The following is a 283,200-nucleotide window of genomic DNA, read 5'->3' on the forward strand; positions in this document are numbered from 1 at the left end:
CCAGAGGTTCTTAAATGTTAGCATGCATCAATGTTACCTGAAGCCTGAAACATTGCTGTGCCCCTTCCACATACTTTCCGATTTGCTAGTTTAGCGTGGGTCCTGATAATTTGCATTTTTAACAAGTTCCCAGGTGATGGTGATGTTAAGGATGGAGAACACACTTTGATAACCATTGCTTTACCTGTAGCTGAAGAAATGCTAGGCAGTTGTAACCAGATTACCTGGTTTGGTTACTATTGTCTGAAGTACTGGTTTTCCTATTCTTTTCCAAAGCTAAAACTAGAGGCAACAATGTAAAGAAGTCAACATTTAGGGGCCCATCTCCTGCAAAGCATTTTATTTTTTTAATCTATGGCTTTTGGGGATGTGGGGGCAGCTAGATGGTACAGGGGATGGGAGACAGCCTATTTCAAAGACTTAAATACTGCTTTCCTAAGTCTATCCTTTTGATGATGGTGTAGTCAAATTTCAAGGAAGGTCAGTGGGGCAGAAGCATGAAGTCTCAGGAATTTGCTATTTTCCCTGCCCAGGTGATTTTCTTGTTTTTTCTTTACTATGCCCCTCTCAAGCACAGCAAAGGAACTAATGAAAAGGCTTGGTAACAGCCAGTTTGTTGAAATTCAATGTGAACAGAATAATGGAAATGGCTATCTCTCTCACTAGCTTTCTGATATGCATTATAGCTAATACTGGGTAGAGCTCAGTTAAAGCATTAGTAATTGGGCAGAAGTCTGAAGATGTAAGTACTCCTTATGGGGAACTAGACACAGGTTTAATGATCTTTCTTTGAACCCTTATGTCTGCTTTGTACATGGTATATTGGTGGGGAGTAGCTTCTAAGGACTTTTACAAATGGGGATGTACCAAGAGCAGCAGGAGTTTTACCTTTGACTAGGACAAAATCCTCTTCAGGTTTCACTCCTTGCCCCTTCTATCAAAAGCAGGGCCAACTCCTGTTTGCTCACCTTTGACAGGGTTTTTTAATCATAAGTGGTGACCTCATTTGAGTTTTAAGACTTAAATAGACAGTTTTTTTTCTGCATAGGAGTTGGCTAGGAACATCAGAAGGCAATTAGATCCCAGCTACTTTCTTGGCAATTACAGTAGTCCCCCTTCATCTGTGGCTTCAATTACCCGTGGTCCAAAAATATTAAATGGAAAACTCTAGAAATAATTCATAATTTTTTAATTACGTGCTGTGCTGAGTAGCATGATGAAATCTCAAGCTGTTTCACCAGGGATGTGAATTGTCCTCAACGTGTGCATGTTACACTACCCACCTGGTAGTCACTTAGTAGCCATTTTGGTTATCAGATCAACTGTCAGTATGGCAGTGCTTGTGTTCAGGTAACCCTTATTTTACTTAATAATACAAAAAAGCAACTGTGATGTTGGCAATTCAGATATGCCAAAGAGAAGTTGTAAAGTGCTTCCTTTAGGTGAAAAGGTGAAAGTTCTTGACTTAAGGAAAGGAAAAAGTTGTAATCTGCGGCTGGTAAGATCTAAGGTAAGAACGAGTCTTCTACTTAGGAAATTATAAAGAAGGAAAAAACTGCTGTTGCACCTCAAACTACAGAAGTTTTGGCCACAGTGTGTAAGTTCTTAGTTAAAATGGAAAAGGCTGGCTGGCAGTTGAGTTCAGTACTATCTGCTGTCTCAGGCATCCACTGGGGGTCTCTGAATATTTCCCCCGCAGGTATGGGTGGACTACTGGACCAAGTCTACTCTTGCTATGTTTTTTTTTTTTTTTCCCTCTTTCCTCCTCTTGTATGAGGGTACTTCAAAAAGTTTGAGGAAAAAGTAGAATTGAGACAATATGAATCTTCATGAACTTTTTTTTTTTAAAGATGACCAGTAAGGGGATCTTAACCCTTGATTTGGTGGTGTCAGCACCATGCTCACTCAAGTGAGCCAACCGGCCATCCCTATGTAAAGATCCGAACCTGTGGCCTTGGTGTTAGGAGCACCATATTCTGCCAAGTGAGCCACAGGCCGGCCCTTCATGAACTTTTTGAAATGCCTCATATAAACAACTCGTAGTTTATTTCCTCTTTGAATTTTTTTAGTTGGTGTCATGAGAGCCTGAGGAAAGGGATTACAGTTTAAGTGATTTGGTGTAATGTTAGCCTTATAATTTTTTTTTCCTGATTGTGGCTGCTGCTGCTCACAAGCGCTAAGTGTACCTCTGACCCATCTTATTTTAAGCAGCAGCTCAGCTGCATAAAGCCCATGGGGGCTGCAGACAAATTGCCTCTGTCCCAGTATTTGGCACATCTGTAGGCAGACATCACTTCTGCAAAAACCTTTACCTATCCCCATCTATAACATAATTTTCGAATCCTGCTCATCCTGCTATTCAACATGTATAAATTTGACCCACTTTAAGTCAGGCTAGTTTAAAACTTCACCAAAACCTTTTTAAGAAAAAATCATGCCACTTACTGCCTGTGTATCCTCATTGCCAGGAACAGTGCTGGCACATAGTAGGCATTCAGAAAGTTTGAATAGTGCTTTTACCCCCTCCATTCAGAGGGGGGACCTTTGCTTACCCCAACAGCAACAGTGCTTGGACCCTTCAAAACTCAGCAGTGCTGGGGTACGTTCTCTGCCCATCTTCTACATGATACAAATGAGCCATTACCACCTGTGTTAGATTTTACATGGAGTGTGGCTTTTTTCCTGTTTATAAATGCAATTAAAGCTTAGAATTTAGACAATATAAAATATGTGTACAAGAAATAGTGAATCCTTTGCCATCTGTCCAGAGATACTGTCTGGTGACCATCCTACCAGAGACTTTTTTTTTTTTTTTTTGACCAGTAAGGGGATTGCGACCCTCAGCACGGAGTGGTCTGCACCGCGCTCAGCCAGTGAGCGCACCGGCCATCCCTAGGCCATCCCTACCCGCGGCCTCAGCACTACCAGTGCTGCACTCTCCCGAGTGAGCCACAGGGCCAGCCCACTACCAGATACTTCTCATTTATACCCACTTGCCTATGGTAGAAGATTATATACATTCTGTTTTGCAGCTTGCTTTTAAAAAAGAAAATAGGTATCCTATATCAATGAAAACTTTTTTAAAAAATAACTGTAATGTTTGATTTTATTAATACACCGTAGTTCACTTAACTAATTCCCTGTTGAAAGGCTTTTTGATTTTTGGTTGTTTATAACATACCTATGAATATTACGTCTTCACATTTGTCCAATTTCCTTGGGCAGATGGCTATACATGCAGTGTTTGGTTCAGAAGATGCACACTATTTACATATAAGAATGATAAGGAGAGGTCTATAGGAAGGTGGTAGTTTAGAGCAGAAGCCTACTCATAGCCTTTTTGGGCCTTATTTACCATCCTCTCTGATTCCTACTTCAACCTCTATTTTAAGATTGTTACCATATGAAACAAACAGGTAAATTCCTGCAATGTTTTTAAACAGGATCTCTGCTGTTCCCATTGCAGTGTCTGCCCTTACCATTAGCCAACTTGTTAGCCTTCCCTCCTCTGATGATGTTTTCCATTCATAGATCACCACTACCATCCAAGCATAGCATCGCTATCCTGAAGTCCATTTTGCAAGTGGTCAGAGGGTTCTTGTGTCCAGAGGATGCCAAGGAAATAGTGGGCCCATCAAGCTTTCTTGACCGCAATTTTGAACTCTCATTGTAATCTGAGAATTGAGATATTAACCCCTATGTGTGGGAAAAACAGCATAGTTCTTTAAGTGGTTCACATGAACATAAACCATGATTTGGGAAGTATTTTTCAATATTACATTTATAATCCATTAAGTTTGTGTTACTAAATAATGAATTCAGTAATCTTGCATTTATCTTTTAAGAGTGTCTGGGTCAGCTACATATTACCTAACCACCTATTTTGTTCTTTTGTTCATACCTCTTCCAGCCTTTGGGGTTGATAGTTTATCTCACCAGCACCCTTAATTACACAGACTGATAAGGCAATACTATCTCTTTCCTCCCAGAGCTGTATGATCAGTAGGAAACAGCCAAACCCTTCCTTTCAATTCGGGATACCGATCTGTAAATATAGGCTGTAATGGTTGACTCAGGGGGCTAGGGCAGAACACCTATGTTCATTTATCTTGGGGCTTTGGGCTGTCCCAAAGCAGTCCAATGAATAAAATGGCCCTGATTTCTGGATTCAAGCCTTCCCATGGAAGGAGATTTTTTGTTTTCGTTTAAGTTTTAGTATATGTACCGGCCAGGCACAAAAACTTTTAGTACATATTAAAAGCACATGGTTTTTAAAAAGATTCAAATTTTACAAGAGTAAAAAAATTCGTTGCACCCATTTCCAGTCCTTCATCTTCCCTCCCCGAAGGGAAGAAATTACTAGTTTTTGTGTGTCCCCTTTCAAATATAGTGTATGCACACATATTCGAACATCCAGATTTTCAATTCGTATACTCTTCTTTGCCTTGTCTAGTATCACTAGAAATATATTTTGGGGCTTGCCAATGATGATAGCAAGGAATCATGGATAGGAATGGCGTATGGAGCCAGTGCATATGGGATAATGGACTAGGAAATTTTTGAACCCTAGCATCACCTATTTATCTTATCTGGACAGGGCATTTCCTCACTTAGCACAAAGAAAGTTCCACACGCTGCCTGCAAACGTATTCGTATTTTGTATCTGTATGTAAAGGTCCGGCTTTAAAAAGTGTGTGCTTGCGTGTGCCTGAGCGCAGGCGCTTATAGATTAGTTAGTACGCCTCTGTGAATGTCTTTGTCAGGATCTCGATTTGACTCGGTGCATGTGGCTGTTAGTGTGACACTACGTATCACTTTTGGTGTGTATATCTGGGGGGGTGTTGTTATCTAAATGTTCCTCTTTGGTGGGTTTGTTTGAAGTCTAGGAGACCACGTCTGTGTATTATGGCAGGGTGTTTTTCAGTCCCCAGCTCCCCCACTCACTGCATCCCATCATTCTCCATGGATGGCTGGGTTTGGGAACAGTGGCTCGTCTCCACTCTCCCAGAGAGAACAAGACAGGACTGTCGGGGCGTGTAGGAAAGACCATTGAGCATGCACACGTGTGCAGCCCGGGAACCTAAGAGACTTTGGGGGTCGTGCGTTCTCTCGCGCGCTCTCTAGTGGCCTGGGAGGGTATCGCTGACAGAACCAATGGGCGGGGCCGGTGGGGGCGGAAGTGAGGTCACTTCCGGGCTGGGGTGTTTGTTTGGGCTGGAGAAGGGAGGCGGCGGGTGAGGCGCACGTCGAGTGGGGGAGCGGCGCTGCCTGTGGAGATCCGCGGAGGCCGACAGGATTCGTTGGCTGCCGTCCCCGCTGCCGTGCACTGGGTGAGGGGGTCCCCTCGGGCAGAACGGCGAGAGGGGTGCGCCGGCCCCTTCGGCCGAAGGACAGCACCTCGGCGACGACAGTGGGGCCTAAAGGGTCCTCTGGGTTGTTGGCCACCGAGCCCCGTATGGCCTTTGTTGTTCCATGCTTCTTTCCGCCGAGTCTGAGGAATGAGCTTGGACCAACTTCGTCTCTTTTTAATCTGAGAAATGGCCGTCGCTTTTTTTCTCATTGTCATTATTATTTATGATTTGGATCTCACGGCTCTCTCTATCCGGGTCCTCGGTGGCGCGCGAGGGTTGCCGGGATAGCACCTTCTCGTGTTCCCCACCCCCACAGTCCTTTTCCCCTCACCCCGTACCCTTTCCCCTACCCCCCTCTACCGCCCGGTAACAAAGCTCATTGTTTCTACCCACTTTACGCTTGCGCGCCGCCACGCGCAGACCCTACTTGCTGCGCGTGCGCGCTCCTGCCCAGGCTGGGGTGGGGGGGAAAGAAAGGGGCGGAGGGAGTGGCGGGTTGGCGGCGTCCTCGGGAACCACTCTGCAACCGTCGATGGGCCTGTACTTTCTGATCCTCTTTCTCTTACTTCGCCATCCCTACCCCTTACTTTTAGTTGTTTCGTATCGCATGCTCCGGATAGGAAGCCCTTTCTGTGGAATACTGGGAACCCTTATTCCAGGAGGACTTTGAGTTAGAGGGCCCACAGAGTTCACAGTCTTTGATTCTGGTCCTCTTACCTTTTAATAGTATTCTGTACTTACTCACCTCCTTCCCCACCACTACCAAAACAAAATAAAATAAGGCTTGTGGTGAAGGTATGTTTTTAAAACTTCTCTTTCAGCAGCCAGCAGTGATATTTTTTAGTGATTCCTAGCTTTGTCTGCTTCCTTTTGTTGTCTTGCTTTCCCTGATTTTGCAGCCCCATGGCCTCACAGAAACTTCAGACTCACGAAAGAATTTGACTTTCAGTTTTCCTGGAGAGGAGGTCTAACTTACCTTACAGTCTTAGACGTTTATTTCAACAGAAGACAAATTCCCATTTTGCGTGTGCTGGCTTTTAGCATTTTGCATGGTACATTGCCTTGTACCGTAGTGGCATTGTTTTTCACAAATTTCATTTGATCAATTGATGAGTTGTTGGTTTGCATTTCATAAATAGCCTTCGAAAAGTTTCATCCGCTGTAAGTTATGTTCGTAGGTAGGAACAGGGTCTCTATAAGGATTTTTGATGAGACTCCCAGTATTTGCTGTTTTATGGTTCTATTCCTCGTTTGTGAAAGGATGTTTGGGGCAAATTCGTCTGTTTATGCCACTTGTTAATAGTGAACTTTAGCAAAACAACTATAGCAAGTGATTTTCTGTTTCTTTAAGGGTAGGGGGTTAGGGAATGGAGATTCACTGTAGTGGTTAAAGGCTGTGCATACTGCTCCTTGAGAGCTCAGATTGAGGTAGGCAATATCCACCCTCTTTGGGACAGAGTAAGTTTACAGCAGGCTTTTCCTTGAATAAGCACTCTGTACTTTCGTCAGGTTTATCCCTTTATGACTCTATAGCATGATGCTCCAGTTTCGATGAAAATTTTAAAATTTATTAAATGTCTTCTGTTAGCACAGCAATTTAGTTGATATTGTGGGAGATTACAAGGGGCCAGAGAGCCTTATTTTCCACCTTCTTTAATAACCTTTTGTGCTTTTACATCTTGTAATTTACATTCTGTTTTCATATTTATTATCAGAACAGTCTGTGAAATAAGCAGAGCAAATTTTATCTTGTCCATTTTGAAACTGAGGAAATAGAAGCTTGAGAGATTATTTTGCTTAGCAAATACTTATATATAACACTTAATAATGTCAGGCATTGTTCTACATGCTTTTACAAATATTGACTAATCTAGCCCTCAACATCTCTAAGAGGTAGGCTCTTCTGTAAAATGAAGATAACAAATGGGAGATGGTAACTTGCTCAGTGTTAAACAAGTAGTAAGAGCTAGAATTCAAATCAAATTAGTCCGGATTATGTGCTCTTAACCATAATACTGTGCCGCCTGTGATTTAGTGACAGGTCCGGGGTCCTGTCAGTGATTAGTGGCATAGCTGGGATTTTAACCTATTTCTTCTGACTCTGGTTCAGCATTAAAGTCCAAGTGATTGCCTTTGTGATCTGGACCAACTGTTGCACAGGTGCATTAATAGTTTGCATTTAATATAGCCCAAGGTTCAGTTCCAGTAACTCAGTCTTTTTTCTTAATTTCATCATTTTTTAGAGCAGTGCTGTCCAATAAGGTAGGTACTAACCGTGTGTGTCAACTCAGCACTTGAAATTTGGCTAGTGCAACTGAAGAACTAAATTTTAATGAATTCAAGTTTAAATAGCTATATGTTGCTAATTGCATGAGGGTGGCTTTTCTGATGTGCTTGAACTTTTATCAGTAACGAGGATCCATCTGTACTTTCACCTAATTACTCTTGTTACACTACAGTTCACATTAGGGTTACATAGCCTTTGACTGAAATTTTTCTATGATGTTGTTTCACTCCTACAGGTTTAGGACCTGTGATTTTTTACCTTCTACCTTGGTCTCAAGACCTTTAACTGCTCTGAATGTTTAATAAGCACCAAGATAGATAATGCTAATTGTTATGTGCCAGGCTGTCTACCTGGTACTATTATTAATACTCGTATAACAGATGAGGAAACTAAGATTCAGAGAGTTTATTTATTGCCCATGATCACAAAGCTAGTAAGGCAGCCTGGTTCCAGAGTTCTGCTTTTTCCATCATTACCTTACACTGCCAAACACTAAAGCTTCAGAGTAGAAAACAGACTGTTGGAAAAATTTCTTGATCCTCTCTAACTGCTGAAGGGACAACTAATACACTAAAAAATACATATGCTGTATATGTATAAGATATGTATATTCATATTTAGATATACATGCATAAAATACATGTATATGTGCAAATAAGGTTAAGGAGTCACAGTAGTTTGAAGTAGAATCCAAGGGAATAAGAAAAGTTTGGTGCCTATGGAGGCTGTTTAATGAAGGGAACAAGAGAACTCTTTGAATTTTAATGAGAATTCTTAGATGAAACTAGGAGAGAAAGATTGTAAAACCTAAAAGATACCCATATTTAAAAATTTTGTAAAGTCACTGCTGGAAACCAATATGTTTGAGGCATTTTTCAAGAAGGGGAAAAAACAGGTGAAGACATAGTAAAGACCCGAGTTTGTAAATTGAAAGGGTTTGCTGATTTCCAGGCAGTATTAATAGGGAAAAAATTGCTCTTACCTAACCAAAATCTAGTGTATTTTTTCTTTTTTGTTTTACAACTGGCCTGTATGGGGATTTGAACCTGTGACCTTGGTGTTACCAGCACCATGCTCTCCCAAGTGATGGTGAAATTTATTAACTTAAGTGTTAAAACAGCTTAAGCTCTCCTCTAAAGCAGGATGTTTACAAAGGAAAGAAAATTGGTTTTCTAAAATAGTGAAAGTTGGACTGTACGTAGATTATTGACGGAAAGGACAGAAGTCTAAGAATTCTGTCCCAACTAATATTTTTATTGAAACATGAAAGCAAAAGATATTTTTGGACGTGCAGTGGCTTAAAAATATGTATCTCTAGGGCCGAGCCCGTGGCGCACTTGGTAGAGTGCTGCGCTGGAGCGCGGCAACGCTCCCGCCGCGGGTTCGGATCCTATATAGGACTGACCAGTGCACTCACTGGCTGAGTGCCGGTCACGAAAAAAAAAAAAAAAAACAAACAAACAAACAAAAGAGAAAGTTCTTGCTGAAGGAGGAAAATAGAAAATGTTAGAAGGAATTGTGATGCAAATAAAACAAATAGAAGAAAAGAGCATGCAGAACTTCAGATTAAGCTCCCCTTTAAAAATGTGAACCACATAAGGCAGGAAGCATTAGTAATTCTACAGAATCTGTATAGGACTAAACTCCATAAAGAATATGAGTTGTAGCATTGATAATACCAAACAATAAAACATTATCCTTTAAAAAAAAAAAAAAAAATATGTATCTCTAGGTAACCTTTTGAAGAAATATTTTATTTAAATTAAAATTAAACCCCCAAAAAATGTCGTTAGGGGAAGATAATGAATATTAGAAACAATGATGAGTAGTTAATCTTGTAAAATATAAATAGATAATGTGAATTGTAAAGGATTCCATTAAAAATTATTTAAGAAGATATATACTGTATGAGAAAAACTAATAGTGTGGATCTAACATTGCTAAGTAACTTCCACAAAACTCAGGAGATCAGGAAGGGAGGAACTGGGTAAGTAAAAAATCATTCTAAAGGTCATGCCTTGACTGGAAGAAGTGATTGGATTAGATGTACTTAAGAAGGAAAAGCATTCTAAATGTCTTGAGTTGGTCGGGGGTGAGTTGGTTGGAGGTGTATAGAGAATATTTTTAATTGATAGGAAAATAGAGCTATTAAATGCAGGAAAATAAACACAGGAAAGAAATATTTAATAGAACATAAAAAGAAATATAAGAAAAGTAAACATGAAATTATGATGGAAGACATTAAATCAAATGTCAGTTATCAAAAATGTTAATTCCCTATGAGACAAAAATTCTCAGATCCGTCAAATAATCCAATTGTTATAGTGGGGGCCTTGAATAAACCACTTTTAGAATTTAACAGATCAATTAAAAAGATCAACTTAATATATATACGTCATTTTTCTACTGTAAAAATAGAAATCACACATTTCTTCTCTTTCAGCCCAAGGAACATTTTGCAAAAATCATTTATAGTTGTTGTAAACAAAAGTGTAATAAATTCCAAAACATGAAGGTTTTTCTGTCTGTAACATAATAAAATTAGAAGTTAGTGCATTAGAAGATAACCAAAAGAACCCTTAACCACTTTGAAATTAAGAAAAATATTCTTTTGGCTCATTATAAGTTAAATAATTTGTAATTATCTAAAATTGATAAAGACAATATTCCATATCAAAACTTCTAGGGAAAGTTTATATATAAAAAATTTTGTTGTGAAAGTTTGAAAATAAACATGTTTGGCAACTTTAGAAACAAATAGCCTAATATTAAGTAGAGAGGTAGGGAAAATGAAGTGAGAAAAACTGAAATTAATAAAATAGGAAACAAAAACAAGTAGAAAAGATCAGTAAAACCAAAAGCAGAGGTTTTGCTTATTAAAGTTGAATTTTAATAGCTAATTAATTCAAAACTGAAGAGCTACAACAAAAATATTTCTAGCCACCTAGTTCTCGTCCATGAAGACAACCAGTATTCTCAGTTATTTTTAAGCACCTTTTTGAGATATAATTCACATACCATGCAATTAACCCATTTAAAGTGTACATTAGAGTGATTTTTAGTATATTGACAGAATTGTGTGTTCATTACCACAATCAATTTTAGAACATTTTCATTACCCCAAAAAGAAACCTTATGTCCCTTAGTTGTCACCCTTAATCCCCCATCCCTCCTAGTGATAGACAACCACACTCTGCTTTCTGCGTCTATAGATTTGCCTATTCTGGACATTTCACATAAACAGATTCCATACAATCGTTTGTGACTGGCTTCTTTCACTTTACATAATTTTTTCAAGGTTCATCCATGCTGTGGATCAAATATTTCTTTTTATTGTTGGGTGATACTCCATTGTATAGATATACCACATTGTATTTATCAACTGATGGACATTTGGGTTGTATCCACTTTTCGGTTATTTAGAATAATGCTGTTTTGAACATTTGTGTACAAGTTTTTGTGTAGACATATATTTTCATTTCCTTTTGGTACCTACCTAGGAATGGAATTGCTAGGTCATATGGTAACTCCATGTTTAACCTTTTTAGGATCTGCCCAAATGTTTTCCAAAGAGGCATTTTACTTTCGCACCAGTAGTGAAGGAGGGTTTCACTTTCTCCATATTCTCACCAGCACTTACCTGTAGTTTTTCATTTTGGCCATCTTAGTAGGTATGAATTGGTATCTCATTGTGGTTTTGTTTTGCATTTCCCCAGTTGTTAATGATGTTGAACATTTTCTCGTGTGCTTATTGTCCATTTATATATCTTTTGGATAAGTGTCTATTCAGATCCTTTACCCATTTTTAAATAAGGTTTGTCTTTTTATTATTGAATTGTAACAGCTCTTGTACAATTCGATTGCATAATTTGATTCTCAGTTTCTTTTATATCCTTCCAGAGACTCTATGCATTTGCCTACAATGAATATATACACACACATTCCTCCCCTTTTGCATATATGAACAGTGTATTATACTCACTATTCTGCAAATTGGAAAGCTGGATTTTTTTTTTTTCAAAAGTAAATCTCTGGTAGACCTTATTGAGGAAAAGAACATCTAGTAAAATTAACTATTAAACATAAAAACTTTGAATTGTTATATTCTGTGTAATTTTTTAACAAACTTAAAATTCTGGAGAAAATGAAATTTTAGTGAAATATAAATTACCATAATAACCAAAGGGGTAGAAAACCTGAATAGACCAATCATAATAAAATATATATATATATATAAAGTTTGTTAAAGATAGAGTAGTTTTAAAAGTACCAAGCCCAGGCTGGCCAGGTTAGCTCAGTTGGTTAGAGCATGGTGTCATTACACCAAGATCAAGGGTTTGGATCCCTAGTACTGGCCAGCTGCAAAAAATAAAGAAAAAATAAAAGTACCAAATCTGTTTAATTTTACATTCATTTACCTTCAGGGATCCCATAATTCTTGGTTACTCAAACTATTCTTGAATATAAGAATGGAAAAATTTCCATTTACTTTATAGTTTTGAACTCTGTTCTGCAGGGTATAGCATTCTGGGTTTGCAGTTATTTTCTTTCAATGTAGTCTTTTGTTTCCTATTATTGTTGAGAAGCATGTGACTTTTCTTATCACTCTTTTGAAAAATCTTTTAAAAAAATTTCGTTGGCTTTTACAAATTATCTTTGATATTCTACAGTTTGGCTATACAGTAATGTATCTCAATTTGTTTCTGTTTATCTTGCTTTGAGATTCTTGGCTTCGTAAACATGTAGATTGATATCTTTTTTCAGATCTGGAATATTCAGATTAGATCCTACCTCTGCCCTGTTTTTCCTCTTCTTCTGGAACTTGGTTGTTCCTACTCTGCTCTCTACATTGCTTGACGCTTCTTCCATATTTTTTTATCTTTCTGTGTTATTGCTGGTTTCTGAATAATTTCTTTCATCTTCCAGTTTTTCTATTACATCTAATCTGTTACCAAACCAATTATGTTTTTATTTGTTATAATATTTATATATCTAGAAGTTTTATTTGGCTTTTTTTCAAATCTAATGTGCACTTTTAATATGTTGCTGTTTCCTGAAGATGTTTTCAACCTTGATATATAAGCATTTGCTTTGTCATCTGTGCCACTAAGTCTAGTGTGGGTCTCCTTATGCTTTTTGTAAATTGTGCTGCTGCTTGCTCATTGTGCCTTGTTTTTATCCTTCTGGTTTTTCTTATCTCTATGTATTATGCCTTGTCCTTGAAAAATTATTTATGGACTTCCCTAAGGCCTAGAATGAAGATGGCTTCCTCCCAAGGAGTTCACATTTGTTTTTACCGGGTACTGGCACTGGGACACCATCAGTTCAAGACCAACTCATACTGAGTTCATGCCTTAGGATATTTTGGACCTCCCAGGTGATGGGACTGTGTCTCAGGGTTCCCTCTCACCTTTTTCTCTTGATTTGCTAGAGCCAAGGTGTTTTAGTCCATTTGTGTTGCTAGAACAGAATTACCTGAGACTGGATGATTGATAAAGAAGAGAGATTTATTTGGCTTACGATTCTGGGACAGTTGCATCTGGCGCAGGCCTCAGGCTGCTGCTACTCATGGCGGAAAAGTGGCAGGCAGCCGGCAGGTACAAGCAGATCACATGGCAAGAGGAAGCAAGAGAGATAGAGAGAGAGAGATAGAGATAGGGAGAGAGAGAGAGAGAGAGGAGGTGCCAGGGTCCTTTAAACAGTCAGCTCTCGTGGGAACTAATAGAGGCAAACTCAATCACTATCCCTCCTCCCCCAGGGAGAGCATTAATCTATCCATTCATGAGGGATCCACCCCCATGACTCAATCAGTTTCCAATACTGCCACATTGGGGCCCAAATTTCCACCTGAGTTTTGTAGGGGACAACACATCCAGACTCCATCACAAGGCAACTTGGTGGGCAGCAGGAGTTTCTTTTGGTTCACCCATACCTTGAGCATATAGCCCTTTGGGGTCCCAGCTTAGAGTGGGGAGGATTAGATTTCCCATCTTGACTTATGTGCCTCTAGCCCCATGAGGCAGCGAACAAGGCATCCCACAGAAACCTAATGGACAAAGCCCTCAGAGCAAAGGCAGCCACAATGTTTAAAAGTTCCAATTATGGGGGCAGGCCTGTGGCTCACTCGGGAGAGTGCGGTGCTGATAACACCAAGGCCACGGGTTCGGATCCCATATAGGGATGGCCAGTTTGCTCACTGGGTAAGCGTGGTGCTGACAACACCAAATCAAGGGTTAAGATCCCCTTACCGGTCATCTTTTTAAAAAAAAAAAAAGTTCCAATTATGTTATAACACCAAGATCAAGGGGTTGGATCCCCTTACTGGCCAGCTGCCAAAAAAAAAGTTCCAGTTAGCTGTCTGAATTACTACATTTCTTGACAGCACATTAGTGCTTTTAAGGTTTTTTTTGTTTTAAAGAATTTTATCCAACACTTTTAGTTTTCAGTGGAAAGACTAGTCCAAATAATCTAGCCCACCATTATTAGCAAAAGAAGTCTTCAATTCATAACTGCTTTAAGGAATTAAAATAAAATCTGAATAGTCATATATTCCTGGCCAGAAGGCTTAGCTAATTGGACCAAGCTCTTGACATTGACTACCTCTCTAGGTAGGATTGGAGATGGAAAAAACTCATACATACTTTAGACATTTGTACATCTAATTTGTATTTTCTTTAGGTAGTGCTAGGTAGAGCGTACTTTGTACACACATATTTTTCACTTTAATGCTTTCTTTTCCAACAAAGTTGATCCTATATACAAAAAACCTTTTGTACAAAATTTTCATATGATTACTAAAAGCATTATTAGGTGATTTTCGTTTGACAAATCTTGTTACATGTATTTTAATAACTACTGGACATATTAAACTACTTTTTCTTAGTTAGTTTTACTGTGTTATCAAAAGATATCTTTTGCATGAGATTAATGCTGAAAAATTATGAATTTTTAAATTACATTTTCTGATAATTTTAAGGTTTTAAAGCATAATACACCATAGTGGCCAGTTGCACTCCCCCCTCCCTCTCTCCCACACACAAAAAGGATAATACATATGTCTGGAAATATGCTTTGAAGCAAATAATAAACAAAAAATTGGGGGGAAATTATTGGCTTTCTCAATCCATTTTTGCCAGGTTTATAGTGTTCAGATTGAGGCAGGAGTTAGAAATAAGATTAGAAGCAGATTGGTCTGGTTGATTTCTCAGAGTTTGTTTTTTACTCTCTTTGTCAAGCCATTATCTACTTGGGGCCCTCAGACTTCATTCAGGTGCAAAGTAGGTGCTTCTGTTTTGTTTCCAGCATTTTCTCTAAGTTTGTGTTGTTTTTGTTCTGGAGAAAAGCTTGCTCCTAGCCAAGGGAGGCTAATATATAGGTTTGAGCTCATTGACTCTTAGAGTCTTGAAGCTGCTTGTTTTTTGCTGTCTCCGAATAGGATGATAATGCACCCCAGGTGTACATATTTTACTGTATATTCCTCAGTTATTTTCTTGGAGGTTACCCTGGAGATAATAATTAGCATCTTAGTTTGTAACAAACAATTCAGTTTGAATTAATGTGAACTTTGTTTGAAACAAATACAAAAACATGTTATAGCTCAGTAGTCCCCCCTTAATTTGTTATTGTTAAAAATACATCTTTATACATTGTATGCCCATTATTATGGATTTGTAATTATTGGCTTTTTGCATTTGTCTTTTAAATTATATAGGGGGAGAAAAGGACTTATAAGCCAAAAATGCATTATTACTGACTTTTGTGTTTACCAGTGTTCTTTATTTCTTCATTTGGATTCAAGTTAGTGTCTGGTATTCTTTCATTTCAGCATGAAGAACTCACTTTAGCTTTCTTATAGGTCAGGTCTACTAGTGACAAACTCATTAGTTGTTTACCTGGGAAGGTCTTAATTTCTCCTAGTTTCTCTTAATTTTTTATTTTATTTTTTATTTTTCTTATGGCAGCTGGCCTATATGGGGAACTGAACCCTTGACGTTGGTATTACAAGGCTGCATCTAACCAACTGAGCTAACTGACCAGCCCTTCCTTCGTTTTTGAAAGGATAGTTTTGCCAGGTATGGAATCTTGGTTCTCTTTAAGCACTTTGAATATGTTGCCTTCTGACCTCCATGATTTCTGAGGAGAAATTAGCTGTTAATCTTATCGAGGATCCTTTGTATGTGACAAGTTGCTTCTCTCACTTTTTTCAGGATGCTCTCTTTGGCTTTTAACAATTTGATTATGTGTGTTTGTGTGGATCACCTTGAGTTTATCCTACTTGAAGTTCACAGAGCTTCTTGGATATATAGGTTCATGTCCTTTTATTAAATTTGGGCAGTCTTAGGTTATTATTTCTTCAGATATGCTTTCCAACTCATTTTCCTCTTCTTCTGGGACTCCCATTATGCATATGTTGGTACAGTTGATGGTGTCCATAGGTCTCCAGTGTTCTGTTTATTTTTTGTCATTTTCTTTTTTCGTTCCTCAGACTTGATAATCTCAATTGTCCTATCTTCAAGTTTGCAGATTTTTTTCTTCTCCTTGCTCAAATCTGCTATAGAACCCTTCTAGTAAGTTATTCTTTTCAGTTATTATACTTTTCACCTTGATTTGAAGTCTTTGTTTAATAAGTCCAATGTCTGGGCTTCCTTAGGGACAGTTGCTATTAATTTCCTTTTCTCCTATGTGCAAGTATGGGCCACACTTTGATTTCTTTGCACACCTCATAATTTTTGTTGAAAATGACATTTTGAAGATTATAATGTAGCAACTCTGGAAATTAGATTTCTCCTCTCCCAAGGGTTGTTGCTACTTCTGTTTAGTGACTTTTCTGAAATAAATAGTTTTGTAAAGTTTGTATTCTTTTTATGTGTATGGCTGTTGAAGACTGTGTTCCGTTAGCCTAGTGGTCAGCTAGTAATTTAATAGAGATTTCTTTAAATGCCTTTAAGCAAAAACCAAAATTCTCTCAGTCTTTGCAGGTGGGTTGTATGTGTGTGTTAAGGCACACCTTCAGCATTCAGGCAATGTACAGCTCTGCCATAGCTTTTGCTTCCTTTGTGTGCAGAGCTTGAAAGTCATCCAACAGATGAGAGCTAGGGCCTTCTCATGTCTTTTCTGAGCATGTGCCCAGCACTGGCCTGCTCATAGCTTTCTACGACCCCCAGAATATGTGGGAGCCTTTCAAAGCCCTTATTCTCAAAGCATCTCCTTCAGCAGCCTTTCCTCCAACAGTTTTGCTTTGTCTGTTTTTATTGCTGTTACATTTACCTTTTTTTTTTTTAAACTCAACTGATATTTTTACTTTAAAAACAAACAAACAAACAGGCCGGCCCTGTGGCTCACTCAGGAGAGTGCGGCGCTGGTAGCACCGAGGCCGCGGGTTCGGATTCTATATAGGGATGGCTGGTACGCTCACTGGCTGAGCATGGTGCAGCCCACACCATGCCGAGGGTTGCGATCCCCTTACTGGTATAAAAAAAAAAAAACAAAACAAAAAACAATCTCAGAGGACAGGGTTATTTCAGCTTACCTCAGGATTATGTCTTAAAGACATTTGGTTTCCAGATTAAACTCTTCCTTCTCTTCTCTCTTCAGTCAATGCCTTATTGTTTATGTATCTGCAAGTAGGTGGGAAGTAGCTATGGTTCAGCTACATCATAAGTGTGAGCAGCGAGGAAATTTACACATGATCCAAAGCAATAATATAAACAGTGAGAAGAAAGCAGTTATTGAATTGATCCTATAACAGGCAGTATACAATATAGTGAGTGGGTGTATGCCATATGTACACACTTGTGTACCGCATAACGATGTTCGAGTCAACAACAAACCTCATATATGACCGTGGTCCCATAAGATTATAATGGAGCTGAAAAATTCCTATCACCTGGTGATGTCATAGCCACCATAACGTCGTAGCACAATGTGTTGCTCATGTGGAAGCAATAGGTTATATCATGCAACCTGGGTGTGTAGCAGGCTATAGCATGTAGGTTTGTTTAAGTATACTCTATGATGTTTGCACAGATGAAATTGCTAACGATGCATTTCTCAGAATGTATTTCTGTCTTTAAGCAATGCATGACTATATATATATACACATCATATCTTTTAATTCTCATAAACCATTTTAAACATTAAGAATCTGAAGCTCTGAGAGGTTCTCATGAAGCTAGTAAGTTCAAATTCAGGTTCAACTGACACTATACTCTTAACTTTGAATAAAATGGCAAAGAAAGATTTGTCGAGTTTCTTTTGCTTCTGGCTTCATTTTGTGATATAAGACCATGTTAGCCTGCTTGCATGGACGGACTGTCTTCTCAGTAAAACAGCTAAAGGCTTCCTGGCAGCTCACAGGCCTGTTAGAGGTTGTAGCATCAATAGCTCCAATGGCAGTGAGGCAACTGTTGGCCATCCCTCTAAGCCTTGCCACACAGATTTGTCTCAGATGTAGCAGTGTAAGTGCAGGCTAGTTTTGGAGGCTAGGAAGTCCAAAGTTCATCTGGTGGTGGCGACAGTGACCCTGGAGTCTCACATTGCACGGTGGTGGAAGCAGAGAGAGCAGAGAGAGACTTACCTTTAACTATTTTTAACAACAAGCCTTCCACCCCCTCTGCCATAGCAAACAAGAGTCAGTCCTCCAGGACAAACAGGTCAAAACAACTCTGATTCTTTGCAAATAATATCCATATTGCTCTCTTTAACCTGTACCAGGAATGCAGACTATTATATTCAAAGCTGCCACCAATCTATGAAGTGGGGGATGGCCCCAGAGTAATTTAAAACACCACAAAGATCTCTTACTGGAATTCAACTGTTTTTTCTTCATTAAGCATCCTCCTTGTTGTTGTAAGCTTTTTATTAGATTCCAGAGATTCATTTAAAAGTAGCTTGTATTGGCAGTTCATATTTTATTATTTTGGAGAACTTTTGCATGTAGTAAATATTGTGTATTGACTACTCTTGGAAGCTGCAGACTCGTTGAATTTAATACTGTAAAAATAACTTTAACTTCAACCAGCCATTATATGTATAAAAAATGTTTTAAGGACCGGCCTGTGCCTCACTTGGGAGAGTGTGGTGCTGATAACACCAAGGCCACGGGTTCGGATCCCTGTACAGGGATGGCCAGTTAGCTCACTTAGGAGAACGCAGTGCTGACAACATCAAGTCAAGGGTTAAGATCCCCTTACTGGTCATCTTTAAAAAAAAAAAAAAAGGGCCGAACCCGTGGTGCACTCGGGAGAGTGCAGCGCTGGGAGCGCAGCGATGCTCCCGCTGCAGGTTCGGATCCTATATAGGACTGGCCGGTGCACTCACTGGCTGAGTGCCGGTCACGGAAAAGACAAAAAAAAAAAAAGTTTTAAAGGCAACATTGAATACCGGGTGCATGTTTTTAGAGTCAGGCTGCCTTGACTTGAATTTCAGCTCTATTGTTTACTAGATGTGAAATCTGGAACAAGTTACTTAAGATTTAGTTTCCCCATCATTGAAAAAATGTGATCACAATACCTACATACCTACAGGACTTTTGTGAGTATTAAGAGGTGATAACTGTAAAGCCCTTAAACGCAGTACTGTTACTGCATATTGCATATACTTTTGGGGGGAAAATATATTAAAAATTATTAACAGTGGTTACCTTTGGGGAAAAGATTTGGAGTGAGGAGTGTGCTTGGTGGTAGGGAGGAAGTCATCCAGCCACCTTTTTTGCTCATTTTTTCTGTCATGGTTGAAAATGCACTAGTATAAGACTAGTATTAAAAGAACACACTGTAGGTATGTATACCCAAGAGAACTGAAAACGTGCTCATCCAAAAGCTTCTACGCAGTGCTTTTTTGTTGTTTGGTTGTTTTTGTTTTTGTTTTGGTGGCTGACCAGTACAGGGATTGAACCCTGGACCTTGGTATTACCAGCACCATGCTCTAACCAATTGACTAAGCTAACTGGCCAGCCCATACACAGATGTTGATAGCAGCATTATTCATAATAGGCAGAAAGCAGAAACAACCCAGATGTTTATCAATTGATGAATAGATAAAATGTGTATATATATACAATAAAATAATATTTGGCAATAGAGAGGAATGAAGTGCTGGTACATGCTACTGCAACATCGATGAACCTTGAAAACATTATGATAAGTGAAAGAGGCCAGACACAAAAGACCACATATTTTATGATTACATTTATATGAAATGCCCAGAATAGGCAAAGCTATAGAGACAAAAAATAGACTAGTGGTCGCCTAGGGTTAGGGCACTTGGAGGGAAATGGGGAGTGACAACAAATGATATGGGATTTCTTTTTGGGATGGTGAAAATGTTCTGGAATTAGGTATTTGTGATGTACAACCTTGCAGAACCACTGAATCAAACACTTTAAAATGGTAAATGTTATTATGGTATGTGAACTATATCTCAATTTTTAAAAATAGCACAAGACACACAGGGGACACACTTTTAAAAGTATGTCCAAGAAGGGTCAAGAACAGGTCATAGAAGAAAAAGTAAAAATCCTGATATAATATTACATATGATACATCAGGAATGTATGGTAATCCTAATATTACCATACGTTAACACACCTTAAGCTCAATGACTGCAGGTTTGTCAGCATTATGGAAGTAAATAATCTTTACCTTTTACCCTCTGGTTTTTATTTGGCTGGCTGTAGCCAGAAATCTGGTTAGCAGTTGTTCCTTCCCTCAGCTGTTTGAGGTACGAAGTTAGTGCCCGGGCTCCAGTTCATTCTTTTTTTAAAAAAAAAAAAAAGATGACCAGTAAGGGGATCTTAACCCTTGACTTGGTGTCGTCAGCACCACACTCTCTGAAGTGAGCTAACCGGCCATCCCTATATAGGGATCTGAACCCTTGGCCTTGGTGTTATCAGCACCACACTCTCCCAAGTGAGCCACGGGCCGGCCCTTCCAGTTCATTCTTGTTGGCTTTAATTATTATTTGTTTTCCAAATATTGCTTTACAAAGTATTCATTTACTGTCCTTTGTAGACTCCTTCACTGAGATCTATACTGAAACCACAGGTTGTTAATTGGCAAAAAGCTGACCTATGCCCTGTCAACTGCACAGATCCTTTTTTACTACTCACTGTTTATATTTTATTTGTCACTGATTGACATCAAACAAGGAGGGAGTCCGCTGATGACTCCCAGACTATAGAATTTGTTGAGGCAGGTTTTTCATTGTTAGCACAAACTTGTGCTCATAAAATGTGTGGAAAACACTTTTCTAAAAAATTGTGTTTATGTATAGATATACTTTAACCCGTTGAAGCATATTTAAAAGCAAGTTAGAAGTATTTCTGCAAATGTATGTCTCATATATAGTTACTACTTAACCAATTCCAATTGAATATTGAATATCCTGTACTCTGCTATTTTGCTGTTTTAACTAAAGATATAAATGGTGTGCCCTGTTATTTGTTAATGCTGTGATATTCTGAAAGGTAGAGTTTAGTGGGTACAAGTTGGAAAAATAATGGAAAGCTGTTATAAATTGGGGTGTGTTTGAACATAGCTTAATGATTGGTTCAGACACAGAATAAGCAAAGTTTCATCCAGTTGAGAAGGAGAATCAACTCCTGCTGTTCATAGTGTTTGAGGAAACTCTAAAATATAATTCGTTTAAAGATGAGCATATAAATGTTTGGTAGCCTGACATGCAAGAGTACTTCAAAAAGTTTGTGGAAAACTACAAAAGATAATACGAATCTTTCCATGAACTCTTTGTGGACCCCACCCCCCACCCCGTATAAGAATAAGTAAGTTTCTTTAGAGGAACTGATTGCTATTTAGTCAAAACTTGTTGTCAAAATAGTTTTATTTCATCCAAGTTTGATGATAAATAAAAACAAAGATATTCATTGTCTGTCTGCTATCTTTTACAGTGCCTCAATTTCCTAATCCAAATCATGTTTTCTTTCTACAATACCCTAGCACATAACTGAGTCTGTCTCTGCCTCTTTTTCATACACATGCATAGTACACAAATTTTCAGTAATTTTTAGCTGAAGATTTCTTAAAAATGAAAATTTTCACCACCATGATGCTATTGTCGTTAGTATTCAGTATTTTGAGTATTTTTATGGGTACTTTCTCTATACTTTTCACTGGGATCTGTCAAATGAAGGGATTGGTTCCTGTTTGCTACTCACTGTTTAGGACCCCACCCCACTCCCCAGGTTAGGTCCTAAATTCATACAGCCATGAACAGCTATGGATATTTTTATATTTTTTTAAACATAAGCTCTATCTCTGTAGAGCTATAGATTTTTATTACAATTACATGCTCTTAAGGATAAGTTTATAAGGTTAATTTAATTGGCCAGGTAACACACATAGAGTAAGTCTCTCCCTTGAACCTTACCCCAGGGGAAAAAATATTTCTAGTAGGAGATTTTTGTTTTAGTATTTTACTTGATTAAACTCTGTCCTCATATTAGGTATGCTATTTCCTTTCTTTGGCACGAATCACACTACTGTTTGAGTTTATGTATAGGTGACTTGTTTTGTGTAAACCTATTTTTAGCAATTTCTAACTTAATGAATTGGTCAAATATTGTAGAATCTGAAACCTGCATTATATCAACTAGGTTAGACCATGCTGAACAGAGCATAAGAAACTAGACCTGTGGCCAGCCCGTGGCTCACTCGAGAGAGTGCGGTGCTGATAACACTAAGGCCACGGGTTCAGATATTATATAGGGATGGCCGGTTGGCTCACTGGCTGAGCATGGTGCTGACAACACCACGCCAAGGGTTGAGATCCCCCTTACTGGTCATCTTTTAAAAGAAACTAGACCTACTACTTTTACTCAGATAAAAAGAGATTAGATACCAAAAATTCACTGTACAGTGGAGAAATTCAGAAATGGCAGAACTTGATACAGACCCAAAGAAAAAGCAAATAATGGGCAATTAAGGAAAGATCCAGAGCTATACTTTGGGACTGAGGAACTAAGGTTATTAAAATTTTGTTAGTTTTCACTTTTAACATCTGGACTTTTTGAAATCAGTTTTAAAAAGTAGAATTTGCTTTTCATCATTTCACTTAATGACTAAGGCTTCCAGACAGTGCTTGTTTTATAAAATAAGGAATATGTAATATAAAATATATTGGATGGCTTCGACATTCCATGTGAGCAAATAATTACCTTCATTTACTCTCCTCAGCTATTATTTAAACATTAAAATAATTTGGAAAAAAATGAAGCTTTTCTGATTTCCCAATTGCTCAATTTATCATGTGCACTTAGTATATTATGTGCCTCTAACACCTAACCATGATGCCTGGTAGCAATAAGTAAGGAAATGAATTCTTTCAGTAATGAAAACTGAAGAATGAGTACATTAACTCTATTATTCTTTTAAGGTTAGAAAGGAGATCTAACGCCAACCATGAAAGATCCAAGTCGCAGCAGTACTAGCCCAAGCATCATCAACGAAGATGTGATTATTAACGGTCATTCTCATGAGGATGACAATCCATTTGCAGAGTACATGTGGATGGAAAATGAAGAGGAATTCAACAGACAAGTTAGTTTTATATACAAACATGTTCTTTTTTGTTGCCCTTTACAGCCTTCAAATAATATGGTTGTACTTGTTTTTGAAATGTGTTTTTTAATTTGGTCTTTTATATGTAAAATATGTGAATTTATGTGCCACCACTCCTATTTTATTTGGCTACCAGTTACTGCCAGGTTTAACTGCTCACTGAAATAACTTGGGAAGCTTGTTTCAGGGTCCCACCCTGGAGATTCTGATTCAAGAAGACTAGAGAGGAGCCTGGGAAACTGTTTTTAAAAAGCTCACCAATGGTTCCAGTGAGCAGTTGGGTTTGGAAACCACTGCCTTACACCAATTAGATAGCTATATTACAGTGAAACTGAAGAGAATTCAGGAATCAGGAGCACATAGGCACAGATGAGTGCAGAATTATACTGTTTTTCACCTGAGGTCCTCAATCTGATCAGCCTGAGAATTCTGACACCACTCTTCTCTTTAGAGAACTCTCATACACTGATAAATGTTCTTTTATTCCCGTATCTCTTGTGTTTATTCCCATCTTCCTTCTAATTCTTCCCCTAATCATTGCTTTGGTAATCAGTAACCAGCTTGACTTCTCCATGTCCAGTGATGGGTATTCAAGGGTAAAACAGTTTAGTCTTATTTCACTGAGAACCAATTGGGTTGTTTTGTTTTGTTTTGTTTTAATTACCCATGCCCTACCTGCTAGAGATTTTATTTCCATCATTTTTGAGTTGGATTAGGGTTTGCATAATTTTTAAGTATCACAGGTAATTCTGATATGCATTCATTGAAGAGAGCACTCCTTTGTTACTTCTTCCCTGCCACCCTCAATGGAAAAAAGAATATTCTGCTAATACAAGTAAAGACATAGGAAAAACTCTAAACAGATTTTTCCTAGGTCTTTATGGTAAACATTTTTTTCCTTAGCACAGAAGCTGAGGAGAAGGTATGATGTATTTTTTAAAGGGCTTAGTTACAAGATATTTTAAGCCATTCCTAGTGATGTCTTACCAAGTGTGCTATAAATTATCCTTTATTTATTGTAAACTTAGATAGAAGAGGAATTATGGGAAGAAGAATTTATTGAACGCTGTTTCCAAGAAATGCTGGAAGAGGAAGAAGAGCATGAGTGGTTTATTCCAGCTCGAGATCTCCCACAAACTATGGACCAAATTCAAGACCAATTTAATGACCTTGTTATCAGTGATGGCTCTTCTCTGGAAGATCTTGTGGTAAAAAGTTATTTTTCATCTTTTTAAAACCTATCTTATCTTTCCCATAAGCAGAAAAGCCAGCTACTATCTGTTTAGGAAGAGTTCTGCATCTTTCCCCCTTCAGAAATTGTGCTGTTTCTTACAGTGGAAGCAGAGGCTTCTCTGTCTCACTTAAGACATGGAGTGACTTCAGGCAACACTATGGAGCTACTCTTAGACTAATAATGAACTTCTTGCCTCTGCTTTTAGTCGTGATGTTTTCTTTTAGTCTTGATATTGCCCTAGGATACTTAAATGTCTTAAAGAATTAATCCAAAAAATATATAGTATTACCATGTGACTTGCCTATACAGTAGTAACTTGATGGAGAAGTTTTGTTCTTTAATCTTATCCTAAACATTTGATGAAATATGCAGAATTTTATCTGAAAGTAAAATTTTAGAGATCTTTTCCTGACCTAGGGTTTTGTTGAGGTACCCAGTTTGTTTGGAACTGTTATTTAATAAGGAATTTTACAAGTTCTTGGCAGAAAAGGGACACGAACCTATATTTGTATTTTTAGTTATTGTCAGGGTCTCATTGCTCATGATATATTTGCAGTAAAAAGTTTTTTTCAGGAATTGTGATAACTAAACATCAGCACTAGAGTACAACCTCATGAGTCCACTAAAATTAAAATAATTTTCTGAAGCCAAACAGTTTTTTCTAAGTCTGAATGTTAACCTTTCTTTCCGTGTTTACAGTCTCTAGTTGCTTCTACAAGATAGTTCTCTGGAATTTGCCCACTGGACTCTGAAGTTTTTTTTGTGATTGTCTTCTGGTTACTGTGCAGTGGTTTCCTAATCTGTACATCATAATTACCTGTGAAGCATTAAAAACAAAAATCAGTTTTTCAGCTGCATCCCATACCTGGAGAATCAATCTCCTAGATATTTTAATTTTTAAAAAGCACTCCAGAGAATTTATTATATCTCCAACCTGCCCAAGTCAGGCATTTGGAAACCATTCTTCTGAAGTACTGTGTAGAGAACACTGAAATTTATATTGTTGTATAGCCTTTGTTCCAGTAAATGATGATAACCTGATTGAGCCAGATGTATGATCTGAATAGTGTATGGGGATATGTTTGCTTATGGCTATGTTATTCACTCCACAAATAATCCTTTTTGTCCTAATGAGTAAAGCCCTTTGCTAGGCATAATGTGTAACTTTAATCTGGATCCAGTATAATTCCACAGCACTGGATTGCTCAAGTCTATTTGAAATTACTTTGTTTCATTCTCATTCTTCTGTAGCTGCCAAAAGATTGTACATTCAAGAACACTGAAAATTTTTTATTTAAACTCTACACGTTAAAGTTAGATATATTTCCCTTGGGGGAAGGGAGAATATATCCTGTCCAAGGAAATTGCTTTGTATAAATTATGAAACTAAAATTATTACTCTGACATGTTTAATATTGTGCCATTGGTCTTGAAGTAAGTGACATGTAGGGGTCAAATTCAGTGTAAAAGCCTGCCAATTTACCTACATTTCAGCCCCTGGAATATGTCCTGGTTTCTTTTCATCTTTATCAACTTGCACTCCAAAATGCAAGAGGAGAATTTCCAGCTATTCTTCCTATACACTGACATGTCTACTTAGGAAATTAAGGATTTAGAGACCTAGAATAATGTTGGTACAGGTCTCTAAGGCTCTTAGAGACTTTGGCCCATTCCTCCCTTTTTTTGTTTAAACTGATGCAAAATGGAATCCGAGAGAGGGTGACTTGTTTGAGTTTACACAGGAAGTTAGGGACAGAGGTGAGATTTTGGACTTAGGTGTCTGGCTCCCATATACGTTTCTTTTCCTGGTACCATGCTTCCTGTGGGAATTAGAAGACAGCAGTTGTAGAAAGACAGCTCCATATTTTCAATTGGGATCATAAAGTAAAATTAATCCATCAACAGTTCTCCAGTTACTTTAATCATAATTTCAACACTTGTTTAACATGTTTGCATGGTAAGAAAGTCAGGCATCATAGATTAACAATTCCTTGTTCAGTGCTATTCATTTAGTTTATGTGAGTGAGTGGGTTTCTGGTTACACCTAAGCAAACTTAATTTCAATTGCTACTTTTTTAGAAAGTTAATTTAATTTGATATAATATGATATATAGCTTACATCTAGTTCCTCCTTTTCCTGCCATAGATTTTTTTTGGGTTAATTGTAACCTTACAATCTGAGTTCTTACTTTTGTCGTATGTTTTGTTTTTTTGAGGGGGCATATATTTTTGCCTGTGGATCTAGGTTGAATGCTTCTGAGTATCTGAAGCCATCTGTTAATGAACTTGCTTTTTTATGTATTTATTTTCCAGGTCAAGAGCAATCTGAATCCAAATGCAAAGGAGTTTGTTCCTGGGGTGAAGTACTAAAATATTTGAGTAGACGGGGCCCTCTTTTGGTGGATGTAGCACAATTTCCACACTGTGAAGGCAGTATTAGAAGACTTAATTGTAAAAGCTCTCTCTTGTCACTGTGTTACACTTATGCATTGCCAAAGTTTTTGTTAGTCTTGCATGCTTAATAAAAGTGCTGAGACTGTTATTAAGTAAAAGCTGTCAAACATTTACTGAAACTAGAATTGGCCCCATGGCTTGATGTGAAGACAGCGAGGAAAGAAGCACCAGTCAAGTTGTGACAAAGCACCAAGTTAAATGACCTCTAAATTGTACTAAATTGTCTTTGAGGCTAAACTGGTCCCTTAGGGTTAACTAATACTTGTAATGTCTAAACTTGTTTTAAATTTAAATTGAGTTCCAATTGTTAAGCCGATTTCTCAGTTTAGACTTAAATTTGCATTTGTCCCCATTAAAAAGAACCTCCTTTTTCTGAAGAAATTCTGTTAATTGAGATAATTCATTATAGATAAGTATGTCTTTGGTTACTGAAGTTACAAGGTAGTGATCAGATAGCGAGCTAGTCCTGGCTTTTCTGGTATGTTATCATGTTAGAAATATTGAATTCTACTCCTAATGTTACGTCTGAGGAAGTATGTGATTCAAGAATTGCATCTTTTTCTAAGGATTCATTGCATCATAGCTATACCTGTGTAAAATCTAACATATGATGAACACCAACCCATAATTCAATTGAACAAAGATTGTAACATGATTTGAATGGTGCTTTCCTTGCTTTGTTAACCATCACGACAGTAGTCTGCAGCACAACTTTTCTTTTAACAAAGCTAGAACAGTTTTGGCTTCTTAAACTTCATATTTGGGTAGGTTAAGCTGCCATACGTGTTCAGTGTGAATAGTGTTTAAGTTGAAAATATTGTAAAAAAATTATATTTTTTCAAAAATATTTAAAAAAATAAAATAATAGTAGAACTGAGCTGATGGTTGTGTTTATTGGTGCTGGAATTTAGACCTTCCAGTGGTGATACTCACTTTAATACCTCAGGACAACTTTGCTGGCAAAATATGCTAAGAATCATGTTTTGTTATATTCCAAAGTAGTAAGTATGTTGCTGTGCAAGGATCTGTCCAAAATACAGCAGTAAAGTAAACCCTGTTGACCCGCCCTTGCTTTTTATCACCTCAGGCTGCAATGTTAGAGCAGTTGCAGATAGCCATGGTTAAGAAACTTTATGGTTGGCCAATATAATGATGTCCTTACTCTAGTGTAACCTCCATTGGTTTCTGCCCTTCACAAGGCTTTTCTTGACTTTGTTGGGTTGAAGAAGATTAAGAAGGCCATGTAGTCAGTTCTGTTCACATTCTTTCTGGGGGTCGGGGGGGTCCTTTGGTGTGAGCACCTATGCCCCAGTGTTTTTTAGTATCCACCTAACAAACTAATAAATAGATTGGTTTTTAAAGAATCTCTGAGGCAGAGACAGTCATGTTTGATTCTTGTTCTTTTTGGAGCCATGTAATGCCCAGTTGCCTTTGTTCTCTAATAGTACCACGAGTGATATGACAAGCTGTTAGAAAAACATATGATGCTTACAGATCTTTTCTCTCTAAACTCAGAGGCAAATGAGTTCATTTCCACATACTGCCAAGTTATCATAGTGTTTAACTAGGGAGTCAGGCATCTACATTACAGGTAGTGATGGAAGGTTTTAGAGCATCAGCTGTCTATACTTTATAAAGCCCTAGGGACAAATGATCACCTCATCAGGGCCTGTACTGGCATAGTTTTAGGATAACTGAGGTCATCCAATTTCAGAGGGTTTTAATTTCATGCCCACTATTGAAACAAGGCAGTGTATATGAAAGGATTGTTCCTGTTCTTGTGCTGTGTGTTTCTCAACCTTTTCCATGTCAAATATCAAAGTGATATTTGTTTAGCATACTGGAATGCAAAAATGAGGTTGCACGTGGCTGGAGTTATTAGCTCACGGACTCCAGTTGGCCCAGATTCTGCTCAGGTATTTGGAATGCTGAGGAGATCATTATTTCAACATACTTGTAACCTCTTAGTGACCCACATGAGTTGGGAAGTTCTGTTTTCACTATAAAATGGCTAAGGAATTCCACCCAAAATCCATATATTGATTTTTTACCCAGATCACCTTCCCCTTGAGGGCAATCATAAAACAGTTCACAAAAATGGAAACTGAATAGCTTGGTTTTTCTTTGGTTACAGCATAAGAATATTTTGATTACTCAAACCTTCCACAAAAGCCGTAGACATATTCTGGAAGTAATTTTTCAGACCTTGGTGCACACAGACCCAGTTTCTGTATTTTCTGGAGTGTCTTCTGGAACTGGAAGCTGATTTTCTGACCTTAAAGAAAATCCTTTGAAGACTGGGCAGATAGGAATGTACTTCAGAAAGGCAATCCTTCTTATCGTGCCCATCCCAAAGGGAAAGTCATAGCTCTTGAGGCTGGTAGACATTTCACTGTTGGCATGGGCTCCAGCTTTCCACTGTGTCAGACCTCGTTCCTCTGGGCTCCCTGGAAGAGGATACTGGGGTCATTTACCAGGGCCAGAAACCCTCTGCTACCTCTCATAACCTAGTCCTAAGGCAGTCTTCTGAAATCAAGTGTCTTTCTTAAATATCGTCTGGTCCTAAAAAGTTGAATCTGGTTTCTGAGCTCCTAACAGCCAGAGCTCTAGGAAACCCTAAAAGATACTAGTTATAATTTGTATTTATTGCTTAACTACTGCAGTGTGCCAGGCTCTGTGCTAAGTGCTTTTTCATTATTTCATTTTTTCAAAACACCCCCCTGGGAGGTATTTACATGAAAATTTTAAGATGAAGAAAGGTACAAAGGTTAAGTAACTGTCAGCCTACATCTGTAAGTATGAGTCTAGGGTTTGCTGAGCCCACAGGCACCGAATAGTACACAGATTGTACTCTATGGGGTAGGGAAATGTATTTTGAAACACTTAATCAGTATTACTGTTCAGTATTATGATTCCATATTAGGAAAATAAACTCTTTGTTTTTATAGTACAAACCTCAAGAAGTCCAGCTAAGTAAAATCTTTGATGGGGTATAGGGATACCAAAGAATTCTTAAACCTAGGAATTCTATAGGTGGGGGAGGGGCACATGAGGCCTTCACAAGAGGGCTGGGGTTGACAAAGACTGAAATATTCTTAGTAAATCTAACAGGAACCAGGGATTTCTACATGCTGGCAGCATTGGCTGAGAATAATCCATGACTAGTGCAAACCAAATGTGTCCCAAAATTTCAGAGGGGAGGGCTGAAGTCCTCAGGGAAGACTACCTGGAGGAGGTACTGTTTGAGCTGGGGCTGGCTGCACGAAGAGCACAAGGGGCACAGTGGAGGGGGAAGAGCCATAGGTGTGGCACAGGACTTTCATCCTGGTGTCTGATTACCCTCCCACCACTCCCAGGACATACATAGCAGCTAGCCCAAAGCTCCCTCCCTCTGACAGGCCTGGCAGCCTACCTCTCCATGCCTATGTGCAGTACCTTCTCTGCTTCTCCAAGTCCCCTCTTTTCCTTTAGGCCCCACCCAGTCTCCCTCATCCAGGAAGACCTCCAGGTGACTGCAGCCCAGCTTCATTGACTTTATTCCTTATATAAACCCAGTTTTACTTTCTATCTTGTGCCAGGAGCTCCTCAGAACAAACCATGATTTATGCTTTGTGCACATCCTCTGTCTAATTCAGGGTCAAGCTGCTAAGCTCTACCAGCATTTGCTGAACTAAATTAACTACCCTCTAAGGTTGGGCTGTGGATAGGTAAAGAGAAAGAGCAGATGCAAAGTGGCCCATCAGCAAGTTAAGGGCTGGAAAATGCTTTTGCTATTTCCATGGTTAAGGACTGGATTCTGAGCCAGCCAGACCTGGGTTTGAATTCAGATTGTATGCTCTTAGGCAAATGACTTAACTACTCTGAGCTTCAGATTCCTCATCAATACATATTGAAGGACTTTGAAAACTGTGGCATAACACCTATAATGATCCCTGGCAGGGATGGTTGCTGATGTTCAGTTGGGTTGAAGGATGGCAGTGTGAGGGACTCAGCCAGGCTGTCATTAAAGATGTCTGGGTAGCTTAGTCTAGCTACTCACATCACAAATCTCTCGGAATACAGCTGCTCATCCAGGCTGCTACTTTACTGTCTCAGCACAGCAGGATGGACTGCTCCAGCACCCAGCCCAGCTTCCTCTAAATGGGGAGTGGTGAGTACTATGGTGAGGTAGCAAACCCATCCATCTAAGAGACAGCTGCTACCAATAGTTCCCTCATCTGAGTCTGCCTGAAATCCCGTGGGGAGCCCTGGCCCTTCCCCCACCCCACTTCCAACCTACCAGCTATGTACAGCCTCTGACTCCTATGCTTTGTGAATGTGAACACTTGGATGCAGAGAGAGGGGATGTAGGCAAGATCTGTGGCTGTGTTCAGGCTGGTAAGTGGCTGGAGAAGGAGGGCCACCTTGCTACTTCCACCCCTTATATCCTTATAATGATAGAGTCGTTAACTCCTGTCTCCACGGAGCTTTCACCAGTCTTCCAGCCCTGGTCCCTGAAACCCTCCAGCAGAGGCAGTGTGGTGTGGCTGGGACACAGGCCATTGACTGTGTCGGATGTTGTTAAGATCCCAGATTTGCAGCGTTTTAATTTTGTGACTATGACTTTGTGGTTAGTTTTTGAGGATGAAATTAGACATGTAGCTCTATGCCTGACCCATAATAGATGTTCGGTAAATATCTTCTTGTTTTTGGGGTTTTTTTGGCAGCTGGCTGGCAAGGGAATCCAAAGCCTTGACCATGGTGTTATCAATGCAGCGCTCTAACCAACTGAGCCAACTGGCCAGCCAGTAAATGTTTACTTATTATTAGAGCACCCGATGACATCTCTTAAATACATTTACTGGGCACATATAGGTGGGCCAGGGGGGGCTCTCAGGGATTCCACAGAGTATGCTCTATGATCCCTGCAAAATGCTCTAGTACCAAAGGAAAATGTTAGGGGCTCTTCAGTAGCAACCATGGCAGGCTGCTGCCGTACTTGGAGTGGATTTTCCAAACAAACTGATACTGCATTTATATCTATGCTATTCTAAGAAAGCAAAGACACAACTTAGCCCAGTGGCTATTGGGAAATGGAGAGAAAAGGATTTTCAGGGCCTAAGAGGTATGTCTGTGCATTGGTCTTTCCCTCCACCCAGCAGGCTCACCACCATACCATCTGTTCATGCTGCTCCCTGCAGGGCTTGCATTGCCTGGGACCTGGCCACAGCTCTGGCTCAAGGGCCATCTGTTGGAATGCACTGAGCCCAGGCTAGTTCTGTTTTCCTCCCAGGGCTGACCCATACCTGGAACTGTGTTGTCCAGTATGAAAGCAAGGCACCCGCCTACAAACATCTCCGTGGTCAGCAGCACAGTCAGAATCTGGTCCACTTCAGGAATGCCTGTGGAATGGGCCAAGGGCCAATGGGTGTCATGGCCCTACCTAGAGAGCAGGGCTCAGGGGGTTACCACTTTTGCAGCCTCCTGAATTCCTTGAGTAATCATGGCAATAAAATGGTACAAAGCCTTGACTTTCAAGCCTAGCTGTACCTCTTTCTCTCCCATCTATGGGTCCAAATCCCAGTTCGTCCAGTTGCTAGGTGACTGGGACAAATCACAACCTCTGAGTCTCTCGTTTCTCATCTCTAAAATGGAGATGAAGGCTGGCCAGTTAGTTCAGTTGGTTAGAGCGTGGTGTTATAACACCGAGGTCATGGGTTTGGATCCACATACCAGCCAGCCACCAAAAAAATAAAATGGAGATGATAATACTGTCCGTCTCGTGGAACTGTTTTGAACATTAAATGAGCATATATAAAGCTCAATTACCTGTCCACAGAACGCGTCTTAGTAAATAAAGGACAGCTGCTAATTTAGCCCCTCAGCTGCTGACTAATATCAGAGTTGGGTAGGATTTGTGGCTCTAGCTGTGTGGAGCCTTTGAGGAAGTGGGATGTGCTCAGTCTTGGGCCCACCCCACCTTCCCCACCTCTGGATATAGTAGACAGCTGGAGGCACCTGTGTTAATAGCGCCAGGGTTGGACTCCAGGTAATTCGGCAACGTAAGCCCAAAGAACATGGAAAATCCGAGCACGAACAGGTTGCGGGAAGAGTTCATGTCCACGAACTGCAGGTTGGACAGCCCCACAGCTGTAATCATGCCTGCGGACACAGAAGAACCGCTGGCGGCGCTGTGCGGCCGGGTGGGTCCCACGCCCGGGCATGAGCCAGGCACTCACCGAAGAGGGTGCAGAACATGCCCCCCAGGATAGGATCAGGGAGCGAGGCGAAGAGGGCCGTGAACTTGCCGATGGTGCCCAAGACCAGCATGATACCCGCTCCGTACTGCACCACGCGTCGGCTGCCCACCTGCCAGGGGGCCAGGGGCGGAGCTAGACCCGGAGGCGAGGTTGGGGCGGGGTTAGTTCCGAGGGCGGGGCCTGTCATAAGAGCTAGGCATAAACGGGCTGGGGCTTGATGCAGGGGCGGGGCCTCTGAAAGACAGTGCGGCTAGACCAAAGAGGGCACTGGGTTGGGACGGGGCCTGCAGTACATGGAATGGGGGCTGGACTTTGTGCTGCTCTGGCTCCTCCCTGCACCTTGGTAATCCCCAGGACGCCAATGTTGGGACTGGAAGAGGTGGACCCGTTTCCTGTGCCCAATAGCCCCGCGATAATGCAGCAGATGCCTTCGGTGAAGATGCCCCTGTAAGGAAAGGGCGAGGGGAGGGCTCTCTCTCTGCACCAGCCTGTGCCCTTCCATGGCCCTGGCCAGCTGCCCGCCCTCTCCAGGGCTGTGCGTGTTGCAACTCTCCACCCCAGGAGAGTAGTACTACTCCCCACTCCAGGCCAGATGGAGGTCCAGCAGCCAGAAACCCAGGTTCAAGTGCTAGTCCCGGTGCCCTGGCATGTACTCTCTTGAGCAGTTCTGGGCTTCAATTTCCTCATCTATAAAATGGGGGTAATAATGGTACCTGTCTCAGAGTGGTTAGTGGAGTTGCATGAGAATACACATTGAGAGCTGGGCACATGGAAGGGTTGTCAATGACTGACTTCCCTCAGACTCTATTATCGCCTCAGCTACTCCCAACAATCACAGAGTGAGTAATGAGAGCATTCCCATTTCATAAACAAGGAAAATGAAGTCTGGAGAGTGTTAGCGACTTGCCCAAGTGTACCCCTCTGGGACCCAACCCTGTCTCTATGTTTGTTTCCTGAGTGGTCCCTGAAGGGATCGGATATTGATTGAAGAGAGCAGATGGGCATACCTGTTGATAGCATGCACTGGAGGGGGTGGCGCACCAGCCAGGCGGGCACAAGCGTAGTAATCTCCGATTGACTCAATAATGCCCGCCAGTGTGGCACTGAACATTCCCAGGACAGCAGCCACAGTCACTGTGGGCAGGCCCCACTGACCTGGGCCAGGGGGAGAGGAGGATTCAGTGAGGAGATGGTGGTGGGTCAAGAATGGACAGAACCGTAGTTGACAGGGAGAGGGGCAGGCAAGGGGACTGCAAGCTGGGATGGAAGCTGTACAGTTGTGAGAGCTGATTTGGGTCACTCAGAGTCATGAAGCTGGAGTGAGGCTTTGTCTGAGTAAAATATCACTCTGCTTGGCACACTATAAATGTGCAGCTAATGTTAGCTGTGTCATCAGCTGGATTGCGGTTATCAGGGGCCTCACAGGTGGTCTCAGTTGGAGGCAGAGGGGCCCAGGTGGGGTCACTCACATGGGTAGGGGATGCGGATCCAGGGCGAAATGGCCACGATGTCCCCACGGGCATCGGTTCGTGCCTGGTAGCCATAGGCTGTTGGGTCTGTGGGCAGCACATCCGTCAGAGTCAGGACATAGCAGAGCAGCCACACAGTCATGATGGCCAGCACAATCTGAAGTGGGGTGGGGTGAGGGATGCACTGAAGGCACTGGAGGTCTTGGTCCAGGCTAACCTGCTTCCACTTCAGCCCTGACCACAGTCCCAGTCCTCGCCTTTGCCCCAGCTGTCACTCAGACCCCGGCCCCAATACCTACTCCAGCCTCTAGCTGGGACCTCATCTCTGCTCTGGCTCTAGCTCCCATGCTGTCCCTGCCCTCAACCCCACCTTGGCTCTAGGCACAGGTCCAGCCCTTGCCCTAGTCCCAGCCCCAGCTGCCTGCCAGCTCCTCACAGGAAACATCTTGAAGATCTGGATGCGGAGGAGAGTGAGGCCCTTGCCCCAGCGGTAGACAGGCAACAAGAAGGTGAAGTTGCGCAGGTACTGGGAGAAGAGGACGATCAGGAGAATGGCGCTGGGGACAGAGGCACCAGGAAGAGGTGGCTGGTAGGCCAGGCTGGGGCCAAGAGCCAGGACTAAGGGGGCAGGACATGAAGAGGCATGGGTGGGGGGGGCATTGAGGCTGGGCAGGGATCAGGCCTGATTCCTGCTCACCAAGCTGAGATGCCCCAGTGGGAGCCAGCTCGGTCACCAGCAGCTTGAAAGACGGAGAGGCCAATGAGGGAGACAGTGGGGGTGACCGTGAGAGGCCCAATATAGCTGAGCAGGGCCCCAGGCAGCCCCATCAGCCCGATCACCACCTCCACCGTGCTGGACACCATAATTGCACCCTGGACCTGGAAGAGCAAAGATCAACTATAAGTCACTATGTAAAGGCCATGACCTGGCCACTAATAGGATGAAAGCTCCTGGACTACCTCCTCAAATACCCCAACTTAGCAATGACCCTTACACCCAACTAGCCCTTCCCTCTTGTCCCAGTCTCTTCTGCCCTCATATGCAAACCCACCTCCCGTATCCGTGGGTGCCAGATATGAGAGGTGTTCAGGGGCAAACTCCAGTTACCGTAGATCTCCTCTAGGGGCAGAGAAAGGGACACACACACACACACAAACAGGCAACAGAGACAGAGGGAGAGGAGATGCTGCCATGAATGCACCCTGGTGTCTGGACAGTTGCCTAGACCTCCAGGCCCCTGACCCACCTTCTCTTCCAGAGCAAACCCCAGAAGTGTGCCTACCTTCCGGGGGGCATTTCCATTTCTCCAGGGCCAGGATGGCTTTGGCTGGAACCAGAAAAGCAAAGGCGCTGGCCTGGAACAGTGGCAGCCTGGAGGAGAGGCACAAAGCAGCAAGGACAGGGGTGGGGAGGGGAGGAGAGTTATAGACACAGGGAGAGAGGGGCACAGAGAGAGTGATGGAGACACACAGAGGGGCAGGGGTAGAGGCAGGGCAAAGGGAAGTTTTGAGGCCCGAGGTAGGACTGTGTAACATTTTTGGGGGCCCAAGGGAGAAAACAAGTGAAGTCTCCAGTTTGAAACCTGCCCCCTTTTCTCCTCAACACCAGCTCCTGCGCTGTGACAGACCACATGCACACAAGTAGACAGCTCAGTTCTTGCCTCCAAGCTCCACTCACAACCTCCCCCCAACCCCACACCACTCAAAAAACCATCCTTTCATCACTGTCACCTAAGCCTAGGGCTGTGCACACAGGTGCAGGGAGCCCCCAGGAGTATGGACTGCTGAAGAGGCCCGCACAGGCTCTGGAAGCTGGCTCATGGCCAGCCATTTGGGCATGGAAGCAGGTGGTCCTGAGTATTTGGAGTAGGGCTTAACAGGGGTAGAGCCCAGCTAGGACATGTTCCCTTAAATCTATATTCCTTGTCCTTGAGGAGCACCAGAGCAGGCCCCTTAAATCAAGGGGCCCAGGGCAGGAGCCCAGCTGCCTAGCTCTAAGGCTGGCCTAGGGGCAGGAGTAGCAGGTGAGGACAGATAGCGGCCTTCTTGTCCTCTGAGAGGGCCCACCTGCTCCTGCTATGATGTGGATCACAGTGTGTGTGTGCGCACGTGTACATGCATGCACGTGCGTGAATGTGTAGTGTGCAGGGCAGGGGGTAGGTTGGAGGGGGCAGCTCACCGGATGCCCAGTGTGGTCTGTATGAGAGTGGTGATGCCCACACATGTGAAGATGGTGCCGATGAGCTGACTGACCATGTTCTGGTCCTGGCCCACACACAGCGCCTCAGCCAGGAGGAAGGGCACAGCGATGGTGCCGCTGAAGCAGGTCAAGTAATGCTGGGGGTGGAGAAGGGTGAGTGCAGAGTGCATGAGGCAGGAAACATGAGTCACAGGAAACAAGGGCACCCTAACTGCCCTCAGACCTGTCTCAGTGGGCCTGAACCCTGCCTGCCTTTGGCAGCATGCCCACCCAGGACTGATGCTCCCCACAAGAGATGCCCAGAGAGCTACTGCTCACCACTCTGGGGGTCATTAATCTCCACCCAACTTATTCCTGCAGCTTCTGTGGAATGGGCCCTCTTCCCTAACTGATGCTCTGCCTGGCGGATGTCACATGATCCCAGGGAGTTAATCTTCTCTCAGGCCCCATCAAGTCTCTTCCCCACCCTGCTTGATGACAGTCACTGTACTGACTTTAGGTTTCTCTTTCTGTTACCCAAGATAACCTTGTTGGCCAGGGGGGGGCTGGGATCCCTGGAGTGTGTGCAGAGTGGGGATGAAGAAATCCTGGGGGGAAGCCCACCTGGAAGCCCAGCAGGATGCACAGGTACCAAGACGGCACGTCCTCGATCTTGTACAACATGTCAAACTTGGGCTCTGTGGGCAGGGGCATCGGGGGTTCCCTGGCGGAAGTGCCTGCTGAGCCCAGGGACTCATGCTGGGAGCAGCAGAGAAAAATAGCTCAGGGTAGAGTGATGGGGACAAGCAAAGTCCGTTCTGCCCCAGAATTAGTCAGGTAGCCCGAGTTGCCTGTCAGCAACTCACACTGGGGTCTGAGCCTGGGGTCTCAAGCCTCCCCCATAGTCCATCCACCGGTTGTCACTTGGCCTGGCTGCACCTAACTCCCACTTCACTTGCTTCCTGCAGGGATCAGTCAACTGAGCTGGCTTTGAGAGCCCTCAGGACCTGGGCTAGCCAGGGGAATGGGCCCCTAAGTCAGATGACCTGAGGGGTACCAGGAGAAGGGGATGAGAAGGCTCAAGACTGTGGGCAAGCCCATTCCAGTCCCACCTCTGCCCCTGGAGGTCCCTGGGGTAACATAGGGGGCGGGGGTGGGGGGTGGGTCTCCATCGCTGCTCAGGCTGTAGCCAGCCAGTCCCAAAGCTGAAGGCTCCTTCACCCCCACCTCTACCCCATCTCCCGATTTGCCACTTTCAGCTTGGGACAGTCACTCCCTATTAAGTTCATCTGAACCTTTGTCTGCCCTCCCAGAGAGAAGGTCTGCACAGGCCCTTAAGCCCCCACCTGCCCTGCCCCCACCCAGCTCCCACTCATCCCCCAGCACCTGTGTCTGGCCCTCGGAGTCCTCCTGGGCCGTCATGGTTGGGGCACAGGTTTGAGCAGTTCCTGAAGAGAAGAGGGGATGACTTTACAAAGGCCAAGGAGGACTTTACTCCACACATCAGACATTGTTCGAAGTAAATCTGTAACCAGATCCCTAGCTCTGGATTGCGTAAGGGTGTGAAAGGGGGGCCCCAGGCGGAGGTAACGTATTAACCCTGGCTGTAGTGGTAAAGGCCGCCCAAGCCTCTGCCACGTTTGCCTCCTGAGCACTCTCTTCCCTGCCTGCACCTGAGCCTGGGCACGGGACCCGTTCTTGTTTTCCAAGAGAAGGCCAGAGTCAAGGGGGTGATGAGGGGACAATCTTGGAAGTTTACCAAGCCCTGGGTGATGTGAGAGAAAAGGTAGTGGAAATGGGCACTTATTATGTAACATCCTGTACGAGGTCCTTCCCCACTTATTAATAACAAGTTAATCATTATCATCATCATCATCATAACCATTCTTGTTACTGAGGAATGACCTTGTACCAAGCAACGCATAGGCACTGTCATATGTAACCTTGGTGCTGGGTGGTATTAACCCGTTTACAGTCCAGGAAACAGATTTAGGAGATGTGACTTGACCAAGGCCACACATGTAGCAAGTTTAGAAAACCAATCCTAAAATTCAGGTTAGTCTGAAGTGCCCTCCCCGCACTGTCCCTCACCCCTCAGGGTCCCTGAGGCATGCAACAGACTGGCCTCTACACTAAGACAGAGCTGCCTAAGCTGGTCTGGCCTGACCCGCACCCTGTGTCAGGACAAGGATTTCCTTCCTGTCCCAGCCATGACCAGCTACATAATCTGTGGGACTCAGTGCAAAACGAAAATGTAGGACTCCTCTTCCGAAGCATGAAGAATTTTATGGGGAGCCGAGTACCTCAGCCCCACCCTACCTTTCACCTCCCCTCCACAACAACATCTTAGAGTGTAATTATTTGTTCCCTATCAATTGACATAAAAATTAGAAAAAAAATTTAAATTAAAAAAAGAAGAATATTTGTTTTGGTGGCTGACCGGTATGGGGATCCAAACATTTGCCCTTAGTGAAGGCAGTTACAAGGCTGTGCTTTTTTTTTTTTTTTTTGTCATTTTTGTGACCAGCCGCACCGCGCTCAGCCAGTGAGCGCACCGGCCATCCTTATATAGGATCCGAACCCGCAGCAGGAGCACTGCTGTGCTCCCAGCGCCGCACTCTCCCGAGTGCGCCACGGGGTCGGCCCTGCGTTCTAACCAACTGAGCTAACCAGCCAACCCACAAAAAAAGAATTTTAAAAGAGCAACAGCAGAGCATTGGCCTGAGCATGGGGCCTTTCTAAGCACCCGGCCCTATGTGACTGCATGTCACACAGCCCAGGAAGCCAGTCCTGTCCCCAGCCTGTCTCCCCTCCTGGCAGGCTCAGCCCAGCCTGGCCGTAGGGCCTGAGGCCTGGCAGAGAGGGAGATGAGGAAGGCCTCAGGGAGCTCCAGCTTCTCATCTGGTGGGGGCTGGGCCTGTACCCCTCTGAGCTATCCCAGCCCCAGCCACTTTAGGGTCCACCTACTTCTGAGTTGCTGTGCCCATGGGCAAGCCCTGCCCCAGGGGCTCACAGGAAGCACCGCTCTCCAGCTGGGCAGCAGCTTCATGCCACAGCCTTGAATCCTTCTGCCTGTCCGGCCTCCAGCCCCGTCCTCTGTTGCCTGTCTTCTCTTCCTCTCAGCTCCTGCTCCCAGGTTCCCAGAGTTGTCTGACCAGTTCGAAGCCTCTGAAACTCTCCAGCACTTTCCTCCCCACCCTCTCTTCCCAGTACTCCCCAGGAGGGCTGTGGAGGCAGAGCCCTACCTGCTGCGGACACAGCTCCACAAACACTCAGTTCAACCCAAACCACACAACAGCACACACAGACGAGGCCGGGAAGTTGCACATGGTCCCAGATACATAGTAGCACAAATGACCCAGAACACCCACATTCTGATGCAGAGTCTCTCTAAATCACTCTACAGGAACACAGGGTCACACAGGTCCACATCACAGGTGCCCAGCTCCATACCTGATACTACTGATGGCTCAGCTGATTCCTTGGGCCCTGGCTGTCCTCCTGGTACCTAAGGGTTCTCTCCTGGGGTAAGGCCAGGGAAGGAGGACAGGTGCTGGGATGCAGGGGGCTGGGGCTCCAGTGCATCTCAGGGAACCTGGAGTGGTGAGTGTCTTCTTTGGGTCACCTCCATTCCTCCAGCCGCTGACTTTCCCCTCACTGTCCAAATCCGAATCCCCTCCTAGCTCTGCCACCATTCAGCCTGGGACTTGGCCTGAGTCTCTTTTGTTGTTTGTCAAATGGGGATTAGAGCGTCTCTTCTGATTACCTCCCAGAGCCTCAGCAGATCAGAGACACTCACAAAGGAAACTGCAAGTTATAGCACCACTGGACCCCAGGTTCCCAGACCTAGGTGGGGCCCAGGGCTCTGTTCCTAAGGAAAGAGCCTCTAGCCAGAAGAATTTCTGGGGAGAGCAGGACTGAGAGCCAAGATACTGAATCCAGCTGGTTCCAGGAAACCTACCCTGCCCTGTCCTGTGCCAGGCGGCACCCAAGGCCCAACCATACCAGCTGGAGTTAAAGGCATAGTGTAGAAAGTGAGCGGTTACTGGGCGTAGACCAGTGAGACATGTGTTCTGGGAGGGGCACAGATAGTAAGGAGTGGTTGGAGTAGGTGTGGCTACAAGGTGGCCTGCCTACAGAGTTTTTTTAGTTTTCTCTCTCCATGGATCTGAGGACTTGGGATGTCACTGTGTATATAACTGGTTCTATATGCCTTGGACAGCTTGCTTACATTTCTAGCCATGACAGCTCTCTCTTATCTCTGAGAAGTTGTGGGGATGTGTATTTGGTCCTCTCTAGAAGAAACATCAATCATCAGCAGAAACACCAATGTCTGTCCTCCCAGTCCCCCAAGCATCTTTTGCAGAGAGAAGGAATCAAGGTCACTGGGTTTTATTTAAGTTTGGATGAGAAGGCCTTGGCCCTTACCCAGTGCCCCGGAGCTAGAGGAGGGAGGGAGGGAGAGTGGCAGCACAGAGCAAGGCCTCCCTGCCCTCCTGGCAGCCTGCAGATAGGAATGGGGAAGATCCAGAGGAAGCCCCAGCTTCTCTTCAGGGGAAGGAGGAGTTGAGGACTAGAGTTCTTCCCTTATGACAGGAGCCTCCTCCAAGCAGGCCCCCTGACGGCCCCCACACAGCAATGCCTCCAGAGCCCCTTGGCCTTGTTGGTGGACTTTATAGATCTGGTCTTCTCCAAACTCCCCCAAGTACTGCCAACATGTCGTGGAGAGCCTAGAGGAGCCCAGAAGGAGCCTCAGATTCTGCCCAGCCCACGGGGGAGGGAGGGCAACCCAAAGCTCCAAGGACTCCATCCCATCCACCGTCTGCCTGTCATTACCTTATGGGCCAGGGGCCCCCTGTGATCATCACGCTGATGCTTGGTTCTGTCCCCTTGCTAAGCCCTGGGCCCGTGAGACGTTTCACCTGGTTCACCTCTCGAACTCCGTAGCTGGTGGCAGTGGGGAGGAGAGGGGTACAGCATTGGTGGGAGTCTCCACACCAAGCTGGGCACACTGGGCATTTGCTGAGTTCACAGAGGGAAAGCCCCTGGCCCAAGTTTGCACAGTGACCTTGTCTGCTAGCCATCTGCTCTCCCACTTGCTCCCAGCTCCAGAGCCCAGATTTCATGCCTGCCAGCACCCTCCCTGGGACCAGAGCCCTAGTGGAGTGTGTGCGTGGTATGAATGGGTGAGTGGGGATCTCCACCCACCAGCCCTGCCCCTGGAGGAGGGAGGCAGGGGTCGGATTGGCAACTCACTCCTGCCAGTTCTGGGAGCAGCTCCTGTCCAGGACATCTGTGTATACCAACTCGCTCAGCTTCCGCTGGCCCCTGGAGTCTGGGGTATGAAGTTTGGCCTCTGCCTTTGCCAGATGTTGCCACATCTGGAACAAGGAGAGGCTGGGAGCCAGGGCTTTGGGACTGCTGCAAGATTGGGGGGAGGAGGGAGGACAGGAGAAGATGAGGGGGCAAGGGAGCTATTTGATCAGCCCTTGACAGGATCCACTCTCCTGGGATGGGAGTTTGGGGTGGAAATGCTGAGGTGGAATGTTAGGCCTGGGCACTGGGCCCCTCCTCCAGGCACACCTGCCCAGTAGCACATGCTATTTTAAACCACAAGAACAAGGAAAGAAAAAAAACCCAGCCAAATCTTCAATGGTACGTGCACTCACAGGCTCCACACATAGAGACATAGGCATGCGGCCATGCTCAACAGGTTCATGTGTGAACTCAGACACACGCATGCTCATACACACATCACTCAACACATGTGCACGTGTACCACGTATACATGTGCAAAGGTATCCCAGTCAGGTTTGGGGAGGAAGTTCAGACCTGAGAATGGGCCTGACAAGGGAGGGGTCTGAGAGGACAAGCAGGTGATTCCCTACGGTCTTGAGATACTGGGGGGGGGGTGTCCCAGATTGTCTGCTCTCTGCTGGGCAGGCAGATGGGTAAACTGAGACATGGACGCTCAGGTGAGGTGGGGATGGCAATATCATGGGAAGCTGAGTCTGGGACTTGATGCCCAGTGGGGGATGGGGGTGGAAATCAAAGGCTAGTAGGGGAATCTTGGGTAGGTGGAGGGGTCTGGGCAGGGGCAGGAGGGATTGCTGGGGGGAAGGACTCACTTGGTAGGCCACAGCCCTGCAGGCGTCACAGCGCAGGTGAGCAGGCATGTGAGCTGAGTACTTTTCCTCATCATCCAGCTGTGGGGCAGTGGCTGTGAGCTGGGCCCTGTCCCCAAGGCCCTTTGGGATGGCCCAGGCTCCCAGCAGTAGTAGCAGTGGTAGTGGCAGCCTCATGGCCTCCGGAGCCAGCTCAGCAAGCAGGAATTGGTTGGGTGCAAATGTGCAGGTGCATGTGGGTAGTGGGGACTGCCACAGAACACCTGGCCCAGACCAATGGGAGACCGACACCTCACCCTGCCATTCTCTCCCTCCCCCAGGGCCCTGGAGATGCTACGTGTGCACTTCCTCTAGCAAGCCCCTGGCTCCAGCCAGCTCAGCTCCATTTCACAGATAGGGAACAATGAGGCAAGGAGTGGGGCTGGGCCTGGGCAAGGACATATAGGAGGCTGATACCTCCCACATCCTGTGATCTGGCTAAGTGGCAGGCACTGTGCTGAGCACCTTGTGGGAGGAGTCTGTTGCTCACTGTCATCTTTATTTTGCCCCTGAGGACATGAAGGCTCAGAGAGAAGTGACAAAGCCATGGCCCCACAGCTAGAGGGGCCATGCTGAGATTGGAACCCAAGCATGATTGACCCCAAAGACCCACTGGCCACTCAGCCACCAGGAGGAATGAGGCTGCAGGTGTGGTTGAGCTCCCACCCTGGACACACATGGTCTCCTTCCCTGGCCCTAGGGTCCTCTCTACCCAGGCCATACCCAGGCACGGAAGGGCATTGTGGAGGGTAAGAGGCCGCAGCAGGAAATTAGGCACCTCACACCAGTCATTTCAGCCTTCATGGGTCCATGAGTCAGCAATTTATTGCACACCAGGATTGAGGCTAGGTGCCCCGGGGTGGCCCCAGGGCCCTCCATGCCATCAGAACCAACATCTCCAGCCAAGAGATGGCCAGGTTACTCTGATTCATAGTTTCAGTCAGCTTACAGTCCAGGGCAGGGGGACAGGGACTCTAAGGGACCTGAGCCCCTCAACAGGCCTGGAATGAAGAAGGCATCCCCATCCCAGACACCACTTCTGACGGAAACTGTCCTTCCCCAAACTCATCACATCACACACCAGTCCAACAAGGCCTAGCCATTTCAGGCTCAGAACTGCACACAGACCCCCACACAGACCACCTTCCCACCTCATGCAGATCCCCTCATCTCCCTCAGCCCTCTTCAGAGGCTCCTGCAATCTCAGGGCAACTGAAGTGCATGCTTCAAGTGCTGTCCCTTCCTGTGCTGTGACCAGCCTGCAGGGCCAGCCCCTCTTCGGACATTGTTGCCACATGTGCTACTGGGGGAGTGGAACCAGCTGAGAGCGTCAGACACCTCTGGCCTACTGCACACAGGGGTGTTCCTCCTACTGCCAACCCTAACCCATTCTCTAGCCACCCAGAGGGGTCAAGAGGCTCCTCTGCAATGACAGCCCAACCATCCTCCCTCTTGTAAGTGCTTTCTGATGACTCATTTCACCTGCTCTCTACCGGGGTAAGAATAGCTGAACCCCCACCCCTGGCCCCAGGATAAGCCAGCTCAGGTCTGAGGGCTTGGAGGAGAAGCCAAGTCCAGCTCCCAGCTGGAGATGACAGCCACCTGGGCCCACCTCACACACACACACTTGAACCCCAAATCCGAATCCCAGGCAGACCTACCATAGTCCCTCCCTATATCTCTTCCTTCTCCACCTTCACCTACTGTCCTCACAGCTCCCTTTCTCAGATCCAGCCTGGCCTGGGGGCTGTACCGGCGACTTTCCCCCATAGCCTCCCAGGCCAAAGCTCGGTTCCTCTTCCAAAGAACAGATATGATAGCCAGAGTCCTTCCCCTCCTTCTCACCAGTGCCCATTGGCCTTGCTCCATCTCAGCGGGGCCCACCTTCGGGGAGGGATAGACAGTTCACTACCCTGGGGGCAGCCCTGTCTCCTGCTGCCCCCTGGGGAACCCCAACTCCTCCTGGGGAAAAACACTGCGGCTCCTCACTTTTACATATTTGCTTGCCTGCACACATGGGCACACACAACACGCCACACCCTGGGAATGCTTGGGAAAGGGATATACAATTTCGTTGGGGGAGGAAGTAGACAGCCACTTCCCGAGCTCTAGCTCCATCAGCCCCCGGTCTCTGACGTTCTCTAACGGTCACTTCCGGTCTGACCAGTGGCTGGGATGGGCCAAAGATAGAGGCAACGGAAGGAAAGGAGGGCAGGGGACTAGATGTCGGAACCTCCAAGGCCATCAACAGGCCTCAACTCCGTGGGGATTAGTTCCTAGGGCCTCACAACGGGAACAGGGAGCCCTTGCTCGGCTGGGCGGGACCTGAGCTGGAGGGAGGGGCACAGAGGAGCAGAGGAGGTGCCGGGCTGGGGGTCCCGCTCACCGGCAGGTAGTACATCCCGTCCAAGGGCCCTGCCTCAGTGGCCCAGGTTAGCTGGGGGCTGCCGAGGGCCGGAGGGCCTGGGGACGGCGGCAGTGAGAGGCCAGCGATAGGCCCATAGGCGGGTGGGTAGAGGCCGGGCCCCAGGGCCAGCGGGGTGTAGATGCGGCGGGGCGGCCCCGGGGACGAGGGCGGCAGCAGCACCTCCACGTACTGCCCGCTCTCTGGGTCGAAGAGCAGCCGCAGCCGAGGCTGCCGCGGCACCTCCACAAAGTAGTAGCGGCCGCTCTCTGGGTCCACCAGGACCTTCCCCGGGTGCGCGGCCGCGGGCGGTCTGCGCACCCCCTGGGAGGGGCCTTGCGGGGACCGGTCGGTGGGAGGCGCCGAGGCAGCGCGGGGCTGGGCAGGGGTCGTCCTGCCGGCCGACACCTGGGGCTCCCGCGGGAGGGGCGCCCGGACAGCAGGCGCGGGCTCGGGGGCCGCAGGGTGTGTCTCCAGTTTGGGTGCTATTCCAGGGCTTGAGTTGGGGTGCGCCTGAGGGGAGCTAGGGCGGGGCGGTTGGGCCCCTGCTGGCCCTATGGGGGACGGCTGGGGTGAGGTGCGAGCGCCGCCTAGAGGGCTGGTCCGACCCTCGCCGTCAGGGACGAGACGCTGGGCCCCCGCATCCCGGTTCTCTCCGATAGGACCGCGCACTCGGACTCCCCGGGTTCTCTCGGGCCGTCGGACCAAGGCTAGGGCACCAGGCAGGCGGATCTCTGTGCGCGCGAAGGGTTTCGCCGTGCTGTTCTCTGCCCTCCGCCGCAGGGCCCCGTTGGACTGCGAGGCATCCCGGGGGACTGTGTCGAGGCATGGCTCTGGGGGCTCATAGGGGTGCGGCACGACCGGAAGAAAGTCCTTGAGAAAAACGGAAGTGTAGTGAGCCGAGGCGGGGGACCCCAGCGCCTGAAGCTCTTGCGTCTTGGGGGCGCCGCCCTCCTCCCCGCAGGGGTCAGCAAGAGGAGCAGGCACCCCAGAACCGAGGGTTTCCGCCGGGAAGCTGGGCGCGTATGTGGTCTTCACTATCTTGCGCACATCTCGGGGCCGCGGAATGGCCACGCGCGGGCGTCCCGGGGCCGCTTCTCCAGAGCTCAAGGCTTCTGCACGCTCATCGGAGTCCAGGCTGCCCATGAGGTGACTGCGGGAAGGCTCGGGTGCAGCCACCTCTGGCGACGGCTGACTGCCTCGGAAGGCAAGATCTGAAACCTCCCCCGTGGGTGGACTCTGCACCTCTGTTAGTTCTGGAGCCCCGGGTGCGGGAGGTGTAGGCGGCGCCAACTCCTCCTGAACTACGCCATTCAGAGTTTCCCGCGTAAGTGCTGTGGATGAGTCCGGCACCATGGGATCCCACGTCTCTTGGGGCGATGGGCTCCACGTTCCAACAGGACGATCTGGAGCCTCCCATGGGAACAAGGCCTGCGGGGACGGGCTCCTACCCGGCTCTTCTGCATTCCCGACTGTCGGATGCGGAACTTCCCACGGGGAAGGAGCTTCGGGGGATGGGCTCCTTGCCCTGGCAACACCCTGATTCCACTGGGGAAGGGCTGGAGGGGAAGGGCTCCTCCTGCTGACAGTTTCCTCGACGGCGGTATTCCGATTTTCCCACGCGGAGCATGCTTCAGGGAACGACGGGCTACTCACCCTCCTATTAGTCCGATCACACGGGGACAGGTTCTGGGGGGACGGGCAGCGAGGACCCCGCACGGCCCCATTTGGAACCTGCCACGGCGGGGACGGGATCCTCGGCCTCACAGGCCTACTAGGAACCTCCCAGGGAGCCCTATACTCGAAAGGTGGACTCCGTACCCCATGGACTGTTTTACTCGTAGTCTCTCGCGGGAACCGAGCCTTGGGTTCCTGGTTGCGCGCCTCCTGGATCTTCTCCTCTGACTGCAGGAAGATGCTGGAACTAACAGGACCCAGTGGCTCGATCCCGGGTGTGGGCTTGTCGCGCCGAATCGCGCGTTCGCGGAGGCTGGGCCACGGCCGTGAGGCTCTGGCGGGGGCCGAACTATCTTGTACGCGGGGTGGCCAAGGCCTATCCTCCTCCAGGACCACACGGGTGCTGGGGGCCGTTTCTCGTCTCGCGGGTTCCGGCCGCCGGGTGGGCCCGAGGGTGGCGTTGTTCGGGGCTGGGGCCGCTGGGCTCAGTTTCCTGGCCAGCGCCGTCTGCACGAGGCTCGCGGCGGCCTGCAGGCGGCCCAGAGACTCGTCCAAGGACCCGGTGCGCAGAAGCAGTCGGGGACACGGCGCGGAAGCCACCTGAGGGGGACTGCGGGGCCGGGGGCGCAGCTCGATCTGACGCTTAGGCACCGTCCGGGGCCTGGAGGGTGCGGTGCTTTCCTCCAGCGCCACCTCCACACACTCGAACTGAGCTGGGGCAGCAGGACTCGTCCTGCGGGGCCGCAGCTCCAGGTAGGTGGCCCAACGGGAGCCACCGTCAGGATCCTGGGGCTTCGGGGGGACGCGGGCGGAAGGCGCTGGCCCGGGCGGCGAAGGGCTGCTGAAGGCCGGCGCCGTGAGCTGTTGCACATTGCGATCCTCCGCGTCGGAGCGGCTGAACAGGGGGCCGGCGCTGAAGATGACTTCCATCTCCCCCGACGGCAGCGTGCGCAGCTGCGGCTGGGGTGGTGGCCGCAGGCCGGAGCCCGGGCCTCGAGGGAAACCCGAGCCGGGCCAGGGCTGCTGGCGGCTATTCTGGGCGCTGACGGACAGGCGAGGCTGCGCACCCGCCCCCCGCCCAGGGGCCACCCAGGGCCAATCTGCTCGGCCTTCTGCGTCCGGTCCAACGTCCTGGGGCTCTGGAGAGCCCGGAGCCGTGTGGTAGGAGCCTGACGAACCGGAGGAGTCCTGGCGCCGCGCGGGGACCGCGGGCAGCCGCCTCGGGAGCCTAGGCAGGGCTGGCGGGGCGAGCCTTGTCAGCATGGTGGGGCCAGACGCCGCGCACTACCTCCCTCGCATTCGCCTCAGCTGGTGGTGCCCGCACTGTCCCCGCCCCGCCGAGGATGCCGTGGGGTCACCGCGCCTTAAAGCGGCCGCCTCCACTCCCGGGCCAGCAGCGTCAGCAGCATGAGAGACCTGGGCTCTACCTCCCCGCCCCCTTCCCCGTGCCAACCCAACCGCTTCTTCTCCCGCACTGGCAGGATGGCCTGGGTGGGACTCCAGGCTTTGGCTGACAGGCAGGTGAGGAGAAAGCAGGCCCAACTTTGGAAACTTTGGAGCCAGGAGTTAGGCCCAACTCCACCCCATTACAGGTGAGAAAACCAGCATAGGGTGTGCAGATCAGGGTTTGAGCCAGGAAACCAGACCTTCAGGCCAGGCAACTCAGGTCTTGCTAGCAATTTCATCTTCCCTTCAGTCCCCAAGTATCTTCACCTCACTGCAGGGTCCCCCCCCTCCCCCTCATCACTCGCCCCAGCAAGAGCTCATAAGTGTGCACCAACCACCTTCCTTGACCCCAGTCACACACACACCCCACAACCTTTGACAGGGTAAGGAACATTGCTAGAATACTCCCCCAACTCCAAAAGTTGTGTTGGCGCCTCAGGAATGTGCTGTCCCTGGACGGACCCATTGCCTTTAGTAGGACCTATTTGAAGGGGCTGGAGTGGACAGCTGTAGCTTTTACAAGCTGCCATCATACCCAGAATAAGCCCTGGATACTGATGTGGGTCCCTTGGGAACCTTTGGGGTAGCTTATGGTCCCCTCTGTAAAGCCCCCTGGGAACAGCCCTGTGCTCCCCTAGGTATTCGCTAGGCCCTCATTCCAGCCGCCACAACCTTAGGACCTGCCCTGGGCACAGGCACTGGTGGGGAAGCAGCCACCACCTGTCATTATCTTACAGTGGGCACCACTTGCCCTTAAACTTCTGGCTTCAAGGTCCTGCTGACTCAGGCCCCAGCTGGCCCTCGAGCAGAGCACTGGCCCCTCCTGTGCCCGCGCCCGCACACTGACCCAGGAGAGGCCAAACTTGATAAATTTGACTCAGCATCCCCTGAGGTGGGCCTGGGTGTGTCGCCATGATCACCTAGGGCACACTCAGTGATGGCTTCTGAAAGGATCTATCCCGTCCATAACATTCAGCCCTGCCTGTGCAACTTGAGCAAGTCCTGGCCCCTTCCTAGACTGTTTCCCCACCTTAAAAATAGACACAGAATTGTTCTTTTCCCTTCCTGCCATTTGTGAAGACTGATGAGCATCTGTTTGGGGAAGGTATAAGAAGGTATAAATGTGATTAATGGGTATAACATTCTTGTTACGTGATGGAAACCGATTTGCCACACACACACACACACACACACACACACAGCCTTTCACACACACACACACACACAGCCTTTCACACACACACACACAGCCTTTCACACACACACACACACACACAGCCTTTCACACACACACACACACAGCCTTTCACACACACACACACAGCCTTTCACACACACACACACACAGCCTTTCACACACACACACACACACACAGCCTTTCACACACACACAGCCTTTCACACACACACACACACACACACACACACACACACACACACACACACACACACACACACACACACACACAGCCTTTCCTGCCCTACAGCCAAGTTGGGAGAATAAATTACCAGGGCACTGAGTGATGTGGGATATTACTGGGGTAACCATGGCTGTTTATATAGGAACAAATTAAATACCAAAAATACCAATTAAATGTATAGTGCCTACTAGACAACAAAGACCTGGCTCCTCCCCAGGCTACAACCCCACACCCCCATGGCCCCTACCACTACCCAAGGGAGGGAGGGAAGTAGCAGGAGCTGGAGGCTTGAGCAGCATCCCCTTCTGAGCCCAGTAGTGGCCTGGCAGGTGGTGGTCCAAGGCCTGTCCCCTACCCAGTCCCTGGTGACTTGACTCTCAGTTCACCAAGGCTTAGGAGGTAGACAGGCAGGCAGGAAGTGTCTGCTGCCTCTTCCCCTACCACTTCCCTAGAGGTGAGGCCTGGGGTGAAGGAACCCACAGGGATAGGAAGGGCTGGGTTGTGGACTCCCCAGAGCAGAGAAGGCAGAGGTTGGGCATTACAGCCAAAGAACAGGAAGGCGGCGATCATTTTATTTTTCCCTGAGACGCTGGTGGCTGTGGGCCTGATGCATTCCCGAGTTTTTCTTATGCTTCTGGTCCAGCACTTGGGCCATGTAGTTCTCCTGCTGCTTCTGGATCCGGAAGTCAGACATGTGATTCCTGCAATGGAGCCGGCTGGTCGTGGGCTGCAGACAGCCCAGTGTAGGAGCCAGAGGTCTGGCTCCCCACTTCCATCAACAACCCCCAGCCTGGCCCGGACCCCTCACCTGAAGATCTGTTTTTGCTGGTTGATAACTTGCTGCAACTCCTTAATCTCATTCTCTTTGCCATTAAGTATATCTTCTTGCTTTATAATGTGAGACTCAATTTCTGTGGGGGAGAGAGGCAGGGAGGAGGGGTGGTTCCCATCCCAAGGGCTCTTTCCTAAGATAAGGCATTCCTTCACGGACTTTTCAGAACTTGGCTCCTCCCACCCAGCGGTTCTCCATGAATAGTTGCTAATACCTTACAGTGAATGAGTCTATTATGGAGTCTTGGGATGGGGAAATGTCTCATGATTGTGTCAGTGGCTTCACAACTCTATTCTGGACCAGGGGACACATATGAGGGCAGGCAAAGGTCTTTGGGGAGAGGTGGGAAGCCTCAAAGATGAATGGCTCCTTCTCTCAACTCCTGCAGGTCTTTATAGATATGTCACCTCCTTGGTGAGACCCTTCCTAGTCTAAAAATTACAACCTTTCCCAATACTTCCTATCCCCTTTTCCTGTTTTATTTTTCTTCTTAGCACTTCCATCTAACGCACCATATATTTTACTTATTTATCTTCTCCCCTCTAGGATGTAAGGTCCACAAGGACAAGAATTTTTGTTTTATTCACTGCTTTATCCCTAAGGCCTAAAACATACCTGGCACAATAAATGAAAAAATGGGATGTGCCCTAGGGGTTTAGGACTTAGAAACATCAGCTAGTTCAGTCATTTCAATTCAACCAGACCTACTAAGAGCCAGCTGGATGCCAAGCCCTGTGCTAGGGCTTCAGGGATGGTGAGAGAAAACGGGGTCCCAGCCCTTAAGGAGGCAGCTCCTGAGAGGAGAGTTAAGACTCAGGAACTTATCAGAAAATAGAACAAGGCTACATTTCAATAAAGTTGACGTTGATGAGACGGTATCACCATTTTGGGCAAGTTACATCCCTTTTCAGACTTGTTTCCTCATCTGTACAAGGCAGACAGAGACAGTTCCTATTCTACAGTGGGATGGTGAGGAACCCAGTGAGATAGTGCTGGCAAAGCCTACCCCCAAATTAAGTGCACATTGGATGCAAGGATAATTTTTTTTGTCTTGGGTCAAAATCCAAGGAGGCTGTAAGGATCTGGAGGTGCTTCATTTATATAACTGCCCCTTATGGAGCCCTGGAAAATTCTGATCCACACAGGAAGAAAATCCCATTGCCTTTAAAGGTTGGATAAGAATTAATTAACTAGAACACAAGCTCTGAAAATGCAGAAATGCTAAAGCATTTAAGATTTCAAAAGAAGAGATCTGGTAAAAAGTTAAGTCACAACATAGAAAAGAGGAAAGAGACACAGGTGAAGGGGAGAGAATGAAACATGAGCTCACTGGGTCATGGCACCAGACAGTTGAACCTGCTTCCCAAGGTCATCCTGCTAATCCTGATTAACTGTTTGTGAAGGTCTTTTGGGAACAAGAATTAGAAATTTGTGTGACTCTCACAAGCCTGTGGTACCTGATGAGAGAATGGTTTAAAAATCCCTTTGAGAAGAATAAATAACTATGTCAGTGTAAAAACTAAACAAAAACCACACAAGGGGAGGTTGTAGAGGTAAGGTGGAGTTGGGGGCATGGGCCAGGGTGAGGTTCAGATTGGCTCAGGTGAGGGCTTGTGACCCTCTGGCGGGGGGGGGGGCACGATATTCTGGAGGGAGGCAGCCAGGCCCTATCTTGATGATACACACCACTTCCACAAGCAGATACAGAGCCTTGTGGCTTGACTGATCTCCTGTAGGAAGGAAATGCCCTAGAGGAAAGATGTCTCTGGCTCTACCTGGAAAGAACCCCAAGTTCATTTTAGGGAAAAAGGGATTGCCTAGGAAGAGGGAAAGGACTAGGGGACCAGCAGCCTTTGGATGGAGGCAGTGACTACCTGTTGGGTCCTAGGAGGCCCTGGCAGGGGCCACTGGTCCAACAACTCTGGGGCCTGTCAGCCTGCCTAGCCAGATCAAGATGTCAGCCTGTTAGCATCTTCCCAGTGACAATACTCATCAGGCGAGAGAAGAGGCTGAATTGGTGGGTAGGGGGTGCCTAAAGCTCCAGGTGGGAGTCCTACCAGGAAGAACCCTGAACCTCTTTTGGGCTTTGTCTCTGGGCTACTCAGGATCTGCTGCAGTGAATGAAGGAGATGTTGCACATGGAATTCATATCTACTTCTTAAACTAGGTAAGGGGATTTGAGCAGTCCAGGAAAATGAAAGGGGTTCCTGAGGTCTAGAGACACTGGGTAGCTGACTCTGAAGGTGCCCTGCAACTCATAGCACCAACGGTGTCAACAAATGGGCCACAGGCATCTGTATAGAACAGAGTTGAAAACTGGGGGCCCACAGACATATTTTACTTGGCCCATATAATACTTATAAAATGTCTAAATCAGTTGCTGATGCTAAAAAGTCAGAAAAGCTTCCATTAAAACTTGGTTTCCAGCTTATTTTTTAAAGTTCTGGCAACTTAGGTTCCCATTCCCACAGGGGAGGGGCAGAACTTTGAGAAGGGGCATAGCTCTCCGTGTCACCACAGTCCTCATTCCTCCCTATTTAGTCCCCACCCCTGAGACTAAAGGTCAGCTCCCAAATAAGACAGTGCTTGCCCTGCTGTTCCTCTTGTAACATAGTTAGGAGTGAAATACACTATTTCTAATACCCATCCAAAGTGGGAAAACAAAAGGTGGACTAAGAAGGTCATACGTTTCAAGAAAAATGGGAGCGAGCCCGTTCCTTTATGGTCATGAAGAATATTGTACACCGACTGCTTCCCTCATTTCCGTGGCCTGCCTGATCCCTGAAGACCTTTTCGAAGGTGTGGCCCACCTGGGCCTGCCTGTATCCTCAGCCGGGGACAGAAGTTGGGGTGAAACCCTGCCCTTGATACAGTTGCTGGGCTATTAGGAAAGAGCCCATGTATGTTAGCGTGGGGGGGAGCGCGGGCCTCCCGCCTACCATTGCACTTGGTGATGAGCTGGTCCTTCTTGCTAGACTCCTGCAGGACTCTGCTCTTGACACTGGAGAGCCTGGGTGAGGAAGATGAGATGAGAGTATGGGGAGGCTAGCAGGCAAGGGACCCCCGACCTCCACACCCCCTCCTGAGGCCCACTCACGCTTTTTCAAAGGCCAGCTTCTCTTTCTCCAGCTGTTTCGACAGCACCTCTACCTCTCCGAGAGCAAACTGCAGTTTCTCCTCTTCCTTGGCCAGGAGGACCTTGGTCTTAGCATGGGCAGCTTTCTCTTCCTGCAGGGGCAGCAGCAGTCACCTCATTACCTCAGACTGCCTTGGGTCTCCTAGGATCCCTTAACCAGCCCCCTTTCTCAGAGGGGCACATAGAAGTCAGGGTACAAGAAGATTCTGGCCTCACTACTGGAGCTGGAGACTCTCAGAGGCCAAAACTCAATGACTTGCCTAGCCACAGGGATCCTGGGAAATAGGGGAGGATTAGTAACCTGCAGAGGCCATGACTTACCACCAGCTTCTTCTCCACTGCCTGGAACTCTTCTTTACTGACAAAATTTTCATCCTGGAGAACCATCTGCAACAGAACCTGGCTCAGGGAGGGCCTAGGGCTGGAGTGGGAGGGGTGCCCTCTGGGAACCAGGAACAAGGATGGATAATGGTATGATGCCCAGGGAACCTAGGATGAGACTGAGGCTCTAAGAAGGAAGAATTCAGTTCCACAGATTCACTGAGGCTCAGCTCTAAGTCCTACCCTCAAGGAGTAACAAGTCTCATGGAGGAGAGAGCTCTGAGCCAGCACTTCTAATAGTGTAAGCAGTGATACGGAAGCACAAGGGGCTGTGGCACCCAGAGGAGGGCCCTGACACGGCCTGGATAATTGCTTCTGGAGAAAGCAATGTTAGACTTGAGATCTGACTGCTAAATGAGCCAGAAGAAGAGGGGTGTAGAGAAAAGTATTCCAGACAGTGGGAACACACCTGCCAAGGCCAGCTAACAAGAGAAACATCTGGGAACCTTTAGGGAACTGAAGGTAATTCAGTCCTAGAGCTCCATATATTTTGTTGAATTAGGGCAACGGGATAGCAAACAGAGCACGTGTCTCTCCACTCCCCCGCACATCCAACTTCCCAGAAGGGAAGAAATTGTCTAAGAACAATTAAAGTGAGAAACAGATGTGAAGCCAGTTTTATTTCTGAGATGGAGATACATCTCAACTTTCTTATCAAGAAAGAAAAACAAAAACGGAAAAACCATGAATTCTAACTGGCCAGGATTTTATCAAGCCTGTCCAGATAATCTCTAGCTTCAATGGTTCGTACCCATTAGCTGGGATTTGATTGAGAAGGCAAAAGCAAAAGGACATAAAGGAGTTGGAGGCCCTTAAGTTAAAGTGGACAAGGGCGAAATCTGTGCTTACTGCACTCAGCATGACACTGCATTTGACACTGGAGAGGGATGTCCACAACAGAAGGGATGACATAGTTTCTCCGTCTGCACGAAGGCCTGGGGAAGTCAGTGAAGTTATCAACACTAAAAATGGGGAAACTGATGGTCAGTTTCTACCACGCCCTGCAGCAACCAGATAAAAAGAGTGGCGATGTTGCCTGATTTTGGTTAAATTCCCTAGTAAATATACAGAAAGGTCCCTCCCTTTTGGCTCTGTCCCTTCCGAACAGGACTCATCGGAGTCCCGCCTCCTCCTGATGACACCGTTGGCCATGTGTTCTAGCCACGCCCCTTGCATCGGAACAGGCTCTGGCCCCGCCCCCAACAGTGAGGCGTCCAATGCGGCCTCCCTGAGCTCTCCTGGCTGCGTACCACATTCCTCAGCTGGTGGATCAGTTCCTCCTGAGATTCAATCACGTCCCGCAGTTGATCGAAGGCGAGACACACAGATCCCGACCCCCCCTGCGACCACCCGAGGGGCGTCGCCATCTTTCGCCCCCGCCAGCTCGTTGGAAATGGCCACCGCGGGCGTCCTCGCTAACGTCGCCCACCAATGAGAATGAGACGCCACAGAGCACCCTGGCAACCGGGGGCGGGGACTTCTTCTGTTAGCAGGGATGGGGCCCTCTTCTTAAAGGGGCCGCCGGGGGCGGGGGAATCTTTCACAATCCTTAGGAATTTAAGTTTATAGGAATTTGTACATCTATTACATCTTCTGTTTCTCATGCAGTCCTGAGGAGCAGTCAGGGCCCAGTTTATACTTCCTTTAAGTGTCTGAAAGCAGTCAGCAATTGTCACTGGCACCCAGCCTTCTCCCAGGGCCTGTTGAACGGCCGGACCGTGAAGCGACAGTTTAGCTCTTTAACCCTGTATCTTTAGCTTCATAAGCCTCTTTCTCCTACCCCGATCTGCAAATTTCCCCCATAGTATGAGACTCCAGCCTGCTGGAACACACTTAGTACTTAGGAGACTTAAGCAATGAAGACAGATAGAAAAAGGTAAAAAATGAGAGTGGCTTCACCTCAAGATAAGAGTCCTCCTCTGATACCAGACCCTGGGCAGCCACATGAGAGTCATATGTGACCATGTCAAGGAGGGCCCTGAAGAGATTGAGAGCTGAAGTGGGGCCTGAAGCAGAGTTCTAAAACAGAGGCAGGGAAGGATAAGGCTATATATATATTTTTGAAACCCAAATAAGATCAGGCTTGGGGAAAATCAGAGATAAAATATATTGATTGTTCACTATTTTGTGGCATCATTATGCTTTATATCATTTCATGTGATCCTCATAAAAACCCTGTGAGGCAGGTTCTATTATCCCCATTTTACAGATGAGGAAACACAGGCTCTATGAGAATGAATAACCTGCCCAAGTTCACCCAAGCTAGTAAGTTGTGGAACAGGGTTCTAACACAGGAAATTTGATTCCAGAGACAATGTTCTTAACCATGATGCTGAGCTGCATTTTGTTGAACATAATGGATAATAAAGTTATGGAATTTGATACACCCAAGCAGGAAATGACTATATTAAGAAGGAATTTGGAAAAAATGTTGTGACCAGGAAGAAAAACTGAAAGTTCAGGTAAGGCACTCAGGCTGTTCCCCAAAGCTCCTTAGGGGCCTCTTTTGGGGCTGGATATTGTGACCATCCCTGTGGGTCTCTCAGTGGTAGCCCTTGTTTTGTCTTTCCTTATTTCTCATGTCTGTTCTCATGTCTGTGGGGGCAAGTTCAGCACTTAAAATGTGGCTCATGTGACCGAGGAATTGCTTTTTACATTTTTAAGAATTTTAGTTAAAATTTAAGCTTAAATAGCCACATGTGGCTACTGACAACTGTAATAAGACTGTGTGGGCCTAGAGGGTGCTGTGTAGGTTGTGCACCTCAGCACAGAGCCCTCTCAGACGTTGTCTACCAAATATAAATGTTCACCTGAATTGCCCTGGGCAAAGCTCTCCATTTCCGCTGGGGCAGTGATCCCTGAATGTTCCCCATGAACTGTGTTCCCTCCCTAGTGTCTGTCATGAGGTGCTGCTTGATGTCCCTTGCCATTTAATGTTCACCTCCACCGACTGGAACAGGCTGCCTCCCACGTATTTGAGGCAAAACCCTGGAGAGCAGTAAGCTCCAGTAGCCAGTTCCCTGCGGGTGGGAGGTTATGAGCAAAAGAGAATCCTGGATCCAGGTCCACACCTGCATGGACATGAAGGATGGTCACCCTAGTTGGGTACCATCACAGATTCCTACTGTATATGTCAAGAAGCACTCTGGTCTCTCAGCCAACCAGGCTCAATGAGGCTCAAGATGAGGCAACATCACAAATAGCTCTGTGATCCTGCCCTGGGCAGGGCTGCCTTTCTACACAGGGTTATCCTGGTTGATGTTCTGGTTGTCTATTGCCATATAAGAAACCACCCAAAATTTTTTAAAAATCATTTTACTCATGAATCTGCAATATGGGCAGGGTTCAATGGTGAACGCTCTTCTCTACTCCATGCAGTGTCAGTTGAGGTGGTTCAGCTGGGAGTTAGAAGTTCCACTTCCAAGATGGCTTACTCATATGGCAGGCAAGTTGGTGCTGTCAGCTGGGAGCTCAGCTAGGGCTGAGGACCACAGGCCTTGATTCCTCTCTATGGGCTTCTTGGGCTTTCTCATAGCATGGTGATTGGGTTAAAGAGAAAGCATCCAAAGTGACAGAAAATGAAAGATTCTTAAGGCTTGGGCCTGATAACTGGCATAGTGTCATTTATGCTGTATTCTATTTGTCAAGGAGCCACAGAGTCCAGATTCAAGGGTAGGGACACAGACTTCCACCTTTCAATGGGAGTAAGGTCAAAGAATTTGGGCTGCACTTTAGAACACATCCTCATGACAGATGGCATGTCATTCCCCTTCTAGGTTCATCTCAGATAAGACCAAACTGGAATTTAGTCTAGTGGGGAAGTCAGACCATAATCAAATAAACACCCAAATAAATCCCAAATTCTGTCATCATTCAAATAAATGTCATTTTAGCTATGACAGGTGCTAAAAAAGAGAGGAATAAGAGTAATCTAAAGGGAGATTTAGCCCAGTCTGAGCTAAGCTTCTGTGAAAGGGAAAGCTGCTGTGAGGAAGCAATGTTTGAGATGAAACCTTGTAAGATACCTAGGAGGCACTTAGCAAAGCGGAGAAGGGTAGGTGAGTGGGAAAGGATTCTAGAAAGAGGAAACTGTATATGCAAAGTCCCTAGGGCAAAAGGGGTGGGCAGAGTGTAATAACTAAAAGGCTAGTATGGCAGTAAAGAAAAAGGTTTATAGGGCAAGAGGGGGCTTGGGCATGGATAGAGGCCAGGAACTTTGCAGAGCCTTGCTGAACATGGTAGGCCATCCTAAGGACTTTGAAGATTTTTATTCTAGGGGCAAAAGAAAGCTACTGAAATATTTAAGAGGGTGGCAGTTGCAGTGAGATGTATAGATTGGAGGAGGCCTAATGTAGATGCACAGAGACTACTTACAAGGCTACTGCAGTGAAAGTGGATGGTAGTCTGGGGGTCAGATTGTGTCAAAGGAGATGAAGACAGTAGGTTTAAGATGTTCTGGAAGTAAAATTGATAGGACTTAACAATGGAGGGGATATGGGGAAAAAGAGCACCAAGCTGTTTTGGTTGTCTGTTGCTACAAATAACCGTGGAATCTGATGGCTTAAAACAGCAACCATTTTATTATCTGCTCACAGTTCTGCAGTCTGAGCAGGACTTGGTGGGGCAAGTCATTTCTGCTCTGTCCATTATGTGGGGTAAACACATGGCTCAGATTATATGTTTGGGTCCTCAGTTCTTGCTGTCAGCTTGGTTGCTTGGTTCTGTTCCACATGGCTTCTCCTCATAGTCAGTGTAGTTGTCTCAGGGTAGTTGGACTTACATGGTGGCTGGCTTCCCTGCAAGTGCAAAAATGGAAGCTGCCAATTTGCCACATTCTATTGGTTAAAGAAGATCCAAAGCCAGTTCAGATTAGAAAGGAGACTATACAAGGGCATGAATAGTAGGTGTGGTCCACTGGAAGACACCAAATTAAGCCTACCACACGAAGTCTCCTGGTTGCTCACTTTTGTACTTGGATGGATGGTAGTGCTCTTCTGGAAATGGGAGCACTGGAGGAGTGTTGCTTCCGTGCTCCTCTTTGAAGAAAAAATCACTCATCTCTACAGGAAGGATGATTATATTTGAAGTCTCTCTTCCTCAGAGATGCTTTCACTGATCCCTCAGACTGGGTTAAATCCCATTGTTATAAATTTCTGTGGCCCCCTCAGTCCCCTTCTGAAATTCATTCCACTGGGGAACATTGTCTGAAGCCTGGCTTCCCCACTAGTTGTGAGCTCCAGGAACCTTGGTGCCGGGTCTCACTTGTTCCCCAACCCCTATCCCAAAAGCTCAGCCCTCCAGGCACAGAGTAAGTTCTCAATCTTTGCTGAATTGAATGTCATCTCACTTTTTTTCAAATGCGAGATATGACCGGTTAGGCTCATGTAAGTACCATGTACTATACTATTAAACTGAGATTTTCCTAAATATGGGCCGCTGGGAACAAAGCCAGCCAGGAAGTGGGATAACACCTGATTTTCTGATGCTAAGTACGGTTCCAATCTGTAGATTGGCTGTGATATGCTGCAGCTGCTGTTATCTGACAGAAAATACGGAATCAACGACGCCACCAACACTACCCACTATTTTAAACACAAATAACTGCACTGATGGATGAGGGAAGACAAGAGCAGAGGTCTATGGTTTCTCCAGTCTGAAGGAGCTCCAAGGGAGTCAAGCAATGTGCAGTGCCCAAGGATGCCACAGGCAAAGGTTAAAGAACAAAGGAAAAACAAAGCCATTCTTTTTATATAAAATTGTTTAATGTTTTTCTTTGTTAAAATACACTCAGTCCAGATGCAGTGGATCATGTGACCAGGTTTTTCAGGATTCTTACTCCACCAGAAGCTGATTCCATCTGTGTCGTCCCTGGCTCTGGTCACAGAACATTCACAACTTTAACTCCAAATAGAGTGTGATGCAGAGGATGTAATCAGTGTCTAACACATGGGTAGATAGTTACTGGGTGGTCACTGCACGAGGTATCAATAATGCAGGCTCAAAATAAGATGTATACTAACTTGGCCCTTTCCAAACATATATTAGGACACTAAACTACACCTTAAATGAGTCCAAAATAAATACAAATTAAGTGCTAGCTCCTGTGAGGAGCAGTGCATGCAGACAATGAACTTGCATGTGTGGCTAGTTTAACAGAAAGCTGCTGGAATCCCAGCAGCACCTCCTTACAAAGCCAGTCCTGACTGTGAGGGTGAAAATGAGAGTTACAAACAGCGTGGCCAGGCTGCTGGATCCCATGTTGCAGTGGGGTTTGGAGTTCACTGTGATTTCTAATAGTTTCCAACAGAAAGCATAGCAATGGCATTTTCTTACTGGTCACTCTCCTAAGCTGTGAGGCCTGGAGCTGATCAAAGAAGCTTAGAAGTTTTCTACCTTGAGCAGAGGAACCCCAGGGTTGCTAATCTGGAGACACAGATGCCTTCAAGCTGCAGTGTTCTTCATGGTGAGAAGCATTTCCATCCTCCCCTCCTCACTGCTGATCATGCCGTGCAGAGAGCACATTCATCTGAATGAGAGCCTCCGTTTCTCCTTGCGCTTCAAGCCCTATTTCTTAGCCACATCCCATCACACGTCTGCAGTCTGCAGCAGTGCTCCTAAAGAAGCAGTCTAGAGCTGTGTGCCAAGTTCTGACAGCCAGAATAAGCCTTTACCTAAAGAATTTTTATATTATCAGGAAATCTTCCAAAGGTTGTAGGCAAGAGGAAAAAGCTTATTTTACCACGATGCAGACAACCCATCTAAAATATAACCCAGGACATTATAGTTTAATAATATTCTGAAGAGTACCAAATAGATTAAACTATCTTTCAACCAAAAGCAAATACAGTTCCCCTGAGAAAAACCAGATGTCAATGTTGTGGTCTACTGGTAATAAATACAACAGTACTGTTAGTGCTATAAAAACAGATAATCGACATGACATTTAATGGAGTTAGTATTGCCTCTATTTAGTACCATAGATAACTCATCGCTGCCATGAAATCCATAAAATGTGTGACTACACTATTCATGGGCATCTAGAGCAGGATCTTTTAACCTTTGAAGTCAGTTTCATTATGGCCCATTTTCTAGCAGAGGTTGGGGACGGGGAGAGGAGAGCTTTGATTTTTGTATGTATAGGAAAACAACCTTCCATAAGCCTGTCTGGCTCACGGGCACATTTTACAATGTAAATTCCTTCAGTCACTCAGAGGGAGTCAAGAAGACCCCCCAAAACCAGGATAGATCTAGTTGGGTAGCAAAATCTGGCTATTTCTGGAGCTGCCCCATCCCCTTATAGCTGAGCAATTGTCTCCTACCAGCCCCCAAAGCCCTTATTCTTCATCTATGAAAACATCTCCTCACTCTGTGGAATGCGCACATGTTGAACCATTCTGGACACTTCTGTCTAGATCATGGCTATGCATCTGAACGAAGAGACTCTACTTTGGAAATCAATTTTAATGCAGACTCTCCTTCCAACAGGAACTTTTCTTCCAACCTGAAGAAAACATGGAGTGTAGACTAGTCACCTACTGATCCTCCCAAGTTCAGAGATTCATGATAATTTGGGCAGCTCAATCCTGGTAGCTCACCTCCACAGGAAGGCCCAGAACCACACAGCTGAGGCAAAGACTTAGCTCTTCCTTGTTTCCAGTGGGAACGGCTGCTTATCTTTGTGGAACTCTTATTTTGTGTGTGGAGAGGGCCCTGCTTCCTAAAGACCAGCAGGAAAGTTGTCCTGAATGGATGTAGGATAACCTAGAAAGGATGAAGGGTCATGGGCAAGGGGTAGGACTTTGGGGCAGGGACAGAGGCATCCTTGGGAAAGATTCTGCTTTACCAATCTGGCTAGAATCACTTGAGAAATGAGGACAATCTCTCACACTTTCTATTTGATAATCAGCCTACCATCTAGCTCTGCCACTAGCAGTTATATGACCCAGGTCAACCATTCACCCTCTCAGGGCCAATGTTCTCATTCATAAAAACAGAGATAATAAATCTACTTCATAGAGTTGCGAGGAGGCTTAAGTAAGAAAATACTGTGAGAGCCCCTGTTTTATAGGGGGCACTCAATAAATGTTGAATGAATGAAAAATGTCTTATATCACAAACTGTAGGGCACTGGGTTGAACAAAGTGACTGCTGGGGCCAACACTGGAGTCCCCCTAACCACGCATAGAGGATTCTTCCTCTTTCTCTAAGCTTGAGCAAGTGGTTTGACTGGCTGGCAATGCCTCCTCATGGGTCTGACCACTGTACCTCTGTGGGGTGTAGGGACTCAGCACAAGGGTGATGATTCCATGTGATGACACCAAGGGGAAATGACAAAAAGAACATTCTCTGGGTTGGGAACCTGCACTGAGGCGCTGGGAGACTCAGTCTCACATTTTACCTTCACCCCAGCCCCTGCTTCCTGCTGCTGAGTTGTCCACTAAACTGTTTCACAGCTCAGTAGTTTTTAATTTTGTACCCTCTAGAAGAGAAAGGGTTAAAGAAATAAACCTCAAGTCAGGCAGTTTGCTAATGCTATTAACTGAACAGAGACTGGAATAATAGAAAACTATTGACTACAATAGTTTAAATTCTCCATATTCTCCTTAGTAAATGGAAAGTTGAGTAGGAACATGTTACAAAGACTGAATCTCTAATGAAGGAAAAGGTATAATTCTTGGTGGACACTGTAATTAATATTAAGATGCTTTGGCTAAGCCTAGGAACACCTCGGTTTTGGGACCTCATTGAAGAAGAGAGAAGGAAGAAAAAATGGATCTGCTCTGGAACGTCCTGAACTACATTCATCGAGGCAGGGTAGGCATGGAGCAAGGGACTGGATCAAATGCTTTGCCATTAATTTAACTTAGATGAGTCAATCCCCAAGGAGGATTCTGTGATGACAAGTCTGACTCCATGCTCAAGCTCCTTCAAATCTGCCCAACAAACAAAGTAAGCAAATAGTAAAATGTTCATCATTTCCTAATTTTGTATTATAAAATGGAATTAGGAACATAAATAGTAACAAGTAACAAAACCCCAACCCTGCATAGGACCATCGTCGTCTCAGCCACCTCTGCGTAGACCAATAAGTTTGGAAAGTTTTTCACAGTTTTCAAGTTTCAGTGACTCTGCTTTCTGTTTCAATCGTTCATCTCTGTATAATCCTGCCAAATTTGTCAACTCTGACTCTGAAAGATAAAAGAGGGAACCAGTTCATCAAGAGAGTTGAATGAACTCCTTTGTTTCATTTCAATATTTCTGGAATCAAAGCTCATTTTACTTTATTTAATACTTTTTCTTTCAGTTAAATTTAAGAAACATTTACTCATTTATTCAAAAAACACATATTAGGCACTACATCAGGTGCTGAGGATTAAAGGACACCTGTGAGCCTACAGTCCTACAGTATCTGTGCTCTGTTATAAAGGCATTGGACTCAGTTCTTATCAATAAAGCATTTGGCACTAGACTTAGGAAACCTGCACGTGTGCAGTAAGAGGAGACTCTTTCACAGCCTTCCTACCAATGGTATACAGATGGTAGTTGGGAGAGAATAGAGTCCAATAACTTGTTCCTGTCATTTGAAACAAGGACAGCTGCTTCATTCTTTCCCCTGCGTTGCTGGATCATAACTCGCACATGCTGACACAGAGCCTACCTCTGCTGGGTATGCTTCTACAGAAGGCCAGGTTGTTGGTGGTTTTCTTCAGGCCGTCACTACATGTGGTGTCCTCAACTCAAATGCCAAAGGCAGCTGGGCTCTTTTAAAAGTGAAATCATCTGGATCCAGTGACCTCTGTCTCCTTGACTAAATGAATTTTATTTTCTGTTCATGGTGGAGAAGGCCATTTTATTTTTAACAAGAATATAATATCTGCTGTGTTTACCAACTCAACAGATCTGGCTGCCTCGATATTTTATTCTTTTGTAGGTTTCAGAGACATTCTTAGGGAGGCCTGAAAAGCGCCCTCAGAGATGTGTTGCATATTAACAGGATGGCGTGTTGGATTGGGTATGTGGCTTCCGAAAGCTCTGAGAGCAGACAGTCACTCAATGTTTAAAGAACCATACTTGTGAAAATGCTATTTTAATCATTTTGAAATATTCTTATCCATTTTTAATCATCTTGCTGACAGGTTTTGTTTTTCTTGGTAGAACAAGAGGCACTTGTCTGATTAATCAGCAAACTGCCTGGAAACAGGAATTAATATTTATCCAGGGGGAACAATGGGTATTGCTTTCTGAATAAGTTTCTATACACAAAACATTCTGGCATTTCTGCTCACAATGATTCTATTTACACCAAGTAAGGCCCAAAGTGCTGATTAAGTGCAGAACGCCAGAGTGAGGGGTGGATATGCATGAAAACCCTCTCTCTACAATGGGGGCTGCAGAGCTCAGGCTCTAGCTCAGCAGTTGCTTGGCAAACAGTGGGTCTTCCAGGCCTGAGAACAATGTGCTCTCACCCCTTGGCAAGGGTGCCTGCAGCGCCTGCTAGCCAAAACTTGCCTTGGCACAGTCACCCTTGCAGGTGATGGGCTTCATGGAGGATCATGTGCTGCACCCAAATAAAAGCTCTCTGCTCCTGCGTCCTGCCCAAAGCTCAGCACTAACTCCATTTCTCGGGCTTCTTTGGCATATGGAAACCTGTTTAGAAGGCTTCCATGAAATCAATCTATGCCTTTGGTCCAGTTACACCAGTATATGGAACAAATTCTGTGGTTTTGCTTTTCTTTGAAATTATTTCCTTAGGTTTTTTATTTCCTGAGCTTTTCTTAATGCTTCATTCCTTGAAATCTCAATCCAGAAAACATGAAGGTCTAGGGATTCTTAATATTTTCTACATTAAAGACCACTAAACATGCTAATGGAAGATAATTGCATATATATGAATGCTTTTCTCAAAACATCACATCGCTTTTCATAAAGCTCATTGAAACCAGGTCAGAGACCCCTGCTCTAGAGAAATGACCTTACACAGGTCTGTTTCAAGGAACTATCCGCCACTATCATGCTTAGAGAAACTTCTCTCCAAACTGCTAGAGAGTGCTTTTGCCCTTCAGTGATCAAAGGATCAACTCAACATGCTACTTTTGACAAGTTCTGTTAATGTTCAATAACTTCTAAGTAACTAAAAAAAAAAAAAAATCTTTGGGAAGGGCAAGATCCAGAGAACATCTTTTCTTCTTAGCAAAATGTTCCCAATGATCTGAATGCCAATGTAACAGATGCACAGAGCACTGGGCTTTAAAGATAAACTGACTCAGGCAAATTGCCAAGAGAATCCCACAGCCTCTCCCAAGAACACTCTTCACAAGAGCCCAGATCAGAGTCCTGACAGTTGGAAGACCCCAACAGATCCCAACTACCCTTGTGATCCAGCCCCATGAGACAGTGCTGCATTGAGTCTACAGTGTAAAGCCAAGCAAAGCCTGGACTCCATCAGGAATCAGCACTTACTAAGTGCCAGACACTGTGCTAAGAGTTATGCCCATATCATCTTTTATTATCCGTATGACTTCTCTAGGAGGAAAAGTTAATTCTATCCCCATTTCAAGGCCTAAGCATCTACCCACTCTTCTACCCTGCTCAAGGAGATGGAAAGAAGTGCTCCTATACCAGACAGGCCTAGGATCTCAGCTCAGCTCAGCTAGGCCAGGAGGCAGCTCCTGCCTGTTACTTTTGTCCAGCCCAGTGGCAAGACCACTTCCCCTGGCATCAGGTTATTATTCAGATGCAGCTGTGAAGGAGTAAACAAGGCAATTAGTGTTTATAGTGAAGGACTACTTATAAAAGTTCACCCAGATTAAGCATTCTAAGGAAGAGTGGAGAAAAGAAATGAACAAAAGATTGAAAAAGACAATGGCTAACTTTGCTAAAACGAGTGTCCATTAGGTATTCTGCCAAGAGTGAACTTTGTTCTCAAGTGGGTTTATTTTTACAACCTCCAAGTGCTAAATTTAACCTTGTTGGCTGCACTTGTTGCTGGATTTGGAGGGCAAATGCTGCTTGTTCTCGTATGGCACTTGGGTCATGTGGAGGCTTCTCACAGCCACTGTACTTCAATGCCAAAAATAGAGTTTTAAGGGGGGTGTGCTGATAACCCCTGCTTGGAACTTGTGGGTACATGCATCATACTTACTGGATTTTCATTTGCACCTGGAGAGTACTAAAGCTCTGAAACGAGGCCTCATGGGGATGGGAACAAATGCTTAGAAGCCACCTTCAGTGCAATCCTCACCATGAGCTCTTTGCATAGTTCCAGCATCTTACTGCCACACAGGAGGACGTGTGTGTGTGTGTGTGTGTGTGTGTGTGTGTGTGTGTGTGTGTGTGTTTGAAGAATGTGAAATGCAAATTTTTATCCAGTTCTTGTAGAAAAGAAATAAATTTAAAACTTCCTAGGGCACAGAACAATGGTGACTTTTAGGACATATACTGTGGTTTTTACCACGTGTATATTGCCTTTTAGTCTAAGGCCTTTTATCTTGCTCCTAATTCTTCCCTGATTTTTGAAACTTGTAAAACCTAGTTTAACAATGGAATAGTGTACTTTCTGACCCCTCCATTTTTTCAGTAAAAACAACTTCCTCTTCCTGTTTAATCACCCACCTCTGATATCCCAGAGTCATCGTTCACTGACCTCCTAATGTACCTTGAGAGTGAAGCTGGACTTTGCCCCACAGGACAAGAGGGCAGAGACAAGGTCCTTAAGGATTAGGGTTAGGTTTAGGACATTGACCTTATTCTGTTATTCATAATCCTCAGCATTTTCATTGTTTTACAGTCCTGAGAATCCTCTTTTCAAAAGACATTTGTTGAGCATCTGTTCTCAAGCAAGGATTATGCCAGGAGCCTGGGATAATATTAGTAGGACATGGTTCTTGTCCTCAGAGAGTCCCCGGTCCCACAGGAGAGACTGACACGTACCTGTGGAACACTAACACTGTGTGATCAGCACCATGTTAGCAGCATGAACAAAGTGTTTTAAGAACACAGAGGAAGGAGAGACTAACGTGGGGGTGGGGTTGGGAGTGCATGATGGGTCAGAGAGGGCTTAGCAGCACTGTGACCAAAGAGCTAATTTTATCAGAAACACTGTTCGATGTTTAATGATACCCAGTAATAAGGTTTAAAAACATGGTTAGTTTTTTTTTTTTTTGGAAGCTGGACAATACAGTGATATGAATAATTTTTAAAAATTAATCAAAGCCAAGTTTTATAAGATGGACAGTTCCTGATGGTGTGTGTGTGAGGCATTCAAAGGATAAAAAGTGGAGCTGATGGCTGAGAGACAGGGATACCCCTGCTGCCAGGACTCCTTGGTAACAGTCACTGGAGTTGTAAGCCAACTGTCATCCCCACTGTCTCCAGAGAGGAAAATAGAGTGGAAGGCCTGCTCTTACCCACCCCTAATGAAGGGGCAGACCCGAGGGTCACTTTTGTTTTGTGTGGTCACAGCTGACTGGAGGTGAGGGTAGGGGACACCTGACTCAATACTAGCTACCTCTAAACCTTTGGTCCAACTCAAAAAGTTAGGATGACTCAATCAGATTTCTCTCTGGGGAATGTGGAATTGGGAAACTGTAGACAAAACCATCCAGAACAGAGAACTTAAAGAGGAGGCTTGTGACACAGAAGGGGACTAATAACTGGTGGGGTTGGGGAATTTGGAAGAGTGACAAGGAGGATAGCAACTACAATAAACCATGGCAAAACAAGATGATGAAGAAGGAATGCTTGAAGAACAAAAGGAGGCAGCTGGCACAGAGAGGTAGTGAGAGACCAGAGAGACAGGCAACTAGCACTGCCTAAGTTCCTAAGATTTCCAAGTCTTGGCCACATGAATCCTGTCAATAAGCTCCCCAATCCCCCCTTTTTTAAATAGTATCCTGAACAGGCCTCTGTCCTCTGTCTCTGTTCATATAAACAGGTATAACCCAAACAAGGACAGAGAAGGGATCAGGAAGCGGGGGATGCCTTGTGCTGGGAATCATGGCCACCGGTCAAAGGCCCTTTGACAGCATCTTACTTTGTTGTTTCTCCTTCCAACAACTTGTCTGGATGTAATCAATGTAATCCTTCTCTATTGTCTTCTCCAGTTCACGTAGAGAAGCTCCTCTGTAGGCCTTGTCGAAGTTTTTATCCACAAAGTAAGGCACCTGCAGGTTCTGGGTTTCTCTGGAAATAGTATAGCCCAAGGTCCTGAAACAAAGAGAGAGAGAGGCTCAGGTGAGCTTGTAATATTTGGCAGTATCACTCTTAGCACTGGCCTCACAGATATCATTATCACAATCACTGCTTCATAGGGCAAATGCAGATATCATTTTGTAATACGCCCAACACTTACGATTTCCCTAGCAAAGTAGTAAGTATAATATCATCATTGTCGATATTACATGAGCATGTTCATATTGTGAATTCAGCTTCAGTATACATAGTTTATTCTCTTAAAGGATTCACCTCTCTTATACTGCTTTCTATGCTAAAAGTAAAATGTTGATGCATAAAAAAACTATTTGTATATCGTGTAGGACCTAGCATGGTAGCTCACAGAGTAGGCTCTTTTAAGTGTTGGTTGAATGAACCTATTAATGTTACAGCAAACTATTTACAAAAAACTGGATAGCTAAGGGCCGGCCCGTGGCTCACTCAGGAGAGTGTGGTGCTGATAACACCAAGGCCACGGGTTCAGATTCTATATAGGGATGGACGGTTCGCTCACTGGCTGAGCGTGGTGCTGACAATACCAAGCCAAGGGTTAAGATCCCCTTACCAGTCATCTTTAAAAAAAAAAAAAACACAGATAGCTAGCACCAACCTAGGAAACCATTTTTAGGACATGATAAAAAGTACTTTACACATAGCTGCTAAGTGAGAACTGCAAAAAACTCAAGACAAAATATTTCAGTGATGATTTGGGGCTAACTCTCTGTGGGTCCCAGACATCCAATGGTATCTGATACTCAGAAATATTAAGAGGTCTGGGTTGACTAAATTCTAACCATGAGAAAGTACAGAAGGGAGCTCAAATTCAAGTTAAAATAATGTGACGGCAAAATTTAAGCTGATTTTGTTCAAACTGGACAAATTCCATCTGAAAAGAGCCATATTTGGCCTTTCTCCGGCCCTCTACTTTGATTTCTCTATTTAAGGATTTTGCCAAAGGTCTGAGAGCTCAGGCCATGACTACTCTCCCCTTACTCTGTAACAGGCCTAGCAGAACAGGTCCCTCTCGCCCTACTGGCCTGACAAGAAAGGAGGTCAAAGTACCATACGGAAAAACATGTGAAGCTGGGAAATACAGGGATATCAGGCCAGTGTGACATGACAGCAACAACCTCTCTCTGAGTCTCAGCTTTGCTCTCTGCAAAAGGAAGATATTGACTAGAATGATAGTCTTCTGTCTACTGGGATCACCAATAAAGACCCTTTCTGCTATGTATCGCCCATAGATTCCACTTCTTAAAGGTTTTTGTCCACTAAACTATAAAATGAGTAATAACTCATTATTTATTATTAATAGAAAAATAATTAATCCAGTGAATCTCCAACTTTAGTGTGAACCAGTAGTATCTGAAGAACTTGTTAAAATCAGATTGTTGCTCCCTACCTCCAGAGTTTCTGATTCAATAGATATAAAGTGGGACCCAAGAATTTGCATTTCTAACATGTTGCCAGTTGATGCTGATGATGCTGGTCTGGAGACCAAACTTTGAAAACTGAATCAATTGAAATAACTAATTGAAGAAATAAAGAAATTCCTATCAGAGTTTATAATCTGTATGCAATAACAAGCATTACAACGAATTCTGTATTTTCAACAAAAGCAAAAAAATATGATACTATCGTTTCACAATATAGCCTTATCATAAACAAATGTCCCCTTCTTGTAATTTTTAAAACTGAAAATAATCAGGCTGGGCGGTTAGCTCAGTTGGTTAGAGGGTGGTGTTATAACACCAAGGTCAAGGGTTCAGATCCTTGGACTGGCCAGCCGCTAAAAAAATTTAAAAAATTGAAAATAATCACTGGATCCCACTTACTTTGCTTCCAGACCCACAGGTGCCCAGCAATCCTATCACAAGCTCAATAGGGTCCTTTCTAATTCTACCATGGTGTGGTAAGGATTTAATCTGAACCTCAAATTATTCTACTGATCCTTCAGAAACTAGTTACTGCTGTTCTGCAACTGACCAGATGATGTCACTGTAGAACAAAACAATCCAGGAGACTGCCTGTTATATTTTTGAGTCTCTGCACTATTACTACCCACCTGTTCCTTTAAACAGAAAATCACTGTTTTCTACAATGAAAGGTGAGATGAAATATTAGTAATGTATCAGCAAAACCTTCAAGTTTTCTACCCTCCAGATTGTTATTAAGAAAGATTTATACATATTTAACTTACGATTTATAGAATAGACTATATGGGGGATTAGCAGCCAGCAGCTGAGTAACGACAGATACAATCACAATCACAAGAACTGGAAGTAACTGAATAAATGCAGAATATGTAGTCTAAAAAAGAAAAAATATTCGGTGTAAGTGTTCTTCATCAATATAAAGCTTACTGAAAACAGGACAGTCTTCCTAAAGAAAACACAAATTACCAATGCACTGCACAGGAGGTTTCACAAAGCCCTAAGCTTTTCTGGGAACGCTGTACTTTCAGCTAAGAAATATCAAACGACCCCTATTCTCTCTGCTGAGAAGGCTCAGAGAGTCTAAATGACTTCATCAAAATCACACACAGCTAGAAGAGGAAGACTTGCCTCAAACTCCTGTTCCACTGATTGAAATTCTAGTTGTTTTCACCATACAACTGTCCCTCTATTCAGATCTTCAAACAGGAGCTTGCTACAACCTGGACTGATATCCAGTAATCCTCCTGCAGCCCCCTTTTCTAAGACCAATGAAGCAGACACTTCTATGTCTGCCCAGACTGTGACCCTCGCGGGGTGGGGATCTAGGAACCATGTGGGTATGATGTGACTGTATTGCCTTGGCCATAACTGATTGGACTCGGGGGATATCCAACTCTAGCAGGGATGATTACATTCTTCCTCCTAGGAATTTGGGGTTGAGATTCATCACCCTTTACCTCTAGGCCGTCACTTGAAGAAAGGACACATACTCTCAGGCACTGTGTACTAGCCATTTGCAAGGGGAAGCAGAATAAGCCAGGATGCTCAGAGAGAACCAAACAGAGGCAAAGGGTGGTGGGAACACTAGAGACAATCTGGCCTCACAGAGTCATGAACGGCACAGCTGCCTGGGAGCCTGACAGTACCCCAGTTCCTGGTTCCTGTCTGTCATGAGGTTCAGCTATTTTTCTTGCCCTTGAATTTCATGAGACTCCCTTTGTCCCTTACCTTAAATCCCCTTTAGTTCTGAATATTTGAAGGGGGTTCCTATTTTCTGCAGTCAAGAAAATCTTGATCAAGACAGCCCCACAGGGGAACTGAGATCCTGGAAGAGCCACCCAAGAATGGGCAGGGGGACAGGGTTATCATTCTGGCCTTTTTGGGCCAACTATCCAGCTCTTCTTACAATTGCCTCTGTTTTCCTAAAGCACATTTCAGCAACATATCTCAAGTTCAACTTCTAAAACTTGATCATACACCATAAAGGTAGGCTCAATACAACTGTTTACGAGCAGCAGCTCTCTGCTCCTCCCTAGGCACCTGAGGTTTATCTTCTTCCTCTTCTTTCCGTGTTTGTGTCCTTTCATGTCGGTGCCGCCGGCGGTAATAGTGAGTGTCATCTGACACATTTGAAAACATATGAATATTTCCTGGAAAAGAAAAAAAACCCAAATACTTAGGATGCAATATGGCAAACACTCCTTCCTTGCCTTTTTCAAGGTCCTTGCTCTCCCTAGGTTGAGGACAGAGTATTAGACTATTTTACCAAGTAGAAAAACAAGACAGTAGTTAAGCCAAGTGAAAGCTGGAGAAGGAAATTACTTAGCTCTCCTGACTTCATTTAAATAGTCCTTTGCAACTACTGAGTGAGACAACCCTGAAAGGCTAGAAGAGAGAGCATTTGGTTCATAAATCCTATCTGGAATGCTCATGTCTGCTTCCGTGCTCCATATCAGATTGTGTCACTGGTATCTTTAATAGCAACTCATAAAATTCATAAAATTTACTAGGCTGATTAGCTCAGTCGGTTACTGATAACATCAAGATATGGGGCTTGAGCCCTGTACCAGCCAGCCAAAAAAAAAAAAAAAAAAATTAATTTACTCCTTGGGCATTAAGTTATCCCAATTTCCAACTCTCTGGGGGGCACTTAGAAAAGTACTGGACAACTTTTATCTTTATAACTGCTGTTTTGCACTAATGATAATAATAACAGGCATTTTGCTACTTATTTATAAAGCACTTTAAAATATCTAATCCTCACAGCAATCCTGTAAAGTAGGTATTATCATTGGCCCTATTTTTCAGGCAAAGAAACAGGCTCAGAGAGTCTAAATGACTTAGTCAAAATCACATACAGCTAGAAGAGGAAGACTTGCCTCAAACTCCTGTTCAACTGATTCAAATTCTAGTTGTTTTCACCATACAACTGTCCCTCTATTCAGATCTTCAAACAGGAGCTTGCTAAGAGCCATAAATAAAGAAATATTTTTAAGAATATTTTTTTAACAATAATTTGGGGATACTAACCTGTAGGAAAATGTCCTCCAAAGAAGACATTGAATAGCTCTTCTGGAGTGATGTCAGCTTCAAAGTCCCTGTAATAATTGTAAGGTCTGGCTTGAGGAGCAGTGAAAGTCACCTGTTCATCCCCATATTCATCATAGCGGAGTCTCTTGTCAGGATTGCTCAGGACTGCAAAGGCATTTCCTATTGCTGCAACCAACAAAAAGAAGCACATGAGCACACAGTCTTTGCTGTAGCTGAGTGTGATCCCAACAGCAGCAACAAAGAACCCAGAGTTGATTGGTACTGGACAACTTCACAGGAACCCAAGGAGAGATGCTTGGCCTGGAAAGTTCCCCAAAGTTCTTTCCCTTGAGATTTCCCATGATCTAGTTTGATAAGGCAGAAACGACAGCACTGGAATCAGACAAACTAAGAATTATCGCTGAAGTGGGAGTTAAGTCCTAACCAACAGTCCTTGAGTTATGCCTGCTGTCCTAGACGTTAAGACCCCCAGTCCCCCAGCTCAGGTTGCCAATCACACGTCCCAGACATGTCGAGGAAAAGCCCTCCAGCTAGCCAGCACTCTCATTCATCAAAAATGTGTTTTATTTCACTTAAAAGCAATAGTTGATGGTTATAAACAGTTCACACTTAGGTAGTGGTATTCTAAGTCAGTAACAATCTCCTAAATAAAATAATCAGTTAAAAAACACCCCTCCTGCTTGGCAAAAAGCAAAGTCCTCATCACAGTCTTATTTCAGCATACTTTAGAAAACGTTCTTTTCAAATTAAGAAATGTGGGCTGGCTAGTTAACTCACTTGGGAGAGCATGGTGCTGAGAACACCAAGGTCAAGGGTTCAGATCTCCTTACTGGCTAGCCACCAAAGGAAAAAAAAAAGCGAAATTAAGAAATGTATCTCTAGTGTCTCAATGAGAGATCAAAGACTAAATAAATTGCATATGTTTACCATCACTTCTCCTCTCTATGTAGAAATGTGCAAACTTTGCCCAATTTCATTTAAATATACAATCAGTACCACCAATCAATAGAAATCTCAAAAAAAATTTTTTAAGACATCCCCATCCCCTACCTGTAATTCAGTCAACACTGTCAGCGACAGAAAGAGAGCATTTTGTTACAATTCTTCTTCTACGTAGGTAATTTTTAAAAATGTTTACAGCAATAAAACAGCTAAGCAAAAAACCAAGCAAACCTACACAGAGTTGTTTAAACATTCACATTCTTTGAAATCTAGCAGATTTCCCAAAGAAATGGCATTAGTCTGTGAGAAACCTTACATGAAGGTGTAAAGAGAATGTGGGTTATCTATTTGTTTTCTTGGAGAAATTGTGGGGAGGACTAGATTCACAACGGCAAATCAACAAAGGTAGACTGTTCTCTGAGGTAATAGTTGACTTTTAAAAATTTCTCAGATCTATCATTTTTTTTTCTTTTTCTTTTGAGAAATGTCAAACCTACAGAAAAGTTGAAAATATAGTATAAGACATACATGTATACCCTTCACCTTGATTCATCAATTGTTAGCATTTTGCAACATTATTACCCTCAACTTTCTCTCTATATAAATATGTACATATATAAGTATAAATTTCTTTTGCTGAACCATTTGAAAGTAGGCTACAGATATTATGAAACTTCATCCCTAGATACTTCAGTATACAACTCCTAAGAAGAAAGACTTTCTTCTATGTGATCACAATACCATTATCACAGCTAAGATAACTAACATCGATTCATTATCATCCAATACATCCATTCATGTATTGCATTTGGTTTTATGTCTCTACTTTTTTCTTTGGCAGCTGGCCAGTATGGAGATCCTAACCCTTGACTTTGGTGTTTTCGGCATCACTCTCTACCAACTGAGCTAATTGGCCAGCTCTCTTTACTTTCTTTTAATCTAGAATAGTCCCGATCTGTTTTGGTTTTTCATTATACTGAATTTTTTGAAGAACAGGTTAGTATTCTTGTAGAATATTTCTTTTTTTTTTTTTTTTTTAGATGACCGGTAAGGGGATCTTAACCCTTGACTTGGTGTTGTCAGCACCACGCTCACCCAGTGAGCAACCGGCCATGCTATTTGGGATCCGAACCCGTGGCCTTGGTGTTATCAGCACCACACTCTCCCGAGTGAGCCACGGGCCGGCCCACTTGTAGAATATTTCATGTTCTGATTGTTTTCTCATTATTAGATTCAGGTCAAACATTCTGGCAAGAGTATTACATAGGTGTTGTACCACATGTTAGGGTGTCCCAGTAATGATGATGATAAATTGTATCACTTGGTTAAGGTGAAAACAGTCAGATATCTCCATTATAAAGGAATTTTTCCCTTTGTAAATCAATTAAGTATTCTATGGGGTGGTACTTTGAAATCATGTAACAATAACCTATCATGCAATGGTTTTACCATCCTCCGATGATCCTTGCCGGAATCAGTGACTTCACTGTGGGCGAGCTCTTTTTCTTGGCAGCTGACCAGTACAGGGAACCAAACCCTTGACCTTGGTGTTACAAAGCTGCGCTCTAAGAGAACCAGCCAGCCCTGGGTGAGCTCTTAAGTAAGGTTTTTTTATGTGCTGGGTCCAAAATATTTTTTAAGAATATATTTCTGAAAATATCATGGAAATCAATGGAAAAAAGATTTGATCTATCACAGTATTTATACTCTTTATGCACAGCTTTTTCATATGAACATGTTAATAATAGGGGTTTCATGAACAAAGAGTTCTGTAGCTATAGAAGTTTGGGAATGCCGCCTAGGCCCTACCCATAAATAGTCACCAGCCTGTAAGTTACACAAGAGGAATCATGTCTGTTTTATTGACCCTGACACCTGGCACATAGAAGGTCTTTAATAAATATTTGCTGAGGGCTGAGCCTGTGGCGCACTCGGTAGCGCGCTGCGCTAGCAGCGCGGCGACGCTCCCGCCACTGCGGGTTCGGATCCTATCACTCCCTGGCTGAGCACCGCGGGTTCGGATCCTATCACTCCCTGGCTGAGCGCCGGTCACGAAAAAAAAAAAATAATAAAATAAATAAATAAATAAATATTTGCTGAATCAATGAATGAATGGCTCCAAAAGGTATTACAAAGAAAACAAGTATTTTTTTCCAAAGGAAATTAAGATAAATGGAAGAGGCAGGAGAAAACTATGCTGATAATCACTATTTAAGAAGTGTGGCAGAGAAAAAAATAATAAACCTGCTTATGGCCTTATAAACAGCCACAGAAAAGGCTAAAAACAACTTACTACGACCAACTATCACAAGGGCAGAATCAAGCACTAGTTCAGGATCAGACCTTTGAAAGCATCTGTTGCTCCAGGAGCACAATTCTTGTCAGGGTGGAATTTCAGGGCGAGTTTTCTGTAAGCTTTCTTAAGCTCTTCGTCACTGGCGTTTCGAGAAACTCCCAGAATTTCATAGTAATTTCTGCATTTCTTGATCCTATAAAAATATCAGAAATAGATATGTCTACAAAAGCCCCTTAACTGCATAACAATATATTGATCCTCCCTCCAATCTGTGAGACCCAAAACAAACCTAAAAGAAAATTAGTGATCACATTAATGAAACATTCCAATTCCTTAACGACGTCCTCCTTCCAACTAGAGCTTAATGCCTTTCAAAGTACTTTTATATCTACTGTTTTATTCTTCCTATATCACTGCAAGTGGGTAGAACAAATATGCTAAGGTTCATGCTAAGATCCTGAGAGATGAACTGCAGGACAGCAAAGCCAGAAGAAACAGCTAATTATCCTATTTGCTTATTTCTTTTCTTTTTCCTTAGAGCTATCTTTTGAAACTATGTTTTTTTGTTTTTTTTTTGTCATTTTTTTTTTTTCGTGACCGGCACTCAGCCAGTGAGTGCACCACCGGTCATTCCTATATAGGATCCGAACCCGCGGCGGGAGCGTCGCTGCTCTCCCAGCGCAGCACTCTACCGAGTGCGCCACGGGCTCGGCCCCTGAAACTATGTTTTTAAAAAGTTAATATATACACATGGTAGAAGAAAAATAGCCAACAGTAGTAAAGTACATACAATGAAAAATCTTTCTGCTTCCTCATTCACTGTCCCCCAGTATCCCGCCCCATGGACAACCACCGTTAAAAGTTTCCTGTGAATCCTATGTATAGAGAGAGTATATGTATAGACCTCCCCATTTTTTTCTGTTAACTGACACTTCATCTTGGAGATTGACCCATAACATACAGAGATGAGAAGTACAGGATAATAGTTTAGACTAGATAATAGTTAGACTTGTGGCAGTTCTGAACTTTTTGACCTCAGACAGCTTTTATACTTTTAAAAATTACTGAAGACCCGGAAAGAGCTTTTGTTTATGTGAGTTTTATCTATCAACATTTACTATACTAGAAATGAAAACAAAAATTTTTAGAACAGAGAGATGTTATGATTACATGTCATGTATCCTCTCCACAATCATGAGAAAATGAGAGTGAAAAAGGCAAGTAACATGTTTATATTATTATGAAAACAGTTTTAAACTTGCAGATCTCCCGGAGAGGGTGTTGGAGTTCCCAAACCACACTTTGAGAGCTGCTGGACTAGAGCGTAAACTCTGAAGTCAAAATGCCTTAGTTTGGATCTGATCTTGCTGTGAACTTAACCTCTGTGCCCAAGTGCTATCTTCTGAAATGGGCTAATAATTATACCTATACTTCACAGACTTGATGTTACAATTAAATGAAATCATCAAAGTGACTGATTGCACCTGATAGTAAATAAATAATTCAAGGTCAAGAGTTCAGATCCCCGTACCAGCCAGCTGCCAAAACAAACAAACAAACAAACAAACGAATAAGAAAGAAGAACTGTTATTATACATCTGCCTTATTCATTTAAAAAGCTGCCTATTATTGCATTGTATGTATGTATATATATACATACTCTACTGATGGGCATTTAGAATGTCTCCAGTCTTTTGCTACTACACAATTCAGTTAGTCAGGCAGAGGTCCAGAGCTTTGTTGAATTCAATGTAAGTCAGTAACACAGGCTGGACTATAATGCAGAGTCTGCACTGTCAGCCAGGTCCCCTTCTCAAGAGCTGCCCATGGAGATCCTTTGGATTCTCAGCCCAGTTTCTAATCTCTGCCTCCGTGGCAGATACTTCCCTGCCTCTCTCTCTCTTAAATTTATTATTTGTTTAATAACAATTTTATTGAGAAAATAACTTACAAACCATAAAGTTCACCCTTTTAAAATGTACAATTCAGTAGTTGTTTTAGTATATTTACAGTTGTGCATCCATCACCACTATCTAATTCCAGAACATTTCATCACTCCAAAAAGAAACCCCATACTCATTTTTTTTTTTTTTAAAGATGACCAGTAAGGGGATCTCAACCCTTGGCTTGGTGTTGTCAGCACCACGCTCAGCCAGTGAGCTAACCGGCCATCCCTATATAGGATCCGAACCCATGGCCTTGGTGTTATCAGCACTGCACTTCCCCGAGTGAGCCATGGGCCGGCCATAGAAACCCCATACTCATTAGCAGTCACTCCCACTTCCCCTTCCCCATCCCCTGGCAATGACTAATCTACTTTGCCTCTATAGATTTGCTTATTCTGAATATTTCATATAAAATAAATTATACAATATGTGGCTTTTTGTGTCTGGCTTCTTTCATTTAGTATAATGTTTTCAAGATTCATCTGTGTTTAACATGTATTGGAACTTCATTCCTTTTTATGGCTGAATAATATTCCATTATATGATATACTACATTTTGTTTGTCCATTCTTCTGTTGATGGACACTTGGATTGTTTCTGGAGGGCTATTATGAATAATGCTGCCGTGAACATTCACAGACAAATTTTCGTGTGTAAGTACATTTTTATTTGTCTTGGTGTATACCTAGGAGTAGATTGCTAGGTTGGATACTATATTTAACTTAAGGGACATGCCATACTGTTTTCCAATCTGGCTGCACCATTTTACATTCCTACCAGCAATGTACAAGAGTTTCAATTTCTCCACAACCTCATCAACATTTGTTATTATCCATGTTTTTGATTACAGCCATCCTAGAGAGCATGAAATGGTATAGTGTCTTATTGTGGTTTCGATTTGCATTTTCCTAATGACTAATGATATTGAGCAACTTTTCACGTGCTTATTAACCATTTGTATATCTTCTTTGGAGAACGTCTATTCATGTCCTTTGCCTATTTTTAATTCATTTACTTCTCTTTTTATTGTTGAGTTTTAAGAGTACTTTATATGTTCTAGATATAAGTCTCTTATCAGATATATAATTTGAAACTATCTTCTCCTGTTCTGTGGGTTGACTTTTCACTTTCTTGATAGTATCCTTTGAGTACAAAAGTTTTAAATTTTCAGGAAATCTAATTTGCCCATTTTTTTCTTTTGTCACTTATGCTTTGGATGTCTTATCTAAGAAATCATTGCTTAATCCAAAGTCACAAAGATTTACATTTATGTTTTCTTCTAAGAGTTGTATAGTTTTAGCTGTTACATTTAGGTCTAACTTTAGATCTTTAATTTTTGTATATGGTGTGAGGTAGGGGTCCAAGTTCATTCTTTTGCATGTGGATGATCAGTTGTCCCAACAACATTTGTTGATGACTATTCTTTCCTCCTTTAAAATGACTTGGCACTCTTGTTAAAAATCATTTGACAATAAACATAAGAGTTTACTTCTGGACTCTCAATTCTATTCCATTGATCTATATGTCTATCCTTATGCCAGTCCACACTGTCTTCATTACTGTAGCTCTGTAGTAAGTTTTAAAATTGGGAAGTGTAAGTCCTCCAACTTTGTTCTTTTTCAAGACTGTTCTGACTATTCTAAGTCCCTTGCATTTCCATACAAATTTTAGGATTAGCTTGTGTATTTCTGCAAAAAAAAAAAAGACAATTGATAGAAATTGCACTGAATCTGTTGACTAATTTGAGAAGTATTACCATATTACCAATATTAAGCCTTATTAATCCATGAACATAGGATATCTTCTCATTTATTTAGGTCTTCATTAATTTCTTTTAATGATATTTTATAGTTTTCAATGTACAAGTCTTGCACTTGTCTTGTTAAATTTATTCCTAAGCATTTCATTCTTTTTGATGCTGTTATAAGTGGAATTATTTTCTTAATTTCATCTTTGGATTGTTCATTGCTAGTTTATAGAAAAACAATGATTTTTGTATATTGATCTCATATCCTGCAACTATGTTGAACTTCTTTATTAGTTCTAATACTTGTAGTATTTTTGTGTGTATGTGGATTCCTTAGGATTTTCTACATGTAAGCTCATGTCACCTGTAGATAAAGTTTTATTCTTCTTTCCAATCTGGATGGCTTTTATTTCTTTTTCATGCTTCAATGTCCTGGCTTGACCTTCTAGTACAATGTTGGATAGAAGTAGCCAGAGTGGACATACTTGTCTTGTTCCTAATCTTAGTGGGAAAGCATCCAGTCATTCACCAGTAAGTATGATGTTAGCTGTGAATTTTTGTAGATGGCCTTTTATCAGGTTGAGGAAGTTGCCTTCCATTCCTAGTTTTTTGAGTATTTTTATCATGAAAGAGTATTGGATTCTGTCAAATGTTTTTTCTGTACTTATTGAAATGTTCATGTGGTTTTTGTCCTTTATTCTGTTAACATGGTATATTACATTGATTGATTTTTGTGTGTTAAACAACCTTGCAATACTGGGATAAATTCCACTTGGTCAAGGTGTATAATCTTTTTCATATATTGCTGGATTTGGTTTGATAGTATTTTGTTGAAGAAGATTTCAGAATCTATATTCATAAAGGATATTGGTTGATAGTTTAGTTTTCTTGTGATATCTTTGGCTGGTTTTGGTTACAGGGTAATAGAGACCACATAGAATAAGCCGGGAAGCTGGGAAGTGTTCCCTTCACTTTTTTTTTTTTTTTTGGTAAGAGTTTATGAAGGATAGTGTTAATTCTTCTTCAAACATTTGGTAACATTCACCAGTAAAGCCAGTTGGGCCTGGGCTTTTCTTTGAAGTAAATTTTTTGATTATTAATTCAATCTCCTTATTTGTTATAGTTCTACTCAGATTTTCTATTTTTTCTTGAGTCAGTTTCACTAGTTTGTATCTTCCTAGGAATTTGTCCATTTCATCTAGGTTATCAAATTTGTTGGCATATAACTGTTCATAGTATTCTCTTATAATCTTTATTATTTTTATAAGATTGGTAGTGAAGTCCCCTCTTTCATTCCTGATTTTATCAACACCATGCTCTAACCAATTTAGTTAACCAGCCAGCTTCATTCCTGATTTTAGTTATTTGAGTCTTCTCTTGGTCAGTCCAGCTAATGGTTTGTTAATTTTTAAAAAATATTTTCAAAGAAGCAATTTATGGTTTTATTGACTTTCTTTTCTGTTTTTCTATCCTCTATTTTATTTATTTCCATTCTATGTTATTTCCTTTATCCAGCTTGCTTGAGTTTAGTTTGGTCTTCTTTTTCCATTTTCTTAAGGTAGAAGATTAGGTTATTGAGTTGAGGTCTTTAAAAAAAAAAAAAAGCATTTACAGCTATAAATTTCATTTTAAGTTTTGATCCCTGTACTGGCGAGCCAAAAAAAAAAAAAATTTATTCTAAGCACTGCATCCCATATGTTTTGGTATATTGTGTTTTCATTTTCATTAATCTCAAAGCATTTTCTAATTTTCCTTATGATTTTTTTCTGTGACTTTTTTTTAGGAATCTGTGGTTTAATTTCCACTCCAAATTTCCTCTGTTATTGATTTCAGACAACATACACAGTATGATTTCAATTTTCTAAAGTTTATTGAGGCTTGTTTTATGGCCTAAGATATGGTTTATCCTGGAGAATATTCCATGTGTTCCTGAGAAGAATGTGTATTCTGTTGTTGGATAGAATGTTTTATAGATATGTGTTATGTATAGTTGGTTTTCCCTGTCTCTCTTAAAGTAGAAGCAGGGCAGTCAGCTCACATTATACCCTAATACTTCACTTCTATCCAGTCTTTCCTCTAAGGTCAAGAAGATATTTTGCTTTAATAATAATAATAATAATAATAATAATAACAACAACAATAATAATAGCAATCAGTATTTATACAGCACATCCTCTGTGCCAGGCACTCTTCTAAGCACTTTACAAAAAAATCACTCATTAAATCCCACCATATGCTCACCTTTGTACCCCAATCAGCTGTTCCTCAGTATAAGTGGAGCTCCCCTCACCGTGCCGAGTCTGATTCTGCTCATTCTCAGACTTCTTTTCCTTTTGCTCCTTCATGCAGTTACAGCAACTACAGGGGTCATGACTCTCAGGAGGTCTGTCTTCTGGGTATTTGTTTCTTCTAGCTGCATCAATGTAAGCTGCAAAGCAATAGTCTTTCCATTAGGCCTCCATGTGACCCTGCAAATCAACTTCTCTATCTGCTTTAACTCTCTGGGAGGCTGCCTGTAGGCATGAGCAGGTGACTGTGAGGGCCAAGCTAAAAATGTTATGCTGACTTTTAAGCATCCATACAAAGCTGAATAAACATTTTCCCTGAGAAAACAACACAGAAAATATCAGAAGCAACAAAGAAAACTTATAAATGCCAGAAACATGGGGTACAATAATGTCCATACCTATAGTGGTCAGTCAGCAAATACTCTTGACTCAGAGCCAGAAAAAGGGCTCAAGAGGCATCTGCCCAATACCCTGCCTTTAGTGCAGCACAAGGGGAATCTTGTTTCTCCATAGTCCATGGTCAGAAGTGACATTGCTCATAAAATAATATTTTTTATTGCAATGCCTCCCACCCTTGATTTAAAGTAGAAAGGAATTCAATTCTTTTAAACTACCAGTTATAAATCTAACAGGTACCAAGACACTTGGCTACATAGATCAGAGAGATAAGACCTACTCCTGACCACAAAGAGATTACAGTTTAATGGGAGAGGATTCAATAAGTCATAACACGAGCAGAATGTAAAGAGGGTCATAAACAATACAGTCAAAGAGGGCAGAGCACTTATGTCTTGTCTGGAGGATCTGGGAAAGAGTTTAAAAACATCTTTCTCCCTCTTAACATCTCTCAGTGACCCACTGCTCCTCGACACTTACTTTAAGTCTGCCTGGCTTACTCCAACACATCCTTCATGTCATCGTATGAAACACTTTCTCCATTAAGCCTCCCTTGACACCAGGCTGTGTTGGGTGACTTGTCAGTGTCCCCAAACCTCCCTGAACACCAGGCTGTGTTGAGTGCTTTGTCAGTGTGCTCTCCAAACTCCCCACCTTGCTGTGTAGCCCAGCATTTATTGGCTCTGTTTTGTAATTGACTGTTTACCCATCAATCTCTTTCAGTGGACTTGCAGGTCTGCGAGTTCAGAAGCCCATGTCTGTCAAATCCCCGCAGCAGGATTAGCATAATGAGGGCACACAATAGATCAGTAATTTTGCCTGACCATAGGATGGAAAGGCCGGCCTATCGGTCCTGATGCGAGCTGGAGGGTCAAGATCAAACCGGGACTGAGGGTCCAGCGGCCCAGTTTGGCGGAGGATAAGGGTCGGGTAAGCAAGCTGCGGGAGACCGCCACCCCGCTAGCCTTTCGGTCACGGAGCAGGCGGGGCCGGTCTGCCACGGGACCTGGGCGGGGCACTGGCAGGGCGGGGCAGGGCTGAGAGCCAGAGGCAACAAATCGTCACCGGTGACTCTGGCCTCGCGGCCGGGTCCCCAGCTTAGAGAGAGCGTTCCCGGTTTCCGGATCCCGGCTCCTGCCCTGGGCGGTCCCGCATCCCATCCGGAGCCCTACTCAGGCTCTGCATCTTCTCACTCGCCTCCATCATTCACATCTGGCCCAGGATTTCAGGCTTTATGCTCCTCCGGGAGTCCCATCCCTGATCTCTTCCGAACGCCGCCCTGTCCCACCCTTCGGCCAGGACCGGTACCTTCCGTCCAGCGCTCCCCGCTGCCCAGAGTCGCCGCCATATCCGTTCCCAGTCAGCAAGTCAGCCGAGCCTCCCCCACACCCGAAGCTGAAAGAGAGGGGGCGCAGAGCGCGGGGCACGCTGGTCATTGTAGTGTAGTGCGGGCTAACGGGGGTACTGGACTACAACTCCCGGCAGGCTCCGCGCGAGAGGCTGTCGGAGCTGCAGCGATGTAAAGGCACTCGGCTCTTGGAGGGGAGGCCTGTGGTGATGTATTGCTGCTAGCTGAGTGCTGCGCTGCCACCGGCTTTTCCTCGTCTGTAGAGTGGGGGTAGTTGCTTCCGCCCTGCCTAACCCTGTGGACATCCAAGGAGGCGGGACTGAGGTCGTGTCTGGGAAGGGCTTCACAAACGCTAGGCTAGAATGTCTTTTAAAAATATACACTAATGCCTGTTATGTGTCCCAAGATGGGTTTGGGGGCCCGAGAAAGCTTAAGAGCCAAGAAAACAGAAAAATGAGGTAGATTTACGGGATTTAGAGGGAAGTCTGGGTATGCCCCTCCTGCCGCAGCTCCTCAGGCACAGCGTCATCAGAGGAACTGCTAGGGGTCAGGAGTAGAGAAAGATGAAAAGGGCTGGTATTGGAGCCGGCATTAGAGACTCTCTCTTAACTATTCCCTATCCTTCCTCCATCCCATCCTACCCTAGTGCCCCGCCCCCCCAGTCGTTTCCTTAACCCATTCTTTTCTTTTCTGAAGGACCAGGCTCTAACAAATTAGTAAAAAGAAATGAGGAAATATTCCTACTGTTCCCTACCCCGGTTTGCATGGAGTCTAGCAAAGAATAAAAGCAACTCTTTCTTCATAGATGGATGGTTACAGTGTCCTCACTCACTGATGCCTTCACGAACGTGGGTTGGTTGGGATGGCCAAAGGTCAGGTCTGCAAAAGGGCAAAATGATTATGCTCATCCCCACACAACAACAACAACAAAAATTACCTGGAATTCACTGAGATCTTACCCAAGAAGATCAAATCAATTTTGATATCAACCAGCAGCTACTTAAGCAGTTGGGAGTGGTGGTGCAGCCATGTATAGCCATGGACACAAACTAGAAAGGTAAAAAGCCCCAGATGGCATGCAGTTGCAGCCCTTCCCTGCAGTCATGGCCCTGGCATCACTAATGTCATGCCCACTGAGGAACACTAAGAGAACAAGGCCTTTCAGTAAAAAAAGGGGGAAGAAGTAACAGAGGAACGCTCTACAGGGACTCTCCCACTTCCGCCACCTGTTCCTGCTTTAGGACCATGTAGGCGTGCATGAGAAAAGGGAGGAAGTTGTCTTGTAAATGACCTCCATCCCGTTGTCTAGACATCAAGGAAGAAATGTGGTCTCAGGAAGCTGCAAGGGCTGCAGAAGGCTGCACTAAGATTTCCTGTCAGAGGTGGGGTCTTGTATTTGCATAAATCGTAGGATCCTCCAACAGAACCCCCTCTAATATAGTTTTCTTGAGAGCAGAATTCAGCATGAAGTGATTTCATCCTCAACCCCTTCCCAAAGGATACAGTCACTTAGCAACAGGAAAATCAGCGTGGCTAATGTGGTACTGTGGTGTGTCAGGGTAAAAGCTCAATTTCAATGATATTAATACCAATTCACTCCCTCTTCCCCCACATATAAATACCTTATGACCAACAGCTCATAATTGCAGGGCATTGTCCAGAGTCAAGGAAAAATTTGTGGCCTTATAATGGAGAAGTCAACTGAGTTACCTAGAGTAAACCCATGTCCTTGACCTGATTAGTCTAGTAAGATAAGCAGCTGATCTAAGTGACCATGGCAGTCAGAATAACAACAACAATTCAAACAATCCAGTACGTCTAGACATTGTTATGTCATCTGAGGGGTTCTATGCCAAAGATGGATTTTTGTACTGGAACTGGCTAGTAAGTCATGTGCTTTTTGCAGTGTAGTTTAAATAAAATATGTGTGAATTATTTTAAAAATATCGTAGTATTGCTGTCATAGGTTGGGTACCCAAGGAAATAGACTGATACTCTGAGATTTGCATACAAAAGTTTTATTGGTGAGTGCTCCTGGGAGTGACAACTGTTAGGAGTGAGGGATGTAGGTTTGGGCAGGGGGAGAGATTGGGGCAAGGAGTCCAGGTCTTCATCCCCACCCCTACACCCCAACAGCCAGTCACCAATCAGCTGTGAGTCCTCAGCAGCCAACATTCCCAACAGCTGGGGAACAAATTCCTTTGTCCTGAAATGGGACCCGGGCAGTGGTGCTCCAGGCTATCTGCAAAAATTGCTGACTGGTACTTTTACTTCCCAAGTATCTCCACATTTATTATTCCATTTTACCTACCCAGTGGCCTTTGAGGTAGACAGGGCCAGGTAGGGATCATTCTCCCCCATTAATACATGGGGAAATGGAAGTCTGGAGAATGTTGAAGACTTGCCTAGAATCACCTAAGACTTGTCTCTGGCTCCCACTCAGTGTGATCTCTACTCAATAGATTGTGTTCATTTTTTCTTACATCTAAAGTTTATAGAACTGTGGATATAAGAACTGGAAATGACAGTGAAGGCCAAGTAGTCCAGCCACCTCACTGTAAAAGTAAGAAAATGGGCTTGAGGAAGGAGGATGATTTCATCAGTCAAGCTGCGAGTCTGTGGCAGATACCAGTCTTATGACAAGATTTTCTTTACCTAAGAGCCAGTTTTTATCACCTAGGATGTGCTGGGCAGTGTCACACAGGAGCTATAGACATGAGCAGGCTCTGCCCCAGGGGATTTTTTTTTTTTTCTTCTCTCTTCAGAGGATTTTAGAATCCAGTAGGTTTTTTCAACCTCACTTTAACAGTTTTAATGAGACAGGGAGAACGAAACTTTCTAGTCTAGGCCTTCTCTCTCATGTCACCTTGTGCAGCCTAAACCAGAAGAAAATAGCATATTGTTCCTTCAGAATGGGTAAGGTGTGTTCTCCCTGTATTCTAACCTGCCGATTAGCAGATGCTTATTAAATAAAACACTCCCTGCAGAGACAAAGAAATGACTCTTCCCTTGATTGTCCCCAACCAAGAATCATTTCCAAACCAGTGTCTTGGTAGACATACATTCCTATTACTAAGGAAACATACCTCCTTTCTTTTCCTCCTTCTTAAATTACAGTATTTCTGCAATCTTTTATTCTTTTTTTTTTTTCTGGTGGCTGGCCAGTATGGGGATCTGAACTCCTGACCTTGGTGTTATAATGCTGCACTCTAACTAATTGAGCTAATAGGCCAGCCCTCTATTCTAGGATACAAAGATAACAGCCATATGGAGTAAAGCAGGTGGGTGGTGGGTTTTTGGTTTATGAAGTCACAGACCTATCCTCATGGCAAACCTTGCCCAGTGTTCGTCTCATGGCTAGGACCAAAGTATCTATCCTGGGGCAGGCAGAGGACATTTGTCCTCATATCATTCAGCTGTCACCACTGGAGTTTCCTAGTGAAAATGCATTGTGCCTCCCATGTTCTCAATCTCCAGATTTAAAACTTCTTTATCTGTGATGATTGGTCACTGTTTATAGCCCCTTGTTTCTGTCTTCTATTGGGTGGTTAGTCATTCACCTCAACCCTACTTAATAAATCAGGTGAACTGAGGCAAACCTGACAAAAAGTCCCCTCTATCGCCCAGATTTCTCAGAAAGCTGCCCACAGGGACAGAAACTTGCATGCATCTGTGGCCCAGGTAAGAAGGCCCAATAGCTGCTGGAACACTCTGTTAAGAAACGTGCATGGGAGCAGGCCAGAAAATAATTTTAATGCAGAGTAGAAAGGATCAATCCACCTCATCATTTTCCTTGCTCTTGCTCTATGGTGTCCTCTTTTCTATGACTCTGAGAAGGTGGGAAGAGCAGGCCATATTTGTAGAGTGGCTATCCATATGGGAAACTGTCTCTCATACTGGTAGCTTGCTCCCAGATCTGGAGGAATGCTAGTGTTTTTTAGATCTGGGAGAAGACACAAAACAATAAAATAATTTATATGTGGTTCATTGCCTCTACCAATCCCATCTCTTCCTCCTCACAGACAGGGCAGCTGCATTATCCCATGGGGACCCGAAGTCGCTCTTAAAGAACCTGCAAAATAAATATATAATGAGAAAGGGTGAGCTTCTTGGGAGTGGCAGGGTAGGAAAGAGGTGAAAAGAGCCTGGGTCTTTGAAAGTATCTCCTTTCTGGCTAGGGAAGTAGAGCCAGAAAGGAGGAGGAGGAGGGGGAAAGTGAATTTGGGGAAGGAAGGAAAGGGACAGAAGGATTCACCTTCTCTGCCGAGAGGCATCCTTTGCTGTTGTTCATGTTGATATTCTTCATGGAGATGAGGGTGATGCTCTCCTTCTCTCCACTGGCTGTAGAGCAGCTGGGGCAGGAAGGGTGAAGGGGGACGGCAATGGGGAGTCAAGGAACTGTGGGCTTGCTGAACCTCAGGACTTTGCTTTGAAAAATCGACATTTTGGTGGTGGACCATAATGAAATTAGAGTGTGCTTTGAAGCCCCAAAGACTTGTATTTAAATGTTGGTTTTACTACCTACTACTTTGATCTTAACTGAGTTACAACCTCTTTTAAACATCAAATTTTTAAATGTGCGAAATGAAATAGTATCTAGCTTGAAAAATTGCTGGTAGGATTTTTGATAATATTACAAAATATATACCATTGTGCTTGGCGCATAGTAGGTGTTCAATAAGTGGTTCCTAATCTTAGAGGGAATGTCTTCTTACATTAGAGACTTAGTCCTGGGGCCCACGAATTCCAGTCCATCTCCTGTCACATGTTTTCTTTCAGGTCTGGTATATGTGGTGTCTGTGTGTGGTGTGGCGGGAAGGTGGGTATGTGTGTGTTTAGAAGGCAGGAAGTGTTTGTTTCCTCTTGTAGTGGGGAAATGCGATGTCAGATAGAAGCTGCCTCCCTTACACTTCTGCCAGTCTTACCTTTCAGATAGCCCCGAACTCCCTGGTTTCTGGGGATCTGTAAAAACCCAAAGGTACAGATTGGGGGTTGCATGTTGTAACTCAGAAGCCCAGCCTTCCCCTCAAATCCCACCTAAGGGGACCCTCCCAACTCATCGAGTGGTGCTTGTGTGCCATTCCCTCCCTTAATTCCAGCTGGGGTCAGCCTTGGACCCTAGCTCTGGGTCTCCCAGCAAAGATGGCAGAGCAGAGCCCTGAGGGCATGTACCTTCAGACTCCTTGTTTTTCCGGCACTTAAACCTCAGACTGACCACACTGACTAGGACGATCACCACAACCACCAGGATGACAATGAAGCTGATAACACCTGAACAAGGAAGAGAATGGGGTGAAAGGCAGGTGGAGGAGGGGACAAAAGGGAGCAACAAGAGTTCAGAATTCCCCTCCTGGCTAAGTAGACAGGCTCCAGGAATAAAGAGAATTCTGCTTCTCTGCTGAACAAATGAGCTCTTGGCTTGCTGCCTCTTGCCAGAGTAGGCTCCACAGCCCAGCTCCAACTTCCCATAAGATCATGGAGCCCAGTAGAGCCAGGAAGAGCTCCCTGCCAGGCCAGTGCAGTCTCCTTCCCACCAGGTCTTCCTCATGGCCAGTCTTTCATGGAACAAATGGTTGAGATTTGAACTTGTGTTTCCAGAGTTCGAGTTAATTCCAGGGGTGGGGTCCCCTCCCACGCCACACCTTCCCCTCCCTCTCTCACCAAATGCAGCCACAGTGAGCACAGTCTGTGACGTGGGGCTGGGCAGGATGGTCAAGTCTTCCCTTGCGCTCAAGTTCATGGTGTTTGAATTGGGAGTAACATTTTGAGATGAGTCTAAAATGGAGTTGGGTAGGGAACATCAGTGAAGGGGACTGACTCGGTTTACCAGAGAGAGCTATCTTCCTTTCTACTTCTCCCAGGTAAAAGACTGCAGAGAGACTATCTATGAAGATGCAAGAATGGGACTCCCTCCCAAGCAGCCACTGGTCAGTCTCTCACCGACTGAAGAAGATGCAGAAAGGGAAGGCGAAGGGCAACAGAAGATATCAGAAGCTGGAGGATGGTCTGGAGAAGAAGAGGACAGACTCAGCTTCTAGACTCATTTCAGTGGAATCCTGACACCATAACCTACAGCAACCTGACCCTGGGCTCAGCACCAATGCCCTCGAGGTCCTCATTGAAGAAGGCACCATTTGATTATCCAGGAGACGAATCTTTCTCTACGTGATAAACATTTGCAGAGTGAGGAGCTTGAATCACAGGGGCTAAGCTAAATGTCTCTTGGGGCAAGAGAAGAAAGTATTAAAGTTTGTATCTATGTTATTTAAAAAATAAAAATAAAAAAGACTGCAAAGAGAGCTCACACCCTACAAAAAAGGCTTCCTCTCTGCTACTCGGCCCAGATCCCATGAGGACAGAGATCAGAGCTGTGGTGATGTGGACCATGTGAACAGCATTGGTAGTCGCTCGTGTTACTGGTTCCAGAGAACTCCAGAACGTTCAGGATGTTTCTCTCATTGTGCTCTTCCCACCACCCCCTGGGGGCCCAGAGGAAAGAGATTTATGCTGCAGAGATAGGAAGCCAGACTGGGCAAGGTAGAAATCTGTGTTTTGCCAAGAGCTGAGGTGGAAGAAAGAGCAGCACCGGATGCTTATCCTCAGGCTCTGACCCAACAAGCCGGGCTGCCAGCTAAGGGGCACGGGTTTCTGGCAGTCTCACGAGGTGGTGTGGTCCCCCTTTCTTCTGCTCCTCAAGTCATTGTACCTCAGGCCTGATGGCCATTCCATTTCCTTATCTCTCCTCACCCACCACCCCAACCGCCCCAAATAAGTCTGGGATGTGTACAAAATCCAAGAGCCAAGGGATAGGACGAGAGAAAGAGTTACAGATGTAACCCGCCGGCTCCTTCACGTGTGAGCACAGACAGGACATGCCTCCACTCACGCTGCCGCCGCTGGTGCCTGGGCCTGCACTGTGAAACGGCATGGCCACGATGAAGGGCCTTCCCCCTCCCCAGATCTCCCCCCGCGCTGCTGGGTGAAGGCCACCCCGCCCTGAGGAGAGTCTAGCCTGTTCCCAACCTTTTCTTCCTCCCCTTTTCCTTCACTTTGGGGTCTCCTTCCCCTCCCCATGCTTCCCCTCTACTATGCTTTTATCCGTCCCAAGTCCAGGCTCCTGTTATCTTCATTGTGACCAGGCCCAAGTTCCCGTCTCTACTCCCCACCAAACCTCTCTCATTCTTCCCCAATCCAGGGCGCCAGTGGTGTGGATCCTGGCCTCAAGACCCCTGATTGTGGGGCAGCACCTGGGCTTCCTAAAGAGGGAAAGAAGGAACCCATCCAGACAGAACCGTGTCCTTCCCCTGCCACCCTCCACCTGCCCTAGGTACTCACCAAGTCCTGATGTGTGCTCCTGTGGTTGGGACTGAGTCAGGCCTAGCGAGGATGGGGAGTGACCATCCACGGTGCTTGACCTCAGCGTTACGGGTTTGCTCGCTACCATGGGGGCCTGCGAGGCCTTCTTTGGAGACGCTGCAGATTGGGAAGCGCATGTAGGCCTGCTCAGGGCCTGGGCCAGCATATGCACAGGGAATGCTCTTTAGTCCAAAATCTTCCTTTTCTCTACTGCTTTCAATTCCAGAAGGGCCCATTCTCTCCATCCCTGGGCCTTTACTTGTGTAGGTCCCTCTGCCTGGAATATACCCTACCCCACCTCCACCCCACAGTCTTCACCTGTTCATCTGACTCCTTCTCTGGCTCAGCTTCAGAGGCCACTCACTCTGGGAATCGTCTCTGGCCCTCAGGTCTGAAGTGGCTGATATTTGTCTGGGCTCCCACAGCACCTTCTGTTTATGCCCATCACGGCCCTTTTCACCTTGCTTTCTGCTTGTCTCTATGAGGACCTGTTTCCTTGTCTGTCACCCTACTAGTCTATATTCTCCTTTCAAGCAGAAACAGTGTCTGGTTCCTCATCAGGCCCTCCCTGGGTGGCATTTGTAGCCTGAATGGCAGAGTACCTGGGAGGTACTGGTGCTGGGCAGAAGGTTTAGGCTGTTAGACTCCGAGGAAGGGATGTCTACTGAAAGGACAGAGGCAGATGGGGAGCTGGAAGTGGGGCACGCTTGGTGACACCACACTCCCTCACTCATCTGAGAACCCCTGGGCAGCAGCAAATCTGAATGACTGGGCCTCAGGTGAGAGGGGCCTGAGGTAGGAGATCAGCCCCTCAGCAACACTCACTCACCTGTGTTGGGGGAAATTGGTTCTGGGGTCAGACTTAGACTGCTGAATGCTCCTGAAACAGATCAGATGAGGTTGAGGGGTCTGATGTCTCCTATGGCTCTGTCTCCCTCTTTTTTCCCTGTATGTGGTGAGTCTTGCTCCCCATTGCACCCCCACCATTCATCTCTCTCCTCTTTCAAGACACATTCGACTTGGCCAGGCTGGAAAAAATCCCTAGATGAGCTCAGCCTTGGATGAGCTCCTGAGAGCTGGCTCTAGCCCCAATCACCTGAGGTTAGTGACAGACTGACTAAAGCTCCTCTCACCCTTCCTAAGTGCAAGGCCTCAGAGGTGCTGGAGAAGGCCCTGTGTGTTTGGTCTTACCCTGAGGGCTGGAGGTCTGGATTGTTGTGGGCTGGGAGTTGTGGCCTGCAAGGGAAAGCAAAACACATAAACTAGCTTGGTAGTTCTCCTGCTCAGCACAGAGCCCACAGAGAAACCCAGGCCTTGTGGTTTTCCAAGCCTCCCATGCTGGAGGGCAGACACACCTGGCAGAGGCTTAAAGGACGTGGCTCTAGCTTGCAGTGCTGGCTTCCTCTGAGACTATAAGTCAACAGCACCATCACCAGCACCTCATGGTTCAAAGTCCCAGAGCCCTTTCCTATCTCCTCAATCCTACCTGGGTATTATATGAATCTGACAAGGCCAGGGGAAGGGGTTATTTTAAACTAGTGACCTGCCACATCTAGACAAGGACTCAGCACTCCAGGCCTCTAGGCTAAAGTTCACCCTGTGCTACCACTACCGCTGCACCATTTGTTTTCCCCCATGAAGATTGTCATCAGGGCCCTGCCCCAAGGGGAAGAGATGGGAAGATAGGAAAGTGAATAAGATGGGGTTAGGGTACAGAGCTTATATCATGGCTAACTCTCTGCCCTTCCCCAGTTGGATGTAGGGGCCTGCACAGGAAGCAAGTTCTGAGGTATATACAGGAGGCAGGGAACTCTAGAACAAATGACCAATTTACTCTCATAGGCAGAGGCTACTTTGGAAATGGTTGTTATTGGCCATATCCAGAGAGGAGTCAGTTACCAGGAGTCCTATCAGAAGCCTCATTAGCTTTTTTGTACGTGCATGTGTATGTCTGCGGGCCTCTATGCAGACATCTGTGCACTTGCGTGCTGCTATGTGTATCCTGCTGTGCATGTGGGACCTGAAGGGTCAGGTTGTGTTTGCTCATTTTCCACAATGAAATCATTCTTGAAACCTGTGAACAATGTGAAAGGAAAACAACGTGGGGAAGTGGAGCCGCCCAGCTGGGTTCCCGTCCCTCCTCTTGGGCTAGGACTGCAGCCCCCGGCCTGGCCCTCCTGCTCTCTTGGTCTCTCATTGTCAGGGATGCAGCAAGACCAGGCCGGGGTGGACAGAGGTGGCTGGGTGTCAGGGGCCCACCCCAGTCTATGGCAGCTTGCTGTTCTGTTTATTTTTCTTAAGCCACTGCCTTCCTCCATGGGGCTGTCACTTGATAGTGTAGAATTAATTGTTTCCAAGCCCAAGCTTCCCCAAACCCTGGGCCATGGTTTTCCAGATTACCATTTCTGAAAGCCCCATTTCCTTGTTGGGTGGGGAGTCAAGAGGGGAGTTAAAACTTGTAGGAACCCGCGCCAGAGAAAACCCTTTCTAGCTGAAGATGACCCTAGAAGAACCCTTTCAGTCCAAGGCACATCCTGAAAACATCTATTCGTTACTGATGCAGCATGTCTTATGTACCATCTAAGTGCTGTAAGTTTAGTTTTTGGTGGGAAGGCACAGTTCATTTATCTAGAAAGAAAACTATGTAGTGGCTTGGGAGGTGTTCCAAAGTCACACACTTTAAGTCCCAGTTGTCTGCTCTCTCTTTGTCTCCTGTCCCTCCCCTATACTCAAACTTGTCACCAGTAAAGATTCCTCTGTGGATAGGGGAGAAACTCAGGGAGCATCTGTTTCTGCAGGCTGGAGTGTCTCTCACCACTGAGCATGTAGATGCCCAAAGAACCCTGGCCACAGGAATTTCTGATTTTCCTGGTCTCCCAGTCTGTCTACTCGCCCCCCTCCCCGTTTTCCTCAAGAGCATAGTTTATTAGTTAAAATCACAGATTTTAGAGACTGACAGGCTTGAGTTCAAATCCTGGCTCTGTCATGCACTGTCTGACCTGGGCCTCAGTGTTTTCTTCTTTAAAATGCAAGTGATTTTAGTACCTAATAAGTTGTGAGGAAAAGAAAATGCATATAAAGTACCTTAACACAGTGCCGGACAGATAGTACGTATGCAGTAAATGCTAGACATTTTTATTTTTGCCCCATTCTGTCAAATACTCCAAGTCTCAAGTCTTCCTTGGCTCCATGTATCCACAGTCAAGTCCCTCTGTGGGCCCAAATATGCTCAAAAGGATTCCTCAGTCTCAGAAGGGAGGAGACAGTAAGTGCTCTGAGCTCTCGGGATGAGAAGTTAGGAAACTCGAGGGCAGACAGTGGTTCAGGAGGAGTTTATACAGGGCATGTGGGAGCCCTGGCACTTGTCTGGGAGAGGACAGTGGGCAGGGAAGCTGGGAGAAGTCTAGGTCCGTGAAAGTGCCACCTCATAAGTCTCACCTGCAGTGTCCACTACAGCCTAGTCCCTCAGCCTCCGATCTGTGACTCTATCCTGGGGTGGAGGGTGCAGGGGTGCGGGGATGGGGGCAATCAGAGTTTTACCCCTCACCCATGGGCTTTTAGAGAAATGTCTGACCTCTCTAGGAGGCAGAGTGTTCTAGTACTCAGGCCTTCTCATCCCACCCCTGAAAAAGGGCCATCACGCCTCCCCATCCAAGCACTCTTGCACTCTCTTTCTGCTGCTTTGAGCACAGGCTCACAAGTCTTCCACAGAGGACCTGGGAGGGTGAGGTGGGGGTAGGGAAGGGATGACTGAAGGGAAGTTGCTGCCCTGTGAGTCAGAATGTCCTGGACTTCTCATGATTCCCAGCAACTGCTACTTAATGAGAGGACCCCTATGAGACCCCAGAGCCCTGTCTCAGAGGTGTTGTTTCTGAGTAATCTCCTCTGGAAGCCATCTCATCTAGTCCCCGAGTGAAAATGATATATACATGCTCCTTAGTCAATAGTTCTTTGTGGCTAACCTGAGTCTCTCTTGCTATGATTTGAGCTTAAAGTCAACATTTGGAATTCCCAGGTTGTTACTCCTTATATGAAAGAAGAAAAAAGATCACCTGTAAAGCCCAAGGTGTAGCCAATTTTGAGCTAGAATAGTCAATAGAGTGGTCGTGGTCAGCCCTGCCCCCAGACCAGAGGGTGAAGCCCAGTGGGGCAGCTACAGCTTCTCAGGCATGCGCACACCCTGGAAGGAGCTTTCCGGCCTCCGTCTCACACCGAGACAGCTGCTTCCCACATTTCAGGAGGCCAGCCACTATGGGGGCCCCAGTTAACCCTGGAAAATTTCTCACAAAAGAATTTAACCACAAAAGACTTTAACCATGTCTCTATTTTACCCCTGCCTGGTAATGACCACCCCCCAACCCAACTGATCCCCTTTGTGGAAAGGCTCTGGAATTTCCCTGGGGCACAGCCCTGGATGGAGAGCATGTATGGCATGTGTCCTGAAGGAGGGCAGGCACCCAGGGTTGCCAGCCACAGGAGAGGAATTGCAGGAGGAAAGCAGCAGACGCTCCTTACCTTGGAGGAGGAGGAAGCCCAGGATGGCCCAGCACAGCTGCGTAGCTCCGATGGTCTCCATATCAGCTGGGTATGTGGCAGGCAGGCAGCTGCTCAGCAGAGGCTCTGTCCATAGTGGAGAGGAGAAAGGGAGTGCTGGGGTGGGGTGGAGGTGGGGGCTGGCTCTCCAGGAGCTTCCTGTCAAAGAATAGAAGGAAACAGATTGGGACTGGCTCCAGGGCCCCAGCTCAGCCGGCAGCCCAGATGAGGATGTGAGGCCGCCGGAGCAGAGTGTGCGCGTGGCCTGGGACAGGGCTACCCTGGGCTCCTCTAGGGCCTGTGCATGAAGACCAATGATGGCAATCTGGCCCCATCCCCATTCTCTTTCCTTGAGGGGTCCATCAGGTACCTCCACACACCCCCTGGAGGTTTTCCTGGAGTCTAACTGCAATCCCACCCCACACTTTCGGACCGGATTCTCCTCTCCCATGACTGAGCCCTGAAGCTTGGCCCACCATCCGCCCATGCTCTGTAGACTCTGAATTCTCCACATTCCTCTTCCTCCTCGGGGCTCCCAGTGCAGATGGGACTCCCAACATCTTTCAGGGAGGCCTTACAAATGTTGTTATTCTTAATAGAGAAACAAGAGGATCATATTCCAAGGTCCCCCTCCCCCCGCATTAGAGTTAGGTGTCCCCTATGTTCCAGCAGCACCCTGTCCTCAGCATTCATCCAGCACTTACCCGTATCCCACAATACTTTCTGTTGCAGACTGCAGGCCAGCATTGTTACTTTTTTTGGTACCCTTAGGACCTGCAAAATGCCTGCCATAGAGCAGGTCCTCTGCACATATTTATTGAACTAAATTCAGGATACAAGAGCAGAGGAGTGTTAACTACAATTTTACCTCCTTAATATTAATGGTATCATTGTTGTAGATTCCCTTCCAGTCTATATGCCTATACATATATAATCATTTATATGATTTCTATCTGTGATATTGTGAAATATATATTTGGACTTTGTCCTGTCTTCCGGCATACAACTCCTAAAATCCTTGGAATTTTCAAAGTGCTAATAATCTTTTTGTATCCCGATGAGCTGACTGGTGGCTGGCAGCCCCTAGGTAGCTTCAGGATGGGGGCTGGTCCCTAGAAAGATCAAGACAGAATTAGAGAATTGGGACTTTCAGCCTTACCCCCCAGCCCCAGAGAGGGGAGAGAGGCTGAAGGTTAAGTTGATCATGAATGGCCAATGATTTGATCAATCAGTCCTATGTAATAAAACCTCCATAAAACCCCAAACGTCTGGGTTCGATGAGTTTCTGGATAGCTGAACACATGGAGATTCCTGGAGGGTGGCATGCCCGGGGAGGGCATGGAAGCTCTGCTCCCCTTCCCCATACCTTACATTGTGTATCTCTTCATCTATATCCTTTGTAATACCCTTTATAATTGACTGATAAGCATTTCCCTGAGTTCTGTGAGACACTCTAGCAAATTAATCAAACCCAAGGAGAGGGTCGTGGGAACCCCAATTTATAGCTAATTGATCAGAAGCACAGGTGAAAGAGCCTGGGGCTTGCAATAGGCATCTTAAGTGGGAGGCAGTCTTGTGGGACTGAACCCTCAATCTGTGGGATCTAATGCTATCTCCAGGAAGTGTCAGAATTGAATTGGATTAGAAGTTACCAGCTGGTGTCCGCTGGAGAACTGCTTGATGTGTGGGGAAAACCCCACACAAATTTGGTCACAGAAGTCTTCTGTGCTGATTGTTGTGGTATGAGAGCAGAGGAAAAACAATTTGTCTTTTCAACTCAGTATCCTTTTCTCTTTTTTCATTTTTTAATAAATATTATATTTTGAAGCAATCACAAATTTACAGAAATGTTGGTAGTACGTTACTTGGAACTTTTCTTCCCCAAACCATTTGAGAATAAACTGCCAACAAGTTGCCTCATTACCCTGAATAGTTTAGTTTGTATTTCCTACAAACAAGGACTGTCTCCTACATGAGCACAATAAAGTCATCAAAATTAGCAAATTCGTATTCATATGTTAATACCATCTAATTCTCAGATCCCATCCAAATTTTGATGATTGTCCCAATAATGTCCTTTATAGCAAAAGGATCCAGTCCAAAATTACTCATTGCATGTCTCTTTAGTCTCCTTCATTCTGGAGTAATTCTTCATTCTTTTCTTGATGTTCATGACCTTGACACTTTTGAAGGTTACATTTATAGAATGTCCCTCAATTTGGGTTTGTCTGATATTTCGTCATGATTAGATTTAGGTCTTTGGCAAGAATGTCACAGAAACAATGCTGTGTCCTTCTCTTTGCATCCTATCAAATGGTGCATGATTTTGATTTATTCCATTACTGAAGATGTTTACTTTGATCACTTGCTTAAGGTGATGTCTGCCAGTGTATTAGTTTTCTGTGGCTACTGTAATAAATTACCATGAACTGGTGTCTCAGAACAACAGAAATTTATTCTCTTGTAGTTTTATAGAGGCCAGAAGTCGAAATCAAGGTGTCACAGGTCTACACTTCCTCCAAAGGCTCTAGGGGAGAACCCCTCCTTGCCTCTTCCAGCTTCTGGTGGCTGTCAGCATTCCTTGGTGTTCCTTAGCAAGTAGTCACATCACTCTAATTTGTGCCTCCATCATCTTCTCTTCCATGTCTTCTCTTCTGTGTGTCTCTTAGAAGGACACTTGTCATTAAATTTTAGGGCCTGTCTGGATAATCCAAGGTAATCTCTTCATCTCAAGATCCTTAACTTAATTACATCTGCAAAGATTCTTTTTCCATATAAAGAAACATTCACAAATTGTTGGGATCAAGATATGGACATTTCTTTCCAGGGGCCACCATTCAGCCCACTACAGCTAGCTTTCTCCACTCTAAAGTAACACTTTTCCCCTCTTAATAGGTATTTTGTAGGGAGATACTTAGAAACTATGTAAACATTTCATTCTTCATCAAATTTTAAAGTCATTCAATTTTTTATTCATATCTGTATGAACTCATGTATTCCTGTTTTATTCAATGGGTTATAATACAATTGTTTATTATTTTGATGCTCAAATTGTTCCCACTTTGGCTACTGGGAGCCCCTTCAAGCTGGCTTCTGTGTCCTTTTGACACATCTCGATCATTCGCTGAGCACTTCCTCACTTTCTGGCATAATGAGATGTTCCAGGTTCATCTTGTGCTTCACCTGCCCTAGCCCCGGAATCAGCTATTGGTATTTAGAAACTGAGATCTAAATTGTTTGCTCATTGTTGCTTGCTCATTGGTACTAGGGGGTAACTTCTCCAAGGCCCTTTTCTGAAATTTGGCTTAATATATTATTAATCCAGGATCCTTAAAATATTTACTTATCACCCCCCTTGCAGCAGCCAAACTCTTCTCCGCCGCCACCTCCTGCCTCACAGATGCCTTCTACAACCCACTCAGGATCTGACACTCCACGCTGGGCTCTTCTCCCGCCATAGGGATGCCTTCCTCACCCTTCCTCATTTAAAGTGTGCAATTCAGTGGCTTTTTGTGTATTCAGAGAGTTGTGAGTCATCACATCTAAAATAAATTTTAGAACATTTTCATTACCCCCAAAAGAAACTCCATATCCCTTACAGACCTATAGCTTTTTAGAAGAAGGCTACAGCTGGGGTGTGGTTGAATTGGGCAGCCCTTACCCCCAGTTCCCAGAGCTTAAGATGAGCTCAGAAAGTCAGCCGGCTCTCAGACCTCCCCTGAGTCTGTCATGGCAGCCCTCCTCTGGCCTGTTCGGGATGTCCCACAAACCCCTCTCCTTCAGTTCCCTCTGCAGACTCCTAACCCTGGATCTTTCATGGGGACAGAGGGAGGGAAGAGGAGCTGTTCCTTGCCTTCCGTGGGCCAACAAGGCCACTTCCACCCTCCCCTGGGGAGTTGGAAAGTAGAAGTGACTCCAATGTACACAGCTGAGTCAGGGTCCTCCAGCCTGGAGGGGCGATGGAGAGGACCCCAAAATCTTTTCATATTTGCTTCTAGCACTCCAGCCTCAAAAGCCAGAGTTTTTGTTCTCTGTGAAATAAGAGCAGATTCTTGACCATTTTAGTCCCCTGAACCCACCCTAAGGGGCTCTGTGAACAAAACCCACCAAGAGACAGAGGGAGTAAGCTGGTGAACATTCTGTGGCTCAGAAGTGCTCTCCCTACAGGTGAAGGGTGCTCTGCTCGCTGCAAGCCTCCAGGATTAAGGACAAGATGTGTGTGGGTGGAGGCAGAGGGTATATTCTTACAGGTTCCAGTGCTATCAGCAAACTTTTGTCCAGCACCTGCTGTCGAGTACCAGGCACTGTGATAGGATCTGGAACACAACAAGTAATGAGACAGTTCCTGGAAAAATGAGCCCCCACACACCTATAACATAAGATAAAGTGTGACAGATGTTAGGAGCAGGTAAGAGACATGCTGCTATAGGGCTTAAGGAAAAGAAAGAAAGTGTGGTGGGCTGAAGAACACATTCCTGGAGTGGGAGACACTTAAATTAAGTTGTAACAGATGGCTAAGGTTTAGATGGTGGGAATGGAAGGGCAACTCACAACAGTGAGCATGAAGGTGGGAAAGTGGTAGAGAAGTTCCACCCCCTTATCCTCTCTGAAGTGCTCTGTGAGATAGATCCAGGATTATTGAGGGAGGGAAAGGGAAGGAACACCCATCAGAAGGATTAGAAATTGGGCTTTCGCAGCACCTCAGGGCCCGCCTAGGGATCCGGGGTAAGGAGTTGGAGACTGGACTTCCCTACAATCAGGCATTCTGGGACAGCACATCAGGGCCCTTCCCAGGGGCCTGAGGCATGGAGAAGGGGACCAGACCCCCCTCCCACAACCAGGCACACCGTGCCAGAACCTTGTGGCCCACCCAGGGACCCGGGGCATGGAGCCAAGGACCAGACCCCCCTCCCACAACCAGATACCCCATGCCAGTGCCTCAGGGCCTTCCCTGAGACCTGGGGCATGGAGAAGGGGACCGGATCCCCCTCCTACCACCAGGCACACCGCACCAGTGCCTCGGGTCTGCCCATAGACCCGAGGCATGGAGAAGGGGACTGGACTCCCCTCCCACAACCAGGCACCCCGCACCAGCACCTCAGGGCCCACCCAGGGACCCGGGGCATGGAGAGGGGGAATGGACCCCCTCCCACAACCAGGCACACCGTGCCAGTGCCTTGGGATCCACTCGGCAACCCAGGGCATGGAACTGGGGATCAGACACTCTCCACAACCAGGCACACTGCTGGCACCAAGGAGCATGCCAAAAACATCTCCTCCATGTGGGTGGCCCACCGCAGCCACCACGATAATCATGGCTGCCGTGAAGGCAGCTAGATGCCACAACCACCACACAGATGGTCCACCAGCCACTGGAGTGGGTTGACACAAGGAGAGTCACCAGCAGAGATAAAGAAAGGAGGAGGATGTCTATCTCCACAGAGCCCATTTCATAGTGACGGAAGAAACATCTGCTGTATGATAGTATTGGGGGACCTGATCACACCTCTCAGCATTGGACAGATCATTTGGGCAGCAAATTAACAGAGTAACCATTATTCTTTCAGAAGGAGAGAAGAAATGTAAGGTCATCATAGGGGGGAGGGGGAGAGAAAGGGGGATGAGGAGGGATTGGACAAGGGGAATAAAGAGTAATTACAATTTGTAACAATATATATGCTAGTAATATTGATTTGATCAACATATATCAATGTTGAAACCCCAAAATATGTATAGTCAATTTTGATTCAATAAAAATTAAAATTTAAAAAAAATTGGGCTTTTGGACTCAGGGACAGGAGCCCCAATGGAGGTGCCTGTGAGAGCAACGGCACATGTGTCTTGAGGAGGCAGGAAGCAAAAAGCGGTGGCCAAAGCCCTGGCCTTGTGGCAGAGTCCAGATTCCCTCTGGCTGAGGTCTAAGTGGACCAAGGCAGGAAGCAGAGGATGACTAGCGCCTTCAATCACATTGGGAGGGGGTCAGCAGGGGCTTCAAGGCCAGCCAGCAACAGGTCTCACTCACTTCGCAGCTCAGGTCAGCAGCCCAGGGACCTGGGCTCAAGTGAGCTTGGAGGTGTGAGTGGGGTCCCTGAACGTCAGGTGCTGAGACACAAGGAACGGGGAGGCTACATCCTGCTTTACCCTGGATTAAGCCACTGGGTGACGGGAGTTCCCCGGGGGTTTCCAGGACTCCAGACTGGAATGGAGGATGGTGTGTACACAGCAAAGGACAGAATGAGGGATGGCTGGTCCCATGGAGTTAGCTGGTAACAAAAATTTTCTTGTCAGAACTGTCTCCAGAGAGAAGAGAGATTGGTGGGTACTTTTTGTGAACCTGAACACACACGGTTTCAAGTGAAGTTACATTCAGACAAATCCAAAGAGACAGATAGAATTCATATTTATAAAAACCAAAGGGGGAAAAACTGAAAGGAAAAAGAATGCCTTGCATGGGAACGTTAAACATTTAATTTTATATGGTGGTTATCCCTGGGGTGAGAAGGAGACGAGAGGTTAGGGAGCGGGGGCTTTTATTTTATTCGTTGTGTTTAGTTCTTAACATTTTGAAAATAAACATGGCAAACTTTTAAGATACAGTTTAGTAGATGTTTGGGCCAAAGAGACTTAGAGATTTATTATATATACATTTTATAGAGAGCATATCATAATCTACACTTTCCAGTGTGTTTGAGGGATTGCATTTAAAAAGAAAAGATCAAAGGACAGTAACTCCAGGAAATCTAATGGGGTGGGAGTCAGCCCGTCTTGGTGGGGGGCAGGGTGGGTGGCTGGCCAAGCTTCTGGGGTCTGGTGGAGGTGGGGTGGACAGGCAGACCCAGGCTCCTGAAGCTGGCAGGGGGCATGAAAGAAGGAGCCAAGGAGAAAGAGTAAGGTACTGTCAGACTCAAGGGCTCGGCCCAGATGTTCCCGGAAGTGCAACGTGGGAGAGAGCGGTGAGGGTGTGTGCAGAGGGCGTGTGCCCTGGGAGCCCCACAGACGTGGCAGCTCCGGGTAGGGGCCAAGCCAGGGCAGCCAGCTCTCATTTACCCAGCTGGCTGCCGGTCCCAAGAGAGCCCTGCACAAGTCCCGGACGATGTACCAGGTAGACCCTTCGCTCACCCCTTCCTGCCAGGCTGGCCTGATTCCCTGCAGGGCCCCATGCCTTTCATCAGCCTGAGCTTCCCCTTTTCCCCCTGTACATCCAGAGCTGCTTCCCCAGCCCCTGCCCAAGGAGCTCTGTGGCCTGGGTCCTAGAGAGCCTCAGACTTGGAAAGGGCAGTGGGTGGGTGGGTATGGAGCTTTTCACAAGCAAAGGGACATGTATGGGAAATGTGATGGGGTAGATAGTATGACTGAGGGACTAAAGGAAATGGGCTTGTCTGAGGCAGCCTTAACTGAATTTCAATTGCCTGCCCATGGGGAGGGCCAGGCTGAGGGCTGTGGGTTAGAGGGAGGGGCTCCACCCCATAGGATCTGCCAGGATGGTCCATTTGGGAAGGGGGAGGCTAGAGAGAAAACACTTCTTGATCCTGTGATGGCCTCACCAACCCAGCTTTTCATAGAAAAACCCTGAAACCCTGACAGAAATAGACTGGCACAGGGTATCCTCAATCCAGGAATCCACACTGGGTACCCCTTCCACTCCAGGTCTCCTGAACCTGATCTTGAGACCTGGGTGGGGGCCATAGCTATGGGATGAGGCATCCCCCTGCCTCACTCCAAGCTTCTGGGGTTCACATCTCCTCCTCCTATCCCCCTCCCCCCAGGGTACCACTTTTCTGGCTTCATGTGAGTTGGGAGTAAGGGGAGCCTGAGACGCTGGACAATAACTCCCTTTTTCTAGGACTTGAAGAAGCAGGTGCTCACTGCCCACTCACTGCCTAGGACATGTGACAGCAGCCCATAGTGTGCTGAGATTCCTGACCCAGGACACAGGATCTATTTAGGAATTTTGCTGGAGACCTGAGAAGAAGGGGAAGTGGGAGGGGTCTTGGGCCAAACACTACATGCCAGACCGTAATGAAGCCCCTCTCTTTGTTTCTTTCTGAACGATTTCATTTCCTCATCTCTCTGGGTTTTTTTCCTCTGTCTCTGCCTCTATTTCTATCTGTCTTTATCTCTTTTTCTTTTCCTTTTCTTCTTTCTATCCTTCTCTATATATCTCTGTTTATCTTTTTCTTTTATTCTCTGTTGCTATATGGGTGTTTACATCTATGTTTTTCTGTCACTCTCTATTCTCTCTTCCTGTCCCCCATTTCTTTACTCTGTCTCTTTGTCTCTATCTCTCTCTGTCTCTCCCTGAGGCTCTCTGTCTCTCTCTCAGTTTCCTTCGGGTATCTGTCTGTTTCTATTTTGGTCTTTTTCTGTGTGTACACACCTATGTCACCCTCTTTCTCTGCCACTCCCCTCCCAGGCTGGCCACAACCCCTGGCCTTTTCCAGCTGTGAATGGATCATGGGGGCAGGAGCCCCAGAGGCAGTTCCTGGAGGCGCTGGGTGGTACCTGGGAACCACCTCGAGGGGACGGACTGCCCCTTCTCGCCATCATCATTGCTGTCTTTGTCCTGCTGGCAGTCTGTATCATGGTGGCAGTCCACTTTGGGCCAAGACTGCACCAGGGCCATGCCACTCTCCCCACAGAGCCACCAGCCCCAAAACCAGAGGATGGAATCTACCTCATCCACTGGCAGGTGTTGGGCCCCCAGGACAGTCATGAAGAAGCCCAGCAGGGATCTCTTGTCCCTGGCTCCTGCCCTGCATCAGATGCGCCTGGACCCAGCATCGATGAAGTCACATATCTGTAGGAGAGAGACTTTGGAAAGTTAGCCTGACCTGGCTCAGAATAAGAAACTGGACAGAGAATTAGGGCAAAAACAAATTGGAGCCTGGGCATCAGAGCTTCAGAAGGGCACATTACCCACAGCTTCAGCTGCCCTCCCAGAATATTTATAGAGAAAGCCCTGTTGGGGATGGGAGAAATAAAAGAAGCCTGAGGGCCCTGCCCAGAAACATGCTGCTATGGGCATTCCCAGGGCCCAAGGCCACTCTTACAAAGTTAATCCCTCCTCTTCAGGGACCACCTGACCCTCGAACCTCCTTCTTTGAGTCCCTGAACCCTCCTTGCTTCCCTAATCGCCTTTCCTTTTGGTGTAAAGTGAATCCAGCTTGGAAGATCCCACCACCCTCTCCACCTCCAAGGAAGAATGTCAGAAGCCCCACACAGAGGCCCTGCCCACGGCCCCCAGATCATATGAAGACCAGCCGGGGAGAACCAAGGCAAAGAACCCAGGGGTCTTCTTTCAGGGAAGGAAGGAACATCTGTTGCCCTTCACCGATTGGGAGCCAATCCTTTAGCTCTCAGGACCCAGATCTCGTTGACAATCTCTAAAGCCCTTGAAAGCCCCACGCACCATTTATAGTTCAAAGATCGGCTTTGAATGACCCCCACTGACTCTGTCTTGCCTTCCCAGGACGTGATAGGGGAGTTTGGGGCCTCTCCTTCTCTTCCACTTTCTGGGTGCATGGGCCTGTTGGAACAAACCTAGATTTACCATAGGACGTGTCCCACATCCAGAACTTTCCAGCTGGTGGGAAACAGGAAAGGAAAAGGAGCTCCATGGAACTTGTTTGGGCAAGGAAGGAGTGGGGCGGGGACCCCTCCCCACAGGTGAAGGGGCTTAGGGATAGTCAGCAGGGGGTCAAGAGGACTCAGTCGGGGGCCCAGAAGACCAAGCTGGGCTTCCCAGAGGCTCTCTGGAAAAGCACCCCTTTCCCTGGCACCTGTGAACTTCACTCATGTGCAGTCAAGAACATGCAGACAGACATTTATGGAGGGACCTCAGGTGCTTTACCCTGAGCAACTCTTGAGGACAAGAAGTTAACCCTGGGGCCTGGTCTCAGGAGACCCCAGAGTAGTCAGGGAGGCCAGGAAATAGCAGAGGAGGGAGAGGAACAGAGATGGGGCCTGCAGCGTGTGCAGAGGACAGGCTCGCCTCCTTTGGGGCTGAGGAGAGGCAACTATAACGTTAATAGCTGCTCCTTCTTGTGAGTCATCTATGTGCTGGACACTGGGCTTATCAGTGGACCTGCAGATATTGTACCATTCACTCCTCACAACAACCTTGGGAGGAGGGGCCACTGTTATCCCCATTTTACACTTGGTTTATCAGCCAAGTGGAAACTGGCTTATCAGGACACCCAGGTGGACACAGGTACTAAGTGGTAGAGTCAGGATTTGAACCTGGGGCCATCAGACTCCACAGCCTGAGCACCAGGCTGCAGTCTGGATGAGTGGAGGAAGGTCATGTTGGGGAGGCCCTTGATTCTGGGCTGGTTTCTAGTGTAAGAGTCACTGGTATGATGTCAGAGCATCCTCAGGCCTTGGGGGCAGGATGGCTGGGACAGCTGGGGACAGTTTCCCCTTTGACTCCCTTGGCTCTGTCATCCTCAGGGGCAGTCAGTTCCTTATGGCAAATGTGCATGTGTGTGGAGCATTTCTCCACAGTGATGATACACTCAGAAATCATACTGAGCACATTTGAGGGAACAAGTCCAGCTTGGTGGAGATGGAGCTAATAGAAATGACTGCCTTCCCCACACAGGGGAGCAATTGTGCCACAACAGTGTTGCTGCAGTGGCTCGGTTCTAACAGTGATGGCAAGAGGTATGGCATAGTGGCTGAGCTGTTGTCCGAGGCTTCTTAGGGTATGTCACATCTCCGTGTACGAACTGTCTTCCCCCTTATCCTTTTGCAGGCTCTCTCATCTGGGGACATTTATTCAGTGGCCCCTGCTCCTTTAAGTGGCCCCTTGCTCAGGACACAGCTGTATCCCATTCATCGCATCAGAGTGCTAGCTCAGGCTAGCCCTGGTCCCTGCTCCCCAAACGTCCCAGTGGAGACAAGGGCAACTGAAAAGGCAGTGGGGTGAGGGGTGCTGCCCAACTCTATCCTTAGCCTGACTGGTGGGTTCTGGCCAGATCAAAATGACACCCCTCACCCCACTGCCCCATAGTAGGAGGAAGAGGGGTGCAAGGAAGCACGTATGTGCAAGCAGATTTGGACCTTGGGGATAATAAACACCAATCTATTGGATCAGAGTCTGGCAGGAAAAAGATGACACAAATTGGGTAATCTGAAGAGTATTTTTAAAAGGGACTATTGAGAAAGGGGAAGGTATGAGGAACCCACAAGTGAGAGTAAGTCTTCCAGCGGGGAGCCAATACCACTGCTAGGCTTGAAGAGACAAGGGGAGAGAGCAGTTCCAGAAACTTGGAGATAGCCAGGGAACCCAGAAGGGTTACACAGTAACTTCTATACTGCAGGGAGGGAGCCGGGGGAGTAAGTACCCCAACCTCACCCTCCTACTCCCTCCACCCCCCTGCTGGGCTCCCTATTGACTAAACATGACCAGAGGGCAAGGGAGCCTGTTGATAGCGCTCAGACTGGTCAGCGTCCCAGGGCAGATGAGGTGGAGAAGGGCGGAGAGTAGGTCTGGAGGGTCCAATGGAAGACACCTGGCACATCCTTAATTTTACCTGGCATTTAGAGTTTATAAAAAACTTCCACACAGTCCTCACAACCACCCTGTGAGGTAGGTAGGGCAATGATTATAATCCCATTTCATAGATGAGGATACTGAGGCTCAGAGAGGTGAAACAACTTGCCCAAGATCAAGTGAAGGGCCCTTCTCTATGAGGCCCCTTGTGGGAGAAAATGGGTCTGCTGGACATAAGAAAGCCTCCATCCAGAGTCTTGAGTTGGAGACTCAGACAAGGTGACCCTGGGCCTCAGAAGACGTCCGTGCGGAGTGGGAGAGGCTGTTCCATGCCACTGATGAGGAGCTTGGGCTCTTGGGACAGCATGGAGGAATCAGGCACCACTGAGGTCCCCAAGCTGCACACAGTAAGCTCTTCCCTTTCTTCCTGCCGCAGGTGCTGGAGAACCTCCTGTGACAGTGAGAAGCTGCCTCCCTCTGCAGGTTCTGAAATGGGGGAGGGACAGTGGGGTGAGGACCTTACACATTCCCACTTGAACATACCACAGGACTTGCTGGGAAGATCCTCCAACTCTCCCTCCCCCTCCCCCATCCCCCAGCTTTTGGGGCTAGTTTTGTGGAATCCTAGAGCTAGAAGTGGATTTAGAGATAATGGAATTCCACCTTCTTGCTTTTAGATATGCTCAGAGAGGGGCAGCGACCTGCCCAAGGTCACACAGCAAGGAAGTGGCAGTGCTGAAGCTACAGCCCCAGTCTATTGTGCTCTGTATACGTCGGCCTGGGACTCTTCTGCTTCCTCTCACATCCCTAGATGAAGTGTGGGGCCCCGGGAACCGCCTCTTTAGACTCCACCCAGGGCCTGCAGCCAAAAACCTCATAAAGCAACCTAATGTCCCAGGGTGGTGGTGGTGGGGTCTCTCCCAGGGGAGGAAGGGGCAGGGCTTGAATACTCTGACTACTTGGGAAGGCTCAGGAAATGGTGCTGCCATATCTCCTGTCCCTCTGGGAGACCCCAGGACCCCTGAATCCTCCTGCCCTCCAGCCTAACAACCCCTCACCCTGGTAGACAATGAGGCGGCAATTGTTCTGAGACTCAGGGGCATCTGCCAGGATGTCCTCAAGTGTCCGGCAGAAGAGTTTGGCCTGTTCAAGCCGATCCTCCCGGGTAAAGCCAGCTCGGCCATCATGTGACATGGCAAACAGGGTCTGCAAGGGGGTAGCGTACTCCAGGACACAGGTGCCTGCCTGGAGGAGGTGAGAGGAAGACCAGACTAAGATCCAGGGCCAGGCAGACAGACTCTGGACCATGGACTGGGGCCCCAGACCCTCAGTCTGCAGACATGGAATCCTGGGAGGTGGCCACTCTGATGGGGTCTATGCTGTCTGGGCTGCCTTTGCCTCTGACATCTCACTACAGAGCTGGCCTAAATTTGCCCTTCACAGATTCTTCTCCCACGATCCCAGGGCAACACCCACAGAGGTAGGCTGTCAACTGCTCCAGCTGGAAATTGAGGCTGGGGGCTGCACTCTAGGGTTCACCTCTGGGCTGGGTTCCCCCACACCCACATGAAGTCCTTCAGATGTTCTCACAGCCTTTGTCTAGGGAAGCTTTATGTTACAGAGCAGGGATACTCAAGTTGAAATCATCTACTTTTTCACTGTCCCTGAGCCTTGGTTTCTGTCTCTGTAAAGGAGAGATCGTCACAGTCCCTAACCCACAGAGTGATGGTCAGATTTCAATGAGATGGTCAGATAAAGCACTTAGAATAGCATCTAGCATGCAGTAAGTGCTCATAAATGTTACTTGTTATCATTTAGAGACCTGGGACCAACTGGGGAAACTGAGGCTCAGAGAAGGGCAGTGAATTTTCATCAGTGCCTGCCAGGGCCCAGGTTTCTCACCGGCTGCCCATTCTCCAGAAGCTCATAGATGCTGTTGGTGTAAACCCGACCCTTGATGCCAGCACGGTCAGTGCTCTGCTGAGGCAGCACATCCAGGAAGCGAATGTTGGGGTCAGCCACACTCAGGTCGTCAGGCACCCCACAGTCCAATGGTAAGAGGATGTACAGCCGCCGGCTCCCTGCGCCCCGTAGCATGTTGTGGAACTGATTGTAAGTTTGGATCCTGGCCTGCAGTCCTGGGTAGGGAAGCCCAAGAAATCATTCCCACTAACCCTGTCTCCCAACCTGATCCAGGACTGAGACCTAGGTCATTGGCCCCCTCAGTATGTAGGTACAAGAGAGTAAAAGGTTCCAGTCTACTCTCATTGAAATAGAGCTCCCTACACCCTCATAACGTACACTATCTGCTTCTGTAGAATTGCTTGTTCAACCTAAGTAACTCCATTTTGCCTCGTCTGACCTGCAGACTACCGCCCCCCTTCTGCATGAGAAACCATTGACCTTCTCATAGAAACAAAAAACAATTGCATAAAAACAGGAGCCATATGCAGTGAATTATTACATGGAAACAGGAACCATACACAATGAAAACTTGTATGCTTGATTGCTCGAACGGCTCATTCTCGGTCTCTGTGACCCAGCTCCCTAGCTTGCCTTGTGCACCTGGACAAACCCGTGTGCCAACGGGATGTAGTTTTTGTCTTTAAAAATCCCACAAGACCAAAGCCCGATGCCGCTCTTCCTTGGTTGCTCCTTGGGAGACGGTCGCTGGCCAGCTGGAGGGAATAAACTGTCCTTTTCTGCACAAGTGGCATGTAAGTGCATTTCTTGTGGGAGGGTGCCTCACAACATTTTGGAGGCCCCAGAGAGATTCTTTCTCTCATGAGTGTATCCCTCCCTGCACTTACCTCCTAGGAGAAGACAGAGAAGATGTTCCTCTTCTTCTCCCTGGAGGCAGACAGGGCACTTTACCCTCTCCCCAGGTAGGTGAGATCTCAGTAAGGGATGGTGCACCAACGGTTGGCCTTAGTGGGAGGCTGGATGCAGCATTAACTCCCCTAGTCCTTGGGCTCCCAAGATGTTACTGGGCCCATTGGTAATTTGGATTTGGGTTTGGGACTTGCAAGTCAATAGGAATTGTGTTTCCATGTTTTGGGTTTGGGACTTGCAAGTCAATAGGAATTTTGTTTCCGTGTTTCTTGTTTGTCTTTGTCGTTGTGATTGTTAATTTTGGACATGGCCACTTGTCTGTCTTTTGTGTGTTGCCAGTTGTGTGTTTTTGTGTGTCATTAACTGTGGTCTTGTATAACAAATAGGACAAAATTCCTCCAAACAGGTCTATGGGACAACCCCCTTATATATAGGTTTGGATTGATATAATCTCTCACAAGCCATCATGACTAAAAAGGTGCCTTAAAAAAAGTCCCAAGGTGAATGGAAATAGAACACCATCTGTGCTTTTAACTAAGCCTTCTCTTCCAGCTTCTCTGAAGAAGAGCGCCTCCCCTACAGCACCTCCCGTACTCTCTGATGCCTCTGAAGACCCAAGGTAGCTTTAAAAATTGAAAATAAACTAAGAGTATTTCCTTTAATAATTTCTTCTCCCTTCACTGGAGAAGATTTAAAAATTTGGGGGAGGTTGATGATAAGTTAAACAGCAGTAGTTCATAACAGCAATGATTTAATCTCTGAATATACTGTAACCAAAGAAAAGAATTTGAAAAACTGTTGTAGGACTGCTAGATTAGTCCCAGAATGTCAACCTCATTTTCGATTTATTGGCTTTTGTTACTTTGTGTCATGCTGACCTTATCGTTAAACACAGGTTTGTTTGCATTCTTTCCACTCATGGAGAAAATGGGAAAAACATTACTTTTAAGTTGGTCAAAAGCATTAACTGACAAAACACCTCAGAAAAATGTGAATTAGGCAGCTAAGAAAGCATACTCTGTTCATTACTTTAAAAAATATACAGCCTTATTAACTCCACAGTGTAATAGTTGTCAGAGTCAATGTTTAGGTAGATATAAATAAAATATTTAAATGGTAGCGTAAATAGTTTTCAGGGCACACACATAGCTTTTTCCTAAAGAATTGCTCTGGCAACTTTGTTAAAAACCAATTGACCAGAACTATGGGTGTATTTCTGGACTTTCTTTGCCTGTTTCCCATACTCAGAGTGGCACTGCCTCTCCCTGCCATTCCTCCAACCCCTCTCTCACTCCAACAGACTCCCTTGCCTCCCAGAACTCCTCAAGACCAGGCTCCCTTCATGGTTTACAACTGGAAAAATCAAAATCCTTCTTTCTCAGAAAAACCTCAGGGCCTCATCTCCCTCCTGGAGACTGTTTTCTTTACCCGCCAGCCTACATGGGATGATTGTCAGCAGCTCCTGCAGACTCTCTTCAGGTCAGAAGAAAGCAAGTGGATCCAGAGGGAGGCCCTGAAAACTGTTACCAGTCATGATAGCTGACCCTCTGATGACCCTGTTTGCCTCGAATGTGTGTTCCCCTCTAACAGACATGGGTGGGACCCAAACACGGACCAAGGTAAGGGGGCTCTCGACCTGTATCACCAGACTCTCCTCAGGGGACTCTGCACAGCAGCCTGGAAGCCCACTAACCTATCAAAAGTAAATGCATCTATTCAGGGACCAAACGAAACCCCCTCCACTTTCCTGGAGCGCCTTATGGAGGCTTACAGGACCTACACTCCTGTGGACCCTGAGACCCCAGAAAACTAGTGGGCAATAAATATTGCCTTTGTTACCCAGTCAGCCCCAGACATTAGGAGAAAGCTTCAAAGATGGGAAGGATTTAAAGAGAAATTATCATCTGAGCTGGTTGAAATTGCCCAGAGGGTATTTAATAATAGAAATAGTCCAGAAGAGAAACAAACCAAAAAGCTAGATTATAAGGATGTCTTATTCAGCCTCCCGCTGGCCAAAGTAAGCCAACATCTCTTTGCTTTTGAATGGACTGACCCTGGGGGAGGATACTCTGGACAATTAACTTGAACTCACCTCCCCCAAGGATTTAAAAATTCCCCAACCTTATTTGATGAAGCCCTTCACCCTGTTTGTTACCGAGATGTGAGGCACTGCCCAGGGGGTGGCTCACCCAAGCCCTGGGACCATGGAAGAGGCCTATCACCTACCTCTCCAAGAGGTTCAACAGTGTAGCCACAGGATGGCCAACCTGTCTCCGAGCCATAACGGCAACTGCTTTACTGGTAAAAGAGGCCAACAAGATATATGCTTAGTGGCCCCCCGCTCTGTACAGACTCTCTTACAAAGTGCACCTGAACGTTGGCTCACCAACTCCCACTTCACCCAGTATCAGGCTTTTACTTCTAGTTCAGCCCTGAAAAGCCATGGCTCTAAATCCAGCTACCCTCCTCCCGGATGACAACCCAACCAAGCCTGTCCATGACTGCCTTGAAACAATCGAGACTCTCTAAGGCCTCCCGCTGGACCTGACTGATGTGCCCTGGACAGAGCCTAATGAAATGCTGTTCACTGATGGAAGCAGTTTCATCTCCAATGGAATCAGGTATGCTGGGACAGCCATGGTAACTTTAGATTGGGTCACTTAGGCTCAAGCTTTAAGCCAAAGAACATCTGCTTAAAAGGGTGAACTCATAGCCCTAACACAGGCTTTAAAGCATGGAAAAGATAAAACTGTTAACATATATACTGACAACAGATATGCTTTTGCCAATGTTCACGGGGCCTTATACAAACAGAGAGGACTATTAACATCAGAAAATAAATAAATAAATAATAAAGCAAAAATACTAGCCCTCCTTGAGGCCATATGGTATCCAAAAAGAGTGGCCATCATACATTGTCTGGGGCACCAGAAAGATAACTCATTTGAGACCCAAGGCAACGCTGCTACAGATTTGACTGCCAAAGAGGCCACATTAAAACCAGTGGGGCCATTTGACTCTTTAATAGTCGTTCCGGCACCTCAATTGCTGCCGACTCCCCATTGTATTAAAGAAGAAGTAAAACAGGCTAAGATCTTAAAAGCCTCCAACAATGCCATGAATTAGAAAATTCTGCCAGACCACAGGATTTATTTGCCACAGGCTCTAGGCAAGTTGCTGATTAAACAGATACATCAAGGAACACACTTTGGATCCACAAAATTAACTGATCTTTTAAAAAATATTATTACATCTAAGATCTTGACAAAATAATAAAAGACATTGTTACCAAATATGAAATTTGTTCACAAGTAAATCCAGGATCAAAATCAAGGCTGCCCATTGGAACCAGAACGCAAGGAACCAACGCTGTCAAACACTGGGAAATTGACTTCACTGAGGTAAAACCTGGACAATATGGGTATTGCTACCTTTTCGTGTTCATAGATACTTTTTCTGGATGGGTAGAAGCCTTTCTTACCAAAACTGAAACCACTCAGATAACACTAAAAAATTGTTACAAGAAATTGTCCCCAGATTTGGCCTACCTGTAATCTTGGGGTCTGACAAAGGCCCGGCTTTCACAGCCCAAATTTCCCAATTATTAGCTAAAACATTAAAAATGAATTGGAATTTACATTATATTTATAGGCCACAAAGTTCAGGACAGGTAGAATGAATGAATTGGACTTTAAAAGAAACACTTACCAAATTAAAACTAGACAGTGGTGAGAACTGGGTGAGCCTCCTTCCCTTTGCCCTCCTAAGAGCTGAATGAACCCCCTACATACAAGGAATTACACCCTCTCTGTTGCCCTGCCTCAGAGATGATAAACTTGCTGAAATCACTAACCATAGCTTTCTTCAGTCTATGCCAGATTCACCCCTTGGTCAGAGAGGCCTACCCACCGACAAAAGCAATCGGTCAATTCTGCAAAAAGACCTCTTGGAATGTGAGAGAGGTCATATTGAATCTATCAATCAATTTGGGAGAAATTGACATCTTAACAATATTGTCTTCTAGTCCATAAACATAAAATGTCTCTGTATTTACTGAGATTGTCTTTAATTTCTATTAGCAATATTTTGTAGTTTTCAACAGACAAGTCTTGCATGCTTTTGTTAAAATTGTTCCTAAACATTTTATTCTCTTCAATGCTATTGTGAATGAAATCGTTAAGTTCATTTTCAAACTGTTCATTACTAGTATATAGAAGTACAATTCCTTTTTTCATTTTAATCTCAGGTCCTCAAACTTGCCAAACATGTTTAGTTCTAGTAGCTTTTTGTATGGATTCCTCAGTATTTTCTATACACAGGACCATACCATCTATGGATAAAGACAGTTTTACTTGTTCCTTTCCAGTCTGGACCTCCTTCTTTGTCATGAGCAGACTGGCTAGCATACAATGCTGGCCCCATACAATGCTGCATAAAAATGGCAAGAATGGGCATGCTTGCCTTATTCCTCAGTTTATGGGAAAAGCACCCAGCTTTTGACCATTAAGTATGATGTTAGCTGTGGGCTTTTTGTAGGTGCACTTTATTAGATTGAGAAAGGTGCTTTCTATTCCTAGTTTACTGAGAATTTTTCCAATTAAATAACAATTTAAAAATGCAATGTGCTTTGTTAAAAAAAATTTACACCAAGTGGTCAATCTGACAGTGTTGTAAAAAGTTAATTTTTTCCTCTTTGCTGTGGCCATTGTGTCCTACACAGAGGCTGGACCTATCTGAATGTGCAGCAGATGTACCCATATAGAATCCACACAACCAGACTAACAAAGTGGATTATGTATGACTCTAGGGAAACCTGTTGTTTTTATACCAACCATTCAGGTGTTATTAGAGACAGCCTTGCATTTGTCAGAAAACACATTAAAGAAAGAAAAAAGTCATATAATAATAATAATAATTGGTTTAAAAATCTTTTTCCTGGTTGCCTTGTGTTTTAGTCCATCTTGTGTTGCTATAACAGAATATCTGAGACTAGGTAATTTATAAGGAAAAGAGGTTTATTTGGCTTACGATTCTGGGACACCTGCATCTGGCATAGGCCTCAGGCTACTTCTACTCATGGCGAAAAGTGGCAGGCAGCCGGCGGGTACAAGCAGATCACATGGCGAGAGAAAGCAAGAGAGAGACAGAGAGGAGGTGCCAGGGTCCTATAAACAACAAGCTCTCACGGGAACTAATAGAGCAAAAACTCACTCCCTACCCCTCCTCCCCCAGGGAGAGCATTAATCCATTCATGAGGGATCCACCCCCATGACTCAATCAGTTTCCAACACTGCTACATTGGAGATCAAATTTCCACATGAGTTTTGGAGGGGACAACACATCCAAACTTCATCACCTTGGTTAACGAGTACAATCAGTCAAACCCCTTGTCGTACAACAAATTAAGTACCGATGAATCAATGATTTGATTCCTTCCTAAAGAGGAGATGGGAATGAAATAGAGCTCCCTACACCCTCATAACGTACACTATCTGCTTCTGTAGAATTGCTTGTTCAACCTAAGTAACTCCATTTTGCCTCGTCTGACCTACAGACTACCCCCCCCTTCTGCATTAGAAACCATTGACCTTCTCATAGAAACAAAAAACAATTGCATAAAAACAGGAGCCATACACAGTGAATTATTACATGGGAACAGGAACCATACACAATGAAAACTTGTATGCTTGATTGCTCGAACGGCTCATTCTTGGTCTCTGTGACCCAGCTCCCTAGCTTGCCTTGTGCACCTGGACAAACCCATGTGCCAACGGGATGTAGTTTTTGTCTTTAAAAATCCCACAAGACCAAAGCCCGATGTCTCTCTTCCTTGGTTGCTCCTTGGGAGACGGATGCTGGCCAGCTGGAGGGAATAAACTGCCCTTTTCTGCACGAGTGGCGTGTAAGTGCATTTCTTGTGGGAGGGTGCCTCACAACATCATTGTGCCAGGGAGCAGAGCATCTAAGAACCCTCCCTACCCTTCCTCCTATTCCCACCACCCTTCTCCCCCTCACTTCTCCTTTTCCTAGATTTCTGTGGCAGCCCCTGAAAGGCAGGCAGAGCCCTGGGAGGTGATATTCCCAGCATTCTCTCCCAGCAGAGAGCCAGGCCTCTAGCTCCAGAACCCTTTCCTAGCAGAAGCCCCAGTGTCAAGGGGAGACAGCAATAAAATATGCAAGACCCATAGCCTTGACCTGCAAGTCAGAGGAATGAGACATGGCTCCACAGTGGGGTGGTCCTCTCGCCAAGTCGTGTGACATTGTATAAGTCACTTGATTTCTCAGACCTGCACTTTTGTTATTTCTAAAATAGGGATGATGATTATTTTTTCCTCACAGGATGTGAATTAAAAGAAAAAATGAGGAGCTGGCCAGTTAGATCACTTGGTTAGAGCATGGAGCTGACAATACCAAACACCAAGCTCCAAGGTTAAAGGTTCAGATCCCTACACCAGCAACCAAAACATGAGAGAGAGAGAGAGAGAGAGAGAGAGAGAGAGAGAGAGAGAGAGAGAGAGAATGCACGTGAAAGTCACACAGCATGCAGCAAATATTTATTGAAAGAATTCACGGGTGACCTTGGGCACATCACTTAATGGCTCTAAGCCCCATATTCTTACTGTAAACCAGGCATAATAAAAACATCCTTCATGCCTACAGGGATGCTTTGGGAATCAAATCATTTGGTAGACATGAAAATGCTTTGAAAAGTAAAGTGAGTTCTGGAAACATAAGAGGTTATGTGTCTTTTGTCTGTTTGTAGGTCTGGAAGCGGGGGCATAGAGGATGGCTCACCTGGCAGGATGAGCCGCAGGTACCCAATGTAATATGACCATGCCAGCCCATGGGCCACATTGAAGTTCCTTTTTTCACAGACTGCAGAGACCTCAGCTGGGGCCAGGCCCTGTGGACAGTAAGATGGGGCTGGGGGCCTCCATGAAAAACACCAGAGCCCTCCTCCTCCAAGAAGCTTTCCCAATCAGCAGCTGACTTGCTTCCTCTACTGTCACCAAACCCATTGTTCCAGGACATTATAGGATCCATTCCAAGGACTCCAACCTTTAAACTAGTCCCACTCCCAGTTCTGAGCTGAGAGCAAGCTACACCAGCCACAGCCTCCACTTGTCCAGACTCCCCACCTCCCGCTGTGTCATACCTGGAGGTCCAGGAGGATGTTCAGTGCCTGTGAGAGGCCCAGGAGGGCAAGCATCCAAGTGAAGGGCAGGCCAGCCATGTTTGGGAGGGAGAAGTAGAGATAGCAGGACAGTAGCAGCAGCGCCCCGCAGCGGATGGGGCAGCCCAGGCAGGCCCACACAGCCCTCCAGTAGTTGCCCTGGTACCTGCAGATGACAGCCAAGCCCCAGACCCCAGCCGCACTCAGCCAGAGAGGCTCAGGGAGGGGCGGGGCTGGCAGTCAAGGGAGGGACACATGTTGGGTGTCCAATTGCCACAGGTATTGCAGGGAGTCAGTCACCTGGAGTGGACATGGCACAGCTCCTCAGCCAGATTGCAGATCCCCTTGAACAGCAGTCCTAGCTGCAGGGAGACCAGGTGGAGTACCAGGTACCAGAGAGTGTGGTATGGTGGCTCCTTCAGCCCCCAAAGGGCCACCAAGCAGGCAACCAGCAGGACAGAGGCTGCCTTCTGGGCCCTGTGACCTCTGGGACATGGGATGGACGAATGCAGGCTGGAGTGGGGCATCTGTGGGACCAAGAAATCCATGACCATGCTCCCCTTGCTCTCCAGCCCTTCTGGGGCTGAGGCCCTGGCCAGGCACCTTCCCCGAGCTCTCCGTTTCCCTGGTGCCCCAGCCATTGCCAGAAGCTACTCTTGGAGACACCTCTAGGGGGCAGGCTGGGCACACACCATCCCAAAGCTCCTGTCCGGGAGAGGTTTGTTGAAAACAGGGCAGTGCCAGCACTGCATGCCCCACCAAACCCCAGTGAGACCACAGGTGCAGTAAAGAAAAAAGGCGGCCACTATCCTGGACCCAGACCTGAAAATGTCCTGTGCAGCCCTGCCCACCCAGGGACCTTTGGGGACCTGGGCTTCCCTGTCCCTGGAATCCACTCCAGGGAGGACCTTAGTCAGCAAAGTGGAAACCAGAGCTCAGGGAATGCAAACAGGGCCGCCAGAAGGTGCCCACTAGTAGTGCTCTGAGTCCCTGTGGCCCAATCCTTGGAGTTTCGGCTGGGCTGCTCCTGATCCTACCTTCTGCCTCCTGGACACTGGTTGTTCCTGGAAGATGACAGGGAGAGAAGGCCTGGTGCAATGGCTACCAGCAACCAAGGGCAGCCTCTCTGAGTGCAGCCTGAAAATGGAACTTAAAAACAACTGAAGCTATTCCACAGCACTCTAGCCCTGCATCTCACCGATGGCAGCTTTAGATGCACTGGGGAGGGTATTTCCTGCTCTTCAAGAAGGAAGGAAGGGCCTTCCCTCAAAGCTCTGATGAGTCAGACCTCCGTCTTAGGGTGCAGGTTAAGGCTTGAAAAAGCCTCCATTCCATTGCCCTTTGCCACCCCCAAGCCAAGGGTGTTCAGAAACTCCCTCACACTCACCTGTAGCCACAACCCTGAGCACCAGTTTCCCCTCAAGCCCCCACAAATGCACTGTACCCAATACCTGATCAGGGCTCCACACAGCCAGCCAAAGGCAGCACACACCGCACGATGCTTCTCTGTCTAATTAGTTTTTTTCTGATTTCCAGATGCAGATCCTCTTTTTTCTGAAGACTGTGACATCAGAAGAGGGGAAGGCAAAATGAGCAAAGTTATTTCCTGGAACGACAGCCTTTTCAGTAAAGGGCTTGGGGGAAGCAGAAGGCCTGCAGAGGAGTGGGGCTCTGGCTCCTCACAGGAAGTGGCCACGCCTGTGGCTTCTCAGAAAGAGTGGAGAAATCGTGCTGGTTCAGGCCAAACGGCTCCTGTGTGGAGGATACTAATAATGAAGTGTTTACCTTGTCCCAGACACGATGCCAACTGTTAAATATATCATTTTGCTGGGTCCTCCCAGCCACACTGTCAGGTAGGGAAAATTTTATCCCCTTTTTACAGATGGGTAAAGTGAGGTGAAGTAACTTGCCCAGGTACGTGAGGGAGTGGGGACTTGAAGCCTGGTGGGTTGCCCCAAAGCCCACCTTGCTCTGTGCCTTGATTTCATGGGTGGGGGTGGAAGGTGCCAGAACCAACTTTCCTGCTTCTAGATTTCCTTGGGGCGGGGGTGGGGGGTCTCTGGCTGTTCTGCAGTAAGCTGAAAAGCTGATGTGAAGGCCTGAGAAGTGGGGTAGGGTGGCATTGCAGAGCAGCTGTACTTCATTGCTGACCAGGTCAGAGGGTCCTTACCTGGACCCTTCCCCACATCACAACCAGATACAGGAAGACATACACATTCACAGATGCTCCTGGCCTCCCAGGAGCAATGAGGCTTCCTAGAAACTCTCTAGTTTTCAAAAATTATTTCCTAAGAATGGAGGGAATTCTTTCTCCTACAATTTGCTCACATAAATGTCTGGAACAATACATGACTGTTGGGAAAATATAGAAAAATGCTCAGGGCCTCTCAGCTGTTCAGAATCTTGCCGAGCATCTGATGTAAATATGCACGTGCACCCGGGTGTTCCTGGTTATTGTCTAATGTGAGTGCGTGTGTGCGCCCAGGTGTTTGGGGTTATGGACTTAAGTGCAAAGGACTAACGGCTCTGATACACGGTGCTTCTCCGGATGCTCCGGGAAGCCACTCGGGTGGCTGCTCCTAGCTCTGAATAAAGCCTGTTAACTTTTCGCCCATGGCTCCCAGGACCTTTTCCTATTACCTGGCTTGTAGACCTGTGTGTGAAAGGTTTGTGACCCGGTCTGTACAATGGGCTCAAGGGGTCCGTGAGCCCTAGCCCTAGCTTTACAATGACGAATGCTAACAATGATTAATTAGTCTGCAGTGGGAATGTGGGTGGTTTTTACTATATCTTTCCCTTTTTGTTTATTATGTTTCCTAGGGTTTCTTTTCCTACATTGAACATGAATTACTTGTTTAATGTTTGAAGTGTGCTGTAAAGAATGTCACAACAGTGCCTCAGTCTTGGGACCTCTTTCCACTCCCCTGTGTGCTCTCCCCTCTGCCCCATCTGCGGCTCTGAGCTCATTTCCCTGAGTTTGAACCTGCTCTAATGGAGGCCTGGCAGGAGCAGAAGGCACTGGGGCCAGGTCATTCAGAAAGAGTAAGATGTGGCCTGGCTGAGACAACTGGGGTTGATGGGGGCCAGGGAGGCAGGGAGGCCAGCCAGAGCCTGTGGGGTGGGGCCAGTCCATGACTGGCCTGACTGGAAAAAAAGGTCCTATAGGGTTGGCAAGGGAGAGAAGCCTACTGAGGCAGCAGAGGCCTCACTGCCTGGGCCTTCAAATGCCAAGCCAGGAGTTTCCTCACACCTGTTATCCACGCATTCCACATACCTGTGAGCTGGCTTCCTGCTATGAGTCAGGAGTTGTGCTTGGCACGGGATAGGACTGGTGAACATGCCAGGCCAGGCCCTGTTGTCATGTCACTTACAGTTGGGCAGGTGAAATGGCATAACATACAAGTAAGTAAGTAACCACAGATGTGGTGATGGCTATGAAGAATGTGTTCTGCTTGCTGCTCTGAGGGGAACCTGGAATACTCAAGTGCACATGAATACCAAGTCCCCAAATGTATGTTATTTAAGCTGAGTTTGGAAGGAGCGTGGGAAGGATGAGGGGTTGGGGTGTAGAACATTCTGAAAGGAGCAGCACACTCAAAGGCCCTGGGGTAGGAAGGAGCTTGGACTGTGTAGGAGCAGAAAATGGATGGTGTGGCTGGAGCATGTAAACATGCTGTTTGGATAGTGTTACATTAGTTTCCTAGGGCTGCTGTAACAGGGTATCATGAATTTGGTGGCTTAAAACAAGAGAAATTTATTCTCTCACAGTTCTGGAGAAGAAGTCTGAAATCAAGGTGTTGATAGGGCTGTGCTTTCTCTGAAACCTCTAGGAGGACCTTTTCTTGCCTATCCTGCCTTCTGGTCCCAGGCATTCTTTGGTTTGCAGGAACCAAATCCATTGTTATATGCTGTTCTTCACCTTGTGTGTCTCTGTCTTCACATGGCCTTTCCTCTTCTTGTAAGGACACCAGTCACATTGGATTAGGGCCCATCCTAATGACCTCATCTTAACTCAATTACATCTGCAAAAACTCTATTTCCGAATAAGGTTGCAATCTGGAAGTTAGGACTTCAACGTATCTTTTGGGGGACACAATTCAGTCTATAACAGGGTCAGTGATGTAAGAAGGGGCCTGGATAGTGGGAAGGACTCTCGTGAGCTGTGTCCAGGGGTGGAGGGCCTGGAAAATGTCACAACAGCTGCATGCACAGATTGTCCTCTGCACTCAGACAGACCATCGGTGCTGACAGGTAGAGACCTTGCAGCTCTTCCAGACTGACCATCTGGTCATCGAGCAGGACGCTGAGGGCCACGGAGGGAAGTTAAGCCCAAATTCCAGGCAGCCTGGCTCCCAGGCTGCTGCTGTCAGGCAGTGCTACTGAGCACCAGCGTCTGCTTCACCACCTGCTCCTGTGCACTCCTATTCACACAGCTGCTTCTTCCCTCCAGACACCCCAGAAGTGCATGGCTGGGCTGGCTCTGGTGTCTATTTCCAGCTCAGTTACAGCTCCCACAAGTCTTCCCTGAAATTCATCGTTAGGGTCCCTGGGAAAGAAATAAGCCCCCATACTTTCATTCAGGGAACACTGGGCCTTGGACAGGGTGTGAATGTGGAACAGAGGCCTCTGGCCTCTATGGAGCCAGTCTTTTGCTCACACAACCTCAGTGCTCCTTAATCTTGCTATAACAGGGACACTGGGGAGACTTTAATATCAGTTGACTATGGTCGACGTGGGATCCAATCTGGCCTCTGCCTCTCCTAGCCATGTGGCCTTGGGCCAGTTATTCAACCTCTTTGAGCTTCAGCTTCTGCCTGCATAAAATGGGGATGGTAACACCTTATATCTCTTAGGGTTATTATGAAAAGGGAAAGAAATAACACGTGTATAGATCTGACAAAAATGCTTGGTTATTGCTAACTCTTATTACCACCACCACCACCACCACCGTCGTCATCTTGGGATTACCAGCCCCCGTCATCTTGGTCTCTGCCTTGGGCTAAAGTCATCTCTCCTGCAGACAGAGATTTGATGTTGTACCCAGGGGTGACCTCTGGGTCTGACCCCAGCCACCCCTCTATTATAATTCTATTGGCCCATCATGGAGCTGACTAGAGTGTCATGGTCTCTTCTAGACCGGATGATATCCTAGTAGACATGATGGGGAAAGAGGACCTGGATGATTGGAGGTGGGGAAGCACAGTGGATGAGATACTGTATCTTCAGGGAGTAAATAATAAACCCACATCCTCTTGGAAAGCAGTATCCAGCAGGGTGGAGAGATCTACAGTTTGTTTGTTTGTTCTAGTAACAGCTTGTATTAGTGCATTTCTGTTGCTTATAATAAAATACCTGGAACTGGGTAATTTGTAAGAAAACAAAATTTATTGCTTTCAGTTTTGGAGGCTGGAAAGTTCAAAGTTCAGGGAACACATCTGGTGGAGGCCTTCTTTGGTGGTGGCTTTACAGCAATGCAGAGTGTCACATGGCAAGAATGGTGGAGCAGAAAGAGAGACTAACCTCCACATTCACTCTACTTTTAAATCCTCCAGAACCACTCCCATTATTCCAAGAATAGATCAATCCATTCATAAGGGTACAGTCCTCACAATCCAGTCACCTCTCCAAGGCTGCACCTTTCAACTACCACAATAGGATTGCCTACCCTCTTAACACTGTCACAGTGGGGTCCAAGCCACAATGAGTTTAGGGGGGACATCCAATCCATTGCACAGCTTTATTGAGATATGTCATCTAATACATAGCTCACCCCACTTAAAGTGCACAATTCAATGGTTTTAAGCATATTCACATAGTTGTACAACCATCACCACATAAAGAAACACTGTACCCTTTAGCCATCACCCCCAGACCACTGCCACCTGCATTCACTGCCATCCCCACCTTACCCCTAGGCAACCATTAATCTGTGTGGTGTCTCTATAGATTTGTCTATAATGGACATATGAGGGTACTTCAAGAAGTCCATGAACAAATTGAATTAAAAGATAATACAAGTCCTTCATGAACTTTTTGAAGACCCCTTGTATAATATGAATGGAATCATTCAATGTATGAATATGTGATTTTAACTTACCTTTTTTTTTTAACCGAGAAACTTTTCTGTATTAGTTTGTTTTGTGTTGCTATAACAGAATACCTAAGACTGGATAATTTGTATAGAACAGAGGTTTATTTTGCTTATGATTCTGGGATAGCTGCATCTGGTGTGGGCCTCAGGTTGCTTCTACTCATGGTGGAAAAACAGCGGGGCAGCCAGCAGGTACAAGCAGTTCACATGGTGAGAGGAAGGGGGAGGGGAGAGGAAGAGAGAGAGAGAGGAAGAGAGAGAGAGAGAAGGAGGGAGGTGGGGGAGGGAGGTGCCAGGGTCTTTTAAACAACCAGCTCTCACAGGAACTTACAGAGTGAGAACTCTCTCACTAACCCCACCCCCACCCCAGGGAGAGCATTAATGCATTTATGCAGGATCCACCCCCATGACTCAAACAGCTTCCAACGCTGCCACATTGGGGATTAGATTTCCACATGAGCTTTGGTGGGGACAAGACATCCAAACTCCATCAATATCACAGGCATATTTGTGGGTCAATAAAAATAAAATTATATCATATATATACAAATATTTTGGTAGCTGGCCAGCACCATAATTTTTAATGGATACCCAGCATCCCACTGTAAAGAATTATGAATCAGGGTTTAATCAGTCACCTATGATTGGGCATTTAGGCTATTTTCAATTTTTCTCTACTATAAGCAACTGGCAAACAAACATAAGGAGGTATCTATCTCTATGCACTTACTTTTCTGATTACTAAGAGAGATTCTTAGAAGTGGGATTTCTGGGTCAAAGATTATGAATGTTTTTCAGGCTGATGATGGATAGAACCAAAGTGATCTCTAGATGTATGCTGTTTTCTTTAGAAGCCACTGAGAGAAAACAGGAAACAACCTAACTTTCAACACCCGCGGATCAGTTAAAACAAGGACAGTGCATCCACAGAATGTCACAGTGAGCAGCCACAACAAATGATAATGTGGCACTAGGTTTACTGACACTGAAAGACATTTGCAGTATATTTTTCAGTCATAGAACTGGTTACAAAATAGTTCCTATTAAATAAACTAGGGCTGGCCGATTTGCTCAGTTGGTTAGAGCGTGGTGTTATAACACCTAGGTCAAGGGTTTATATCCCAGTACCAGCCAGCTGCCAAATAAACAAACAAACTAACTATGGTGCCTCCATTCAATGAAATTCTCTGCAGCTCTTTGAAAAAATGAGGCAGCTCCTGAGGTATTGATATGGAAATAACTGAAAGATATTTAGTGAGGTGAAAGAGCATGTTACAGAACAGTGAGTGTGGAAACAAAAGGATAGATATGCACACATGTTTGTAATATACAAGAAGCTGATGAAGGTGTTAAACTTCAGGGGGAACTGAGTGGCTAAGAGCAATGGAAGGAGGGAGACACTATTAACTGCATATCCTTTTGTGCTTTTGTACCTTTAAAATTTTATATTGTGTGCATAATTACCTATTCAAACATTAAATAAAATAGTAATAAACCACAGTATGTATACTATAATCTTTATTATGATGATCTTTATTATTATAATATTATGCTGTTTATTTTTTAAAGTAGATACATATATTTGTATGAGAAAATTTTTGGTTGTAAATATGCCAAAATGTTCATAATGGTTATATTGGAAGGGCATGAAGGAATGTGGAGGTTTGAAAAGATGTCCACTAATCTTTTGATATTCCTCCTTTGAAAAGGTGGAGCCTAATTCCACTCCCAAATGTAGCACTAACTAGGTCATAAAAGGCATTGTGGCTTCCTCTTTGTTCTCTTTCTTGGAGCACTTACTCTGAGGAAAGTCAGCTGCCATGTCAAAAGGACACTCACGCAGCCCTATGGAGAGGTCCAAGTGGTGAGCTACAAGGCCTCCTATGAACAATCAGCCATAGCCATAGCCAGGTGTATGAATCAGCCACCTCGGCCATGAATCCCCCAACCCCAGTCAAGCCTTCAGGTGACTGCAGCACTGGTTGACATCCTGATGGCAATCTCATGAGAAACCCTGAGCCAGAACCACCTAATTAATAACCACTCCAATATTCCTGAATTTGAGAAACTGTGAGATAATAAATGTTTATTGTTTGAAGCTGTTAAGTTTGGGAGTAATTTGTTACATAGCATAAAAAAAATACTACAAAGTAATTTTAGATTTTCATTTTGTTTATTGTATTTTCATTTTTTTAAGTTAAAATGAACATGTTTTGTTTGTGTAATCAAAACTGAGAAAAAAGAAAATGAGTAAGAGAAAAATGGTGGGCCCAGCCCGTGGCGCACTGGGGAGAGTGCGGCGCTGGGAGTGCAGCGACGCTCCCGCCGCGGGTTCGGATCCTATATAGGAACGGCCGGTGCACTCACTGGCTGAGTGCCGGTCACGAAAAAGACAAAAAAAAAAAAAAAAAAAAAAAAGAGAGAGAGAGAAATGGAAATAAAGCTTAGTCTGAGGTTCATTAACTCAGCTGTGTGATCCCTAGATGGGGATGCTTTGGCCTCTTAGCAGTTTGAAGAATCCTTGAGGGCTTTCCTAGGACATGTTAGTGGAAATGTAATGTCTACATGAAGGGAGGTGATCTTGTGGTTCCCCCAGACACCACATCAGGCCAGATCTGGGCATTGGATATTGGTGTCTGTTAGCCAATTATGTTATGACCAATGTCGGTCTAAAATGGCGGCAGTTGGACAGGAAGAACACCCAAAATGGCTGCGGAAAGTTTCACATTCTTCAAGAACCACAAAAGACCCCCCCTTCCCACTCACCGCCACATCATCTTCCTGCGGCACACAATTTCCCCCACCTGTAGGAAAGTCCCAGCTCAGCTTAAACTCTCGCTTGGTCCTCTCGTCCAGTGACAATGAGACAGCTCAACGTATTAGGATACATAAGGCACTCCCTAGTTCTGCATGCGGCTGCTCCCGCTTTGAGAAGGCGGCCCACCCGCTAGCCCCTGAAGCCCTCCAATATACATTCCGGCTGAGTATCTGTCTCTCGAGTAATTCTCTGAGACTCTGGGCCATCCCTTTCATTGGTGCTGTGCCTCGGATGGGCTTCCCCACCACCAGTGGGAACACATCCGTCTCTCCACCGATGGCCCCAAGCCTCCACCTGTGACGATACTCAGCCCGGCCCTTTTTCCCGATCGCCGTCAGCACATCCACCATGGGCCTTCTGATCGGTGAGTTTCCTGGAGTACCTGTTTCACGTCTCTCTCTTTCTCCGGGACTCGGCCAAGGCAAGAGGAGGTTACCCTTTCCCACTCCCTCTCGTTCACTGTGGGGTTTTCGTTTCTGCCAATAGGCAGTCACGAGTCCCAGCCCCGGGTGCCCCTCAGTTCTACGACCCTTTTAGGGTCCCTCAACCACCAGGAAACCGGTGATGACCGCTTCCGGGGTTTGAGATTTCTCGGTACCCTATCCGAAGCAGGGACGCCCCTTCGGCCACGGTACTCTCTCCTCCCTGTATCATCGGGGGTGCTTCCTCTCTCCCGGCCGACTCCCCTCTAAAATGCCTCCTCGATAATCTCAAAACTTTGGGCCTGGCCCCAGTCATTAAGCCAGAAAAGCTCATTGGGCTTTCTACCGAGCAGTGGCCAGCCTATGATTTAGACAATCAAAATAGGTGGCCTCCTTTTGGGTCCCTAAACCCCGATATTCTTCGGGACTGGTATAACTTTTGTGAACGATCGGAAAAACGGGCCCTAATCCCCTATGTCCAGGCTTTTTCCTACCTGCGGTCAAATCCCGCCTTATGCACCGCTTGTAGTCCAGGCCAGGTTTGATTAGCCTGCAAGCCTTCTCCGCCCGCTTCCGTTCCTCCTTCGTCCGACTTCGACCCGGCGGGATGAACCTCCTCCTTACCAGCAGCGCGCCCCTCTGCCACCACCCCAACCCTCCGCGCCTCCCATGCCTCCCGCTCTGCCTTCGCCGCCACACCCATCCTGCCCGCCTTTTGCTCACTCTTGGGCCATGAGGCCCAGCCCCACCCCCACAACTCAGACATCACTCTTGGCCCTGGCGCAGAAGGTATTGTTAGGGTTCATGTCCCTTTTTTCACCACCGATCTTTCCCAAATTGAAAAGCGCTTAGGTTCATACACAACTAACACTGTTTCTTATACTAAGGAGTTTCAGTATCTCTGCCAGGCTTACGTTTAACTTTTCATGATGCCTACACTATTCTCGAAAACACCTTATTGCCAGAGGAACGTAGGCCAGATCCTATGGAGATGAGGTCCACCAGACCGACCCCGCCCAGGCGATCGGGGCTCAGGCCATCCTGGAGATCGACCCCCACTGGGACTATAACACCCCTTCGGCTTGACTTGCTGAGACCACTTCCTCACTTGTTTTGTGGCAGGGCTCAAATGGGCCGCCCAAAAGGCAGTGAACTATGAAAAACTCCAAGAAATAGTCCAAGATAAAAATGAAAATCCTTCCTCCTTTTTAGACCACCTTACAAAGGCTTTATTACAGCTCACCAACATTGATCCCAAAACTCCTGATGGGAGACAACTCCTGATGACTTATTTTTTTAACCAAAGCTTCCCTGACATACAGGCAAAGCTAAAAAACTGGATCGGGGGCCCCTTACTCCTCAGAACTAAGTCCTAGCTGCTGCATTTAAGGTCTATCACAGCCGGGATGATAAGGCCAGACACCCAAAATACCAAATGTTGGCACATGCTATCAAGGGGTCTACCCCCTTGGCTCCTGTTCTCCAGAAGGATCACCCCCCACCTAAGGGTCTCCCGGGCCCCTGATTCAAGTGCGGCAAAGAAAGACATTGGGCATGGTCATGCCCCAACCCCAGACCTCCATTAAAGCCTTTCCCTAAATGCCACACTCTGGGTCACTGGGGGGTAGACTGCCCCAGCCTCCGTAGGGAGGCTGGGTCGGTCTCGGACCCCACACTCAACTTTCTGGGCCTGGCATCTGATGACTGAAGGGGCCTTGGGATTCCTTTATCCAGAACCGCCTTCACCACCGCCGGGGAGCCCAGGGTAGAACTTAAGGTCGAGGGCTGCCCTGTTTCCTTCCTCATCGACATGGGAGCCACTCTTTCAGTTCTGACGGAGTTTGGGGGACCCGCGTCCCCATCCAAATCGCCCATTGTCAGGGTGGGAGGAAAGGTTATATTTCCTTTAAAAACCGTTCTTTCGCTCATCAGTTTTTGGTGATGCCCCAATGTCCAGCTCCCCTGCTGGGCCGGGACATATTAGCAAGGTTTCAGGCCTCCATTTCTTTCCACCATGCCCCATCTTTTCTCCTCACCATCACAGTGGCAGCCCAACCCCCTTTCAACGCAGGCCCCCTTTTGCCAGTGCCTGGAGTTGACCCACGAGTTTGGGACATGTCAACTCCTTCGTTGGCCCACTGTTCACCAATCCAGATTTTTCTTAAAAATCCCCACCATTTCCCTCATCAGGCCCAATATCCCCTCCCTACATGATTCCCCACATCTTTTCACATTCACTTGGACCAATCTTTAGGCCCATCACTCTCAACAGTTCACTTGGACAGTCCTACCACAAGGCTTCTGCGACAGCCCTCACCTATTCGGGCAGGCTCTTGCAGTGGACCTTCGTTATTTAACTTTCACCCATTCTTCCCTCCTCCAGTATGTCGATGACCTCCTTTTATGCAGCCCTTCTTACCCCACATCCGAAACCAACACCATTTCCCTCCTCAATTTTTTGGCAAATAAAGGATAACGGGTATCCCCTCACAAAATCCAGGCTTCCAAATGCTCAGTTAAATATCTGGGGGTCCAAATATCACATGGATCCAAAGCTATAACAACAGATCGAAAACAAAACCTTCTGGAACTACTAGTCCCAACATCTAAAGATGAAATATTATCCTTTTTGGGCCTTGAGGGCTATTTTCAGTCTTGGATTCCAAATTACTCACTTTTAGCCAGACCCTTACATGAAACTTCCAAAGGAGATCCAACAGAACCCTTAAAGGATTCCATCAAGTCCTCTTTGGAGGACCTCAAACGAGCCCTTATCACAGCCCTGGCCCTACATTTACCTGATTTATAATGTCCCTTCCTCTTATATGTTCATGAGAACAAAGGTTTCAGACTGGGTGTACTTGGACAACAACAGGGACCCACTTTCTCCCCTGTAGCCTATTTCCACGGGCATCTTTACTGCCCTCCAAGGTCGGCATAGTCCATTGTCGGTCACACCAATCTGACTCTTCCTCTGTTACAGTGGGAAATTCCAGGGCAGACCAGGCAGCTAGGCAAGTGGCTCTGTCTTCAGACCCACCCTTAATTTTGCTTGCCCTTTCGCCAGATCCCCCACAGGGTCTCCCTCAACCCACACAAACAAAATCTTTTATCTTATCTGCATTCTTTATTTCACCCCAATACGCAGAGTTTAAAATTGTTCTTGACTTTTTTCTTTTTCTTAACCCCAGAAGACAAGGTCTATCTCCCAGACTTGGCCAAAACATGCCAACTATGCCAAAAAACCAACCCTAATACCCCATTATGGCCTTCTTCCTTCCCCTCCCATCAGGCATGGGAACACCTCCCGGGAACAGATTGACAAATAGACTTCATCCATATGCCAAAGGTTCATAAACTTTCACACCTTTTAGTTTTAGTGGACACGTTTTCAGGGTGGGTAGAGGCGTTCCCCACATCCAACAAGAGGGCATCCACAGTTGCCTCCCTTCTCCTTACACACATTATCCCACGATTCAGGGTTCCCACTTCTTTCCAGTCAGACAACGGCCCCGAATTCATTTCCCAAGTTACACAGGGTATCACAAAGGGCCTTAACATCCCATGGCATTTCCATATACCATATCATCCTCAATCCTCAGGAAAGGTTGAGCGTAACAACCAAACTCTTAAAAACATCCTCACTAAACTATCTCTTGAACTTCACACCAGTTGGGTTGTATTGCTTCCCTTGGCTTTATTCCGGCTCTGGGCTCTCCCAAAATGGCCCTCTTCTATGTCCCCATCGAGGTCATGTATGCTCGCCCGGTTTTGCCTCCCAGGATGACCCCTTCCTCCAGCCCATTGCCGGAGCACCTCACCTATCCCCTCCTTTCTTTCATCCACTCTGAACTTTGGAAACACCAGGAAACCCTTTTACCTGACCCATCCAGGTCTCATGTTTCTTTCCCTTTAACCCCTGGAGATTGGGTATACTTCTCCCCCCAAGTCGACAGGTGTCCCTTAACCCCAAAATGGGAGGGAACTTTTAAAGTTATTCTTTGTACACCTATAGCTGCCCAGCTGGAAGAAACCCCAGAAAAATTAACCTCGTGGGTTCATATCTCCAGGTTAAAGCCAGCCAGGTTGCCTGACCACGGAACGGAGCCTCACCACTCAGGTCGTTCCCACAAGCTCACTTGTTCCATTTCTCCCACCAATCCTCTAAGTCTTCATATATCCTGCATGCCCGCCTTCTCCCCAATCCCTGAATAATTATTCATCTTTCTTCCTTCATTTTATTGCATATAAGTCTTTCAAACAACATGCATTCAGGCCCGGCTTTTTCCCTTTTGGCCCTGCTTCTGTTTTTCAGCCGCGCCACCCCCAACACAGTTTTATTTTATTTGGTGGAATCTGGGAGCTCTCATGCCCAAGTCCTTGCCACCACCGACTGCCAACCACAAGGATGCCAGGCCTCTATTAATTTTACCTTCTCCTCTTTCCATTCCACCCCTAAGGGATTTTCCAACCTGGCTATCTGTTTCGTTTATGACCAAATTGAATACAACTGCCATCATTATTGGGTCCAGACCAATGGAGGTTGTCATTACAATTATTGCAAAATACATACCACCCAGCTAGATACTGGGGGCACATTACAATCCAGGCACCACCTCACCAGAAACGGACAGTCCAAATATATTCTAACTATCCCCCATCCCTGGGATTCCCGATGGGCCACCGGCACCGGCATTAAGACCAAATTGTACAAATGGCCCTTTAATTCCTATCCCGTCGCTTCACTTGACATTTAGAGTTTACACATGGGTCACCCCTCAAGTTTTTTCTGTTCTCCACGACCAGACTCATTATATCCAAACACAGGAACAAATCCTTCATTCAGGAACAGATTCACGAGGTGTCTTGGGTTTCTGTCAATCAGCTTATCTTCAAGGAATACTTGCCACTGCCAAATAATAACAACACATCTCCTATCTTTCCTCTGCATCCTTCAGGAGGACAGTTGGTTGCTCCCTAACATCCATCAGGCCAAAGATGTGTTCGAGGGACTCAGCGACCTGTGGCTCCAAGGAACGTTCTCCATCTTCTCGCCAGCAGAAATCAGAACTTTCAGTGCCCTGCTGTACAGCTTTATACTCCTCATGTTTGGTTAACCGTACCCCCGCATTTTTTCCTCCCCATACTGTCCCCTCCTTCTTTGCCCCCATTCAGCAGGAAGTAGCCAGAGATGATGGCGATGCCTGTTTTCCAATCTAAAACCAAAGAGGGGGGAATGTTAGGCAATTATGTTATGACCAATGTCGGTCTAAAATGGTGGCAGGTGGACAGGAAGAACACCCAAAATGTCTGCGGAAAGTTTCACATTTTCCAAGAGCCACAAAAGACCCCCCTTCCCCCTTCTCCCTCACCGCCACATCACCTTCCTGTGCGCGTGAATTTCCCCACCTATAGGAAAGTCCCAGCTCAGCTTAAACTCTCGCTTGGTCCTCTTGTCCAATGACAATGAGACAGTTCAACATATTAGGATATATAAGGCACTCCCTAGTTCTGCATGTGGCTGCTCCCGCTTTGAGAAGGCGGCCCACCTGCTTGCCCCTGAAGCACTCCAATATACATTCTGGCTGAGTATCTGTCTCTCAGTGTAATTCTTTGCAACTCCAGGCCATCCCTTTCAGTGTCCAGAGGGGTACTGAGGGGCAGGGAGGTGTTTCCTTCCTCCATTTGGGATCTCTTGCCTCACAGCCTCTTTCTCAGTATGCACTCCTGTAAGACTGGGCTCGTCAGCCCCCAAGATCCTCCATGTTCTCTCTCACTGCTTGGATGGCTCTTCCTGTCTCCTCCCCTGTCCCCCATAAGCCCCATCCTTCCCCAGATGCTGCATTTCCCAGTGAGCAAACTAGCTCAGGGCATCAGCAAAACTCTCCCATTTTTCTTTAAAGATTCAATATTTGAACAGCATTGAAGTTGCTCACCTTTTGCCTGACCACAGGGAAATCTCCCCAGGAAGTCTTCCCAGCCCCCATGCTGGGTGAGGGTCTTGCCTCCTACTCCAGGTCAGCCCAAATTCCTCCTGTTTGGCCTGGTACATTCTTCGTCATTACTGCTGGTTCAGTTGCTGGATTCTTGGACAGACTGTAAGCCACGGGAGGACAGGCTTCAATCCTGCTTGCTCTCTGCTGTAGCCCCAAGGCTTGACACACAGTAAATGCTCAGTACGTGGTCATGACGAGTGAATGAACAAATAAATACACAAGTAATAGATCTGCAATATAACCAACACCACTTTAGACAAGCCCAAGTACAAAATGGTGCCACCCACCTCCTCCCCTCCCCTCTCCTCTTCCCTTTAGGAGAAGCCTCCCAACTTAAACAGAAACCCCTTTTGCTCTGCAAGGATGCAGTTCTCCACCCCGATCCACATTAGCATAATGACCTCCTTGATGGTATCAGCCAGCCCTTGAAGCACTATATAAGCTCTACCACCCCACGCCTGGTGCTGTCCCCTTTTCAGGGCAGTCCTGGGCTGCCTGCTACTTTGAGCACAGCCCCACAGATTTTCTTCCTTTAATAAAACTTGAATGGTACCCGGCATCTCGGCTCATTTTCTTTCAACAAGCAAACTCAGGGTATCTGAGCAATGTCTTCAGATGTCTGAAGAGCCTTCTTTGTGACCACAGTTAGCAGAGGTAGAACAAATCAAAGTGAGTGTCAAATTGTGGCTTCTAAATCAGGAAGAACCTTCTAATAATGTAGGCTGCCTTGTGAGGTAGTGAGCTGCGGTCACCAAAGGGGTTTACAAGAAGCCTGGTGGGCTCTCTGTGAGGTACTGACAGCAGAAATAATTCCAAACTAGACAGAGGTTGTGAATTCCCAAGGTCCCACCCCAGCTGGGCTGTTGTCTTGAGTCATGAGTGTCTTTATGATGGGGGAGGGGCAAAGAGATAGGCTTTTTTCCACATGAGGAACTTGTTTCTGATTCAGGATGGCTGAGGAGAGCTAGTCAAATTCACCCCTCTACATTTTCTCATCTCAGCCCATTTCTTCTCAGGCCTGCAAGAGACTATGTGACTAGCGCTGATGACACCTGGTGGCCAGCTGGACTAGGACAGAGACAGCTGTCCATCTGATTCATGGCTGTATTGCATGGCCTGGTTGGTATACAATGCCTGGCACAGAAAGGCCTTCCCCTTTGAGGGATGAATGAATGAATGCGTGAATGAATGAATACAGATTGGAAGAGATAGAGGAGGAGGAGATGCTGCCTTCCAGGCCTGGAGATCCACCAGGGGGATCAATCGAGACTGCAGGAAGAGACCCAAAATTCATTCACTCAGGGATGCACAGACAGAAGTGCTTCTGCTCTCTCTCTCCTACCTCCCTCTGTGCCTGTCCTGAGGTCTAGGGGCACCTGTGAGGCAGGGGGAGGGGATATTTTGGGAAAAGGCTAAAGTTAATTAAAGCTGCTCCTGCATCTGAGCTTAATTATGCTCTGGAGCTATGAACAGAGACCCGTGTGCTGGGTTGGAAGTACGTGATCATTGCTCCTTTCAAAGAGAGGACATTGAGGCCCAGAGATGGCAGGAATCTTCTGAAGGTCCCACAGCCAAACTGTAGCAGGGCCAGGACTCTCAGCTGCAGTTCCATAGGTCAAAGCACTTGACCAGCTAAGACAGAAACACAGAGGAAAGGAGCAGTGAGTGTGGAGCCTAGAGCAGGCACAAGCACCTTAGCCTGGCAGGTGGGGGTGTTACCATCACTGCTGACTCTTCCAACATGCGCCTTTCCTTCCAATTGAAGAGCTGTGGCACTAGGGGCCCCACTGAGTGTGCACGCCCTCCCAACTCACCCAAGCCCTCTCCTCTCTACCACTTTGCTTTATAGCTGTCCCTTCAAGTGTATGGGTTGGCTTCACCTAATCTGCAAATGGATTGTTTGAAGCGTGAGATAAACTGCATGTCAAGTGCTTAAAATGGTGTTTGGCACATGGTAAACATCCAGTGAGAATCATAGCTGCTATTGCCATTGTCATTTTAATTAAGGGCCAATTCAAATCCCTCCCACAATCCCCAACTGAACGGAGACCCCTTGAGGGCAGAGGTCATGGCTCCTTGACTCTGTTTCCGGAGAAGGCCCAGGACACAGTGGCTCCAGAGGACATCTGCTGGCTGGTTTCCCTTAGCATCTTCCCTATAGGCTGGGCAGGGATTGGCCCTGCTGTCTGAGCCTGGTTTTCTGGCTTTCATTCCTTGAGGCTGTAATGAGTTATTTGTCTGGACTGAGTTTGGGATTTCTCTAATGGGTCAAAAAACAGAGACAAGGTGCTCCTGGAGTACAAAGATGCCACCCCCAGCTGCCCTGGATGGTACAGGTGGGACCCAAAACCCCCAGCAGAGGAGCAGGGATGAGTCTATGAGGCTGCAAAGAAGAAAGCTGATGCATGGACATAGGTTCTCTTGGCATCTTTGGGAGGAGGTGTGTCCCTAAACCAGATCCTGTAGGTGGCAGCTACACCTGGAAGGACTGGAAAGGCCCAATACTCCCCAATCAGTCCTCTCCTCCACCCCCTGGTTGGCTTCTTCTGGGTTCCTCTTCTCTCTCACCCCTGATGCCAGGTCATAGAATTGCCTTTAGCTTGGATTATGCCCAGATATTCATTACTTCTATACTCAAGAACTACTTATTGAGCCCCTTCTCTGTGCTAGGCACCTTGCTCTGTGAACACAGACATGGCCCTTGCCATAAGGAGCCAACATTTTGATTGAAGGGACAAAGAAGCAGACCAGCAAAACTCCACTTACTAAGTGCTGTTTTAGAAGTAAACCCAGGGCTGGGCTGGCCTGTTAGCTTACTTGGTTACAGCATGGTGCTGATAACACCAAGGTCAAGGGTTCAGACCCCTGTACCCGCCAGCCACCAAAAACAAACAAAAAAACAGAAGTAAGCCCAGGGCTTCAGAAGAGCAGGAGAGGGATGACTTTAACTTAATGTGAAGAAAGCAGAGGAGGTGTAATTTCTAGGTAAGGGGAACCTGTGCACGGGCCACGAGGAAAGAGAGCCCTGGTGTTCTTGAGGAGCTGCAAGACGTGGGTCTCAATCGCAGAAGCCTTGTTAAAATGAGTGCCACTCCCAGGGATTCTGATTTGGTGAGTCCAGAGTGCGGACTCAGAATCTGCACATTTAACTAGGTCCACCATCGATTCTGATGCAGGTGAGACTGTGGATCGACCTGAGAGAGGCGTTGTGAAAACTAGGCTGGAGGTTGCAGGGTCCAAGCCGTGAAAGGCTGGTAGGTCACATGGAAGAGTTTGATCTTCATACCAGAGGAAGGCCACTGAAGAGCCTTTACTGGGAACAACAGAATCTTTACAAAGATCCCTCCTCCAGCTGCAGGGCAGAAAATGGGTTGAAGAGGGCTGGACTGTTGGCTGGCGTGTGGCCAGCCAGCCCGGAGTGGATCTTGGCCTGAGTTAGGAAAGCAGCAGCTGGGACAGAGAGAATTGGTCCGATCTGGGGTGGGGGGAGGGGACATCCACAGGACTCAGTACTGCGCTGGCCGTGAGATGTAAGGGATAGGAGGCAGCACGAGGGTGTCGAGGAGCCAAAACGTGGTAAGAGAAGTCGGGGGAGTGTGAAGAGGGGAGGAAGGGATCCAAGGTGGAATCTGCGGGGTCTGAAAGGGACAGACTACCTTGGCCGCAGCAGCTGCTTGAAGACACAGGCTGGAGGGTGGGGAAGGTACCTAAGGGTTCTTGGTGACACAGGCCCAGACCGCAGCGGCGTCCACGCCGCCCTCCGCCCCTTTGGTGGCCCGCCCCCGCGGCCCCAGGCCCCGCGTGCTTCCCAGCGGTGACCTCATCGCGCGCGGGTGCCGAGGCCCGGCCTGCGCTAGGTGGCGCTGCTCTCGGCTGTGCGCTCCGCGCGTGCGGGGCGGGACCGGTGCGACCCGCCACCGGTGCGACCCGCCGCGGCCGCCCGCTCCAGCTCCAGCGCCGTTTGGGCGGCACGTCCGGGCCTGCCAGAGCCGGCACCGCCTCGGAGCTGGGACCACTGGCTGGCTGGCTCCGGCTCACGTCTCCGCGCTTTTGCACGCTTCTCCCAGGAGCCCAAATCAGAAACCTGGGTGTCCTCGTTGAGAGCGCTGCTTCAATGGCTTCTGATTGCCCTCGGGATCCAGTCCAAACCTTTAGTTTGATCCTCATGGCCCTTTCGGTCTCATTTCCTGTCATTTCCCGTCTCTTCCTGTCCTATGTCCTTTGCTGTCTTTATCATAAACTTCTCTACACAGTCGCCTGAATACCCTTTCTCCGCCTTCTCTACCTGCCCAAACCCTCCTCACCTTTTGAGACCCAACTTAAAAGCCTGCCTGTCTGCCTCCCCGCTCCCCAACAATGATCCCAAAGTTTTAAGATGCCCAGAACAGGCATTATCGGAAAGAAAATGGAAAGACTAGAGAGCAATAGAAGTATGTCCTGATTATAAATATTCTTGAACACTCTATGCTCACTTTTAGGGACAAAAATAGTCCTACTTCTGGGCAGGGTGATTTAGTGGTAGAAGGCTGGGTAGGTGAGTGTGCTGGAATATCAGAAGAGAAGAGAATGAGGAAGGAGGAAAGGACAGGATGGGAACTACCTCCCCTCCAACTCACTAAGGTGTCCAGGCCCTGAGGAGGCCAACCTTCCCAGGAACCAGGTCAGGTCTCCAGATAGAACTGTTTTATAGGTTCTTGGAGGCAGGTGCTACACACTCATTTGAGCAGCATCTCCAGCTGTGGGAATGGGAATGGGTGCCACCGAGTCACCTGCCCACTGGCATCTGGTATCCGGAAAACCAGAGGCAGGTATATGTGAGGAGGCCAGCCAAGTCCAGGGTAATGCAGGCTGATGGAGGATCTGAGCTGGCAGCCTCTCTGGAGATGGAATCTAGACCCCAGCACACCCCTGTAAGTAAACTGACATGCCCATGCCTATGCCCAATGTCCTTCAGCCTCCCAGCCAGGTCATGCAAAGCCTCCACTCAATTGGGCTGACCTCGGAGAGGTGAAGGGCACAGAATGTAAAACTCCTTCTCAACCATCTCAGTCCTTCCCCAGTACTTAGCAACATGTGTGCCAGACTTTAAACTGGGCAATGCCAGAAGACAGGACAAATAGAACAGTGTCCTTTTTGGGACTCTCAGTCTAGTGGGGAAGATGAGACAAGTAAACTGTGAGGGACGAGATGTGACATGTGGTGTGAGAGGGTTAAGTGAACTAGGGGCAGACAATGTAGTGTACTGGTTAAAGGCCTAGACTGGCATCAGGTGATGCTGTAAGAGTGCTTAGTACCATACATGACATGTAGGGAGTTATCAATAAATATTTACCTGTTGCAATTTATCCAAGATGCTATTGAAGATCCAAAGCTCATCTTCTAAGTCTTCTGCTGGCTCCCCAACAAATGTGAACTAACCCCTTAAATATCTATAGTGGGCTGGCCAGTTAGCTCACTTAGGAGAGCATGGTGCATAGTTATCTTTCATAGTCCTCCTGAGCCTAGATGAGCACCCTCCCCCTCACACATAGCCTGAGCAGAAAACAACGAAGGGGAAGGGCAGGGAAATGGGTGGGAGGACAATAGGCCTTGGTCTCTCATGCAGCATTTCTTCCTCCTGGGTATAGGGCAGGACCCCTTCTGGAATCTTATAGTAGTCTTATGATCTACTATTGGACAAGGTAGGTCAGGGAATTTCTTTATGACCATCTCCTACACAGAAAGGCAGGAGAAGGTTGGAGTAATATTTCCAGGTTTTGTGGCTGGCTTTCCGGGAGAGGGATTCTAGTTTCTGTGACCCACCTTGGGAAAGAGGAATTCTAGTTTCTATGGCTTGCCTTGGTGGGAGAAACAGGAGCAGGAGAAAGAAGGGCAGGAGACCTTCAGAAAGATCTTAATTCTCAGCCCCTTTCCTTCACTTCAAAGTATTCAGCATGCCAAGATGCCATACTTTGGGGTATCATGTTTTGAGCCCCAATATTATAAATAACATTGATAAGACCATCCTTATAACAAAATCCTTGCTAGGCTCTTTAGTTATTTCAGGATACATTTCTAGATGTCAAAGAGAGCAAAGTTTTGACTATATTGCCAAAATACACATGGGCTTATTTAGAGTTAGATTTTAGCACTCAAGTTAGGAGATAAAGCTGATGGGAGGTGGAGAGCAGTGAGGAGGAGGAAAAGAAGCCAGCTTGAGTTTGCAGCTATTCCTAGGGAGCCCTGGGAGGTAAAACTAGAAAATAACAATGGGATCAGTTAGCCACCCTACTCCTGTTTCCCTGCACACTGTCCCAGTTCCCCACCACCCAGGGCCTCCCATAGGATTCGTTAGCAGGGGAAGGAAACTGTTATCCCTGTGGGGTAGGGAGTAAGATTGTCACCCTTCGGGACTAGTGGTGCTAAACTGATGACTCAAACCATTCCACTCTTCTCCAGCATTTAATTTTAGGCATTGTGCTTAATGATTTATGTGCAGTATCTAATTTAATTCTCACCAAAGCCTGAGGAAGTAGGTGTTGTTTTTAATCCCAATTTATGGATAAGGAAACAGACACAAAAGAGCTAAGTTATTTGGCCAAGGCCATATAGCCAGCAAGAGGCAGAGCCAGATCTCTCAAAATGCCCAGTTTGTTCCCAATCTCAGCCCTACTGGTTGAGTTGCCTTGGTCAGGTCCAGACCTGGTCACCCTAGGAAAGGAGAACTTGACAAAAGAGGACTTGAAGCTTCGGTCTAGGCTACCTCTTAACCTTCTCCAGGAGCCACGTTCTGGCCAAAGCCAGTAGCTGACCCTGAGACAAGGGAGGTGTGGACAGAGCCCCCTTTGCAGCACTGGTAAACCATTGACCCTTAGGTGGGTTAGCTAGCAGTGGCACTAGAAAGAATGGAGGGGTGGCTGGACCAGGAGGGACTGGGAAAGCTAATCCCTTTGTAACCTCAGGGGTGTCTTGAATAACTGGAGGGACAGTGAGTGGTGATGGGGGGCACGGTATTGAAAATCCCAGTGGCTAGACTGAAACTGAGGTGAGAGAGGGGCCCTGGGGGGGGGGGGGACGGGGAGAAAAACTCCTGATACCAGGAGGCCAGGGTAAGCTGAGGTGCCAGCAGGAGGTGGACAATGGGCAAGTTTGGAAGTGCAGCCAGCATGGAGGTCAAGAGCACTGGTTTTGGAGCCCTAGCACGGGCTTTCAGTGTCAGCCTGGCCATTACGTGGCCTGGTTACTTTCAGCAGTCAGAACCTTTAGCTTTCTTTTCCTTGTCTGTAACAGTATCTTCCTCCCAGAATAGTTGCGAGGGATTTGGTACCTAATAAGCACTCAATAAATGCTAGCTTTTTTTGTTTTAATGCACTTAAGATATGGCCCTGAGTGTGGTAAGGACTCGGTAACAGAGGGCCGTGGTCATGCATTCCTTGGCCTCCTCTGGATGCTAGCCTAGACCCGCCTCTCAGGGTGGAGTGAGGGATCAAAGTCACCTGAAGATCCTGAATGTGAAAGCCCCTTAGGAGACTCCAAGGATCCTGACCCCAGCCAGGAAGGCCTTTCTGATGATTATTAACCCCTAAACAAGGGCTCGCTCCCAAGCTTGGCCCAATCACCCCCACCTCCCTTCTTCTCTAGAAAGGGTCAGTAGGCCTCTTAGAGCTTTGTCAGCAGAAGTGTGAGGACCCCAGGTGTAAACAGGGAAAGCAACACACCAGAGCTGGGCCAGATGAGAATGTTGCCCCTTTACCCTTCCCCCCACTACCAGCAGATAGTATCTGGGTCACCAGAGATAGGTTCAGGGAAGGGGAGGTGCCCCCAAGAGCACCCTCCCCATGCCACAATCCCCTCCTGCTCCCCCTGCCCCCGAGTTTCACAGACTTCCTGGAACCAGGGAAAAAAGAGAAAAAGATATAGAGGACCTTAAAAATGACCTTCCCTTACTACAGAACTCAAGTGTATGACCTGAAATGGCCCTGGAAGGGACTGAAATTAGACCGCAAGAGGAATTTATTTACCTACTGACAGCAATGTTAAGTGAGCTCCTTATAGAGAGGTTATGAAACCTTTCGTCGGAGATCTGTAAGAATAATAATAGCTCCTTGGTTAGGTGCCTGGTGTTCTTCATACATTAGCTCATCAATTCCTACAACAATCCCATTGGTTAAGTGTTGTTATTGTCCCCATTTTATAGATTAAAAATGCTGGGTTCAGAGTTGGGGAAGCCACTTGCCTGATACTATTCAGCAAAATAAGTGGCTGTGCCAAGACCTCCATCCAGTGGGCAACCCCGCCTCTTGGACACTCACCTGCAGGGAGGTGCTGAGTGGCCCCAATTTAGAGCCTCCCATGATCCCTCTCAATGATTATTCAGTTTAATTTGTAGAATCTCTGGCCACTGCCATAAAGCTGTCACCTAGAATTATAGGTAGATGTGGATACCGTTTGTCATCACTGCCATCAGCTGGGGACTTTCCATGAGTTACCAAAAGGACCCAAAGACCACTCAGACACAAGCTCCTAGGGTCCTCCTTCCAGAGCCAGAGGTCTTCTTCAGAAAGGGAGCCAAAATGCATGGGGTTCTCACCTATAGGATAGGGGCAGGAACAAGCGTGGATATTCGTTCTCAATCCTACAGTGCTCATGCTTAGGATTCCCAGGAGCCTACATCCCCAAGTCTACATCTGAAGAAACCAAACTTCAGAAAGCTATGGGCATACAAGTCTCAGCAACAAATACAAGGGGCCAATAAGTATATGAAAAAGTGTGATGAGGGATGTTTTGGGGTGTGGGGAAGCAGGTGGTCTCATACACTGTTGGTGGGAGGTGTTAATCAGTACAACCTCTTAGCAAACAATCTGGCAATATCTATCGAAAATTTAAGTTTGCATATCCTTTGACCCAGCAATATTACATCTACAAATGTATCCTACCAATGTGCTAAAAAATTAACCTCAACTTAAATACCCTTCAATAGGGGATTGGTTAAATAAAATATGATACAGTTATTACCATGAAATATTTTACAGTCTTTAAAACGAAAAGTGTACTTCTGCATGTACCAACTTGTAAAAATGTTCATGACATATTGATGTATAAAAAAGCAAGTTTCAGACAAAATAATATGATCCCATTTATGTAAAAATAAACCATAAATTTATGTAAAGAGTTAAAAATGCAAAGAAAAGAGCCTGGAAGGATACACACCAGGTTGGTAGTAATACATGTCCCAAGCAGTGGGATTTAGGGGGAGTTTGAGGAGGATGGAACTTTTACTTTTTCTTTTACATGATATACACATGCACGCATGCACACACATATTTTTTAAGAGAGAGAAGGTTGCCTGTGTTGAAATAACCAGTAATTTGTAGTGTCACAATTCATCTTCATCCTGTCTGGCTTTGCCTACTATCCTTGATGCTCCTTTTTCATCCAGTCTCCTGTGTTTCATGGGATAATGTTTTCCCTATGTCTGGCACATGGTAGACACTTAATAAACATGAGCTGTTATTATGGTGCCATGGCCCCTTACAGGGTCTCATCCTTAGCGCACTCTTCTTTCCTTTGATCTCTCAAGTCTATCTTTCCTTCATATTTAGGTTTTCTAGCCAACAGACCCATTTAAGGTCCCAGCCTATGGCTAGTACCAACCACTGAATATGTGAGTGAGCAAGCCTTCAGATGATTCTAGGCCCTGGCCTTTGAGTCTTCCAGCTGAGGCCCTAGACATAGTAGAGCAGAAATAAACCATCTTCAATGTGTCCTGTCCAATTTCCTGACCCACAGAGTCTGTGCGCACAATAAATATTGTTTTACACCACTGAACTTTGGGATAATTAGTTACATAATAACCACAAGTAATTGGAACACTCCTCCATTAGAATATGAGCTCTACAGAGGCTGGAGCTTGGCTTATACCCTGGAGCCCAGTACATAGCATAGGGGCTGGCACAAAGTAGCTGCTTAATGAATACTTGTTAAACGAGAAAATATGTCTATTTCTCTTTTCATTCCCTATCAAACAGCTGAAACAACTGGTCCTAAGGTGTTAAGGGCTGTATATATCCCTTTGCAGGGGCAATTTATATTGTAGATGGGAAACTTTGATTCAGGGGTAGGGTAGAGTGTAGCATACCAAGGGGACCCCCTCTTCCCCAACCCACATGCCTAACTTCCCATTTGGCTGTAGTGTTAGCAGCTGGCCACACTGATTGTGCTCTGGCCACACTGTGAGTGTGACTGGCCTCAGCCACCCATTTCCAGGGGCTTGGCAGTATTTGAGGTGACCTGGTACTTCCAAAGTACAATTCGGATGCAGGCTCTGGTCTACAAGATGACAAAGAGGTCTTTGGAGGGGAAGAATAGGAAGAGCTGGCACAGAGCAGATGCTTGCCCTGGGACTTTTGAGCTGTGGATCCCAGTGCATAGGAGAGAGGCCACAACTGCTTCTCCTGACTCATAGGACTGATAGGCCTTGACACATACTTTTCCCTCTGCCTGGAAAGGCAGCCCTTCCTTCACCTAGGCCTGATTATCTCCTACCTGTAACTCAGGTTTCAAATGAGATGTCATCCCCTCCAAGACTCCTTCTCAATGGCTGGCCAGTTAGGTCAGTTGGTTTAGAGCATGGTGTTGATAACACCAAGTTCCAGGTTCAATCCCTGTATTGGCCAGCTGCCAAACAAAAAGCAAGACTCCTCTGAAACCCACAATCTGGATTAGGACCACTCTTTTGTGCTATACAGACACCTGTGCCTACCCCTACCAAATCCTCAGTTTCCTCATCTGGAAACTGTTTACTTATCTATAAAATAAAAATAATACCCACTTCAGAGAGTGGTTGGGAAGATTAAATGAGGTAAAGCTCAGTCAGTGTTAGTAAAAATGATGATTGTTGTTTTTGCTCTTGCTAAAGGGTTTAGCTTGCAGGAATGCAAATGTCTGCTTGACCATAAGTACCTTTAAATCAGTCTTGTTCATTAGATCTCTAGACCCAGGCACAATGCTTAGAACACAGTAGATGCCCATTTATCCATTTACTCAATCATTTCTTCCTTTATTGAACAAATAATTATTGATTCATCATCCAGTATATGCCAGGCATTGTGCAAATGTTGTTGAGTGTTCAAGAACTATTTGTTGAAAGAATGACCGAGAAAACTGATGTACTCTTGATGAGGTCATCCTCCATTTCAGTGGGATGGTAGGATTCAAAACCTCCACTCTATTTCTCAATGTTAATTCTTCATTGGGTGGATATTTCCCAGCCTTTCTACTTTGGCCTTCCTTCCCAAGTACACCTGAAGCCAACAGAAAGCCTTGGCTACGGAAGTGGGAAAATGTAGCTCAGTGGTCGAATCACACCACTTCCTAAATCTGTGGTATTTGGCACGTTACTAAGCCTTCCTCAGCCTCATTTTTCTCATTTGTGACATAAGGAACATGGGGAGTGACTGTAAATGGGCTCAAAGGTTTTTTATGGAATGATGAAAATATTCTAAAATTAGTTTGCCATGATGGTTGCGCAACTCTGTAAATGTACTAAAAATCATTGACTTGGGGCCGGCCCGTGGCTCACTCGGGAGAGTGCGGTGCTGATAACACCAAGGCCCCGGGTTCGGATCCCATATACGGATGGCCGGTTCGCTCACTGGCTGAGCGTGGTGCTGACAACACCAAGTCAAGGGTTAAGATCCCCTTACCCGTCATCTTTGTAAAAAAAAAAAAAAAAAAAAAAAAAAAATCATTGACTTGCACACTTAAAGTGAGTGAATTTGATAGTGTGTAAGTTATACCTTAATAAAGCTGTTGAAAAGAAAAGAAGAAGGATTGGTAAGGACCAGTGTATTATTGGGAGCGGTAGAAAACAGATAACCTCAAGGAATTTTCTAGAGAACAATCTCTCCATATATAAAAAAAATTTAAACCTGCACACCCTTGACCTAGCACCTTCACTTCTAGAAATTTATTCTAAGAAAATAGTCAGTTAATTGGGCACAGATATTTGTACAAGGATGTTTCCTGCAGTATTGTTTAGAATATTGAATATTTGGAAATAGTCCAAAGGTCCTCTAACAGGGAATTGGTTAAATAAATATGGAAGTCTATGTAGCTGTTAAAGAGAATGAGCCAGGTTTCCATGTGACATGGAAAGATATACATGATATGCATTTATATTATTATGGAATATTTTCAATATACATATATAAAGATAGAATGGGTTATAATGAGCCCTCATGCATCCATTACTCAGCTTCAGCAATTACTAACTCATAGGCAGTATTATTTCATTTATACCTCTACTTGCTTACTTTTTATATTATTTTGAAGTAAATCCCAGACATATAATTTCCTCTGTCAACATAACCACAGTATCATTAACACACCTTAAAAAAATATTAATAATCCCTTATTATCCTTAAATATCTAGTCAGTGTTCAAATTTCCAATTGTCTCATAAATTTCATTTTTAATAATTTGTTTGAATTAGAATATAAATAGGGTCCATACATTGTGACTGACTGACATGCTTCTTAAATATCTTTTTTTTACGGGTGGGGGGGGAGCTGCTGGTGGTCTGGAGATCTGAACCCTTGGTGTTACAACACCACGTTCTAACCAACTGAGCTAGCCAGCCAGCTCTTTAAATATCTTTTTTAACGGTTTATTGATATATAATTCACATACCATGCAATTCACCCATTTAAAGAGTACAATTCAGTGGGTTTTATTATATTCACAGAGTTATACATCCATCACCACAATCAATTTTATAAGACTTTCCCCCTCTCGAAACAAACTCTGTCCCCTTAGCCATCGCTCCTTAATTCTCCCCCCCCATCTCCTTTTTGTCTCTATGGATTTGCCTATTATGGACATTTTGTATAAATGAAATCATGCACTATGTGGTCCTTTATGACTGGCTTCTTTTACTTGGCATGTTTTCAAGGTTCATTCATGCCATGTTGTAGCAAGTATCAATACCTTATTTCTTTTTCTGGCTGAATAATATTCTATTATATGGACATACCACATTTTGTTTACTCATTTATCAGTTGATTAACATTTGTGTTGTTTCCACTTTTTGGCTATTATGAATAATGCTATTATTAACATTTGTACACAAGTTTTTGTCTAGATTCCTAAATATCTTTTGTTTATAAGTTTCCTCCATCTGTGTAGGTATGTGTATGTGCTTACTTGCAACTTATTTGCTGAAAAAACTGTTGTTTCTCACATAGTTTCTCACAATCTGGATTTTGCTGTTTGCATTTCCAAGGTGTAGTTTTGATATGTTCCTCTGTCCTCCATATTTCCAGCTAATTGGTAGTTGAATATAGAGATATTATGGCAAGACTACTTCTCAGTTAACACACATAGTGTCTGGTTGTCTCTTTCTAAAAAGTTAGCCATTTATGCTCCATAGGTAGATCTCTTAATTCACTGGAGGTTGCAAAATGCTGATAGTCTATCATTCATTCTTAAAATATTAGCTGGAATACTTCTATAAAGAGAAACTTTACCTAACCTACTATTTTTAAATCTGTGGCATGGTATAGTTTTGACCAATAAAAATACATTATACAACAACCATATTCATAGCATCATTATTCACAATAGCCAAAAGGTGGAAGCAACTCAAGTATCCAATCATGGGTGACTGGATAAACAAAATGTTGTATATAAATATGATGGAATAATATTCAGCCTTAGCAAAAGGAAATTCTGCACATGCTACAACATGGATGAACCTGGGAGACATCATGCTAAGTGAAATGAGCCAGTCACAAAAGGATAAATACTGCACGGTTCTGTGGATGTGAGGTACCTAGTGTAGTCAAATTTACGGAGACAGACAGTAGAATAGTGGTTGCCAGGGGCTGGGGGTAGTGGGGAATGGGAAGTTACTGTTTAATGGGTACAGAATTTCAGTTTTGCAAGATGAAATAAGTTCTGTGGATGATGGTAATGATGATTGCACAACAATGTGAATATACTTAATGTTATTTGACTATACACTTAAAAATGGTTAAAATAGAGTTCTGGTCAAGATGGCAGAATAGACAGTTCCCAGCATCACTCTCTCCCACAAATCAATGAATTTACAACTATAAAAATGTAACATCAGCCAAGCTGGGGCCACTGGAGCTCAGGTGAAGAGGAGGAGACACCTATGGAGTTCACGAAGGCGGGAGAAGCCATGATGAGAGAAAGAAAAAACTGCTCTCAGTGTTCCTGGCTGCAGCTGCTTTAATGCTGGAGCACATGGAGCAGGAGCTGGCAGAAGCCACAGCTGTGCCCTATAGATGGAATTACTTGGAGGCGGAAGGGGAGAAGAGGACTTTGGTGGCCCCCAGGACAGCAAGACCACTAATAGGGTTCCTGTGGACCCACGCAGGAGCAAGGAGCCAGAGCAGCTGAAAAAGGGGAGCCATTCAGAGGACAGTGAGTTAGCACAAGGGACCGGCATGGGTCTGTCCCAATGGGAAGTGTTTGGAGCACTGGCAGTGGGGGAGATGGGCCCACCAGGAGAAAGCTGGGACACAGCAAAGGACAGCCAATCCACCCCCCAATCAGCGCAGGACCATTCAGAGGAGACTGGTCAAGAATGCAGAATTGAGGGCTGGCCCATGGCTCACTTGGGAGAGTGTGGTGCTGATAACAACAGGGCCATGGGTTTGGATCCCAATATAGGGGTGGCTGGTTAACTCACTTGGGAGAGCGTGATGCTGACAACACCAAGTCATGGGTTAAGATCCCCTTACCGGTCATCTTAAAAAAAAAAAAAGAATGCAGAATTGCATGGGGTGCAGTTTGATGAAAAATCTCAGGCCCAGATCAGAGTTTCTACACAACCCAGGTGCACCAAGTATCTGGAGAGCTGGAAGTGCCTATAAGGTCCACCATTGAACCCTGAGCTGCACAAAAAGCCTTCCCTAGGGAAACAGCAGCAAAGCAGAAATTTAATTCAACCACACAGCTCAAATACTGGTTCCCACAGGAAGTTCCCTTGTGTTAGAAGTAAGCAAAGGACAAAAAATTAGTTCTGGCCCAGGCACACCACCAATGCCTTGGGGCCCACGGGACATGAGGCATGGAGCCAGGGACAGTACCCCAACCTGCAACCACTCAAACCACCAGCACCTTGGGGGGGCCCTGCCCAGGAACCCGAGGATTGGAGCTGCAGACTGTACCCTACTCCCTCATCCAGGCACACCACTGACATCTTGGGGCCCACCTGGGGGTCTGGGGCTAGCAGCTAAGGACCCCCTTCCAGCAACCAGGCACACTGTGACAGCACCTCAAGGCCCCACCCAGGTGCCCAAGGCATGGAGAATGGGACTGGACTCCCCTCCCACAACCAGGCACACTGCGCCAGTGCCTCAGGGCCTGCCTGGGGTCCTGGGGCATGGAGAAGGGGACCACACCCCCATCCCACAACCAGGAGCACTGCACCAGCACCTTGGGGCCCAACCAGGGACCCAGGTCATGGGGAAGGGGACCAGACCCCCCTCCCAAAACCGGGCTCACCGCACCAGCACCTCAGGGCCTGCCCTGAGACCCGAGCATGGAGAAGGGGACCAGACCTCCAACCGCAACCAGGCAAACTGCACCAGCACCTTGGGACCTGCCCTGGGACCCGGGGCATGGAGAAAGGGACCAGAACCCCCCTCCCACAACTAGGTACACCTTGCCAGTGCCTCGGGGCCTGCCCATGGACCCGGGGTAAGGAGCTGGGAATCAGACTCTCTCCACAACCAGGCACACCGCCAGCACCAAGGAGCATGCCAAAAACATCTCCTTCATGTGGTTGGTCCACCACAGCCATCATGATAGCCATGGCTGCCATGAAGGCAGCTAGATGCCACAACCACCATGCAGCCACTGGAGTGTGTTGACACAAGGAGAGTCACCAGCAGAGATCAAGAAAGAAGGAGGATGTCTCTCTCCACTGAGCCCATTTCAGAGTGAAGGAAGAGGAATCAGCTCTATGATAATATTGGTGGACCCGATCACGCCTCTCAGCATTGGACAGACCATTTGAGCAGCAAATCAACAGAGTAGCCATTATTTTTTCAGAGGGAGAGAAGAAATCTAGGGTGATTAGAAGGGGGTGGAGGGAGGGAAAGGGGGATTGGGAGAGATTGGACAAGGGGCATAAAGAATAATTATGATTTCTAACAATATATATGCTAGTAGTATTGATTTGATCAACAAATCTCAATGTTGAACTCCAAAAATATGTATAATCAATTTAGATCAATAAAAACTTTAAAATTTTTAAAAAAATGGTTAAAATCCTACATTTTTTTTTTTTTAATGTGACCAGTAAGGGGATCGTAACCCTTGGCTTGGTGTTGCCCACACTGCGCTCAGCCAGCGAGAGCACCGGCCATCCCTATATAGGTTCTGAACCCAAGGCGGGAGCGCCACACTCTCCCGAGTGAGCTACGGGGTCGGCCCAAAATGCTACATTTTTTGTTATATATATTTTACCACAATTAAAAAAATTTCTTTTTCACTAAATTGCAGAGTGGAATACTACTTGGTGATAAAAAGAGATGAATGTTTAGGCACACAATTTAGGTGGATCTCAAGGGCATTATACTGAGTGAGAAAAGCCAATCTCAAAAGATTCCATACTGCAAGATTCCATTTATATAACACCCTCAAAATGACAAAATTATAGAGATGGAAAATAGATTAGCAATTGCCAGGAGTTAAGGATGTTGGTGTGTGTGTGTGTTTGTGTGTGCGAGAGAGAGAGAGAGAGAGATAGGAAAAAGATCAGAAAGAGGTAATACCAGGGAGATCTTTGTGGTGATGGAAACTTCTGCATCTTGATTATGAGGGTTACAGGATTATGAGATTACAGGAATCTGCACATGTGATGAAATGAAGGAAAACTATGTACACACATTGTACCAACATCAATTTTCTGGTTTTAATATTTAGTGTACTTATCTAAGTTGAAACCACTGGGGTAAAATGGATGCAGGGAATACTGCAACTCTCTGTACTATTTTTCCTATTTCCTGTGAATCTACAAATATTTCAAAAATAAAGTTTAAAAAGTACATTTACAGAGCCTTATATGTGGTATGAGCCTACTTGTGTTAAAAAAAATAAATACTGGCCAGTTGCCTAAAATAAATAAATAAATAAAGAGTAGTTATTGTTTATTATTATCATCCCATTTTACATTTGAGGAAACCAATGTCCAGGTCAAGCGTTGAGAGCCAGCCTGTATTCTTAACCACAATGACATACAGTGTATATATTTGTATGTACAGTGTTTTCATTAAAAAGTTTGGACAGATACCCACCATTTGTTAATGGTGGTTATTCCTGGGAAGGTAAAATTAGGGAAGGGGGCTTTAATTTTCAGCTTTATGGGTTTCTGTATTTTTTGAATTGTTTGCAACAGACCTATATTACATTTTAAATCAGACACAAATATTAAAGAAATGTTCATTTTGAAGGGAAAAAAGAAAAAGGTAAAGTTAGTGAGGCACCCCGTCCTCCATGTCCTTATAATGGATCTGGGTTATTCAACATTAGTCACTTTATTGTGAAAGATGAAAGCTTGGCAAGATGCACTGACAGCCTTTGTTAGAGTGTCCCCCTTTCCCCGCCCAATTTGATATCCATCTCTTTGGCCTATTCTGCCTTCATTGAGCCCAACCTCCCCTCTAAATCCGCGTGAATCTTAGATTGCACGTGGGCTGGCTGCAGAGGAAGGACGCTGTTCCGGTTGGTCCCCGGCCTACCGCTCTGGAGGGCTGCAGCTGCCCCTGAAGGGACACCGGGAATGGGACGGAGCCCAGGGCTGTCGGGGAGGGGTCCAGCCTCAGAGACAGCTTTCTCATTGGCGACTTAAGGCTTCTCAAAGCCAGCCCCACCGCTCAGGTCTTTCCTGCCTGTTTCTCAATGGCTAATTTTTACTAGAACTGGAAACTTTCTAAAGAAATGCTGCTCCGGCATCTGTAAAAATCGACGTTTAAAAAGTGGTAACGTTCACGTAGCGCTTCGCCACCAAATCTCAATTCTGTCTCGAGAGCAACGCTAAAGTTACAAGGTCGTGGGCCCAAGCAGTAAAGTTCGTCTGCTTTCTCGTTTAAACAAGGTGGACTTCAACCAAAAGTTCAATTTCCTTAATGTAAAGTAGAGGGAAATCAGCAATCTCGTTCTCTGTAGTAGGTGCAATTTGCCTGAAGCCTATGGTACGTTTCACTTCATTTCTCCCACCGAGAAGGCAGAAGGCACAGTGCCCTTGGAATCAATAGAGTGAGTTAGGGAACTCCATACAAGAAAGTGTGTGTGTGTGTGTGCGTGTGTGTGTGTGTGTGTGTGTTAGGGAACTCCATACAAGACTCTGTGTGTGTGTGTGTGTTAGGGAACTCCATACAAGACTGTGTGTGTGTGTGTGTGTGTTAGGGAACTCCATACAAGAAAGTGTGTGTGTGTGTGTGTGTGTGTGTGTGTGTGTGTGTGTGTGTGTGTGTTAGGGAACTCCATACAAGACTGTGTGTGTGTGTGTGTGTGTGTGTGTGTGTGTGTGTGTGTGTGTTAGGGAACTCCATACAAGACTGTGTGTGTGTGTGTGTGTGTGTGTTAGGGAAATCCATACAAGACTGTGTGTGTGTGTGTGTGTGTGTGTGTGTTAGGGAACTCTATACAAGACTCTGTGTGTGTGTGTGTGTTTTTCCATTCCTTTTTTGTAATTGTTGTTGATAAGGAAAGCAAATCACACTTATTATTTAAGATGTAAATAATGTAGAATGTAAAGCAAAAAGTGAAAGAAACTTCCCTCACTTTCCCCATGCAATTCCACAGGGATAACTAAGTAACCACTGTTAAAAATCTGTTATTCATCTGCCCATATCTTTTTCCCTTCACATTCTAACACACATACACACTACCAGAATTTCACGAAGAGTTTTGAAAAAACTTTTGAGATATAGCTTACAGTAAATAGTGCAAATTTTAAGTGTACAGCTCCATGAATTTATATATATATATACACACTGAGAATTTTTTAACCCACGGAGAGGAATGATATCATTAGATCAAACACATTTCACTGCAGTTTGCTTTTTTTTTTAACTTAACAGCATTATGGTAGTTTTTCTATAGTGGGACATAAGGATCTATTCCATTTTGGCATAGTATTCCATAGTATGAATTACCGTAATCTAATTAACCTTCCTCAACTGATAGATTGTGTCCATTTTTTTACTATTGCATGTTACCAGATTTTACATTTTATTTTTTTCTTTGTATAAGAGTAAAACATGCTTAATGTAAAAATTCAACATTTCAGAAATATATAACTTAGAAAGCAAAAGTCTTTCATAATCCTCTCAGAAAACCTCCAAATACAGGTGTTATTCTATGCATATACCACATATGTCAATTTATTGTGTAGTGTCTGTACATTATTGGAAACACAATCAGGTTATGCTACACATCTTGCTTGTTGCTGAAGCCACTGGATTTTGATTTCTGGGTCCTCGTCTTCCCAGCAGTGATGACGCTGGGCCCTTTTAAGCTGTGAGAACCACCAAGTCCTCAGAATAGAGAGTTAATTGGGCTGTCTACACTACCCTGCCTCCCATTCTGCCTCACTGTCCTTTGAGCCTCCTCCTACCCCTCCAGGGCATCCCTCCATCCTTGTCCTCTCCAAGGGTCCCAAACACCTCCGGAATTCCAAGTCCTTTTCTATTCTTATCTTTATAAATTACTCCCTGACACATGACAAATACATGGCTTGTCCATATCCTTTGCTATGTAAGCACTTTTACAGTTAGGTAAATCTTTATTTAAGCAGCAGACTTCACAACTAACAGAGTTTCATTTTAAAATTGTTTAATCTTTCCCTTTGAATAATACCAAATAATAATGGCAGATGTGGTGAACAACTTGTATTTGCACAGCTTCCCATTCAAGTGTTCCTGTCTTCCCACTTCCTCTCCAGGATACAGAGAGAGGTTGGGGGACTGCCTGTAGATTGAACAGCCAGGCTGTTTGTTTTCCAGGCTGAAAATCCCCAAGATTGCTGCTGCATGGAGTGTGGGCTGAGCCTGCAGGAAGCAATCCACCCTCTGCTGATGCACTCTCAGCCTGGCCACGAGATCCACAGGAAAGATGAGTGGTTCAGGGCTCTGGAAACCAGAAACAGGTTATCAATCCCAGCTTCACAGGGACTGAGCTTGTAGATTTCCCTCAAAAGCAAAAGGTTGGCCCAGATTGTCTTTTCTCTGAGAAATCATCATCATCATCGTCATCATCATTGTCATCACCATCATCAGTAATATTTGTTGAGCACTTCCTTAAGGCCAGAAATTTTATGTTTACCTTTTGTTTAACCTCACGATCTTAGGCCTGGCTGGGAGCTTAGCTAGTTAGAGCACAGCCTTGTAACACCAAGATCAAGGGTTCAGTTCCCTGTTCTGGCCAGCCACAACAACAACAACAACAACAACAACAACAACAACAACAACAACAAAACACAATCCTATAAAAATGCTAACATTATCCCCATTTTACTGATAAGAAAAACCGGGTTCCCAGAAGTCAAGTAACTTTCCCAAAGTTCATACTACAATATGAGTAAATAGCAGAGTAGGACTTGAACCCACTGACTTTGAAGTCCTGGTTCTACACCACTAGATCTCAGTACTACACTGCTCTCAGCACCACTTACCTCAGTATGGGAAGAAACCCAAGTGTGCACAACCATCTCCTTCTCCTTTTGGACTATCTCAGCAGGGGAACTCCACATTTGCACAATATTATCTTCTGCAAGGACAGATCAGGGATGGTATTTCTCCTTCCTTCTAGATTTTGATCCCCTCTACACTGGGTTTAGACCTTAGTTATGTTGCATTAAGTCTTAGATACCATGGAGAGAGAGAGAGAGATAGAAAGTGTGTGTGTGTGTGTGTGTGTGTGTGTGTGTGTGTGTGTGTGTGTGTGTGTGTGTGTGTGTTAAGGGAGCTGCTGTCTTACCTAACAACCTGTAGTATAGAGGGATTTTCCTGAGCGGCTCATTATTCAGCCAGTCATTCATGAATTCATTCAACAAGTATCTTGGAGATGCCAGGCACTGGGGATTAAAAGAGGAACAATAGAGGTAACATCTCTGCCCTCCATATACTGGCAGTCTATTGAAATAGACAGTTGTCCAACAATTACATTCAAGTGTGAACAATCTCTGATGACAGGACTTTTACCTAGGGGCACCTAACCTACTATGGGGTGACTGGTCAAGGGAAAGCTTCCTGAAAGAGGTGATTTTAGGCTAAAACCAGACTGCCAACAAACATAAGAAAGTGTTATAGGAGTCAGGAGGCAAAACTAGTGTCATTTCTTTCCTTATCAATTCCTGTAAAGTAGGGCATGGATATGGTGCCTGACCCCAACAACAGAATAAATGCTGGTAGGCTTCTGCCAGCATCTCAAATTGAACTACATAACCGGAGAGAGTGGCTCTACAAAAAGAAAGTAAAATCAAGTAAAATTCCTTCAATAAACGATTGCTCTAATTTGGACCATGAGAAAATGAGCTACTTCAAACTCACAAAGCCTAGTTTTTCAAAGAAATAGATTAGCCTCTAGTAGATAAACTCTAATAGAGAAACTCTAATAGTGGTATCATCTTAAAGAGTCTGGAATGTTTTAGAACATGCTTACATTTTAAAACTACACCTTAAAAATATCACAAAAAGGGATCATGCTAATGCAGCTAGAAAATTAATTCTTGGTTGCCCAATACTCTTTACTCAGCCATTCTCGTAAGACATAATGAACTTTCCCATAGGGTTGCTGAGATCCAGAAATAGAGAGTCCCCAAACTGCTTGGGCTGTACCCTTTACTCAGCTTACAGCAGTCATCTGCCTATTTATATTAATGAGTGTCCTTCTTAACATCTAATTCCCATTGATGTCACAGCTGTAAGCTCTAGGAACACCTTCGCCAAGGGAAAGCTTTTAAATACTACAATGTCTGCAGCATTGGTTTAACAACCAAAAACGGAGAGTAACCTCCAAGAACATGCAGTATGCTCACAATTTGAGTAGGACAGTGGAAGGTAAACCAAGGGGGCTATACCAACCATGGAGGAAAAAAAATCAACTGGAGAAATTTATTATATAAGAAGATCTGAAAATTCTGCACACTCTTTAAAAATTTATAATATTGTTTATATATGTATATTTACATACACTTTTAATGTTCAGGTCCATGAGTTTTGACAACTGTATACTCCTGTGTAACCTCCACCCAAAACAACATATACAACATTTCCATTATCCCAGAAAATGTCCTGAATGCCTTTCTTGACAAATCACCTCCCCAACAATGGCAGCCACTTCCTTACTTCAAATACCAAAAATTAGTTTTGTGTTTTGGATTTCATATAAACGGAATCATACAATCCATATCTTTTTGTGTTTTTCTTCTTTTGCTTATCATGATCATTTTAAGATTCATCCATGCTATTGAGTGTATCAATAGTTTGTCCTTTGTTGGTGGTGTTGAATAGTATTCCACTGTATAAATATATCACAATGTGTTATTTCATTCTCCTACTGATGGACATTTGAGCAGTCTCCAATCTGAGCTATACACAAAAAAGGCTGTTATAAACATTTGTGTAGAAGTCTTTTTATGTACATATATTTTCATTTTTCTTGAGTAAATGCCTAAGGGTAGAATTGTTGGGTCATATGGCAGATACATGTTTAACTTTTATAAGAAATTTACAAACAATTCTCCAAATGAATTGTACCATTTTACACTTTCGCCTACAATGTATGAGAGTTCCAACTGCTGCACATCCTTGCTACCACTTACTGTTGTCAAAGTGTTTTTAGTCATTCTAGTGAGTGTGAAATGGTATCTCATTGTGACTTTAATTTGCATTTCTCTGATGACTAATAAATTCCAAATTATTTAAAGATAACACTTGGTCAAAGAATAAATCCCATGGGAAATTAGAAAATACTTCAAATTTAAAGCAAATGAAAACACAGCATATCAATCTTGTGGGGTGCAGCAAAGCAGTGTGCTTTTATTGATTTATTAGAAAGTGCTTTTATTAGAAAAAAGAAGTGGAGCAAAGCCTTGTAATAGCAAGGAAGTGGGTTCAGATCCCCATACTGGCCAGCCACCAAAAAAAAGAAAAAACTACCTGAGAAAAAAGAAGTATAAAATCGGTGATATAAGCTCCTACTTCAAGAGCTAGAAAAAGAACAAGTTAAACTCAAAGTAAGTAGAAAGAAAATCATAAAAATAAGAGCAGAAATCAATAAAATAGAAAATGGATTGAACAATAGAGAAAATAAGGACAAAAGTTGATTCATTGGAATAATTAATTAAATCAATAAACTTCTTGCTATATTTATCAAGAAAAAAATTGAGAAAACACACATTACCAACATTAGGAATACAAAAAGGGACATCACTATAGATACTACAGATAAAAAAAGGAAAAATAAGGTGATATTATGAGTAATTTTATTCTAATAAATTGGAAAACTTACATGAAATGGACAGATTCCTTGAAAAACACAACTGATCACAATTGACAAAAGAAAAAAACATCTAAGTAGGCCAATACTTATTAAAGAAATTAGAAAAAATAGTAAATTAGATTTATTATCAAACTCTTTACCCAAAGAAAAATCCAGGCAAGATTGCTTCAGTGGTGAAATCTACCCAATATTTAAGGAAGAAAAAAAAGCAGTCCTTTCAGAACAGAGGAGGGAACATCTCCCAATTTATTTTATGAGTCTAGCATCACCTTGATATGAAATCTTAATAAAGATATTAGAAGAAAAGAAAAGTATAAACCAATACCCCTCGTGAATATAGATGCAAAAATCTGCATATCTTTTGATGCACAATTTGGTTTCTAGGAGTTTTTCCAGAAGAAGTGGAGAAGCACTCTTATATAAAGATTACAGGATATCCATCACAGCATTATTTTTAATAGTAAAAATTGGAAATAAATGTCTCCCAAAATGAGACCAGTTAAACAAATATGGTACATTTATATGATAGAATATGTAGCCATTAAAATAAGGTAGAAATGTTTATTGATGCAGGAAAATTCATGTTGTATTATTTATTTTAAAAGCAGATTACCAAATAGTACTATGGAATGACCCAAATTTTTTTTTAAAAAGTACGTATTTATTTTTTTATTAAACAAATAAGGTTGGTGGTGGAACTTTTTTTTATTTAATGCATAAACACATAAATCCCTTTATTAGAGAAATTATACATATTGGTGAATATGGTCAATGGTCGCATCTATGGGTTAATTCTTTAAAAATCAGAACCAATAATTAGGATAGATTCTATGTTCTCTTCATTACATTGTGAAGTGTCTGTGTGGTCGTATTCTATTGTTGGAATGACAGTTTGTACAAAATTCAAGAAATTTAGAAGATACATATGAACACCAAGTTCTCCCCCTCCTTCTGCAACAGTCTCAATAATTTTCTTCATCACCTTAGCATGCCTGCATGGGTGAACTGAACACATAGGAGGTAGTGGGAGATGAGGGTGATTTTCAATGGTCACTGTTTTCTTCACATGATCTTGACTGATGTCTTCATACATGTGCTCAACTGTTAAAGGCTGCCTTTGCTTTTTTTTTTTTTTTTTTTTTATTTATTTATTTATTTATTTATTTATTTATTTTTTTTTTAAATTTTATTTTGTCGATATACATTGTAGCTGATTAATGCTCCCCATCACCAAAACCTCCCTCCCTTCTCCCTCCCCCTCTCCCCCCCAACCATGTCCTTTCTGTTTGTTTGTTGTATCAACTTCAAATAATTGTGGTTGTTATATCTTCTTCCACCCCCCCCCGGTTTGTGTGTGTATGTGTGTATGTGTGTGTGAATTTATATATTAATTTTTAGCTCCCTCCAATAAGTGAGAACATGTGGTATTTCTCTTTCTGTGCCTGACTTGTTTCACTTAATATAATTCTCTCGAGGTCCATCCATGTTGTTGCAAATGGCAGTATTTCATTCGTTTTTATAGCTGAGTAGTATTCCATTGTGTAGATGTACCACATTTTCCGTATCCACTCATCTGATGATGGGCATTTGGGCTGGTTCCAACTCTTGGCTATTGTAAAGAGTGCTGCGATGAACATTGGGGAACAGGTATACCTTCGACTTGATGATTTCCATTCCTCTGGGTATATTCCCAACAGTGGGATGGCTGGGTCGTATGGTAGATCTATGTGCAATTGTTTAAGGAACCTCCATACCATTTTCCATAGAGGCTGCACCATTTTGCAATCCCACCAACAATGTATGAGAGTTCCTTTTTCTCCGCAGCCTCGCCAGCATTTATCGTTCATAGTCTTTTGGATTTTAGCCATCCTAACTGGGGTTAGATGGTATCTCAATGTGGTTTTGATTTGCATTTCCCGGATGCTGAGTGATGTTGAGCATTTTTTCATATGTCTGTTGGCCATTTGTATATCTTCCTTAGAGAAATGCCTACTTAGCTCTTTTGCCCATTTTTTAATTGGGTTGCTTGTTTTCTTCTTGTAAAGTTGTTTGAGTTCCTTATATATTCTGGGTATTAATCCTTTGTCAGATGTATATTTTGCAAATATTTTCTCCCACTCTGTTGGTTGTCTTTTAACTCTTTTAATTGTTTCTTTTGCTGTGCAGAAGCTTTTTAGTTTGATATAATCCCATTTGTTTATTTTTCCTTTGGTTGCCCGTGCTTTTGGGGTCGTATTCATGAAGTCTGTGCCCAGTCCTATTTCCTGAAGTGTTTCCCCTATGTTTTCTTTAAGAAGTTTTATTGTCTCAGGGTGTATATTTAAATCCTTAATCCATTTTGAGTTGATTTTAGTATACGGTGAGAGGTATGGATCTAGTTTCATTCTCCTGCATATCGATATCCAGTTATCCCAGCACCACTTGCTGAAGAGGCAGTCCCTTCCCCAGTGAATAGGCTTGGTGCCTTTGTCAAAGATCAGATGGCAGTAAGTGTGTGGGTTGATTTCTGGATTCTCTATTCTATTCCATTGGTCAGTGTGTCTGTTTTTATGCCAGTACCATACTGTTTTGGTTATTATAGCTTTGTAGTATAGCTTAAAGTCAGGTAGTGTTATGCCTCCAGCTTTATTTTTTTTGCTGAGCATTGCTTTGGCTATTCGTGGTCTTTTATTGTTCCATATAAATGTCTGAATAGTTTTTTCCATTTCTGAGAAAAATGTCTTTGGAATTTTGATGGGGATTGCATTGAATTTGTATATCACTTTGGGTAGTATGGACATTTTCACTATGTTGATTCTTCCAATCCAAGAGCATGGAATATCTTTCCATCTTCTTGTATCCTCTCTAATTTCTCTCAGCAGTGGTTTGTAGTTCTCATTATAGAGATTTTTCACCTCCTTGGTTAACTCAATTCCTAAGTATTTTATTTTTTTGGTGGCTATTGTAAATGGGCAGGCTTTCTTGATTTCTGCTTCTGCATGTTCACTATTGGAGAAAAGAAATGCTACTGATTTTTGTGTGTTGATTTTGTATCCTGCTACTGTGCTGAAATCATTTATCAATTCCAGCAGTTTTTTTGTAGAGGTTTTAGGCTGTTCGATATATAGGATCATGTCATCTGCAAACAGGGACAGTTTGACTTCATCTTTTCCAATCTGGATGCCCTTTATTTCCTTCTCTTCTCTGATTGCTCTGGCTAGTACTTCCAACACTATGTTGAATAAGAGTGGTGAGAGTGGGCATCCTTGTCTAGTGCCTGTTCTTAAAGGAAAAGCTTTCAGCTTTTCCCCATTCAGGATGATATTGGCAGTGGGTTTGTCATATATGGCTTTAATTATGTTGAGATACTTTCCCTCTATACCTAACTTATAGAGGGTCTTTGTCATGAATGAGTGCTGAACTTTATCAAATGCTTTTTCAGCATCTATAGAGATGATCATATGGTCCTTGTGTTTGAGTTTATTAATATGGTGTATCACATTTATTGATTTGCGTATGTTGAACCAACCTTGCATCCCTGGGATGAATCCCACTTGATCGTGATGAATAATTTTACGTATGTGTTGCTGTATTCTGTTTGCTAGTATTTTAGTGAGGATTTTTGCATCTATATTCATCAAGGATATCGGCCTGTAGTTTTCTTTTTTGGTTATATCTTTACCTGGTTTTGGTATCAGGATGATGTTTGCTTCATAGAATGAGTTTGGGAGATTTGCGTCCGTTTCAATCTTTTGGAATAGTTTGTAAAGAATCGGTGTCAATTCCTCTTTGAATGTTTGGTAAAATTCTGCTGTGAATCCATCTGGTCCTGGGCTTTTCTTTGTTGGGAGCCTTCTGATAACAGCTTCAATCTCCTTTATTGTTATTGGTCTGTTCAAATTTTCTACGTCTTCACGGTTCAGTTTTGGGAGCTTGTGTGTGTCCAGAAATTTATCCATTTCCTCCAGATTTTCAAATTTGTTGGCGTATAGTTGTTTATAGTAGTCTCGAATGATTCCTTGTATTTCAGATGAATCAGTTGTAATATCGCCTTTTTCATTTCTAATTTTTGTTATTTGAGTCTTCTCTCTTCTTTTTTTTGTTAGCCATGCTAATGGTTTGTCAATTTTATTTATCTTTTCAAAAAACCAACTTTTTGATTCGTTGATCTTTTGAATTGAATTCCAGAAGGGGAGGAAAATGGAGATTCCATTGAAAACATATTCAAAAAAATAGTGGCAGAAAACTTCCCAGGTATAGGAAAAATCACAGATCTTCAGATCCAGGAAGCTCAACGATCTCCAAACGTATTCAACCCAAAAAGGCCTTCTCCAAGACATGTCATAGTCAAATTGGCAAAACTCAGAGACAAAGAGAGAATCTTAAAAGCTGCAAGAGAGAAGCGTCAAATCACCTATAAGGGAGCCCCAATCAGGTTAACATCAGACTTTTCATCACAAACCCTAAAAGCTAGAAAGGAATGGGATGATATTTTCAAAATACTAAAAGACAAAGATTGCCAGCCAAGAATACTCTACCCTGCAAGGCTATCCTTCCGAAATGAGGGGCAAACAGTATATTTCTCAGACAAACAAAAACTGCGGGAGTTCACTACCACAAGACCACCCTTACAAGAAATCCTCAAGGGAGTACTGGGTTTGGTTCCTGAAAAATAACTACCACTGCCATAAAAACCTAAGAAAAATCTAAACCCGCTAGTACAATAAAAATGGCATTCGTGAAGAGAAAACAAGCTAACAAAAACACTATCTACAACCTAAGGAACCAACAAACAAAGAAACCAAACAGTAAATCAGAAAGCAAGGAACAAAAGACACCTAAGACAACCAAACAACCAATAAAATGCTAGGAATAAATCAACACCTTTCAATAACAACTCTTAATGTTAAAGGCTTAAATTCCCCAATTAAAAGACACAGACTGGCTGACTGGATCAAAAAGCAGGACCCAACTATATGCTGCCTACAAGAGACCCACCTCACCCATAAAGATTCACACAGACTAAGAGTGAAAGGATGGAAAAAGATTTACCATGCAAACAGAAAAGAAAAACGAGCTGGAGTGGCTATTCTTATATCTGACAAAATAGACTTTAAACTAAAAACCATAAAAAGAGACAATGAGGGACACTACTTAATGATAAAAGGACTGATCCATCAAGAAGACATAACAATCATAAATATGTACGCACCCAATGTTGGAGCAGCCAGATTTATAAAACAAACTCTATTAGACCTAAAGAAGGAAATAGACACTAATACCATAATAGCAGGGGACCTGAACACTCCACTGTCAATATTAGACAGATCATCTAGGCAAAGAATCAGTAGAGAAACACAAGATCTAAACAAGACTCTAGATCAATTGGAATTGGCAGATATCTACAGAACATTCCACCCAACAACCTCAGAATATTCATTCTTCTCATCAGCACATGGATCATTCTCCAGGATAGATCACATATTAGGTCACAAATCAAGTCTCAATAAATTCAAAAAAATTGGAATTATCCCATGTATCTTCTCAGACCACAATGGATTAAAACTAGAAATTAATAACAAACGAAACTCTGGAAACTATACAAACACATGGAAATTAAACAGCATTCTACTTAATGACATATGGGTCCAAGAAGAAATCAAGCAGGAAATCAAAAAGTTTATTGAAACTAATGAAAACAATGATACATCATACCAAAACCTGTGGGATACTGCAAAAGCAGTATTGAGGGGAAAATTTATTGCATTAAATGCTCACTTCAGAAGAATGGAAAGATGGCAAGTGAACAACCTAACACTTCACCTTAAAGAACTAGAAAAACAAGAACAATCCAATCCTAAAGTTAGCAGACGGAAAGAAATCATTAAGAACTGAATGAAATTGAAAACCAAAGGCTGCCTTTGCTCATCATAGCCAAACAACCATAGTCATGGCATCTGATAATATTTATCATAAGTGATGTAAAGGTCATTAGTTCTGGTTTGCAAAATAGCATCTTCACCTCCAGCATCAGTTTTAGCTTTACAAACTTCTACTATTTTCCTTGTGTCTAGGGTAGCCTCATCTGTTTCCAACAATCCACTCTCTATATATTCTTCCATATCTGCAGCTTCTCCTTTATCTTCCTCTTCTTCCTCTTCATACAGTGCTGAGCAATCTTGGCGTTTTATACTATCCTTGCTTTCCAGTGTAATCTCCTTAACTGCAGTACCTGTGTTGTGATATGTATCCACCCATCCCCCATTACCATCATCTTCTTCAATGATAGCTTCCAGTTCATCTAAATATTCCATCTGTTTAGACTGCTTGTAGCACAGCACATTTTTGGTTACCAAAAATTTTTTACCTGTTCGTAGGTATGTCTTCACTTTAAATTCTTCCCCTGTAGCCCTGATATTTTGACCTTTCTTGGTACATAAGAAATGATGCCCATTGCCATGTTGGACAGTGATGGACTAAGTGATCTCCAGCTGCCACAAACTCTTCTGGGGTGATAACACCTGTTTCCTTAAATTTTGATTCTCTTTTGCTGCAGCTCTGCCACCACCTGAGCCTCACGCGACACTGGACTCTCTGGACACATGACGCAAGAAAGCAAAATATGTATTTATATGCAAGGGGAAAAGACTGGAAGGACATTAACCATGAGAGAATATGGGTGACTTTTATTTCCTTCCTTTTGCTTACATGTATTTCTTGCAAGAAATATATATTGCTTTTCTAATACAAAAAAGTTATTATTGAGAAAATTTTGAAATTTGATCATTGGGCATTTGTGTACCTCTCCCATCACATTTTTTTCTTTTTGAAGGAGCATTAAAACACACACACACACACACACACACACACACACACACACACACACACACAACTTTTTATTACAAAAACGGGCTGTCCAGTTAGTGCAGTTGGTTAGAGCGTAGTGCTGATAACACCAAGGTCCAGGGTTTGATCCCTGTACCAGCCAGCCACAAAACAAAAACAAAAACAAAAACCCCACTTTATTATGAATATGTTGAAACATCAGAAAAGTAGAAATAGTAAACTGAATGCCTATACATCAATCGCATAACTTCAACAATTATAACATTTTACCATATTTACTTCATCTAACTATATATGACATTTGAGGTTAAACCATTTTTAAAGTTAATTACGATTTTCTAACACTTCAGCCCTAAAACACTTCAGCATGCATTTCCAATAAATGCATTCTCCTCCATAACCACAACACTACATCTCACAAAATTAACAAATAATTAAATTAACAATAATTTCCCTATATCATCTGATACCAAGTTCATAGTTAAATTTCCCTCATTCTCTAATAAGCCAAGATACAATCAAGAATCACATCTTACAATTTGGTTGTTAGACTCTCAGGTCTCTTTAAATCTAGACCCTCTTCCCTATTGCTTTTGTTTTGATTTGACAGCATTGACCTTTAAGAGATGTTGGCAGTTGTCTTTTAAACCATCCCATATTCTGGATTGTCTAATTGCTTCTCTGTGCTGTTTAACGTGTTCCTCTATCCCCTGAATTTCCCATCACATATCTTAGGAAGAAAAGATCTTGGGCTGTGGAAAGTTCCTCTTCACCCCTAACTTCAAACATACCCACCCTGGACGACTGGATACAGTTTCCCATCACTGTGTCCAGGCTGCCCTGCTCTAATGGTCCAAGCTTCTCTACTCAGTAGGTGAGGCAGTATGAGCTTTGCCACTCACCTACTGTATGACTAAGGGAAGATCTTTCCTTTTGTTGGGCTCCATTTTTTTCCTTCTCTAAATTCAGGAGTTAGAATCAATGATCTGCAAGGTCCTTTCCATATGCAGAGGACAGAAAATAGACTTAAAATCAGAAAACCCCAGGGGTGGATTTGCAAATGTAGACATCACCTCCCAGGAAAATATTCCTTACTATTCTTTTGTGTAAGTGTCTCCAGCCAGATAAAAAGCACCTCCCAGCCCAGGTCTGGCATTGTATCTCATTCTGGTCCTGGTAAAGCAGAGAATGGGTGATCAGTGTACTAGCTTTTTGCCTCCACCTCCTAAAAAACATGTCCACTTATTCTAGGTTGGCTTATCAGTGGGCACTCCTGATCGTGATCTGAGTACAAGGTTGTTTTTAACCACGGGAGCACACACTGTGAATCTTTTTTTCTGAGGTAATTGGTACAGTGCTTGTTTGAAACAATTCACCAAGCAGAGCGTGGTCTGGCATCTCTCCTAAGACTGACATGCCAGTGGCCGAGGAGAGAACAACTTTCAAGTTGTTTCCAGCTGGGGCCTTGTCGGGAAGGCCAATCGCAGGGCTGGCCGTGGCACGCTCAAGGAACCTCATTCTTGGCTGGTGCCCAGGCTGTTACCACATGGCTTCCGGAAAGGGATCTGATAAGATCCACGACTTCAAGAAAGTCCTAGTTCTGTCACTGAGGGAATGTGTGACCTTGGACAAGTCCCTTTCTCCTTCAGAAACTTTGTAATAGGCCTAAGTGCCTCCTCCCGGGATTGGTATGGGGCCGGTCAAGTGATCTGACGAACATTCTCCTTTAAATGTTTATTGATCTTCGATGACACACGCGTGGAGTACCAGAGAGGCAAGAGTCTCAAGGGTCGCGGCGCAGGAGCATCCAGAACCCGCGCCTCAGCTCTCGCGAGATCTCCTCCCAGCGCTTCGCGGCGTCATACCCTCGGCTGCCGTGTCTGCGACGGCGACGGCGACGGCGACGGCGACGGTGCGTAAGATAGTCACGGAGGCGGTCCGTATCCTTCCGCCGCCGGCGCGTCCCGGCCCTCCCTCCTTGGCCCGCCAATCCTCGCGCCTCCCGACCTGCCTCTCGGCCTGGGCCCACCCCGCGCTCCGGCGGCCCCACCCCGGCGGCGCCGCCCGCCCGCCCGCGCGTCCCTCGGTCCACCTGCAGCAGGCAGAAAGGCAGGCATTCCCTCCGGCTCTGCGACCGATAGGCTCCTGCCGAGCCCGTAGTCTGGGCTCTTGCTCCCCGGCGGAGGGATCCGCGGTGGTTGAGGAGGCGGCCCTGAACCTACGAGGAAGAGGCAGCTACGGCGGCGGCGGCGGCGGCAGCGGCTGGGGCGGCAGCGCATAAAGGGACCGCCGCCGGGTGATGCGGTGACCGCTGCGGCAGGCCCAGGAGCTGAGTGGGCCCCGGCCCTCAGCTCGTCCTGCCGGACCCGCGCTTCCGAACTCTCCATCTTCTCCGGCCGACCCGCGATCCCCGAGGCGGCCTCTGCCCCCTTCGCCCCTTCCCCGTCCCTCCCCGTCCCCGTCCCCGCCCCGGGGGCCGCCGCCACCCGTCTCCCACCATGGCTCTGAAGAGAATCCACAAGGTAAGCGGCCGGAGGTCTGCTGTGGGGATGTCCCGCTGAGCGGGCCAGCTGAGCAGGCTGCGGCCTGCACTTCCCGCCGTCGCCTCCGCCGGGCCCGAGGCCTCTTTGGATCCCGCTGCCGGCGCTGGCCCTGCGGGGCGGCCTTGATACCCCACTCCCAGTGATGGCGCCCGTGGAGGCCCCGGCGCTCAGCCCGCGCTTAGGCCGGAGGTGTCCTCGCCGTTTCAGCGTTCCTTCCCGGCCCTATTTCTAAGCCCGCGTGGTGTGGAGTCCCAGGGCTTCTCTCCAGGCTGGGACTGCTGCGCTTGAGGGCCATTGTCCGGCCAGGCTGGGGGGAGGGGGCTGGGGCGTTGAGTGGCTCCATTGACAGAGGTCGAAAGGGCTCCTCACACCTTCTCCGCTCTCTTTCCCCTACCACCTTAGCTCCCTGTACAGAACCGCCTGGGCTGGAGGCCCAGTGTCGGGCAGACGGAGGAAGCCGTTTTGCCTGATCCACAAGTATTTATTTCTTGAGTTCACTTACCTCTTGGGCGGCTGCACACTTTGGTCCACTCTACTCGTCCAGAAACTATTATAGTAGGAAGTTAAAGGGGAAAAAATGTGACTCTTAACGAGGGAGGAGGGAAGTAAAGGGAGAAGCGTTTTATTCCTTGAGGTTGCCATATGTAGTCAGAATCTAACACTTAAGTTTTGCAGGATTGGATCTAATAGAAAAGCTGTTAAACTGGCAAGGATAGAGGTAGAAACAGGAACATTGAAAACCACTGGAGAAAGAAGACAAAGGTTCCTTTCACAGCCTCTTCACAAAACGGACTTTAACGCTGAATTAGGTGATATGTTCAGGGATACCCTTTTAACTTAGAAGGGGTTTTACTAGATTTTCTACTAGAAGTGAATTCTTTGCTCTTGAAAATGAAGGATTATTCAGTTATAAGTTATAGTTATCTATAAGTAAGTTTTCCTAATACTACGTCTAGAGTATGGGCTTGGCTTAAAATTTTGCTCCTCCCTCCCTGCCCCAATATTGTAACTTCTTGTGCCACTTACTATCTTTTTTTTTTTCTTAGAAATGGGGGAGACACCACTGGTGATTTTTGTTTGGTGTTTCACTTGGCTACTCAAATTGGCTGTATTAAACCTTTAGCTACTTAGTGAGGGGTAGGTCCCGGGATTATCCATCCTGAAAGATGGGATGGGGATTCTAGTGAAAGAGAAAGAGTTTTCACCTTGCCCTAAACTAAGTCAAAATGCAGATTGTTTGACAGTTTAAACACCTCAGCAGTTGGTCCTCATTTCATTCTTGATCAAAGAGCTTTAATGTAGAATTAATCCCATTGGTTACTATAAATTACTTTAGCTCCTTACCATCTTCTTTTGACTTCTCTGATTTCTAAGAAATAAAAAAGGGCTGAGTTTAAACACAATCTTGTACTAAAATGAAGCAGGGTATTTGTTAAAAGAAGCTTGAGCCTTAACCAAAGATCTCTTAAAGAACCATTTAAAGGGCAGGAGCACACTGAGGAATAGTCCTCCAAGTATTATATTTGTATATATAATGCGTTTAGGAGTCACTAGTTCCTTATAGAATCTCACTGGGAAGTTATCAACTGGATATGTCACTTGATTTATACCTGTAGAAGATTGTCCTTTTATTTTAAAACCTGAAGAAGAGCAAGTGAGTATAATGTGTGATAATTTACAGATCAAGAAATGTAGCCTGTAATCTTTACGCTGATTGATATGTGTGCTATAGCGACTTCTTCAGAGAGGGAAATAGCACTTTGACTCAAAATGTACGTTCTAATCTTCTAGTAATACTTGCCCTCAGTAATATGGTTTCTTATGAGTTACTACATATTTTCTAGAATAGTTATTCTCTAAAATATACCCTTATGAAAATTTCAATAAGAAAATCATGGGCTGTCCGATTAGCTCAGTTGGTTAGAGCACGGTGTTGTGACACCAAGGTCAAGAGTTCAGATCCCTGTACTGGCCAGCCGCCAAAAAAAAAAATCAAGTTTAGAAATGGTAATTTGAACTTCAAAAACTCAATATTAACCTTTTTTCCCTTGGTTTATAACCTAGAGCCCTCCTCAAAGTATGGCTTGATTTCTCTGAGACTGCTAGTGATTAGAAAAGTGATATTTATTTTTGGTATACCAATCAAAATGATTGTGAAAATAAAATGGAGAACAATTTTTTCAAACTTTTTGTATGACACCAATTTTAGGTTAAATGGCAGACTTACTAGGTATGGATAAGACCAGTCCTGTCTTATCCTTAGTCCTAGTAAGGTATCTACAATGGAATCCCAAGAAGACTTGCTTGGCTTATATAATTGATCTTGGTCTTGAACCTTACCAATTATCGTTCTCTGAAAAAATAATTCTACTAAATACCCTCTCAACTTTAGATGTCATGAACTGCTGCATTTGGATTCTAACAAAATTTTACTAGTCAAAACCACGTTTGACATGTGGTATCTCTGGCAATTCAGTATCTTCTTTCTTTGACAGAGGTACACTATTCGTGTCTGTGCATTTGGCTGAATTTGGCAGTCTTTTAAATGCCATGTCTTTTTTTTGAGAATGCTTGTACATCTTTAGGTTTCCTGACCTGTGCTTTAAGCAGAGTGTACCAAAGAGGGTCATTGTGAATATCCATAGTTTTGGCCAGGGATTGGGATCCCCTGGGATTGTTTGTATCTATACTAAATGGACCCAACCTGCTGTGTTTTGAGGTTTACTGCTGACCTTATAGGTCTTTAGCTTTGATTTTGATGCTTTCAATGTCTGCCTCTAGCAGCACCACCCCCAGCCCTTTTCCAGTTGGCTGCATCTCATCTGTTGTGGGCTAAGAAACCAGATCATGAGGCTTATTAAAATTGTATCTAAAATAAGATCCAGTAGGCTCTGTGTGAGAGGGCTTCATGTGTTCTGTGAACTGTGTGGTCTCTTTGGCTGATTAGCGACCTTTTTGACTTGTTTCCTGTTTTTCTTCTTAAGTTACATAGATGCAGGAGGCTCTTTGGTGCTCTTAGAGTGCCATATTATTGAAATATAGAGTTAATTTTTCTATTCTTGGGAAGGGTAGAAGGATAAATATCTTGATTCTTTGAGGTATTAAAGGCAGACTGAAGTTAGGATACTAAAAGCTTCTTTCTTAACAATAATAGTGTCTTGTACATTTAATGGTATCCTGCTAGTTATAGTTAACATTTGGTACACATAGCTTTAAGACAAAGCAATGCCAGGATTATCACTTGATCTATTCTATTTCTTAATTTTTTGTTGGCTGGTAGGTATGTGCTATTCTATTTCAGTGATAAAGATTTTTATGGCTAACTTCTTTTAAGGTCCCTCAAGAGAGGCAAAAAATAAGGTTCACAGTATAATAAGATTTAAGCTCTGATGGCTTTATTATAAAGGCTAGACAGGTGACCAAAGTAAGCAAAGAGAATGGGGGGATCTAGAAGATGCACATGCTATCAGATGAGGGCAGCTTCTACCCAACCCTCTCAGAATGTTGCCATTGCCAAGATCTGTGGGCTCATTGTTGCCAGATCTTCATTCATTCATTCATTCGTTTGTTTGTTTGTTTGTTTGTTTGTTTGGTGGCTGGTCAGTGCCAGGACCCAAACCCTTGACCTTGGTGTTGTAACACTGCACTCTAACCAACTGAGCTAACCGGCCAGCCCCTATTTTTTTTTTTTAAGGGGAAGCCGCAAATCCAGATTTTTGGTAATGGATTTGTATTAGTCCGTTTTTTGGTGCTTATAACAGAAATACCTGAAACTGGGTGATCCATAAAGAAAAATGAAATTTATTGCTTACAGGTTCTGAGGCTAGGAAGTCCAAAGTCTATCTGGTGGTGGCGACAGTGACCCAAGGGTCTCACATTGGAAGATGGTGGAAGCAGAGAGAGCAGCAGAGAGAATCTTCTCTTCTTTTAAAGCCCTCAGAACCATGTCCCTGACCACCATTTTTAATCCATTCACTACTGCACGATTCTGCAGTCCAATCATCTCTTCAAGGTTCCACCTTTCAATTACCATAATAGGATTTCCCACCCTCATAACAGTCACAGTGGGGGCTAAGTTCCTAATACGTAAAACTCAGGGGACACAGTTCAAGCTTCAGTGAGTTTTCAGGGGGACATAATCCACTACAAGATTTTAAAAAAACAACATATACACACTTTTTTGCTGGCAGGCACCAGTTTAAAATGTCAATCAGTTAAAAGTAAAGAAAGATTGGGGTTCCTTAAGTAACCAGGAGTATAAGAGGGTTAAATTATACTTTATATCTTTTAAAAAGTTTAAAGGTATTGCTTTATGTAGATGGGCAAGATTAAGTAGTTTTTCAGAAAATTCTAATTAACTAAATTTATATATTGTTTTGTGTAAGGTCATAGGAAAAGCCAGTTTAATAGATACATTAATCCCATGGCATAAGTTTATATCTTACTCTTTATATAATCTATTTCATGTTTTGAATCTCTTTCTGTAGACTATACGTTTTCAAAATGTCTGAGATTGGGAGGTTATTACCAAAGTGTGATCTTAAGGATATGGGGGAGGAATTTGTAATGCCATAACAATACTAATTTAAGAATTGTTTAAAAATACTGTACTAGAGGTATGGTACCATATATTGCATTAATATTATCAGAGGTAAGGACTGAGTGAATTCGTGTCAAAATGATGAAACAAATTAGCAAATAGTCCTGTGGAATGTTAGGAACTTTAATAAAAGTTGAGCATCCCTAATCTGAAATGCTCCTCAGCTCAAAACATTTTGAGTGCGGACATGATGCTCAAAGGAAATGCTCATTGGAGGATTTCAGATTTTTAGATTAGGGATACTCAACTGGTATGTATTCTGCAAATATTACATAATCCAAAAAAATTTGAAATCTGAAGTACTTCTTTCTGGTCCAAAGTATTTCTGGTAAGGGATGCTCAACCAGTATAATAAATGGTTGGTTGAAGATGGCTATTTAAATTAGTTTTATTGTGGAAAGCAGTCATATCTTCTTACTTCAGAAGATAAGCTTCTTGACATAGGTATTTCTGGGGAGATTGTTTTTTCATTAGAGAAGGATTCTTTGCTTTACAAAAGTTCATTGAATTGAAAAACTTTCTTTGGTTCTAGCATGTTGCTATTTAAAATGTAATTTAAACATCCATCTTTGAGGATAACTTAATCTGGGTTTTCTTTAAAGTCTCCCAGTATGTATTAGTGTACTGCTGACTGACGAGGAGATTTTGACAAGGTCCAGTTCTGAATATTTTAGTCCAAAGAGAGATGGCTGCTAAAATATCCTAGGCAGTTCTCAGGATAGGAATACCTGACTCATGCCTAATGCTACCAGAAGCCTCTGCAGCCTCATTCCAGAAATGCAGGAGCACACTTGTTTTTTCTGTAGAAATAAAGTTTTGATGAGAAGGTTCCCAGGCTAAACCTTCAAAATCATGTTAAACTATAACTTTTGTTTTTCTGTCTTCAGAGTTGAGTGGGATTGCAAGTAATAGAATCATAAAATTGTTAACACTGGCCTGAAAAGGCCATATGACTTGCTAGTTAAGACTAGGGCTGGATTGGGAACCTGGATTTCTTGACTGTGTCCAGTGTCTTTTCTGGGAGGCCATGTGTTACCCTTACATAGCTGTTAGGTATGTAAATCCAGAGGCTGCAATCTTTTTTCTTTCGTTCAAACAATTGGGTATTTAAACTATGTCCTGAAACCTGAAGATCTTCCTCAACTTCCTTTTTTAATCATTGGCTAGGTGTCCATGATCCCCCTTAACTATGAAGATTTGGATGTTCTATCCCTCATACATGTTTCATCACAGTTAAATGGATTTTTTAATCTCTACAAAAGATTAAGAGCCACTGTCCTTCCTCCTTAAACAATCCATTTTAATCTCAGTGGATGACCAAAGCACCTATTCTACAGAGAAAATAGAAATCTTAGGTGTGAATTCTTTCAGCTTTCCTTTGAGGTGTTAGGAAAAAAAAAAAGAAAGAAATGCTAGCTCCCATCTTTACAGTACAGTAGTCCCCCGTTATCAGCAGGAGATATGTTCCAGGACCCCCAGTAGATGCCTGAAACCTTGAATAGTACCAAACTTAATATGTACTATGTTTTTTGCTATACCATAATACATACCTATAAATTTTAGTTTATAAATTAGACACAGTAAGAGATTAACAACAATAATAATAAAATAGAACAATTATAGCAATATACTGTCATAAAAATGTGAATGTGGTCTCTCTGCCTCTCTCAAAATATCTTATTGTACTGTACCAAGGGTAACTGAAACCACGGAAAGTGAAACTGCGAATAAGGGGGGCACTGCTGTACTGACTGTGTATCAGAAATTACTGAAGGGCGGAGAGTGTGGCGCTGGGAGCGCAGCGACGCTCCCGCCGCGGGTTCGTATCCTATATAGGAATGGCTGGTGCACTCACTGGCTGAGTACTGGTCACGAAAAAGACAAAAAAAAAAGGAAAAAGAAATTACTGAATCATTTCAATAGTCCTGTGAGAATTCTGTTCTCCCCAGCTTAGATGAGAAAATGGAGACTTGGAGAAGTAAACAAACTTGCCTAAGATTATATGGTTATGGTAGGAAGAGCCAGGAAGCAGATGGCAGGCAGTGTTGACTTTAGAGCCAGTGTCTCTCCAGATTTACCTGTTTTAGTCATCGCTATTTTCCCTTCTTGTCTCTGGAGAAGCTCTGCTTTTCCTTTTGCCAAAATAACTTTTGCTTTCCATCCTATTCTTCCTTTTTTCCAGGTCCTTGCTCTCGAGTAATGTCCCTGCTTTCATAGTTCAGTCTCTCCACTAACTCCCCTCAGCATCCAAACTTATCCAGGGTTTTCCACCAGCCAAAAAAACAAACATCAAAAGAATTTTTAAACCTCCCCCACCCCCAGAACTACTTCCTTCCTCTTCTTTTTTCCTTCCATCTCTGACATTTCAGTGCCCATATTCTTGAAAAAATAGTTTATTTACTGTTCTGGAACTGTTTAGTAAGGTCACTGATGATTACTTAATTGCCAATGGATACCTCAATTTTTATTTATAACAGTTAATTTCTATTCGTAACAGTTAATATGATTACCACTCATTTCCCTTCGCTTCTAATAAACTGCTTTCTCCTTCTTTGTATGTAGTGTTTCCCAACTTTATTAGAACACTTTTCAAACTAGTATTACTGATGGAACACAAACAGAAGTTCATAAAAAAGTTCATGAAATAATGCACAACTGTATTAAAGTTCACAACACAAATGATCTCAGATAAATAAAATATATAGTCAAAATATAATATCACAAGCAAAATTTAGAGAAATTATAAAAACATTATTAAGATGAAATATCTTTCATTTTATTTAAAGTAACAATTTAAGAAGAGTATTTTTCTTATACTGTAAAAGCATACTCATCAAGTGCTGCATTAAATGTGTTACTGTATATTGTTTTTATTACAGTGTAATATAAAAATTTGTTTCAAACAGGTGCATTGTAGCAAAAGAAAGAATAGACTGTATTTTGCAATATTCTTATTTGCAATGTTCATGCAGTTAGTCTACTGCCAACATTATTAATTGGCCTATCATGAACAGGTCAACGTATTTTTCTAAAAAATAGAATTCTGTGCTTTGCTTATGTTTATTTTAAAATAATCTTACTTCTTGGGCTTGAGAATCAAAACTCTGCCATACATTTACAACTTCTTTATTCTAGCTGTAAGTCCATGGGGAATGAACTAGAAATATTTAATATACAGTAAGCTTTGATTAAATAACTTTTCAAATATACATTGAATTATGACAAGAAACAGGATCGATCAGTGATGGTCAAATAGTAATGCCAGTGGTTAAATGCTGTCTGTGTATTAGAACACAGAAAATCACATGTGAGCATTAGTTGTTTTTGGTATGCAAGTATCTTGAGGCAAATTATTGCTTTAAAACTGCAAAAATATGTAATATTTCTTTAAAAAGATGTATTAAAAGTGGATAAAATTTAGAACAGAAATATTGCCACTTTTATTACTATAATACTTATTTGTATCATGGGAAATGCTGCTGTAATTGAGACAGTTCTAATTGATCCTTCTCAGAATTATCTTCTTTTGGTCTTTGTAAGTGCTTTTCCTTATACAGAGAATGTCTTCTCATCCCACCGCCACCTCCTCCTAAATTCTTTATTCATACTTGGAGACGCAGCACACAGAAATGGCTTCTCTGGGAAGCATGTGCCAGGCATACAGGTAGTCAGAGTTCCACTATAGAATTGTTTCATAGTATGTAGACATGATTGATTATTACTCCCTATAGACTGAGCTCTACCGGGCCAAGTCCCTGTCTTATTCTTTGGATTCCCTGTACTCGACACATAGTAGGCCTATTCAGTGTGTGCCAACAACATTCAATGAATGTTAATGTCAAGTGGGGTGGTAGAAGAAAATAATATTTTGGAGTAACATGCCTACTGAGTCATGTTCTAACTCTGTGGCCTTAGGCAAGTCACTTCATTAATTTTCTTGAGCCTCAGCTTCCTTATGCATAGAATGGGGATTATGTCACATACCCTGCAAGCCTGTGGGAAAGATTAGAAAGAAAAGTGCTTGGCACTTATGGACTGTATAAAAGATAGTATTTTTTATTGTTTTTTGATTTTGTTTTTCACAAATAGGCTTGGCAGTTTTATTCACAGTATCCAAAATCTGGAAACAACTCAAATATCCATCAACAGGTGAATATATAAACAAAATGTAGAATATTCTTATAATGGAGTATTACGCAGCAGTAAAAAGGAACAAATCAATGATACACCTCTGCCACTTATCAATTTATTTTAACTCAGCTCCATATTCACCCTTCAGTACCTGCTCTGCTGTAAAGTGCTGTAGTCTTACCTTTGTAATGAACACATGTTAAGTTTTGTCAATAGAGGGCACCAGAGAGACATTGCCGATGGAAGGGGCTTTCTTGGCTCTGGTGGGTTTTTCTTTGTTTAAGTTTTTAAATTATTAATTATCACTGTCTTAACTGGTCAATAATGTTGAACCATGGAATTGGTAGAATCTTGAAATCTAGGGCTTGCTGCTTAATTCAGTTAGTTAGAGTACAACCTTGTAACACCAAGGGTTCAGCTCTCCTCACTGGCCAGCTGCCAGAAAAAAAAAAAGGGATCTCGAAATCTTAGGTGTCAGTGTTAAATTATGTTTAGCATTTCACTTGATTGCCACCCCAACCAAAAATGGGGGGGGGAACCCTAATGTGAAGATAATGAACTTTTGTAATATTTCTAAACTGAAAAAGGAACTGAATCCCAAATTTCTTCTTCAACAAACTTCAAAACACTGTCACCATAATATGTTGTTTCTAATACATGTGGTATTTTTTTGTAGGTCTAGAATTGTGAAAACAATTCTCTGAAACATTATTTAGTAATAGATATATCTGCTGCTGTCCTGTGAGTATTTCCCCCACCACCTGTAGAACATCATGCCAATATAAGTGATAGCATTTCTTTGTCAAATGCTTAAGGGCTCATGTCAGGTAAAAACTGTGAAATCAAAGTTGAATCACAGAAGCCTCAGTGCTATGAGTTTAAGAACAGATTTCTTGGGCCGGCCCGTGGCTCACTCGGGAGAGTGCGGTGCTGAGAACACCAAGGCCCCGGGTTCGGATCCCATATACGGATGGCCGGTTCGCTCACTGGCTGAGCGTGGTGTGCTCACAACACCAAGTCAAGGGTTAAGATCCCCTTACCGGTCATCTTTAAAAAAAAAAAAAAAAAAAAAAAAGATTTCTTAAAATAATAGCACATTAATGGGAGTGAGTGATTTTCTTTATATTAAATGTCCTCTTATTTATACCATCTCTATTAGTTTCCTAGGACTGGCGTAAGTTGACACAAACTGGGTGGCTTAAAACAACAGAAATGTATTCTTTTACATTTCTGGAGGTCTGTAGTCCAAAGTCAGTGTGTTGGCAGGGCCGCACTTCCTCTGGATGCTCTAGGGAAGAATCCTTCCTTGCCTCTTCCATCTTCTGGTGGCTGTCAGCATTCCTTGTCTTCCTTGGTTTGTAGCCACATCACTCCATTTTCTGCCTTCATCTTCACATCACCTCCTCTGTGTGTCTTCTGCTGTTTTGCCTTTTATAAGGACACCTGTGATTGAACTTGCCCACCCAGGTAATCCTGGATGATCTTATCTCAAGATCTTTAATTTAGTTACACCTGCAGTGACTTTTTCCAAATAAGGTAACATTCATAAGTCCCAGGAATTAGGACATTGCACGTGTCTTTTTGGGTGCTGTTGAATCAAATATACTATTTAATCACCAAAATCTATTAAAGTAACTGCTTTAATGTCCTTTGGGCTTTTTCAGTTGTTTTGTTTTTAACTTTCTAAAATTTTGAAGTAATCTCAACCTACAGAAAAGTTGCAAATACTGTACAGAGAACATTTTTTTCCTTTAACCATTTCAGAGGAAGCTGCCAACAGGATGCCTCATCAACCCTAAATAGTAAAGTATTTAAAGTATGTGTATTTCTTATTAAACAAGCACATTCAGCTATATAATCACAATACAGCCATCAAAATTAGGAAATTTTCATTGGTACCTTACTGCCATCTAATCTTTAGACCCTGTTCAAGTTTTGCCAGTTGTCCCAATAATGTCCTTTATACGAAAGGATCCAATCCAGAGTTAGTCATTGCATTTAGTTATCATGTCTCTTTAGTCTCCTCCAATCTGGAACAGTTCCTCTGTCTTTCTTTGACTTCATGACCTTGACACTTTTAAAGATTACATATCAGTTATTTTGTAGAATGTCCCTCAGTCTGAGTTTGCCTCATGTTTCCTCATGATTAGATTTAGATTATGCATCTTTGGCAGGAATGTCACAGAAGCAAGGCTGTGTCTCTCCTTTGCATGCACCCTATCAAGAGGTGCAAGATTTTGGTTTGATTCTTTTCATTGCATACCGTCACTATGCAATTTCAATTTGACTCACTACTGAAAATTTTTACCTTCATCACTGGATTAAGATGATGTCTGCGAGGGTATCCTACTATAGAGTTGCTTCTTTTCCCCTTATAATGAATAAGTAGTTAATTGGGAAGTTCTTTAAGAATATGTACTTATTCTGTTTGAATTTGTTATATACTGCTGCATAAGAAAGTAACCTAAAACTTAGCTGCTTAAAACAGCAAACATTGATTATCTCCCAGTTTCTGAAGGTCAGGAATCTGAGAATGGCTTATAACTAGGTGGTTCTGGTTCAGGGTCAGGGTCTTTTGGGGTTGCAACTGGGCTGTTGCCTGGGGCTGCAATTATCTGAAGGCTAGAGGATCCTCCTCCCGAAGGGTGGTTTACCACCGTGGATGTTGGCAGACTTTAGGCAGACCTTAGTTCCTTGTGAGTTGTTGGACTGAGGGACTCATTTCCTCCCCAAGTAGGTCTCCATAGGACTGTCTTGAGTGTGCTTAAGACATGGCAGTTGGCTTCCGTTAGAGTTAGTGATCTGGGAGAGATAGAGCAACCAAATAAAAGCCACAGTGTCTTTTACAACCTAATCTCACAGACCACCCCTTGTACTATATGGGAGAGAGGATTACATAAAGGTGTGGATACTAGGAGGCAAGTATTATTGGGAGCCATCTTAGAGTCTGGCTACCATACTGGTTTTCAAAATTTTCAACTTATTTATTTTTAAATTTATATTTGTATGGACTCATGATTTAGTAGTAAGCCAAATTTCTGTCCATCAAAAGGATATCTGTGTCTTTAAGCACTGTGCTTCACTTTTGTTGACTAGGAAGAATATACCCAGGAGTGGAATTGCTGGGTCTATGGTAGTTTTATGTTTAACTTTTTAAGAAACTGCCGGACTATTTTCTGAATTGGCTGACCATTTTATATCTTACCAGTAATGTATGAGGGTTCCAGTTTCTCTACATCACCAATGCTTATTATTTTATTATTTTGATTATAGATAGCTTTCTTACTGAGCATCAAGTGGTATCTTATTGTGATTTGCATTTCTCTAATGACTTATGATGCTGAACATCTTTTTATGTGCTTTTTTGCCATTTGTCTATCTTTGGAGAAAAGTCTATTTCAATCTTTTGCCCATTTTTAAATTGGGTTGTCTTTTTATTGTTGAGCTGTAAGAGTTCTTTATATATTCTGGATACTAAGCCCTTATCAGATACATTATTGGCAAAATTTTTCTTCCATTCTGTGGGTTGCCTTTTCATTTTTCTTCACAGATGTACAGAAGGTTTTAATTTTGATGAAGTCCAGTTTATCTAATTTTTCTTTTGTCTGTTGTGTTTTTGGTGTCATGGCTAAGAAACTGTTGCTTAAGTTATGAAGTTTTGTACCTGTTTACATCTAAGAGTTAATATAGTTTTAATTCTTACATTTAGGTCTTTGATCCATTTTTATTTCTAATTATTTTTATTATGACAAAATACATATAATAAAATATACCATCTTAACTGTTTTTAAGTGTACAGTTCAGTGGTATTAAGTTCATTCACATTGTTGTGCAGTTATTACCACCATTCATATCTAGAACTCTTCATCTTTTAGAACTGAAACTCTATACCCATTAAATAACACCCCCAACCCCCAAACTCCGACATCCACTGTTCTACTTTCTGTCTCTGTGATTTTGACTACTCTAGGTGCTTCATATAAATGGAATCATGCAGTATTTGTCATTTTGTAACTGGCTTATTTCACTTAGCATAATGTCCTCAAGGTTCATACAGGTTGATGTCAGAATTTCCTTCCTTTTAAAGGGCAAATAATATCCCATTGTATGTATGTAACACATTTGTCTTAACCATTCATCCATCAGTGGACACTTCAGTTGCTTCCACATTTTAGCTCTGGTAAATAAAGCTGTTATGAACATGAGTGTACACATATGTCTTTGGGACTCTGCTGTCAATTCTTTTGGGTGTATACCCAGAAGTGGAATTGCTGCGTCATATGGCAATTCTACATTTTGGTTTTTTTTAGGAACAACCATGTTCTTTTCCACAGTTACTGTACTATTTTACATTCTCCCCAACAATGCACAGAGTTTCCATTTTTCTCCATACCCTTGCCAATACTTGTTATTTTCTGTTTTTTTGATAGCAGTCATGTCATTGAGTATGAGATTAGAAGATCCTTCTCAAGAAAATATAACCAGCATAGGATAAAGAGCTACACAATACACTGACATTAGTGGTTCATCCAGAGAAATAGCTTAGGCAGCAGAGGATAAACTGAATTCCATAGTTGCCAAACCTCACCCCCATATGTTCAAACATATGTGAAGTGATCTAGAAATCAAGGTTCATTCATTCGTTTGTTTTAAGACTTTTTTCCATAAATAACATACAGTATTGTTTTGGATGTTGTCACAATTTACATAGATGTTATGAAAATATTATAACATGTATTTTTACCCAGTACAAATATACCAACAATTTTTAAAAATTCACTCCCCTATGATGGACATTTGTTTCTAGTTTTTTGTAGTACAAACACTGAAGCATCAGCATCTGCATACATGTCTCTTGGAACACATAGGTGAAAGGCTATCTTTATATTCACTGGAATTGTGTGGTTATATAGTGAGTCTTTTCAGGTTTATAAGATATTGCCTAATTGTTTTCTAAAGTATTTATTTATTTATTTTTGGCAGCTGGTCAGTAAGGGAATCTGAACCCTTGACCTTGGTGTCGTCAGCACTGTACTCTACCAACTGAGCTAACTGGCCAGCCCTTATTTTCTAAAGTTTTTAGACTTCCAACTCCAGAATGTGAGAGTTTCTAATTAACTTTTTTCTTTTAAAGTTTCCCTTATTGTTAATATAACATACTACAGAAAAATGCACAAAGCAAATGTGTATTTAACTTTAATGAAATTTTCAGATACAAACATGGAGAGTTTTATAACAAATTTCCTTGTACTCCATCACCCATCATTTTGTGGTTTTGTGATTACCCCTTTCCCCTTCAATGGATGATTTTGAAGCCAATCCTGAATTTCATCATGTTTCATCTGTAAATAATTCAGATAGTATTTCTAAGAGACAAAGCAGTGGTTCTCAACTGGGGGCAATTTTGCTCACCAGGTAACATTTGGCATTGTCTGAAGACATTTTTTGGTTGTCAACACTGGGAAGCAGGGGTTCTGCTGGCATGTAGTGGGCAAAGGCCAAGGATGCTGCTAAATATTCTGCAATGAATGGGACAGCTCCCAACAACAAAGAATTATCTGGCTTAAAAATGTCAGTTGTGCTGAGGTTGAGAAACACTGAGATTAGGACATTAAAAAAAAAATCACACACGCAATAGAATTATTACATCTGAAAATATGAACAAAAATTTCCTGATCTCAAATGTCCAGTCGGTTTAAAATTTTTCTTTTTTTTTCCTTTGGTTTTGGTGGCTGGCCAGCAAGAGGATCCAAACCCTTAACCTTTGTATTATCAGTACCAGCTCTAGCCAAGTGAGCTAACAGGCCAGCCCTTTTCTCTTTCAAACAAGGCTCAGAGCTCCAAGAGAGCAAGAGAAAAGTTGTCAATCCTTTTAGTTGTTAGACTTGTAAATGATAGTGTCACACGTGCAGCATTTTATTGGTCAAAGCAAGACACAAGACCAGCCTGTAAGAGGAGTGACATGTTCTTACAGGGAGGGGAGAAATTGTTGGCAGCCATCTTCGAAGATTATATACTGCAGGAGAAATTTTAATAAATGTTGTCTAATAACATTTACTTATTGGATAAAGTCATGTGCTATAAATTTAATTTTGTTGTATAATTTTGCTTCTTTGGATTCATTAAAAACAATTCTAATGGCTGAGTAATATTGATTTAACATTTTTTCTAAATGTTAATTCAAAAAAGTTTTTCTGAAGATTTGTTTGACCAATTAATAGGGAGAGGGAAGAGAGAGGAGTAAGAAGGGAAGTGAAGGGCTTTGATGTGAAGGCTAAAAATGTGATTGGTTTGAGAAGTATAACCATGTGCTTGGGGCCATGTCTTCTGTCAGAATAACTTACTGAGTTGCTTTGTTTAGCCTAGTGCTAGGAGACTAAGGAAAAGAAATTTAAAATGTAAAAGATAAAGTTGAGTCACAGGAAAAATTTCATACTACCAGCTGTGCATTTTTTGGGGTGGAGGGACTTGATTCATAATGCTTTCATACTTTTATCTTTTTTTTTTTTGGTGGCTGGCCCGTATAGGGATCCAAACCTGTGACCTTGGTGTTATAAGGCTGTGGTCTAACCAACTGAGTTCATACTTCTATTATTTTACCAAAGAACTGCTTCTCTGCTTGCCCTGTCCTCTTTGTTAATTATCAGAATTCTCTCAGAATCTTCAAGTAGTATTAACTGTAATGATTTTATGGGTTAAACATTCCCTGAAATTTAACTGGTCAGATCTACCATATTAAAAACTGCTTACTAGGCTATGTTTTGTTTTTAATATCAGGAAGTATCAAATGTTTTTGAAACAGGTAATTCTTGTTTACACCAAACTATTCCCTAGCCTAACTATGGACTTAAATTTTCTGTATGGCCCTCTTCCAACCATTGCTGCAGATAACATGGCAATCCTTTTAGGGTGTGAATTTCATCATAGGAAAACAGAAATGTTCATTTTTCTTTCATGGTACTGTAATATCTTCCCCTAAGACAGTAGTAAATGTTTCCATTACTGTGTGGAAGATACTTGATTAGATGCTATGTCAAATGCTTTCAGTGTGGACAAAGGGCTCTCATCTTCAAGCTTATATAAATGTAATTTTAAAAAGACATTTCTTGAGATTCACCTATTTACACTTTTGTTAATACTGTCTAGTTTTGGAAGCTGGGCTGTTCCAGGGAGATGCAAAAATCTCTTTCTGTCATTTGGTGTTTTTAGTAATAGTTCTAAAATATACTCCTAGTCTTGAAAGTTGCTTCTGGCTTTTGTTTTGTTTTTACCCAAATTGTATTTTCTGCCCTTTGATTCTTCACAAGACAGTTTTGCAAATATGTAGTCAGTATTTTAGCAGAGTGAAATTTAACAACTTCCTTGACTATTGGTCTACCCATCTTACATCATAGAGATTGTTAGTCTGATGTAACCATGGTCGGATTTATCCTTTTGAACTCTAGGTTAGTGTTGGAAAAATTTGTGAAACAGAAAAACTGTTTGGAAAAATGAAGAGTAAAATCCATGGCAAGTATTACTTTAAGTTTCAAGGATTTACAGTTCTAGGTTAACAGTTTTTATATATTTCAAAACATCAGAGTACTAAAACTGACTTATGCTACTTTAAAATAGTTCATGTGGGTTCTTTTGTAGGGGCATAGTTTTACAGCATATAATGAGAAATGGGATGCCATTTTATTTCTTTTTGAGTTCCCTATTATCCTGCCACTTTAAGTAGCACAGAAGCACCCCAAGATAATGAGAGTAGCATTCTTTTTTTTTTTTTTTCCTTCTATTTTCTCAAGCTTGGGACTATGATACATAGTGATTAATATACTAGATGAGTATGGCAGTACTCTTGACAAATAAGTTCTTTAAGTTTCTAGTTTGCTACATAGCACTTTGGTGTGTTCTTTGGAGCTCAGTGAATAGTGAAATCTTTTGATATAGATGCTTCACGATCTATTAGCACATAGACTCTTTCCATCTACCTGGTTGTATGCCACCCTCATTTTGGACATAGAGTGGTGGAGAGCAAAGACCACTGCTTCAGTAACTGAAGGTAGAGGGAATTTCAGATTCTTACAGATAGGCTGTGTGGAGTCAAACCTGCCCTGACAATTTAGTCACCACGGCTTATCAGCTCCAGGAGTTGGTAGCAAAGAACTGCTATTTATTTGCTTGCTTTGCTGTTGGGAACATGTGTACCTCACTAATACTTTTGTTTCCCTACTTACTACAGAAGTAGTTTTACTGGAATACTTAACAATTTTCTTATCCAGTCTCTGTCATTTACTCAGTTATCCTCTACTTTGGCCCTCGTTGCCCAGAATTCTAAACTTGTACTTTGTTAAGTATATGATCCCATGACTGCAGTTTCAGAGAATGAGATTATTGCTTTTCCATGTACCTTACTTCATCGAACCTAAAATGCCATCAATTGAAAGATGTATCATATTGTAATAAGAAAGAAAACATATTTACTGCCAATTAAGCTGACATGCCATTGATTGTAAGACGTTTGATTTCAGGCATGTTAAAAGTCTTACAATTAGTGAAAGATGGTATTATCTTTCTGTAGGTACTTAGAATTAATGGTAGCTCAAATAGGTAAAATAAGGTCTAGGAAATGTTCTTGATATTCAATAATGGACAGAGAATATTGTCTTTATAGCAGAACATTTTCACCTAAACGGTTGTGCTGAAGTACTCAAAAAAACTCCTTTTTTTTCCTGGTGTTATCCAGTCTTACCCCAAAACACCTTTTCCACTCTGGTTCAGTAATTAAATCTTAATATACTCTGTATGTCACTATAGACTAACTTTCTGTTTCCTGACATTATACGTGATTAGACTGAATGGAGTGGACTTCTCCTTGGAAATTGCTCTTGTGCTTTTGTTTATCTTCCCATTTGTATGTGTTTGAGCACCAGTTACGCTTGGTACTCTTCTAGGTATTTATCCACTCATTTAGACATTTAAGTGCCTCTTATGTTCCTGTCTCTGGGGAATGCAGTGAAGAATAGAATATACCTTGTTTCTCAAGGAGTTTATAATTAAACATTGAAGGGGTAGAGGTAGGGGTGTACAGAAATTAACTTTTTGAGAGTTGTGGATAAAAAATTGAACATGAAATATTACTATACAGTAACCATATATATGATACTAGATTTGTATAGTACAGTTAATGAATAAAGTAGCCGCATGGAAAAAAAGGCGGTCCATGGGAAATAAAAAAGTTAAGATTTTTTCATTCCAAAAAAGTGGTATGTGAACACTAATCTTATTAGTTGGAAGTGTTTGGTGTTGATTTGTTTAAGGGCATAACTGTGCTGTTGTGAAGACAGATAAAAATGATCTGGGGGGAGGTGTCCAGCTTAAAATGTTTTTTTAATCTCAGGTTCAAATTTGGTTAATTATACATTTTGTCAGAGTTTCATATTAGTTTCTCCTCTGTGAAACTTTAAACATGATATGCAAATTTGAATGTCTATATAACTCAGCTGTAATTTATTTGATAGAAATATCTTATGAGTCCAAACTGATTTTTTTAAAACTGCCTTTCCCATAGCTGACTTTTTTTACTTGCTGAGCAGTAGAAAACCTCATTATTCTCTTTCTGAGTCCGATACCAACCCACCCTGTTTTAAAAGTGTAGCTCTAGTTGTGTACTTGAGGTCAGTGATGAGTCTGAAGAAAGAATTTTCCTTAAAATGCCTATATTTCTCTGAATTCCCGTTTTATCTTAGGATAAAAAAGGATTTCCTTTTCTTACACAGAATTTTAGATCATTTACTTCCTAAGTGTAAATACAGTAAGATGCCTTGCTTAGTTTTACTTTCTGGGTTGTGGTATGGATGGTATAAGCTTTCATTGTTTAATTACTAAATTTTGTAGTACAACTGGTTAGATTACATAAGTGACAGATTTTGCTAATATCTTGTATAGAGTATTTTTTTCCCTTTTTTATCTGGAAAAATTATTTTAAGTCAGACAGTGAATATCAACTATATATTTTATCACTACTGGAAGCTGTCGATATTGTCACTCAAATAGTACTATTAAGAATTTCCTGGAACCTGACAGAAGTAACTTAAAAAAAAAAAAAATCTGTGTGTCTCAAAATTCGTAGAAACATGTAATCTGCCTTGGAAAGAGAATTTGTGTTGTATTAATGATATCTGAAAAGCTCCTCAAACATGAGCTTTCTCTTGCTTTAAATATTCTCTTAAATCACTTCAAAGTAGATTATGATTTGCCCCGATATAGAGAAATGACTATAGGACAGTTTTAGCCATGTTGTGTAGTTCTCTATGTCATTCCCGAAAGGCTTTATTCATAAAACTTTGTATAGGTTACAAGTGTTTTCCTAGGTTCCTTCAGAATTAATAATAATATTATTACTTTTTTTTTTTTTTTTTTTTTTTGGTGGCTGGCTGGTATAGGGATCCAAACCCTTGACCTTGGTGATGTGGTCTGGGGGGCCCATAGTTGCCTTCAACCTACTCAGTTTTCTTGACTCCCCCACAGGAAAGAATTCAAGGGCAGAGTCACAGTAGAAAGTGAGAACAAGTTTAATATAACAGATAAATACAAGTTCCACAGAGAAAGTGCTGCATAGCTCCAGAGACTGAGTTTAACACTAAAGTGAGTTCAGTACAGACATTGAGTCTTAACACAAAAGCAAGAAAAACATACTTAAAGTTCAGTACAAAGTGCAGGCTGGCTCAAGAGAATGAGCAGCTCCTTGCTCAATGTAAGTGTGATACAAAGTAAAGTATACACATCTCAGCCAGGTAAGTGCAGGTTGCCTTCAGGAAAATGATCAACAACCAACCCTGCCTTCAGGCTGGGATTAGGCTTTTATAGTTTCTCTATCCAATGAACATTCAATTAAGGGGGTGGCTCCTAGTTATGTAACATTTAGTCTTGCACATGCTCAGTCAGTCCCTTCCTGGAGCATGATCATTGGTCAGACCCTCTCACACGCACCAGGCACATTCAAGAATGTTCTGTGCTCTCTGTTGGGCATGCCCAGCTGCTTGATTTGCATAAGCCAGCCCCTTGTGGTCTCATTTTCCTCCTGTTGGTGCTAAAAATAGGTCTGAGAACAGTAACTTTCCTCCAGGGGATAGCTCAGAGGAGGGGGCCTGAGACCTTAGGGAGTGATTGGAAACCCAGGGGCATGTCATGAAACCCAAGCCCAGGGAAACTGAGCACATCCTGTATCATTGGTGTTACAACACTGTGGTCTCTTCAACTGAGCTAACTGGTCAGCCCAGAATTATTTCTGACCTTCCTACAGACAAATCTTGGACAAGAAGGGGGAGGTAACATAGGAGGAATGGACCAAGGAGAGAGGCATAGGCTGGTTCTGTGTCCAAGCAATTGTGTTTTCTTTATGTAGGACTTCTTTAGAACCTTGGATATTCTAATAATAAGAATGTGGATTGCAACATTTTTCAAATTTATTAGACACTTAAACCTGTGTAATCTAATCGTGCTATGTAAATTTCTGTTAGTCTAACTCCCTTATCTTACAGATGTGAAAACTTATTTGGAGAAGTTGAATGACTTGTTTAAAGTTACCTAAGAACATAATGATAAAAAAAAAAAATCAAAGAATGTTGAGATTTAGAAAACCCAGATTCTGCTTTTTGCCCCTACTGATATCAGCAAGAACATAAGCAGTTATAAAATAACCTTATAACCCTCATAGATCCTTATTTTCATTTTCGTACTTTCATATAGGATGCTTAGTTTTCAATATTTGCAGCATAAAAATCTCAATGCGGTGTTTTGATAGAACCAGTTATTGAAGTGAAGGGCATCTAGAGCTTTTTATAGCTTAAAGGGGAATAGTGATCCTTTTGTAAGAAAATTCCTTTTTAATAGTTGAAACATCTCAGATTAGTAAATAGCAAATAATTTGTTATATGAAATTATAGCGTTGACAAGAATAATTTTAAAAGGAGGAGTTGGTACTTTCTAGTTATATTAAGTGTTTTACCTAGAGGAAATGATTTGATAAATTTGCTCGTGTATGTATGAGCGTATTTACCAAATCATTGTAAGAGTGAAAAATAGGAAATAAATACCCATCCACTAAAGAAAGAATCTGTTGTGGTTTAGCCGTAGAGTAGCAGAGTAAACAGCAGTAGAAAAAGGAGTAAAGTAGATCTACTTTTGTATCTTCATGGGAAAATATCTAAATATTTTGAGGGAAAAGCAAAGTATAGAAGAATATATGCCATTCAACACAACATAAAAGTTTAAAAACATGAAAACAATACTACATTGTTTATGGACACATAGAAAAGTGTAGAAGAATGTGTGGGAATGATAAGCATTATATTCAGGGTAGTCATTACTTCTGGAAGGTTATACAGGGGACTTCTTAAAAATCCAAAGATAACATGACATTGTTAAGATTGGGCAAAGCTTGGGTGGTAGATTCATGGTAAGTATTTTCTATACTTTTAGCTGACTTTGAATTTTTAAAAGAGAATATAGGCTTTAATCTTGGATCAGGTTACCACTTCTGCTTATCTTAAGTTCAGGGAAAGATTGATATTGATATGTGTTTCCATCAGTTTGTCTGTCTTCATAGTAGAAAGCAGCATTATTAAGAGAAAAATAGAAAATATTTGAGAGTGCCAAGGGATTAAGTCTATCAGCTCTAGATAATTTGATATTGTCAGAGGTTATATTATTTCTCTTTCAAACTCATCTAAGATAATTATGAGTTATTAATATTTCCTGAGTTTTAAAAATTGGTAATTTAAAATATGCTAGCAGTTATTTTCAAATATTAGCTTAATTATTACATTGTGCACATAAGCAGGCAGTATAAATTAATGTTTCTTTTGTAACCTTAGTAACATAGAAGTGGGGCAGGGAGAATGTAATAATCACAGACTGCTCCCCCTTCAATCTGTCTTGAAAACCTGTAGCATACTTTGTCTTCTTAAGTCTCAGCACTTTCTTGACTTCTTCATTTTGTGCCATCTTGCCCTTCACCTTCCCTTCTAGTCTTGCTGATAGTTTTCTAGCATCACCTTTTGTCTCTGATGCTTTTTTAACTTTTCAGACTTAAAGGTACTCAAGCATTAGTGTGTATTATAATTTCCTGGGGGCCATGTTTAAACACAGATTGTTCATCTCCACCTCAGAGTTTCTGACTCAGTAGTTGTGGGGTAGAACCTGAGAATTTGTGTTTGTAGTAAGTTTCCTTGTGATGCTAATGTTGGTGTGCCAGGACCCAGTTTTGAGAACTATTGGTCTGTTTTTTCTTTGCAATTCAATAATCTTTTTTTTCTTTTAGAGGTGACCAGTAAGGGGATCTTAATCCTTCACTTGGTGGTGTCAGCAACACGCTCTCCCAAGTGAGCTAACCGGCCATCCCTAAATAGGGATCTGAACCCTTGGCCTTGGTGTTATCAGCACCACACTCTCCCAAGTGAGCCATGGGCCGGCCCTGCAATTCAGTAATCTTAAAGGAGGGTTATCTTAATTTCTTGGGCAACATATAGATTCTCAGACATTTCTAACTTGTACATTTCTAATATTTTAGATCCAGACTAAAGAAGCATGGTATAATAGAACACCTAAGTCCTTACCCTTGGGTTAGATATTTTTGTATTTTGTTTTCTTATAAAATTGGGAATAGGTCTATTTGATCTCTTCTGACCTAGAAATGATAATTCTGTGAATTATAATCTCTTTTGAAATCTTCTTATATCTTTGTAACCACCAAAGATCCTTGATGCGTATAACAATATTTAGAACTATTAAAACTTGACTGCAGAGCCATTTTTCTTCGGAGTTAATTATAACCTCTCCTAGTTTCCCTACTTTTTCCTTTCACCTTATGCTGTAGGGTAAGGACCAAAAGGGTGAGAGAAATCTTCTCTGTGCCATTTGTTTTGTTTCATAATTGTTATTATTATGGGAGGAGGGTCATTTAAAAATAGCTAGTAAGAAGCATTAATTTTTACCAACTACTGGCTTAACTTGCCTTTTTAGGAATACAGTGAAAGAGGAATCTATATATCCCTTGCAGGATCCCCTCCCCTCAAAGAGTAAGGAAGCTTTCTTTCTTTTTGCTATAGTGTTGTAATAGATATCTCAGGCTTTCGGAAGTTTTAGTGTTCTGTTTTATTTACTAATGGTCTGTTTTAAATATAGACTAATCCTGTGGAAAGTAGATATTCTTAAGGAATAACATAAGGCACTATATTATCCCTGTTTACCTCTGCATTAGAAATTATATTCCTGAGCCTAAAAAGGTAGTAGGAAGTTAAACCTTACTTGAAAACAAACTAATTGATATAAGGTTTTGGGGTTGTTTGAACTAAGGTGAAAAACACTTAATATATTTTCAGAGAGTCAAAATTGTTTATAATTCTTGGTCTTTAGAGAATTTAGTTCTGCTGTATACTTATATACAAGGTGAATATACTGCAACAAAGAAATGTTTTATTTATTTTTATTTTAAAGTTTTTTTAGATTTCAAGTTCCTCCCCCCTTTTTTCTAAATTTAATTATATATACTTTATTTCTCTATTGCTCTTTCTACAGCGAAGAATTTTTTTTGATAAACAGACTAATTCCTTGGTTTTGGATTTTGTCCTAGCCCTACTCTCAATCCCAGTAATGTATAATTTCCTATATGATATATAAGACAAATCTGAATACATTGTCTCTTAGGAAAGAAAAACCAAAGAAATTAATATATAAGTAGAATGCCAAATGACAAAGCCAACTGTCAAACAAAACACAGCTTGATATATTCGGATATTTTTTTCTGCCCACGTGGTCTGTCTAGATCAGTGCCCTTTTAAATTTTAAGATTCAGCTTCAGTTTTCATCTTGATATAGAGACATCAGTTTTATAGTATGTGTGTTCAGTCTAACTGGGTTTTCACTATTTAGATTACCCTCCAGATGGTGATAACTTTTAATAGCTATTTTAATCCAAATTTATAGTCAGAAAGGGTAATTTATTTTTCAAATAGGTAATATATACACTTGTTATAAAATTCTAAAGGTATAAAAGGAGTATATACAGTTTCCATTCTCACCCCCAAAGCAAGCTTTCTTTCCTGAAAGTAACTAGTATTTGTTTCTTATGTATTCTTTAGAGATACTTTGTGCACACACAAAGATGGATGTTTATGAGTTTTGAAAAATAAACAACTTTGAGATATAGTACGTACATAAAATTCACCAATATCAAGTGTATAATTTGTTTTGACACACATACAGTTGTGCATCCTCCACCAAAATCATGATATAGAACATTTCTATCACCTCCCAAATTTTCCTCATGTCTGTTTGTAGTCAGTCCCCACTCCAGCTCTCTCTAGCCACTGGAACCATTGATCTGCTTTCTGTCCTATAGTTTTGCCTTTTCTCACATGTTGTAAGAATGGAATCATACAGTTTGTAGTCTTTTTATGTCTTGTTTCTTTTACCTAGCATTATACTTTAGAGATTCATCCATGTCAGTGTCTTGAACCAAGAAAGTTTTGAATGAGTATGTTAAATGTCTATTAGTCTAAGTTTGGTTAGATTTTTAAAATTAATTATAGTGTCTCATGAAATGGACTGATGGATATACATACAGAGGTTGCACAACTGTCAGAATAAGTTGTACACTTAAAATTGTTGAATTTTACTGTATGTAACATATATCTCAAATACTATGTGCTCAGTTTAAATAAATCTTAGCTCTCAAGGTTAAACCTTGATGTCATTCAGCACGGAAAAGGGCAAGTCAGTTTGAAAGGAGCAAAAGATTAAGGCTAAATGAGAAGTAAAATTCTATTTAATAGAAATGGCAGGAGTTCAGAACACTTTGTTAAATTCACATTATATTTTAATAGCAACCTATTGCTATAGCAGTCAGTATCTTAAATCAAGTGAGTATTCTTAGTTATACCTGTATTGCAACATATTTGGGAATGGAAACTACAATAGATTATTGTTTTTTCTTGAGATGGGCAGGAAATGTCTTGTAGGGAGACATAAAATCTAAAAATTGAGATACTTGAGAAAGTAAATGTTAAATCTTTATCTCAATGTCAGCGCCCTTTTTTCAAACTTTCCGTACTTTATGCTTTGTACTCCAAGCTTACAGATGGGATAAAACAACATAATTGGTGTACTAAAATGACTTATTGAATAACTGAACTCTGAGGAAGGGTCTTACAGAAGCGAATATGTGTTGCAAATTAAAAAATTATAATATTTGGAGTTCTAAAATCATATCTTTATGTAACTCAATAATTGAGTCTTAAGTAGTTTTATTACATTTAAAAATATTAGATTTTACTAATATTTTCATAATTTTTAGTTTTTACTGTTGTAATTTTAAAGTATAATCTGAAATTAGTCCTTCTCCAGAGCTTGTTTTTATCTCAGAAACCAAGTGGAGGGGAAAGAGAATATAGTATGACTTCCTTGCCTTGTCATTTTTCAGGCATCTCCACCCAATAACAAGTCTCAAGTTTGTGGGCTCTTATGTTAAAATAGCTAAGAAGCTGACCTCTGGTTGTAGGCCATTACTATAGGTAGATCAGTATCTGACTACAGTGCTTTATGATGGGTTTTATTCTCCAGTCAAGCCTTTTTAATATATCCTTTTAAAGTTTTTTTCGCTACCTTTGAAAGCCTGGTAATGGACATCATCTGAGAACATATCAACATCTTGTCAGATGGTCCAGTATAATTTTGGAACATTTACGACTTACTTTTAAATAACTTCAAGAGCTTGTCTGGAGTGTAACCTTATAATTTTTGAGGTGTAAAAATTGGCCTTGAATCTTTTTAGATAAATAGTAAATGAAATTTTACTTTAAAACAGTTTTCTTGGCTCTTTAGTACATAATACCTGTTTACCTTTCTTACCTACTAAACCCTGAACAAAGCAAAAATGACCTACTTTTTAAAACATACATTTCCATTCAAGCATCCAAAATACTTCAAAGATTTACAAATTTACTCCTCCCTGACTTTGAAGGAGTCCTCCTAAAAGAGCTTCACCAGTGGGACAGAGAATATTCGTAACAGTGTAAATTTTATTAGTGAATAAAAGTTACATTTATGTTGAATAAATTTCTTTTCTTTCTCAAGGAATTGAATGACCTGGCACGGGATCCCCCAGCACAGTGTTCAGCAGGTCCTGTTGGAGATGATAGTAAGTATTTAAAAGGAATGATGGAATAAAACAGCGTAACAGTCTGCCTCTGGGGAATTCTGGGATAGATTAATTTATATATCTTAAGGTTATTTTGTGTGAAGAGATATTTATGCTATAGGGTAGAGGCAATGTTTACCCTTAGTTGCCCATGAAAGAAGCATTTCTATGTGCATCCCATTGTCTTCTGTATTGTTCATTACATTTGACACTCTTCTGACAGGCATTGTCTGTGTACTTGGTCTGGTCCCTTCCTACCTGTCATTTACCTCTTCTGATTATTTTCCTGGGGTAAAATATTTGAGCTTTTACCTACAATTGGCTATTTTTCTTTGAGTAAGATAATACTAAGGACGATTTTTGTTTGTGTCTGTGTCTGAGTTTGACTCTTTCTACTGGCTCATACTTGTAAAAGCAGGTATAACTTATTTTTATGTCCAATTTATCTGATTAATCCTGTATAAAATGGGCCAACCCCATGGCTCACTCGGGAGAGTGCGGTGCTCCTGCCGCAGGTTCGGATCCTATATAGGGATGGCCGGTGCGCTCACTGGCTGAGCGTGGTGCGGACCACACCAAGCCAAGGGTTGCGATCCCCTTACCGGTCACAAAAAAAGGAAAAAAAAAAAAAAAATCCTGTCTAAAGTAACTTATTAGGTGATATTACTGCATAAGTTGGGTAATAATTTTCCTTTTGTTCTACTTTGTCTCAACGTAGTTTTCCCCCTATAGTGTCTTCTAATTATTTTTTTCCCCTAAAGTATTTACTATGTTGTTAACTTTTTTTAAAGGGAGAATATTTGAATGGTACTATGCTTTGTGACACAAAACTAATTCACAAAGAATTACAATGTTTAGCAAAAAAAAAAAAAAAAAAAACCCATACTGGGAAAAATTTGTATAAGAAAAGTGTATAGATTAAGACCAAAAATGGGTATGAGGCTAGATTGGATTGTGTTTAAAATTATTTTTTCCTGAGTTTTTAAGAGAATGTTGTTTCTGGTCTGCTAAATACTTGAGAATCAAAGCAAGGCCTTTTTTAAACCAGTATTGCTTTACAGACAAAACAGATAAATGTTATAGATTATAAAACTACTTACATGTGATGAAAAATTTCATTTTCGTTATTATACTCTAACCTGTCCAGCATGTGAGTGACTATAGTATTTGGCACCTAACAGGGCAGACTAAGTACTAAAACCATACAAAATGGCTTAAGTGCTCTTACACAATTTATCTCATTAAAGCCTCACAATAACTCTTTTAGGTGAGTGGGATAGAAATCTTAGAAAAGAGTCCCATAAGAGGCTTATGGAGATTCCCGAAGTGGACTCATTCTCAGGTTTTCTGATTCAAGTTTTGTCATTCCACCATATCATATGGTTCATCTGCATCAGTGTGTTTTTTCCATTCATATCCATATGACCCAGCAATTTGGCTCCTTGGTATATATAGCCAAGAGAAATGAAAATGTACATCCACACAAAAACTTTTGCATGAATGTTCATAGAAGCATTATTAATAATGGCCAAAGGTGGAAACAACTCTAATGCCCACCAACTGATGAAGGAATAAATAAAATGTAGTATAGCCATACAATAGAATATTTTGTGGCAATAAAAAGGAATGAAGTACTGATATATACTACGACATGAATGAACTTTGAAAAACATGAGAAAATGAGAGAAGCCAGACACAAAAGACCATATATTATATGAGTCCATTTATATGAAATATCCAGAATAGGCCAATCCATAGAAACAGAAAACAGATTAATGGTTGCATAAGACTGGAGGTTTGAGGGGAATGGGGAGTGACTACTAGTGGGTATGGTGTTTCTTTTTGGGGTGATGAAAATGTTATAAAATTCATTGTAGCCATGGTTGCACAACTTTGTCAGTGCACTAAAAACCACTGAATCATACACTTTCAGTGTATGGATTGTATGGTATGTGAATTGTATCTCAATAAAGCTGTTTGAAAAATAATAATCTAATCTCCCCCTAATTTCTAGTTTCCTTATTCAACTTTGAGTATCTAGAGTCAGACACAAAGTTGTCAACAGTACCTAACTCAGCAAAAAGAATAATCATCTCCTCCTTAGGGACAGTATAACTTCTTTTTAAACTTGGTCATTTAGGTAGTGTTTGCTGATAAACATTATATACTTAGATATTGTGTGGATGTTTGAGAACATTTGAGGGTGAATTACTGTCAAAGAAAAACCTTGATATGAGTTCTTACTGATGAGAACCACATGATACACAAAGTGTAATTGGACAGCTAAATGCACTTTCATCCTTTTGTTGTAAGGAGGCGGAATTTAATCTTAGGAGGAGGAAGAGAGGAACTGTTGACCAAAATGAAACTTTTGAGCTCCCTTTAAAAAAAAAAATTTTTTTTTAATTAATTTATTTTCAAATTTTATTTTATCAATATACAGTGTGGTTGGGGCCGGCCCCGTGGCGCACTCGGGAGAGTGCAGTGTTTGGGAGCGCAGCAGCGCTCCCGCCACAGGTTCAGATCCTATATAGGAATGGCTGGTATGCTCACTGGCTGAGCGCGGTGCAGGCGACACCACACCAAGGGTTGCGATTCCCTTACCGGTCACAAAAAGACAAAAAATAAAAATAAATAAAATAAAAAATATACAATGTGGTTGATTTTTGTGTCTTTGAACTCCTTTTGTCTATTCTGCCACTCAGATCCCTCAGCACCACTTATTCTTTAGTGTAAGAATAAAGTGGAGACTTGTGCTTTATTTTAAAATATTCAGATTTTAGGGCCGGCCTGTGGTTCACTTGGGAGAGTGTGGTGCTGATAACACCAAGGCCACGGATTCAGATCCCTATATAGGGATGGCCGGTTAGCTCACTTGGGAGAGCATGGTGCTGACAACACCAAGTCAAGGGTTAAGAGCCCCTTACCGGTCATCTTTAAAAAAAAAAAAAAAAAATTCAGATTTTAATATACCATTACATTTTTTTCATTTTTCTGCAAGATTTTGGTAAGCAGGAAGAAGTATACTTCCTGAAAGGAGAAATAAGCTGAAGATTTATTGATCATATAATCTGCTTCACTTTCTTTTGTTTTGAACACTTGGTGAATGTGGCTCTCTTGAGATCTGTATGTTCAAATGTAGGTCTCTGGAGATTCCATCTCAAACTAGCAAATATTCTTACCATCATTTTAAACCTCAAGGCTTCATCCAGAGTACTAAAGAATAATCATTGATCTGTGAATTTCACATTTAAACTCTTACAAAACAGATTGTAGCTTTCAGTTTGTGTAATTTGGTTAGATAGCATCAAACCAGGTAGTGAGAGTTTTTGTTTTTGATTTTTACTATTAAAAAGTTTTTATTTTGCTACCATGAATTTTTATTTTGAACAGCTCCTAAGATTGATTCTTAAATGAAAGGTTTTTGAAACATATATTCATGTAATGTAGCGATACTGAATTTTATGCTCATGAGCCTGTATTTCATCCAGTTACTATTTCTGGAGTTCTTTCTACATGGACCTGAGTAATTCTTGAACTGTTTACGAAACCATTGTAATTTGAGGCAGGTTAGATATTCTTTCACTTCCTTCTTCTCTCTTTATTTATATAGTACATGTACTTCCACCTAGGAGAGCTAGGAGTCTAGGAGGTTCCAGAGGGAGACCTAAGTCAGTGACTCCAATAGGTATTCTTATTTAACCAGTGTGACAGAATAGTCAATTAAAATTTAAATGGTAAATTTCAAATGCTTTCATTAATTAAATTAATCTTAATAGGTTTTAATTTGTTTTTCTCTGCCTTTTGTTGATACTGTAGATCATTTTACAAGAGCCATAAATATCATTGGTCTTAGTAGCCACATTAGCAATTTTCTTTTGTCGGGGAGGGCTGGCTGGTACAGGGGATCCAAATCCATGAACTTGGTGTTATAAGGCTACGCTCTAGCCAGCTGAGCTTATCGGCCAGCCAGCCTTACATTAGCAATTTTCTTCCTTTTCCCTGTCTTCTTTTAAAAACATAACCCTGTGTATGTATTTTTCTCATTTTTCTGGTGATAGTATTTTACCCTTTATAACAGTGAAGACAAAGTGTTAGCATTTGAATGTGAATAAGTTTTTATTGAGAGCTTTGATGCCTGTGGATTACATATGTTTAGTTCTGTTGGAATATTGAATAGATATAATTTACTTGCTAAATAGATATGAATTATAAATGAAATAGTTTATTGATGTTCCTTGTAAGAGTTCTCAATAATGAGAATCTTATTTAAACACACTAGAGTGTCTTCAACTTTTTGGAATGTGGAAAGAGATTGCAATATTTCTTGAAAATATTGATCTTTCTGCATTTTCTGTCAGGGAGGATATTCTTCCCATAATTATAAATGTTCTGGTTGCCAGCTTGTTGACATTTCTGCTTCAAGACATGAGAATTCTCCATTGTCCAATTGTTAAATTTTGATTGTAGAGCATAAAATATTCCTTGTTGCTGTTAGTAGGAAGGATAGGAAGTCACACAAAAAAAGTAGTATTTGACCTTTAGCCAAGAATTTGTTCTGATTTAAATTTTCCTAGTAACTTCTTAAGTCAGGTAGTATTTTTAGCAAGAAAAGGATTGATCTTGAAAAGACTAGCAAGAAAGTATTAGTACTTAAATAGTTGATGGAAAATTTATTTTTTTAATTGTCTCAATATTTCTATATTTTATTATTTAAGTGCTTTCTTATTTATTATCTGATTCTTGCAACCTTGAGCAGGAGTGCAGTTGTAGTTAATATCCTTCCACTTATAGCCATAAATTTAAATAATATAACAAGATTAAGTGGAAGAACAAGACTTAAAACAGGTTCCTTGACTGGTTGGTCATCCTTTTGTCTAATAGTGTTTTTAACCCTTGTTATGGGAGTTGTTTACTCTAGTAATCAGTATGTTTTGCTTACTCAAATTGCAAGTATATTTGTGATTAAAAACAGAGTGAGGGGCCGGCCCCGTGGTGCACTCGGGAGAGTGCAGTACTTGGGAGCGCAGCGGTGCTCCCGCCGCGGGTTCGGATCCTGTATAGGAATGGCTGGTGCGCTCACTGGCTGAGCGCAGTGCGGACGACACCAAGCCAAGGGTTGCAATCCCCTTACCGGTCACAAAAAGACAAAAAAAAACAAAAACAAAAAAAAAAACCAGAGTAAGACTCTTGTTTCTTTAAGCAAGACATTAGGGGCCTTTTATAGGACTTATATTGAGGATACTAGGACCAATCTTAGTGGCTCAAAATCGCTTTCTCCTGGGCCGGCCCGTGGCTCACTTGGGAGAGTGTGGTGCTGATAACACCAAGGCCATGGGTTTGGATCCCTATATAGGGATGGCCGATTAGCTCACTGGGTGAGCGTGGTGCTGACAACACCAAGTCAAGGGTTAAGATCCCCTTACTGGTCATCTTTAAAAAAAAAAAAAATTGCTTTCTCCTTAGCTGCTTAATCCATTAAACTGTTAGTTGGCAGAGAGCATGAGGAATTATTCTAAGTACTACTAAGGGGTAATCTAACTTAGAATTTTTCTAAGTACTAGTAAGGAGGGGAGCCTCAGCAATACCTATTCTTCACCTTTAAGTTATAGTAAACAGGCTGCTATTTATGGATTTAGGTCCCAGTAAGGGACAAACCAACCATAGGGATAGTTTCATATTAAGGAGGTCAGAAGAGGTTTAAGACTTGGACTGACATCCTGCTGAATTTTCATATGGCTTCTTAGTCTTCATGTTTCTACCTTCTAACAAGTTAGTGGGTTTGAACTGTTCAGACACAATCCCAGTGACTTCTTCCTTTAATTTGCTCAGATCCATTGCTCAGATCCTAGTATGAATGTTAAGTGCTAAGTTGCTTGCTTGTAAGTGAAAACTCTGGCTTTTGATCTCTGTGTGGTGCTTAGCAGCACCACCTTAGAAATGGAACAAGTACCATTTCCTGCAGTTTGAAGAGATTTCCATATTAAACAAGTTTTTGACTTAATGGAATTATCCCTAAAGCTTATAATCACTCTTGAACTTTCATTTTTCTCTATTTATTAAAGAGGCCAGTGGTGATAGTATCTCATCAGTAATGAGACTCTTACTTAAACACACTAGAATGTCTTCAACTTTTTGGAGTGTGGAAAGAGGTGGCAGTATTACTCAAAAATATTGATCTTTCTGCATTTTCTGTCAGGAAGGACATTTCTTCTTTTTTCTTTATTTCACAGTGGTGATAGGGTCAAAAGAGGTTTTAAAGATCTACACATGAGAGTTCTTAGAAATTTTTCCTCACTGTTAAAAACCAATCTTTCTTAATTGGAGTATTATCTACCTTGACTTTACAGTTCTGCCCTATACCAGTATTATAAAAGGAGTATATTATATGTAATTGTGTTGAGAAAATAATTTACCCTTTGAGATAAGGAAATATCTGTTTAAAAGCAGAACTTTGGGCCTTGTCAAAAATCTTGTATCCCTGACATGAATTTTCTAGATGTCTTATAGCCCAAATACTTTTTCATTGAGTACCATATCAGTGCTCTAGGCCATTCTAGTCATTTGTTTTTCTCTCTTCAGACTCACACTTAATATAGATTCCTCATCCTGCCCATACTCGTTATTACATTGCTTACACATAAATGAATTTGGATTAGATGGGGAATAATACTTTATTGTAGCTTAGATACAAAGTGAGTATTGCTACATGGTGATTTTTTTTCTTGTTCTTTTTCAGTGTTCCATTGGCAAGCTACAATAATGGGGCCAGTAAGTATTCAGATTAATTTCAGAATAAATAGTTTATGTAATTTATTCATTTTAATCTCACTTTTCTTGTCATCAACAGAATGACAGTCCCTATCAGGGTGGAGTATTTTTCTTGACAATTCATTTTCCAACAGATTATCCCTTCAAACCACCTAAGGTAATTGGGATGTGGCAATTGTTTTCAGTGTGCTTTCTATGATATTAAAAAACCAATTTACAAAAAGTTTTCCTTTTTTCTGTAGGTTGCATTTACAACAAGAATTTATCATCCAAATATTAACAGTAATGGCAGCATTTGTCTTGACATTTTACGGTCACAGTGGTCTCCAGCACTAACTATTTCAAAAGGTAATGGAATGTGTATTTGATACCAAGATAAAGCAACTGTGTTTTTTGTCTTTTTAAGGTTATCTATGTCTGAAAAGATTACTGATGTTCTTTTTAAGAGGAGGTAGCAGAATCCCCCTATTCTGAAATAAATCTGGAGACAACTGCAGAGTTGGATTTTCAAGCATAGGTATCCCTTCATGTGGTGACTAGTCTGTCAGTTGTGCTACTCAAGCACAGTTTGGAAGTTGGGCACTTGGTATGAATTCTTTTTAGAACATAATGTAATGACAATTAATTTCTCTTCCAACCTTGAGATTCATGCATGGAAAGGATTAGTGTTCTAGAATAGGAAATATCAGCTCTTTAAAGGAATGCTTGTGCTATAAACATAGATATTAGGTTCTTGATGAACAAATACATTTTCAGTCTGTTAAAGGTTTCACCAGCTCTTGTCTTTAGGTTTCTATTAGGAACAGATTCATCCTGTAAGATGATCAGTTTAAGATAAATTTTTATTTGAACATTTTAACAATTATTGGTATAGTTCTCTGTGTGTGTGTTTGAAAATATGTAAAGAAAGTTAGTTGCTAAGTTTGTAATGGAAGATCCAGTAGTTCTTCTAAGTAAGACCTAATTACTTTACATGAGTATGTTAGGGATTGTTTTTATACATCAATAATCTGAATGATGTAGTTAACAAATATTGTGTTATGTGCTGATTTGAAATTGTACAACCCCTCAGTATTCTCTCTCCCCAAATGAAGTCACAGGCGGATTAAAAATCAAGCCACAATTTATAGAAGAAAACAAAAATGAATATTTATCAGATCTAAACTTTCTAATCTGAAAAGTGAAGAAAGAAAACAGCTCACCTGATGTGCCTTTATAAGAAAAAATGAAAGCAGTTATTTAAAAGAAAAAGCAAATATGATAATGGGTTAATATGCTTCAAATATGAAGAACATAAATAAACCAGTAGGAGGAAAAAACCCTCAAATCTCAATAGATGAATGGACAGAAAGGAACCAAAGAATAAAGAAATGAAAGTTAAAATAAGTTCCCATTTGTTTCCTTTTAAATTAACAAATATCTTTTTAAAAGAAGACTTAAGTGCAAATGAGGTATATTGAAATGAGCACTCATATACTACAGGTAGAGGTGTAGATTTGTAGAGTCCCAGCTGCCAGTATATATTAAGGGACTTTGCCCCAGTAATTCTAGTTGCATTCACTTGTCCTAAGAAAACAATCCCAAATACTGAAAAAATTTAGTATGCAAGTATATTTGTAACAGTGTTATTTATTTCTGAAAATTAGAAATCACAGGTCCAACAGTAGATGAAAAAATAAATCAGTTTTAGCACATGCATTTAAAAGAGTATTGAGGGCTGGTTGGTTAGCTCAGTCAATTAGAATGTGGTGTTGTAACAGCAAGGTCAAGGGTTCAGATCCTCATACTAGCCAGCTGCCAAAAAATAAATAAATAAATAAACCCCATAAAAGAGCATTGATCCTTAATAATACCATGAAAAATGGGAAAAAACTATGTTTGAAAAGGCAGAAAAGAAAAAAATTGTATGCATTGTAATGTGAGTTATATAGAAAAGTATGTGAAATAGCTAGAAATAGATAAACAATGTTAGTTTGGGTACTTGGGTGGTGAAATTTGATGTATGAAAAATATTTTCCTATCTACCTATAATCATTTTTTTAATGTATATATTTAGACAGGAGGCAACATAGTTTCGTGGTAAAGAACATAGATTCTGGATCAGTTGCCTATGTTTAGATCTCAGTTCCATCTCTTATTGAAAGAGACTTGAGACAAATTAGCCTCCATATTCCTCAATTTTTTCATCTGTAGAATAGTTACAGTAATAACTATTTCATTGTTATTATGAAGATTAAAAAGCAAAAATGCAGGTAACTGTTCTTTGTAAGCTCTCCAATGACTGGGATAAAGGCACAGTTGTCAAAAGCGTTGGGTTTTTGTCATATTAAAATTTGAATGTTAAGACTTGTATACTTACAAGTTAATGTTTTAAAGGGAAGAAAAACTCTGGGGCATTAAATTAAAATTTCTGGAGTCCTAGGAAAAATAAAAAACCAGAGAACTACATTTTTTAAAGTTTTAAATGAAATACTGGCCCCTTTTCTTTTTGTAGGCCTCCTTGCAATTCAAGGGCCACTTGAGAACATGTTCATATACCTGTTCTTGTTGTTGCCTGGCTTGCTGAAGGTCCTGTTGGTTGCTCTTCTTTCACCAAACAGCAGTAGAGATGTAAATCTAGTAGTAGGACCAAGAGATGTGGAACTTTGTGGTGGGGGTGGGGGCGCAGGCTAGATAGCTGGAATTGTTGCCATATCTCTTTTTATCCCCCCTACTTGTGTCTAGTGTTGAATTTTTTTTTTTTTTTTTTTTTTAGCTATAGTAAACCCTAAGTGTGGTTTATTAGACTTGTCAAATTCTCTCTATCTGGATAGGTAACTATCTTATAAAATAATTCCAGTGCCATTTATTTGAATTTGATTGTTAACTAACCTAGGTTTAATGTTTTAATGAGTCCCTTTTGTAAATTGAATGTATGGGCAAGTAGTTCTGTGAAAGGCCTTAATCCTGTGTGTGATACTAATTATCCCTTTAACATATAGTCTGTTTTCAAGGGCAATAATTTTGACCCCAGATTCCCTTATCTTTGAAGACACATGTTAGGGATCTAAATATACAGAAAACTTAAAAGGAAGCAGGTAGCCACTTGATTATGTTTTTAGAATTGAAAGTGACTATGAGTTATAACACTAATGAAAATGAGTATATACTGATGCAGAATGTATATAGGTAGAAGTTTAGTCACTTCCATGAAGAGCCAATGCAGGTTGTAGAAATAGTTCATTATTCTCTTTATAGAGGAAGAAGATATAGTACATTATATACCAAAATCAATTTTCCATGAATTAAAGGAGCATAAGTAGTGTACTAAGAATCCTTTCACCAGGTCCAGATAACCACCACCCTACTTCTCTTTCCTGGAAAGGTCAGAAAAGCTGTTTCCTTAAGATTTAACCTTTTAAGATTGCCTTATTAGAAAAATTAGAAGAATAAGTAAAGGGTATTTGTAACAAACACTAATTTAGTAGAATGTCCAATTTTAGGTGACGAATCAGTTGTACTCTTGCCAGTTTGATAGGACAGAAAAGTTTCTTCCTATAGTCAGTAATTTCATCAGCATTCAAAAATCTGTAACTCCCTGTTGTCATTTCCAGGAAATACATGAAATCTTTTCTAAATGCTGTTAGAATGTTCTGTGCTTAAAGAGGGCATCAGGTGATGACACCTAACAATGGGAAGAGAAGATGCGTTGGGAATGCCATCTGCCAGAATTGTGGGCAACAGAAAGGAAAAGTCAGAAAACATCTTTCCTGATATATCTTATTTTCCATATACTCTTAAAGCAAGGAAATAGCTTTATTGTTACCAAACTGAATGATAAAGGGCATATCAACTTTTTCTTCACATCTCAGAAGCCCTTAATCTCTACAGAATAGATTTGATAGGAAAATGGGTAAATCCTTTTCCTGTTGAATTTGATGTTTTGGGAATAAAGCTGGCTCAGAGTCATTGCTTTTTGGTACAGAACATTAGAGAGAAATAAGATAGCCGAATTCTGTTTGTATATTGTAGAAAGATTTGAATTTATTTCATTATGTTAACGGCTACTGAACTTCATGTAGTCTGTGACCTTGGCCCCGTCTTTGCATTCAGTAAGGAATACATAAGTTAATGAAAGATTTGAGCAAAGGAAATTATACTATTGAGATTTGTCTGCTACATCCCTAGGTTGTCACTGACGAAGTGACTTAGATGAGATTCTTAATCATCACTGGAAAGAATTTGAGACTTTAGGGGAAGTATGTTGTGTCCTCTGTAATAAGTGTGTGGCCATCCTTATTTGGGGGCAAGTAGTGGCCTTTATGTTCTTGACTTAGACTAAATTGTTTTCAAACAAAAATGAAACAAATCCATAGTACCCGAATGTGGTATCTGCCATTCAGAAAACAGTGATCATTGGATTTCATGGTTGTTATTTTTGCCTGAGAGTATTCAGTAGTGTGGCTATCTTTGGAATTTTGAAAGCCATTTATCCCTGAACATGAGCTCCTAAAAGTTGAACTTTATGGGCTCTGAAAAGTGTTTGTGGTCTAGGATTTGGAAGACCTGGGTTCTAATTACTAGCCAGGGACATTGAACAAGTCACTTCACCTGTCTGGGCCAGCTTCCTTAGGAGTTCAAGCATAGAGACAGTCATATCAACTCTTCTTACATCGTGGAGTTATTGTGAAACTTTGAACAAACGGGCTTATATTCTTATCTGTGAGACCAATATGCCATTAATACTAATTTTCTGCTGTTTATTTTTGTTTTTATTTTTTAATGACTGACCCTGAAATCTGCTTAAGCTTCTTAAAATCTTTGTTGATTACTGTTAATATAAAGTTAGGTAGAGTTTAACAAAGTTGTTAGGCACTATACAGTATAAATAGATTCTTAGAATTTTGTCATGTATTGGCATCTCATGTTTCTCTCAACCTTTTGCTTTTATCCTCTACTAATTTATATGGCTTTTTCATTCTAGTACTCTTGTCCATCTGTTCTCTGTTGTGTGATCCCAATCCAGATGATCCTTTAGTGCCTGAGATTGCTCGGATCTACAAAACAGATAGAGAAAAGTAAGTATGGCCTGTAGACAGAAAGCTGTCTGTGGTGGGATGGAGATGTTTGTCTCAAATTTTTCTTTTCTAAGAGTCGAACACGGCCCATATATTTAAAACGAAGTCTTAATATATTCTCCTGAGGGCAGGTAAGAAGAATTTTTGCACTCAGTATTGATTTTATCTCTAATCGTTTCATATGACTCCTACTGTTTAGAAAAAGTTTTTTATAGTATATTTTCCAACAGCTTTATGTCTTATGCTTGGCTTTTGACATAAAGCATTTTGCATCTAGTGCCTATTTGTCTTACATAGATATTTGTAAATTAATGGGAAAAGGGAATTGATTTTTCAAAGGAAGAAACTAAATAAATGCCATTTGACAGGAAAGCCTCAAATTTCTTTCTTTTTTAAAAAAAATTCTATTTATTTAATTTATTTATTATTATTATTATTATTTTTTGTCTTTTTTGTGACCGGCCGCACCACTCAGCGCACCGGCCATCCCTATATAGGATCTGAACCCGCAGCCGGAGCGCTGCTGCGTTCCCAGTGCCGCACTCTCCTGACTGCGCCACGGGGCCGGCCCCAAATTTCTTTTTAAAAACAAAACTTGATGTAGAATTTAGATATTTTAGAATTGTACCGTGAATTATTGGAATGGTCAGGATATAAAAAAAGACAGTAACTGAAAGTGTTCTAACCTTTTTTGTGTTATGTATTATTTATGAGACTATAGGAGGAACTAGATGGGAGAGGTTAGTTTTTTAAAGTTAGAAATAAAGGATCCAAAAATTACTTGAATTCTATTGGATTAGAGAGTCATAGGTATATGGTTTGTTTTTTTGTGTGTGTGGCTGGCCAGTAAGGGGATTTGAACCCTTGACCTTGGTGTTAGAAGGCTGCACACTGACCTGCTGAGCCAAGTGGCCACCTTAGATACAGTCTTTCTTAAGTGGAGTTATACCAGGAATGGGGGACCAATAGTGGTTCTTAGTACAGTCTGCTTTTAGGTCCAAATAGTATCTATAGTAATGTATTTCTGGCTGCAATCAGAATAAAATTAGATCATGCTTTTTCCTATTCGTGCATTTATTCACAAATAACTTTTTTTGATTGAGAAATGTTTTGTCCAATATCTAGAATTGTGAACATGGATGCTTACCAGAAGGCATTTCCTAAATCATTGTGGTAGTGAAATTCAGCAGAGCCTTTCTTACATCCCTTTTCTAATAGAAGAATTATAGAACCTTTCACTCTGCTTATTTTACTGCTGGAATGTTCTTCTGGAGCAATAAACTCATTTTGTCAACCAATTGTAATAGTAAGTTCTGCCAGAACCAGTTGTTTTATTGATATATAGGAAAGTATTATGTCATTTTCATCACTATTAGGGTATGATTTCAAGAACTATGTAATGTAGGATTATGTAGTTTCAAGAACCTCAAATAAATGAATCAAGAGTTGAAGGTCTTTTGTAGAAATAGGTCAATCAAGTATAAATTAAGGCCAGCAAATGCCAAAATTTAATCAAAATCCTCTAGCATTTATAGGAAATTGTTTCACATTTTACAGATCTTTCCCATTATCATTGAATAAATGCTTATTAGAAATTTGGGGTAGAAAGTTAGCTTTGCTCGAATGTTCTGTAAGTTATTCCTCTCAAGTTACTAGATGCGATAATGAATGAAATCTGTTGCTTACTAACTGATTTGTGTTAAGCCAAGTTTCCTCTTTGTGTGTACAGGTACAACAGAATAGCTCGGGAATGGACTCAGAAGTATGCGATGTAATTAAAGAAATTATTGGATAACCTCTACAAATAAAGATAGGGGAACTCTGAAAGAGAAAGTCCTTTTGATTTCCATTTGACTGCTTTCTATGAGCCCACGCTTCATCTTCCCCTGTGCACATGTTTACCTGATACAGCAGTGCTGCGTGTTGTACATACTTGGAACAACAAACTAGAAACACTGTACTTCTGTACCAACATTGCCTCCTAGCAGAAAAGTGTGTGTGTGACAAGCCAGTTCTCCAGGCATAACCTAAGTGTGAGACTTAAGAGCTTTCCTTATTGACTTAAATTTGGATAACTGCAAGATGTGAGGAGTGGTGGGTATGGTGTGTGCTTTGATGGGTAAGAAAAGCTCCACTGACCCATAGATTGTTTTTAAGTGGAGTTCATTTACACTCAAAACAGTTATGAAAAGAAAGGTGAAGAACATGAAGCTGTTTCTGTATACATTTTATTCCGAAGGACCTAACATTTTAGGTGAAAGTTATGACCAACCATATTAAACTCTACCCACATCCTGTATTTTAAGGTCTAAGTTTAACTGGTCAGCATTTAAATGGATTGGAGCTATTACTACGTAAAGTGTGATGGGCTTCGTTCCCAACTCTTTTACATCTCCCCACCCCTTCATCCTTCATCCTTCGTCCTTTCAGCCCCTCTTTCTCTCTTCCATATTCTTTGGTTTGTGTGTGGTTTTTCAGTTAATATATAGCTAATAGCTCTTATTTTTCTTATGTTTTTAACTGCTTAGGTCTGTTTGGATGTAAGGGTGAAAATTCATTTGATGGAAATACTTGTGTATATTTAAAGACCCAATTGCTCCTCTGGAGCTTGTACGTTCAAGAATGATTAATCTGTGTAATAAACTGATTACTACAGTCATTACATATAATTTTGTGTGAATAGGCTTTTTGATTTTAAGAACTTTGTCTAGCTGAGATTAGTGGTGGATTTTCCCCCACCTCTGAAATGTTTTCATTTATACTGGTTGCATTTCAAAATTGCGAAACGATTCCAGTTTACATAGTAAAAAGGATATCTTGTGAATAATTTTATTGAACAAGATAGGGGCATAAGCTGCTTTTTCATGAAACTTACACATGCAGCATTCCAGGAACATGACTGTTAAACTAAATAAGAAATTTGCTTTATTAATGAAACTAAGCTGCATTTCACCAAAACCTTGTGACATTCCCTTGGTATGTAGGACATAAAACACAAAGGCATTAATATTTAGGAAGTTAAGCCTCTATGATTGTAATTACAAAAGAGCAACATTGAACAAACTTGGGAAACATGAACACAATCTTGGAGAGTCTACATAATTACTTTGCACTAACATTTGCAGGATGTTCATTCAATTTTAAATTGTACTGTATATGGCTTTTTGAAGTCTTCCCTTGACTCTAGTAATACGTAGTTTGAAACTTGTAAACAACTGTGTTTGCCAGAAACATTCATGTGAACTAGGCAAGTTACCTTTTTTCCCTTTCTTTTCCTAATCTAATTGTAAATCAGCCAAGCCTGAAGGCCACAGCTGATGCTCTCTAGCCATCAGTTTCTTTCAAATGCATCTTTACACTCTTGCACAAAAATTGAGGAATAAATGTCCACTGCTTTTGGTTTTAAACTTGTTCACCTTGTCTCATCTCTCAATGTCACTGCTCCTCCATCCCGGAACTTATGTGTGATAAGACGTAAAACCTCTTCAAGTTCTGCATTTTAGCTGGTGGCTACTTGTAAGCAGAAAAGTCTTGACTGTTAACAGTTGTGGGGAAAGGAGTTAGAATTGAGCTCCAACCTAAAATCACCCTGTTTTCTCAGTACCATGGGCAGGTGGGAATTCATCAGTTTTTGGCTTGCTATTAACTGTTATTGACTATGGGTCAGTTGCACAGATCCTGAAGTCCCAGTCTTTGTCTCTCATCTTAGAGAGCAGCCAGCTTATTACCATTTATTAGGTAATAATGTGGATATTTTCACTAGTGCTCTTAAGTATTTGTTAAATGGTGAATAAAAGCCATCATCCTGGTGTGCTGGTGCCAAATGAAAGGGTTTGGATGGTCACAAATAATATTAGGCCCTTGAAAGCAGTTTGATCTTCCCTGTTTAAGTATAGAGCATGTTTGGTTCAGTCTATATATGTGCCTTGGCCAGAATGAAGGCTCAGTGAGGGAAGCCACTCTTCCCATTATGAAAAAAGTGTCACTCAGGGTGGTTCTCACCTGGAATTACATTGTTCTAACAGGAATTTCTCTGGCTTTGTCATACGTAAAAGCTAGTATGCAGCAACCTTGATTATCTTGGTGAGGTGGTGGTTATGAAGAAATGTCAAGTGCATAGATTTCCTTTTGTTTGCTTCTTAATAGCTTGGAGTACTTTGTCAAGTAATAGTTGGAGTGGTCTCTTTCAGTAAAACTAAATGATTTCAGATACTTGCATGCTCTGTTATTAGTAAGTGGTTAAAGGTAGCATTGTCCTGCCAGTTTCTTGACTTTGGCTAGTAGAAAGGCTGGGAAGAAGGGCTGACGGGTCGGGGCAGGGAAAGGAACGTCTGTAGAGAAGAGCAAAAGGTGGTGGTCAGAGAGAGGGACCCTTTTTGTGCACTGACCTTGCAATAGAGGCATTCATTTTCCACTTTCAACTGCTACAATATTCCACTTTCTGAGTTACTCCTCTTGGCCTCAGCAAGTTATTTTGAGCCCTAGGTAGGTTGTCAGGAGAAATGGATTGTTTCTAAATTACAGTTGGTATGCCTATAAACTGTCCCTGGTGTGCAATTAAGGTGAAACTCTGGCTTTGTCTCAGTATGCTGTATGGCACCCCCTTAACACCTAGTCGTGAGGTTTTAATAGAACTTTCTTCCATTCCTGGGTCTTCTGAATTATGAACACATATTTTAAATCAGGAATAAGTATTTTTATTACCCCTAAATAAAATTGTCACTAGTATTAAGGACCCATCTCTTTTGATTCCTCTTTCTCCCTTTGTGAAACACTTTTTATTTCAAGTGATGCATTATTTTGGTGGGTGTGATGTTATACAGGAGAAAGTAGATTGGGGTGGTGGAGGGGTGGGGGGGAGCAGCTGACCAGTATAGGGATCAAACTCTGGATCTTGATATTATCAGCACCACACTGTAACCAACTGAGCAACTGGCCATCCCAGAAAGCAGATTTTTAATGTGAAAATAACTGAAGATGGCAAATTATTGGGAATATACACTCATATATATCCAAGAGTAGAAAACAATTCCTTTGTGGTACTCCTGGAACCTGGTCTCTTTAATTTTCCCTTATGTTGTGCATGCACATAGATGAAAACTAACTTGCTCTACATTCTCTGTACCCTACAAAAAGCTTCTTTAAAAGCCTTTCTCTGGCACTGTAACCTTACTAGCCAAGGCTGGTATAGTGGTTGGTATTCAGGCTCCTCTGAATATTTCCAGATCAGTTCCTGGGATGGTCTTAGAAATAGGAAAACTGGCCAGGGGGATCACATTGTCTGGGTTAATATTCATAAAACAGTGGGCTCATTGTTGCCATATTTTACCTTTGTTAATATAAGTGGGAAAGCTCAAAGGTTGAGACTAAAACCTTGAAGGCCTTTGTCCTCAGTGGCTGAATGTATAATAAAATTACCAGCCAGCTTTGCACTTTCTCAATAACTGCTCCTGGGCTGGTTGAGGCAGAGTCAGACATTTTTGTGACAAATGGTCACTTTTCATCTTGAAATTGTAAAACTACGTGAATACTGTAGTGCTAAGACAACAGCCTAATTTGAATTTTTGTTTGTTTTTAACCTATATAAAATTGTTATTGGTAGAATGGCCTTTTCCAGGGCTAAAGCATCTGACTGCCTTACACTGTATTCTGAAAGCAAAAGGTATGAAAGAAGCCACTGAGTGCCCAGGCCAGGCCTCCTGTGACTGCCGTACAGGGAAGAGCAACAGCAGCCTTGGTGAATGTACTGTAGTCTTTTTCAAACTTCTTCTAAGGATATGAGGGGTGACAACTGCCGTTTTCCCAGGCACACCTCTTCTTGCCCTAAGCTACTTGTTCTGAAGATTCTCCTATCTGAACTTCTTCCTAAGTACATAAAAATCTTGGATTTCAAGAGATATTCCCCTGCCCTAAGTTGTAGGGCCTGTAGAAAAAAGAGTGAGTGGGGAGGGTTTAATTTTGTTGACCTCAAGACCAGCTGCTCTCCAAATTGCCAGCTTTTCTTGGGTTTGAAGTCCTCTTTAGAAAATGAGGTACCTTTGGAAGCTCAGATTCCTTCCTGGATCCCCTGACCTGGAGGTTCCTAGAAACAGCCCACAAATATAACTTGACATGTGGGCTCCAGAGGTTAGCACCCTCTCAGGGGTAAGAGAGAAATGTTCTGTTTGAAGTAGTTGGCAAAAGCTAGGCTACTTACCTGGCAGCAGGGGTGTCTAGAGCTTTTCCCAGCTTAATTAAGGGGCAGTACCGGTTTGGTGCTTCTGGGCAGTTTCCCCTCCCCTTCAGCCGGTATCATTCCCACCTTTGAAGATGTGGTTTCCTCTAGGATGTTGCACAAAAGTTGAGGAGAGTTGGCCTTGTTTCAGGGCCAGGGCTTCCAATCATCAGCTGCAGAGTGATAGAAGGAACAAAAGGAACCAAGGCTTTCCCAGACCTGTCAGAGATGTTAAGCTTTTTGGAAGGATAGCTCAGCCCTCCTTTGGAGGAAACAAGGCCAGGGCATAAGAGAAAATGTGGGAGGAGGTTCTGGTACATTGTAACAAGTTATAGGGCAGGTACTGTTTCCATGAGAGTGGGTTTAACTAAACTGCATAGAAAGGGCACTTCCTTTTGAAGTTTAAGTTTGTATTTTCGGCAGAATTTGTGATTTCTTCACTGACACTTTGTGTTCCTGGGTTGGACCTTGCTCATCCTGCCCCCCATCAGCCCTCTGACTCAAGTGGCAGCTGGATAGGGTTATGTTTCAGTGCCCACAGATGGAGGAGTGACTGAAGTACATGCCTGGGTGGGGAGTGAGATGATGGCCTTGGTGTCCGAATGGATGCTAGTGCCTAAGTGGCCAGCAGAGGGCAGTGATGACCCACAGCTGTAACAACCTTGAGGTGTGTGGTCAGTGAATCTACATGGACAGAACCTGAGAGGGGCTTTTGTTGGGTGGGGAGGCCACTTTTGGGCTTGGCTTTGTTCATAGTGTGTCCAGAACCAGCCTAGTTCAGTCAGATTCTCAGAGAGCCTTACTTATAGTGAGGGAACGGTTAATGACGAGTATTTTAGCCCAAGGCCTACCAGAAGTGTCACGCTACCAGCTCCCCTCTCTTTTCCCCATTGCTATTATAGCCATATCCTTGTGTGTGAACAGGCTAAGTAGGGTCCAGGCCAGGAGGGCCTTTGCCCACCTGGCTGCAGGTTACATGGGGGCAAAGATCTATTGCTTTATGTAATGAGGGGGATCCCATATTTCTGGCAGCTCTCCGATGCCCACTGTTTCCTTTTTCCAAAGGCAAGTGAGCCCTATGTTCTCACCCAACTAACCCAGTCTCACTTGCCTACCCGTCTACCCTGGGTGACCAGGACATGGCTCCTGAGGATGGAGGCCTAGGGAAAGGAGCAGGGCTAGGGGCTGGTGATAGGGCTGGAAAATGTTCTTCTCTTGTCTGTTTGAATCTATCTTGTGTTTTGGGGCCCCAGGCTCCTCAGTCTTCGAGTTCAACAGCTGTGAGCCTCTAGGGTCACCACCCGGAAGCCAGCTGCCTCTTCATGGGGAAATTCTTTGAAATTCTAGTCCTGGCCATCTGGCTATACAAATATCTCCAAATTTGCTGAGCTCACCAAGTGGCTGCACCCCAGGCAGAGCTATGAGAATTAACTATCACTACCTCCAATGGGGAACACTGCCTAAGGGCTGTTGGTACCTAGAACCCAGGCTTTTGTTTAAGGGAGGGGAGAGGCGTGTCTCGGAAGCTCCCTAAGTCCTATTCTGGTTCCTAACCATGTAAGGGATTTTGTATCCAAAGGAAGTGCTGAACCTAAGAAAGTTCCTGGAATAAGAAAGGAAGCCATGGGTTTAGCCTGGCTAGACGGATTGGGGGGTGGGAGTGGGGGGCTACCTGCAGGGAAAGCTCCTGACTTCCTACTATGCTAGACCCAGGCAATAGAGCCAGGGCTTAGGCAGCCCAGAGTAGGGCCAGCAGCCTGGCCCCCAGAATGCCTTGTTCTATCCCAGGCCTCCCCCTGGGGCTGGTTATCTGGCTACAGCAGGAGGAATGTGTGCTCTGAGTGGGGAAGGAGGGGGGTGGTCAGGGTCAGGGCAGAAACCTGGGAATGTGGACTCCCCGCCTGCCCCTGTCCCTGTTGGAGGGAGGGAGCCGTGGAGAATGTGGCTGACAGGCCCCAGGCGTGGGAGAGCTTAGGCCAGCCTGTGTGTGTGTGTGTATGTGAGTGCGTGCAGGAGGGGGCTGCACATGTGTTCAGGAGTTTGTGAGAGTGTGAGAGAATGGTGAGCATGAACATTCCTTAGTGTTTATGCATATGGGTGTGAGCCTAAGGCTGTGTAGCCTTTGAAGAACAGGAGTCAGATCTGGGTTGGAATCACAAGCCCATGACTTCTCGTTTGTATAATCTTGGGCAATTTGTTTATCTGTCCTTTGATTTTCTCATCTTGAAAATGGGCACATGACCCCCAGCCTGGCTCATAGGCAATGCTTGGTGGAAAATAGCTTTGCCAAATGGAAGGATTGTGGCTGTGAGTACTTATGGGTTCAGGGATGTAGGTGTGGACAGTGGGACATCTGTCCTGGATTCATGTACAAGCCAGAGGGTTTGCCCTTCTTTCAGCCGGACCAGCTCCTGGTATACCCAGGGACCTGAAGCAGACTATCTGTGCCCCCTTGGGGGGCCCATAGCTCATGTGCCCCCTTGGCAAGGACTGTAAGAATGTGCCACAAACAGTTGATAGGCAAATGGATGGATATGCCTAGGCAGATGGATGGACACGCCTGGTCAGTCTTTTTGTTCCTACCCTGCGTCTGTCTGTCCCTCTCTTGGGAAACAATAAGGGAGTCTAGCTACTTCTAATAAATAATAGCTTGGGGATGGGGAGTGGGGAGGGTTTGCCTGGAGAGGGTTGCTGCAGGAGGCTAGACCTTCCCCAGCTGTTTCCCAACCCTGCCTGAAGCGGGTGAGAGAGAAATGAGTTATTCTGTGATTGTAGCACCCCCTACAGCAAGCATCTTTGCTGTCCCCACCCTAAGTCACAAGCCCACACTAATCTCTAGTCAAGGAGGGCTTCTGGGGGCAGCAGGTGGGAGGGCATGTCTTGGATCAGTGGGCAGGACTTGGGATCTGGGCACAGAAAGGTTGGGGAATTAACCAAGGTCACATAGCCAGGTAAAACTGGGGAAAGTTGGGAGTCTTTCTAGGCGGGACCTTTAGGGGGAGCTCCCTTGCTTCAAGAGATTCCTGGAAGCCAAGTGGGCCCAGGCCTGAACTGGTGGAAATGAGGGAGGGCTACAGCCCAGCTGACCCTGCTCTGGAACCACAGGAGTGGCCTGTAAGGGTGTTCTTGGCCCTGTACCACTGGTGGGGGGGGGGGGAGATTGCTGAGATCTGGGGGCAGCTCTGTTTCCTGCTTTGGATTTGGAATGGAGAGAGTCTTTCCAGGGACTCCGGAACTGATGCCTCAATTTCTCTAGGGAGAGATGGAGGAATGGAGAGGACTGACAAGGGAAAGTCCTTAAGGGGCTTATTTGGGAGGCTCTGGGTAACCAATGGGAGGCAGGTACTTTGTGTTCTACAATTTTGTGAGAGATGCAGGAAATGGGATCAGTAGCTATGTGCTAGTTGAGTTGCACCTGGTGAGAGACTTGGGGTGGTTACCCCATCAAGGTCCCAGGGCCAGAGCTTTCGGGGGCATGAGAACACTGTGCTGCCCCTGTCGGGTGGATTCTGAAGTGGGTGTGGCTGTGTACTGGAGGAAGTGAGAACATGGCTACTATGGGGGTGCGTTGTAAACTGTGTGAATTGTGTTTGTGACACTTAGATTGTGTTTCCTAGATGTGTGTGTAATGGCAGAACTAATTTTGCTGCTGGGGTGAATCAGGTTACTGGAGAAGAATAGGCCAGCCTGGAGAGAGTGATGCTAAATAGTTACAGTCATTATACAGTATGACTTACTCCATAATGACCCAAGACCCCCTGTGTGTTGAGTGCTTACCATATACGCCTGGCCCTCTGCTAAGCACCTCACCTGCAGTAGTTCATTTAGTCCTGTCAGAAACATGGAGTTAATGCTGGTTTGCCTACGCCACAGTGTGTGTTATTGTGCCATGTTGGATGGGGCACATTGTATTCATGTCTTAGTTACTGGGGTGCAGTTGTGGTAGTGTGTGACCCTGTGGTATACTATTACTTGGGCTCTTGATCCCATTGTGTTGACAATATGGAGCACCATTGTGTTGTTGCATAGTGTGAGATCCAATTTGACCATATTCTTTTTGGTGGTGGTGATGTATAATATGACTATGTGACTTTTTTGCTTTGTTGTGTGACTTTGTTGTGCAGAATATTTAACTCTCTACTGTTGTGTGGTTGAGACCAGCTAGTAGAATGTATGATTCATTTTGTGTCCTGGTGATGATGTGGGTGTCTAGTGTAGGGTCATGTTGTGTGAAGTCCTGTTGGTGTGGTAAACTGGTTGCATAGTAGTGTGACTGACTGTATATCATTGTATCATTGTTCTGTGTATCTGACCCTATTGTATATCCATGCATACCAGATGTTTGACCCTGTGTGTTGTGGCTTATACTGGAGACTGTTAGGATGTGGCGTGTAACTCTCTGTGGTGAGTGTTCCTTCTTTGTGGTGTCGGGGGTCCATAGTGATGTTTCCCTGTACGGAATGCATGTTCCTGTGACCCCACCGTGCCACTCTGCCCCTTTGCGGGTCTGTGTGTTGTTTGACCTCCGCTGCGGGTGCCCCCGCCCCCGCGGCCCCCGCCGCCCCTCCCTCGTGCCGTCCGCCCGCCCGCGCCGCACGGCGATCGATCGCCATTGATTGTCCCTGACGAGCTGCTCTACTTTCCAGCCAATGTCAGGAGGGGGGATCTCCGCCGCCCTGGCGGTGTCATTTCCACACACTCCCTGGGCTGCTGCCAGTGCGGGCGCCGCCAAGAGCCGGCCTGGATCGCCCGGAGCGGGGACCGGACCGCCCACGCAGGGCAAGGAAGCCCCCGACGGCGCGGCCCGACCGCCGTCCACCCGCCCCTGGGCCCAGGACCCCCGACCCTCTTCTCCGGGTGGGGGGGATGTAGTTGCCACACGAGTTTGGGCACTCAGTCGGGTGCGGCAGTGCGCCTGGGTGGGGGCATGGGGGGCCGTTTCCGGCTGGCGGAGGTGCTGGCGGGCCAACTTTGCTGAGGCCCAAACAGATGCTAATGATTTTCCGGGAGGCGCCGGTTATCTGGCCCCAGCCGCCTGTGTGCGGGGCTGAGCCCGTCACAGACACCTCCTCGTCCTTCCCCCAACACGCGTCAGCCCAGCCAAATGACCACTTGGCCCCGAGTGGACGGTTGGGATCGCGCGCTGCCCCGGGTGCCCCGGGACTGTGGCTGCATGGGAATATTTTGCTCCTTGCCCACCCGGGATGCTCCTGCCTTTTCTGAACACCTCCCCAGAGGTTCCCCCCCCCCCCCACACACACACACGAGCAGGGAAACAGGTTCATGGAAGCCCGTCCCAAGGTCATGCCGACCTATTGCCTGCTGAGTGGGTCACCCTTTCTGAGAGCCATCGGTCGGGAACCCGCAGTCCCCCTCGTCCCCCCTCGCGCAGGGGCCGGAGCCAGTTTCCAGACTCCCCGGTGGAAGTGCTGACGTGGCTCTGGGCAGCTGTCTGGGACCGGGAAGCGGGGCAGATGTCACGCAGCCCAGGGGAGGAGGCGGCTCCGCAGGGAGGGCGGGCAGGGCCTCGGGCCGACGAGACTGCCTCCTCCTCCTCCCCCTTGTGCCTGGCTCTGTCGGTCTGGGGCTGGAGCACAGCCACAGGCCAGGATGACCTGCCTCTCTGTGGCTACAGACAAATACTACAACCTCTCTGAGCCTCTGCCTCCTGTTAGAGGAGAATAACAGCACCTGCTTTAAGTGGGTGTGATCCTCTAGTGAAAACAGAGGTGTGCAGAGCCCCACCCTAGCGCCAGGACACTGTTCCTGTTCAATAAATGTCAGCTATTATTATTGTTGTCGTCTTTACAAGTGGCAACTTTAGTGTATCCCAAAGCAAAACAGTCCTGAGGGTGCCAGCTGGTTTCAGAGGTCATTCCAGCTAGCCTCCTGCCTCACTGCATCTTGCCTTCTGCGTTTCTCATGCCTATCTAGTTTTGTGCCTTCTCACTGCGGTGTGAGCCCCTCTTGGCTCTGCCTGCTGCCACGCTGCCCCCTCCCCCCTTTCCATGTGGTTCCTCCTATCTGGCGGCCACATTGGGTCCCTCACAGCACAGCCCCCTGGGAACAGCAATCGATGGGGCGGAACAGCCTCCCTGACAGATGGACCCACGGAGGCTGGGCTGCTTCAGCAGAGCTCCCTAGGAAACCAGAGACAGGAGCTGAGCCACCATGGCTGCCTCCTAAATAGAAATGGGAGGGGGTGGAGAGATGAGGAGGAGGAAGACAAGCTTGCAACTAGCCCACAGACTGTGTCAGCCCTTTGGGAATGGGCCTGGAGGGGCAGAGCAGCCCTTACCCTTTTCCATAGACCCAGAATCCTCATGCGGGGGAGGGTTCTGTAGAGTTTGCCTGGAGGTGGGAAGTGTGAGTTCCTCTCCTGGGCAGGTGAAGGCTTTGCCAGGCTCCACATCATGGGCACTTTTTCTAACATGCCCAGAGGCTGGTGTGTAGATAGGTGGGCAGGTAGGCAGCTTACCACGTTCCTAAGGCCACAAGGGGCCTTTGAAGCCAGAGTGGCAGACAGGCCTTCTCTACCTGTGGGGGTGGGAGATGATTAGCATTGACCCCTGTATGTGTGGTGATGGGGGATGGAGAATGCCTCCTGCCCCCTTCCAGGCTCCCAGATTAGTCACGGAAGTTTCTCTCAGAGTTTAACCCAGGGTTTCTCAACCTCAGCACTATTGACATTTTGGAGCCATTTAATTCTTTGTCCTGTGCATTGTAAGATGTTTAACAATATCCCTGGTCTCCAGTTTGTCCCCAGACATTGCAAGATGTCCCCATGGAGGTTCTCTAGTTCAGAACCACTGGTCTAAACTCAGGACCAGCCCCATGGAGGGGTAACCAGGACCTTGTGGGGATGTCAAAGATGTCTGCAATAGTGTGGGAGAAGGACCTTCCAAAAGAGCCCTGTCCCCAGCTGTCTCATGTCCAGAAGGGTGGGAGATGCCCCCCCATAGCCCCAACTGCCAGGTTGGAGCAAACCATGCTTGCCTGAGATGGCAAGGCTGTTGGCGTCACTGCTCAGCTGCACCAGGCTTGGTGCCAACACTTTACTGCTGAGGCTACGAGTCATGGGGGTGGGGGAATGGGCATGGTCATGGGGACCAGCCAGGATGGATGATCAGCCTCCTCCCTTTCCTTGGTGCCCTGGCAATGTTTCTGCTGCCTCCCTCTAGGTTGGTGCTGGGCTGGGGGTGGGGCTGGCAGGTCTCAGGAGCCAGTGGAGGGCTACTGCTGGGAGTAGGATTGTGGACACAGGTCCAGCAGTCCCAGCCAGCTGACAGCTGGGCCACCTGAGCACTGAGCTAGGACTGCCCCCTCTAGGATGGTGGAAGGGAAGAAGGCACTGTGGGTTGGCTAAAGGGTGCTGAGTCCCCCAACCCACAGCTCCTGAAAGAAAGGATTGGGGAAGGGGCTCCCTCTGGTCATTTTCTTCCTCTCCCTGCCCAGGCAGGCAGGCAGGGGAGGGAAAGCTCTCTAGTGCACAATCTCCCTGCTGGGAAGTCCCTATGTCTGTCTAACCTACTTCCTTTCTTCCTATAGCATCAACCCTGCACTGGCCTGCATGTTCTGGCTCCAGCAGAAGCAGAGCCCAATATTTCATGCTCTCTGGTCAGGGTGTGCCCTCATTTCTGGGAAGAGAACTCTCATCCCTGGGGAAAATCTCAGTCAGAATATAGGTCAACAGGTTCCTGTGTTGGTGGAAGAATGAGAGTGCCTAAGTGGACAAAGCTGGGAGGATAGAAAGGGGCATTGGCCCCCAGTGACAAACTGACTCAACACACATGGAACCCAGCACCAGCTGGGTGGGGAGGAGGGAATGGCTGGGAGGTGGGCAGTGGCTTTGTAATCAGATATGGGCCTGGCAGTCTACGGTGGCAGCTAGGGGCTGGGGTTTAAAATAGCGCCTTGGCCAGGATCAGGTTCAGGTCACCCACAAGGCAGCATGGCCACCACCACCAGCTCGGGTTTCTTGCTTTCCTGGAAGATTTGGTGGTGGAGGAGGGGGCTACCCAGAGATGGGCTTAAGGAAAGGGGTACAGGTACCGCCACTGTAGCCCCCTGACCAGGCCCTGGCTTATCGCCCTTCTTCCCATGCTCCACCGCCGACATGGGACAGTCTTGCTCCAGCCACATCCTGATAACCTTCTCTCCAGTAAACATTTATTTAATACCAATTGGGGACCAGGCCCTGGACAGTGCATGGAAATGGTTAAGGCCTTACTCCAGGAGTGCATGGAGGGGGAGGGGGATCAGGATGCAGCAGTGACCCTGTCCCTCATATTTCATCGGTGTCCCAATCTCACCCTGAAAGTCCTAGGCATGAGGAAAGCAAGGGGCAGAAAGACCTCTATGGGCTGCAGCAAGAGAGGGGGGTTAGACCTCAGCTAAGCCTTCTACCTGAGAGAATGAAGGTGGCTGCAGTGGGGAGGAGAGAATGTCCTCAAAAGCTAGTGACCATCCTAGAACTTTCCCCTTGGTGGTTCATTCCCACCAGTGTTCCCTGAAGAGAATGATCTGGTGCCCCCCATTTCCCTACTCCCCCATCTCCCACCCTGTTCTGCCCCAGGCTAAGACATCAGGAACAGGTTTGAGAGTTCTTTCTGGTAATTCTGTGTCCTAGTAGAGTGCCTATTTCCTCAGGCCAACCCAAGGAATAGGGATGGGGGTCAGGGAATATGAAAAGGGGGTCCTTTCTTTAGTTTTTCAAGGAAGTATGTAGTTGTTAGTCCTGCCACTTCCCATTATGTTATTAGAAAGGGGGAAGAGTTACTGCCAATAAAAAGTTCTATCTAACCATAGTCCCTCCTGCTCCACTCTCTCTTGCTAGAGTCTCTGGGTCCCTGGGGACAGTGGCAGCCTCTGGGCAGGGCTGGGTTAGGCTAGGGGGAAGTGGGTGACACAGGAGACCAAGCCAGCTCAGGGCCAGATCCCCTCTCTCTTGCTGAAGCAATGGCCAGCCTTCCTGACAGAGGTCACATATATCTGAAAAATCATCCTGTATGTCTTAATGATTTCTCAACAGCCCCTGATTGAAGCATGCCCAATTTAGCCATTCCGTAAGTAACTTTTTATATTTCCTTGGGGAATCATTTCACTTATGAATTTTTTCTGAATCTGCAATCTCGATTAAAAGTTGATGTTGTTTTTTCCTTGTCTCCTTGGCTTCTGAGATGCCTCCCTAGTGAAAAGGGTGGTAGCACTATCAATCCTCTCTCATTAGCCTGTCTGGAGAGTTCTTCCTGGGAGTGGGGGTAGCAGCAAAGCCTGCCCTGTGGTAGCACCTGGCGTGGGGTGGGGGGGTTCCCTAGTGACCTAGGGGAGTGCTGCTCAGAGAGGTGGCAGAACATTGACTCTCTCCTGCCTGCATATACTCCCCCTACCTGCCCCCATATCAGAGTACCCCCTGACAGTATTACATTGGGGGTAGGGATTTTCCAGTCCATTCTACCTTTAGGGTGTCTCCTCACCTGTAGCTCAGGAATCTGAGAAGGGGATGGGCTGAACCCCTTCAAGGGTTCAGCTTAAGAGCACTAAACTGGCTCAAGTCCTCACCCTGTTCCTGTACAGCTACCATAGCCTGGGTAAGTCACTTCCCCTCTCAGAGCCTCAGTTTACTTATCTGCAAACTGGGAATGTGATTGTTAAACAGATTACCTATCAAGCAGGCAGAAAGTTTACTTAGCACAATGCCTCCACAAGGGCAGCCTTTATTATTTCTCCTGTGGGACCCCAGCACCAGGATACCAGGTTGGAAAGATGCTGAGGGTCTTATCCCAGTTCTGAACAGTATCTAGTTATTTTCCTCACACCATTCACTATCTAGTCCTGGTGACCCTTCTTGAAGTGGAGTGGGTGGGACTGGCATAAGTATCTTCAGAGGGGAATAAGGGACTGGTGGGGCTGGACTTGCCCAGCGATTGCCCAAGGAGGCCCACCCAGGGTGCCTGACTCTTTCCCCTAAGAGGCAAAGGTCAGGTGGGGTTGCAGCATGAAGGATGGAAGGCAGACTGGGGTGAGCTCTCAGAATTTAAAGAGAAGAGCCCCCCTCCCACCTCCCTCCTGATTATTGACTTGCTCAGGTGCTGGGACCTCTGGCTCTGACTTCTAACCTTTGACTTGTGGCCTGGGGGTGGGCACTATGAGGGAGAGCGTCAAGACTGGGGGGTGGGGCCCAGGGGACCCAGTGGCAGCTCTGGGAGTTAATGATTTACAAAGGGCCCCTTCCTGAGGCCTCCCTCCTCTTGGGGCCAGCGGGCAACCAGCAACCCGTGACTGCCCAGGCAGATAGACCCGAAACCAGTCCCGCCAGTTCAAAGAGCAGTTCATGTGGGCCCACCCTCAGGCACTGCCTGAGCACCCCATTCTCTGGAGTCCGAAGGGGAGGAGAGAATAGGGCTTGGTGGACATGGTCTTGGGGGCCCGTAGTTTGTTTTTGCATTTTGTTTTCTTATTTGTTTGTTTTTATTGGAGTCCCTAGATTGAGAGAGGCTGAAATCCCAGTGTGAGGAGCATTTATGACCCTGCTCTGTCCTCTAGGGCCGAATTTGTGAGGGGAGGCTTTCTGGAGTTGGAACGGTGAGGCTCTGTGGAAGGCAGAGCACCTCCAGCAAGCCTCCCCTATATCACCACATTCTAGCCTACAGACCTTAGGCAGGGAACTTTTAGAGATAGACTGGCTTCTCCATGCCTAGGGTACCCCTCCCTGGCCTCTAGAACCTCCAAGTTTGAACCTCTGTGCTCTCTCCCTCACCTAAGACATCTCCCCTCAGCAATGTTTGCCCCTCTCTCTTCCTGACCCCGGGGGCCCTGGAGCCACAGCTTTGGCCTTTGGGAGCACTCAGTCCCACTCTCATAAGACAGTTGAACAATGATTATGCCTAAAGAGGCCAAGGGTTACTAGCAGAGGCACAACAACCCCAAGACTTGCCCCCATTCTCTCTCCTGCCTCCACTTACGAACTCAGTTCCCTGTACCTGGCAGATAATGGGGCTGTATCTATGGTTGCCCACAGCATGTATGTAGCTGTGCCTGGGCAAGGGGAAATGTGGAGTGTGTGTGTGTTGGTGGGGGGGTGGGTCAGTGTTTTGCTCTTTCCCAGCCTTTGTCTCCAGAGTCATTTTGTTCTGGGGCTAGAGTTCCCCTTCTGCCCTGCTCCTTTACAGGTCAAGGCCAGGCATGGACCACCAATCTGACTTCTCAGGAATGGGTGAGCCTGGGCCACTTGAGAGACAGACCTGGCTCTTGAATTTTCCCTTTAGTTACACAGCTTTTTTGCCCCTTCAAAGGTCATGGGGATGGGGATGAGGGAGACCTAAGGTCCAGTGGTCAGTATGTGAGGGCTGAGACCCCAAAGGCCATAGTCTGATGCAGTTAAGCTGCATCACAGTCTGATGAATCCACAGTCTGATGCAGTTAAGCTCCTCCCTGCCTCTGCCCTTGTTTGCACCCTCAGACCTGCCCTGGGATTTTGGCTAAGGTCATAGTCCAGTGTGACCTCATTAAAGACTATCCTGTACCCTGCCTCAGCATGCATCGTTCCAAACACCCTTGCTCCCATCCTTTGTGATGCAGGTGAAGGAACTGGGGCCCAAAGAGGGATAGACATTAGACTGGGTTCCAGAGTCACCTTTATTGGAGACCCTAACTCCTATACTCCTCTCCATGCAGCCATTTCCAGTCACTGGAGATTTAATCAGTGATGGACATTAGCTGATAAATGGCAGTCATGGAAAATGCCTCAGACAAGGCATGGATTGAAATCCTGGTTTTGCTACTCTGAAGCATATGTACAGAAAGCGATTAGTATGGGTGCCTAACACAAAGTAAGTGCTCAGAAAGATATTGGCTACAAACATTTTTACTGGTACCTACTTACAGCCAAGCTCCAGGCCCAGGGCAGGTAGGAGACTTTTCCTTACCCTCAAAGAATTTTCATGGGTGGTAGTAAGGAGACAAGTAGTGAGATGAGCAAATAAAAGCTATTTGTGTGCAGTGTGTGGTCACTGTGGCCATAGGAGGGGACAGATGAGGCACCCAAAGCCAGCCACATAGTAGTGCAGTTGCACATACTGCAAAAAGGCACCTAGCAAAGGGAGATAGGTAGGCTGAAAGGCAGTCCATAACCTCCTGCATGGGTTCTTATATCTGCCAAAAGGGGGACCTTTGTCAAATTTGCCCAAAGGTTAGTGTTGGCCTTGTAGATATGACCCAAACTCAGGCTGAGAGTGGCAGTCAGAGAAGGTTCCCAGTGGAGGTGATAGATGCTCTTGGTCTTCAGTGAGGAGTTCATAAGGTGAGCTTGATTAAGGCCCTCTAGGCAGAGAGAACAGTACATGCAAAGCTCTGGAAACCTGAAGGGGGTCTTGGGGTGTTTGAGGAAACCACAGTGTTAGGTGATGTTGGTCAGCAGGGCTCAAGAATTATAGGGAGGAATAGGGCTGGTTAAAGAAGCCAAGGCTGAGAAGAGTAAGGGGCTTGGACTGAGTCCTGTGGGCTCTGAAGAGGTGTGAAGCAGGTGAGCCCCAGGTCAGATGTGTTATGTGAGAAACCTTACTAGGACAGCAAGTCTCAGGGTTAGGGAATAACTTGGTGCCAATCTCACTTCAGTTTCCTCATCTGAAAAAATAAGTATATTACTACTTGGGCTGATATAAGCATTAAATGAGATAATATACCTTAACTTTAGCATAACGCCCTTCTCAGGGTAAGGGCTTCATAAATGACAGCCATGGGTATTATCACCAGGATCCAGGAGAGCATGATCCACGGTCTTGGACTGATGCACTCCTCTTTAGAAGACAGGGCAGGTGGATGCAGGGCCCCTCTCTCCCCGAAAGGTGCTGGAGACTTAAGGAACTTGCCTCCTGAGTTGAAGGCTGATTTATTGGTTGAAAGAATTCAGCAGAAAGTTTAATAACAATGTGAGACTTAAATATTCCTTTTTGGAGGAAGAGAAAGGAGAAGAAATAGTGAACGAGGGTGGCTTCCCTTCTTCTTGGGGAAGGTGGCTGGGGTGCGGATGGTCTCCCCCAAGGGCAGAGACCCCCACTCCATCCTTCCTGGATGTCCCTCACTTGTCTCACTTGTCATCTATGGTGGAGAGTTCTATGTGGATGGCTTGTATATGACATTTCCTATTCATGTTGCATTTTCCATGTGGACAATTCTCTCCCCTTCCTCTCTGGTTCCCACCTGGGTCAGATAGAAGAAGGTCTGTGTCTCCCATCAGTTCTTAATTTTCAGAAGGACAAGACTCCAAGATCCACCGTCTAACCTGGGCCAGCCATTCCTTGGCACAGTAGGTAAAGGAGGACACTTAGTATTTATGCAAGAAAGGAACTGGCTGGGAGGGGGTGTCCACATGTCTAGAAAGGAGTCATTCTGTGTGGCCTGGGATATCAGGAGTGGGAGAGAGACAACACATTCCAGATGAGCTCTGCCCTTTGACACCTCCCCTACCACCTCACCCTGTGGCTGGGTCAAGGTTCTGAGGCCACACATAGAAGGTTTGGAGGGTGGGCACGGGCCACTGGTCTTGGGAGACCCAAGCCCCCACGGTTCTCGCGCGAGCCTTGGAGACAGCCAGGCCACACAGAGGAGAGGAAAGGAAGCGGAGAGGTGGGAGACAGTTTCACTTCTCCCACAGAGGACGCGCCTGTGGCTGGAGGCTGGAGGCGCCCCGGTCGCCACAGTTAACTCCCTCTTATCTGGGCCCCAATCGATCTGAGGCTGTAACGTTTAACCTTAGGCAGACTTCCCCAACTGCCCTGCCCCTCCTGCCTCCTCCGCTAGGATCTGGGGGCTGCGGTTTTCTCTGCCTCGCAGAAGGTCTACCTTGCTGCACAAACCCTCCCCACGAATTCCAGAGAATTGGAGAAAACTTCCACTTTGGGATTATATGCAGTTTGGGAATATATGAGCCAAGGGGCTCGGTCTGTGGGTCCCTGAAGTGGCGAGAAGACATCTGCAGCCTTAGAATTAGCCCACGCTGGGCGAATGGAGGAGGCACTGATGGCGTGAGGGTGAGGATATGAGGGCTTAGGGGCCTGCTCGGGCAGGCCTGAGTTTTCCTTCTCTCTTTCAACCAGATCTGTTGAGCGCTGCTCTGTTCCAGGCACCGTTTCAGGCCTGAGTTCGTATGCCACGGTCTCAGGGCACCACACTGTAGTCGTCTTAGCCCTAGGACTCAGAGCTTCGGCTGGTGCCTGCGTAGGAGACAAAATGTCCTTCCTCGGGTCAGTTTCCTCATCTGTGAAATGGGGATAGGAACCTCCGCCGTTTTCTCCCGGGGAACTAGTGCCCAATGAGTCCAGACAGGTGCTCTGGGAAGGGTGGGGTCTTTGAACAAGCGTCTAGTTCCGGAGACGCGCAGCTGAGTTGGGGTCGCGGCCAAACCCTCCCTCCCGGTCCTCGTAGTTTCTTGCCCCGCTGAAGAGGGGTCAGAGAGAGGGCGGATTTCCCGGAAGGTGCATCTCCAAGCCCAGGCGCTCCTCACAAAAGGAGGGAGGTTCCCCCCCTTTTTTTGTAAAGTTGCGGGGAAAAAGGTGAAGATAGGGCGCGCGGGGGAGCTGAGCCTGGGCCGAGCTCGTCAGGGCGTGGGGAGCTGGGCTCAGCGGCTGCGGCTCTGGCCTCAGAGCTTGCGGCGTCCAAGTGGCCAGAGCTACGCTGGGAGGGAGGCGGCGGGAGGAGGGAGGGGAGCCGAGGTGAGGGGGGAGGGGGAAGGGGGAGGGGGAAGGAGGAGGGAGCGGTGAGTCCGGTCCGGGTTTTGCTGGCAGCACCCGGGCAGCGTTCAGAGCTCCTGCCCGGGCGGGCGCGCGGCGGCGGCGGCAGAGGCGGCGGAGCCTGAGCTGGGCTGTAGAGGCGGCGGCACTGGCGGCAGCAGAGGCGGCGGTGGCGGCGAGAGCAGGCGTCCGAGCCGAGCGAGAAGAGCAGCCGAGCCTCGCCCCCCTAAGCCGGGCCCCGCGTCCCAGCCCTGCCCATCCCGCGCCCAACCATGCGCGCCGCCTGCTGAGTCCGGGCGCCGCACTCTCAGCCCTCCACCCGCCGCGCCGCGCTCCGCTCGGGGGTGATTAGTTGCTTTTTGTTGTTTTTTAATTTGGGCCGCGGGGAGGGGGAGGAGGGGCAGGTGCTGCAGGCTCCCCCCCCTCCCCGCCTCGGGCCAGCCGCGGCGGCGCGACTCCGGCTCCGGACCCGGGCTCGGCGGGAGGCTGGAGCGGAGCGCACCGCGGCGGAGGTGCCCAGAGCGGGGCGCAACTCCCCGCCCCGCCCCTCCCCCTCGGCCTCGCGGCGACGGCGGCGGTGGCTGCTTGGACGACTCGGAGAGCCGGTAGGTGTCGGGCCATGGCCCTCCCCCGACCCCCCCGGAGGCCGGCCCCCTCCCCTTCCCCGCCTACCTCCCTCCTCCCCCGGGGCTCGGTGCGCGGCCGGGGCCGGAGTTCGCTGCAAGTCGGTGGAAAGTTTGGCGGCGCGGGTTCCCCCGAAGTTCAGGTGCGGAGAGCCAGGGACGGGGAAGGAGGGGCCGGTGTTTGGGAGGGGCGGGGGGCGCCCGCAACCTGAGCCTCGGAGCACCGGAGCCTGTGAGACTTAGCGCGGTGATCGCTCGGTGGCCGCTGCTGTACCCAAGCCTCCCCAAGCCGCAGTATGGTCGGTCGCAGATCACTGAGTTCAGACAAAAAGAGGGGTTTTAGGGTCGGGGACGGTGGGTTGGGCGCCGTGGAGTGAGGCTGGGGCTCTTCCTGTGGGGTACCGCCCCCTCCCCAATTACTCGAGCTAGCGGGCTCTGGGGCGGCGGGCGCCCGAGGTCCTCACCTCTCGGTGCTGGGCGGGCGCTCCGCCTGCGGGGGCAGCTGCTTGGAGATCTCTGGCGCGCACTGTCCCCATCAGACCCCACTCTCAGCCCTGTGTTTGGAGGGCGATGGTAACTGCTCTGGGCGCTCTCGACCACGCGTGGGTGAGCAACTCCCTCCTCTTGGAAGAGGTGGCGGCCACTTCTGCATTTCCCCTCCGGCTCTTCGCCCCCACTGCCCGCAGGGTGCCTGGCGGGCTGATCGAGTTTGACCTTTTTTTTTTTTTTTCCGTCAAAGTATCACCACCACCACCACCACCGTGCCCTGCGGCCTCTCTCTCCCTTCCTCGCCAGCCTGGGGGAGTCTTTCGGGCTGTCTCCCGTGCCCCGCGTGGGCCAACAGCGTGAAAAGCCAGGGAAGAAAAATGGGGGGGTTCCTCTAGCTGCGGAGCTGTGGGGCGGCGGAGTAAGGCGGGTGTCCTAGGATCCTGCCTCGCTGCCTTGGTCCCAATTTTACCAATGTAGTTCGGCCTGAGCCCCCCTCCCCTCCGCTTCCGTGGTGCTAGGGGCAGAACCGCTGCGAGAGGAATGTGTTAATTTCTGACTGGGGGAAGTTGTTCTCACCCGGAATGGACTGCTTTCCGGCGGGGAGCACGGGGTGCGCCTGGCTTTGTTTATTTCTAGGATCGGCAGAAAGTGAGTGACCCCAGTTTTTAAACGGGGGGCCATCTCCGGGACCTGTCAGAAGTGCTGAAGCGCCGCCCAGTGAGGGAGCAAGATCTCTTTTTGGTTTCTTCCCCCAAACCCCGGGAACAGGAAGGGGTGCGCAGAGTTGGGCTGGCTCCACGGGCTGCAAGGAGGCACCAGTAGATTTGGGGGGCATCGTAATGACTCATCCGGGAAAACCCACTCCCTCAAGACTCCTGCGATGGGGGTCTGAAGGTTTGGCAGTCGCGCCTTACATTGCCCAAGGACCCTGGGTGGTCTGAGAGTCGCGTTTTCGGATTGGGGGGGCGGATGGGGGACTGGCTGGCCAGCCTCTTGGTCCCCGCCTTTCCCTGCGTCGCGGGCTCTGTTTAGAGCCCTTGGTTTTGTGGTGGGCCCAGCCCCCCGCATTTGCTCAGGAAGCGCTGGGGAGGGGGGCGTGTGTGATCGCTTGGCCCTCGCCCCCGCCGGAGCCGCCCCAGGGCTGCCGGCAAACAGAGTCCCTTTCAAGTTTTCCGCTGGGGCCGCCTGGCGGGGGCTGCGAGCGCGGTCGCTGCGGACTTGTTTGGAGCGCGATTTGAACGCCCGGCGCCACCTCGGTTGCACCGGCCCGCGGGGGTCGGGAGCGTCTGTCCCTGAGATTGGGAGCACTTAAATTAGACGTTTTGGGGAGCCTAGTGGCCTAAGCTTGACCTGATCCCCCACCCGAAAGGCCCCTGGTTCCAACCGCCACTGCAAACCCAGGAACCGGGACCTGAAGTCCCCTCCAAATCCCTTTTTGAGAGCGATGCGGGAGACTCAGGCCGGCGCTACCTACCAGTAACTGCGTAGTGTTGATTTAGCAGTTTTTCTAGATGAGAGTCAAGCTGGAGCTTGAGGGGGTGGGGGGGTGGCGGTGAGATAGCCCGCTCTGCAGCTGTCACCCCCTCCTAGAACGGAAATTGTCCTCTCTCGTTGGGGAGGAGGAGAGGGGGTGACGGTTTGATTTTGCCCTGGAAAGGGGTGGGAACAGCTGAGGGAGGATGGCCTCTGAGTTATTAGTCAGCCCCCGGCTTGGTAGAAGTCCCGTCCCCCGTCCCCCCCCCCCCCCCCGCCCCTTTCCAATCCTGGCAGGAGCAGGGACTCTCCCAGGGAAGCCCCTAGCCAGCCATGCGCCTCCCTCTTCCAATGCTACCTCCCTTTCCAAGGTGGGGGCAGAGGTTCCTCTGCAGAAGACAGACCCTTGGCAGGCTGTCCCTCGGTGCCTTATTTATGTGTGTATTTGGGCCCGGCTGTTTTCCCGGCTCAGCAGGTGACCCTGGCCTGGGCCTCCTATCTCTCCCGCGACAGAGTCTGTTGACTTACCCGAGGGCCAGCGGCCTCGTCTTTATCACGTGAGGCCTGGAATGTCCACCCGGCTGGGCTGGGCTGGGTTGGGTTGGGTGGGGGAGGGGAGGGGAGGATTCCGCATCCAGGGCCCAGGCCAGCACAGGCCTATGTGCCATGGGCTTCCACTGTGACCCTCAACTCTTGCTGCCTCTTTCCAGCTCTTTGCCTGCCTCCTACCTATTTGGCAAGTGTGAAACTGAGGCCCATAGCAGTGTGGGGGCAAGGTTACATCTGGGTAAAGAACCAAGTCTCTGAGGATTAAACACCCCACCTTCTTTAGGACCCCACCTAGTTATTCATGGGAGGGTGTAATGGAAATGAGATTTTCCCTAGGAGAGAGAGGGAGGTGTGGGCTGGGCTAAGGTTAGGTGGCTTTTTGGGGTGCAAGATGGAGTGGAATAATGGGGGAATGCAGGTGAGCCAGGCCCAGGCCTGCCTTCCTAGAGCCCTCTGTCTGGTGGGGTGACCATTTAGTCAGAACTAACTCCACAAGCATGGTGCTCTGGTGCACACCTTAATTGGTCAAGGATGGCAAAGGGGCTCACTTATTGCTATTATTGCTGTTATTATTTCCCGCTCTTTATATGCTGTTCATTCATTGGTCTGATATGTATGCACTGAGCACCTACTCTGTATCAAACTCCACCCTTCTGAGGTTGCAGAAGTGAATCATTCTGCCCTGCTCTGGAGGCAGGCCCAGGATGGAAGCTCTGCCCTCTTTCCCACCCCCTGGGGCCTGATTGGGGCTTTACCTTTTTTTTTCCCCTGGGGCTCTCGCTCTCTTACCCCCACCACCTGGTCCCATCCTAGCCCTGTGTGTGTGGTTGTGTATGTGTGTGTGAAGTGTCCTTGATTAAGAGTATTAATAGTTAAACTCTCACTCATAGCTGGAACTCACCAGACCACAAAAAGCCTCCCCTGTTACTCACGCACTACTGCTCAACAAGAATATCCCACTAAAGTGTTTTTCTGCTTTCTCTTACTTTCCCCTCACCTCCCCCCAACACTGAGCCCACCCTCTCAGGCTGCTGGCAATGAGAAAGGACTGCCCCCTCAAAGATCAAGGAATCTCCAGCCCTTCACCTGCCCCCTAAAGCCAGAGGCAGTGTCAGCTGACAGATGAGGCTGTGTGGGCACTAGTCTGTTGGTCTAGGATGTGGAAATCTGGGTGGTGTGTGTGTGCTTATGACTCAGGACATGTGTGTCTCTAAGTTGTATATCTGTATCTGTGAATCTGTGGATGTGTGTCTGTCTAAGAGTGTGGGAGTCTGAGCATGCGTAGATTTATAAATCAGGGCGTATGTATCTGTGACTCTGGAAGTGTGTATATCTGCATTATATTTGTACATATGTGTTTGTGAATCTGAGATTGTATATCTGAAAATTGGATATGTCCCTGTGAATCTGGGAATGTAAAGATTCTATGACTTGTTTATGCTTGGAATTTTGGAGAGTTTGTTTGTGATTTGTGTGTATATCTGTGTGTTTTGTATATGCTTATAAATCTGGGAGTGTCTGGCTCCCTGAGTGGTGTGTGTGAATCTGACAGTGGGCATGTCTGAGCTGTGTGGGCAGTGGTCTGTGTCTGTCTTTGATGGCTGGTTGCAGCGTGCTCCTTTCTCCTTTTCTATCCCTGTTTGCCAGTTGGTCTTTCTGCATCTCTTCCTTCCTAGTTGTTTGAGGCCCTGAGTGTGCGCGCGCGCGTGTGTGTGTGTGTGTGTGTGTGTGTGTGTGTGTGTGTGTGTGTGTGTAGCATCAAACCTCTCCCACTCGGTCCTCCCCTTGTCCCCAGCAGTAACTGGGCAGCCTCCCTGTCTGCCTGCCTGCTGGGAGTTTTGGAAGCCACGGAGGGGAGACAGGCTGGGGCTGGGGTGACAGCGCGTATCCACGGTGATGGCAGCCTGTGATTACGGGAATAAAAGGATTTTAAGGTCATGGGTGGGTTTTTGTTTTTTTTTTTTTTTTTGTGTTCCCCCCCTCTTTGGAGCTGGTGGCAGCAAAGGGCCAGAGCTGTGTGTCCGCAGACTGGGAAGTCTGCCCTTGTGCAGGTGAACATGGATATATGGAGCTTACCTGGGAGCCTGAACACATGCATGTACATGCATGAGCAGGACCTGTGAGAGTGCCTGCTCATGTGAGAGTCTATATGGCAGTTTCTTGGGGGAGAATTCCCGGGAAAACTTCCTTCTGGGTATCACATGGAGCTGGAACTCTGCAGTCCTCTGTATGCTGAGGAGCTGTCTGGCCCCAACCCTTGCCTACCCATCCTCTCCCCCACCCCCTCCCCACCCCCACCCCATGTTAGGTGTCTCTAGCCAAGCACTGGCTGAGCCCAGTCACCTGGGCCAGGCCTCATCTTGGGGTGTCAGTGCCCCTGGCCCCACTCCAGCCCCTGTAATTGCATTCTGCCTCCTAATCTTCCGCCAGCTCAATTAGATCGCAAATTCTTCTTCATTTCCTGCTTCTGATGCTGGCCTCCCTCTGGGCTCGAAGGGCCTGGGAAGGAGGGAGGGGATCCCACCTGCCTTCCATGGGCATTGGGGGTTGGGGGGGGATTAGTTCCTAGCGCACTGACCCCAGAACACAGGTTAGAACCCTGGGGACCAAAGAGGCAGGACTCCACTGGCCAATTTTGGACCAGCCTCAGTATCCCCATGCTGAGGGGGCTTGTGTTACCTGGAACAGGGGCTCTGGGTAGACCAGGCAGATCACTCTAGCCAGGTCCCTAGGCTGCACCCTAACCCAGGTCCCCCACAGGCTCTACCCACCTTCTGCTCCCGAAGCAGCTGCTGGCCACCCCCCAGCACAGCAGTTGTGACCTTGGTTTTGAACTTTTCATGGTGTCCATTTTAGGAGCCAGTAGGACCACTGAGCTCCCTTCTTACTGGGTCCTCCTGACCTCTCCCTTAACACCACTCTCCCTCAGACAAATGTGTATGAGCAGTGTCTCTGGAGTCCAGCAGACCTGGCTCTAAATCCTGGCCATGTCACTGTCTAGCTGGATGTATGACATTCGGGTGAGTTTTGTTAACTCTAGAAACCTTAGTTTTCTTATCTCTGAAATGGGACAACAAGAATGCCTGCCTTGCAAGACCATTTTCAGATGGACACAGGGCCGATTATATAGTGCCCAGCATCGGTGGCTAACCCACAGTCAGCACAGTAAGAGTTGGCTTTTATGGTGATGAGGACTTCATATCCCCTAGTGTAGAGGAGGAAAAGAACATGTGCTCACACTTAGTATTTCCATCTCTGTTCTGCTAATGACCAGGTGTGTGACCTTGGGCATATCACTTTGCTTCTCTGAGTTACTCTTCCCCATCTGTGAAGTGGGACTGATGATAGGACTGATCTCATAGGGCACTTGGGAGGATTATCTAGGCTAATTCATGCAGATGCTTGGCCCCAGCAGGTTTCCAACATGTTATTTGTTCTCTTCTTTCTTTCCTCACATCAAGCCTGGGGTGGGGTGGGGCTGGTGAAGACATGGGCTCAGGGACAAGGGACCAGCCAAGGTCAAGAGGCTGGTAATAGGGCCAGGGTGGGGTGGGAGGGCTAGGGGATGACCTACTGGTTCAGCTGAGCTGCAAAGCACAATCTTCCCTCCCATGCATCTCTGTGGTAAGTGCTTGGCTGATTTTTTTCTGGGAAGGGGAAGCTGTTGTCTACCCCCTCCTTCCCCAGGAGGTGCCCATGGCAGCGGCTGTGGTGACAGGCCTGCTGGCTTTCTTGCTAGGGTGGCCGGCAGTTCTGGAAGGCCGGCTGTGCCCAGATCAGCCTGAAGGAAGAGGGAACAGCAAAGGTCTGCCTCCTGTCACTAATCCCTGTGGCCCCTCCCACCCTCAGCCTGTCCTTGCTATCGATGGAAAGACAGAAAGGAGTCCTAGCAGGAGGAGAGCTGGGGGGCCTGGCCATGATGGAGGTGAAAGAGAGACAGGCCAGAAGTGGAGGCAGCCCTCCGCCTCAGGGTGTTCCCCATTGCTCCCTGGCTAGTCTCCTGCTTTCTATGACCTCTGTCACTCACTGGCCTAGGCTCTTTAATATTTCATGGCCCTTCAAGCCAGCCCCCTATCCCAGCCCACATGGTCCCCTTTGTCTGCCTGCCACCCTCCCCACCCCCCCATCCCTGTTGCAGAATTACTGACCCTGAGGCTGCCTCTGCCTTTCCCCAACTGTCCCCCACTGTGCCTGCCCCTGACACTTTCCCTGTCCCTCCTGCCCTGCTTCCCCCACACCTCCACTTGTGACACCCTTTATCTCTCATAGGGATTCTCTCCCCTTTTCTGACATCTCTGATCATCTCCCTGCCCTTTTCCTCCATTTTCTTCTTTTGTTGGCCTCCTCCCTCCCAGTGGAACAGAAACCGCGGCAACTGGTCCCTGGTCTGCCTGCCTGTCCGCCCCCTGGGTCCACCCCTTCCTGCCCCTCCCCCGAGCTGTGCTGGCCATGAGAGCTGGTTTTATTTATTTTTCTGTTTGTTTGGGAAGAGGGCAGTGGTGGCTCTGGGTCCTGGCTGCTGCACTCTGCTTAGAGCAGCGGGCAGGCGGGCCGCACTGGCCTCCCAGGAATGTGGCCGGGACGCCCCGCGCTATATTTACTCCCCTCCAGCTGCCGGCCCCAGCAGGGCAGAGCCAGGCCTGCCTGGTGGCCCCAGGGGAGCCCTGTACTCGCCCTCCCGTCTGGCAGACCCCACATGGCCCTTGGGCCCACTGCTCCCTCCCTTGCCCATGACCTCCCCTGACCCCCTTGGACTTGCCCAGCCTGCCAGCAGGAACACTTGTGTGCCATGCAGGTATAGACATAGAGTCAGGGGGCCTGGTTCATGTGAGGCAGCACCTAGCAGCCCCCATACGCCCACCTGGGGCCTAGCCTAGGCCTGTAATCCGGTGGCCAGAACTATGCAAAACATCTTTCCAGGCTTTTTTCTCCACCGGGCCTGGTCCCTGCTCTTGCCACAGCTCTGCTGCCATCACTGGCAGGGGTGGGGTAGGGTGGAGTGGGGGCCTGAGTGGGCTTGAGCAGCTATGTTCCCTGCACCACTGGAGCCCCCCCCTGCCATGATTCCTCACACAGGCACACATAAGTGCACACACCTAAGTGATTGTGCATACATGTGTGCAGAAAGACTCCCTTTCCCACGAACGCGTGCTGGATTGTGTCTTCCTTGGAGGCAGGGCTATGCCTCCTCTCGTTGATTCTCTCATTCATTAGATGTTTATAGGGGTTTTTGAGCCTGCTCCTTGCCAGCCTTGCAATGGGATGTGGCAGTGATTCCTTCCTGTACCTCTAGTGCCTGGCTCCAAGTAAGTGTTTGGAGAGCTTTAGCTGCTGCTGTAATCAGTTGCTACCCCAACTATGATTACTATTATAATATTATATTATAACAACAGCAATGATGATGACTAGCCCATCCTAAGCCCCTACTGGGGCAGGCACTGTGTTAACAGCTTTCTGGCTTCACCTCCTTCAGTCCCCACAGTAGCCCAGTGAGTTGGTTGTTGTTAGCATCCCCATATTCAGATGAGGAAACCGAGGCTTGGACAGTTTGTGACTTGCTGTTGACAAGTGGGATTTGGCCCTGGCAGACCCTTAACAGGCTGTGAACACCATAAAGACAGTCAGGGTTAGTCTGTATGTGGTGTTTTCTACACCTTCCACACTGCCTGGCACACAGAAGAGACTCTCTAAATGCTTACTGAACACAGGCCTTGCTCTGTTTCCTCCTTGAGGCCCCCATAACCTCTGGCAATGGGCCTGACATGTGGCGGGGAGATGGCCTGATAGGCTGGCTAGTTGTGTAGGTAAAAGAATGAATTAGTGAATGACTAGATGAGCGGCTGTGGGAATGAGCACTCTCAAGGGACACTGGGAGGGGGATGTGCTTGTGGACAGACAAGTAGGTAGAGACCCACTGGCCCTGTAGAGGATTCTGGGAAGCGAGGTGGGGGCAGGACTGAGACATGTGGCCAGAGACCAGTAGACTACCGGGCCACGCCAGTGGGGCAGGTCATATCTTCTCCCTGGACCTCAGTTTTTTCATCTATCAAGTGGGCTTGGGAGCCCTTGCTTTAGTTGGCTACCAGCTGGCCTGGGCTGGGTGGGGCTGGCTTGGGAAGTGAGGGGACTGGCAGGAAGAAGGAAGCAGTGGGTGTTGAAGACAGGAAGATGAAGCGTGGAGCTTGGCTTGGAACCTGAGAAGCAGGGAGACCAGGCCTGACCTGACGCTCTCCCTCCCTCTGAGCCACAGGGCGGGGGTGCAGGCCCACAAACCCCCAGCCACCCACTCTGGCTCTGGTGCGGGCTAACTTCCTGACATCTGCAGCTTCAGTGGCTGTGTGTGTCAAGGGGAGGTGGCCTGTCCCCCAGGATTAGACCACCTTCTCCACAGCCCATAGGAGTTCCCTCCTCCCCCCTAGCTTCATGTCAGTTCCTGTTGATTCGGATGAGAGAGACCCAGCCCCTCTCCTGCCTGACCCACCTTCCCCAAGCTAGATGGGACATTGGTTAACTGGGCCTATAGCGGGGGTGGGGGGTCATAGCCCCTTTCTGGGGGTGTCAGATCTTGGTGGCCAGGAATTTTAGTCACAGGAGTCTAGAGTCATATAGAATGTTTGGAACGGAGGGATTCTCGATTCAGGATTCTTGTCATGTTGGGATTCTAGAAACACAAAACAGTGGGTTTTTCTGTTGGAAGGAAGTGTGAATGGCTGTGTTTCAATCTCCTTGTTTGATGCTAGGGGACATTACAGGTCTGGGGGGAGGGGCTTCTCTGAGGTCACAGAGCTTAGTGCCCTCAGGTGACATGAGCTCATACCTGGGACAGAAAGGCCAGTTCTGCCTCTAGTCTGTCCCCTTTGGAGAACTAGCCAGTGTTGGGAGTGGGCTGTAGGCCCAGTCAGGCAGCAAGGGGATGCCGCTGGCCTGTAGGCACAGGAGGGGTCCTCTTGGCGGTGCCCGCCTGCCCGCTGCCCACGCTTCCCGAGGCACCAGCGTGAGGAAGAAATGCAGGCTGTTGCTTCCAGTGACAGCCGGCAGGGCCGGGCGGCTTCCCAGCTCCCCTCTGACTCACGGCCGCCTTCAGGTCCTCCTCCCCTGGGGGCCTCAGCAGCCCCATCTGTGCAATGGGGAGAGTCGAGCTTCACAGAGACAGTATGGCTGGGATTCTTTTCAAGGCCACTGTGAAACTGGGGGAGAGTTGGGAGAGGAGTCCAGAAGAGCCAACTGGGCATTTGGACCCAGAGCACTGAGAGGTTCTGCATGGAGTCAGGCTAATTCCTCCAGAAGCCTGGGAGGGCTGAGTTGGTTCCTGGGGCAGAAAGTGGGGGGAGGAGAATGATAGATAGAGAAGGGACCTGCTGTCAGAGTCTTTCAGGAAGAGCATAGGATGGGAGGCCTAGCTCTCTGGGCTCTCTCCTACCTCAGTATACCCATCTGCAAAATGGAGGATGTTATCACATGAGGTCATTCATTCAGTGTCTGCACTGTGCCTGGATATATGCTGCATGCTGGGATGCTGAGGTGAGTGGCAGATTGTGGGGGGAGAGTCCTCAGCTGCAGACATGGGGTGGGGTTGTGGTTTGGTCAAAGGGTTGACCCTGGGAAAAGGAATGAGGTGGGGGAAGGTAAGGAGCTGGCCAGTGAGGCAGTGTCCAGCGGAAAATCCCAGCTGTTCTCAGGAAGTGTTTCCTCCATTGGTCTCCTGGGAGGCAGACAAGGCAAGCAGGAAGGAGGGCAGTTGGGGGGTGGCCGGCAACCAAGGCCCCCTAGCCGGTCAGAATGGAGACATCCCAGGCCTGGCAGCTGGGCGGATGTGCCCCTCACACCATGAGAGGGCTGGAATGCACACCCCATGCTCTGAGGCTGGGCCTGTGGTGGGGGTCCAGGGCTGCCAGGAGGGGCCGGGCCATCGTCCAGATTTTAAAGCCTTCCCCAGGGGCCTCATGGTGCCCTCCGCCCTGTCCTGAGCTGCTGCCACGGGGGTGGCAGATGCTGTTTCATCGGCCGAGGCAAGTGGGAGGCCTCCGGAAGGTCCTCCTGGGAGGTTCCGGGGGGCAGCGGGGGTGTCAGCAGCTGCCGCCCAGCCAGGGCTGGCCAACTCACAGTGGCCTCCCAGGTCCTGGGGCTGGGGGTGGCGCTTCTGAATTGAGGCTGGTCCCTCCTACCCTCACTTTGCCCCCACTGCACACCGAGCTTCTTGGCTCTGGCCCCCTCTCATCATCCCTGGCTGTGTCTGCAGAGCCCCCCGGGAAGGCAGGGAGGAGGCGCAGCGGGCTCAGAACAGCGGGTGCCCGCGCAGCCAAGTATTTGCACGAGCTGTCAGAGACAGACAGGCATGTGGGGAATTTGGTGCGTGTGGGGCTGGGGGAAGCAGCCGGGTGGGCAGGCAGGCGGGAGGAGAGAAGCTGGGGAAGAAGCTGGAGAAGTTGAACCTGCAGAGACACCATGCCCCCCAGTCCTAGAGGCAGGCTGCATCCAGGCTCCTTCTCCCTACCTGTACAGTGAGGGGAGTGGGCCTGGTCCTGGCTGGTATCTGATGACAGTGCTGACACTAGGGAAGGGGTACCCTGTCAAAGGCCCTGAGCCTGGCAGAGGCTCTCTGATGGAGTGTGGAGCCAGGCAGGAATCCAGGTTTTGCCTGACTGTGGCCTCCAGGAAATAGCAGCTGTCATGCCCGACCCCCCCACCCCCCAAGCCTGGCACAACTTGTTTCCTTGTTTCCTGGTCCTGCCAGGGCAGATTTGAGGAACCTGGTATTGCCCAGCCTGAGCAAGGAACAGGCAAGATGGAGGGGGCCTTGTTTATAAGCCTATAGGCACTTAGGGTGCTATGGGGAGGGGACCTCAGCCCTTATCTCCCTACACAAAGACCTCAACTTAGTCATCTTTGTGGTCTATTCTCCAGTAGTGCCTGTTAGGTAGAGCAGGACCCAAAGGTAGGTAATAGTTGATTTTTCATAGCTGAGAGCCCAGACAGGGAGATACACTAGCCCAAGGTCACGGAGTAGGCTCCCCAGCCTTCCGTCTGCCCTCATGTGGGTGGGGCCGATGGGAAGAGGTGAACATTGGGGGTTTGCTGGGGTGGGGGGGCTATATTTAGTCAGTCCTGCAGACCCAGGGGGCCCTTGGGAGCAGCTGTTGGGGGGGTGCTCAGACAGGCCTGGAGCTGCATTTAGTCGGGACAGAAATATCCTCCCCCCACCTACCCACCCACTGGCTGGGCAGCCAGGCTGCAGGCTTGTCCCCTGAGGGGCAGCTTGCCTGGGCCTGGCGGCCGGCGGGACAGGCAAGATGACCCGATAGGCCTTTCCCAGATCAGGTTTCGATGAAACAGGAACCGGAGCCACGGCCTGGGCCGCGGGGGCCAGGGCAGCTGGAACCTCGGGGGCCAGAGCTGCCTCCCTCGCCTCCCCCCTCACTCTCCTCCCCATGATGCAGCCTCCCTTTCTCAGAGGCCTGGGGAAGCAGCAGGTTATTTATCAAGCCAGCCTCCCTGCCGCGTCTGCCCGCGCCTCCCCCCCACCTCTTGTGTTGGCGGCCGTGAGCCCAGCAGAGCAGGGTGAGCTGGGCGGGCAGGTGTTGGGATTAGCTCAGGAGACGTGAGTCACCCCATCCCCAGCAGCCCCATGAGGCCCTGAGGCCTGGCAGGCAGAGCGCACACTCACGCACCCCACACGCAGCACACCCAGGGGCACACACTTAGGATAGACGCAGTCAGTCACAGCACACATAGTTCATGTCAGCACACCCAACTGACGTGCATGATACAGACTCAGTCACACGCCGCACACACGCAGCTCCCATGGGGGCACTCCCAAAGCACAATCACTGTTACACACAGTCTCAGATTCTGGCGTGCATACGCTGGCACGTAGCTGCACGAAAAGACATGCACAGTCACACATGGGTGTGCCCCCTGGGAGGAGGCCACATTTACCCTTATGGACCCCACACACTGCTCCAACAGGCAGTTGTATGTCTGCTCCATCCTGTCACAGGCTCAGGCAAGCATCCTCAGGCTATAGCTTACACCAAGATGATGCTATACAGCTAGGCCAGGAACATTGACACAGCAGAGCCTGGTGCACACACCTGTGCACGCACACACACTCACCTGATGTGGTTAGGGCTCCGCTCACGCACATGCCCCCTGTTTAGGCTCACACAAAAGAGGCCCAACCTCAGCCATGTCAGCAGAGTTCTGTAAGGTGGGGGTGGGGAGGTGGAGACCCATTTCTCCCATCACCAGGCTGGTTTGGTCCTCTCTGGGGAAGGAGGCCCAAGTATCAGGCATGAAGTGTTAAACCTACCTGCCCTCCAGTACAGAGTGGGTTTGGGGTAGGTGGGAGAGGGCTGCAGAGGAACTGGGAAGAGGAAAGGCTGGAGAAGGAACGCCATGGAAAATCGATTTCCCCAGGGACACTGAGTGGCCAGCTGCTTCTCCCACTCAGGGGCAGAGTCCTTGGGAGATGGGAGTATTAGAGATTGGGGGAGGGACGAGACCCTTGATCAAGTGGGCTTTGCCCTGGGAGTCTGCCTACCCTTCCTGCTCACCCTGGCACCCATTTTTCTCTGTCCCCATGGTTCCCAAGGCCCTCATTATCCAGTGCCCCCACCCCCACTTTGCAGCCAGCACCCTGAGACTTAGAATTTGGCCATAGCCCTGGTTCTTAGTGTATAGCCCTGCAAAGTGGGTAAGGAGCTGGCTTGAGTACAAGGAAGGCCTGAGGGGCAGGGTTGGAGGGATGCCCTCAGGGAGCTGTTAAACCTCTGCTCCCCATTTGGGCTGGAGCCTGGTTTCCTGGACTGGACAGAACAGGGGGCATACCCTTTTTCCCCTACTGAAAAATATGCCATTTTTCAGACGAGAGAATTGAGTCTGATGGGGATAGCTTCATGGTCATGAAGGGCTTTGGACACAGTCACCTAACACCTAGACAGATCATTCTGGGCCCACAGGATAGGGACAGTCCAGCCGGGGTCAAAGGGCTGTAAGGACTCGGGCCAAGGTGGGCTCCCATCTCCTGGCCACACAGGTCTCCTCCATAAAGGCATGGACAGTGGTCAAGGAGAGAGGCCCAGCCATCCTGAGGAGAACAAGCAGCAGTGGCCAGTCAGGAAGACTGGACATCCCCTGAGCCCATGGACTCTGGAGTTAGACAAGCCGGGGCTCCAAACCTGGATTGCTCACTCCCTGTTGTATAGTCACAGGCCAGTTTGCCAACCTCTCTGATCTTACTTTTGTCACCTGTAAAATGGGTATGAGCCTCATTTCTGTCTTGAAGCTGTAGGACCTGAAGTAGATGGTGGGTTGTGGGCTATGCTCTCACCAGTTCTTGCTATCTCCAGGTGAGTCCAGCCCTCTGTGTCCTCCCCTCCCCCCAATCCACCACCAAAACTGGCATTTTTCTTGGAGTGGTGCCCCATAATACGGGCTCCTCAATTAGAATGCCTTGGGGAATGCTGTGATGCGGGAGTGAAGAGGCTGAGCTGGGGCCAAGGGTTGGGGGAGGGATGGGAATGAGCTGGACCCAGGGCAGAGGAACTGTGATGCTTGGGTGGAAATTCTTGGAGGCTTCACAATGTAGGAAGAAACAGAAAGAGCCAACCACAGTTCCAAGGCTTTCTCTGTTCCCTATCGCCAACACTCACATAGCAGAGCCACAAGTTAGATTTGAGCAAGGACTTCCAAGTGGCAAATGGGGCCTTTGCAGGGTGGTGGGGGTTTTGGCACATGCCTGTGTGGCAGAGCTATTAGGACTGGGAGATCTAGGAAGTGCTAACATAGAGCAGGCCAGGCTAGGGGACCATGGAGGTAGGAGGAAAGGCTGGCAGGAAGTATAGGTTGGCTCTTCCTGTGGCCAGAAGAGGAGGTCCAGGCCTGGCCAGCGGGGTGCTACCTTCCTTGTAATCTTCAGACCCCTACCATATATGCTCATCTCCCTGTGGTCCAACAGGCTAGAGGGCGGGGGGATGCTCTGTATTTGGGGCTAGGGAAACTGAAAACAGTGGCAGAACTGGGGCCATGACATAGGTCACCCAACACTCCTGGCCTGAGCGAGCTGTCCTTGACACTCACTCTTATGCTGGCAGATGATGGCAGTCAAAATAACATGGCTATCATTTGTTGAGCACCTACTTCATGCCAACTGTACACCGAGAGCTTCATGTTTGTCTTCTCAAGGACCCTGACGAGTGGGGCCATCACTGGCTGCACAGACCAGGGCAAGAGCTCAGCAAGGTGGAGCAACTTGTCCGAGACTGCAGAGCTGGGAGAGGAACCCTGACTCCAAAGCCCACCCGGACCCAGGTGTGGCCTGACCCTGTGCCTCTGAGGGGAGGGGCTTCCCTCACCCCCCATGCATAGCCCTATGACCGTCCCAGGGCCCTCTGCTATCTCAAGCACTCCCAGGTCTGAACCCAAGGGCCTCTGAATTATTGACGCCTTAGGCCAGGAGAAGGTAAGCCCTGTTGGCCCTGGATTCTGCAGGGGAAGTAATTCATGGCAGGGGATACCCTGGGGAGCAAGCAGATTGATGCCCCTTGAGGTTCTGGGGGGTCTCCTTGTAGACAAGTTCTGGAAAACTCCATTGCTAGGCTTGTGAGATCCACCTATGGGGCCTGGCCAGAGTCACTCATCTCCCCTATCCCCCACCTTCCTGGGGGTTCCTTTCCCCTCTCTGGGGAGCCCTGCAGGGAGTAGTTGAGAAAGTGCCCTTGAGCTGGCACTTTATCTTTGGTACAGAGGGGCAGCCACAATGATCCCCCCACCCCCTGGTCACTGTGCTGCTTAACCAAAAAGAGCGCCACACACCTCATGGGTCAGGGCTCACTAAAGGTCACTGAGTCAGGCTGACTTTGCTGGAGGTTGGTCCTGGTTTCAGATCACTTCCCCTTCCTGGTCTCAGTTTGTTCATCTGTGAAATGACTGAGAGAGTCTGCCCTGCACATTCTTTGAGGTAGGGTAAGTTCATTCCCCAGACAGACAGACAGACACTCACAAGCCCTGCAACTGGTTATCCCATGTCCCCCAGGCTCAGGGCTCCTACAGTCGCCCTCATGTTGGCAGAAGGATCCAGGGAGAGCAGGATACGCTCTAGAGTTGGGCTAGACTGAATTTCAGCCTCACCTCCATTGTCCACAGCTTGGGTGACCTTGACTAGTCACTGCCCACTGAGTTCTAGGCCTCAATGTCCTCATCTGTGAAGTGGGAGAACCACGATGCCTACCTCTTTGGGCTGCTTTGAGGATAAAACAAGATGGTAAGGACAGAGCACTTGATAGATGATGTTGACTTTGGAGCTCCCTCTCCCAGGCTGTCTTCCTGGTCACTGTCCCCCCAGGCTTGGTCTTGAAGATTCTGGGAAGGAGACAGTGCCAGTCTGCTGGCTCAGCTGGCTTGGCCACTGACCTTCAGAGCACCCAGGCTGTCAAGGCCGTCTGACTGCCGGCTGGGCGGGCAGGGGGAGCGCCAGCCAGCTCCTCGCCGATGCTGCCCGCCCCTGCTCCCACTCTCCTCTCCCTCTCTGTGCCTGTGTGTGAGCTAATTAATCTCAGCCCCTTTGGGAAATTAGAACGCTGCAGCCACGGCCTCCACAGCCTCACAGTGCCTGTGCTGCTACTGGGCCATGCCAAGGCCCGCTGTGGTTTGCAGGCCCTGGGGAGGGGAATGGGGGGCAGCTGGATGTGCAGGGTAGGCCATGGGTCTCCTTGAGTCCCCCCTCTTCCTGGCTGGAGGGCTCTGGCCTCTCAGCCCAACCCCCTCGCACCACAGCATCTGTAAGGACACCAGGCAACTGCTCTGCCACGGGGAAACCAAACTCCTGGTGGCCCCTCTGAACTGTCCCAAGGCTGGGTTGGTCACCCCTCGACCTACATACCATCTCATTTTGGGGTCCTCTTGCCTGCCCATCTTGGGCTGATGGAGACAGATGTAATTATGGAATTTTGCTTGGGAAATTAATTTGAAAAAGTTAATTAATTGGCGGTTCCGGAGGTGGCGGGCTCCACGCCCGGCCAGTCTTGCTGACGTCAGTGCTGGCCCACTGGAGACACTCAGCTTCCTGGGCAGGCTGGGGAGACGGACCCCAGTGACCTGGCTGGACAGCCCTGGGACAGGTAGACGGACATTGAGGAGCAAAGGGCAGACCAGTGTCCTTGCCCAGAGTGGGCACCTGGGAAAGGTTTATGGACTACACCTGCTGACGATGAACTGTGCGGCCTAAGAACTTAGCCACTTGTTTGTATGTTCAATAAGCCATTGTCAAGCATCTGCTGCATGTGCTGAACCCAGTGTCTCAAGTGCCCCCAGCCAACACACACCGCTAAATGTTTTATCCAGTTCTTCTAAACCCTTCTTCTCAACAAAAACTTCTAAGCCTATTCCCAAAGGCTTTTCCAAAGGGCTGGAGAGACGTTATTGGAACCATCATGCAGACAAAGCAACTGAGGCTAAGAGGGGGTGTGGCTTGCCCAGGTTGTTCAGTTGTATCCTCAGCAGGGTGGAGTAGGAGATGTATAAAGTTTAATCTTCCCAAGAGATGAACACCCCAGCTGTTAGAATCCCACAGGCAGCCCCCTCCCAAGTGTGGGCAATAGGGGGCCTTAAAGTTGACTGTATTCCCCAAGAAGCGGGCAGAGAACATAGCCAACTCCTTCCACTCTGTCACCCTGGCACTATTTTGCCTCCCCTCGCCACCACCATTTGTGTACCCTGTGTTTGCATGCAGGGGCTTCCCCCTCTACCCCATCCAATCCTCAGGAAGACCCTGCTGGGGTGAGGCTGGAGGCCCCATGCCCCAGGGGTCTCTGGGTACATAAAGACCCCCACTACCTCCTGGGCCCTCTGCAGGACCCCTGACCACAGCCTCAGCCAGACCAAGTCCTAGTTTCTGGAAGAGCGTGGGCTTTGGCGCAGTCTTTTTGTCCAGGTCATGGCTGGGGCAAGAGGTGACCAGGCCTGGAACAGGTCAGAAATATTGACCTGCAGGAGGCCAGTGAGGTGAGGAACATGGGCTCTCCCTAAACTTCTCTGGGCAGGTCCCTAAGCTTCACTGGGCCTCAAAAATTTTCCTCATCCGGGAGAGGAGATGATCATATATGCCACTCAGAGGGCTGTGACCAGTGCAGGGAGGCATACCCACTTGAAGCGTCTGGCCCTGGCACCAGGCTGTTTCACTGCCTATGGAGGCAGGCTGGAGAGAACAAGGAGCCAGCTGAGACTGTGCTGGCTTTGGGACCTGAGGGAGCCAGCGGGTTTTTGGAGGAGAAGCTAGTGCGTGTGGTTGGGACAGAGATGCTGACGGAAACAAGGAGGTGATGTTTGTGAGGCACCCAAGAGCAAACAGCTAGCCTTGGGCCTGCTCAGGGGGAGTCAGTCTGTCCAGCATCCACCCCTGGATTCATTTAGTGCATTCTCTCATCTCCAGGATTTCCAGGGCTCAGGTGGGCGCTGCAGTTAATTTGTAGGCCTCACCTTCCCTAGTTGTTCAGATTAAAAGTGACCGCCATGGGCAGGCTGAGCCGGGCACTTCGCATTCCCATCACTCTGATGTGGTCTGCAGTTCTGAATTTCTTCAAGGCCCACCCCCCAGGCTAGGTTTAAGTGGGCCATACCCACTCCCTGAGCATCCTGTGTGGGCTGAATTTGGGGTCAGAGGAGAGAAGTTTCCTCCACTTCACCTCCTCTGAGAAGGCCTCCTTGATATTGCCACCCAGCATGTTAGACCATTGGCTGAGCACTCAGGGTTCTCTGCACAGACTCTGTTAAACCCTTCTGTGTGTGTCCCTAGACTGGGAGCTCCCTGAGGGTGGAGTTCATGGCATCTCTTCTCTGTATCCTAGTCCCTAGCACAGGGTTAGCACTCAATGCGGGTCATAAGGCTCTTGTGTTCCTATTTTACGAATGAGTCAGTTAAGGCCCCGTAAGAACATTGCTCAGCCACGGTCACACAGCCTGTTGAGGGGTAGAGCTAGCCTGGCTCAGGTGAATGTGGGGCCTTCCTTCAGGCCTAAGGACCTGATGGGCCATTCCCAGACTTCCTTGGGCCTTGCTGCTCCTGACCCACTTGGCAGGCGGTGTTCTTGGTGTTCAGACTTTCACTCTGTACTCCTGAGAGCTTGGGGAGGGAGGGGTTCTGGTATCAAACGCAGGGTCAGAGGGCAGTTCTTAATCTCTCTGAGCCTGTTTCTTCATCTGTAAAACAGGGATCCTAGAACCTCTCCCTGTAGTGTTTGGGGGAGGCGGTGGTTAAGAGAGAACATTCTTAGCTCCCTAAGTGTTCACCATCGTTATTATTACTACTAACAACGTTGTTTTGTTATCGCTGCATCATTACTCACGCTCCCAGGGCTTCCAGGACCCCAGCAGCTGCGGTGGCTCTGGTGGCCCTGGATGCAGTGCTCTGGTCTACAGAAAAGTTATTGCAGTTCCTAATTAGCGCTCCAAGGAGAGGGTCTGGGTTTTTATTTTTGCTGCAGGGTCCCATCTGCCCAAGGCTTCCCCAGGCCCTCTCATCCACTGGGCTGGGGCTGTGGCCCCCTCCCCAGCCTCAGGTAGGCCCAAGGGCAAGCCTCCCCAAATTTCCCCTGCCACTCCCTCCACCTCCCAGACCTCCGGGGCCATGAATCATTTATGAGGCAAAAATGAAACCAATTAAGGACAAACTTTGAAAGCCTCTAATTGCTGCGCTTGGTGGCACCGAGGAAGGAGGGAGGCAGGCCTGCTTGGTGCGGAATCTCCTCGGCCCGGGCCTTCCCAGGACGCCCGGCCCGCCGCGCTCTGGGCGCCTCCCGCCTCCCGGCGGCGCGGACGTGCCTGCGCGGCTCCGGGGCCGCGTCTGCCGCCGGCGCCCGCCCGCCCGGGTCCCAGGCCGACTAATTAGGCGCGGCTCCCTCCCCGCGCCGCCCGCGCCCGCTCCAGGCCCGAGGTGATGGCGGCTGTTCCTGCCGTTCTGGGGCCCGTGCCCCAGAGCTGGCCGCCTTTCTGGGGCGGGAGCCAGCTCTGCTCGCCTGGCTTAACCCAGACGAGCCCAGGACGCCCTGTCCCTGAACGGGGAGGGCTGAGGCTCCACAGCCCCCCACGCCCCGTGGCTCCGGGGATGGAGGTGCCGGGGCACATGGCAGGGACGGTCCCACTGGGTCTCATGGAGGGAGATGCTTAGCCCAGCCAGAGTGGGGGGAGCTGGGGGAGGGGATGAGCTCCTGAGGTGTCTGTCGCAGTGGCCCATCGGGATCCAACTCCTCAGCTTTGCCACAAACAGTGACCTGATGCAGGATCTTTGGGCTCGGTTTCCCCATTTGTAAACTCTCGAGACTGGTCAGTTTTCTTCTAGATTTGGGATTTGGGAGCTGGGCCTTATGTGCCTCCCACTCCCCTCTCCTGGGGGTCCCTGAGGGGGTGGAGGTCGAGTCTGGACTCGGCAGGGCCTGCCTCACTGCTTGCTGCCAGCCCTAGGTGCCGGTGACCAGCCTGCTCTCTGTGCTGAGGGCCAGGCAGGCCCTGGGCACTCAGGCACGTTGTTTGCTGAAACCAAATTTCCGTGCTTGTGTTTTTCCGTAATTATATTAGCAGGTGGGATTTTTCCTCGGGGAAGTGGTGGGAGGGGGAGCGCCATGGCAGTGTCCCGCCTGCTCTGAGCGTGAGCTCACACTTAGCTCTACCCGCCTGCCCGCCGCCGTAATGATTTTTTAATTATGCAGCCAGTGCTCAGAATTGCTAATCCACCTCGAGCCCAGCATCCCCTCCTGAAGCTCAGAACCAGCCCCTCACTGATGTCCCCAGAGTTGGGGTGCCCAGCCCTGTGCCCATCACTGAGTACCCAGGACAGGCACCATGGTGGGAGAGAGGGTAGGCCAGACAGGGCTACAGGGGTGCCTCTCCTCCATCTGTCAGTGGCAGGACTTGCGGGAGGCCCTGTAGTTCTCTTTGTCCCCCACCCCACCCCTAGCCAAAGCATGGTTTGCATGCACCAGGACGGCTGTGGCTCTTGAATGGGCTGGGGGAGTGTTAAGTGCCCCCCCCCAGAGTGATGTGGCCACACCCATTTCAGGGACATCAGCCGTTTCTCCAGCCTTGTGCGACCCCAAGGACACACGCACATAAGTATATCTTTGTCTCTCTCGCACCCACACTCACATTTTGCTTCCCTTCTCCACACATACTCAACCTCACACTTAAGCTACACAAGCACAATGGCACGCTGTGTGTTTCTCACACATATAGCCACACCTGAGGGCTGGGCCACCCTCAGGAGACCCCACTGCTGCCTCCCATGCTCTGCAGCAGCCGTGCCCCCACTCCCTCCCCTGTAGACTCCTTCCCTCCCTCCACCCCCCGCTGGAAGGTGCTCTGAGGTCTCCTGACTCTGGCCTGGTGGGGTGGCTGCCTGTGGCTGGGCCCTGCCTGAGCCTCCATCGACCCTGGCCTGGGGGAGGGGGGGGGCGTTCTGCAGTGCTGTGGCAGCAGCTCCTCTCCAGGCGCCCAGCTGTGGCATCTGTCAAGGTCAGATAGCGACTCCGGAACCAGCCGGCTAGGCCCCATGGCCCCTCTCGCCTCATTATTTTTGTGTTCCAGGGCTGCGGCGACACCTCCTCCCTCACCCTCAGCCTCCCGCCTCTTGCCTGCCTCCCCCACGCCTCTGCAGGGAAGACCTGCAGTCTGGGGGCTTTTGTTTTCCAGTTTTTTCCATGCTCAGGCCACGCAGGCGGGTAGACACTGGCCAGAGCTGTTGGACCTTGAACGGCAGACAAGACAGGTGCCTCCCTTATGACTGGGATGGGTCTCAGCTAGTGAAACGGTGGGTTGGTTTCTCAGGGGGATAAACTGAACCTGGGTGGAGCCCCTACCACAGCCCAGGCGCACCTGTGGGCAGCTTCCTGTTTCCATTGGGGCCCTAGCACCTGGCACCAGTTCCTGTTTGCACCATCCCCATCCCAGTTGGGCCGCAGACTCACATACATCCCAGAGCCCCTGACACAACTCAGTGCTTGTGCATGTGTGCAAGTGCACACTAGTGTTCATGCAGCAGAGATATGTTGACACGTATAGTCCAGAAGAACCCACAAACATCCACCCACCACATAAATCACTCTACTTGTGTACACACACACACACACACACACACACACACACACACACACACGAGCATCTGCACACATTCACATGTGTGGACAACACATGCTTCCACTTTACCCACAGGGAGGTCACATAGTCAGACCTCCACCTGCAGTGGTATATAAGCCCCATGTATACATCTGTCTCCAGTCCACAGAGAGTGACGTCTGAGACTGTACACACTCACCTGGGCACACCCATAGCCCACCAGAGACACATACACATGCACACTTGCACACAGCATGCAGCTGTGTGACACATCTCCCAGGTAGATACACGTAAATATACTTGTACATGGTGCTGCTTCTCATGTTACACACTCCATCCTGCCGAGCTCACTCCCAGGTGCCCAGTGTTCCTTGAGCAATCATACCACCCACGGGACAGTGCTAGAAGAGAGGGAGCTGTAGGCCTCTGCTTGATGAGCCCTGCGTGTCCAGGGAGTCCTGGAGAGTGGGAAATGGAGGGTTGACGGATGGACTGCCCTACCCACCTGGCCGGCCTCATTATGTGCACCACCCTGGGCCCAAGAGCACCGGGGTGGGTTGTGGGTTCCCAGGTGCATCATGATGGGCTTGGTGGCTGGCTGCTGGCTGAGAAGCAGGCTTAGGGGGGTGACTTCTCAGGCTCTGTCTCTGGGTCTGTATTTCTACCTCGAGCCCGACTAGGGTGTATAAATGTTGGGGGGAATGGGATGTGGGCAGACTCCAGGCCCCCCAGGGTCTCTGGGGTAGCCCTGGCCATCCACTCATTTCCTCTCCAGTTGTGGACTGCTGTGACCGCTCCCGAGAAGGGGAGGTAGCTGGAGGCTTAGTGGTGACTAGGCCCCCACCCCCCAGGAAACTCAAAACCCTGGGCTAGCTGCGGGTGGCGGGTTGGGGCAGGCACAAAGAGGGCCTCTGTGCGGCCCGGCTGGGCTGCCCACAGGATTCTGGGGGAGGAGGCAGGAGCCGGTTTCCGTCCCATTCTACTTCCTGCGGAGGCCGCCGGAATGCCCGGAGCTCTGGCCCAGCCTGGCCCGTCGGCCCACCCGCAGCCCCTTCCCTTGTCTTTTCCTGGGCCTTGGGGTGCAGCTGCAGACTTCTCTGCTAAGGTCCCCTAATGTCATTTGCCCAGAGCCTGAGAGCCACTCCCCAGGACCCATGGGAAACCTAGGGAGTTCTTCTGGGCTGAGAGCTGAACTGGACCTCATCCTCCAGCTGAAGTTCCTCCCTCCATGTGCCTCAGAGTGCTAGGCCAGTATTGGAGAGCCAGGCCCTGGAGTCAAATCCTGGCTGTGCCACTTACTGACCTTGTGACCTTAGACAGGTGGCTTTATTTCTGTGAGCCTCAGTTGCCTCATCTGAAAGTGGGGATAATAATACAGGGCTGTAGAGAGACTCCAAGGAGAAAATGAATGTAAAGTGCTTATCACCATGCCTGGCAGAGAGTGAGTGCTCATTATCAGGACCTGCTATTATCATGTCCTCTATTGAAATAAGAGTGGGAGGGGCTGGGTGCCCCTTGTCCTAGTAAGCTTCACATCATCTGGGGCTCAGTCTCAACCCTGTGACCTGCTCAAAACCCTTCACTCCAAATCTGTTTCCCTACCTGCATATCACATGATTCAGGCCTTCTGGGGCCTAGGCTTCTAGGCTTCTGGGCCCCTCTTCCTGGGATTTGGAGGGTGGGAGGGGGTGACTATCTGGAATCTTTTTTTCTGTATCTCTTTACCTCCTTCCCCGTGGGACCCTCTGGGATCATGACTCCTGCGGTTTGGGGTAAGCAGCAAGAACAATTCTCTATTTTACAGATGGGAAACTGAGGCCTGGGCAGGGGGAAGGGCTTGGTCAAAGTCAACAGTAAGGGAGGACAGGGCGGAGCCACAAACCTAGACCACAGGATCCAGTTCCCTAGCCAGTCCTGTTGACATGTGCCTCCCCCCAACAGACATACTAACACACCCCACACAGGAGCCCCGAAGGACAGAGTCCCCTCTCTCTAATTTCTTGGCTCATGTATCTCTGAGCTAGCCTTCCCCGGCTTGTTCTATGGTGAGTTCTACCAGGAGGGCGGTCCCAAGTAGGTATGCAGGTTCTGATCCAAGATTGCTGTCAGCTCAGACATTGCCACTTTGGGAAATGTTTAGTCCAAGATCCAGGGGATCCCAAACAGTCAGGGCATCATTTTCTCTACGTCACAACTGCTTATCAAATTGACTGCTCTATATGAATCAATAATAGTACTTCCTTCAGAGGGTGGGTATGAGGATTACATGAGGTAAAGCATGTACAGTGTCTGGCACATAGGAAGGGCTCCATACATGTTAGCTGTGATCCTCATGGCCCCATGTGATAGATACTGGCTCAGAGGCCATATGCCAAGGTCATATGTAGGTCCTTCTAATCCTTTGACTCATCCAGGGAAGGAATCCGGCCTGAGGGAAACACCTATTGAAGAAGGCCCTGTCTTTATCAGAGTGTCTCAGGTTCTTCATCTCACTCTCTAGAGCCCTAGGTAAGGGCATACCTCTGCTTGGGGCTTCAGTGTTTCTGTCCGTGGATGGGCTGATCCCTTCCTCCAGTTGTTTGGATGAGTTCCGTAAGGGAAACAGAGGTCCATGTACTCCAGGGAGTTTCTCAAACGCTTGTGTATCAGCAGCATGTTTTAGTCCCCAGGCCAGGGTGTGGCACCTCTCCTGGCAGGAGGAGGGTAGGAGGGTCAGGGGATGTGGAGTTGGAGAAATACAATTGCAGCCCCCCAGCTATGTCCTTGGCAGTCAGTCCTGGGGAGACCCTATTGGTGTTGAGGGCATGTGACACCCCAGGTCACCCACTGGATACTAGCAGTAGTCAGTGTGTCAGCATATGTTTGTCCATCCGTACCTGGGTGTGTGCCCTGTGCTCTCTTTCTCCTGCCTCCAAAACCAGTGTCCCAGCGTGCATCTCCCTGGGCCTGAGTGGGGCTTTTTTCCCCCTCTGGAAACTCCCCAGGGTGAATCATGGAAATCAGAGACAGAACACCCGCCTCCTCCCTGCCATTGCTCAGCTTAGTTCAACCACTGTAGCCTGTGGTCTGCTCCCCCGCCACCACTGGCCTGCCTGCCATCAGTCTGTCTGTCCATTTTACCTCCCTTGGAGGCCAAGAAGACCAGCCCACAGAGGCGGGTAGAAGGGTGTGAGGGGGATGTCGGGAGCATGCATGGAAGTATGGGGAAGGATGCCCTGAGCCAGGGTGTGTGGGTCTGCAAAGCCAGCCTGCCCAAGTGGTGGTGGGGCCCCGCTGGGCCAGGGCCTTGGGGTCCTGAAATGCAGCCTCGTCTGGGAGGCCTTCCTCAGCAGGCAGCATGGCGGGAAGGCTGTTCCAGCCAGCCTGGAGTAGAAAGATATGCCTTTGTCAAACCCACCCTTGGGAGTGATGGTGGTTACACAACTCTGTAAATCACTGAATTGTACACTTAAAAATGGATGAATTTGTAGTATGTAAACTATACCTCAATAAAGCTGGTTAAAAAATCCTGCCCTTGGCCTCAAGACCCCCTGTCCAGTTGAGACCCTGCCAGCCTCATAGCCACACCTCATTTTTTAGGAACTTAGGCTTGTGTTCACTCTGGTAACCTCTCCTTATTCTTAACTCTTAGCCTAGCTGTCTCTTCCTCCAGGAAGGCCCCTGATGCCCTGCTAGGCCCCCTTCAGCCCTCGTTTCACAGTGGTTCATGTGCCCATTGGCCCAGCTCCCATGCACTCCTGGAGGGCGATAACAGGGCCTGTGTCCTCTACTGTCTCCCCAGTACCATGAGGCATGGGACTGCTGTTGTGGTAGGTGATGGAAAGGGTGCATCCAAACTTCTAAGATGTCTTGCTGTGGGCCACCTGTGTACATGTGTATGTGCAGACAGCACCATCCCATCCCAGAATGTCCTCTCCTCCCCTATGCTGTCTGGCCTGAAGGCTTCAGGATGGAGCCATGCTGGGAGTGAAGCTAGGCTCTTCTGGGGCTGAGGGTGCAGTGAGGACACTGCCACCACCTCTAGTGACCTCATCACCATCTGGCATTATGATGTAACTGGCCCAGCATTCCAGGTTCCTGGTGGGCATCTCTAAGCCCCCCTCGTGCGGGCACTCCCCTGGGGTCTGTGACAGCTCACTCCCGACCACAGAGAGGTGGCAGGCACGGTAACAACCCTGGGAGTTGGGGGTAGCCTCAGGGATAGCTGGATCACCTTGCTCTGGGCCACTCTGTCAATTGCCCAGTAGAACAAAGGTGATCATGAAGCAGGGTGACTAACACTTGAGCTCTGGGTTCATATTCTACCACTGCTGAGCACCAGCTGTTTAACCTTGGACTGACACCAGCTTGAACCTCTGTAAGCCTCAGTTTTCTCATTTCTGAAATTGGTTAATACATAGTTCCTATCTTCCTAAGTTGTGGGGAGGAGTCCAGGAGATAAGACATGGAAAGTATGAGAGCACAGGGCCTGGGACACAGTAGGTGCTCAATAAATGCTAGTTGCTAGGATTGGTTACTTAAGGGAACCTAATTGTCCACCTTGGTGGTGCGGGCTGGCTAGAATGGGCAGGGTCTGTGCCTTCAGGGGCTGACCAGGGCCTTAGGGTAGAGGCAGTGAGTGGCCCCACTGCCAGGAAGGTGGCCCCACCTCTGACTCTCTCTGTCTTCCCAGCTCAGCCGGTGAGCTTTAAACTACAGGAGGCACTGGGTGCCACAGCCATGCCAAGGCCAGGAACCCACTGCCACCCAGCCCTCCTCCACATCTCCTCTCCCCAGGCCTTGGGCTGGACATGATGGGTCTGATCTGATCCCCCCAACTTGTCCCTTCTCTGCCCTCCCGCTCATCTCCCTCTTCTGTGGACCTATCCAACTGCCTTCTCTTGGTCCCCATGATCCTGGGTCTGAGACTCCCTCCTCGGGTCTGTTTCCATGTTTCTCAGACCCACAAGTCCCCAAGCCTGGGCAGTGCCTGGGTCCCTGAGTCTCTCTGAGCTCGATCGCCCCAGTCTCTAACCTTAACCCTTTGCCCCCTCCTCTCCAGATCCCTTTTTCTCTGACCCACCCCTTAAATTCTCTGTCTCATAATTCTCTAATCCCCAACCTGCCTCTGTTCTTCTGCCCCCATGTCCCCTCTGATCCCCCCGCCTTGGCCCCCTGGGTTCTATCCCCACCCGTCAGCCCCTGGTCCCAGCTCCTGGCCGGCCCGGCTCCTACATGGACAAAGGGGTCCTTTGTGGGCTGACCGCGGCTGGCGGGGCGGTGGGGCGCTGGCTCCGCATTGCTGATGAAACGGAGCCCTTTGTTGTCCCTCCTCAGGCGCAGTATTTCTTTTTGGGGGCTGGATGCGTTCCTGGCAGGGCCGATGATGGATGCACCCGCTGCCGCCCGCCTGCCCGCCAGTTTTCCCTCCCGCTCATTCTCGCTCCGCTTCAACGCAGCCCAGCTCCTCCCCTGCTGCCTGGGCACTGCCAGGCCCTTCCTGGCCTGGAAGGGGATTACCGTGTGCCCTGCAGTAGAATGGGGACCTGCAAGAATGTCCCCTCTATGTCCTCTGCTCTGTGAATGGGGCCTTTGGTCAGGGGTCCACTGGGACTGGGGCATCAGCTTTTCCTAAGATCTGAAGGAGAAGATGAGCCAGGTACAGGGGCAGATTTGGAACAAGCTTGAGGACTAGATGTGATGTCTGCCCATTCTGGATTAGGGTACAGTTACCACAGTGGGCCATTCCCCCTTGTGTACCTCTCTCCTACCGCATCCACCACCTTCAGTTTCTGTGGCTGTCTGCACCTGTTCGGTGACATTTCATGTCTGATCCCAAGCTCAGCATGTCCCAGGACCTGGGAGGCTGGGGGTAGGTGGTCCCTGAGGGAGAACAGAAAAGTGGAAGGTCAGAGAAATTCCAAGGGAGGGATAGAGATGAACAGAACATGAGGTCTGGTCCCCACCAAGAGAGACTCAGGTTGGAGACAAAAGCAGAGAGACAGCCAGAGCATCAGCCCCGAATGCAGGCAGGAACACAGGCAGGCCGGCTGTGTTGGAGAGAGCTGACTTCTAATTGACCTGCCCGCCCTGCATGCAGAGCCAGATCCTGGAGCTGGGAGGAGGGAGGGAGGGAGGGAGCGAGCAGAGCAAGAGCAGCGTTAATGCAGCTATCGATTTCTGCCACCAGCCAGCAGGCCGCAGAGGCGGGGGACGCACACAGGGGCTGGGGCACACACCGCTCCTTTCCCTACCTCCCAGCCCACAGACACCTGCCTTCTTCTGTCTTCTGCCCTCACCCTGTGTCTATGGCTGCTGGGGCCTATGGTCCAGGGCAGGGTAGTTGAGCTCGGATGGATAGGAGCTGGGTGAGATGACTTGGTGATTTCTGGTTCTGGTCTCGCTAGCCACAGTTCCCAATACTAGCCAGGGTCACTGATGCCTGGTGGGGTCATCAATCTCTGAGGAGAGGGACTGAAAAGCCAGCCTGGGCTTGGCTCTCAGGAGGTGGGACAGCACAGCTATCCTTGGGCATACATGGTCCCTTTTCTCTTATTACAACTCTGGCCTCTGACACCCCTAGTCCAGCTAGGATAATTCTGCCAGCCACTCCTGGGTCGGTCCTGTTACCCAGCTCTTCCTTACCACTCTTGGTGGGCTGCTGCCCACTGTGAGGGCCAGTAGTGGCTGCCTTTTGATGCCTGACAATTGCCTCACACTGGACACAGCTTTTTGCCTTCCTACACTTGCTCTTCTTTGTGACCACTCCTTAGCAATCCAGGCAGGGGCCCCCGTCTGCTCGGGGCCTCAGTTTCCCCCTCTGTAAATACAGAGGGTTGGACTAGATGATCTCCTGGGAGGATAGGCTGAGTCCTGTGACTGGGGGGTGGTGGGGTTGCCTGGGGACAAAGATCCAGTGTGTGCCGCCCTCAGACCCAGGGCGGGATGGGGCCACCAGATGTGCGCCTCCCCCTTAAGCCACCAGCTGCTCCAGGGCTGGGCCCTGTCCTCCCACCCCTCTCCTGGGGGTGCTGAGCCACAGCAGGCAGATAGGGAAGGGATGCTAGAGAGCCAGGACTGATGAGGAAACTGCTACCCCATCTCATCTGGACCGGTTCCTTCCAGCCAAGGAGGCTGGCTGCTCAAATGCCTTGGCCTTGAGGCCTGAGTGGAGCAGGCCTGTCCTGGAAAGGGGCACCTCAGAAATGTGGAGGTGGCCAAAGGACAGGCCCCTGCTTGGCTCCATTCCTGCAAGGGTCACACCTACCCTCTCAGTCCCAGCCTGCCCCATCCAGAAGCCCCTCCTGCCTACAGCCCAGCCCAGCTCTCTGGGTTCTCACTGGGACCTCCACCCAGGCCCTCTGCAGGCCTTGTGAGGCCTCTGCCCCCTCCCCGATCTGGGAGCCAGGCCAGAGCACAGCAGTGAGGCCTGAATAAAGACAAGAGAGGTCTGAGATGATAATGACTGGGAGCCGAGGAGGAAGTATGTGCTGGTGTGTGCACAAGCGCGTCCTCCTACTCTTGCAGGGCAAGGCTTGTCCTCTGCCCGAGAGAGTAGATGCTCCTTGAAATAAGGGTTCTGCTCTCTATTGGCAAACTCTGAGTTAAATACAAAGTTTCTTTGCCTGCAGATCTTGTCAGACCCGTGAAGTAACTGATATATTAGAAGTCTCCAAAGGAGGATCCAGGGGCAGCTTCCCAGACTTACACCTTCAAGTACTCCTCTCCTTAGTTGGGTCAGCGGAAGGAAGATTAGGAAGTAGATGTGACTCTGTCACCCTCTCAGGTTAATAAGCATCTCCAGTTCTTTCCCACCCCAGCACAGAAAGGACTGCCTTCCTTCATCAGGTCTTCCTAGACCCTAGCAGGGCAGATCTGGGCTGAGCCTCCACTGTGCCGCTCAGTGACCATATGCCCATAGGCTGGTAATTCTCCTATACCTCATTTTCCTCAATTATAAAATAGAGGATCAGCAGCCACTACTTCACAAGGTTCTTGTGAGTCTTAACTAAGATAGCACAAATAAAAAACTCCTAACCAAGGTAGGCCTGGCACCTAATCAGACTTGTGGTTGTTATGATGGCAATACAGTTGGTAGTGGTGTTGGTGATATTGAAGGAGGAGGTGTTTACCGCTACACTGACCCTGTGTCCTCTTGTCCCAACAGACTGAAGACACTTCCACGTGGACACCTGACCATGTGCTTGCCCTGAGCAGCAAGGTCCACCAGGCATCTCTATTGTGGGCAGCAGGGCCAGGTGCTCATCTGTGGACCCCCAGCAGTTGTCAGGCTCCTCCGGCAGTGGGGTCAGGGCTTTGGCCCCACCATGTCGAGCCTCGGCGGTGGCTCCCAGGACGCCGGCGGCAGTAGCAGCAGCAGCAACTCCAGTGGCAGTGGTGGCAGTGGCCCAAAGGCAGGAACGGCAGACAGGAGTGCAGCGGTGGCCACTCCTGCACCAGCCTCGGTGGCAGATGATGCACCACCCCCTGAGCGCCGGAACAAGAGCGGTATCATCAGCGAACCCCTCAACAAGAGCCTACGCCGCTCCCGCCCACTCTCCCACTACTCTTCCTTTGGCGGCAGTGGTGGCAGTGGCGGTGGCAGCATGATGGGCGGGGAGTCTGCTGACAAGGCTGCTGCAGCTGCAGCCGCTGCCTCCCTGTTGGCCAATGGGCATGACCTGGCAGCGGTCATGGCGGTGGACAAAAGCAACCCTACCTCAAAGCACAAAAGCAGTGCTGTGGCCAGCCTGCTGAGCAAGGCTGAGCGGGCCACGGAGCTGGCAGCCGAGGGACAGCTGACGCTGCAGCAGTTTGCGCAGTCCACGGAGATGCTGAAGCGCGTGGTGCAGGAGCACCTACCGCTGATGAGTGAGGCGGGTGCTGGCCTGCCTGATATGGAGGCCGTGGCAGGTGCCGAAGCCCTCAATGGCCAGTCCGACTTCCCCTACCTGGGCGCTTTTCCCATCAACCCAGGCCTCTTCATCATGACCCCGGCAGGTGTGTTCCTGGCCGAGAGTGCGCTGCACATGGCCGGCCTGGCTGAGTACCCCATGCAGGGAGAGCTGGCCTCCGCCATCAGCTCGGGCAAGAAGAAGAGGAAACGCTGTGGCATGTGTGCGCCCTGCCGGCGGCGCATCAACTGCGAGCAGTGCAGCAGTTGTAGGAACCGAAAGACTGGCCATCAGATTTGCAAATTCAGAAAATGTGAGGAACTCAAAAAGAAGCCTTCCGCTGCTCTGGAGGTAACGGCGCCTTAGAGGGAGGTGTGTGGGCTCCTGCGTCTGTCTGGCAGTTCAAACCCACCCCGACCCCCGGCCCCACTTTCCTTCCTGGGCGAGTGTCTGGATGCCCAGCCAGTCCTAGGGGTCTAGGGGTCTGGCTTTGAGACACCACTTCACTGCCCCAAAAGTCAGAGCCACATCCTGAGATCCCTTCAGGCTCTAGTTTGTAAGGCAAGCATAAAATGCCAGGCCCTGGGATTCTGATGCCCTTCCAGGGCTTCTGGGTCAGGTATTGAGATTCCCATACAAGTCCTAAGTTTCTGACTCTCAGATGTGTCCTAAAGCATCCAGTTTATGACCCAAGATTGTGTGACTCTCCCGTGCCCCATTTGAGGGGTTCTGTGCCCTGGGCCCTGTGGCCCTGAGGGTAAGCCCTTCATTTTCTCCTCCAGAACCCAGCCTTCCCCCAAGGCCACCCAAGGATAGAGCAGTTCAGTGCTGGTTGCCCTTCTCTGAGGCCTGGAAGTATCCTGGGTCTGAACACCTAATGGACAGACTTTTGGGGGCCTGGGGTTAGGGGGTGACCATGAGCCTGGGGTATAGGCAAGGACCTGTTTACTTTGGGATTGGGTTAGAGAAGGCAGAGAGGTTCTCATGCTGCTTTCTCTCCACCCTTGTGGCAAGGCCCATCCCTGTGCCCCCAGACGTGGCAACCTAGCTGGAGTGCCAGGCCTGGATACAAAAGCATCTTTCAGCCTGCTGTCCCTGCCCGTCCCCGCCCCTCTATGAGTGGGCTTGACGCAATGTCCAGAATGGTTAGAAAACAATGGTGTCCCAGCCATGGCCTCCTGGCCACCCTCCCTCACCCCAGCCCCACATCTGATATGTCTGCTCTCCTATGTGCACGCAAAGTCACCCACTTTGGTCCAGCGTAAACACACACACATGCACACACCTGGCCTATACACGTACTCTTATTGTAGGCACAGCCGCTTGATAAACACACCAAATATTTCTGCTGCTCTCCCCCAGCTCTGTACACACTATACAGTATAGCATAGCATAGCACGAGGCACACACCTGTATACATATCCCATGCACACGCTTACACACCCATTTGACAGAAACACACACACGGCCTCCAGATGCACCACAGCCACCTGGTGCTTGTTGCCTTTGGGCCGGGGGAAGGGGCTTCCTATCTGGAAGGAGGTTCCTGGGCACAGTGGCTCAGGAGGCCTGAGGGTGCTCTGGGCCCTCCAGTGGCCCAGCGATCAACGCTCCTTCTCTGGCCCTGCCAGGATGGCAGAACTCTGCGGGGTGGCTGCTCTTACTCCATGCCCATCCCTCACCACGAGGCCCTCCACGGGGGAACGTCTTTGCACCAAGCCCACCCGGACCCTGACTGAACTCTCTCCTTGTTTTTGTCTCCTGCCCCGCCAGAAGGTGATGCTTCCGACGGGAGCCGCCTTCCGGTGGTTTCAGTGACGGCGGCGGGAACCCAAAGCTGCCCTCTCCGTGCAATGTCACTGCTCGTGTGGTCTCCGGCAAGGGATTCGGGCGAAGACAAACGGATGCACCCATCTTTAGAACCAAAAATATTCTCTCACAGATTTCATTCCTGTTTTTATATATATTTTTTCTGTTGTCGTTTTAACATCTCCACGTCCCTAGTATAAAAAGAAAAAGACAAGAAAAAAAATCTAACTGCTTTTTCGGAAGAACAACAACAAAAAAAGAGGTAAAGACGAATCTATAAAGTACGAGACTTCCTGGGCAAAGAATGGACAATCAGTTTCCTTCCTGTGTCGATGTCGATGTTGTCTGTGCAGGAGATGCAGTTTTTGTGTAGAGAATGTAAATTTTCTGTAACCTTTTGAAATCTAGTTACTAATAAGCACTACTGTAATTTAGCACAGTTTAACTCCACCCTCATTTAAACTTCCTTTGATTCTTTCCGACCATGAAATAGTGCATAGTTTGCCTGGAGAATCCACTCATGTTTATAAAGAGAATGTCGATGGCGCCGTGTAGAAGCCCCTCTGTGTCCATCCATGTGTGCAGAGCTGCCGGCGAGGTGCTCACAGAGGGGAAGGGAGCCCCTCACCCCCATCCCTGGGCCCAGGCCAGTCGTGTTGCACCCACAGTCCCCAGACTGGGTGGGATCCCTCACCCCAGTGGTGATGATTCTGGAAAAATGAAAGCTCTGTTCGTTTATCCATTGAGATCTGGGAGCCCATGTCTCGATATTTCCAATCCTGGCTACTTCCCTTAGAGAAAATAAGTCCCTTTTTTTCTGGCTTTGCTGATGGCAACAGAAGAAAGGGCTTCCTTGCGTGGTCCCCTGCCGGTGGGGGTGGGTGCCCAGGGGGCCCCTGTGCGGCCTGGGCCCCCCGCCCATGGCCAGCTTCCTGCTGATGAACATGCTGTTTGTATTGTTTTAGGAAACCAGGCTGTTTTGTGAATAAAACGAATGCATGTTTGTGTCACGAAGCACCACTGGCTTCTTGCTCTCGGGTTTTAGGGGGCTGGCTTGGGGGCTGTTGCTGGGCAGGGGTTGTCTGGGACCATCTTGAGGGGGAAGAAGGATGGCCCAGGGACATTTAGATCTCTTGGGAAGAGAGGCCTTCTGAATCCAGAAGGGAGAGCAGCAGCAGCCTGCCTGACAGACAGGATGCAAATGCTCATAATCTGGAAGTGGCTGATTACTAAGCCCCTTGCCTGCTTGTACCCCACACCTCTGAACCTGCACCTCTGGGGAGCTTCGCTCTCCTGTGGCTCTTTTTTATTTACCTAAATTCATCAGGGCCTGATCAGTGCAAAGCAGCCTGTAGTACTGCGGAGGCCTGAGCTGCCTTTCTTCTTACATGGCAGTCATCTAGTACGCCCCTAACCACTGATGGGATTCCCCAGGGAGCAGTTTCAGCCCAGGTTTGTGGGGACGTGGCTGTTCCCAGAGCACACACAGAGGACCCCCCCGCCCCCAGCACACATACACATTCCTTTTCAGGCTTGAGGGCTATTAGACTGAGTTCTGGGGATTGTCCCTGACTTTAACTGCCCCCACTCCCAGAGGGTTTGTTGGTCCAAGGCTGTTTGGGAACTCAGAGGCCACATGTATGGAGAAGTCACTACATAGCCACATGGTCTAGGCCAAAGCAGCCTGAACAGGAAGGGGTGGCAGTTGCCTGCCCCTCCCTACACATCACAGGGGCCGGCCTGAAGTATGAGGCCCTTCCATCCACTGTGGGAGCGTTCTTCCCAACACCAGCTGCTTTGAGTCTGGCTGAGGTGGAGGCTAGACTTGTGGAAGGACTTTCTGACAATGTTGAAGCCTGGCTTCAGGTAGGTGAAAGAAGGGGCAGCTTCTGAAGCCGAGTGGGCGGTAAGGTGGGGGAGATGGGCTGTCTCTGTCATTGTTCCTGGGAGAAGAAAGTAGCCATGTTGGGGGGAGGGGCACTGACCCCCGACCTCTTCCCGGGTGTCACAAGCTCCCTTCCAGCACCAGGGGCTAAGCAGCCTGGCCTGGCACAGCGGGGGCAGGCGGGGGTGGTGGAAGGCAGCTTTCAACTCCATCTCTGCCTGAGAAAAATTCCCTTTCATGTGGCTGCCTGTGATCTCTCCAGGCAGCTCTGCCGAAGGGGGATGTCCAGCAGGGAGCTGGGGGAGGTGTTGCAGCTGGGGGGCACCCTCACCCCCAGCACAAGGCAAACTGCAGCACCTCCAGAACCTTGAGGGGGCAGGGAGGGTCCCCCTGAGGGGAGTGGGATGGGGAGCTTGGCCAGCAGGGGGCAACCAGCACGAAGCCCCTGCCTGCTCCTGCTTGGTTGCTGGCAGCACCCAGGCTGCAGATGGCCTCGGCCATCTCTCACTGGCACGCCTACAGGTGTGGGGTGGATGGCTCTAGTGCCAGCCCCAAGAGGGGGTGCTGTGACTCAGCTGGCCTGTACCTTTTAGTGTGCCAACCCACAGCCCAGCCATGTCTCATGGGCCCACTCCCCAACACAGAGAAACCCAAAGCTTAAGCCCTTCACCTCCTCCAGCTTCAGCCTCTTACGCTCTGCTTTGTGGAAATGGTAGGCCAGCCCCTCGGTGTCAGGAGGTGGCCAGGGCTGGGGATAGCTGTGAAGCAGAACACATGATGAGGACTCAGTTACCTCATCTGGGAAATGGGACAATAATTGTCTCCCTAAACTTGCCTGAGGATGAAATGAGATCACACTTAGGAAGGGCCTGGCTCATAGTAAGCACTGTGAATGACAACTGATGTTGCTATTTTAAAACTTCACCGAAAGCTCACCAAGATGTCTCCTACCTACGCCAGGGCTGTGCATCCTCTCTGAAGCCCTAGCACCCCCACCTCCCACCTCTGAAGAGTGGCTCGGCCGCCAGCCCTTCTCCTGCGTGGCCCCACCAGCCTGTCTTTGAGTTTCTCTCTGGCTCACTGTCTGCAGCTCTGTCTTGATGGTCTTTGTTGGTCCCTGACTGTGTCTTTGTGTCCCTTCATCTTTCCACATCTCTGAGCCTCCATGGGTCTCTCTGGGCCTCTATCTCCCTGTGTCTCTGTTGCAGATTCACCCCTGCTGCTCCCCCATCTGACAGAGAAGTACTTAGAGGCAGGATCCCCGTGGAGCTATGGGCCCAGTTCCCCTCCCGCCCACCCCCCGGGGTGCCCTCTGCTACTGTAGGGGGCCCGACCTCCTGGTGACTGGGAAGCCCTCACTCCAGCACCCTGTACCCCCACCTGGGTGATCTGGTACTCAGGGCCGGCTCTGGGAGTGGCAGGGTGGGGATTTGAGTGGCTGGGCTCATACACTGGACTGGATACAAGTCCAGCCTTCACGCAGCCCCTGCATGGACTCCCTTGTGTGTGTATGTGCGTATGTGTGTGTATGTGTGAGAGAGAGAGAGAGCTGCTTCAAGGCCCTGACAACCATATGAGGCCTTGTGTAGCAATGTGGCTATGTGTGATGTCGGGTGTGACATGAAAATGGGTTGTGACAGTGTGTGGGAGACGGTGATGTGAGATTCTGTGTGGCCATGAGTTGGTGTATGACATCAGTGGCCACACTGGGATGTTCTGTGACACTGCATGTGTGATCTGTGACATTGTACAATCCTGTAACAGATCCAGTGTGATACTGGGTTGTACGACTGAACGTGTGACACTGGGTGATTCTGCATGAGTGTATGACGTTGGATGTTGTACGGCACTGTATGACCCTGTGACAAAACTGGATAATTCTGAGTGTGTGACATTGTGTCTGTGTGGCCATTGTAGATCTGGCCCTGTGAGTATGTGATGTATCTGTGTGACCATACTGTGACCCTGTGATGCTTCCTGGATAACCCTGTGTGTGGTCATGACACCACTGCCATGTTTGTCTTTGCCTATAGCATTTCCTGGGGCTCTGGCGGCCCCTCTTACCCCAGCCTGGCCCTGAGGCCCAGTCTAGATGGGGAAGCTGGCATGGGGGCAGCAGGCTCTGTTCCCACGGCCGCTGCGGCCCTTCTCTCAGCCCCATCACCACCAGCTTCAGCTCCACAGAATATCCTGGCAACCCCAGCCTCTTTGTTCATCTCGACCGCCAAAGGCCTCTCCCCACCCCAGCCTGCCCAGCGCCTGCCAGGTGCCCCCCCCCCACAGCAGCTAGGCTTGGCCTGACCTAATCTCTAGCTGTCCCTATCCTCCCACCCGGACTGGGGTCCCTGTCCTATGCCCTTGGCTGACTCAGGACTTTAGACTGGGCTTTTTGCCCTTTGCTATGATTTTGCTGTGGTAATACTGTTTAGAAAGAAGGAAGCAGGACAGCTCCTGTGGCTGTACTGGGTGATTGTGGGCAAAAGCTAGGCTCTCGGTATGGGTACTTTCCCTTGGCCCAAGGCTAGTTGGAGGTTCTGTCTTCAGTCTGGGATAGTTTCAGCTAGTTGAATAAGTTTACTTCTTTGGCTCTAGGAAGTCATCAGGACAAGGATTATTACCCATTTTATAAGAGGGAAAATGAAGCCCAGAGATAGTCTGTGACTTGCCAAAAGGTAAGAGGAAGATGGAAGATGGTAGCAATGCCCTGATTAGAACCCGGGTTCCTGGCTGCCTTGGGAGAAGGACCAGCTGCCTCCAAAAGAATGAAGAGGGGGTCTGGGAGTCTGGACACATGTGTCCCTCCTTATTTCTTGGTCACCCTGTGTCAAAACCACGTTGTGTGTGCCCTTGCTGGATGACCTTGGCCAAGTGCCCTTGCCTCTGTGTGTTCCAGGAAAGAAGAACAACATAGTCAGGGGTTGTGGGGTGAAGTGCTTGACAGGGTGCTCTGCAGAGCAACAAGGTCACCTCACAGTTAGTGCCAAGGCTCAAAGCATCTCCAACAGGGACATGAAGCTGTTGGCCCAAGGGGCAGATTCTGGCTTGGGGCTCCAGCCTTCATTCCCAGGCTCAGCCCAGCTGTGAGCTGCCACAAAGAAGGAGGTGGTGATGGCCGCATGGCTAGGCTGTAGTCAAGGCTGCTTGGATATGACCTGATTGTTGCACCAGCTCCCACCCCCTCCCAGGTGCCAGAAATGGATGGATGGAGGTCACTGAACAGCCCACCCCAGCCCCCCCACTGCCCACCCGCAGCCTTGGGCCAACAGGCCGTTGCTGACGACAGCCAGGGTTGGGGGAGGGACAGGCAGCCACCAGCATGGTACTAATCTCATACAGACCTTGGCCCAAACACCCTGCAAGCAGAGAATGGAGCACAGAGAGGCCTGGCTGTCCCCCAAGGTCGCACAGCCCTGCAGGGAGTCCTGTCCCCAGAGGCCCGCATCTCCCTTGAGGGCTATTCCTGCCACATCAAGTGGAGGAGGTTGGTGGGGGTATGGGAGGGTCCCCTGAGGCTGCCGGCCAGGCTGCCAGAGCGGACACTTTCATCTCTCTCCGCCTGTCGACCTGCCATCTCTCAGCGGCATTAAATTCCCCTCCTGCCAGAGAACAAGGGCTGCCTCAGATTCCAGGCAACAGGGCGTGAAGATGGGGCGGGGTTGGGAGGTGAGCTGGGTCCTCCAGGGCTCCAGGTCTGGGTGCAAAGCAGCTGGGCGGGTGAGGCTTGATCTGGGAGCTTAGGGGGTTGGTGCACCCAGCTTCCCGATGATCCATCAGATGCAGGTCCTTTTCCTGTTGTCATCTCCCTCCCTCTTCAGGTAGTAACTTTTCAAGATCCTTCTTGAAACCTGCAGGCTGGGTCAAGTGTCCCTGTGCCTCCCCCATCACAATGCTGATCACTCCGGGTGACATCGCCTGGCTTCTGGGCTGCGGTCTGCAGCTCGGTAAGGATGGTGCTGGCACCTGGCACATAGAAGGGGAAGAAAACATCTGTGGGCTGAATAAACATTGTCTCATCTTTCTGGGCATTTTTTTTCCTCTCATGCGTTTCCAACCCTAATTGGGGTGCTGTCCACGGGTGAGGGAAACTTACTACAAAGAACCTGCTTTCCCCAGCCCCCTGGAACCTCCATACCTCTTGGTTAGAGGCGCTAACGATATCCTCCTGCCTCGCAAGGCGTAGAGCTTGTGGCCCATGTGCCAGGCATTAGGCCAGTCCATTGCACTTACACACTAAAGGGTAATGATCAGTTAAGCCCATTTTTTTTTTTTTTTTTTTTTTTTTTTTTGTCCTTTTCGTGACCGGCACTCAACTAGTGAGTGCACGGGCCAGTCCTATATAGGATCCGAACCCGCGGCGGGAGCGTCGCAGCGCTCCCAGCGCTGCACTCTACCAAGTGCGCCACGGGCTCGGCCCAGTTAAGCCCATTTTAAGGATGAGAAAGTTGAGGCTCACAGAGGTAGAGAGATATACATAAGGTCACAAAGCAGAAGGTTCCTCTGTTTTCAGAAGCTATACCTTAAACACCTGGTTATGCTTCAGGCTTTGGCTGGAAGGAAACCCCTACCCCCCACCCCACATATTGCTTGAAATCATACCCAGATGTGGGATTGAGTATTACTTTCTTAAACTTTTCGGCACTTTCTGACTTTTTGGGTTTTTGCCTTTTTTTTTTTGGCCATGAATATATATTGCTTTTCAAATCAGAATACCCAGTAAAGTACTTCAAACATTCTCAAGCCCAGAAAGGTCTGGAAACAGAGTACTGTGTGGAGTGAGGATAGGGTATGAGCGAGTAGCCTAAGATCACTGCCCCCTCCCCTTGAATGACAGGGCATGGGTATTTAGGGGGCCCAAGGTGGGTGCAGCCTGAATCTACAAAGGCTCCTGCCCCTCCACCTCCCTGGAGTCCTCCCACTGCACTCCCAGCCCCTCACCCAACTCTGACGCCTGCCCCCGGCAGGGGCACCCCCTGTGGATGAGTTTTGGCTCTGCAGCAGTGGCACCATGGGCAGCTGCAGGGGGCCTGGGGGGAGTGGCTGCGAGGGCGAGGGTAAGAGCAGTGCCCGCAGCCGTTGATAAGGCGACAGAGCCCTCGGGAGCCGGGACGCAGTGCAGCCATGGAAACATGGCCGAGGTGTGAGGCTGGCTCAGCCACTTCCCCCAGGTGGCCGCCTCCCAGGCTTGGCAGGGGCCCAGCAAGACAGGTCCAGCCACTGGCAGGCTCACTCCCTGCCCTCCCGGGGGCCAGGCCTGGGCCAGCTGCTGGGCAGGCGTGGTATCACCCCTGCCCACTCCCCAGGGCCAGGCTAGGGTCAGCCCCTGGGTCTGAGTAGGGAGGGCTGAGGACAGAGGCAGGGGTGCTCTGGGTCCTCATGCTGCAAAGTCCCCTTACCGTATTCAGTCCTTCTCCTTCTACCATCCCCTTCTTTCCTATACGTATGTGTGCATTATTTACCTTAAGCATTTTGATAAATCATAATAGCAGAGACATCTGCTGTCAAAACTGCAAACTGCATTTGGGGCTCAGCTGGTGGACAACAAGGGCTAGAGGCCAGGGGTGCAAGGGCTCAGAGGGTCTGAAGGGGATAATATGGACACCCCACACCCCTCATCCAAGGCTGGGCCTTGAAGGGGACCCAGGCCCCATCCTTTGGGACCCCTCTTCACCAGCTGCTGGTCACAAAACCTTCCCAAGGAGACTATTCACCACCATCCCCAACTGTGTTCCCTCCTTCTTGGCTCCCTCTGCCTCAGAATTAATGCAGTAGTGACAGCGGCTGAGGAGTCCCCCGAGCAGAGATTAACTCCCAGGGCAGCGCTGGCAGTGTTGGCCATGGGAGAGTGGGGAGCAAGGGGGGGCTGACGTGCACGACTCACAAGATTAATCGCCCTGCAGCTGGCCTCATCACGAGGGCGCCCAGTGCTGCTCTGACCCTCCCACCTCCAGGAGGGCCTCTGGGCCCCATGTCAGGAGTCTGCCCTGCCTCCTGCAGCCCCATGGCCCCCAGTCCATTCGTGGGAGGATTTGGGGAGCTGAGACTGAGTTCCTTTCTCATTTTCTCTTCCCTTCCTGGTCGTCCTCAGGGACCCTGAGGACCAAGCAGCAATGTCTCTTTCCTTCCCCCAGTCCTGCCTGGCTCAGCAGCCTTGGGAGGGGAGGCTCTGATCCTTGCCTGCCTACCTACTTCTTGCAGGCTTACTGGCCCCACTGGCTCCTATGGCTTGCTCCTCTGGCCTGCCAGTTTCCCAAAGCAGAGCTGTGGGTGGGGTGCTGCAAGGAGTCCCTGGACCCGCCTGCAGTGTTTAGCTGTGGGGTTCAAAGCGGAGTGGATGGACCTGATGGCTCTGGGCCTGACAGGCCTGCTATGCAGCCAGCCCCTCTAACCATCAGGGGTGGGGTGGTGGTGCTGTGAGATGATAGAGGGGCTCCTGGGCAGATATGGAGTGAGGTTGCTAAATGATATAGCACTGGGGTCAGGGACCTGAGTACTAGCCAGTCATCCACTTAAAAAGTTTGAGGGGTTGCAGCAGGTGGAACTGAAGTTACACATGGGAATAAAGTTCCCCAGACGGACAGACCTGAAGGCTGACCTGTGCTCGAAGTCTGTCTTGACTGTGAGTCTGGGCTGGGGGACTTACAGATCCTGCTGGGATGTTGCTGGGATCAGCTGGGTGAACTCATCTGTTCACTTGCTGGTCTTCTCAGCTAGAAGGAGAGCTTTGCGGGGAGAGGCATGTCTGCCTGGCAAATGTCAGGTGCTCAATAATGTTGCATAAATGCATGAATTGGCGGAGGAGAACATGGGTAGGCCCGCTATGTATGAGGGGGAAAGAACAGTTAGATCTGAACTTAATGGTCTCAACTGCAGTGTCGCAGGCTGCAACTGCCAAGAAGGAGCCAGAAGGGGGGCCCAAGAAGGGTCAAGAGAAAAGGGGGTCTGGAGTTGGGCACCAAATTTGGGACACTCACAGGCTGTTTGACTTTCTACAAGAGGCTTCTCTCTCTGGCCCTCAGTTTATTCATCAGCAAGTAATATCACTTCTCAGAGATACTATGCGCAGAATAAGTCCTGTGTGAAAGGTCCTTGTGAACTCTCTAGCTGGCTGGCTGGTACGGGGATCTCAACCCTTGACCTTGGTGTTATAACATAGCACTCTAATCAACTGAGCTAACTGGCTAGCCCAGCTCTCTAGCCTTGTACCCCTTAGTGAGCAAGAGATCTAAGTGGATGGAAAGCGCCAAGGAAGCTTATTTAAGGAGGTGTAAGTGAAGCTGAGACTTGAAGGACCATGACACTTACCTAGGGGGCCTGGAGACTGGTACTTCTGGGGCAGTGAGGAGACCACACTGGAGAGAGCCTAGGGGACTGTGGGGCTCAATTACAAGATACAGGATAAGTAGTTGTATTTTGTTTGGGGGACAGTGGGAGCCAATGATGGTTCTGGAACCTGGGCAGCCTTTGGAGGAACTAAAATCTAGAGTGAAGCTTTTAGTCTACCTGGGTACATGGGGCAACTTCCCAACCCCACTCTGGGCCCCTGGGGCTGAGGTGGGGAGTCAGCCAGAGGCCATGATCCCTGTCATATCTCCTTCCAGGGGAACCAGACATTTTCATGTTAGGAATGGGGGGGCGGCGCTAGGCTAGACAGGAAGTGACCTGTCAGTTTGGGAGCCTTGACACTCGTTACATGATGGAAAATCTAAGTTACGGAACAGCCAGGCTGTTTGGAGGGCTTCAGAATCCACTCACTTCCTGGAGCTGGGAATAAGGGGACATCTGGGCCCTCAAGACTCTAGCCTAAAAGCAACAAAGTCTTGGGCTGGGAAGCAGGGGGTTGAGATTTCCATCCAAGCCCTACACCTAACTAGCCTTGTGATTGCATGACCAAAGGCATAGCCAGCCCTTCCTGTGCCTAGCTTTCCCAATTGGTGCAATGGTGTACCTTCCAGCATCCATCAGCCATGCTTCTAGACATTTCCTGGTGGTTTAGGACTCAGGAGGGAGCTGCAATTTGGGGGTCCTTTACTCTAGTTCTTCCCTCCCCTGCTCCTGTGCTGGGCCCCTTCCCTTCTCCTGCTCCTACACCCATACCCCCCTCACCCCTAACCCTGTGGCCAGCAGCCTCTGCTGCTGTCATCTGTTGTCATGGGAACCTTGCAGCTCTGACCTGGTGCAGGCTAGAGAGCTGGCCTGAAGCTCCTAGCAGGAGAAGCACAGAGTAGCAGGGGGCAGATGGGGGCACCTGTTCCTACCAGCTTGGCGGGTGCTGATGCAGACCCACTGGAAGGGGTCACTAGAAGGATGACCCAGATGGAGGTGGGCTGGGGTGCAGGAGATCAGAGCCTGACTGCCCCCAGTCCCTGGGGTCCCTGCCCCTTTCCCGACCTGTCCCCCACCCCCACTGGGCTCTAGACTGGCACCAGGAGGGGCAATGGGGACCATCCCACTTCTCTCACTGCCCATGGGAACTCAGAGCCCTGAGCTCACCTATTTCTCCAGGCTAAAAATACTTGGGAAGCAGCAGCAGCAGCTCCCCAACACCCTGTCCACTCTTCCCCACTCCCCATCCCAGTAACACACACACACACACACACACACACACACACACACACACACCAGGCCCGGCACAGACCAGACATCAAGGTGCTGCTTAACCACACAATGCTGTGATCCATGGACGTTCCTGAAATACCAACCCTGTGTGAGAACCAGATCTGGGTTCCCCTTCCACCTCTGACCCCAATTTGCTGTGTGATATTGGTGTAGTCCTTTTGCTTCTCCAGGACTTGGTTTCCCTTTTTGTGTAATAAGGGAGCTACATGGAAGAAGGGAGGCTCAGGAATGGAGTAGAAGTTCAAGGCCCTGGATGCACCATCTCATTTAATTATCATAGCAGCCCCAATAGCCCCATGAAGTAGACACTGGGTCATAATCTCCTTTTCTTAGATGAGCACACTGAGGCTGGAGAGGTAAGGGTGGCCCAAAGAATGCTGATCCAGGCCTTTGGGCCCCAGAATGGCCCTCTCGTGCCCTGCAGTAGCCAGTTGAGCTTCAGGGACCTCCAGGCATTTGTTGAAAAATAGATCTGTGCTCCAACAGTAGGGCAGGCGGCTGGTTGCGTCAAATTTCAGGAGTTCCTGGTTCTGTGAGCATGATTGGGAATGAGATGGACAGTTCACACTACCCTCTGTACAGGGTCTGGCTGAAATCTGAAGCGAATGTCCACACTGCCTGTCTGTCAGGGGCCTGGCCAATGCCAGAGTGAGGGTCTACACTGCCCCCCCCACTGTGTGGTTGAAGCTCAGATGAGTGTTCACCCTGCCCATTTGGCCAAGGCCTGGCCAAGGCATGGAGTAAATGTCTATATTGCTCATTGACCAAGGCTTGGGTGAGTGTCCATGCTGCCTGTTTGTGCAGTCCTGGCTGAGGCTGGGTTGAGGGTTCACACTTCCCACCTGGAAATGAGGTCAAGGTGAGTATCCATAGTGTTCATTTGCCCGAGGCCTAAGTCTTCTTTCTACCAGCCCTGGGCTCAGGATTTCATTTTGGGTTTCATATTCTCTCTTCCCTCTAGGAAACCAGAATCACATTCTCTGCTCATTATCTCTGCTTTAGAGGAGGCCCAATTTCATCTGGGGGTGAACAGGAGAGAGATGGGACCCCCTTGCTATTTCTGTGACCCTCCTGGAGACACCAGGGAAAATCTACCATGGAAGTCATAGCCACTTAGCACTGGGAAGCCTGGAAAACCAGACCCCAGTTTCAGAGTCACTGAATTCCCATTAGCCCCGTCACCCAATTCCATTGACATCTTGAAAGCCACAGGGCACAACTCCCCACAGACCCAAGGTCTTGAAGTTTGGAGCTGGTATCTGCAGCACAGGATATGGATTTTCTGAGGGGCCACCCAATCCTGCAGATCAGGAAGTGAGCTTCAAGTCACACTCTCTAAGTTTGCAATGCCAGCTCTTCCCTTTGGTTTCTGTGTGACCCTGGGCAAGACATTTCATCTTTCTGAGTCTCAGTTTTTCCATCTGTAAAACAGGTGTTTAATAATACCTGTCTGTAAGGGTTGGTACAAAGATTAAATGAGATATTCCCATAAAGTGTCTGGCAGAGGAATCATTATTTCTGGAGGCTGGCAGGGAAGGGGAATACTCTGAAAGAATTCTGGGACATTTGTTCATTAATTATTCCCGTGCCAGGAACTGTGTTGGTTGCTGGGTCTTGGGGTCTGAGACCCCAGCTGGGGTCCCCTGCTCTGTATTAGGGGCCTCCAAAAGAGACACAATGCCCATTAGTTTTGTGAATGTGTTTTCAGCCCATGAATAGATGCTCTTAGGTAAAACATTAATAAACTGCATCACGTTGGTGGGGAAAATTAAATGTAAATTAGATAATTAAAAATGAAGCTGATGCCCGCTGCTTGGTGCTATTACCTCTTATTAAAAGTTATGAGAGGTGGCCTTGGATGGAGGCTGGTTGTAGGGTTCCAATGGGGGATAGGGCTGTAAGAGACTGACTACTGGAGTACAGTTTGGTCTTTGGAAGAAGCAGACCCAGGAGATGCTCCTGTATGGGCTCTGGAGAGCTCTGGGAATGGACCTAGATTCTACCCCTTTCAAGTCCCTTGGTCAGCACCTTCCCCTTGCCAAGCCTCAATGTTTTCTCATCTGTAAAAGAGGGATAATAACAGAACCTACCTCACAGGACTGAGACAGGGATTAGATGAGATAATGTCTAGAAAGTACCCAGCCGGGGGCCTGACACATAGTAGGTGTTTTAGCCGTGATTACTAGTAATACCATCACCACCATCATGGTGATTGAGTTCCTCTCGGTGGCAGGCCCTGAGCTCAGGACTTTCCAGACATCAGCTTCTGCATAGGCTGCCCCTGTTAGCACATGGAATGGGTACTGTTACCCATTAATAAGATAAGGAAAGCAAGGCTCAGACAAGGGGAGTAAGGGTCCAATGTCACCTACCTTATGAGGTGGGTGGCAGTATATTATTATCCCGAGTTCACCGAGGAGGAGCCCTAGGAACACACTCCCCACACAGTGCTCTGCTTCCCAAAGTGAGGCGGTGTCATTGAAGCCTTTCTTTTTCCTGCACCTGCCCTATGCTCCAAGCCCTATGCTGAGTGTGGGGACCCAGAGGTGAACCATCCTGGAGTGCGGAGACAGAGCTAAGTCCCAAAGGAGAGTTCTAACCAGAGGGAATCTGGAGAATAGGCAGGCCTCATGGGGTGTGTGTCCGAAGACTCCCCAGGAGGTGCGATCTGGTTCTGTATCGCAGGAGACAGGGAACGGAGGATGGGGCAAGGCAGGTAGCAGGACCGGAGGGAGCAAGGCAGGGAGGCTGGAAAGCCCGGGGCCAGGCCTGTGGTGGGCTGTGGAGGGTGCACGATGAGGGGGTGGGAACACGGAGCGGGTGAGTCACCGTCTCTGGGCCAGGCAGGCGGCGGCTGCGGAGCGGGGGGCGCATTCCTGGCTGGCAGGGCGGCCGGCACTAATGTCTTTCCCACATGGCCCCGAATTCCCCGCTCGGCACGATCACACGGGCAAGAAGCTCCCGCGGCCACCCCCGCCCCAGCTGCCTCCTTCCCACAGAGAAGGGAAGGGGGAGGGAGTGTGCTGGAGGCGGGCGGAACCGGCCCCTCCTGGGGCGGGGTGGGGGTCTCCGGCATGGCCTCCCTGGGGCCTGCGCCCTCGGTGCCCGGCACACGGGGAGCAGCGGACAGGGCGATTGTAGTCAAAATAAGAGCAGGGCTGGGGCCGGGAGAAGGAAGGAGGCCCGGAACGGCCATGGTCGTCGGCCACGGCTCTTCTTCTCTGGCCCCCATTCATCCACCCCCGCCCTGAGTAAGGCTTTGGCGCAGGGGTTGTTGGAGGGGCCCGGGCGGGACTGACTGTCGGCGGAATCTCCAGCAACTTCTGTGCCTCAGAACCAACGCTGTCTGCCCCCTCCCCTCCTTCCTGACCTCTGGGCCCTGGTTGGGGTGGGGGACTATCTGAGGCTGGGGTGCATCCGGTGGGGGCCTGGGGAGGGTGGTTCCTGGAAGAGGCCACACCCAGTCCCTCATTCCATGGGGTGGAGGACAGCCCTTGCTAAGGGAAAGAGGACTATGAGCGCTGCTCTCCCACGCAGCCCCTGTCCTGGGGCCAGGCCCCTGGGGAGAAACTGAGGCTGCGAGGGCGGCCCACCCAGAGCTCCCTGTCTGCTGGGGGGCGGAGAGTTGGCGGTTGTCCCTCCCAGCTTGGCTCAGAGGCGCTAATGAGAGTTAAATGTGGGGTGTGAGTCACCTCAGAGAGGGGACTGGGACCACCCCCAGATGTGGATGGGGGTGTAATGGAGTCTTGTCCAGATGGCTCTGCCTTTCCCTCACTCCCCTGCACTTCACGCCCTACCCTTTGGCAGGGTGGGGCATGGATTCCTAACCTAGCTGGCCAGGTCCTGTCACCCTGGGCCAGCCTCCCCCAAATGGCTGGCTGCCTCAGGAGTGGGGTCTATGGGACCACAGGGAGGCTCTACATCCCAGGATTGGGCCCTGACTACCCTGAGGACTTGAGGGATGGACCGACACATCAGATCTCTAGTGGCTGTAAGCTTTGGGGGTATGGCCATGTGTCTTGGGATGGGGGCTGGGCAAATGGCCCAGGCCACCCTGAAGATCCCCCCACTCCCTACTGCTGTCTGGCCTTGCTCAGGCCACCAGGCTCCGACCACACAGGGTGCCTGCCTCCCCTCTTCCCCCCCCCCAACCAGCACAGGGACTTCAGTCTGCAGTCCTCATGCAGGGCAGGGAGTATATGTTTGTGTGTGTGCACACATGTGTGTGCCCCTGTGACTGGGTCTATTTGTTCCGCTGTGTGTATTTATGACTGAATGTGCAATTGTGTATATTTATGTGTGACTAGCTGTCTCTGAGTGGATCTCAGTGTTGCAGGGGGCTTGAGAGGGAATGTGTTTCTGCATGTGTATATGTTTGCCTCTTCTACATCTGTGTGTGGGTCTTTCTGTGTGACCGTGTCCATGTCAGCCTTGCCCCATCCACAGGGTCCCTGGTTCTTCCTGGAGTATCTTACCATCACCAGGAGCCATAGGGTTAGGGAAGTGAGTCTGGGAGGGGACTATGCAGGGGTGTGGGGGGGGAGAAGTGCCCTCTGTTCTTTGAATGGAATGGCTCAGCTGGGGGTGGTGGTGGGTGTGGGCAGCCACAGGAGAGAGAAAAGTGGGGCTGGAGAGGGGTCCTCCTCAGCAGTCCCCTCCCTGCTCCCTCCGCTCCCAGCCCAGTGCCTCCTGGCAAGAGCTTATTTGCATGGTATTTACATTTCATTTGCATCGCGTTCAATTAAAAACCTGACCAGCTCCCGCCTGCCTGGCGCTGCCCGCCCAGCCTGGTGAAAATGTTGGTTGGGCACTGCCGCCTCCCCCCCCCATGGACTGACCGATGTGGGAGGGGTCCTCCCCTCAGTGAGATCATCCAAGTCACCCACTCTATGAGTGAGATGGCTGGAAGTACAAATGGAGAAACTGAGGTCCAGAAAGGGCTGCCTTCAGCTCCAGGATAAGGGCCAGTGTCAGACAGAGCTAGCAGAATGTTAGTAGTAAAAGCTGCCACTAATGGAAGAGTCGCTTGCCAGTGTCTGGTTTACAATATCTCATTGGAACTTCACTACCCCTTGACGTCAGGCCTTCCTTGCATTATCTCCATTTTACAGATGAGAAAACCCAGGCTGGAGAGGGCAAGCCCAGGGTAACTCAGCCAACCCAGAATTCAAATGCTGGTCAGTGTGACTTCCAAGTTTGTGCTCCAAACCCATGAGCATGACTGTTGAAAGCCCAGTGCCTCCCCTTCCTCCACATGAACAGAGCTCAAAACCTCCAGGGTCGTTAGTTCAAGGATGGGCTGCTGCAGCTCTCACCCTAATCTGGGGGCTGGCCCAGCTGTTGACTGGTCCTCTTTCTTCATAAGACCGAGCCATACCCATTCCTGGCTGTAGGGTGGAAGTCCTTCTGGCACCCGGCCATAGTCTTTCGTGCCCTTCTTGGGCTCTAGTCAGAGCTGGTGAAGGATGGGTGGAGAGAAGATCAGGCAGGCCCACGGAGACATTCAACTCACCAGGGCAAGTCTGAAAGGGAAAACTGTCAAGACCCCTCCCATCCTGGATCAGGAGCCTTCCTGGAGCCCCCTCTCATCTTCCCAGAGCTGAACTGGTGGATATCATCTACATAAGGGAACTCAGACTCGAGGGGTGAGGGGGCTGATGCTGCCCATGGAGGGTCATCCAGGGCCCAGAATCCAGCCCTGGGACTAGGGCACCCTAGTGTTGACTGGCCCCCAGTGCCCACCTCTCTCTGGAGGGACTACTTTTTTCCCCTCCTCCACCAGCCTTAGGGCTCTAGAGGGACTCCCCCTACCCCTGGTGCTAGGGGATCTGGCCAACCAGCAGACCCCTCCTCCGTGCTTACAGTGATTGGTTCAGAGATGGATATGTGACTTGGGCCTAACCAATCAGGCTGAATACCAAGGCTTTGGTTGGAATGTTTGGGAAGAAGCGTGTGTTGTCTGATCTGACAGTGTGGGAATTTGGGGCCAACATCTTTTGAGGAGCGCTACCTGTGAATGAAACCAGCAAAGGGAAACTATCCCTACCATGTACTTGAAGCCAAACCTTCTATTTGAGCCTCAGAATGAGCCAGGAGGTTCCAGTTTTGCTTAAGTCAGTGTATGTTGAATTTCTGTCACTTGCAGCCTGAAGTTCTGACCAGATAGTGCATGCCTTGCCCATTTCTGCCTTTGAGCTTTTGTCCATGCAATTCTCCTCAGCCTGGAATTGGAATACCTTCCTCTTTTCCTCTACTGACCAGTCATACCTGTGTTTAGAGGCCCAGCTCACCTCTTCTCCTCCAGGAGGCCCACTTCCACTCTATACCCTTCTCTCCTGGCGACACTCTCCTGGGGAGGTGCCTGGAACTTCTAACCCCAGCGTGGCGCTCAGTGTCTATGCCTACAACTGCTGTGTTAATTTTCCTTTTCTTGGCCTTGTATCCTATAGCCCCAAAGTGGATTGTAAATTCCTAAATGACATGAGCTGAATCTTTTCCTAAAGAGAGGAGTGATACAGCAGTATCATGGTTAGAAGCTTGACTTTAGCATCAGGCAGCCTCAGTTTAAATTCTAGCCCATCTGTGTGATCTTTGAACTATTCCCTCCTCCTCTGAGCTTCTTGTTCTTTTTTTTTGGCAGCTGGCTGTTACAGGGATCGAACCCTGGACCTTGGTGTTACCAGCCCCATGCTCTAACCAATTGAGTAACTGGCCAGCCCTCCTGTTCTTTAAAATGGGGATGTTGTAAGGATTGAATGAGCCTGCATGAAAAGTACCTAGCACAGTCAGTCTATGAATATTTACTGGGCACCCACCCTGTGCCTGGAACTGAGGGCTTAGCATGAAGCACCCACAGGCATGGTCCCGGCCCTCAGAGGAGCTGAGTGTGGAAGTTGAGACAGTAGCCTCAGTTTGGAGCAGCCAGTCAGGAGCGTGGGGGTGGTCCTTCCCAGCCTGCCAGCTCTGAGGGCAAGGCCCCCTCCAGCCCCCCTTCCTGCCAAGGCACTGGGGGCCTTTGGTGGGGGGAGGTACGGTCATCCCCTCCCCCAGCCTCCCCTCCCTTCCTCCCTTCCAGCCGGCTCCTCTCTGAGTTAATCTCCTCGCCCGTCAGGGGGTGACAGGAGGTGTCTGTCATTTGGAGCTGAGGCCGTCAGCCTCTCTGGCTAATTGGGGCGCAGGCGCTGGGAGCACGGGAAATGGCCGGAGGGAAGGAGCGGGAACGAGGGAAAGGAAGCTGCCCTCATCTTCCCGCCAGCTTGGGGCTGATCCACATGGCTCCTTAGGGGAGGGAGAAGGCCAGCTAGGAGAGGAAGGGGTTGTGGGATGGGAACTCTGTGACCCTGGGCAAATTGCTATTCCTCTCTGGGCCTCATATTTTTATTCATGATGATAACGGCAAGCCTTTCTTGAGCAATTACTGTATAAATCAAGCATGCCTGTTGAAAACCTCCAATGGTTTCTATGGCCCTTCGAATTCAAGCTGAACTCGCAGAGTTCTTGAGGACCTCCAGCACCCATGCCTCTGCTCTCCCTGCTCCCCCTGCTCCAGCCACTCCAGCCTCCCCACACAGCAAGCTCTTCCTGCTTCAGGGCCTTTGCACTTGCTCTTTCTCCTCCTTGGAATATCCTTCCTCAACCCCTTAGCATGGTTGGTTCCTCCTCATTCTTCTGGTTGGTCTCAGCTCAAATGACACCTCAGGTCTCTAACCACCTTACCCCAAATCATTCTCTTCCACCTCCAGTTACCCTGTTATGTCACCCTGTCACATTACCCTTTTTATATTTTCACATTTGTTATAAAGTGAAACTATTTCATTTATATATTTGTGGTTTCTTTTCATTTTCCCCCTCTAGAATGGAAACCCCTGAGAACAGGAGACCTTGTCTGTGATTTACTGCTGAAACCCCCATGCTGAAAACAATGCCGGGCACATGAAAGGCACTCAATAAATACAGAATGATTAAATAAATGAAATTCAGGCATTCCATTCAGTACTTCCTCCAACTTAATTCTCACAAGACTCTTAGAAACTTGGTGTTAGGTCCATTTTGAGGCGATGAAACTTCGGCTCAAGTTGCTGACATAAGTTCTGTTAACTGGAATGAACTCCAGGACTGTGTGACCCTAGAGGCGTAAGGGCTATGGGGATGGTTGCGAAGGTCTCTGCCAGCCTGGTCACTCGGTTGGGCACAGGCCGGTAAGGGGGACATGCACAAGGAAAGGAGGCCAGGCGCCAGGAGAGTCCACACCAGGGTGGCAGGTTTCTCTGAAAGCTCAGCTGTGGGCAGCCAAGGGAGTCTCTCCTGGATTTGGGAGCAGAACCCAATGTGCTGTTTGGGGAGGTGGGTGGATGGAGCTGATGGTACACTGGGGACCTTCATACAGACCTGACACTTTGTCTGCCCCAGGGCAGGAGTAAGAATGTGAGCATGGGGGGCAGTCAGAAGGATCTCAAAGCCTCTTCCTCCAGTCTTCATCTACCTTTCGTGCCCCCTCCTGCCTGTCAAAGTGCTGCTTCCTGGGCTTGTCACTTAAGGCCTGTCCTGATCTAGGCCTTCCTTGCTGCCTTTCCCTTCTCCTATCCCCCTGCTGTCCCCAATGCCCTGGAAAAGTCCTGTCCACTGTGCCTTCAGTTACATGTCTTGTCACTTTCTCTACTCATCCTTTGAAGCCCAATGCCCCTGCTGCCTCCTCCAGGAAGGACCCCCAGGTTAGTTTTTGTACAGTGGTTGTCTGCAGGTCTGAAGACCCCTGCCTGGCTGTCAGCACCCTATGTCACCCTCAGTGCCACCACATGGCTAGTCCAAAACTATTCAGTAAGTATCCTGCTGCCTCCCGACCATCTATGGACCCTAGGTGAAGCCAGCATTCTGAGTTCCTGGGTCTCTGGTTCTTACTCAGGCACCTGCTGGGTGCCTCCAAGCCTGAAATCTCAACCTGGAGTGGGGGATGGGGGGTGTGCAGGCTGCAAGAGGCCTCTGCCAATCACAGTCCTCAACTGCTCACACCTCATGGCCAGTCAGACCCCAAAACACTTGGGTACAATGATGGCTGGGTCCAGTCAGGACAGGTTATTAGCATTTGTTAACTCACATGGATCACGTCTCATCAGACAATTACAGGAGTTCCCTCCTCCCATGTCCCCAGGTCAGGGTCTCTTAGGAGGCCCTAACTTGGTTAAAGGTCCAGGCTGAGGCCAGGCTGTGCCCAGACACTCCTGCTCTCCCTACAGGGTCACAGAGCCACAGTTTCCTTCTTTCTAGTCCTTGCTACCATCCCATTGCTGGCATCTCCATTTCTTCCTGTTCCTCTGCTCTCCTTCCCTCCTGAAGGGTGTATAGGTGCAAAGTCCACGGGAGGCAGACTGGCCCTGTGTGAGGAGAAGCTGGGGTGTGAGGACCCTGCTAGGGGCAGCCCAGCCATGTCTCAGCAGCAACAATCGTGGCAAAGCCTCCTTTCCTTTCTCCTCAACCTCTGTTGTAGGGTGGCAGGCACCCAGACCCCAGATATTTCTTGCTGCACTGCAGTGTGTGCGTGTGCGTGTGTGTAGCATCTGCTGGCTGGCTCTCCTGCACTGACCTACCACACTTCCCTCAGGAAGGGATGGAGGGGAGGGAGGGACAGGAATGAGGACAGGCAGGAGTCTTCTCACCTCCCTCCACACAACACTGGAAGTAGACAAGCTTAGAGGGAGCCCAAATGGTTACCCCCAAGACCCCCACTCCCTGCTCTGGGTCAGCAAGTGGGTGGGTGGGTAGGCCAAGAGGGGGAATAGGGTACCAGGGCTAAGCCTCTGTGCATTTTAATGTTATATGAGTGTCATGCAAAGCAGATGCAAATATTATGCAAAGTAGGGTGCTTTCTTTTTCTAGTCAACAGCTCTGAGGTGCTCTGAAATGGGCTGTAGAGGAGCCCAGAACCCAGGGGGAGGTATGTAGGTGAGGGCAGGCATCATCTCTGCTTTGTTGAGAGGATGCCACATTGGAGCAGTACCTGCTATGTACCTGGCACCAGGCTGGGCTCCTGAGGATTCAGATGAAGCCTCTGTCCACAAAGATTCAGGCACAGAAGGAAGTTGAGGGAAGAAGGGGCAGATCCATCTCCACAGGACTTTGGTTGAGGGCCTTTCAGAGGCATTTGTCCATTTAATGGCATATAAGACCAGACAGCAGAATGGTTAAAATTCTCCTGTTCTGGCTTTAGCAGACATGAGTTTGATTCCCAGCTCCACCACTAAATCACTGCATGATCGTGGGTAAGGCACTTTACCTCTGGAAGCTCCTATTTATTTGGTCATAAATTAAGAAGAGTAATTGTACTAATTTCATGCAGTGGTTGTAAGGACTCAATGTATGGACCAGAGGAAAATGCCTGGCCCTGGGTAAAGACTCCATAAATAGGAATTGTAATGGTAGCCCCCGACTCGAAGCCCTCCATCCTCTCCTGTCCTGCTGGAAGCTCCCAGAGCACAAAATGCCACAACTAACACAAATTGAATTGTCCAGGCATCTGCCTGAAGGCAGAGCCTGGGTTTGCTTTCCTTTGCCCTGCCTGGAGGATCACTCAGCTGACTGACTGAGTGGTAACTGAATGCTCTCAACTCTTCTGGCAGGCAGGGAGGGCAGGCTTACACTGAGACCAATGAGTGACTTTTGGGGTTACCCCAGGTTAGGGAGTCAGTTTAGTGAACAAGGACTGGGTGGGTCTCTTCCCAATGGCCCCCACCCCCTCAAACTGCTCTCCAAACAAAGGTGTGGGGAGTCCAAGAGAGCAGGAGGAGCTTTGCCCTCAGCAAATGAAAACAAGGCCAGAGGTGGGGTGGAAAGCCAGGCAGTGTGTAGGGTATGGTTCTGGTACAAAGAGACAGGTGTGTGGGGGTGGGCAGAGTAGCAACAACACTTGCACCTTACAGGCTCTGTGCTAACCACTTCTCACATGTTACACCATACCCAAACCTTACAATGGCCATCTTGATCATCATCCTTTCCTTTTCTTTCTAAATGATTGAGGAAATGGATCCAGATGCTTGCCCAGGGTCACTCAGCTAGTGAATATCAGTAACAGGATTTGAATCCTGACAATCTTGCTCCATAGCTTTGCCCTTGACCTCCAAGCAGCATCTCCATGCTCCCAAAGGCTGACCTAGGTTCAAATCCTGCCTCTCTCTCTTACCAGACTTCTTTTACTGTACATCACCCCCACATCCAATTCATCTGCCAAAATATCTCACTAAGTCAGCAACCTCTCCTCTACCTCTTTTCCCCCCTTCACCCCCATCCTGTTCCTCCCCTCCTTGGTCTCCCTGCTTGAATCTTTGCCTTCCTCTGGCAAAAGAAGCTATGATGGCCAGAGGGATCTTTTAAAAATATAAGTCAAACCTCTGAGCTGCAAACTCACCAAAGGCTGCACTTTGCCTAAACTCTACCCCTCACCTGGCCTGCAAGACCCTGCCCCATCTTCATCCCCTTTGGACCTATGGTCATGCCCACAAAGGCCTTCCCTTCCCTTCAGCAAGCTAAGTTCTTTCTAGCCTTGGAGCCTTTGCTTTAGCTGTGCCCTCTGCTTGGCATTCTCTACCTCCTCTCCTTTGCTTGGCTGGCTCTTGCTGGTCTTTTGGGCCTCAGCTCAGATGTCACCTCCTTAGAGAGGCCTTCCCTGACTACAATAGCTAATACGGTCCCCTCCTTGAAGTCAGTCTCACATGACCTATTTTTTTAAAAAAGATGACCGGTAAGGGGATCTCAACCCTTGACTTGGTGTTGTCAGCACCACGCTCACCCAAGTGAGCCAACTGGCCATCCCTATATAGGGATCCGAACCCGTGGCCTTAGTGTTATCAGCAACACACTCTCCCAAGTGAGCCACGGGCCGGCCCTTCACATGACCTATTTTAATGTCTTTATGGTTCCTCAGACTTTGAAGTGAGCTTGTCCAACTATTTGTTTACTTGATTATTACCTGCCTTTGTGAATTAGAAGATAAGTTCTGTGGGGCCGGGAACAAGACTGTTCTCTGGTGTCCCTATAGTTTAAATAGTGCCTGGCACTTAGTAGGCACTCAATAAACATCTGAAACAATATATGTTTGGTGTGATCTGGATCAAGAAGTCCCAGCTTCTCTCTGCCTCAGTTTCCTTTTTCTGTTGGGCTTCGCCTCCTCCCAGCCTCCTAGGGAGGCTCTGGATGAGATCAGAGATGGGAAAACGCTCCCTTCGGGGAAGGGGGGGTACAATGCCCGCCTGGGGATGAGGTCAGTGCAGCAGGCATCTCTGCCCAGTGGAGGAGGCAAGCAAAACCACAAAGATCATCCTGGCCCGACCCCTGCCCCAGCACAGGATCCCAGACGGCAGGGGAGGACGCGCAACCCCTTCCTCGAATGGAAAGCTCCTCCCGGCGGGGCCTTCTCTTCCCCCCCCTCCCCGGGGAGGCAGGTGGAGCTGCGTCCTCATCTTTGTTCCCATCTGGAGCGCGTTTGGCGCGGCGTGGCGGGGGCGGGGCTGCGCCCCCGCGGTGCCCGGAGAGACGGGCCCGCCCGCTTATCTGATCTGCGGCTAATTGAAACTCCCTGCTCGCGAAGGTCAGCTCGGTCCCCTGACAGCTGCCGAGCCAAGCCGGGCCGGATGGAAAACCCGGGCTGTGCAAGGCCCGGCGGGGCGCGGGGAGGGAGGGGTTGTGAGGGGCTGCCTCTGCGGCAAAGTAGACAAAGGCGGCCCCTCCCTCCTTGTGCGCGCTGCAGGGGGTCGCCAGAGGTAGCGGCCTTCGCCCTCACCCTGCGGGGCGCTCCAGCCGGGTCACATGACCTAAGGCTAGAGAGGAGGGGGCGCCCTTAATCCCTACGGGCCCGCCCACCTCGCTCCCACGCCGGGGCCCCGTCTGGGGTCTCTGGGAGAGTCACCCCCAACTTCCTGCCCCCACCCCGCCTCCACGCCCCGGCTCTGAGACTTCCTGTCTCCCCGGCTCCGGGCAGCTCGGGCTGTGGGAAGCTGGCGGGGCGAGGGCTGCCCGGTCCCCTCCCCCTGCGCACTCGACGGGGCGCTGGGGGTCCGAGAGGAAGTGTGCGCGGTGGGGGGCACGGCCTGGCCCCGGGGCCGCCATCCGGTGGGGCAGGTGCGGCCTCCGTCCTAGGAGAGAGGGCGGGCAGGCAGGCCTGTTGCTAATGGTGCTGGGGCGGGAGGTGGGGAGGAGGAACCACGGGAGCCCCGTTTCCAGGGTTCCGGGTGCGGATGTGGCGAGCTCCGGGGACTCCAACCCCTCCCGCCGCGCCAACCCCTCCCGAGGCGCTGCGCAGCCCGCATGCGTCCGGCCACCTGCTGCCTGTGTGCCTAGGTTGAGGTGCTTGTTCTGGGGAGCTCCCGAAGCATAACTCCCAGTCTCCAGGCTGACCGCGCGCCCTTACTCTTTAGGGCCTCGGCTTTCCAAGCCGGGAAGAAATAACCCCAACCACAGATTTTCAGAACCATGAGCCAAACACCCTGTTAAGCGTTAAACGTACTTTGTATCAACTAAGCCTCACACAATTCCATTTTGCTGATGAACAAGCTGAGGCGCAGAGAGGTTGTGACTTGGCCTCAGTCACACATCTAGTAAGTTACCCAGGCGGGGCTCGGGTCTGACTCTCCAGAGCCAGCGTTCTTAGCTTCGGGTGGTCTCGTCTTGGCAACAGCTCTGGAGTTGTGCGCCAATATAGGTCGACTCCCCAGGGCATCACAAGTACAGAGAGCCCCTCGATGGCGTCTTGCCGCACATGTTCCAGTCTTGGAGTTGGGCACGTGTTTCGTGGCGCAGCCCGCGTGCCAGAGCCGGGGGACAGAGGTATAGCCTAGCGCACTGGTGCCCAGGTGCGCCATTGCCGGTGGGGACCCAGCAGAGTCACATGGCGGGGGCCTGGGCCGCGGACAGGGCGGAGCGGGGGCGGAGAACTCGGAGCTGAGTCCACGAGGGCCGCGGCGCCTGGGAGGCCGCAATCCGGGCGCCTGCAGCCAGCGAGGCGCGGGGTGACGCGCGGGGGCCCAGCTACCGTGACCTCCTCCGCGGTTGCCATGGAGACCGTGCACTATAAATAAAAAAAAAAAAAAAAAGGAATTTCAAACCCGTTTTCTACGGCGCTTGGCGGGAGGGGGGAGGAAAGCTCCCTTTGAATTGAGTTTCCCATTTCACCTTCCCAGGCGGCGGGAGCGCTTCCCCCGCAGCCCAGCCGGGAAATTGCCGCCCCTCACGCCGCGTGGCGCCCCCCGAGGAAGCTAATTAGCGCAGCCCGGGGAGCTAGAGGCAGGGGGGACCTGGCCCCGGGGGGCCAGGGCCTGCCTCTTGTGGGGGAAGCGCCTACAAATTGCCACCCTCCAATCTCTCCAGGCGCGCTCACATCCCGGCGCGGGCCGGGGCACGGGGCGCAGGCAGGAGGTCTCATCTGCAGCTTTGGCGCAATGAATCAGGCGCGGCCTCGGCGGCCGCCGCCGCCGCCGAGCGCGTCTGGCATCCGGAGTCTCCCGGGATCGAAAATAATTTGGGCAAAGCGGTGGGAGGTGTGTGCGCGCACCCGGGGAGCAGGCCGGGTGGGGTACGCGGGGAGGGGGGAGGTGCCATCCGACAGCCCGCTGTGGTGAGAACAGAGTTGACACTTCTTTCCTTTCCACTTACTGCGGCAAGTACCGCGAGGAAGCTTAACCCTCTCGCTGCTTGGAGGATTAGAGGCGCCACGAGCGCCCTCATGAGGGCGCGTCAGGGCGGGGGCCAGGTGTGCAGACTCCTTTGGGATGGGTTTTTGCGACCCACTGGATTCAACTCTCTGGCACCTTAGAGAGGCTCTCCCACCCGGACATTCTTCAAGACATCCTCCCTGGGACTTTTCTCAATCCCTCTTCCCCCCCACTCAATCCCTTTCTTGGATCTAGCTAGTGTCAGAGCTATGGCCTCAGTTTCTCCACCTATTCAACAGGGTGGGGGGTTCCTCTGCAGCAGCTTCCCTGTCTGGTGACCCTGTTTTTGTTACCCTCTGGCTTGGGCCCTGGGTCGGGTGGGGTTGAGGTTGGGGGTGGTTAAGGCAGCGGGTGCAGGAGTCAGACCCCCCTTGTCTTCCGTCAGCGCTCAGGACACCCTTCATCAAAATGGCCGGGTTCGTGTTTTTGCCTCTGACGGCAGAAATGTCACCGCCGCTGCATTAAGCACGCTCGGCGGGAACTCGGTTTGGAGTGAGGAGCTGGCGCTCAGCCCTGCCAAACTGCTTGCTGCAGCCGGTTGGGGGTGGGCTGGCTGGCCAGCCGGCCTGGCTGGGGTCAGCCTTTGTCTGTGAGGGGCTTCCACCTTCCTGCCGCTCCAACCTGCCACTCCCCCCACACTCCAAGCTGTGCCTCTTGCTCCGATCCCACTCAAGTTTGACAGCGGTGTGTGTGGGGGGGGGGGGGCGCGGCTTGTTCAGACCCTTGTCTGAACATCCTTGAATATCCTTGGCTCAGGGATGGCAGAGGAAGATGTTTTGGGGGAGAGGCTGAACTCACCTCTTCCTCTTCCCTACCCCCATACTTGGGAACAACTGTGGAATTCATGGATCTTCTCCCCATCCGAATTCCCCTTTTGGTGAGGAAGGA

The 283,200-nt window shown here is 46.6% G+C and overlaps 12 protein-coding genes, 1 long non-coding RNA gene and 1 pseudogene across 20 annotated transcripts; 4 read left to right on the forward strand and 10 right to left on the reverse strand.

The window, feature by feature from the left end:
• The first annotated feature begins 5,203 nt into the window (after positions 1–5,203).
• Positions 5,204–27,778, forward strand: PAIP2 (poly(A) binding protein interacting protein 2). 3 transcript variants are annotated; one of them, XM_063086645.1, is made up of 5 exons: positions 5,204–5,330; positions 15,600–15,710; positions 23,029–23,192; positions 24,242–24,421; positions 26,761–27,778. In XM_063086645.1, exons 3-5 carry the CDS (start codon positions 23,055–23,057, stop codon positions 26,815–26,817), a joined length of 375 nt encoding a protein of 124 aa, XP_062942715.1. In that variant the 5' UTR covers positions 5,204–5,330; positions 15,600–15,710; positions 23,029–23,054; the 3' UTR covers positions 26,818–27,778. The 3 variants fall into 3 exon arrangements, with proteins under 3 accessions (XP_062942715.1, XP_062942714.1, XP_062942713.1); XM_063086644.1 differs by lacking the exon at positions 15,600–15,710; XM_063086643.1 differs by lacking the exon at positions 15,600–15,710 and having other exon boundaries at positions 23,034–23,192.
• Positions 27,779–29,100: 1,322 nt separating this feature from the next.
• On the reverse strand, positions 29,101–38,234 carry SLC23A1 (solute carrier family 23 member 1). Its single transcript, XM_063087176.1, has 14 exons — positions 38,175–38,234; positions 37,413–37,547; positions 36,789–36,946; positions 35,893–35,981; positions 35,662–35,729; positions 35,307–35,488; positions 35,046–35,166; positions 34,610–34,766; positions 34,148–34,295; positions 33,480–33,585; positions 33,120–33,249; positions 32,899–33,042; positions 32,187–32,282; positions 29,101–29,348 (listed from the first exon to the last, which is right to left on the reverse strand). Exons 1-14 carry the CDS (start codon positions 38,208–38,210, stop codon positions 29,101–29,103), a joined length of 1,818 nt encoding a protein of 605 aa, XP_062943246.1. The 5' UTR covers positions 38,211–38,234.
• Positions 38,235–41,244: 3,010 nt separating this feature from the next.
• MZB1 (marginal zone B and B1 cell specific protein) lies at positions 41,245–43,090 on the reverse strand. The gene is made up of 4 exons (XM_063088215.1): positions 42,917–43,090; positions 42,045–42,169; positions 41,625–41,735; positions 41,245–41,518 (listed from the first exon to the last, which is right to left on the reverse strand). The coding sequence occupies exons 1-4, from the start codon at positions 43,088–43,090 to the stop codon at positions 41,362–41,364; spliced, it is 567 nt and encodes a 188-aa protein (XP_062944285.1). The 3' UTR covers positions 41,245–41,361.
• A 653-nt stretch (positions 43,091–43,743) lies between these two features.
• Positions 43,744–48,395, reverse strand: PROB1 (proline rich basic protein 1). Its single transcript, XM_063086132.1, has one exon. The coding sequence runs from the start codon at positions 48,294–48,296 to the stop codon at positions 45,237–45,239; it is 3,060 nt and encodes a 1,019-aa protein (XP_062942202.1). The 5' UTR covers positions 48,297–48,395; the 3' UTR covers positions 43,744–45,236.
• A 2,054-nt stretch (positions 48,396–50,449) lies between these two features.
• SPATA24 (spermatogenesis associated 24) lies at positions 50,450–55,633 on the reverse strand. Of its 2 annotated transcripts, XM_063087051.1 has the most exons (6): positions 55,500–55,633; positions 54,190–54,255; positions 53,830–53,960; positions 53,672–53,742; positions 50,709–50,811; positions 50,450–50,601 (listed from the first exon to the last, which is right to left on the reverse strand). In XM_063087051.1, the coding sequence occupies exons 1-6, from the start codon at positions 55,614–55,616 to the stop codon at positions 50,472–50,474; spliced, it is 618 nt and encodes a 205-aa protein (XP_062943121.1). In that variant the 5' UTR covers positions 55,617–55,633; the 3' UTR covers positions 50,450–50,471. The 2 variants fall into 2 exon arrangements, with proteins under 2 accessions (XP_062943121.1, XP_062943122.1); XM_063087052.1 differs by lacking the exon at positions 54,190–54,255.
• Positions 55,634–60,019: 4,386 nt separating this feature from the next.
• Positions 60,020–83,948, reverse strand: DNAJC18 (DnaJ heat shock protein family (Hsp40) member C18). The gene is made up of 8 exons (XM_063086509.1): positions 83,871–83,948; positions 82,120–82,306; positions 76,233–76,378; positions 72,927–73,112; positions 71,937–72,046; positions 70,661–70,770; positions 68,282–68,454; positions 60,020–63,437 (listed from the first exon to the last, which is right to left on the reverse strand). Exons 1-8 carry the CDS (start codon positions 83,908–83,910, stop codon positions 63,313–63,315), a joined length of 1,077 nt encoding a protein of 358 aa, XP_062942579.1. The 5' UTR covers positions 83,911–83,948; the 3' UTR covers positions 60,020–63,312.
• A 3,694-nt stretch (positions 83,949–87,642) lies between these two features.
• Positions 87,643–95,889, reverse strand: ECSCR (endothelial cell surface expressed chemotaxis and apoptosis regulator). 2 transcript variants are annotated; one of them, XM_063086976.1, is made up of 10 exons: positions 95,782–95,889; positions 92,458–92,502; positions 92,096–92,146; positions 91,246–91,383; positions 89,851–89,916; positions 89,572–89,685; positions 89,083–89,181; positions 88,836–88,872; positions 88,166–88,262; positions 87,643–87,982 (listed from the first exon to the last, which is right to left on the reverse strand). In XM_063086976.1, exons 1-10 carry the CDS (start codon positions 95,840–95,842, stop codon positions 87,974–87,976), a joined length of 717 nt encoding a protein of 238 aa, XP_062943046.1. In that variant the 5' UTR covers positions 95,843–95,889; the 3' UTR covers positions 87,643–87,973. The 2 variants fall into 2 exon arrangements, with proteins under 2 accessions (XP_062943046.1, XP_062943047.1); XM_063086977.1 differs by lacking the exon at positions 89,851–89,916.
• A 7,003-nt stretch (positions 95,890–102,892) lies between these two features.
• SMIM33 (small integral membrane protein 33) lies at positions 102,893–104,602 on the forward strand. Its single transcript, XM_063087642.1, has 2 exons — positions 102,893–102,901; positions 104,213–104,602. The coding sequence occupies exons 1-2, from the start codon at positions 102,893–102,895 to the stop codon at positions 104,600–104,602; spliced, it is 399 nt and encodes a 132-aa protein (XP_062943712.1).
• Positions 104,603–107,505: 2,903 nt separating this feature from the next.
• Positions 107,506–118,423, reverse strand: STING1 (stimulator of interferon response cGAMP interactor 1). Of its 2 annotated transcripts, XM_063087912.1 has the most exons (7): positions 118,337–118,423; positions 117,600–117,826; positions 117,282–117,465; positions 116,921–117,029; positions 109,196–109,431; positions 108,352–108,538; positions 107,506–107,779 (listed from the first exon to the last, which is right to left on the reverse strand). In XM_063087912.1, the coding sequence occupies exons 2-7, from the start codon at positions 117,824–117,826 to the stop codon at positions 107,586–107,588; spliced, it is 1,137 nt and encodes a 378-aa protein (XP_062943982.1). In that variant the 5' UTR covers positions 118,337–118,423; the 3' UTR covers positions 107,506–107,585. The 2 variants fall into 2 exon arrangements, with proteins under 2 accessions (XP_062943982.1, XP_062943983.1); XM_063087913.1 differs by lacking the exon at positions 117,600–117,826.
• Positions 118,424–156,988: 38,565 nt separating this feature from the next.
• Positions 156,989–164,489, reverse strand: LOC134370589 (ubiquitin-like-conjugating enzyme ATG3; annotated as a pseudogene).
• Positions 164,490–164,968: 479 nt separating this feature from the next.
• UBE2D2 (ubiquitin conjugating enzyme E2 D2) lies at positions 164,969–205,924 on the forward strand. The gene is made up of 7 exons (XM_063085410.1): positions 164,969–165,493; positions 191,364–191,427; positions 198,167–198,198; positions 198,278–198,355; positions 198,441–198,546; positions 203,162–203,255; positions 204,985–205,924. Exons 1-7 carry the CDS (start codon positions 165,470–165,472, stop codon positions 205,028–205,030), a joined length of 444 nt encoding a protein of 147 aa, XP_062941480.1. The 5' UTR covers positions 164,969–165,469; the 3' UTR covers positions 205,031–205,924.
• Positions 205,925–222,342: 16,418 nt separating this feature from the next.
• Positions 222,343–226,914, reverse strand: LOC134369675 (uncharacterized). The gene is made up of 3 exons (XR_010022630.1): positions 226,785–226,914; positions 225,286–225,520; positions 222,343–225,135 (listed from the first exon to the last, which is right to left on the reverse strand). It is a non-coding gene; the product is annotated as an uncharacterized LOC134369675 (long non-coding RNA).
• On the forward strand, positions 224,267–258,125 carry CXXC5 (CXXC finger protein 5). 3 transcript variants are annotated; one of them, XM_063086295.1, is made up of 3 exons: positions 224,267–224,803; positions 254,580–255,657; positions 257,080–258,125. In XM_063086295.1, the coding sequence occupies exons 2-3, from the start codon at positions 254,740–254,742 to the stop codon at positions 257,122–257,124; spliced, it is 963 nt and encodes a 320-aa protein (XP_062942365.1). In that variant the 5' UTR covers positions 224,267–224,803; positions 254,580–254,739; the 3' UTR covers positions 257,125–258,125. The 3 variants fall into 3 exon arrangements, with proteins under 3 accessions (XP_062942365.1, XP_062942366.1, XP_062942367.1); XM_063086296.1 differs by lacking the exon at positions 224,267–224,803 and adding an exon at positions 224,869–224,964; XM_063086297.1 differs by lacking the exon at positions 224,267–224,803 and adding an exon at positions 225,388–225,427.
• Positions 258,126–281,119: 22,994 nt separating this feature from the next.
• LOC134370590 (keratinocyte proline-rich protein-like) lies at positions 281,120–283,173 on the reverse strand. The gene is made up of 3 exons (XM_063087644.1): positions 283,111–283,173; positions 281,979–282,210; positions 281,120–281,669 (listed from the first exon to the last, which is right to left on the reverse strand). Exons 1-3 carry the CDS (start codon positions 283,171–283,173, stop codon positions 281,197–281,199), a joined length of 768 nt encoding a protein of 255 aa, XP_062943714.1. The 3' UTR covers positions 281,120–281,196.
• Positions 283,174–283,200: the final 27 nt, after the last annotated feature.

This window comes from Cynocephalus volans, chromosome 2 (genome assembly GCF_027409185.1).
Source record: "Cynocephalus volans isolate mCynVol1 chromosome 2, mCynVol1.pri, whole genome shotgun sequence".
In the NCBI taxonomy this organism is placed as follows: domain Eukaryota; kingdom Metazoa; phylum Chordata; class Mammalia; order Dermoptera; family Cynocephalidae; genus Cynocephalus; species Cynocephalus volans.

Coding starts and splice junctions, on each gene's coding strand:
- PAIP2 (XM_063086645.1), top strand. CDS start 23,055: ATGAAAGATCCAAGTCGCAGCAGTACTAGCCCAAGCATCATCAACGAA. Junction 23,193..24,241: donor AAGAGGAATTCAACAGACAA/GTTAGTTTTATA, acceptor TTGTAAACTTAG/ATAGAAGAGGAATTATGGGA. Junction 24,422..26,760: donor CTTCTCTGGAAGATCTTGTG/GTAAAAAGTTAT, acceptor TTTATTTTCCAG/GTCAAGAGCAATCTGAATCC.
- SLC23A1 (XM_063087176.1), bottom strand. CDS start 38,210: ATGACGGCCCAGGAGGACTCCGAGGGCCAGACACAG. Junction 34,296..34,609: donor GATCCGCATCCCCTACCCAT/GTGAGTGACCCC, acceptor CCCCTGGCCCAG/GTCAGTGGGGCCTGCCCACA. Junction 32,283..32,898: donor CCCTGGCGCTATTAACACAG/GTGCCTCCAGCT, acceptor CCCATTCCACAG/GCATTCCTGAAGTGGACCAG.
- MZB1 (XM_063088215.1), bottom strand. CDS start 43,090: ATGAGGCTGCCACTACCACTGCTACTACTGCTGGGAGCCTGGGCCATC. Junction 42,170..42,916: donor GCAGGGCTGTGGCCTACCAA/GTGAGTCCTTCC, acceptor TCCTTGTTCCAG/ATGTGGCAACATCTGGCAAA. Junction 41,519..41,624: donor GGGGGCCCCTGGCCCATAAG/GTAATGACAGGC, acceptor GGGCTCCTCTAG/GCTCTCCACGACATGTTGGC.
- PROB1 (XM_063086132.1), bottom strand. CDS start 48,296: ATGCTGACAAGGCTCGCCCCGCCAGCCCTGCCTAGGCTCCCGAGGCGG.
- SPATA24 (XM_063087051.1), bottom strand. CDS start 55,616: ATGGCGACGCCCCTCGGGTGGTCGCAGGGGGGGTCGGGATCTGTGTGT. Junction 54,256..55,499: donor TCCACCAGCTGAGGAATGTG/GTACGCAGCCAG, acceptor GTTCTGTTGCAG/ATGGTTCTCCAGGATGAAAA. Junction 50,812..53,671: donor GCTCATCACCAAGTGCAATG/GTAGGCGGGAGG, acceptor TCTCCCCCACAG/AAATTGAGTCTCACATTATA.
- DNAJC18 (XM_063086509.1), bottom strand. CDS start 83,910: ATGGCGGCGACTCTGGGCAGCGGGGAGCGCTGGACGGAAG. Junction 82,307..83,870: donor CGGGGAGCGCTGGACGGAAG/GTACCGGTCCTG, acceptor ATTGCTTTGCAG/CTTACATTGATGCAGCTAGA. Junction 73,113..76,232: donor AGCAACAGATGCTTTCAAAG/GTCTGATCCTGA, acceptor TGTTGGTTGCAG/CAATAGGAAATGCCTTTGCA.
- ECSCR (XM_063086976.1), bottom strand. CDS start 95,842: ATGGAGACCATCGGAGCTACGCAGCTGTGCTGGGCCATCCTGGGCTTC. Junction 92,147..92,457: donor CCAGACCTCCAGCCCTCAGG/GTAAGACCAAAC, acceptor GATCTGTTTCAG/GAGCATTCAGCAGTCTAAGT. Junction 89,917..91,245: donor GGAGCACACATCAGGACTTG/GTGAGTACCTAG, acceptor CTTCTTCTCCAG/ACCATCCTCCAGCTTCTGAT.
- STING1 (XM_063087912.1), bottom strand. CDS start 117,826: ATGCCCCACTCCAGCCTGCATTCGTCCATCCCATGTCCCAGAGGTCAC. Junction 117,466..117,599: donor CTGTGCCATGTCCACTCCAG/GTGACTGACTCC, acceptor TGTCATCTGCAG/GTACCAGGGCAACTACTGGA. Junction 117,030..117,281: donor ACATCCTCCTGGACCTCCAG/GTATGACACAGC, acceptor TACTGTCCACAG/GGCCTGGCCCCAGCTGAGGT.
- UBE2D2 (XM_063085410.1), top strand. CDS start 165,470: ATGGCTCTGAAGAGAATCCACAAG. Junction 191,428..198,166: donor AGGTCCTGTTGGAGATGATA/GTAAGTATTTAA, acceptor GTTCTTTTTCAG/TGTTCCATTGGCAAGCTACA. Junction 198,199..198,277: donor AAGCTACAATAATGGGGCCA/GTAAGTATTCAG, acceptor TGTCATCAACAG/AATGACAGTCCCTATCAGGG.
- CXXC5 (XM_063086295.1), top strand. CDS start 254,740: ATGTCGAGCCTCGGCGGTGGCTCCCAGGACGCCGGCGGCAGTAGCAGC. Junction 255,658..257,079: donor AGCCTTCCGCTGCTCTGGAG/GTAACGGCGCCT, acceptor CTGCCCCGCCAG/AAGGTGATGCTTCCGACGGG.
- LOC134370590 (XM_063087644.1), bottom strand. CDS start 283,173: ATGGGGAGAAGATCCATGAATTCCACAGTTGTTCCCAAGTATGGGGGT. Junction 282,211..283,110: donor GGGGTAGGGAAGAGGAAGAG/GTGAGTTCAGCC, acceptor TTCTCACCACAG/CGGGCTGTCGGATGGCACCT. Junction 281,670..281,978: donor GCCCCGGCCCGCGCCGGGAT/GTGAGCGCGCCT, acceptor TTTTATTTATAG/TGCACGGTCTCCATGGCAAC.